Source organism: Vidua chalybeata, chromosome 1 (genome assembly GCF_026979565.1).
Source record: "Vidua chalybeata isolate OUT-0048 chromosome 1, bVidCha1 merged haplotype, whole genome shotgun sequence".
In the NCBI taxonomy this organism is placed as follows: Eukaryota; Metazoa; Chordata; class Aves; order Passeriformes; family Viduidae; genus Vidua; species Vidua chalybeata.
Genome location: NC_071530.1, coordinates 77,228,176 through 77,516,533, shown reverse-complemented (window position 1 = coordinate 77,516,533; position 288,358 = coordinate 77,228,176). Strand labels below are relative to the sequence as shown.

General features: G+C 35.3%; 1 protein-coding gene across 3 annotated transcripts; it reads right to left on the bottom strand.

Annotated features, from left to right (window-relative positions):
* Positions 1-105,254: 105,254 nt before the first annotated feature.
* CDH18 (cadherin 18) lies at positions 105,255-265,557 on the bottom strand. 3 transcript variants are annotated; one of them, XM_053957694.1, is made up of 12 exons: positions 265,330-265,557; positions 232,578-232,872; positions 226,276-226,395; positions 168,490-168,657; positions 156,105-156,292; positions 151,648-151,901; positions 137,802-137,938; positions 129,723-129,737; positions 125,468-125,574; positions 118,783-118,900; positions 107,451-107,702; positions 105,255-106,246 (listed from the first exon to the last, which is right to left on the bottom strand). In XM_053957694.1, the coding sequence occupies exons 1-12, from the start codon at positions 265,555-265,557 to the stop codon at positions 105,756-105,758; spliced, it is 2,373 nt and encodes a 790-aa protein (XP_053813669.1). In that variant the 3' UTR covers positions 105,255-105,755. The 3 variants fall into 3 exon arrangements, with proteins under 3 accessions (XP_053813669.1, XP_053813652.1, XP_053813662.1); XM_053957677.1 differs by lacking the exon at positions 129,723-129,737 and having other exon boundaries at positions 105,255-106,258; positions 125,468-125,589; XM_053957687.1 differs by lacking the exon at positions 129,723-129,737 and having other exon boundaries at positions 125,468-125,589.
* Between the last annotated feature and the right edge of the window lie 22,801 nt (positions 265,558-288,358).

Sequence of the window (288,358 nt, the reverse complement as noted above, 5' to 3'; positions counted from 1 at the left end):
TCAAGTCTTTTCAATTGAAAATATTCGTTGGATACCTTATTGTTGCAATTTATACTCTCAGAGACAAGAAAACACTGTATATCATGACTGCCATAACAAACTCTTCTATCAAGAAAAGAGATGATGCTGCTTTGATCTGATTTCAACAAAATCTCAACCCAAACAAGGAAAATGGGAGAATATCTGCTTGAAAATTCCCTCAACATATCAAGGCAGGACTTCCAAATCATAACATTCAATTTTCTTGCTGATTTTTTTCTTAAAAGAATTTGGCTTTGAGAGAAGAAAGTTTTGCTGAATAAAACTATTTGCTTTAGAGAGAGTGAGATTATCAAGAAATGATGCACAAAGTAGGAAACACTGTAAGTAAAACTACAGTCCTCAAAGCTTTAACCATATTGTTCATACATTTTTATTATTTTTTAGTTTTACACAATTGGCTACAATGAACTACTATCACAACTACAAGGAAACTGTACTAAAGGCAGAATGCTGTATCCTTACTGGTGATTTTACTAAAGACCTCAACCAGAGAAAGGAAGAAGTTTCTGTGAAAGATGGTAAGCAGAGAAGGAGAAAGAGAATTTACTTTGAAGGTCAAATCTGGAAGAATTTTAAGATGAAGATCTATTATTGTTCATCAGAACAATATTTGACTTATTTCAAAGAAAGAAATTTCCGGACCTTGCAGCATGCTACATCATCTAGGACTTCTTATGTTTTTGCTGAAAAACTTATACAATCTTTGTAGCATTATTATAGCAACTGAAATTCTAGTCAGTTAGAAGCATCTAGAAGCATTGGCTAGGTGAAACCTTGAAAAGCAAAATGAATACTTCTTCAAATGTTAGTAGAAAAACACTCAGATTTATAAGTTGAATTTCATGCTAAACTCCAAAAATTGTTTCATGAAATATAAGTTATTTTCACCAATAGAAGTTCTTTTCACTTTTCTTTTTCTCTGCAAAAATAGAGCACATAACCTGGTTACAGCTTCTGAGCATTCTGACTGTAAAGAGACAGTTTCCACAGAAAAGGTGAGAAGACAATGCATTATTATCAATTTCCACTCCTTTTGCAATGTGTGGGTAGTTATTGATTACAAAGGACCTCCATCTCTTTTTTCTATCTTGCTGTCACAAAGATGTTCTGAAAGTCTAGCTCTCCAGACTGCAGCATTCACCTGTGTGTGAAGGAATGACTGAGTGAGCACTAAATCTACAACAGCAAGTTCTGCTTCACCCACAGTACTATCAGAAAACTTTATTTCCTGGCCTCACCCCAGCCACTGCCTCTCACCTCTTATGGCTCTTCATAAAAGGAAGTCTCAATAGATCATGAAGCAGCCCCTGAGTCATCACAGTTTTCTTCTAGATTATGAAGTTTAAATAAAGATGGTGCACTGAGATAAAAACTGTGCTCATTAAGGAGCTATTGAAGATTTTCCTTGGTCAATGCCTGAAAGCAGAGAAGAAAGCATATATGATCAGTAGCTATTTAAACAGGAAGATTTTTATCCTCCTTTGCATCTGTAGAAGACCCTTCAAAAAAAGACGCTTCAAAAAGTATTCTCAGTGACTTCATAGTCCAGTAAGAGGCAATGTTTTGTATCTTGATGCCATGTCAGCCTACTTAGCCACCAGTAAACTGACTAGCAATTTTGCTTGTACCTTCCATATGATTTATTGAGTCAAACACTTTGTGTGTTTTTAGAAATAAATGCCATCTACGCTGTGGGTATTTCTGAGTTTGTTAAGAATACCAAAAATCTTTTTCCTTCAGTGTACAATATTACTGTATTTTTGTGCACGGTTTCACGTGGAATACAGGATGCAGAACAGATAAGTACATTAAAAGAAAAGAAAATACATGAAAAGTAGAGAACTCAGGTTGAATTAGGGATATCAGGGCAAGATTTTTCTGTCTGCCTTTATTACAAGAAAGTCAAGTTTAAAAGTGCTTGTATTGCTACAGCTCCAGGAAAATGTACAATTAATATTTCACCTTGTTGAATATCATTTAGAAAATGCATTCAAGTTTAACATCATTTTGCCTTGTTGGTTTTCTACAGCTACTATATTTATAAAAATTAAGATTTGATTGGAATTAAATTATGGTGTAATACCACTCAAGCCCCACTATATAAAAATTTGGAAAAAAAAAAATAACCAAGACAGTTTAGCTTCCCCTTCCTTTCTTTTCCTTCTCTTCCCCTTCTTCTTTCTCTGCTTCACTCCTTATGCACTATACTTTTCCAGATTCTAAAGATCCTGAAAGTGAGAATTAGTTGTGGAAACTTGCCTCCTGTTGACACAGACAGGATTGATCAATAGCTGGTTCCCCCAGTTGCAATAATCTCATAAATGCATCTGTTTATGAGAAACTACATCTGTTGGTAAGGAAAGATTTTCCTATTTTCCTGGAAGCATGCAAGGGAAAAAGAAAAACTGAGGGTTTTTTACCAGTAATTAACATAATTTGACTATACACTCAGTGCTTTTATTTCAACCCCAAAGAATATAATTGTTTATGTGACTAGCAAATCTTCCTCAGAGTACTTAGGTACAGATTGTAAATATAACAAAGGCCTTCAAAGAGATTGATTTTTAGTTCAAAGTTTAGCACAATAGTATCTAAAAATTATATAGATTTAACAGTTTCATACCAACAGTTCTATAGCTGAATGAAAGACCTCACTAGGGACAATGGTACAGGCCCTGTCGGATAAGGCCCGTTCAGTGTCAGCACAGGGTTGCTTTGTGCAACCAGCCTATAAGGAACACCCTTGCATCATTCTGACACGAAAATATTAACTGCTGTAAATATTAACTTCTAGGTTTTTTTTTTCCCTCCACTATCAATGTTATAAAATTTGTCACAATTTTCCAGTGCAGTTTAGCAATAATCCAATATAATTTTCTTGCTCTTTTCAAGGAAAGTCAACAGTGGTCACAGAAACTTGGCACTAAATTCTTGGCATATTCTTGAGCAGTTAAACATACCAACTAAGAGGTAACATTTCGGAGATGTTTAAGAGGATTTAGCTTAACAGTTGCTACTGGCTTTATCTGCAAGGTGCATGCATTAACAACTGTTCTGAGTTCTGAACATTTGTCCTTATTAATATTTAGGTTATGTTTTACACTAAGAGCTCCCAGGGTAACTGCTTACATAAAATTTCTGTTAGAAGGCCATACTCCATTTTATTTCATCAGACATAACTGGATATGTAGTGTGCATATTTGGAAACTGGATATGCTTTGTAAATTTGCAGTAGAATTGGAAGAATGTGTAAGAGTGATATCAACATTGACATAGACTTCTTTGTTGTATTTTCATTAAGGAGTGGATCTTCAAATTTCTGAGACTATTACCGTATTTTTCTCATCTGGTTTTCAAAACTCCAAGTCAGCAAAAGCTCAATCCACAGAAGTTTATGTGTACTCTGGAGGATTTGAATCACTACAAAGGCAGGTAGAATTTTCCTGGCTAAGGAAAACAGCAATTGTTCCTCTTAATTCTAGTGTTTGGGAAGCTTCCCTGTCTGACCATCCAGGAGCCATTCTGTCAGAAACACACACCAGCTGAGCTGGGACCAAGGTCCCTTCACAGCTGCACACCCCACAGTCAGTGACACACCAGGTCTCCTTAATGGCTAGACCCCAGGTGTCCAAGAACAGTCTCAGACATCCAGATCCTTCAGATGATTTAATCTTGGCCCAATAACTAAATAACAGCTCAAACTGAATGACTCCAAGGATGGAACCTGAACGAAGGAACTCCTGGGATTTTATTCTCTTATGGTCTAAGCTTGCAAAATGCTGGGAGTTGCTGGCTCCTGCGTGCCTTTGAGTGCCCAGGCACTTGGCCAGGGCACAGGTCCCTGGGATGGCAGTTCATGGCCCCTTGCCTGGAGCTCCCATCCAGAGCTCAATCTGCAGCTCCACTGCAGCTGCACCCCGAGCTACCTGCACGATATGTATTTCTCAACACTTGTTTATATAGGAATTAAGTAGTTAATAATTCGTTCTGATTTTATTAAAACACATGACACTTTAAAACCCTAATGTACCATGGTGACAGGGTTAGAAAAATATATTTAAACCCACAGAACTTGTTGTGTTGCAGTGTGTAGAGCTGCCAAAGGAAAGCACTTAAGTGGGCATTATGTTGTACTATCATTGGAAATTGAATTATTTTGAACTTTTTTTTGAAGCAATTAACACCATGTTTATCACCCAAGAAAAACATACAGGGGCAGCATGATAAAAGTTAAAACAAATATTCAAAGTTGGCACTGGTGAAGTAAATCAGTGTGCTTCAGAGTTAATTATCACTGTCTTCTAAAGCAAGCAGTTATCCAAAATTAAGAGCCCTACATGTTTTTCTACAGAGAAAATGAAAGGATGTGGTGTATCTTATATAAATCTCCTTTTTAACAAATGGAGTATCTAAAATCCTAAAACCTAGAAAGAGGAAAATATATCGTTGCTACCAAGTCCAAGCTCCTTTCAAACTACACTTTATAGTTTTTCATATCTACCATTTTTCCTTTCTCAGTCTGTTGGCAATTTTGTCTGTTTGGCAAATTTCTCAGTCTGTTTCCTTTCTCTGTTGGTGTTTGTCTTTCAATTCCATGGAATAGTTACAAAAACATGGGTCAACAAAAGTGTTGTTGTCAGTTTGTTTTTTTTTTTTTCTTTTGGAATTCTTCTATTAGGTCTTGATCTGCACTTCTCTTTGGAACAGGGTCATCAGGCTCTGTTAGCTCATTACAGCTGTCATAAAGAAGAGTAATCCTACTTATCTGTAAGTGGTAGTCTTAAATCAAGACAATTTTCACGTCATTAAGAAGAAAAACTTTCAATAAGGAAAAGATAATGGTGTTGGTGGTATTTTCTCAGACTTGATTTTTGAGAAGTATTATCGTTGAAGAAAGCTTAAAATACCTAAGCACTGACTTTCACAGTGATTTTCCCTCATAATGCACCTATATCTCCCACAGCACACTCCTGGAGAAGCTGGCAGCCCATGGCTTGGACAGGAGCACTCTTCGCTGGGTTAGGAACTGGCTGGATGGATGGGCCCAGAGTGGTGGTGAACAGGGCTGCATCCAGCTGGCGGCCAGTCACCAGTGGTGTCCCTCAGGGCTCTGTACTGGCACCAGTTCTATTTAATATTTTTACAGACGACATGGATGAGGGCATAGAGTCCTTCATTAGTAAATTTGCAGACGACAATAAGCTGGGAGCTTGTGTTGATCTGTTGGATGGAAGGAGGGCTCTGCAGAGAGACTTAGATCGGTTGGATGGATGGCCAGAGTCCCACAGCATGAAGTTTAATAAGTCTAAGTTCTACATTTTGGACACAAAAATCTCCTACAACGTTACAAGCTGGGGACAGTGTGGCTGGACAGTGTTCAGGCAGAAAGGGACCTGGGGGTGCTGGTTGACAGCCGGTTGGATATGAGCCAGCAATGTGCCTTGGTGGCCAAGAAAGCCAATGGCATCCTGGCCTGCATTAGGAATTGTGTGAGCAGCAGGAGTAGGGAGGTCATTCTTCCCCTGTACTCGGTGCTGGTGAGACCGCGTCTTGAATACTGTGTCCAGTTCTGGGTCCCTCAGTTTAGGAAGGACGTTGAGATGCTTGAGCGCATCCAGAGGAAGGCAACAAGGTTGGTGAGAGGCTTGGAACACAAGCCCTATGAGGAACGTTTGAAGGAGCTGGGGTTGTTTAGCCTGGAGAAGAGGAGGCTTAGAGGTGACCTTATTGCTCTCTACAACTTCCTGAAGGGAGGCCGTAGACAGGTGGGGGTCAGTCTCTTCCACCGGGCAGCAACTGACAGAACAAGAGGACACAGTCTCAAGCTATGTCAGGGAAGGTACAAGCTGGATATTAGGAAGAAATTTTTCACTGAAAGAATAATAAAGTACTGGAATTGTCTTCCCAGGGAAGTGGTAGAATCACCATCTCTGGATGTGTTTAAAAAAGTCTGGACATGGCACTTGGTGCTATAGTCTGGTTGAGGTGTTAAGGCATACATTAGACTTGATGATCTTAGAGGCCTCTTCCAACCTCATTATTCCGTGATTCTATGATCTCGCTAAAAATCTCACTTCTTTTGGCTGGTTGCAGGCACACTGTGCATGTGTAATTATTTACATGATGAAGAGTCTGACAGAACATTAGAATTACCAACATAGTATAAATTATTCAATAATACAGGCAGGAATATTATACCTGACATGCTGATGTTGTGGATCCTACAAGAAGATTGTGCAGAAGAAAAGAAAAGTCACAGATCAATGTACAGAAGCAAAGATAGGACTGATTAAGACCACTTTAATTCAGCGGAAACAAAGACAAGCTTTGTGTACAAGAATGAAGAAAAGGCCTATTAATTTTATCTTCACAGTTATTTTGTGTCTTACCATCAGAGCATCTTGATGACTCAGACACCAATGCATTTATCATCACAAAACCCCAGAGACAGGTAGACAATGCTTTGGAAGCCATACCTCGATATAATGTAGAACATTGATGGCAAAAGCAGAACAGAACAGATATCATTGTGTCTTCCTTAAAAAGATCACCTCTTCCCATCCCTGTCAACTTCCACACATGTATTAAAATACATGGAACTGACTAGTTGTTTCCTAATTGATGGGCATTAAACTCATTATTTTTTTTCCTTGTACAAGTGCATAAGTGACATATGAACAAGTGAAATAACTTCGAATTCTGGAAAACTTTTTTCTTCTATGTCTTTAGAGACAGCTATGGCAGTCATTACATAAAAACCTTTGTACAGATTTTTTTTCTCTTAAAAAACCACTTTAAATGAGAAATCTGATGTGCTGTTCTAGCCTTGAGAAAATAAACAACCACAAATCTTCATGGGTACCAACTTCACTCTCAGACTTGTTATTGGGAAAAAGAGCATTTGAATAGCCTTACAATGTGGATGATTTGTTTCTTCCTTGTGAAATTGTTCAGCATTGGCCAACTTACCACAAATCCAACTTTTCATCTGCTGGAGATGGATCAGTTAATCAGTGGTGTTCAGATTGTTCAGTGTGAATGTTCAGTGTGAATGATCCCATTCTCTCGCTACGTGTCAAGTCCAAGGTACCTACACCTATGGAGTTAAACACTATGGAGAAAAAATACACCTGCTGTTTCCAACAGAGACTTCCATCATAGCACCAGGACCCGACACAGCAATGGCTACATACCTGAAAACTCAGTGAATGTAAGCCAGCAGCCCAAATTGTTCATTTTTTTTTTTCTGAAAAAAACCCCTGCATTAATGTACACCAGCGACTGGATGAATATCTCTATGAGAGTAGCGTAATGAGTCAGTTGGTAAACAGTATGTTCATAGAACAGCTACATCGTGTGAAGTGGCAGTGGTGGTAAAAACAGGGAAAGGCAGCATGGATATCAAGCAAGCTATTTGCTAGCATAAACTTCTTGGAGTAAAATGCTATTAGATAAAAAGAAGAGAATGCTATAACCTGTTGTCTTCCTTTTTAATAATCTAAAATTTAGTAGTTGTAGGGGATACTTGCTCCACAATGGAAAGAAAAACAATAAAAACCAACAAACTAATATTTACTACACTGTCCTTAAAACAAGTAAACCAGCAAACTAAACCCTCCAAGCACTATCTTATAATTCAAAACTTCTTTGGTTTGGAATGAACAGGAACCAGAAGAAATATCAAAAATCACACAGAAGAAAAGCACCATCTGAAACCAAATCAGCTCTCCAATTTATATTTTCATTCATGGTCACATATGCACAAAACAATGTTTGGACACATTTATATCCTTTTGACATTAGCAGAAGCACTTCAGTCACTTTATGTATAATTTTGAACTCACAGCTGTCTCAAAGCATGTGGTGTGATTTCAGCCCAACTTTACATATATTTTCTAAAGCATGTCATGCTGAACTGCATTGCCCACTGTATGAACTTCCCAGTCTAAGAGTTTCACTCATTAAAAAGTGTATGATTTTAGTATGCTCTGATGAAATAATGCTTTCTCTTTGAGGTAAAGCACTTCACATTGTAGCTTCAGTTCTGATTTAAAACTCTAATACATACAAGAAGATCCTTTTGATGACTTCTAGTTTCATTGTTCTTTGTGTTTTCTGGTTTCAAATAACCAGAAAGAGATTGCTGTTTGGCAGAAATTCTTATATAACTGGGGCTTGTATATAGGTATAAATATGCTTGTAAATTAGACAAAGTGTTACAATTAATTTCTGTTTTCAAGTAGAAAATCCAGTTCTAAGACCATGCATGTCCATCCACTAAAAGCTACAGCTTTGTTTCAAATATAGCATAGCTGGGACCACAGCTGGGTCAATTTACTATAATATTTGTTTTCAGAAATAAAACTGCTATGTACAAGAAAGAAAACTGACAAGAGCTAAGGTCAGGTAAGTTACACAAAGTGCAATTAGATTAAGTGCATAATTTTTTAAAAGTTTTTCATTACAGAGTGACTAAAATGTGATGAAATCTGTTCATCAGATTAACTGACATGATAGTTATTGATATATTATCTCATTCAGAACTAGAAAAAGCACAAATCCAAGGAAGTAAATCTGGAGACTCAGAACTTTAGGTGGAGGTTAAATTCAAATTTCTCAATGCAAATCCTTTTTGTGCTCTCAGCCATGTGTCAGAGCTAGAATTAGAAGTCCAAACGTCACACAGATTGAAATGTCAATGCTTCAGTTCATCTCTACTTACAACAGAATAAATGAATTTGATATTAAAAGATACGAGATGTTTTAAATATCATATTTCACATTAATATGCACTCCTCACCTTTACATCAAAGTGTACTTTTCACTCTTGCTTACAAATCAGTGGAAATATTGGTAAATTCACAGAACAGAAAGAGAAAAAAAAACAACAAAAACCACCTCAATGACAATGGAGATCGTCAGTTGTTGATTGAGAATTTTATCAGCAATCTCAATTTTTGCTTTGATTCACTCATCCCACCAAAATAATTTGATCAAGACTCCACAGATCTTTCAAAAAGGTATTTTTCCTCAACTTATTAATGTGGATAGGACGAAATTTAGAACAAAATTATTTTCTCATCCTGACTGTTCACGCACAGGTTTAGATTTAACAAAGTCTTAATATCATGAAAAAATATCATTAATCTCTTTCAGTAAGCACAATTATGGTCACAGGGTTAGACAGGAGCTTTTGCATTTCTTCATACTTCTTGTGAGATACTAACATCTGTGAACATTCTCCCTGTTACAAATCTTAAAAATTCAAATGATAGTAATGTTATATCACATAAAACTGTAGAAATTTAATACATTTGGACCTCTAAAAGGTAAAAATACATCAAAAGCAGTGAAAGTAAAGTTTATATATCTTGCAGTAGAAACTATATCTTTTGTATATTTATGCACAGACAATGTAATTTATTTACGTATCTAATTATGTGCACATAGGAAAACAAGATCATTGGGAGTATGAAGTTCATATTAATTGTGTAATTTCTGCAGGGTTCCAATTATGGACCTACAACTACTGTACAAATCAGAGTCTGAAGTATTTGAACCCAAAGATACCCATAACCCTGTAGGAAGAATTGAAAGGATAGAATTGCTTATTGTGATATAACTCCATTTGTTAAGAAGGACATTGTGCGGTTTCAGTGACTCTGAGAGGATAAAAGTGGAAGAAGACAGGATTACAAGTCCACATTTGGACACAAAAAATTTTTGAGGCATCCAAATATATATATATGTGTGTGTGTGTGTGTGTGTGTGTGTGTGTGTATGTCTGAATGGTATTCATACATATCTACATGAATTCAAAAATGAAAATCACATTTGCTTTCTAATGTTGAAGAAAATCCATCTCACCTTCCCCAACAGACATCTGTTCCTTTATAGTATCTGTCCTGGCATGGACTTTTTCCCATTTGAAACAAGTAGGAAGTGTTTGACACCTGTGAGGAAAGTTGAGGACAAGATGAAACACAAGCAAAAAAATCATCTGCTTCCACAGGCTCTACCACTGCTCTCTGTTCATTTCAAATAGACTCTAGTGACAACATCTTGACTTGCTACCACCAGAAATTGTAACCTGCTCTTCTTCTGAGGGAGTCTCTAATTGTCTAGTGTTCCCCTTTATATTTTCAATAGCTGAATGTGGTAGTGAGAATAGCAGGACAGTGATGTTTAAGATCCACAGAAATACTTCATATTTTCCTGGCTATTGTGGAAATTATATAAATGATAATACAATTAAAATGGGTCTCTGAAAAATAAATTAATAATAAAGACAAAAAAACCCATATTTGAAAGCTGTGTTTGAATTTTGCAACACATAGGGAATGTTTCATTAAAAGATTCACAAACTATTTAACTAGTTCATGAGCTCTGTAAATAAAAATAAGAGAGCTCATGAACTAAAAAATACTTTTTCTTTATCCATTAAAAAAATAGCAATAAAAAAGTATTTTGAAGACATTCAAACATTTCACCTTTGTGCTATGTAGTTCAGGGGACTTCTGACCTGAAAGGTTATGAAATGAATGCTTGTTTTTTTCACATAGTTCTCCTTGCAGTTCTGTATTTCCCCTTTCACATTTAAGCTTTTAGTACATCTGGTGTAAAGATTAATAGAGAAAGTTGTGAAAACAGTAATCAGAGGATTAAATACCTCTTACTGGATTTAGTCTTAATCAGTATTTTCTAATTAGTATTTTGCTATCCTTGTTGACATCATAAACATCTGCCCTCGCCACTCCTTGGCTAAATGGTTTCTGATTCTCCTGTTTCCAGAAACAAATCAACACAATTAAATATGAAAGGTTTCTATTAAATTAGATATGTAAGCTGAAGGTAGGAGCAATCTGACAGATGGAGCAAGTGACTCACTAAAAGTCCCTGCCCCAGTTTTCTCAGTAACACCAAGTTTAGAGTTTTTCTCCGAATTTCTCAACCCTATTTTTGTCCTAAACTCAATTTATCTTTCAGGTTTCTACCAAATAACTTCCAAATCTCCTTCAGTCTCCCCAGTAGCTCAGAACATACTCACAACAGATAATAATGTAGCCTATTAGGGGATGGAAAGTTTTTCTATTTATAAGTAGGTGAGACAAATTTCTGAGGAACTCCAGTCATGCCCCCTATCTAGAAAAGGCCAGATGCTCACAGTAGGTGCTGGATGATTATCATGTTTCAAAGACCTAACCTCTATACAGACTTCCCTGGACTTTTGCAACAGAACATAGTAATACTCAAGTTGACTTTGTGTTTGCACAGCCATTAGCAAGTTTTCTTACAGGTTTTATTCTTTCCTTTTTATTTCCATGTGTCACCTGGAGAATCATTTAAAAAATGTAAAGTCACAAATATATGGCTGCATCAATGGATGTCCTTTTAGGGAGGATGCTGGAATAATACAAAAAAAAACCCTGTACTCCCACCCTTTTAAAATTTTATGTTTGGATTTCTGATTTTTGTTAAACAACTGTGTTGAAATGTATATAGAAACAAAGGAGATGTAATCAAAGGTTGCAACCTAACATTGGAAAATAGGTTTGATTCATTGATTTGACTTTATTTTTGTTTATGTGAAACAAAACAGAGTAAATAATTTATAATAAGGAGCTAGTTGCTATTTGCAAATAATTATTTATTACTCTTTCATGATCTTTTATATAAAACAATATAATTTTAAATACAATCATTTAGATCTGCTATTTACTCTTAATATGTTTCATATAGAACTTGTGAACGTAAAACCTGAATAGGTCAAGGATTTAAATATAAGACAAGCAGAATAATTTTTAGCTAACAAGAGATAGAGTATTTGACAGAAAAAAAAAACACCAATTCAGTTAAAAATATTAACTTACGAGATGTAGAAGACAAATTCTGCATCACTGTGCTCTAAGTTACAGCAAAGGATAACTTAGATAAGGAAGCAGGTTGCTGGGAAAAATAATGCTGTTTGATATATGGATTCAGTTTTCTGCAAAGATAGCACTGGCTAGCAAGTGTTTACGCTTGTTATCTTAATATTATTTTTAAGGTTGAGCTTACTGGCCACATGAAATATATTCAAAATTCTTTAATAATTTTGAATTTTTACCTCACAATTACTCTCTTAATGTTCTGAGCATCATAAATGACATCATACTATTTTCAAAGAGCAATTTTGGCCAAGCACTTCTCCCATTTATTAAAAAGCTACCAATTTCTACCTGCTAAGCAAGTTAGTGTCCTCAGTTCCACTTTTTAATTTATATTAGATATTAGGAAGTAATTCTTTATTATGAGAGTGCTGAGGCCCTGGAACAGATTACCTAGAGATACTGTGGATACCGTGTCCCTGGAAGTGTTCAAGGCCAGGCTGGATGGGTCCTTGAATTACTTGGTCTGGTAGAAAGTGTCCCCTACCCATAATGATGCCTCAGGTTTTAGCTTTTACGTTTTTCAGATTCTGTGCTGCTTTAGTGTGCACTTCTGAGCTTCATATTAGGGGATAGTAAGCTCTCTTCACAGAGTAGTTAGACAAAACAATTCCTTCTCTAGCTGGGGACCAAGGACAAATGATCCAAATCTCAGGCCCAAGAGCATAAGCAACGGCAGAATGAAGAGAGAAAACAAGAAGGATGGGACTTTATAATCTAAAGCTATAATTGGACAATTAACTCAAAGATGCTAATGGACCAGAGCTTATAAAAGTGAGAGACCTCATGACTGGTTGTGCATTTTGTGACCATTTTGGGTTCATCTTGGGTGTAGCTCTGACTGAGGTCTTGTACTTCCCAAGTGTATCCATTGAGGCCTTTTCATAAATACCTACTTTATTCTTTAGCTCCGTCTAGTGCCTGTTCTAGGTCAGCCTTCACAAGGGCATCAATAGCAGGAAAGTTGGGAATAGGTGATCTTTAAGGTCCTTTCTAACACAAATCATTCTTTGATTCTTTGTAGTATTGATAGTAGCCATCTTTTGTCTCTATGAATCATCCCAAGCAGGGTATAGTTAAATATCCTTTTATTCCTCTAATTGTTATAATAATAAATTATGCCTAATAAAGGAGAAGGTAGTAACAAAATATTTCAAAGTAATTTTAGTGACTTCTGAAAATCAGTGTGGCATAACCAATCTAAAGGCTTCAAAGTTGTTTTTTTGTTTTTTTTTTTTTATAATATCACTGCTTAGAGATATATAGGACCCTGCCAACAGTAACACAACAACATTTAGAAGAACTAGCAGCTCAAAGCTGGCTGTGATTTGTGTGACATTCATCATAAATGCTATATGAAGAGAATTGTGCAGGTTTCTAAATACACATTCTTGAGAATAGCTTTATACTTCCATTTCAAAAAATATTGCCAGATTAACAAAGAGAAATTTTTCCTTTGCTGACACTTTATTAATGGACTGAAATGAAAGGAAAAGTCTCTTTTGTAAAGAACAAACTCATTATTGAGGAAATGGTCAGAGGTAAGAGAGTTCAGATTAACTATGGATCAAAACCAAATTCAGAAAAGCTGACATAGAAGAAATGATGTTTTTGTAGTGTCTTAATGGCTGCCTCCTTTTTTTGAAAAAAGTAACAGCAGTGATCACCTGAAACGTGAGTCAAACTGTGTGTCTAGTGCAAATGGAGTTATTTGCATTTGACTCTGTAAGAAAAAAAATTCTTTTTTTAGGATTCCCAAGAATTTCCAAAAGTGGCTGCTGATATCTGAGAATCTTTATGTTATGTCAGAAATATTTTGTTTGTATTTGCAGAAAAATGAAACAAATATGCAGATAAGAAAATGGGAGTCTAAAACTCTCAATTAGTTTTGTGGCAATGAGAATATAAAATCTCTATAATTATGTCAATACAGTCATCTAAGTTGAGCACAAAGTAGAGGTACATAAAATATTCCATATACTTTTTACTATTATGGTCATTAGTGTTCCAAGCTTAATGCATACTTCATTATCTAGAAATTCATGTAATTTGCATTTTAATAGGATTTTATCTGGTTTTGCTGCATCCTTTCTTTGTCTATAATATTCAACAGTTAAGAAAGATAGTGAATAAGGATTATAAAATTCAAATATATTCACTTGAGTAACTTAGATTTCTTCTTGTCAGTTAAAACATATTTTGACACACCAAAATCAACATGACATGATATTGATACAGGCAATTGATCTGCATAATTACTTTTCCAAATTTTAAGGCCATTTTCATCATTTATATTAGTGATTTAAAATTTGTTTTCCTGGGAGTGCACCCTACAGAATTTTGTTTTTCTCATTTATATGCTATCTGTGTGCAAAGAGTACATAACAATCACACAATATCTTAAAGAATTTGCATATTTTTAATAGACCTCAAGTACACCATCAAATACATTCATTAATGTCTACTTTGTAAAAAGATATATAGAGCAACCTTGCATTTCTTAATATCATCATTCACTTCTCTGCTGAGAAGAAATCTGTTTGAAGGAAATGAACACTTTAAACAGAACTTTATTTTTCTATACTCTGATCCATTTCAAGATCTTTCCTGTAACTCTTAAACCAGTATTTACTCTTCTAAATCTACAACAACTATTCCTGACAATATCAGTAAACTGAGTTACAAAAGAAATACAAAATCTGCACTTTATACCTTTGGGCATCAAAATCTATAATTACAAGAGCTATCTCTGTATATGATTATCATTATCTTAGAAAAAATCTGAAGGGAATGTACACTATTACATCAGAAATATGTTTCATTAATAAACAATTCTTATCTTAAATCTATCATCTCTATTTTTATCTGATACCTTCTCTAAAATGATACAGTAGCTCTCATTGTAGATATAACTTCATAACAATGCTGAAGATGTTTTTTAATAGGGCAAATATATCTGTTGCAACTGTTTAAAATTAATGGTCTTTCTTATCTAGCTGTGGCTCTTCATGGTAACGCGGCATCAAGGGCATTAAGCATAAGGGGAGTTATTGTACTCTTTACAAGGTTATATTATTGCAGCACTGTGCCATACATATACAGTCAACTATAGTTATTGCCACCATAAACTTGTCAGACACAATTTTTCATTAAAAAATCCTGAATACATATGAAGAAAATTTATCAAACCAACCATTGAAAATTAAAAATTATACAAAAGGCACCTTATTGTTTTCTATTTTTTTTTTCACCTGTGTTGAGTGAACATTAGAAGGACTTTTAATTTTCTCTTATATCAAAGCAATATTTTGACAATTCGTTTCACACATTTCTTGGGGGATTCTCCAACATTTCCTCCCCTTCCTGAAGTAAAAGTGAAAGCATATATTTGGGTGAATAATTTGAAAGTGAGGGAATATCTCTCTTCTCTAAGTAACTGCAGCTTTCAGTCTTGTGTCAGTTTCCTGTGTATTTTGGAAATCTATTTTTTAATCAGATACAATATAATATAAAAACAGCATCTTTGGAATTCTGTAAAACAAATTATTTTCTTGTACTCGTTAACACATCAGTAACTGCGAAAATAGCAAAACCTAAGTCATGAAAGAATGAAAAAGAAATAATGCAGTACATTTTGGACCATTATTCTCTGTGCAATGCTTCTAGACAGTTTTCCTAATTTGCTTGCTTCTAGATTCTCTAGCTCAAACATCTTTAGCATAGAGAAAAATATTAAAGCTATTAAAAAAATGTGCAGATAAATTGTATATAAATTCTTTATCTGTTTGTCTATTCTGTTTTTAAAATGCAGGTGTATCTTTATTATTATAGGTTTTTGTTTTCACACCTACCACAAGATGCAGACATTTTCTCTTTTTACCTTCCCAGTTTCATAGTCTGCATGATAGCAGCACTACCTCCCTTTTAAGGACCCAATAGGTTATATTTGGTATTCAAATCAGCAGGGTTAACACTGGTTCAATGCTTACTAAAAGTTTAATAATGTTCTTATGGAAACTGGACAGAACATGAAAGTGGAGCTTTTGAGCTATTGCACAACAGCAAAAGAGATTCCTGATATAAAAAGAAACAAATGATTATTGTTAACCATAATTGTTATCATAACAGAACTTTTAATAGCAGATGCAAAAAAAGGAGCAGGCAAAGCCTCTCTTTTGTCTAAATATTAGCCTTTGTTAGAGCACACCATAAAATATGTGAGGTTATTACACTTTCTCTAAGGAAAGATTTGTCTAAAAATCAATTCTATGACCTGAAATAGCTAATACTAGAAATAGCTTATTTGTAAATCATTTTGAATGATAGAATGACTTTCATTCTAAAATACTCTTAGATAAGATTTGAAAAACTTAAGACAATAAAGTGTCTGGGAGGTAGCAGAGGTACCCTGAATGGAAAAAAAACTGGAAATATTTGGGCAAATTTTGACTATCAAATATTACACCACTTTCTAGTTCTGTTTATGCCATTTTTTTAATACTAAGCTACAACAATATTTTATTAACTTGAAAGTGAGATTTGAATTTCACCTACTGCTTCTAGCCAGTTTTGAATGGTAGAACTCCTCACTGGAGAAATCTAAAAAAAAGATTCAAGCAAAATCATCCAGAAAGGCATGTTTGACTAGATCATGGGGATTTTTGGCTGTAACTTCTAATTGAAATGCTATAATTGGAAATTTATTACTGTACTTCCTGACAGCAGTGGGCATCATTAGAACAATCCTCAACATTCAACTGTTAGTTTCAGAAAATAATTGCCTGAGAAAGATCAGTTTGACAACATATGCTGCATGGTGTTTTATGTCAAACCTTTTTCTTTACAGGACTTAAAAGTGAAGAATTTTGCCAGTTAACTCAGAACAACTTTCTGAAGCTCACAGATAACATTACAACATTTTTCTTGTATTTAATAGGAAATAAGAAGCATGACTGTTCTGAGGACCATTCTGTTTCTGCAATAAATGGGTTTTTAGAAGATGGTACTTCTGTGTGGTACTTAGATCCTAATTTTCTTTTCAAGTCATAACATGACAATCTTGCCCATGGACAAATCTAAATATGTTTACATAAATTTAAGTCTAAACTTTAAACATGATCTTTCTATGTTATATACTTGTTTACTGTTTATTATGCATCCATTTATTTACATATATGCTCCTATTTAATAATGATTCTGAGCTTTCTACCTCATCACTAAGGAGACATGACTGGAAAAGGAATTGATTATACTGTGATGTCTGACTTCGAAAATTTACTTTATCTGTACTCTCAGTCACAGTATTTTCTTTTAAAAATAGTAGTATAAAAGTGAATAAACCATAGACAATGGTATAAGCCATTTGTAAACCTTTACACATGAAAATTTTCCATATTTAGGTGGAAACAGGCCAGATTAGTAAAAAATATTATTAACTAACTACAGCCACAGTAAATCACTTAAAAGTAGTTACTGGAGGACAGTCAACTCAATACGATTTGATAGCAATTCTCCTGTTTCTAGAGTTGTAAAGCCTGATCTTTCAAAGTAGGTTAAGAAAAAACAGTTATATCTCTTCCAGAATGAGAGAACAGCTGACAATTACAACTGTGGATTGCTTTGCTTTCGTGGGATCTCATTCAGATTTTATGGTTCTCTTGCTCTCTTAGTTGCTTTCCTTTCCTGTTGACTGAACCTGACTGAAGCAGTTAGTGTGTTAAAGAAACAATTAATGCATGAGAACATATGCTGTGTGCATGAACCACACTCTGCTTTAGTTCCTTGTCATCCCCCAGTATGACTGTGGCAGGGGGAACACTGACCTGTGCAGAAAGCTGCACTTCCAGAGAACAACCAAAGTGTGGCTGAAGGGCATCTGTGAAGTTGTTCTGAGATGATGCCAGGACAAGGGAGCATCCCTGGGCAGCACAGCACTTGGGAGCCCTCTCAGGGACAACAATTATATTTTCATCTGCCTGACCCACCTTCCCCTCTACTGCTTGTGAAGTATGTCAGCATTTATGTTTAAATGTGATCACTAACAAAAGGCTTCTTTCTGGAGTCTTGAGTTTCTTCTCACCACTTTGTCAGCACAGCTTCCTTCCACTCCTGCATGCTCTTCTCTTTCCTCTTTGAGGTGTGCAATCAAAGCAGCAACTCGGTATTTTCTTCTGCAGGCAGCTGTAGGGATAAGGAGAGCACCAGTCTCCAACTGTGAGCCCTCCCTTATGATTTGTGACCCTCAGGTTCACAGCAGGGATTTAAATCTTGATCTTCCTTTAACCCTGAAAATAAGACAGTCTATGCTATAGTTATGTTGGCTTTTTTGTGTGTGTTTATTTGTACTTTTCTTCTTGTAGTTCTTCTCAATGTCAAGAGAAATTTGACTGCTTACAGATCATAGTCACCTAGGTTTATGAACTTGCACAGTGCTGTGCCAAGATAAATTTATTTGATTTAACTATCGTCTTTCTTTACTTTTTCTCAAAGTATTCCTGGCACAGATATAGATCTGGATGCTGCATTTGTAAGACATTGAACATCATGATTTATCTTTATTTTTTGAAAGCATATACATACTGAATAAATAATACAAAACTGCTTAAATTAATACAGGCATATGTAGAAATCTAGCACATAAGTAAAATAAGATTTAGAGTTTTGTTACAAATATAGTTAATAAAATTTGATTATCATTGCTTTAGAAAGAAAAGAGAACACTGTCAGAAATAAGATATATCCCAGAAAACATGGATTTTATTTTTAAATATAAATCACCTAGTAAGAACTTTAGTGGGTATAGTTCAGCTAATAATTTATCAGATTTTTTTTGAAAATTTTCCATGAAGGAGCTAGAAATATATTCCTTATAAATTCCTTTCTGTGCTATTCAAATAGTAAAATTAAGATATCCTGACAACAACTCAAACCCATGAATATTGTAAATACTCTGATATCTGATAAAAATACAGAAATTGTTAAGGAGAAAGCAAAACTTTATCTACAGTTTATCTAATTGTTTCTTCAATCTTTATATATCCTATGGGAAAGCTGAGAATGTTCAGAAGAGCTAAGGTTTACCAACAAAACCATTAAGAATCATGCATAGGATTTCTCCTCTCTTTAATTCCTATGCTCCTAATGTAAAGAGATGATGTACATAAATTAGGCTTTACCACGTATCTATGCGAGTCAAATTCTTGGAAGTCTTGCCGTATTTGTTTTTGGAGATATTCTCATGTGAGCTAAAGTTTAAAAAAAAAGGTATGCTATTATTTTCTTTCTATCCATATTTCTTTCTGAAGGTGATAACATTTCAGTGTCATGATAAAGTATTATCACAGCAATTTACCATATTTTATGTCCTTTATGACCAGCAAGAGAGGATGTAGTGGGCAGTATTGTCTTGGTCTTTCAGGATCATGTCAGCAGAGTCAAAAACTCACAAAAGCACCTAGCAACCTTCACAAAATCAAGCACCTTATCAACAAGCAATAATGTATTAAGTCAGTACACATGCATCTTTTTGGTAATGAAAAGTAGAATATTTACCTTGAAGAATGCTAGATGAATATACCAGACTTTGGGTAAGAGCAAAATGGTTAAAATTAATAATTTATTTCTATGGATTAGGCAAATACAGGTAGCACATGTGAATGAGAACACATATTATTGTCTCTTTTTGGACTTATACTAATGCCTGGTTTAAAATCTAAAATCCTTCAATTATTGCAATCTTGTATTTACATATAAACTTTCTGTGGCATTTTCTTGAAATGCTTATGCAGCATTTTTTTGTAAAAAAAGGATCTGTGAAATTGCTCTTGCCCTTGCTACTAATGTATCAAGTATCTCCAAATGTTTCTCACTTGTGCTAGTGATTTTCATGAGTAAAATAAACATTTCAAAGCAATAACATTGACTTCTTTCAGTTCTGCCTTAAAATTCATTTCATGCCACACCTGAAAAATATGGTAGTAAATGCTCCATTGATTTAAAAAGCATTTGTCCAATAACCCACTGATTTACTTGTGTATTTACTGCATTAAACTCTCAATGTTATTCTGTGGTATTCATTTAACAATGAGTACTGTTCTTAAATAATTTGTTGTCCATCTCAGAATTTTTTTCTATACACATTTCCTGGCACACTGGAAACCTCATTCCTAATGTCCTGATAAGTTTATTTTAGGATTACTACAGATCAAATAATGATCAGAAATCAATTTATTAAAATTAATTATTTAAATAAGAGATACAGTGGTATTCAGTTACTGTATTCTCCAGAGGTTAAATTTCAAATATTACCCTTATCTGCAAAAGGACTTAGTTGCTTACTTACAGAAAAAAAAGGGAGAAAAAACACAAAATATATTAGTGCTCTGTGCCAATCATATAGAAAATGGATAATAAATCCCTTTCTCCTTTCTTAAGAAGTCCAGGATTTTAATTTCTTCTCTGTACTTTAAGTTTCACAGTACACATATCTGTGATCTGAATCTTTGTCATTAATAATTTTTATTAGGAGATTTATGCTTTAATCCTCTTAATCAATATCAAAAACTCTGTGTACAAATAAATATCACCCCAGATATCAATCTGTGCATTTGTAATAATATTTGTTTCCTGTAAGATTCATTTATGAATATGTCATTGCAAATCCTTCCTTCAGATATACTATAAATGTTCCCTTCCAATAGTTTAGCTTAAGCATATAATATTTCCCTGCAAAAATTGTGGATTGCCAGTAAGAAACACCCACTGCTCATTTCATACACACATACGTAAATATATATATATGTGTGTGTGTGTGTGTGTGTATGTATGTATATATATGCATGTGTTTGTGCATGCAACCTCGCCCCCAAAACAACCCAATAATATAATAAATATTAAAAAGTAATTCAAATAACTGGGATATTGTTTTCTTCAGTTAGGCCATGACATTTTTGAACATTCGGACATCTGATAGAATAACGCAGTCTTACTGAAAATAAAGGTACCACCATGTTGCATGAGGAATTAACATATATACTTTGCTCTTTTCTGTAACGGTAGCTGTTATTTGGGGTTTTAGATCAAAATGAGCTTTATAAAATAAGTGTTGCCTATGGCAGGGGGAGACAAGGGTAGTTTCTACAACCTAATTGATAATCACTGGTGATCTATTGGACAAGGAAGGAGAAGAAATTAGAATTTAGAACTACAGACATCCTCCCTTACAAATTCCAACACAATATCAATAACTCCATATATGATAGTCCAGATGATCTGTTTTATACAGATTCTGAATTCAGTTTAGTCTTAGCTGGAGATACTGCCTTGTATTTCCTTGGGTTAAACTTGGACTGTTCTGAATAATGAAACGGGACTTTTACAAAAGAATCCTAGAATACCATAAAATGTCATAAGTCACCCAGAAGTAACAGATAAAATAAAAAGAAAAGGCATCACTTTTCATAAGTCTTTGCAATGTTGAAGATCTGACAAGTAACGTGTCCAGAATTCTCAGTGCCCTGTTACTACAATTCCATTTTTTTTTTTAACACTTTTCATTACACAGAAATCATGACACATTTTTGTCTTTTATCTCTTTAGCAGAATCAAAAAAATAGCTCTAACTCCTGTGAAGAAATAGATAGAAGCTCTTTTACTGGAGGCCATGACACCTAGATCAAGATCTATTTCTAAAAACTGAGTCACTTGTTTGTCAGATCAGTAATAGAATTCTCTGAGACTCATTTTTTTTTCTTCCTTTTTCTCATATAATTTTCACAGTATGAGTTAAAAGACTTTAATAAATCTAAGGTACAAAAAGGCTTATAATGAACCTGTCAAGGGGCTTGCTTGTAATTTGCCTGAAAGTATATTATTTTCTGAGAATGTGATTCTGTCTTCATATAATTCTTCCTGAAATGCCCAATGCAGAACCCTGGAAATGGATGTTGACAATTTTGAATACCATCCACTAGTAGTTACTATCCAAATACGCTGCCTGAAATGCCTTAGAATAAAGATCAAGTGTAAATCAACTTCATCTTGCAAAGAAAAGTAATTTGATTTTTTTCTGAAAAAAAATCCTTTCTTCTGAAGTGGTTGAACCTAGCAATGTATAAATGTAGCTTTCTAATTGTTAGTAAGCTTTTAACACAGTTTAAGTACTACTGTTCAAGGTAATGCCATTAGTGTTTAAATACTGATGCTGTTTAAATACTATTACAAATACTGTATCCCACAATTCATTTTACATAGGCAATATCCAGCTGGTGTATGGATCTGTGATTATTCCTCACTACCTCATTCAGTGCAGCACTTTGTTCAGCACACATTGTTCTGAGAGTTTCTGAGGATGAGTAAGGCTGGTGCTTCTCTCCCTAATATCCTCTGCAGGGAGTAGAATAATGGGAAGATGATCTGGTTTAGTGCAGCAGTCTTTAGATTTTGTAAATCCCAAATTATACTCAGCAAGGAAGAGAACATAGCTGTTTGCCCTTGAAAGCAGTAGAGGCGTGGTCTGTCTGGTTTTCTCTTGCTTCTAAAAGAGTAAAATAAGACAATACTTACTGTGTAGAAGTTCTCTCTTCACAGGATGCAGTGGAATTAAGTTACATTTAACCCAATGACAGAGTCACCAGATCTAGTCCATACTTAAATGTCTTCAATTTAACATGGCTTCATAGGTGTTCTCAGCAATATGAATATATTTTCTTCATGTAATATGTTTCCTTCTAGTCTAAGTTTTTCTTGATTTCATGAAGAGACACTTTTTGAAATATTTTTGATAGCTAAACACCTTTTTTTGAAATAATTACCATTGAAAAATTATTGCCTCACCTTTTGTAGTCTAGACACCGAGCAGTTCGAAGCAATCCAGTGTAACTATCCTCTTTCATTACTAATACAACTGAGATTTAATTTAGTATATAGCAGAATTTAAGATTATGACTAATAATGCACTAATGAGAAATCAAAATTAGATGGTTTATCTGAACTGATCTGATCCAGAGCAAGATTTTTCAATATTTGGCAAACATTTTTATATCTCTTTATTCATAAACATGTATGAAGAATCATAGAAGCACATAATATATTGATTTCTGCAATTACATTTACTTTGGTATTCATATACTAGTATATTAGTTTTTCACCTTGCTTACTGGGCTCCTGGAAAGTGATCCAGCATTAATTATAAAGCATCTGCACCAACAGATGAAATGACAGGTGAAATATTTCTAAATTATATACTCTCTGCTTACTTTTCTCCCGGTAAATATCAAAAGCTTGCCAACCAGTAATACAAACCACCCAAAATCTGTCTGGACATTAATGACTGAGCCTCTGGCAAGGTTATATTCTTTCATAATAAGAGGCTTGATGGATCTCTTAATTCAGACAAAATATCAAATACTATTCCTGAGCACTGAACCAACTCTGCTGGGGTCACAACAGGCCTGAGAATATTTGGAAAAAGATTTCGAACTTCTAGTGCTTTAAGAAAATAAATTATTGTAAGGGACCACCAGAGGTCTTTTCAAAAATAGTTTAGTAATTTGTTTATTTATTTACTAGAAGATAAGTAGTTGTGAAAGTTTATTTCTCAGACATGTTCTTGCAAATTAAAGAAAGTCACATGACTACAAATACGACAACTCTAAAAGATACTTGTGAGGAGCCAATTCAGTTTTGCTGTCCTCAAAAATGGTTGTCAGAGGCACATTGGGGAGGGGTTGCACATGTGACATTTCCAGGAGGCAGCCAGGAGAAGATGGAGGAAAGCCTTGTCTCTGGGGGACTTTGCCTGGCCACCAGTTCATGTGTCACATGGGACAGGCAGTCAGCAGGGGAACACTGAAGGCACTGTACCCCAGAGACACTCTCCAGTCAGATGGCAAAAGGTGTCTGCCAATGGACTGCACTGGGACATTGGACTGGGCCAATGGTCTCCTATCAGCAGGAATACCTTGGGAGGAGCCAGGGGCATAAAAAGTAACTGCACCCCAAGCTCCGGGGGCTGGTCTGTCCTTTGCCTTTTGATTCTTTGTGGGGCTTTTCAAACTTGCTTTTGGAGTCCTGCCTTTTGGCTCTCCTGCCCTCGCTGCCTCCTGCTCACTCTTGTGTCTATCCTGCCTCCCTGTGTCCCTGCCTGCTTTGTCCCAGCATCCCTGTCCCTGTGTCCAAACCTACCGGTCTCCGAGTCTGACCACCGCCCATCCTCCAGGCTCCTGCCCTCCTGCCCGATCCCCCCTCACCTTGTGTCCGGCCACCACAGGAACCGTGCCCAGGCAGGCACCGTGCACAGCCCTGCCTCGTGACATCGAGAGCACTCCCCAACCTCCGGGGGTAATGCCATCTTTTTCCCTCTGTCTCCTCTCTCCCTCTCTCCCTCACATTTTTATTTCTCTTGCTCTGTCTTCTCTAGACCTCTTTAGTAGAGTAACTAATTTTATTTTGTCTTTTTGTTACCAATAAACGGTTCTCAGATACAATGTTTCCCTCATTTGGCTTAATTTTGTTCCCGACCATCCATCATTAAAATAACTCCTCGCAGCTCCCAACATTGGAATGCGATTAAAAATTGCATCAATACACATTATACTGTGCATTGCTGCAATTTTTCAACTGGGATTTTTTGTTTCTTCAGTTGAAGGATATTTTAAAAAATGCAGTGAAACAGTAGGAAAAAAAAGGTCTTAAACCCTCTTATTCAGCCAATAGAAGGCAGCCATACTTGTCTTCCCAGCTATCCCTCTGCTGATCAGAAGAAGGGCTGCCAGACACTTCTGCACACAGATTTTTTTACTAGTTATGATCTTTGCTGAGGTAATATCACTGTTTCCTTTTCCTAATCCAAACAAAAATGACTGGCAAGTCTTTCTCACCTGTAATCTTGAGTTAAAAAGACAGTTAGACAAGTACCAGTTCACAGGGACTGGCCTGTTTGCTTCCTCCCACCAACTGATCCAAAGATTTATATCCATTTCTAGAAAGTGGTAGTACCCTAGCTGTTTGACTTTTGGTTTGTTTTGAGCCCCACTATGATTGCTAAGAGCTACTATCACCATCTTTTTAATATTTTATAAAGTATACCTTAATAATTTGTAGCTGAGTAGTTCACCAAGCTACTAATTATAGGTGATTGAAACGATAACACAGAAAAGCTTACAGTTTTGGAGTATTTTTAAGATAGTTGTACCAAGATCATTTGTTTCATGTTTTCTGACATTGTATTGGAAATAATGAACGGCATTATTTACAAGTCTTTCCAGTTATCAAAGGCAAAGGAATTTTTTTTCTTAGAATCCAGCGTGTATGCTTAATTTGAGAAACCAATGAACTCTCTTGTATCCCATCCATTTGCAGGAGATTAAAAGTTTCTGAAAGTCCATAGTTCTTATAAATCATTAAGAATACACATAATCATCTTCTAGTTAATTTTGAAAGCTCAGATCTTGGAAGTCTTTCCACAATGTATATTTTCCTCTTTCCGTGGCAGCCATTTCAAAATTTTTATTGTCCTAAAGGAAACAAAACTGGATTTTCAGTCCTAATCATTTCACTTTGGGGCACGTGGAACAATCTGTTGCTTACTGTTTAGCACTAGCTAGTGTGATTTAGAAAGGATTGGAAAGATCTGTAAAGATGTTCACACAATCAAACTGATGTATTGCTTGCACAAATATTGCAATGCTATAGTTCTTTATTCACAGACAGATTAAACAAACACCAAGTAGATCAATATCACTTGGTGTCCAGTTCTGGGCTTCCCAGTTTGGGAAAGGTCTTGAGATACTCGAACACATCCAGAGAAGGGCAACAAGGGTGGTGAAGGGCCTGGAACACAAGCCCTATGAAAAACAGCTGAGGGAGCTGAGGTTGTTTAGCGTGGAGAAGAGGCTCAGGGAGACCTTATCGCTCTCTAAAGCTACCTAAAAGGAGGTTTTAGCCTGGGAGGCAGTTGGTCTCTTCTCCCAGGTAACTAGTGACAGAACAAGAGATCACAGAGTTAAGCTGCACCAGGGGAGGTTTAGGCTGAAGATTAGCAAAAATATTCTTCACAGAATAATTGGACACTGGAATGGGCTGCCCAGGGAGGTGGTGGAGTCCTCATTCATGGAGGTGTTTAAAAAATGACTGGATGAGGCACTCAGTGCCATGATTTAGTTGATAAGATGATGTTGTGTTATAGGTTGGACTTGATGATTTCAAACATCTTTTGCAAGCTAGTTAATTCTGTGATTCTGTGATCACACAACTTAACCCAATCAAAAATAGGGACTATACCTCACTGAAAAAAACTCGCGTTTTAATTAATAGTTATTCTCCTCTTTGTAATGTGAGAAACACAAGAACAGCAGCAGGAGAACCCTACTGCCAAGGGCGACTGCACAAGTCACATCCTTAGGTGTGTCAATACGAGAACTAGAACTCTCACAAAGGCTTCCTACCTTTTAGTACCCACGTGATTTGAAAACCTGAATACAGAAGTGTGTCATCAGCATATGTAAGCTGTGGATAATAAAGTGATTAATGATAGCATTGATTTTGAAGCATTTACTTTTCAAATGGAACTTTTTATGAATTGAACTTTTTAACTTCAAAATGAGGAGTGGTGGCAATATTTTTACTGATCAGGCATCATGCAAATTTTAGAAGAGTAGATAAGCCGTCTCCAGTCAGTGCTTCTGTAAAAAAGTCACCACTGTTTCTGTGAAGAACACTGTACCAGAAGAAGAGTCATAATTTAATTTGAGACAAAGAGCTACCATACCTTGGGCAGATAAGACAGCAAACGCTTTCATCACTTTTTCTGTGGTGAACCCAATGGAACAAAAGTATAAATTAAGACACAGTGAAACACCCTTTACTTAGAAAACACAGATGAGACCACTGCCTCAACCAGGAATCTAGAAAGAATTGTATTCACACAAAAGAGAATTATATAAAGAAAGTAAAAACTGCTGTGCATTTTTAACATCTAGCGCCTATATTTTCTTTGTACTTTTGATACAATATGACTGTGGGTAGAGAATGAAAAATGGGAGATATCCGCTAATGTGAATATCACACATCATCACAAGTGGTTTGCTTTTAAACTGTATTTGATCAAAGAGGGAGAGAGAAGAATCATCATCTTCAAGGAAGATAAATCATGTCTCAATCCAAGGCATGAGAGAAACAAGGCTGCTGCCGCTCCATGTCCGCAAGTTCTGCTAATAGCATGGCTTGCATGAATACAGATATAAACAATGGTTTCATTCTGCTTTCCTTTCTGTCTAAGCATGAAAAAAGTTCACTGGTGAAAATCTATTTATGTGCATATGTACAATGAGGATATCTTCAGCAGCTGGGCTGAGTCTGTCCAGTTCCTGGGTCCTGCACCCCAGTCTCCCTAGCTGTGCTGGCCCTGGGCATAAAAAGTCCCACTCTGCTTGCTGATGTGGATTCTTGTACACACACAGGCACACATAAACACCCACCTAGACCTGCCAGGGACACCCCTGGTACCACACCTGAGCCCCTCTGCTCTCAGCCTTAGAGACACACAGGTACTCTCACACACACACAGATGAGCTCTTATGTAACCTAAAACATTGTATCATGCAAATATTTTTTTTAAGCAGAGGGGAATATGAAAATAACACTTTTAGTTGTTTGGTTTTCTTTTAATTTGGAGTAAAGCACCAAAGAAGATTCCTGGGAAATCAGATAAAGCACAACATTAAAGAAGTGGGAGACAAAAGTAAAGTGCTTTCTGCAAAAATAAAGAAGTTTTAAAAAACAGAAAAATGTTGAGACTTCCATTTAAAATAATATATGCACAATGTATTTGCATGTTAAAATAGTTTATGCAAATCTGGGCCAGTTATCATATTCCTGACAGGTTTTTAATGTGAGATTAACTCAACAGCAATTCTTTGTACTGTTACATTATTTTTGCTATTTGTTCAGTTCTTTTATAAAAAACTTGTCAGTTCCATTTCTTTAATATTTATGATTTTTAATTAGGTCATAGAAATCATTGGTTTCTTTCAATAATGCATTTTCCCAAGAGTTTTCAATAAGAAGATAAAAACTACTTGCAAGGTTCCAACAATACCCAATTATACAATTCAAACTCTAAACTATAAATTTATTTCAAAGTCAGGAGAACTTTGATTTAGTCATTTCTGCTCTGCATCACTCTTGAGTGTTTAGGCTACTAAATAGCTACAAAGTCTCCAGAGAAGACATCATGCAAGTTCATATTTTTCTTTCACCTTTGTAGGATGGCCTTTCACTGATTGTTCAGATGTCTGCTAATTGTGGCAATCCTAAGAGGAAAAATGGTGACATTTGATTTGTGTCCGGTAGTGAATAGAAGTAAATGTTGCATGAGCACTGTCTTCTTGTTGCTTTCTTAGGAATTCAAGTATCTTCAATAGAAAAATATGCATTCACTAAAATATGCAATCACTGTATTCACAGGCTAAGACCTCATCAGTTGTCTATCATTAATTAAAGGTTCATTCTTTTAATTAGACCTGAAAGACATTTTTTTTTTTTTAAGTTTTAGTGATCATCCCAGAATAGCCCATCTCATATTTAATTTACCTTGCATTGTAAATAGAACTAGAAATTTAGAAAAACTTAATGCATTGGACTCACACTTTAGGCCATTTAAGCTGGATTTGCTATACAGAAAAGTGCATAAACACTAGGGTTCATGTAATAAAAATTTCCAAAGCATGCTGCAACCTTCATCACAGTCTTCTCCCAAGGACTCTTCCTCCTCAGAGTGCATCTCCCACCTCATCACCCTGTCAGAAAGGCTGAAAGATATTTTGTAAAAAGCCTAGCAAATCTTAATGGTTTGGGAGTATGTCTGACAGGCTGATTTTTTTTTTTTTATTTAATATTAGTGTGAATGGATTATTATTTCAGAGAACAATACTAAAGGAAATCAGAATATTTTTTTTTACTTTTACTTTCTTTACTAAAGTTTTTTTAACTTTTTGAGGGAGAAAACTCTATTGACAACTGTTTGCATTAAAATCATAACCTCAGTAAACATAAAAAAGGACTTTTTAAATTATAAACTTAAATTTTCTTCTCGATCTTGGGCCTACTTAAACTCAGAGACTAGATTTATTTATTTTTAATGTCATTTTGAGCTGATCCTACACTTTATGGTGCTTTCAGGATGCTTATCTGAGAGCAGACATCCATCTGTCTTGTGTTGTTGAGGATAGCTTTGGAGGCTAAAGCAGAACAAATGCAGTATTAAAAAGGAAAGAAGCAGAGAAATACAAACTAGGTTTGGATGTGGGTATGGTTTGAAGGGCAAGGAAGTACAGGAGTATTTCATGGGCAAACTATCTCTCTGCAAAACATGGTTTCTCTAGCTCAGGGAATTCCCCAGGAGCTGAGACTGACAGACACACAGAAAATAAGAAGGATCACATTAATAAGCTCATTTGTTGTACTCTTTCTAAATATCCAGCACTGGCTATTCTTCAGCAACTACAGGAGTGAGTCAAGGATTTGTTGGGTAGGGCTTCATTAGGGTCTTACTGATCTGGCTAGTGTCATCCCTGTGTCTCAGACACTGGGCCCTGGGTTTGGCCTCAGCCCTGCTTGGCTGGTTGGAGAAGCCAAGGAAAGGACATGTACACTTCACATATGGATTTCAAGCAGCCTCTCCCAGCCCCTAGGACAAAATGGGATCATACTTGAAGAGACAGGGAAGAAGCATTTGTGTCTAGCAGAGTATAGCTTGGTTCAGAAAATGCCCTACTCCAAACCCTGCTCTTCTTCTGATCAAATTCTGTGAAATGTACAAGTAAAGCATTGCTTTTCATACTGTTCTTGTTCTGGTCTCCATAAAAGCTAAACACTTGTTATCAGGTTCCTTATTAGACCAAGTAGCAACATTCTGCATGGAGCCAAAGATTATCCTGTTAAGTATCAATGTAATGTTACGAGAAGAAAACTAGGAAAACTGTTGTCTCAGTGAGGTTTTTAATAAAAAGCTTAGGAAATGGCACAAATTCTTTGTGCTGGAACATTCACCACCCAGGGGAAAAGAAATGCAAGATTTAAGCTCCTATATATTCTTAATTCAGAGGCTTATTAGATTTTCATCTTGATTCAATCTTAATTATGTGATTGCAATGGTCTTTTCCCCTGTGTTTAGTTCTGTGCACTGGCAGGATAATGGTTAGTTAGCAAACAGCTGTTCAATATTTTGTTTTGGTCTTGTGCATTTTGTTGCTCTATACTGTATTTATTGCACAGTTTTCAACCTCTTTATAAACTCAGAAATATTTATTTACATCTGGGGTTTTGTATAAAATGAATCATTACACTATAATTAAGTGTTTCACAGGTATGAAACATTTTTACACTATCCGAGTGAGATGAAGGGCTGGTATTTATTATGCCATTGTTACAGATGAGGACAGACAATTTAAAAGAAAAATGTCTCCTGGAGACCTGTCTGAGACACTTTGCTCATGGTCTTCCGAAGTACTGTTCCTTTTCACTGTACTTTACATGTTCAAAGCATAATCCCACTGACCTGTCCATATGTCAAACACCCTGCTGATCCCTTCAGTAGATGACTTCTACAGGAGCTATACCCCTAGTTGCTTGCCATCCCTAACTCCCAAGCTTTTGTTGATTGTGTTTTTTCATTTTATTAATTGTTGCATCCCGGGCTTGGGTTCAGATTAGGGGTTCTGTTATGAGTTAGTTAGCCAGTTCTGTGTACCCCCGTGCACCCTCCGCATTCACACTCCACCCCCCCCCCCCCCCCCCCCCCCGTGGTATTCCACTCTGGGTTACTTACCATTGGAGCTCACCATGCCAGTCCTGTAACCACCCCCCCTGTCCACTCCAGAGAGTTCTGTGCCTGTCACTCCGCTCCCGCAACCCCATTTGCCCCGGAGCCTGGTCTGCCCCTGACGTGTCCCCGTTGGTTACCCCGATCCACATCACTCTCCCATAGCCTACCCCCACTGGGCGAGGGGGGCTTCTGCCTCCCTCAGTCTGCCCCCTATAAAACCTCATGCCTTCCTCTGTCTGGGACCATTTTCGTCCACGTGAGCGCAGGGGAGTGAGCTGCGGCTTCTCTGTCGCAGCTCCCCACAGCAAATAAAAGCTCTCCAGCCTCCCACGCGGATGGAGTGGACAATTCCTTCCCTCTTTGCCTTGTCCCCTTGTGCGGTGACAGAGCACAGCCAGCCCCCGCCCCGCAGCACGCAAGGCAGAAGCGCCTGGGACTCTCGCAGCGGTCCCTGCTGAGAAGCAGCGCCCATTACGGGCTCTACGGAGCTGCCCGGGACCAGGAAAAATAACGTGCCACCACAATTAATATATACAAATTTCATGCAATCATATATATTTCCCTCCCACCTTTGTGTCATTTTTGTTGCCCTTCTTAATTTCTGTATTAGTATTCTTGAGTTAGGAAACTCTAAAATCATCTGATATTTCTCATGTTTACATCTATAAGGAAGTGCAAATAATTTCATCCATTAAAACCTCTCATTATCTATATTAGATGGTTTCATTTCTCTAGCCAATGAATTAACAAAGTAAATATATATCTACTCTGCTGTCTTTTGCTAATTTTTTTTCCTGCTGAAGCTTTTTAGATCACGTCTTTCTCAATTTCTACTTATACCATATATTTCCCTACCCACAAAAATACAATGTAAATTGAATGGTGTCTATTGCACTGTGTTGCATACTCATTCCCTTTTTCTTACTGTAAAAATACTTAATTGATCGATTAAGGCAAACAGCCCTAAACAATTCACAGAATTGAATATACATTTGTCATTTGTGTGAAAAAAACAACAGTAACAACAGGGTTTTGAGGTTATGCAAACTTTTGAAAAAAATGTGTTGTGCTTGGTTACACAAGATTTGGCAAACTTCAGATGGATAAACTTTTATGGCTAGATATTTACTGTTTATAAATGCCAACAATACACCCAGCACCTGAGTTAAACCATTGAAGCCATTGAATGTTAGACTAACATTCTAATTGTAATAATGACATTTGTAGAATATTACCAGTAATTCAAGTAGAGCATGTGAAAAAGTGCGTTTAGATTTGGTCCATTTTTTAAAGAATCATCGCCAGCTGTCTCAAGTCAAAATCCAAGCAACTTTTACTATCAGATATTTTGCAAGATCAATTTTTAGATACAGTTTAAGATGCCAGAAAGTTTCATGGGCTTATAGAATGTGTAAAACTGGTTCTGTGGCATTCCAGGCAGGGTTTTTTTTCCTAGTAGTTCTTTATAGACCAGAAAAAGTTTTAAATCTTGATGTTTCAGTCTCCATAGGTTTACTACTGTGTGTGACACATACTCGTGTGCTCATTGCAAAACCTGTCAAAAGACAATGATGGGGTTTTATTCACCCTTTTCACAAGTGTATTTGACTACAGAGTGTGTATGCCATGATGAAACAGTCCTAGTGTGTTTGATGTGACAATGTGATCCCATATCCTTTCTCTCAGTATGCCCTGCAGTCATAGAGCTCTGTTTTTAACACGTATCACTAGCAGACACTTCAGTGGAACTGTGTGCATACCAAATACACATGGCAACACTGGAATCTCAGCACAGTCCTGACACTGGCAAATGAAAGAAGCATAACAACACTTGATTTATGGGAGGCACTGCATTTTCAGACAATGTTCATCATCAAATTTTGGAAAATGCATTAACCTTCAAAAATTTATTAGCATTTTCTGATTATTTTACTAGCCCTAGTTAACATAAGGATAATTGCTTTGAACCCAGTCACCTTAAAGATGTTAAAAATTTCAGAGAACAGAAAAATGTGTGCAACTGGGAGAACATAACCCCCCCCCGTAATATGGAAATACACTGTTTTAAAAAGGAAATAAAAATAATAAAAGCAGAAGTGGTCATTTTATTCAACATTCTTGAAATATTTTTTTCCCTGTGAGGAGTTATCTGACATCTCAACAAATAACTGTCTTGCATCCCTTTATGAGAACTACTTGTACTCAGATAGATAGTGATCTTCTTTTTAGTAGATCTGTACACATATTACTAAAGAGATAAACATCTTTATCCACAGATTACAGATGAATAGTGAGACAAGGTAATTTCCCTTCTTTGTTTAAGACCCATATCCCAGCCTTTAAATATACTTGTGAAAGAAAGAAATTAGTTCAACTAGTAATATTTGTATAAAACATATTCCATATGCAAATTGCCTCAAAAGCAGTAATCTGGCTTCCAGTGTATATTGTTGTAAAACCACCTATATTAATGGCAGATCAAATAAACATTATAGGAAGTACTAAAGACAAATACATACTTGCAACCTTTAAAGAATGCTTTAGATTTCACATCAAAAATACTGTAGTTGACATGTTAATTACCTATTTCTGTGAAAACTGGGTTATTTTTCAGTTTCTGGCACTTTATAAGTTCTTTAATTTTTCTTACCTCATCTTCCTATTATATCTTCTTTTTATTGAGAAAATAAATATAGCAGGATCACAAATAATCAGCCCAACAAAGAGGTAAAGAGCAGCATTTCCTGAAATGTGATGGATTACTTTATATTGCATACATATATTCATTGTTCAGCCATTCAATTATTTTTCCTTTTTTACAGCCACCTGTAGCCTGTTTAGGAATGGCAGACACTACTGTGACTTGATACTTCTCTACTGATAAAAGGCAGAGATTATAACAATAAAATATTAAATACACATGTAATATTCATTAAAGAAAAATAATAATGCTTTGAAATATAATGGTATCAGATTTAAATAATCTAACATCCAAGAATTCAGTCAACTAACAAAGCTATACAACAAAAGCTTCATTCATGCTCTTTTTCATGGTCTGTGCTGGTAAGTTGAAAGTGAATCAGAATTAGCCAATTTTAATGAATACCTTAGAATCATTCCACATTTATGTTAATTATTGCATCCATTTTGAAACATTTTCATCCTGTAGAAATTTCTGAATTGGAGTGAACCCTTAACAGTCTTCAACTCCAATTCCCTTTTACCAGTAGTAAGAAAGTTGCATTATGACTTGCTGAGAAGCAGGGCAGACTCCAATGGTGAGGAGTTTATATATATGGATAAAATGGGGTCTGGAGTCTCCTGCCTTATAACTGTGATCCATCTGAACAGTGTGTGGACTGGTGGTCACAGTACAAGAGAGCATTTTTCTGAGTTAGCAAACCCACTGGATATGTTTTTGCACACAGTGCCCTGCATGACCTGGGAGGTATATACAGGCTGTACCTGGAGCTGTGCTCCATCTCAAGGCTTGGATAACTGATCAGCTGGACAGTCTCAGGGCATAAACATTCTAGCAGAGTAGTCAAGGGATGCACTTGAACAGAGGCATAGCTTGTTCTTTGCCTATGGAGAGTACGGAAGGCAGCTGTGAAATAAAAGTGTGATGAAACATTTTCAGCAGATGGCATGGAGCTAAAGCCTGCTCAGTGCCGAGAATATTTCTGTTATTAATAACACATGTCAGTGATGTGTGCATTTACCAATGCCCTGACAAATTCTACTGTTTAAAGTTTGCATATTAATAATGTGTAAGAAATACCAAGTGTTGCTCTAATATATTATTTGATTTGTCTTTTTTAATACTTTCATATAGCTGACTTTGGCCTGACTACATATACAGATAATAACTGGTTTCCTGGTTGCAAGCTCAGCAGCTGGAATATAAACTCTACCCATAATGTATGCTTTCAAAGGAAGACTTTTTTCACTGTTGACTGTCAAAGGAAGGCTTCAGAGCTGATAAATTGGCAAGAAGGTGAGAACAAACATGAGACTGCCAAAAGATGTAATGTTCACTATCATACCCCTAGACAACCTACCAGGCAGTAACATGTCTGACATTAAAGCACCATTACTGTCAGTATTATTAGGTTTAAATCTGTTCCCCTGAAAGATCTCTCAGTTAAATGGCTTTCATACTAATATACATCCTGATTAAGTGGAGTCTCTCCCTCCAGAGACGGAGTCTGAATTTCTATCTTTTTTTATTATAAAATTAAGTTTCTCTTTATTTTCTAGAGTTATAGTAAGTTCATGACATTACTGGTGAAGAAACTAAGTTGGTATTCTGTTTAAATGGACTCTGAGTGTTTAATTTCTTAGTAAATGTATTTTGTTATAAATTATTAATTTACACAGACACTTTGAATTAAATTAATTACAATAATAATATTAATGGTTATTATTCACATGAAAGTGATGTGATTTTGATGTTGTTTGAAGTTCTCTTTTGTTTTTGTTAAAATTTATTTTGAAGAGAAAATCATAGTTTCTATGATTTCCCCATTTTTAGCATTCAATGAAAAATTATTTGTTCACACTTAGAGATATATGGCATAGTTTAACAGTATCAGCACTCGTGATGCTTTCAGTGTGCGAATGCTACATTGCTGTTTATGAAAAAACCTGCATGATATTTGCTTGACAGCGTGGGTCTACCTTCCGTGACACTTTTGACAAAATAGCCTTTCTTAAGGTTTTTATTTTGGAAATATCACCGGAGTGTATCCAATATAATTCAATATAATTGAAATAGCACACAGATGGACTAATGCTCCATGTATTCTCTGAGCCAATGAGAAATCTATTGAGAAAGTAAGACTGGCATTAGCAAAGTTAGTTAATTCACTACGTTGTCCTCAGGGAGTAGTATTGATCCGAGCGTAGGCAAGTGGATTGAGAGACAGTAGTTACAGCAGCAGGCAGAGATTTCCTGACGTCTCAAGACAATGAATATTCTTGCAGTAATGTTTGTCTGACATAAAGGTCTTCACTTCTTCTCATTATCTCATCATTTCAATCATTATTCTTCTGACTGGTTCTTTTCCTCTGCCTGTGTGTTCTCCTGGCTGAAATATTGCATAGATATTACATTAGTGTGAATCTGGGCAAATGTCACACTTCATACAGGACTGTCCACTGTAGACCCATTACTGTAGGGAGCAGAAGCACAATTTGTATAGGAATAGAGTTGGTATAGGACCAATTCCTCACAGAGTGATCTGCAGCAGTCTCATAGTACAAGAACAGGGTGAGCAGAACCAGTCTGCTCATAGTAGTCAGGTGTATCCAAGAGTCTATGTCACCAGGTATGTCCATCCCAATGGGGCAGCTTTAAGCCAAGCCAGGAATCTGAGTCAGCAAGTCAGGGTCAGGATGTGCAGATCTAGAGAAGCAAAACTTATTTTGTGTGTAGTGGTGAAGCATTACACTGTAACTTTATTTTTCTTTGCCTGTTTTGAACATCAAGACCATAACTCTGCATTTAAAGTGGAAGGAAGAGCCATGGGAAATAAAATGAAATACTCTTGCATCTATAGTACCTTTTGACTGCCTTCTCTGAGGTATACTTGCGCTGTCTTCTGCCCAGGTACAAACTCTTTATTTTCAAGACACTGAGCAGCAATCCAAAAGCTCTGCAGTTAAAAGTAGAGAAAAAAACCTTCCATCTGGTGAGATAGTCTCCAGTCTGACATCTTCACAGGACCTGTTTATGCTACAGTTTTGTATTATCTTGCTCTTAAGCCCACAGGATAGCAGAAACACATTTTGGTCTTGCAGTGAGTGCATAAAACCTCTGCATCTCCTGTTGTCAGCTTACACTTGACAGAACCGAGCTTTTTGCTTGTTAGTGGGAAACCTATCTTCAGCTTCTACTATTAGGTAAACCTGCAACCTAAGCAACCTGAACCACTACTGCCTTGCCACCATGGACACATGAATGAGTAGCATACATGACACCTACATGGACAGTTTGCACACATACAAACATGCACACATATCTGACGTAATTTTATGTTTCAGCACTTACTGCTCACAGCTCTTGCTCTGCATGAGGTCCCTGCCTCTATGACCCCCATGACCCCTTCAGTTAGAGAGACCATCTCAACTAGCTGTGGTGGTTTTGGACAGGAAAATGTATAACTAACATATATACAAACAAGCAGAAAACACAGGCAGAACTTGCATTCTCTGCTTAAAAAGCATTTCCCAAATGGCATGAGCTTATTTTTGTTTTTAGTATCCAAACAAACACTGTCAAATTCCAAAGAGACAATGGACGGAGCCTATGACATGTATGTACTTGAACTTTTACTGTGTAAGGGAGAGGTAGCCTGTTCTGCTTTCTATTTAGGTCAAGTCTTTGTATTCCAGATAAGCTCCAACATATGGGGACTGATAATCCCTCAAGCAAAGAGGTCTCACAGCTCAGTATTGAGTGTATTTTTTTAAGTTGCTTCCCAGACAGAATTGCCTCTTTTTGCTTGCCTTTTGCTGTAGCATTCTGGGAGATGACAGCATGAGTCACACAGTGTCCTGTATATAGTACTGTGTGTGGCATCAACAGGGTTGGGCTCAGTGACGGACAGGTGTTATGGCAAGCAGGAAAATATGGCACAGACATTTTTGGAAAAGCTGTCATGATCTTCCAGGGCACCACAACCTGAAATAATCTGGAGGATACCAGAGACTTAAAAGCATTCAGTGGGCAGGCCAAGTTTGGATTTTACTGTTAAAGTACTTTCTTCAGGCCAGAGCCACTTCATTGCATGCAGGTTCTGTTACCAGATACACAAATTTGCAATCTGAAAGAAATGGGTTCTAAGACTGATTAGATAAATCATGCACTGATCTTGGATGTTATACCTTTAGCAACTCATTGTGAACTTCTCAGTCTAGTTCTCAGACCTCTGAGATTGGAATAGTGTAATACACTAGCTGTTTATCTGTGGAATGCCAAATACTTAAAAGTTCACCAAGGTCTGATTCATTATTTAATCCCTCATTACAAATACATTCTAGTCTTAAAAAGAGAAGAATGAGAGAGGCTTTTAACAACATATAGACATATCTTAAGGCATGTGTCAAGAGGATTGGACGAGACTCATTTCTGTGGTGCCCAGTGACAGGGCAAGGGGCAAGGGGCAAAAAGTGAAACACAGGAAGTTCCAACTCAATATGATGAAAAACTGTGAGGTTACAGAGCATTGGAACAGGCTTCTCAAAGAGGTTGTGGAGTCTTCTCTGGAGATACTCAAAACCTGCCAGGATGTGATCCTGTGCAACCTGTTCTGGGTGAACCTCCTTTAGCAGGGACTTTACACTAGATGATGTCCAGATGTCCTTTTCAATCCCAACCATTCTGTCATTACGTGGAATTAGAGAATATTATTGCAATCTATTTCAGAGGAACTAGAACTCAGTAATTTATAGGCTGTGATTAGTATACAAGATTCATTACTGCTGCTGAGAAGGAAAAAACTGTAATTTAAAATCCAGCAGTACAGAAAGCAGAGCAAATGAAAGCATTTTCCCAAAGGTGCATGATTATAAGATAAACGTACCTTGAGACTGAAATCATGCAGAGTTTTCTAAAACTTAATTAAGTGAAAGTCCAAGTGATAGAAGAAAACCTGAGTGGATAAATTACCTTTATTTTGGACCCTGTAGTGTTAGCCTACAGTTTCTTAGATATTAGCATTCAATGTGGTTTGTGTGCTGAAGAGGTGAAAACAGAGACAAACTTCAACAAATCTACCTTCACTTCTGCAAGTTAAACATATAAAACTTACATAAAATCACTTGTTTTTTCTGTGTGACTAGTACTTTTCTATCATGATTTATTTTTTTAATAAAACATAGCTACTATTTTATCTTCTCTATATGGCTTATTTAAATAATGAGAACTGTACAAAAGAGGTGGGAAAAATAATAAAAAGAAGGAAAATGATTTTTCCCTTTAAAGTTCTAGGGGTACTTAGGGTTTGCATTTCAATCTCCAATAGGAAAAATTTACTTCCTATCCCTAAGGGAAACAAGAAAATCCATAATCTTTGCTAGAAAAGAGGAATAACTTAATCTTTTTTAATTTTAGCCAAATGGTTCATTCTGATTGTTAACCAGTACACTGTACAGCTCATTGTTCTTTCTTGAAACTTTCTATCGAGCCTCCAGTTTTGATATTTTATATTCTGTCAGACTAATACTAGTGATAGAGTGTGTGTTCTCTCATTTTCATCTCAAAATGTGCAAATACTAGATAACAGAGTATTAGCCTCAACTCTGATGGTGTGTCTGGCTGACTATTGGTTTGGATACTGCTAATTTTGAAATCCTTGTGATTATGTAGGCATCTCCATGTACATTATGTTGCTATGACTTTGTTTCTCTCTGTAGCTTTTTCTTCTGTTCCCCTTTTTCATTTATCAAGTATCAGCCATTGTATCATCCCCTGTTTTTATTATACATTGAATATTATATATTTAATAAAATATAATTTTAAAAACTTTTTAAAAATACATACACCTGTAAGTAACCTGTGGCTGCCTTTGTTCCTTCTGTACAATTTGTGACAATGAATAAATCACTCATGAGGCTCCTTCTAAGAAGCAGATGTTCCTTCCATACACATATTTCCGTATCTCCCATATAGGTATCTTTCAGATCTGATAGCTTCAAAATGAAGGAAATAGAAGAAATTATTGATGTGAAGAAAGAACTCCAAGAAAATCCTGGTCAACTACAACAGATCAGGAGCAACAACACCAGTAAGAGGCCCCATTACAAAAGGTTTCTATCCAGTGAAATTAGAAGTATGGAAGAACATGAGATATAGAATTCTCATATTCTTATTTCAGATTATTTTACACTGGTTTTAGACATGAGGTAAATAATTCCCTGTATATCTAGCATGTCCTTGATATGGTGTGGAAATCCATACCACTATTCTAGTTTTGTCTAGCACTTTTCAGTGGATATATCATATTAGCTAGATTTATGAGGTCTAGAGCAAAAGCATATCATTATTTATGCAATACTAATAAAATAAACACTTGCCTTAGAATTCACTGAGAACATTCTTCATTTTCTTTTCTTAAAAGTTAGAAAACCTGTTTATTTTTTCCTTCCCTTCAGTGGCTTCCTAACAAATCTTACCCTTTTGTATAGTTTATCTTTTCTTCTCCATCTTTTTGTTCTCTGCTTTATATCTAACATCTAATGCTGACCTTCATTAAAAGTCTGTACTGTGTTTGGTCTTTCCTTCACAAATAGTGCTGAGAAGTGGATTTTAACAAAGTAAAGGATTTCCTTTGCAGCAATCCATTAACTTTATAAAGGACACAAAAAGCTGCTTACACTAATGAATGTCACTAAAGAGATAAAAACAAAAATAACTTTTTTCTTCCAATTCATAACATATGTGTAACTTTGTCATCTCGAGGCCACTAATCAAGTTTCTGTCAGAAATATAAAAAATGAAAATTGACAGGAAAAACCAGACTTTTTAGAAAGGTGATCTCTCTAAGGATTGGTATGTGGATTACCTGCATGACAATTATTTTACTAATGAGGTGATGTCTTTTAGTATCAAAGGAATCTTTCCTGTGTCAAATCTTTCAACCACAAATCTTAAAGTCATTTAGGTTGGTAAAGACTTCTACGAGCGCCAAGTCTAACATTAACCCAGCACTGCTATGTCTACCACTAAGCCATATCCCTAACCACTACATCTACAGTCTTTACTTTTAAATACCTTCACGGATGGTGACTCAATTACTTCCCTGGACAGTCCATTTTGAAGATCAATCTTTTTGTTTAATTTTTTCCTAGTATCCAACCTAAAACTCTGCTGGCACACTCTTGTCCAATTGCTTGTTTTTTGGAAGAAACTGACACTCACCTCACTACAATCTTGTTTCAGGTAGTTGTAGAGATCGATAAGATCTCTTTCCAATATGAAAAATATGCATGAGATTGTGGTCTTTTATTCTGTCCAATTTGATCTGGGGAAGATTACTAGAAGTTACACCTCAAAATATATATAATTCTGATTCATATTTTCAGTTCAGTATAGATAATAGACAGCTTACAATATAAACATTGGTACAGTAAATTCTATGTGGTATACGTTACCAAAAAGGCTACAAAGAATATTTATTATTTTATTTTTACATATGCAAGCAAGAAATTATTTTTGAAGGGAAAAAAATAACAAAATTAAAAATGTAGTTGCTTTGGAAAACAAACCCTTATTCCTACTAGAACTGAAATGTAGTGCTTAAATTTTAGATCTTAGTGACAATGAGTACATTAAAAGACAAAAGTAAAAAAAAAAAAAATCAGTAAAGGACTTAAAGCAAACTTTTCTTCAAGTAAATCTTATGTCCACAGTGACTAAGAGCATTTTGTTTTAAGGTATTCTGGTGACTTAAGTTGTCAGACAAACTTGTATTATTTTCTGAATTTTTGCATTCCTGCAGGACTGAAAACCAGGAATCCCTTTTTGGGTAGGGAGTACATAGAAAAGAATGGAGGACATAGAAAAGTATGGATGACATCGTGATTGCATTTTAAGTATGCTTTTCCATAATCAAAAATCTACATTTTTATCAAGCAGTTCCTAGATTTCTTACCAGCATGTACAAAGTAAGCAGATTATACTGTATGCTGCAATTCTTTTTCATGCACTGAACTCCTAAAATTACCTTAGGAAAGCTCGGGTTGATTCAGACTCCAGGATTCTCAGCTTAATATGACCAGTGTTTAACTTGTGCCTAAAATATCCACCCAATAGATAAATTAGTTTGATTAGTGTTTAGCACAGAAAGAAAGATAGAAGCTGAATCTACAGTATAAATCCTTACTAACAGAAGCATAGGACAGTGCTTCCTGAGGAAGTGGCACTCAGCTTCACAAGAAAACCACATCCAACACTTTTCAGACATTCTTTAGTTCTGGCTTTTTTTCTAATATCTTTTTGAATAGCAAACCAGACAGTGAGATGTAACTTGATCCTCACGGAAGAGAAGCATCAGAGTGAATAGTAAAAACTGTGAATCTAGATAAAGCACCTCATTACCTAAGGGAATAATTTAAAAATGGTTTGAAAAAGTGGCACGATCTTTATGTTGGCAGGTACAGAGGCTTTGGTTCATACTAATGCTGGACTTGATTGGTTGTATGTCAGTTTCATATCTACACACTTTGTTCTGTCAGGAACACATCTCAGACACATTTCAGTCTTGCAGTCTCCAAAACTGTCAGAAGAAGAAGAAGCAGATGCTCTTTCAGCTCTGACTGTTGCTCAAGTAGTCCCCAGCGATCATCTTAACTGGATGTGAGACAAAGATTTTGAAACTTGCTTGGGGTTCCTTTCCTTTTTTTTCCCTTCCTTAATTTGGTTGGTAAGTACCCATAATAAACTGTATGTATCACAAACCAGGGGTCCTTCATCCAGGTACTGAGTGGCAAATCAAGTTACTTTTCTGAAGGCGGTCAGAAAGGAGTGGAAAGCATTTCCCAATCATTTCTTCAATGCAGACAAAATTGTCTCTGTTTCCATAGGGCATTAAAAGGCTTCAGTATGTTATTCAGGTCATCCAGAAAAAGCTGTATTTTGGTTAGGATAGAAATAAAATGTATTTGATCTCTTGAAGCTACAAATAGACCTGAAATGTGGAATTAAAGAAGGATGGTTCTAAGCATCAGTTCTATCATTCAGATGTAGTTCAGATGGAATCACTGATATTTTCCTACTCTTCTCCTCTATCCCTTTGTCTTAAAGCTCATAGCAGGTTTCCATAGGTCTCTACAATCTATAAACTATTTTCAGTCAGTGTCTCTAAAACATGAAAAGCACTTAGAAATATAGAGTGAGACAGAATAAGCAACATCATTGTATTCCTCCCTTACAGAGAAGTAAAGACTGAAGTTGTTCCTGAGTTCCTGACTTCAAGTATTCAGAATACAATCTCACACTTTAGAGGTCCAGGTACTTTTCTGAAAAGATTGGGAAAAAAAGTGTTTCATCCAAATAACCGTAACGGAGCAGGTAAAGAGAGAGTGGCTTTTCATCTTCTCTTGAAGTATCAGATGTGAATCTAGAGGTAGAGGCAGGGCACTGAGGAAGGCAGAATCACTGTTCTGGTGAAGTTCATTAAGCACTATTTCTTCATGACCCAAAATTTTGGAAAATTGATACAAAGACTACTAAAGCATTGAGAACAAAACCTACCCTGTTTTCTCTTGGAAATATTTTTTTTTTTTTGAGGGTACAAATAAACTAAGCAATTTGCTGAAAAGTAGCTTTATATGGGGTCATGCTGTCAGAATCTCTATACAGTAAACACCATTGTAGCATCTTTAAAGAAGCATGAAGAAGGGTATCCAAGTCATCAGGTACATGTTCATACCCTGAGATCTTCTTAGGTATGAGGATAAATGAGAGGTTTTCTGGAGACCAGCTGATGTGTCCTGAAAACTGAGCCACAGTCCTGATTAAGTTTCTGTGATCAGGCATGATGTATTCAAGGTTGTGAGTAGCAATTCTATCAACAGATGTTTGCTGAGTTCCAATAAAACCTTAAATGTCAACAGATTCTCAAAGAGTATAAATAAATAATTTGCATCATGCTAGGCATCTCAGTCAAAATAATGAATAAAGGCTGACATCAGTGTTCATATATGTCATCTGCAAATGCAGTTCTTACACAGGGCTTCTGTATTTAAAAATCCTAGGCAGTCCAATAGAAACTAATATTTTTTTCTGATTGTTTTATTCCTTCTGTAGGAAGAAATTTTACAACATACTCAAACAGGGATCTATACAGGTTTTTTCTTTCCATGGAAAAAGAAAGAGAAAACCTTAGAGATTTTAATTTTCCCCAAAATGTTTTTATTCAATTGGTTTTGATTTGCTGTCTGTTTTCCTTGTTTATACAACAAAAGAACATTCCTGCTTCTCTTATCCAGTGGTAACTGTATTCTTTTACTAAAACATGGATTTTTTTTTTAAATTATTCATTTGAATTAATTTTTTTCAAAGACAGAATATCAGTCTTTTGTCTTTGTCTCTCTCATAATCACCCCTAGAGCTAATAAGCTAGTTTTGTAAGAGGATCCCAAACTATTCACACCCAAAGGAAATTGAATTTCGTGCCCATTTACAAAAATATATATGTGCACACTTCTAGCATTTATTGAAGTTATAAGGTGAGTTACCCTTTCTGAACATCCACCTGTCTCCTACATTTTCCTCACCTTTTTTTTTTTTCTAAGTTATTGTGTACTTTCTCAACTAAGAATGCCAGAAAAAAATGTAATAATTATCGTATTTGTATTAAATGACAGATGTTCCAAATGCCCAGTCCTCTCCTGCAGGGGTTGGATCTAGGAAAATGCATCAGTCACAGTGCAACTGCAGTTAGGCAGCAAAGTTGCTGTATAGAAAAAAATAACAGAAATCTTGCTTCAATTTCTATATTCTCATTTTAACACAAGTGCTTTTTGCAGGACTTGTTTTATCACTATAAACAGGTATTTCAGTTAGGTTTTACTCATATTTGTTCTGAGATAGGATACTTAAAAAAATAGGTTTGTCCATCTTTCCAGGAAAATGTTTTGGCAGTATTCAAGGTAAACAGTAGTGCCTATAATTCATGAGAGATTAGGTATTTACTTATATTCTATGGCTCCCCACTAGCAGTGTCATGTCATTATTCCAACTCTAGTTACAAAAAGCACAGAGGAAATCATTCTGCTTAAAAAAAAAGATTCTGCCAGCTTTGTCAAAGAGAATTGTGCTTACTGCTTCATACCCTCAGGGAGAGGCAGATTCTTTTAAAGGTCTGATGAATCCCACGTGGTCTTTCCCAGCAGGACAAAACTCATTTGTGCTTATTGTGTGCTAATTTTGCAGTGGGAACACAGGCCAGTCACCATAGGTCTTGTAGACCTGCAACAACTCATCACCATGATCTGTGAACCTAAAAGAAAATTCTCACACTTGGATTGGAAAAGATACCATATAAAGTGCCTCAGATCAATACAGGGAAAAATACTCGGAGATATAGCCATACAATTGCAGCAGCTGCTTTGTCTCACAGCTCAGTAAAACCATAGATTTCTATATTAATACTTGCATCCAGGCAATAGTGGATAAAAAAAAAAAGTGGATAGTGGAGCTATGAGGAAAATTGGCTCAACTAGTGATCTCAAAATGTTTTAAGATCATTATGGCTGGTATTCATCTGGTGTTGATACTGGGACTGTTACTGTTTACCTTCTGTATTAATGATCTGATGGAAAAGAAAACGATCTCAGGAAATACAAAGGTAAATCCAAGTTGAGGGTAGTGAATGATATGCCAAAAAATAGGGCTGTTGTACAGAACGCCCTTAGTAGCTGAGGGTTGATCGTATATCATAAAAACAAAGATATGTTTAGTTTTACTAATTACCAATTTGACTTTTCTTTAGCAAAATAAAATTCTGAAAACTATTATTCTTTGTGTCTTAACCATAATTATCCTCATAAAGAACCCATTTTATTTCTGTGAGGTATAGATTATGTGATCTGCTAATACTTTCCCTAATAATTTTGAAGCATTTGTTCCATTTCTACCACATTTAGCACAGAAGTAGAGAGCTCACAGTTATTAAGTTCCAATAAGTCTCATGAAAACAGGCACAGGAATATAAAGATTGTTGCCCCTACTACAAGAAAAAAGTTCAGTTCAGCTCAGAAGTGTTGCCAGGCACACAGAACATAAAAGCTTTTGTGGAGGAGAAACAGAGGTAAGGACAAAAGCTAATGTGCTAGAAGGCAAGATTAGACACAAAGTAGTAACAATTTGAGAAATAGCTAAAAAGCCTGTGTAATATATTCACATGAAATTTGACTTGAAATCAGTTCTGCTCCTCATGAAATATCTTGGAGTTGGAAGTTTGAAAACTCGTAGCACAAAGTCAGGATAAGAACAGACACAGACTAAGCTTATAGACAAAGCAGAAACAAAGTATTCTCCCCCATACACAAAGAAAAAAGTACAAAGCCATTGTCATAAATTGGGGGACGAATCCTGATATTTCATGGAATCACAGAATATGATGAGTTGGAAGGGTCCCTCAAGGATCATCAGTCCAACTCCTGACCCTGCACAGAACACCCCAAGAGCCAAGCCATGTGCCTCAGAGTGTTGTCCAGACACTTGAACTCTGTCAAGGTTGGTGCTGTGACCACTTCCCTGGGGAGCCTGTTCCAGTGCCCAACCATCCTCTGGGCAAACTTGCAATGTGTGATGACTGAAGAATCCTACCACTGGAAAACTTATTGGAAGAATAAATAATTGATGTTACTACAGGGGCTCAGTATGATAAAACTGTGAAATGAAAGTGGCAACACTTATACAATTAAAATGTCAGTAGCCTCAAGAAGTTATTACTGACCTTTGAAACAGCCAATATCACCTCTGCCAACCTCTTATAATGGAAATCTTCAGTACAGAAGAGCTTTTTATAGAGTATTTCTCCTCTTAAAAGAGTGAAATGATAATCTGTGTAAGGAGTAGAATGTATACCTGATGCATGGGATTCTACCTTTTAAGAGATGCTCCCCACAAAAATAAGTTTTTTAAAAATTTTAAAAAAAGTGTTCAGAATTGTGAAATCTGAAATTCCTTGTTATTTTTTCAGCACACAGCAGCATAGACTTTTAATCCTTTAAATGCATCATTTTACTTTGCATGTTTCAGTTCTTTAGTCTGATGAGAGCAAACTTTGCTCTTTGTTGTCTACTGGATATGACATAGCAGCTATGAAAATTTACTGCAAGTATCAGACAACTTTTCTGATTAAATGAAAATACAGCCTGATTCAAGAAAATCACGGAAGTTTTTTAGGTCTGCCAATTCTTGTCCTTCGTCCCTGGTAATTTAATTATTGCTCATGAGGATATTAATCTATTTTTTTAAATGGCATTCTTGGTTCAGTGGGCAATTGTAGGGTTAAAGCTGCATCTGCATCTTCATTCTGGCAAATGCCTATCCTTTATGTGCACCCGTAATGAAGCATGTTTATTATTCCGTGTTAGAAACACTGCAGCTATCAAGATGGGAGAAGCAGATGTTTTCAGAAAGGGCTGGGGATGAGTAAAATGAGCAAGATGGAATTAGAGACTTTGAAGGAGGAAGTCAGAATGAAGATCCTCAATTCCTTAAGGCTTTGTTTAAAAAAAATAAATATCAAGGCCGCTTCTTAATTTAATACTACAGGGTTTGAGCCGCTACCCTTCTTTCAAGATATTTAGTACCATCTTAGCTGATCAGGTCACCAGAGCTTGAGATAAAATGTTTACAATGAAGTAACAGATGAGTATATGATCAGACATAACAGCATGTTTGATTGTCTCTCATTAAAACATTTTCAGCTTTCTCCAATCTCAAACTTTTACTGGTTTGAATTAGTTTTCTAAACTAATGTTTAAGGCAGTCTACATGAAAGGGTAGGAGATATATTCAGATGACATAATGGACCACAGAATTTAATTTAAAGCTCCTCTTCACTGGACTGGTTTGGATTATCAATGTGTAAAATTTCAGGGGAGGTTTCCTAATAAGGGTCAACCTTAGACACATACTTGCCACATTCTCAAGCATTCCGTAGCAAGCCTATCAGGAATATTTCTGTGCTGAATTCAAACATCATCTGCATTAGTAAGTTCACACTGGTGCAATTTACTTGCTGTTGTTCCTCAGTGGACCTACATTTATATATTTTAAGCATGCTCACCTAAGGCTTTCAGTATTGTTTAACTCCCTCAGAACAGTATCAGAGCAGATTTCTTTAAAAATAGTAACAATAAATATTCTGCCAGCCTAAGTAGAATAAAATAAGGGCTAGGAAAAAAAAGTAATACTTGATAGAACCCCAAACTAAACCAGATGTTCACTGAATGAGATAGTAAAGCATGCTCATAATTCTGTCTTTGTTTCCAACACACCATGACAATCTCAGTATCCTGTTAAGGGATGTGTTGTCACTCTACAGCAAATGCTCTAATTCTAGATGTCCTCAGTGCTCTCTTTGCAGAGTGCATAAAGCCATGAGCCAGAGAAGTGTCAAGGATGAATGTGGACAGCTCCCATGGTCTATTCTACATGCATTCTAGTCATGAACATGAGGCAGGTACTAGACAAAGTGCTGGGAACACAACTCTGGGAGAAGGAGATGAACTGCCTGGACACAAACTTCTACAAATCACTCAGTGTGTGGGCTACTCAAGGACTCAGATGAATTTCTTTCCTAACACAGATATAATTTATTTCTTTCATGTATTTTTAGATGTCTTTTGGGGATGAGATAGCTAACTCAATATAGTTTTTCATGAAATATTCTTCAAGACAGGGAACAGGGATTTTTTTCCCAGATTTTTCTAGATGAAGAGAATACCAGATGACATGAAAACATTGAAGAAGACACTGACTCTAGGGAGATAAAGTCAAATATGTTTCTAATATTGTTGCACATCAAGGTATTTATTTCAACATAAATAAATCAATCATTTTTTCCAATTGATATCACATACTGGGGGTTTTTATTAAAGTTGCAATTCTGAAGGACAAAAGAATAGAACAGAAACTCCCTAGACAAAAAGGTATCAGAAAGGGAAGTTGTGGTGAAGCAGTACAATCCAATACTTGTTTGAAATCTTATGGATAAGGCCCATTAGGGAGTGTCATATGAGTAAGACCTCACCCAGAGACATGAATTCCGGCCAATTTTAGTGTCAATCTTGGGCTCTAAATATTAACTTCTAAATTTGTTGTAAAGATAACTGAATTAGTAGAACGAAACTGTAACCTCTTCACCACGTATGCCAAGACTGAATGATAAAAAGGTTAATTAGTATCTACATCAATACTGACAAATGAGAAATAAATGCTTCTAAATGATGTGCCTGACTTTCTGCCCTCCATTAAGTTGCAAATTATAATTGTCTTAAAATACATTTTGATGCATTAACATGTTTATATGATTTTTCAAGGTTTCTAAGTAGAGTATGAGAGACTGAGTCCCAAGGAACAGTATTGAACAGTATTTCCTCTGTTCAATCTTGCAGTGACAGAAATGGAAGGAAAGTGCAATCAGCACTGAGGGTATCATAGGGCTTTCAAAGACCTAGAGCAAACAGATTAAGGAAACAGTCCTCTACCAAATAGCAGTTTGTTTTTTTAAGTTTAGTAGTAAGCAATTATTTCCTAGGAAATCCCGCTGAAGGTTGAAAATTTGGAAGCAGAACTGCTACTGTTAGGCTGGCTTTCCCTACTCAAGAAAGAGTAGTGTTTCTTAGGCCATTTTAAAAAGTCTCTTAATTTTCACCTGCTTCTTTCCTTGGATGGTCTTGTGCTTAACTTGCAGGAGTCAAAGCCCAGTTTCTACACATAGGAATGACTTGCACTGATAGTCCTTGACAAGACGGTGCAGATTGTGGACTCTCTCTTCAGTGAGTGGTAACCTAGTGTAGGTTTGGCAACAGATGGAAGAATGCTTCTTGAACAGCTGCCTACCTGCAATCCCATGCTCCTTTGCACATAACACAGATTTAGAGAAGCATTTTATCAGGACTTTTGTTTAAGTGTTGGTTCATGGTGTGAAGTCACATTCACTTGATCTGGTCTCACTCAGATTTGGTTGGCTGATTGTTGTACTCATCCAAAGTCCTGTATGACACTATGATGTAATTCCAGACCAAATACATTCTGTTAAAGCCATTGTGAATGTCCTTGTCATCCTAGAAGGTCACTGTGAGAAAAGAAAAAAATGACAAACAAACAGAAAAAACCTACATTTTTATAAAATAGGTGTTTGAAGCATTTGCAAAAGGGAGAAAAATATGAAAAAATGAGACAGTAAAAATCACTGGTATGAACTATAACAAGGGCTCAATTAAGGCTCAGTAGTTGTAAATAATTGAAAACATCTACTAGTTTAATTTTGATAGGTACATTGAAGAAAGTATAAAAGAATTAGGTACTTAATGTGATCATCCTTGAAGTTACAGGCAGAAAATTGTCTTTCAGGTCATTCCATATCAGGCAGTTCTGCTTTTGTTTCTAAGAAATTATGCCATCCCTCCTAAAAAGTGCAGTTTGGGTCTATTTTTGCTGTCTGCTATGTGGGTGGTACTCTCCAAGTAAGGGCTTTCAACAGAATATGATCTTAAATGGTATGTTTCAGTTGTTTTATATTTGTTTGCTCTAGTTTTGAATTTTAGTTAAATATTTACACATTTTCCATTAAAAACATTTATATACTTGCATTTGGATTTGAGGGGAAAGTTAAGCAATAGGCTTTTTCACCAATAGCAAAGAGTGAATAAAATATAAAATCAAATATATTATTAAAATTAAAAAAATACAAATAAAATGAATTGTATACCTTTTAAAGTAAATAAACTTGGAATTAAATTGCATAAATTTAAACACACCAACAGAAATAATCTAGGACCTACTTACCTATTTTTAAATTTTACATAAATAATTCTGACGTATTCCTTGAAGTTCTGACAAAATGACATGAAATATGACTGTATATATATTTCACATCATGTGAATTAAGAAAATTTGCAAGGGCTGTTATTTTTGCTGTAGAAACACATGGCATTCAGTGTTCATCACTATGGGCATTGTCATTTTAAGGAGAATGTCTTTGTCCTGCTCATAACATTCTGAAAACATCTGAAAGATTGTCCCATAAGCATTGATTAGTTACTTCCCTTATCAGCAGTTACTGTTAAAAAAACCCCAAGCAAAAAACAAACTAACAGAGAAAACAAGAGAAAAGCATACCCCCCCCCCAGATATTAGTGTAGAGATACCAACATACTCCATACTGAAAGAGTTCTTTCCAAAGCAGCTGGTAGGCATTGTCCTATCATGACAACTATTGGCAACTATTGGTATCTGCCAATATGGATAAAAAACCTGCTGCAAATGGTGCTTAGAAGTGTGGAGATCCAGCAGGCAAAGGATAGCAAGCCTGGCACTGAGGTGGTTTGTTTCATGTTCCTTTGTAAAGCACCACATATTTGAAGTTACCTACTCCATAGCAAAGAACAATGTTTTGTCCATTTGCCCATTATAAATTGAGTCACTCTGGCAAAACAAGAGAAAACACAGGATATTTGGAAAAGAGAACCTTGGCGCTTGACTTCTGGTGCCAGAATTGCTATTGCTTCCAGCTGGCTCTCATTTTTATCACAAAATATGTGGCAAGAAAAATCCTACAGTGCATGAAACTGGAGTTAGAGCAAGGAAGATAAAATAACTGCCCACCAAGGCTCACCAAGAGAAAATCTTGCTACGATTTTGAGAGCAGTGTGAGCTGCATGTACAAGTGAGCACATTTATGGCTCATTTATCAAGTAATGAAGCATCATATGATGTGATGAAGCCCCTTCTTCCCATCAACTCCACACAAATTGAAAAAGCTTTATAACAGGTCTTGTTTCCCAATGCTTTTTCTTCTTATCTAAACTTTCTTTACTTTGAAATATTGCCTACTAAGCAGCACAAACATCTTCTGTGTTAAACATGATTACGCTATTCATAAAATGAACCTTTCACAGACGGCTGCCATAGACATCATATATTTAGATTTGAAATTGCTGCAATCAGACTGTACTGCAGTTTTAAATCCAACAGAAGATAGATGCATTTTCCTCCTACTCTTGAAAAACAGAATTCACTGCAGAAAGAGCTATCTCAGTGGATGACCACAATTCTAAGTGCAAAAAACAAGTATGGTTTTGTATGCCACACACTTAATTTCCCTTCAAAAACCAACTGCAAATGTTGCTCTCTGTATCTGATGAGTGGTATCTGATCTGCTCACAGTTAATCTTTTCTAATAAAGAGCATGGCTGGGCAGAAGAACTCCTGTTTTCCTTGTTCTGCCTGCTAACCTCTGCATTCAGCAAAACACTCTAGAGAGCAAGGGTGAGTAATGTCTCTGCAGAGCATGCCTCACACTGCTCAAGTGGGTGACTCTCCTATACATACAGGGGACAGGCAGCAACAGAAAATGAGCAGAAGAAACTGTAAGATGTAAAGAAAGACTTTGGAGAACAACGGAACAAATAAACAGGCAAACGTCAGAAGTGACAGGATGAAAAAACTGTTAGAGAACTAGACAAAGGGTATGATTTTTGCTGAAACTCAGAAAAATTAGTTAACTGAATATAGGACTAGTTAAAATATAAAGAATGAAGTGAGGAGACAGAATAGTTATTCTCAACTCATTTTACTGTTAATCTTCCCACTAATTTGTCTAAGTCCCTGTGTTTAGAAAAGTGAAATCCTTTGTTGTAATAAATCTTTATCTCCGGACATGCAGAGCTGTAGTACATTCAATTTATGGCAATGTGAAAATTTTCTGCAGAATTCTGGCATAGTTCTAAAACCATGAACTTCAATAGGGACCTATCCCTGATATGTTTAGAAGATTAAGTGACAAGAATATAAAAATCACTTCCTCTTCAAAGGAAAGAGTTAGTGTAAATGCTAATCTTGTTTCTCTCCCATAAACACACCAGGAATAATTGATTATGTCATGCTGCAGCAGGGTCCCTCTCTGTCAGACAAGACAAGTCATACCCAAGTCATTTCTCAAAATTCATTATCAAAACAAACAGGGTGTCTGACAGTAATTTATAACATGTGACGGTAGTACTGTGGTTTGGCCGCACATTTACCTTAAGAGTTTTACTTCCTTCCTCTGCTTGCATGTGCTTACCTTTAGTTCCTCTCATTTTGTTAAAATATCTGTAATCCAGACACCTGAATTGATCTTGCTTAAAAAAACAAACTCTGAAGAACCACGGATTGGGGAGGGTTAGTATTACTGTGGTATTCTCACTAAAATATTAACATTTCCTAGGTATCCATTTGGCATCTGCCAAGAAAGAGTAAAGGCGATGCAAACTCCAGTGCAGAGTCAGCACTGAGAAGTGGTAAGAATTTCATTATTTGGTGCTGCTGTTGAATCCCTTGGCTCATGGAACTGCACCTTGAGATGAGATTCACAGGATACTCACTTTGCTGTTTGTGAAGTCTTGATCCAGGACAACACTGCTGGAATTCAGTATCATTCACAGGATGGTTGTGTAACACACCTGCTCATCCCATCCTGCAGTGACTGATGACACAAACAGGAGATGGAGGGGGGATTATATACCAAAACATTTAGACAAATTTGAATTTTATGAGAAAAAAGAATGCTTCATTTCCTTCATTCCATCTTAAACAACCCTCAGCTAAATAGCTTAATAGTTTTAAGAAGAGCTACTTCAATCTGATGTGTGATTTCTTTTCAGACAAACATCTGCACTAATAAACCCCCATATGTATACAGTAAGGCTGTGTAACCATGATGAGCAGTGATTTTTTTTTCCTTTGGTGCAGAATAAAAATACCAGTACAAAGGGTTTTTTTTTTTTTAATATCACCATGTTTCTGTAGGGAAAGGAAGAATATATTACTTGCAACACAATTCTGTTCAGCTTTCCAACAACAAATCCAACAATCCTTTCATCTTTCTCTCAGCTAATTTTTATGCCCCCTTGGTTAGCAAGGATGTGCTTCAGAGTGTCTATCTTTGACCCCCTGTTCTTTTCAATTTAAAACAAGGTTTGATGCACCTGATCTTGGCTATTTGCCTTCTGTCCTTTGTGCTTCTACAGACAAATCAGGCTCCAAGTGCTCTGCCAGCTGCTCCACAAGGGAAGGTGAAAATATTGGCATTTTACCTGCCTTGGAAGAGGGTATAAGCAGTTAATTGTTCAAGATCCCATGGACGGAAGACACAGTACAGATATAAATTATGAGTCTAGTTGCAGCAACAGAATGATAAAAGGCAACGGCAAGGAGGGAGCTGCTGCGCAGATGTATAATTGCTTGTATGCAACAGCTGTTGTAATTGAATTTGTGACAAGACCCTGGCATTACTGCAATGATTCTAATAGCTGGACACACCAAAGAAACCTAAATGAGGAGCTCCAATTGGCAGGACAAACTGAAACAAAAACTGCAATTAAATAACACACCAAACAAAAGAGAATACCACATGCATGGCATTATAAAAAAAAAATTTTGCGCTAGCCGCATCATAAAGGTTTAGAATTTTCTTCAGTCTCCTGAGATTTAGAGAACTCTCCCATCTTTTTGAATGAGTTATATTTCTTTCAATTTCTGAAATCATAAGTAGAATTCCCCTGTGTTCTGGAACTGTTTTCAGAAGAGGACAAGTCAAGTCCTAGTTATGTGGGTTCATCTAACCTCACCCATCTTAATGGAGAAGCAATCAATAGCTCCTTGCAAAAAATGTACATTTAGATAACATTCAGAACACTTTTCCGTATCAATTTTCTTGACAGCTTTGTTATAATGACAGTTTATGTTTATTTTAAATAAAAAATTCTGAAAGTAGTAATTGAAATATAAGAAAAATTAGCTAAACATACTGTTTATAGCAGCATATTGTCTGATTTTCAGATTATGTTTCTAAATGAACACATTTTTTGACTTGATCATAATTGGAACTGCATTTTTTTAACATAAAAGAGGGATTCAATAAAATTCAAATAAAGAAGGATTCAATGAAATACCAACAAAAAGTATCAGTGAAAATGAATGAGCTGGAGTGTCCCTCCAGAGATAACATCTAAGATGTACCTAATTCATAATGTTAATTATTGTTGGTCATGGATTTCCTAGTAAATATTTGTGATATTCAAATATAATTTTACTTTGGTGATGGATTTTACTTCATTGTAAAACTTTACTTCATTTTTAAACTGTATCAATGCCAGAAGTTACATCTTATGTACTTAAAACAGGAAACCATATTATCTCCCCAAAAAATAAAAACTAGGAATTATAGTTTAATATTAGCTTTAATATAATATTTTTCATCATTTTTTTAGGAAGTAGTATCTATTATTTTATCATTTTTCTGTGCAACTGTTTTTAGTACTTATACAACTATGCCATTTCCTCTAGTAGGAAGGTGCAGCCTTAGCCCAGTGCTCAGTGATGTTGTGCAACAAACAATCTACCAGCTGGCAGTACTGCTACTACACCTAGAGAGAGAGGAGCCCGAGTTTGTCCAGATTCCTTTCCAAAATACTGTGTCTGGCACATATTGTCTCATGACAATACAAATCTCACTGCAGAAAATACAATTTTGATTACCTAGGCTGTTTGCCTGCCAATGAGTAATTAATGCTGTTATCACCTAATCAGCTGTTGTTTAAATGCAGAATGCAAACTACATCCTTGGCTTTGTTCTTGCCACTCTGAACACCCGTAAAAACAATAGGCTCTCCGATAAAAAATTTCCCATAGCTCAGACTCTTGAAGTGTCAGTACACAGAGATTAGGAAGAAGGTATATTGAATTAAAGAATTAAACATTTAAGTATTTTGGTGTACGCATTTCCAAAGCTGTTTTTTAATGACCTGTGTGAGAATATTTTTATTTGAAAGAATATTTTACTTACTGGCAAAGAATCATTATAACACAAAATTATTTTAGTAGACACTTCAAGGAACATTCAGCTCATGCCGAGACTGAATTTCTTCTGACACCACACAGTTAACTTTTAGTTTATGCTGCAGTCTTCTCACTTATTTCACTTCAAAGAGCAGCTGATGGATTAGCCATTCCTGTGCCTTTTCTAAAGTAAAACCCAGTGCTAACAAAACTGCAGTCATGAGGTCAGTGATAGCTGACAGCAGCAGCAGCACTGGGGCAGCACACCCCAGAGTGGACACTGGGCTCTCACAACACCCTCAAAGTATCTCCTCTACAGCCTAAGACACTGCCTAACTGCTGTCTGCTCAGTTTGCAGCAACACTGGCCAGTTTTTTTTCACTGTGGATCATCCTCTTGTGCTCTAGGAAGCTTTTTCCACTGACCTGATAAAAAAATTGTTAGACAACACTAAGCTGTTCTTTTCCCATTTTTTTTTCCTTCTAGAAGTAGAAAGACAATATCTGTACAACAAGGAGTCCTAGTTGGCAGTGTGGAAGACCCTGAGGGAAGATCATATTTTGAAGTTTTCTCACATTTTGTCTTTTATCTATTGATCAGTCAGAATTAGGTCATTCTCAATCTCTCATGCTAGAAAGAAAAAGCAATAAAAAACCCCCACCAAAATAATGAAAGTAACCTCTGTCATCTGAGAAGATCTGAGGCAGAACTTAGGTCTTCAATAACCACAATGACTAACAAATCTGTATGCCTTAAAAATATTCTGTGTCTCTCATCTGATCAATTAATTTGGCACATTTGAATAAATGTACTCTTATATAGTTTGGAATTTTATTTATTTACTTGGTTTTGGTTGTAGTTTTTGTGGTTGGTTTTTTTTTGGTTTTTTTTTTAACAGAATTCTTGACTATTTCCATCCAAGTCTTTTCCGGAGGGATACAAACCAGGAGCCTTTTCATCATCAAGAATACAGACAGTTACTGCTGGAAGCCTCAGATCAGATCTGTCTGGATTCCTGTGCTACAGAGGTCTTTGACAGCTTTTCACAGTAAGATGCACTTCACCTCATGTTGAAAACCTCACTATGTGCTTCAGTGCAGGTAACTCAGAAGGTCAGCCACCAGCAACAGGGTGAATTTTCATTATGCCTGGCCATGAGATGTGACAGTAAGAGCTGGAAGATAACTGTACCAAACCCGAGATTTAACTGCTTAGTCATATGTAAACCAGACACTTAATTTAAGTTTTCAAACACTGCAGACTTTCCCAGAAAGAGACAGGAGTGCATTTCTGTTTAACTTCATTATTTATTTTAAGAGTTTACAGCAAAATAGAGTTTTAATTTAGATACACAAGTTAAATATCTAAAATCAGAAATATAATCCCCATATCTCACTGCTCCTCTGCACAAATACTTATACTTTACTATCATTATTGAAGTAATGAATAGACTTCAAAATATTGGAAAAATTAGAACAATTCAACCACTGTAGACTCCTAGAGCTTAAACAAAGCTCTTAGAATAGCACTGACCAAAAGGTCAGCCTGTGAATATTTCTGGGACCCAAGCTGATATATTTTTTGCTTTTATCAGCAGATTCACAATTAGAAGAGCTCTTGGTGGTTTATTATTTTGGGTTACAAAAGAAACCAAAATTTAAAAAAAAACCCTGATTTCCCTGTGCATGTAAAAAAATGTATCAAGTTAAGTTTCAGTTAAAACACTGGTGATGTTTCTGACACCTTGCTTTTCTTGAAGGTAGGTGTTTGGACTTATGTTTCCACCCTTACAATATTGGAAATTTAAAGTAGTTCCTGGTGATTTGAGTCATATTTGGAGGTCTTTACAAGAACCACAGGTTTTTCAGTCTTGAAGCTATTGAATCTAAATTCACCCTGATACTGGTTCACATCTGATCCAGTTTTACATAATTTATGTTCTTTCTAGATACATGTTTGAAGCCAGATATGTAACACTGGGAGTTCCTGATTTCCAAAACTGGTGAAAAAAATGAAACCATAAAGATAGGAGTGTAAAAGCAAGACCCCACTTGTCTACATACACAAGATCAACAGCAAGAAAAGCTTCCATCCTACAAGTCTCCTTTCAAATCTCTTCAGGAAACTCCAGCAGTGCTATGTACAACTAGCGCTACTTGGAGCATAAAACAACGTTTTTTTTCAGTCAAAAGAACAAGAGAGACAGAATTGTTTCAACAGTTCAAGATACAATCGATTAAAATAATGTAAGCTGCAAAAGACATCACATATCGTAGTGTGGAGGCCTGACTTGACACTATTTCCTTCTCTTTCACAGTGCATTTCTTCAGTGTAAATCAGGACATTTTCTTTCATAGCATAAAATGTGTGCTAGAAACACAGATATGATGTTTTAACAGAAAGGGTTACATCTTTATTGGGGCTTGGATTCTGTTCTGCAAGCATACATAACAAGTGGCTTGGTAATGATAGTATTTGGCCAAATTACTCTTAAATAGGATCTGGCCTAATGTCGATGGGCAGTTACTGGAAGAGAAAGTGTTAAGGAACCTTGTAAATCACAAACATGTGTGTTGTAAGTTGGGTTGATTTAGTCAGGGATTTTATTAATGTTAGTTAGGTTTGTTTCCTGTATTCCCCTATTTTCCCTTGCAGTGGGTTGCTCCAAGTTTTTACCACTAGAGTTCCTGCCACTAGACCTGTCAATCTTCTCACCTCTCCCAGTTTTATCCTTACATGGTTCTGTCAGTCAAGGTTTGCTCACTCTTTGTTGGGATGCCAATCTTGTAACTACTCCCTGCTTCTTCATGAAAATTCTGCATCAATCACCTCACCTTAGCACTTCTGTTTGTCCCAGAACACTGGGACAACTCTGTTATGTTACCATTGGTTGTTATAATCCATGTCACTCCCCTCTCGTTTGTCCCCATTGGGCGAGCCAGGTTTCCACCCCTGTCTGCCCACCCCCTACTTAATCTGTTGCAAGTTCTCTGTCCATTGGTATTTGCACTGCATTCAGTCCAGAGAGCATCCCACCAGGCATGGGGGAATAAAAGTTCTTAGGCCCCCAAGCAAAGTGTCCTTCTCTTGTCCCTTCACTTCCTCTCAGCGTGAAGCTACCAAAGCTGCGTTACCCACGCCACAGCGCTCGGCACCATCAGGGAGGCAGACGCCATAACCCTGGAGTGCCCGCTCACGTGGGGCCACTTGGCCTCTCATAGGCAGTGCTAGCCGGCGCTTCTCGACTGCTTGAGGTCGTAGCAGGTAGCCACCGCACATGTGGACAAAGATATAACCCCATAGTACCTCTGTCCTTTCATTTTCTTAATTAGGCATAAAAATTCATTCAGAGTTCAGTGCCTGATGTCCATTAATGAGATAGACTCTATTAACCATCTTCTCATCATTAATATATTTGCTTCAGAGAGAGTTGCAATTTGAAGAAAGTGTCATGTCAAAGTTCAACTTCCTGATTTTTTCATTTTTCTCCAGGGAAGAAATTGTATGTGCCAGGCTCTTATCAGGCTTGATTGATAAGAATCCTTTGATCAGTGTGCTGGAATGTTTTTGCTGGCACAAACAAGTGGTTCTAGAAACAAGCTTTTCTATGAACAGCAGGACTAATAAAGCCTGACTTGATTTAACTTTATGGTTCAAAGGATTTTCTTACACTCACAAGAAGAGCCTCTATTGTGTGTTACAAAATGTCCTTATGCATCAGCATTACTCTTTCGTGAGCTGGGATGGATTATTTCCAGAACAGGGAGAGCTTACCTCTATTTAGGGTACCCTCTTGTATCCAGGCATACAGTTTGATAAAGGAATTTCTAACTCCACTTGTTCACTTGTCAAATTTGGGTAAATTTCATAATCTCAAATCTCTGATACCTGGCATGAAAATTGTTGGGAGGCAGGGAAATATGCATAAACATTTATCTCAGCAAGAGATACAATATCACTAGAGACTTGCTTTCTTAGACACTCCAGCTTTAACCACCTAGCAGTGACAAAGCATCTAATGGCATGCAGAAAAATTAACCTTCTAGAATAATCTTCAAACATTTTCCTACCATTAAATTGAATTTATTAAAATATATAATGATTTATTTTTTTAATTTTCTTTTGAGGTCTTATTCAAAGCTTTCCTGGAGCTGAACAAAGGAATAACAAATCCTCCAAATCCCTGAGTCAAAGTTTTTTGCAGTGTTAAATGGATCAAGCAAGTCATTAAGCTAAAATTAATACTAAATATCATATCTAACAATCAAAGGTCTAATTTCTTATCGTGGCATTCACATAAAAAAGCAAATATATTGAGTCTTCTGTACCTCATTTCCGTTATGTTGCAAAATACTGATTTTCAGTTCAATAAAAATATGGAACACATAGACATTGTTGGCAGCTTTTGCTAACTTAATTACAAATTTAACTATACCTTTTTGTATATATCCTTAAGATTTAATCTGCAAGATGAATCAGAGACAGAAAAATTAAAGAGATGCCAATTTTTTTAACCAAATGTTTAGAGCTATCTGCTGTTAGCTGTTTAGGCTGTTCTCCATTGTCAATATGCCAGATCTCAGCTGTCAGTTTTTGTCCAAGCCATCCAGGTATCTTACTATGCAAAACACAGAATCTGAGAATATTGCTTTACACCATAATTGCCATTTGTTTCACCATTAGTCTTTATAATCCAGCTACTATTTGATTAAATGTATCAACTCTAATTCTTCAACTCCCAGCTTCTCATCTTATCTAAGAAATAAAAGTTGTAAATAAAAAAAATGTTGCATCAACCATTTTAAAAAACATATGTCTGACTAGACAGAAGGAATTGCTCTGGCAGTTTCTGTTCCAAAATGACAAACAAACCAAACTGAACAAAACAAAACAAAGCAAAACAAAAAAAAAAAAACCAAAAAACCAAACAACCCCCCCCCCAAAAAAAAAACAAAAACAAACACAAACAAAAACCCCAAACAAACAAACAAACAAACAAAAAAACCAACAAAAAAAACAAAAACAAAACAAAACAAAACAAAACAAACAAAAAAAAAAAAAAAAAAACACAACAACCCCAACAACCACAATCTCAACTGATTTTGAAACAAAAGATATAAACTTAGAACTAGAAATTTAAATTCCAAAGCAGGAGTATTTCTAACATTCCATGAATAACTTGCTTGGAATGTTGTTATTATTCAAGAGCTCTCTGCAGAAGAAGCAATCCATTTAAATCCTTATTTCTTTAATTTTTTGTCCTTATGTTTTGTTCTTAGGTTCTGCATTTTTCTTTCCTTATAAGCAGTTGTCTGCATGAATATCAGCAATTTTCCTTATTTCTTTAAATAATAAGTTTTACAGCAGTAGACACAATTTCACATCCTCAGCTTACTTTTTTTTCAAAAGCTTCTCAGGCTTTCATTAAAGGGGAATGTGCAGACAGATTTCTTGAAGCAATTGAACTTAACATTTTATAAAAAATATTACATCCCACAAGAAATGTTGCAAAACACAATCTTAAGTTTTATTGTGACAAATCAGAATAAAAACATTAGATTGGGGAATAAGAGGTTCACACCACCATATCTGTTCTACAGACACAGTATAAGAAAACTGATTTTGAAATGCTAAGCTATTTGGCCAGCTAATATTTTTGGCAATACTCTTTTGCATGTGCATAAAAGTTCTGCTTCCCATTCCATCTGTTAAATAGTCAAGAGCAGGAATATATAGCTCATTTAAATTTAAAATGCAGTCACTATATCTCCATGTCCCTTAACCACTTTTGCCTCCTAACAAAGGCTGTTAAGTTCAGGAATATAAATATATCCTGAAATGGATTAACCACACTCATGAGGAAAAATCAGTAAATTACCATGTCTTTAAGATGGAGGGTGTCAATTTTTTATATAGGAAGAAGGTTACACAGGAAAAATAGGTGAGGCGAAAAACAGTGGTTGGGTGGATTTTCCTACAAATTTTATTTCCTCTTCCATATGATACCCTAATAAAGTGGGCTAAGTGTATCAGACTTATTGTTCTAACTGGAAACATTATTATTACTACAAATATCAATGCAGAATTTTTTAGAATGGTAGAATTTTTTTAAGCAATTTTAAAAATAATTTTCTTATAAAAGTATTATGAAAGTTGCACTTTATTTCCCAAAAACATCTGACATAAAGCTTAAGACTTATTTCAATTTTTATATATTATATCTATTCTAATCTGTATTTCCTCAGGAGGGCTTAGAAAGTCAAATTCATCAAGACCTTGTTATTTTATTTCAATTTATAATTGTATACTGTTGAGTAAGTATTTTTCTCTGTTATACAGTCACTCAACTAACAGAATGTACTCTTAAAGAATACTAAAATCCTCCAGTTTCATTCCAACATAAAATTTGGGATTATTTTATCAAAAGTTTCTGATTAGTGGAAATAATTTGTTAGCTGTATCTGAAATAACTACCTGTTTAACTGCAATTTTTTCGGTCAGTGACACTGTAAATAGAGAATGAAGGTGCTAAAACATAAAAGAAGAAAACAAGTATGTTTTCCCAGGGTTTTTTTTAATCTTTATGCTTTCTGAGTATGTATCATGTTAGAAAAATTATTTAGTCTCACCTTAATAGACAGTATATGACAGATGAAAAGTCAGACTAAAAGTTGCATCTTACCCAGTTTCATACATGTGAGAGTGAACAACTATGGTTAGTTAAGGAAAGACCCTTCTCCTGCTTTATCTTTTTAACTTCTCGTTTGGGGTCTTCTAGAGCTTTGAATTTCACCTAGAGTTTTATTTGCAAAAGTCACTGTTTGGTCTCTCTTTCACGTATGTGTTTAGTACTTTTTCAAATCAGTTTACACTAAACCGAAAGTGGGGAAAGAAATCTTACACATTTTTTTTTTAATATGCTCAAAAAGTATTCCTTACTGATTTTCTCTATGATGCTGCCTTCTATTATATCTAACAAATACTCCACATCCACCATCCATGCTGAAGACACTTAGCCAGTGCAGGCTTTCCTCAAATAAATGTTCATAAAAATTTATTAATTTTGTTGCTACTTCCTTTTTCCTTGCATAATTGCAATGAATATATATGAGCAGGGAATTGACATGCACATCAGTAAGATAGAATCACAGAATCATTAGGGTTGTAAAGGACCCCTGGAGATCATCTAATCCAATCCCCCTGCCAAGGCAAAATCACTTAGGGCAGGTTACACCAGAATGTGTTCAGGTTGGTTTTGCATGTCTGTAGAGAGAGAGACTCCACAATCTCCCTGGGCAGCCTGTTACAGTGCTCTGCCACCCTCAAAGTAAAGAAGTTCTTCCTCATGTTGAGGTGAAACTCGTGTTTTAGTTTATGGCCATTACTTTTCTTGTCACTGGGCACTACAGAAAAGGATCTGGCACCATTCTCTTGGCTCCTGCCTTTGAGATATATATATGCTCTCAGTCTTCTCTTCTCCAGACTAAACAGGCCCACCTCCCTCAGCCTCTCCTCATCAGAGGAATGTTTCAAATCCCTCATCATCTTTGTGGCCCTTCACTTGACCCTCTCCAATAACTTCCTGCCTTTCTAATATTGAGGAGCTCAAAACTGGACGCAGCACTCCAGATGTGGCCTCCTGACCACAAGGACCTCCAACTGGATTTTACTCCTCTGATCATGACCCTCTGAGCTCTGTATTCTATTAGTTCTTGGTTCACCACACTGTTCATTCATGTAACCCACATTTCCTGGCCTTGCCTATGAGGATGCTATGGAAGACAGTCCAAAAGCCTTGCTGAAGTCAAAGTAGACAATATCCATTGCTCTGCTCTCGTTGACCCATCCTGCCATGACAGCCAATCCAGCAGGCTGGACCTGGTTCCCCTGGCAGGGCCCAGTGATTTAAAACCTTGACATAACCCACGGTTGTTTGAACAAAGAGAATGAAATGGGTGTTGAAATTAACCGGAACTGAAGAGGACCTGTGGACAAACTGAGACATAATTGCTGGAGCCATCTATGTACTAGACCTGAAACAAATTAGAGCAGAAACATGGGAGCTGTGAATGAGCTGGAGGCAAAATCAAGAGCTGAAATGAGCTGGAGCCATCCACAAACTGGAACTGTCCATGACCTGAACCGGAAACAAAACAGGGCTGAAACAACTAACCCAAAGCTAACACCTTGATGCCAGAATTGCTAACCAGAATTGAATCCACTGTGACATCACTTGTGATCAGCATAATGAAATGGTAGAAGTCAATTGCTCCTTAAATGCTTTTTCTCCTCTGTCAATAGAAGGGTATACCAGAGCAAATGGATGAATACAAAAAGCATAGACACTTGTATCTCACAGTCTGGGTTTCTTTCTGTGTAGTGGATGATGTGAAGGAAAATTCAATAGTGCTTATAGAAAAAAATACTGAAATATATCATGAATTGTCTTAAAGAGGCTGTTAACCTGGCATAGCTGATGATTCTTGTGTTTGTTCTCTGGGTCAGAATAAGCTACAGTCTTACAAGGTTTAGCCCTTTGTATAACATATATTCGTGACCTTATTGAAAAATAGCCCATGATAGTAATTCAATAAATAGAAATACTTCATAAAACCATGCATTAAGGGATGTCTCATTTTCCACTAGGAAGTTTCTGAGTGGCTGTTAAATGGTTGCTGAACTTTAAAGCTGACCTTGCTTAGAATGAGATTCGGAACAGAGGTCAAGATAAATTGTTTTGTGACACTGTAGGAGAAGACAACTGTTCTGCCAAACTTCTATTTACAAAATTGGTTTTCTAGCAACTCTCAAACAAGACAGGAAACTGTTAGTTTACTTAAATGCTTCCTACAGCTCATCAATTGAATTAGAGTGCATACATATAGGAAACTGCACCTGCAAATCTGTATGTGAGATAGAGAGCATTATCATATGTTCTCTGTCCACTGAAAGTTTTCTCTTAAAATTTGGTTGTTTTCATGGAGAAATAACCCAGAAGATGTAGGGTACAGAGTCCCTGCACCAGTGGATTGGTACACAAATCAATCTACAAAAATCAAATATATTTGGGAAATATCTTTCAAATCTACAAAAATCAAATATATTCAGGAAATATCTTTCAAATTCAGTCTTGGTATAAAGAGTTTAAAGAATTATTTTCTCTCATTTCAGTTTCCAACTGTGTTTTTGGAGTATAACATTTATACTCAACTGTCAAATAAAGGCTAAAATGCCAGACACCCTTGAAGCTGTTCAGTGCATTCTAGCTGTTGCTTCAACCTGTGACAAAACCTTTAAGGGGCATACAGGATATCATCAGACCAACACTATGTGTAAAAAAACAAAAAACTGAGACTGTCAAATACTGCATGCAGACAGATAGTATGGCATAGTGAGAATAGCAAGTATCTCAGGACATAACTTGCTAGAGGCTTTTGATTAGACAAAAAAAAAAAAAAATTAAAAATCAAAAAAAAACTGCCAGTGCAGACTGAGAATGGAAGCATTGATAAATGTAATGTTATCAACAATGACTACATCTTTCAGAGGCTATACTAAAAATATATCAGTTCAATATACTACAGGCAACTTGAACTCTTTCTTATGTTGGAAAATGATGGGACACAAAACATTCAGTTTCTGAATATGATAAGACACTCATGCTAACATACCTTGCCTCTCAGCAAGATTGCCTTAGATTTAATGCCACTCTATATATATGGCTTTTGAAATTCACACAGAGTTTGTTCAGGCATTTTTGTAATACCACATTTAGACATGTCTTTAATGCTTTTTTCATGAGTAGTCTTCAAAGCAAAAAGAGCAGTCTAAACAAAGAGATGGTTATGGTAAAACAATCAAAGGGAAGAAATAAGGAAGGTAACATTTTTGGTAAGGTGGCAACAAAATACCAGACATAACACAGAGAAGATTCTAATAGGATGACACTGAGATTGAGTTTCCAGTAGGGGAGAGAAACAATGTCCCAGAGGAAAGTACACAGGTAGACACTATAGGTAGGCTTATGCCTTAAGTATTAGCTTTACTGCATTTGTATATAACTCTGAAGTTCATATAAAGTGTTAGCAAGTTCTCTTCACAGTTTAGTTAGACAAAACAATCCTTTTGCAGCCTGAGAACCAAGGACATCATTGCAGCTTCAGGCCCAAAAAGTATAAACAATGGAAAATTGAAGAGAGCAATCTGGAAGGATTGGACTTCATAACCTGAAGCTGTAATTGGACAATTAACCCCAATATGTAAAAGGGCTAAAACTTATTAAAGTGTGAAAACGTGTGATCTGTCATCCATCTTGGGTGTAGCCTTGGCCAGGCTCTTGTACTGCTCAAGGTGTATCCTTTGAAGGCCTTTTAATAAATGCCTACTTTATTCTTTAACTCTGTCTAGTCTGTTACAGGTAGCCTCTCAAGACATCAAGGCCAGAGGAGGAATACTTGCCCATTTGGTAATGGTAAAGTGTCAGATTACAAGGTCTGTGTGGATATTTTAATTAACATTTGGAAATTTCTTAAGAAATAATATTATATATGATGAAATCAGACATACCTGAAAGGAATTTCAGGCAGGGAAAAACAGAGAGAAAGCTTTGTTCTTATCCCTGGGTCCTGGCAGAGCCCTGTGTCAAGAGGTGAGCAGTATACATCTTGTACATATTCTTGCTCCTGCATAAGCCTTTTCCTCTTCTCCTCAATATGTCAGTAGTACAGTGTTTCTGTTGTGCACATGGTAGGCCAGACATGATCTGGGAACAGTGGTACCTGGGACACTGTTTTTTGAGGTGAAGGAATGAGTGCTGCAGCCAGGTGGAAAAAAAAAATATCCAGAAAGGTTGGCAAAAAAATGGAGAATGTGATATAATTGGAATACTGCTAAATGTTAGTAATAGTAGGAAAAGCCATTAAAATCTACTTGTCCTGCTTGCAATTAATGGGTATTGAAAGCACAACAGAACATCACAATTTGCTTGCTTTTGGAAATCTGTCAAAGGTCCTATCTGCCAGAGAGCACCAAAGCAGATACTTTTAGGAGTTTTCAGTAAAAAGAGCTCAACTAGTCCTTCAGGGTGCAATGTGATGAGTGGAACTTAATCTGAAATTGGTGCTTTGCTACTATGCTGCAATGTAAAGGCTCTAAGATTTAGAAGACATTCCAAGCTTATATTTTTTTTAGGTTATTCTTTAAAAAAAACCAAAAATAATTTAGTAAATATGAAATTTTTCAATTTTCCTAGAAAATTCAATTTTCTCAGTGTTTTTCAGTTTAATAGATTTGAAAGCGCTTTCTCACTCTTGCCTTCTTACTTATTCAGTGCTGTACAATATATACCATGAAGTCATTTTCCTATTCTATCTTATTATTTTTACTAAGTTATTGCATCTAAGTCCCCTTTAAAAATTTGGATTATAAGAAAATTTACAGATTTATGCAGGAAAATAACACAGAAGGAGCCTAATGTATCGTAGCTCTTCCTATGGAGTTAGAAATAGCCTCATTACATCAGCCAAAATAGAATATCATGCAGTTAGAAATTTAACTGTATGGAGTTTTATAAACATTATGAGGAAAAATATTGATAAAACAGGAAAGAAAGAGCAAGAAAATCACTCAGAACATCTCTGAACTCTTGGTTCCCCAGATGGAGTGAAGAAAATTAGTTTAAGTTCACAGCTTATGATGGAGCACAGGGGTATTTGGAAGATATTGGCTTCAGACAAAAGAACTAAGAGCTAGTGATAAAGGAATAAGCAAACTCACATCTGTAGTGTCAATACTGTGTTGCCTGTCATGTATTAACTTAAGAATAGCTAATCCATGCTTTAGAGGTTTTACTCTGTACCCGATAAATAGAGAGGATCAATAAACCCATATTTACTCTGTTGTTGCCAAATCTTTTGAACAACACTAGGGTTTTGAATGAGACTTCCTTTTTTTTTACAGTTTAAATTACAAAACAAAAATGAGCCTCTGTCTGCTGTTTCATATATTGTATAGATTCAAGTGTACCATAAAAATTTGCCAAAGCCTTTAAAAAATGGTGTTTCAACAGCATGTTGTAGTTTAACTACTTAGTTTGAACTGCTTGGTGTAAAATTTTTCATTCTATTATGCATCTATATTTTCTGCTTCTACTGGTGTTATCTATGTGCCTCTAAGCACTGCAAGACAAGGAAATTAATAATATTAATTACTTAATGATAGTACATTTTTTCTTATTTTCCTCCATCTTAACATTATGACCAGATATTTCAAACTTGTCTATTCCTAGCTGATCACATTTTCTTATGATTTTTCTTTACTGATATTCACCCTTACAAAGAAGCATAATCATTACAGAAGAGAAGCATCCTTTCTATATTTATTAATACATTTGAGAGCACCCCTCTTTGAAGTCCTAGGAGGAAAAACATCAGAGTTGCAAGGCAAAAAAAGCTTCCTATCTTTCAGAGAAGGTTTTCTTTCAGCTACTGACTGTTTGTTCCAGATTAATGTGAAGAACAAATGAATGAGCATGTGTTTTTTAAGTTCTGCAAAATATAGGCTTGTATATATTTATATGTATAATGGAACCCTACTTATTTTTGTTAATATGTTTCATATACTGCTTAATATTTTCCCAATAAAAATTACTCAAACCCACATTTTTCCTATGGACCAAAATATTTTTAATTTCTAAGATACAATATTAAGATTTTCTGCAGTTTTTGAGGATTTAATTCAGTGATGCCTGACAGTATTTTGGTATTCTGTGCTAATATCATTGTACATCAGAATAACCACTGACCTTCCTATCAGTGGAAGTAGACAAATAACCTCTTTTTTTTGACAGAATTTCATCCTCTTTTTATCTTGCAATGATCACCTGATTTCCATGATTTAAAAAAAGAAGAAAACAACCAAAACCAAAAAACCAAAACTCAAGAGAATAGCACCATTTTATATATTCAGTACTAGCAGTATAAGCACATTCATTAATAAAAGGTGCCTTTTTTACTAGTATAACAATATCAAAGAACAACCAGAAATTCTACACAGTTGGTTTAAAAAACCATATGCACAGAATTCCTGCTTGTAATTTTGGATTGCATTTTAAAACAGCAACAGGTTTGATATAAATACATTATTTCTTTCAGCTCCAGACATGACATCCTCAGCTACCGAGTTCACTTTTGAAGACAATAAATAGAAGAGGAAAACTATTATTTTTGGTGGTTGTTTTATTAAAAATAATATTATTAAAATAATAATAAAATATTATTATTAAAATAATAATAAATTATTATTTTTGGTGCTTAAGACAATTATGTCTTAAGCAATGACTAGTTAAGACAGAAGGCAGCTTTAATATGTTCCCACTAGAGCTTCTAGTTCTGACTACTCTGCGATCCACCTCAGTTAAAGCAAACATCCTAAGTCTTTTTATTTCCACTCAAAAAAACAGCTGCCAAGACTTCATGATACATGTATTTAGTGAAGACATCTCTTTTCAGAACTTACAAAAGTACTACAAATGAATTCTTTGCCTTCTGGTACCATATTTAAAAATTTTGCCATTAGTCTATCTCTCTTGAACTCAGAAGACTAATGCTGAGATAAAACAGAGAGACAAAATTGGGAGTTCTGACTAATTGCTTGTCAGAATTATTTGTAGCAGAAATGCAGCAGTTCTTGATTGTATAGTTTCATTTTAAAAGATGAATTGAGTTGTCTGACATTTCCCCTAGAGGCTTTTTTGAGGAAATGCTTTACAAGCAAGATCATGTAGCACCACAAAGTTAAAACAGGAATTGCAGATGAAGAATAGATTTGTCATGGTCCCAAGAGGTTAATTTAGTTCTGTATAAGAACAAGAAACTAGCATAAGAAAGTACTTTAATTTCATGGAGCCCTTTTTTAATATATTTTTAGTTCCCCAACTATGCCCTTCTTTATATAATGAGATATGGCAGATACAAAATGTATCACCTATCAGCTACTTTTTTACAGTAGAGCCATTGACTTCCAAATTCCAGAGGGAAATGCAAAAATAGTAAGCTGTAAAATAGTAAGATAGACAAGTTGGAAAATTAAGATTTAGACTCACCAGAAAAATCCGAGTGAGTGATCTGTATAGTCATTGACTGCAAAACAAATTCTGTTTTTTCCTCTGGTAGACTGTCTTTTCCTCTGCTGCAGCTGACGAGATGCAATCACCCAAGCAAACATGCTGTATATTTTTAATCAGCCACAAAAATAATATATATATATATATAAATAACTTCTCAATAATTTTACTTTCCATTAACTAAGTCATGCATCATCTCTGTCTTCTATAGTCACAGGTAGTAGACCTGTAATTGCTTCAGAGACTTCAATTTGGAGTCCTTGCCACCAAATGGAATCCTCTGTGAGCCACTCAGGGAGGACCTGCAATACATCTGCTGGTAGGCTACCTCTGCTCCCTACAAACTATGCCAAATGCCATTTGACAGGAACATTCTAAAAGATCAATAAAGGGAAATACAAGCAGAGCAAAGAGCCACATTCATATTAAGCTGAAGATTTTCCTTTGCAGCCTAAACTTTTGCCATCTTTAAATATCTTCTGAATATATAATAATTCAACTTTCTTGGAGAAGGAAAGCTCCTTTTGCAAAAGAACTATTAACATTTTCTAAGAAGATTAAGGAATTTGCTGCATGAAGGGTAGAATTTCAGGATCTAGAGGCTGAATAAAATAATATATCATGATAAAAAAAAAAAAATAATGTTTTCCACAAACACACATAAAAGACAAAATTTCATCAAGCTGATTTTTTGTTTGATTGCTTTGAAAATACTTGCTTCCCCCTCATGCCCTTGCAGAAGCAGAGCCCTGAATCTTCCTCTTCATCCAATTGTATTAAAAAGTAAGTTTTTTGCTGCTTTATTGTTTGAGATATTGTATGTCCCAAGGCAGTCATATATACAATCCTAAAAATCTAAAGTCTTTAGTTCTATTTGGCTGCCGTGCACAGGCTTGTCTTGTTCCTTACGCTTGATCATGATTCTTGCATAGTGGCAACCAGGACCTGAATTGCAATTACTCAGCCACCTGTAGGCACGTAGGTGGGAAAACTCTACACTACTACACAGCACAGAGTACAGTTGTCTTTGAGTAAAGAAGAATTCAATATGTGGAATCTAATATAAAAATGGTCAAGTTCTTGAATCAAAAATTATGTATGCCCAGGTTGAGGGCCAGCAATCTTCAAGATATCTTGACTAAAAATACCTGAACTCCTTTGTCTAGAACTCACTAGTATCAATTGATTAAAAAAAAAAAAAATAACACCACCATAAAAATCCATTTACTTCAATTAAAAACACTAGAAATGTTAAGAATGTCTGCTGGGGTTTTGTTAGAATTTTTCCTCTGTTCACTCACTGGTGCAGTGAACCTGCTCCCTTTTTCTTTGTATCAATATATTTTCTGCTTTCTTTGTAACAGTAGCTCATCCTACCTCATAAATAAAGGCATCAGGGAAGCATAACAACCCAACCAATTAATATGCCTAGTGGCTAGTCTGTCTAGGACCTATGTATAAATAAGAGAAAGAGCATCATCTAGTGAATGATTTGGGACACATAACTTCAGCTCCTATCTAAAATTACTCCATAGGGGAGCCTCTCTGCCTTTCAGCAGTATCTGTGCACATCAGGCTCCAATCTCACAGTGATTAAAGTGAGCTGGTAGGAAAATACTCCATGTTTTAAAGCAATGCATGAAGCAAAAATCTTCTGGAATCTTAACTCTGCGTTACCACACTGCATTTCAGTTTCAAAACTGTGTTTTCTGATTTTTGATTAGTGGCTACCTAGGTTTAAAATATGCGGCAGGGGAGTTATTTTGGGGAATTTTATCCAACAACTGCTGAAGTCCTGGTAGTTGCCTAATGCTGCTAGGCTGAGAGTAACCAAATGGTATCAGTGTATTGCCTCCACAAGATATGTTGCAAAAAACCCTTAGAAGCAAACCCTGCATTTCTGCTGTCAATATCTAAAGAACAAATTTTGAAGTATAACTGCACTTTAACTTGTTTTGTGAAGTCCTCACTCATGTACAGACATCTAACCTATCATTCCTGTAGTTACTTCTAAGACTCTAAATGCCCGATGAGCTTCAGATCACATATATTTAATTACTGAAGAACTGTTTTGTTCTTTGACAGAGAAACGCTGCCTTTTCCTTCATGTACTACAGTCATATTGTGACCTCATAGAGAAAATGAGAAGGTGCATAGAAGTTTTTATATAAGCCATGAAAAATTATTATGCAGACACAGTACTGATCTTTTATTCTTTTATCTTGCTGTTGCTGTAATTGTTTTCTGTCTACATTTTTGGCTCAATCTCTTGTTTCTTTTGAATAATTGATTTTATGGTATCACATAATTCCAATGTATCCTTATTTCCTGCTTTTCCATTTAGATGCGCCCTTATTTTTATTGTTTGCTTTCAAAATACTAAAAAGTCTTTTGCTTTTTTTTGTTTTTTTTTTTTTTTTCCTTTTCCTACTGCCTTTAGTACTAACCAAATAGTACCAACAAGTACTGCTCAGGGATGCTTGGAATAACAGTAAGAACAGGAAAAGAAATCTGGGAAAAAAAGGAGATAAATGCATTTTAATTTTCTGGGTCCTGTAAAGTTTCACCTCTGCTCACATTTAATGCTCCACAGGTGAATGTGTTTTATACCTAGAATCTCTACAAGCATCTCTACACACAGTGAAGCTTCTGTCAAACATTCCAAGTGTCTGGCCTTCCAAACCAGTATGTAAATGACACTTTCAAAAATTAAGATCCTTGTCACCCTACTTATTTCTAAAACATGTTTTGTTTGACTGCAAGAAAGTATTATTCCATCTCTGTCACTGATTGTGGATATGGCTTATTTCAGATGCAAGTGTTTTGGTATTTTGAAGAATAAGTAAAGAAAACCAAGATAATGCAGTGTATTTGTGGGTCAGATCAATTGTTTAAACACGTAGTGCTATCACATGAAAATCATTTTAATGCCCAAGTGCCTCCAGTAGTGCATAATCCATGCATAATTATTTGTCGTTTACCCTCTCAGCTTCAAGAGTCTGCCCACAGAAATGTTGCAGAATGGGGAAAAGAATAGGTTTAAATTTTTTTATGTGAGCGATAGATACTGGAGATGTGGGTTTTTTTTTTAGTTTTCATTTTTAAGAAAAATTAAAGGATCTTAAAATTTAAGGTTTACAATCTTTTAGACTGACTGGATCTGTCAGCCTAAGTTTCGTTTACTATATGTTGTCTTTCTCTTTCAAAAGTCCACATATTTAGCCAAGCAAAACTGTTGGGCATATGTCTCATTTAGTTTTTCTAGATAACATCAGGTCAGGCTAAAAAAAATCTAGATATAACTTGCATATAAAAGTAGTTTGCAAGAAATGCAATCTGAGATTGTTAATATTGTATTGTTGATCTTTTAAGAAAGGAAATGAAACTTTTTGTGTCTTTTCATTGATTTCTGAAAAATACGTTGTCACGTGTGCCTCTGTGTTTTATCTATAAGAGTTCATAACAGCTCATGCTGCTCTAAAGCAGAAAGCTCAGAGAAAATGTACGAGATATATATTTCTCCTATTTTTTTTTAAGTGGGATGATATCTCTCCAGGAACATGACATGCAGCTCAATTGAATCCCTGATGCTCTGCATATCTAATGGTGAATAGCCCAAGTGATTAATTAGTAAAAATGTCACAGGCCAAGATTTGCAATTCCAGACAAGCCGAATCTGAATATTTAGGTGCTCTCAACTACTTAAACATTTGAAAATGAGACTTGGACTCCTGTGTCAATTACATGTTGCTGTTTAATTTGCCCTAAATAGTTTTACATCTTTTGCCTAAAAACAGTATGCAGCTCTTATAAAGTGTATATTTTTTTTACCTTCTTCATTAGTATTTCAATATATTTATACAGACATGCTGAAGGAATATGGAATTTCTTCAAAATATAAGTAGTTTATTAGAATTCTATGTATTCATTACTTTACATAGGAGGAATATCTCGTTTAATCAGTAATTGCTGATGTTTTCTGTATTTTATATCTGTCAGTGTGCTAACATAGTTTCTATGTCATTACTTTTTGTTATGTTTGCTGACTACATGCTGACAAGCATGAATGTCATTAACTCATTAAAATTAAGGAAAAATAATATAGCAATGTATCATCCCCTATCATTATTTCAATCTTCACACTGAGTTTACAGGGACTTTCCTAAATGGAAGAGTTTTTATGGTGTTATAAAAAGCTCACAGGTTTTTTTCTGTTTAAAATATCAAATTTTTCTTTGTTGGGAAAAGCAATGGGATACACAGGTATGTCATATAGTTTTTTTATATTTAATGCAGGATCCCACAACATTACTATGAAACATGTAGACAAAAACCAGATGAAAAAAACAAATTAAATGGACAGAAAGAAAATAAGTAAATTGTAGTAGAGTTTTTTCTATTTGAAAATATTCTCAAAACGTCTATATAATACATCAAATTTCTGAGATGAAACTGAGTTGCATAATAAAAGGTACAACTGAATTCTGGGACATGGAAATGCAAGTGTTTGCAGCCACAACTCTAGAGAGATTTTTGGAAGGTTTATGTAGTAGTTGACCTTCCAGGAGCTTCTTACCACATCATAGTATTGGAACACAACATTCTGTATGAATTTCAATGTAGTATGACAGCATAAAAATTTAGTTTCCCAAATCTAGTACTTTCTTAAGAAGCCATATGTCTTCAAAAAGGAAATAAATGTTCCATTTTAATACTTGGTAATCATGACAAAATTGAAACACAGTAGTATTTTACAGTCAAACAATCCGATAAGCATATTTTTTTCTTTTATCCTGTTTGATCTGCTCCTATTAGAGCATTAACTTGCAGGTGGTTACATGATGTAGATGTAGCTGTTCAGAATTTTGTGTTGGTTTCTATCTTTCAACCAGTGGACCTATGACTGAAATAAAGGGAAGGGCTTTTATCCTTCTATCTTACTTAGGGCTTGAGAGTCTATTAGAAGTACACAGCAGGTGCACATGGATAGTGATGGGAATTTCACTGCTTTCACTTCCAATATGCCCACAAGTCAAAGGCTGTGGTCTAGCAGAAAGTCAGTCCAGAAGGAAAGGCAAGATAAACCCCCCACTGCCAGCCAGCAAAAAGGTGAGTCAAACCTATTAACTTATAGTGCAGAAACATTATGCTACAACAACATTACTGTCTTAGATGACGCAGTCACCTCTCAGCTGAAGTTCCTCTGCTCAAGTATGAAAAAGTGGTGACAACTGAGTGAAACTAAATTCTGAGCTGCATTGGTGTTCATCATTAGGAAACCTGGCCATTTGTTTTTTTTCATTGCCAGACACAGCTTATGACTATGTATCATTGTGGGTGACCTTTATCTAGAAGCAAAAGCTGGGAAGAATAATATAAGAAGCAACACATGGAAGAATTTTTAATAATTAGAGAAAGCAGGGGAGACTAGGACTTATTCAGATGAGTCCTAATACAATAAAGAACTGATAAGAAAAAATAAAAAAATAAAACAGGGAAAAGAGAAAGAAGAGAATGAGCAACCAGCCTCCAGCTCTGTTTACATAGACTTAGAACCAATGCATAAACCTTGGATGAGATGATTTTTAGGACAAAAGCTAAACAATAAAACCTCAGCCTCAAGGAGGCTATAACCCTAATAACATTTTTGTTATTAAAAATCTTGAAGAGAAGAATATTCCCAGATATTGTATGTTTCTTTACATGGAAAAAAAATCACTTTTGCAAATATATTGGGTTGTGGGGAGTGTCAAAATTTGGATCTTTCCCTCAGCAAGATAAGAACAGTAAAATCAGAATGAGATTGTTGCACATTAGCACACATAGGTAAAAATATGTAATGACATATATGAATATATATGACTGACTTCTGAAAGTTCAGACAGTTAAGGGGGTTAAGGTCAATTCTGCCAGGTAGCTTAGAAAAAACATGTCATCTCCTCTTCCTCCTCCTAGTCCTCTGAGGTATTCTAGACTTTCAAAATGCTAGGTACTTCTTCCATGCTCCCTGGATTTATGTTCAAAAATATGTTATGAGCAAAATCAGAGCATATCACATATGCAGAACTATGGATTTACCAATGATACCACTAGTATTATTATGGCTCATATTTACATGTGGCAGAAGTCATTACCCTCCCAGGCAAAGCTATACCCACACAACACACCAGTAAGAAAAATTGTTTAACCAAAATGAGAGGGGAAATTAATCACAAAATTAAATTATTAGTAGTGTTCTTTACAGATGTCACTATTACCTGAACTTCTTTCTCACTGTTTGGTTGCAAATAGTTTCATGATCCATAATTAGGCAAGTGCAGGTGCATGGAATCAATAATGGTCTGTTAACTCCATGTTTACAGTGGAAACTTCTTCAGGTCATCTTCAAAATTTTCGGTTTTTTTCTTCTTTTTTATGTTGGCGTTTGTCAATATGCATCTTTTCTATCTGGTCTGCAATTCTATAGTGTAAAAATGGTTTTCTTATCATTGCATGCTGGACCTTAGAGAAATGGTACAGGAAAGTGCTGTCATATATGCTATTGGTAAGCATTAGTTCAAATGATTAAGCATTGGATAAAGCCATTTAATAAAACAAGTTTGAATAAGCGCGGAGATTAATAATATTGAATAAGGTCTGTAGTTTAACAGCAAGCACCATTTTGTTTTTTGAGTCAACTTTAGCTACACAAATGTTTCATAGCTAGTGCAATAAAATATTAAAACAAATCAAGACAATTCCAGACTTCAAGTTTACTTGAATATGTTTGGCACCTTCCCATGAGAGTACAGAGTTCCAGGGAAGAAATTTCATTTTAATTCACTCAGATTTGTGTTCTGGTAGTAATACATGATATTCTGTCATAAAAATTAAAAACAAGTGGATGAAACTGTCTAAAGAAATCGAGATTTACCCATAGTCTTTGGTGGGAATTACCATTATAGGGGAAGCATTAATGTTCTAGAAAGTTTCTGCAAATATTTCACTTGAGTGTGATATATCATCATCTGGACTTCAGTAACAATGTAATCAAATAAACATTATTTTCTAAAAGGCCACTTCCATCTGGTGATTAATGCCTGTTAAAAGCATAGTGATATTTCTTGTCAAGTGAGCCTTTTCTAAATCAATAACACTTAAGAAACTCCATCTATTATGAATAACAACCTTTTACTTATTCAGTGTTTTCATTCCATTGAGTTTGTTGCAACTTTACTTACCATTTTAGCAAAGCTGGTCTGACATTCCTAACATCCTTACTAGTACATGCATAATTAATAGTAAGCAAACAAGTTCAGGAAAATTAATAGTGACAACCAAAGCGCCAAGACCACTTGCTCTTCTCTTTTGCCTGTACAAATCCAGAAATCTTTCTTAGAAACTAATGTAGACATAACACGGTATCCGAGAATCTCACAAAAATAGATCTGTCTCCAGAAGAAGAAAAGATTGGAAGAACTAAATGGAAAGTTTGCCTATGCCTTGGGTTTATCTATGCACATTGCATCTCTGGAATAATTTAAATATGAAGTCTCTAAATAGGTTCTTTCTCTGACTTTCTAGCTCCTAGAAAGAAGCCATTGTTGAGATATGCATTTCTTAAATCTGAAAATACATGGAATTTCCACAGGGGTTTTTTTCCGATTTGTTTGTCTGTTTTGTTTTGGTTTCTGTTTATTTGTTTGTTTTGAAATATTGAAAGTTGTATCTTTAGTTCAAAAAGCAGTGAAAAGATGGAGGACAAAATAAGAACAGGAAACATTTCTAAAAATCTTAAGATGCTGTTTAACTGCTTTGTGGTTTTAATGGAGGTCTTAACCCAAATAAGTTTGATAAAAATGGTTCACGTGACAAAATCTTCCTGAGTTTTTGGAAAACAGTTTTGTGGAATACAAGACATCAGAAAACTAGTAACACAAAGCACCAGGCATCCAAGACAGATCAGTGAGCAATTACTCTGAAGGCAGAGAATTTGTAAAGGCATGAGTAATGAAGAATCTGTAGTGAGAGTGAGAACTACAGAACAGTAAAATCCCTTTTCTATGACCAGACCCTTTTCACGTATTTTTACATTGAAATGAGTTATTAAGGAAGGAATAATGCAAGCAATATCTGTAGTTCTATATCTAAATTCTCTTTGCCCACAGGTTCAGGTCATTACTCCAGTTAATAATGCCAACACTCACATGGTCTCATAGATTAGAACACTAATCTCTAGTGAATATGTGTAAACTGCTGGATTTATTTCTATTTTATTATGATTTCTGGGCTACAGCAAAGTATTTAAGCTAAGTGTATAAAGTGTATTCCTAGAAAAGAACTGGATGACTAGCAAATTAAGAACTTTAACCCTTCAAAAGTATGCTTCTGTGTATAAAATTACAAGTGTATAAAATTGCAATGTTTTTGTTCACTTTCAGTTCTTTAAGTGAAAAGAATGACATGCCAGTACAGCCTATATACATATATATGTGCCTGTATTTCACATGTGTTATTTGTAGCTTTAGATAACAGTATGAAAAGCACTTCACTATAATGAAGAAGAACAAACAGCAAAACATTCACAAATATGAACTTTAAAAAGAACTTCTGGGGTTACATATTTGCATTGGAATATCATCAATTCAGCTGGCTTGTTTATTCCTTACTTTTGAAAAAAGCAACCAATTTCAGATTTGATTTGGGTAGCCAAGTGAATTTTTTATGAATTTTTAGGAAAACACCACTTTCTATAGTGCTTCAGAAACTTTTACAAGTACCATGCATTTATTTTCTGATAATTCTTTGCATAATTAATATAAATGCATATATGTAATGTCTACATCATTTTAAACCAACCTTATATGGCATATTTTACACTTGCATCATTAATTTGACTTTATTCCAGGGAAGCATCTCTGATCAGTTCAGTATATCTGTCACACATACAGTGTCACTTGAGCTGATGATATTTAAATAAATGCACTTAGCATAATATAGAAAGCATGACATAGTGTTCACATTGCAGAATAACTTATTCATTAGAAATTAGTTCAAACTTTTGGAATTTAGAAAAAAAGGCAAGTGTAATACTCAATTTTATTTGAGTAAAACTGCTCAGCTCTCATCCCTATCACAGACTCTATGTTTGATCAGATGCATATCCTGCAGGGGTAAGTCAGTGCTCCTATCTTGCTCCTTAGGAAAAGATTTAATTTGCTATATTAAATAAGAAACAGAAAATATGTCAGCTTTTGCAGGTACAGTTGGTCTTACTATAGAACCATGCTTACTATTTAACATTAATTTTGAGGAAATAGATGACAGCAGACCAATCCATGGCCAGTGACAACTGAAGCAACAGATGTGTCCAAAAGATGTGTCAAACTGTTTGCGGTAGTCTGAAAAGGAAAGAGGGAATCTAGCTGGTAGATCACAGTGCAGGATGAGAAGCAAGAGGGGTGAGTGCTTTTTTCTAAGGGAGAAGAGTCTTGCTTTATCTTTCCCATTCAGCTAATCAGCTCCCCTTTCTTCCTACTGGAGGAGTCTTCATCATCTTTGTGTGACAGAGGTACCGCTGCAGATTCTATCTCTTCATATTGTTTTATTCTCTCCATCACTACCACCAACTTTCCATTTAAATTAAATTAATGTCTCCATTGACTGTGTTGGAGATTTAATAACTGTTCACATTACAAAAGATGATTTTAAAATGTATTTTTACTTCTTTTTGTTTAACTGGCTGTGCTGGAAGCTGAACAAAAGAATGGTTCAATTGATCATTTTTTAAAAACTATCTTGTCGCCTGGTTTTGAATGGCAAATCACTGTAGCAGAAATAGTACATATGGTAATGGTAGATAGTCCTAAAGCAAGTATTTTAGATAACTCAGGCTAAACTCAATCAGTGACAGTTTAGAAACTGAAGTTTACCAAAACGTGGGTATGTCAAAAGGACAAGAGTATCCTTTTTATCCACCTAATATATTGAGCTCTTTGTGATTTGACGAGGTGTAAGATATAGGGAGTTTCTTTAAAGGAATATGTTACTGATTTAATTGTACCATCTAAGAAGTTAAAGGCTAATGATCATGCTCTACTGAGTCTCTCTACTACTTTGTTTCAGGTAACTTCTGAACCTAAGCAAAAAAATTCCATCTATGTTTGTTCCTGAGGGGACAGCAATTGGGACATAGGAGACCTGGCTGGAGTGTTTTTTGGTTTTGTTTTATTAATTTTGTTTTTATGAATTAGTTATAAAAATCTTCTGAAAAGAGATGATTATCATCAATATTTCTACAGACTTTTTAACTTAACCCAGTGCAAAATTTACATCCTTTCTATTCAAGTTATTTTACAGAAAACACTTTTGCTTCATTTTACTTTACCTTCTCTTGCAGTAAGGGTAGAGAGATTTGGCAGAAACTATACCCCCTTGCCTTACAGATGGTTCTCAGGGATCAGAGGGCCTGGGTGTGGCTGGGCTTAATTTGTGATTATAGCCAATTCAGCACTACCAGTCTGGTTGAGTTTAATAAAACTTGCACAATCACTGATTCATGAATCATGCAGTCTACAAATCCAATACATAAGGTCTGGCCAAGTTCCATGAGAGCTTACACAACCCAGATTCATGAATAGTGCAGTTTATTGAAGCAACAGAGCAGCAAATGTTTCTAATTATTATGCAGCAGTCAAATTGATTGCTATAGAAAATTCTATATATTAGGTATTCTTCTTCCTTTTGCTGAAATTGTATTTCCCACCAAGTTTCTAAACAATTATTTTGCACCTCCATGTTCAAGGGTAGTTAGTGTTCTTTAAATGTCACTGTATTTGTTATCCCGGCTCTCGCCCACTGAAGAAGAATTTGCATCTGGAAGATATCAAATCCTTCAACCAATCTTCTAAACAACTCATTTTTAATAACATTCTTAAATTACTCTGGAAGGATTTCCCCCACTTTATAGGCAGTTTCTTTCTTGTGACCTGGACCTCTAGTTTCTCATCACAGATCTGGGAGGAGTGGTGGGGGAGTACAGAAGCTTCAGCTGTTGATGGAAAATATATAAAGGACGATAGTTATTTTCTACAAATCAAACAAATTTTCTTTTTGCAACAAACGTTTCAGGATCAGCTGAGCACTCAGGACATTAAGTGAATTAATTTTCTAGCTGTGAGGGAAATGAGAGCTATCTATGTCTGTATCCCCACAGCCTCCTACTCCACTGAAGGGTCGTCTTTAAAGAATAACTAGCAGGGGTTTGGTTGGGTGTTTGCTCATCCATTGGGGCTTCTGACTGATTTGTTTATGACTGTTTTGCATAACATTGTGCAAAATATGATTTTTTGTTTCCCCTTAGTTGATGGTTAAAATAGAAATTAATATAATAAGTAGGATTTATAGAGCACTGATATAAAGTTCTGCTGTTTTAGCTGGGTTTGCTTTAATATGAATTCTGAATATGAAGGTACATGAAATCACAGAAGTTAAAAAAAACTCCATGAATTTTGATTTTTTTTTTGTGACACAGAATGAACAGATGACTATCATTACCAGCAGAAAAAAAAAGTGAAAAAATACTTTTGCAATTAATTTCATAAAACAATTTTTGTTTGCACTATATTTATATAAGTTTCAAATTATTCAGGCTGTTCAATATAAAGTATTTTCCAGAGGTATGCTCAAAACATAACAGTCCATTCCTACAAGTAGTTTGATTAGCCATGCATTATAGTCTGTTAAATTTAACACCTAAGTTTCTGTAAAACATATAAATCACTTTTTAAAATTATATTATTTATTCATCCATTCTTAACTGCACAAGACAAAAATTTTTGCATTTACCAAAAACAATGACCTATTAGTTTTTCAGCACTGAAGGGGAAATGAGAATTCTCTGCTTACCTGCATGAAAAGTGTCTTCAGATAAAAGTCTAATCTGCAGAAGTCTCACTGCTTTTATGGAAGTGATCTTTTAGTCAGAATTTGGTACTGTGTTACTACACAGCTGCCTTTTATTCTTTTGGATGCAAACAAAAGTTCCAATTATGTGGTGCAGTGATGATGAGACTGGATCAATCAGGAGTTTGCCTGTCTTCAATGAAGTTCATAGTTTTCTGAACTTACACTACTTTCTTCATCCTGAGAAATAAAATAGCACTAATATTTTGGGTAGATTTATGACTGTATAATGCTTTTACACAGGTGCTTAATCTGATATGGGAAGGCATCCTTTAGTAGAATAGACACATTCATGCTTTCTTAAACAGCAAATGATAGAAATAGCTAAACAAAACCAGTCATATGGCAGAGATATATCTGGCAATCAGCAAAGGCTTAGAAAATAATTCTTGACTTTATAACTCATTAATAATAATTAATGAATAATTCAAAATTTAAACATTGACTTACAGTATGACAACTAATTTGTTAACTCTCTTGAGTTTTTCAAGTAAATATCAGTTTTTAATTTTAATCAATTCTAAAGAAGCTTTATAATTTGTCTTGAAATCAACCATGGTTAAGGTTTTCAGTACTGATTTTTTTTAGATTTAGTTTCCCATCGTAAGTCTCTGAGGAAGCAAGGACTTTACATCATTCTGAACATCCTCTCTACTGAATAACATTACAGTCTTGGCCACCCCCCCTCCTGCTGATCTGGGCCAAAACCAGGACAAGATACAAGGTTTTGTCTTCTGAAAGCAAGGTTGAAAGCAGGCTATGAGCTTTGAAAAATGCAGGTAAAAAAAAAAAAAAAACAAACAAAACCAAAACAAACAACAACAACAAAAAAAACCCCACCATTTAAATTATAAAAAGAGTGACCAGTGCTGGAACAGGTGTCTCATCCACTTCCAATCATGTTTCTTTCCAAGACACCTTATATTTTAATCTGAATCTTAATAAAATTAAAGAATGTATCCCCATTCTAATACATTAATGAAAAAAATTCAGCTGAAATTCAACGTTTTGTAGTGAAATTAAGGATCATATCCTGTTGCTACTGGGATATATGTGTATTATCATTTTATATTGTGAATTTGGCACTAATATGAATAATAAATTGCTTAGTAATTTAATTGGTATTTTCTTAAAAAAAATATGCCACATTTAAGAAAAAAAATTCAAAGGTAATACACTGACTATCTTTTCAATGGTCTGTAACAATAGACAGTAGGTCTTCAGCTGCAGAATGGGATCTAATGCCATGCTCAAATATTTAGCATACAAATAGTATAACATAACAGAAAATTACATATCATAGGTTATTGCTGGCTCACTGACTCAAAGAAAGAAAGAGGGGATATTAATTAAAACCAGTGATAGTTTAGACAGAAGAGCTGCAGTGGAGAGGGAAAGTATACAGATAGATAATGTCCAGAAGAGATCTAACATTGAAATTATTCCCTTCTGCCTCTAATAAGAAAATTTGGTCTGTGCCAAGAACAGTCCATTAACTGACATGACCTGATTGGGCTTCTTCATGCTTCTAGCTGTATTATTAAGACAAATGAGGGGCAGAGAAGCTATGACTGCATAGGCAAGCAGATCACACCTGGGTGTATGTGCAAGATTAATACTTTTCACACATCATGACTAAAACAAAGGTCAAAGTTCAAGAAAGACAGTCAAGCAAATGATGGGATTATAGCTCAGGATGAAAAGATGGGGGAGAACAGGGAGGTATGATGAATGCTTTTTCCAGAGGAATTATAAACAAATGTAGTCTTTTTTGATAATATACTTAATTTTCCTTCTTGTCCCAGGTCATTTAACAAATAGGAAAAAAAAAAAAAAAAAGAAGTATGTTTCAAAATTACACTTCTTACTGCATAATTTAAGGTATGTGTCAAAACAATGACTGAGTTTTGTTGCATTTCCCTCAATACATGAAAAAGAATGTATGTTTTGAAATGAGTTGGAGAAATGAGTGGAGTAAAATATAATCTATATTTCTCTAGGACAGGAAAGAAAAACAATTATGATATAGGAAAACTATAACTGTTAAAACTTTTTTTCATTATTGATGCCAAACTAAAATAATAATCATAACATTATGCAAATATTACATGAATTGTTATAAAAATCAAATGAGATTATTGCTTTCTCTCATTTAGAGATGGAAACTTTAAATGAGAAAAAAAAAGCACAGAGACCATTGTTGTCAGCTTATTCATCAAAAGCAACAGATAAGAATCAGTGTATTATGTTGCAAGATTTTTGTAGTTGAAGACAGGTTGCAGAGGTGGTGGTCAGAGCTGCTCAGGTGTATACCCTTTGCATGAAAGTCCAAAATTAAAAAAGGAGATTTTTGAAAAGATCCTCAGAATAAATAAAACTACTCTAGAGTGAGAAATTATCAGAAACAACTAAGAATTTCTTAAAGAAACTATATTAAAAGCACAGCTTCAAAGTACCCCTTTTGGAAGAAATATGAGAGCCCTAATGAGAGATAATATGTTTTTTTCATGAACTTCAGATGGCTTTAGACAACTTACAAAGTGGATAATCACATCTACTAAGAAAAAGTTCTGCAGGATAGCATGCATATTAGGACCAAAAATCAAAGTAACCTCTTTGTTCCCTTCATTTGTCAGAATATTTATTAGGAAATTCACTGACTACTTTTATGAGGTAAAGTTCTTCCACAACTAATGGTTCTAAACATTTAATTTCTATTTTGAAATGAATAGAAGGTAAGTAATATCTCAGAAAACTAGGAATAGTTCAGCTGGGGGATGAACAAATTTACAGCAGTCCTTTGAGAGGGACTTGGGGGTGCTGGTGGATGAAAGGATGGACAATGAGTCAATTATGTCTTTTTGCAGCCCAGAAAGCTATTGGTGTCCTGGGATGCATCCAAAGCAGCATGGCCAGCAGGGCGAGGTGGGGGATTCTGCCCCTCTGCTCCATTCTCGTATGACCTCACCTGGAACACTGCATCCAGCTCTGGGGTCCTCAGCACAGGGGAAGATGAGGACCTGTTGGGGCAGGTCTAGAGGAGAGTGAAAAAAAATGATTAAGGGAATGAAAAACTTCCTATAAAAATAGGCTGGAGCAGTTGGGTTTTCTCATCCTGGAGAAGGGAAGATACCTGGGAGACCTTTTTGTGGCCTTTCAGATTTGAGAGTGGGCTTTAAGGAAACAGAGGCAAAATTTTAGCAGGACATGCTGTGATAAGAGGTAGTGGTTTTAAACTGAAATAGGATCAATTTGAATTAGATATTGAGGGTAGTGAGACACTGACGTATGTTGTCCATATGTGGTAGATGCCCTATCTCTGGAAATGTTCATAGGCAGGGTGGACAGGGCTCTAAGTAACCTGATCTAGTGGAAGATGTCCCTGCCCGTTGGAAGAGCACTGGAACTAGATGACTTTTAAAGGTCCCTTCCAACTCAAACCATTCTATCATTCTATGATTTTGCCTATCTGAAACAATCAAACAAAAACACTCAAAATACTGAATCAGCTGAGGTCCAATTCACAGCAGAACTTTGAAGAGAATAGTCCTACTTATTTTTATCAGCCAAAACTCAGTTGGTGAAGATATTTCTCTGTCTATCCAATATTACACCTTCTACAATGCATTGACTTTTATGAATAAAGAAAATGTTTCACATATACAATGTTTTACACAAGTAAAGACTGGGATGCTCTTTCATGTGATATTCATGGGCAGGTTAGAGGAACATAACCTGACTGCAGTCTCAATCAAATGCATGCAGAACTTATCAGGGAACTGTTCAGAGAATAGCCAGCTGAACATCACAGTCAAAAGTACAAATAATGGGTTGAATGCAGAAATTGGACCATACAGAAATTGGACCATAATCCTTTACTATTCACTATTTGCAAGCTCCATAATGATGGAATAGCAGGTCCATTTAGCAAGTATGCAAACTGCACCAAAACAGGAGGTATTGAAAGCTATGTTGGGCAGTATCCATTTTATTCCATTGTTTATACAATTGTTAGATGCTCTGTTTCCAATGCCTTCCATCAATGCTTTATGCACAGCCATGCTACAGCCACTGATCTGCAGACTGTAACCCTTCTTTTTCCTCTGCACTTTAGTCACTGAATGCTCTTTCCATGTAAGTACTATACAGAAAACCTATCATTCTGCTTCTGTTTTCAGAAAGGAGGGATATGGTATGCTGCAAATCACTTAATGAGCTTTTACTTTAGTAATATCTTGTTGGGCTTTTTCCATCTGGTTTGTTTTTAGTTTGTTTTGGGATTTGGGTTCTGTTTTTTCATTAAACGCCTTTAATATGGATTAACCTTTAACTGAAATCCATACTGAGTCACCATTTATTTTTCACTTTCATTCCTATATTTTAAAAATCAATAAAAATTCTAGAATTAGCACATAAGCAGGTCAAATATATTAAAGTACTAGTATATACATGAAAATTCAGTAACTATACAAAGGAAAAAAAACCCCTGAAATCTTTTAAAGAGGACAATATTAGTTCTGATTTGGTTTAATATTTAGTTGTTCAAATTGGGTAATGGCCAACAAAACAGAGGGGAAAAAAGTACCCTGGTGACCTGCTAATAAACTCTAGATCCTGAAATCAATGACAGGCAAAGGGTCACTGTCTAATCAAGCCAACTAAAGGATTTTAAAGCCTTCAGCTACTTTCAAAAACATGAGAGGCCACCAACTGCACAGAGTTTCAGTTCTATTGACATAATGAGCAAAAACACCATGTCTCCCTTAGGTTAACACATTAGTAAAACAGCAAGGAAATCAACTGTTGTTTCAGCACAGAAAAATACTTAAGGAGCTGTAACTTTTCATGACTATTCTGTGTGTCTATCTGACATGTAATCAATTCACAGTACCAAAGAAGGATATAGCAAGACAGAGGGTTTTTTCAATATGATCTGTGCAAATCTGTACAATTAATTATTTCAAAAGGTACATTTGACATATTTGTACTCTTTAAATCAGTTACTATCAGAAAGTGGCTATATTTTCCAAAATATGATGCATGACTTTTCTTAGGAAAATTGTCTAAGAAATATAAAGCAAGTTTTGAACTTTTAGAGCAGGCTATTTTTAATTTTTTTTAACAGATCTGTACGTATAACCAAGATAATTCTTTCTAATCTACTTTTCCCTTCAAGTCTACTTTTGTCTTCAAGTTTAGTTTTATTACAGTGGTCTTTCCAACACTGAAGGACAAAGAAGCAAAAAATCCCAGTTAAATTAACACAAAACTAACTACATTCTAAAAGCACAACTTAAAAATGAACTTACTTTCATTCAAACTGTAGGTGCACACTTTTAAATACTGAGTATTACATTGGTATGGAACTTGAACACTTGACAGGTAAAGAATTTCAGTTGTCCCAGGTGAATATCCTGCATAGTTATCCTAATAATGCCTATAAACAGCCTTAGATATCTGTTACCCAGAGACACTGTTCAAGCACAAAGAATGAGCACTGAGTATGGACACCATCCTTAAAACGCCTAACTGATGTGAACTGAATGTGTACAATTGCCAGTGTTCTTCCAAGGGAACTAACAGAACTACCAGTCCTTGGAGAGACCATAATCTGAACAACTGCATTCCTTCGTCAGCTGCTGCGGCGGCTTCCTGCTACGACCTCAAGCAGTCGAGAAGCGCCAGCTAGCACTGCCTGTGAGAGGCCAAGTGGCCCCACGTGAGCAGGCACTCCAGGGTTATGGCATCTGCCTCCCTGATAGTGCCAAGCGCTGTGGCGTGGGTAACGCAGCTTTGGTAGCTTCACGCTGAGAGGAAGCGAAGGGATGAGAGAAAGACACTTTGCTTGCCAGCCTGAGAACTTTTATTCCCCCATGTGTGGTCGGAACTAATCGCTCTCAGTGCAATGCAAAGCAAATACCAACGGACAGAGAACTTGCAACAGATTAAGTAGGGGGTGGGCGGACAGGGGTGGAAACCTGGCTTGCCCAATGGGGACAAACAACAGAGGAGTGACATGGATTATAACAACCAATGGTAACATAACAGAGGTGGGTACAGCGTTCTGGGATGAATATAAGGGCTAAGGTGGGGTGATTGATGCAGAACTTTCATGAAGAAGCAGGGAGTGGTTACAAGATTGACACCCGAACAAGGAGTGAGCAAACCTTGACTGACAGAACCAAATAAGGGGAAAACTGGGAGAGGTGAGAAGATTAACAGGTCTAGTGGCAGAAGCTCTCCTGGGAAACAACTTGGAGCGAACCACTGTGAGGGAAAATAGGGGAGTACAAGGAACCAACCTAACTAACATTAATAAAATACCTGACTAAATCAACCCAATCTACAACAAGCTGCAGGAATGGATGTGATTTTACAGTATTCAACAGATCATTTTAATGAGAACTCAAAGATTGGTAACAGTCTTCACTTCATGGACAGTCAGCTAAGGGTGCTAGGATGAAGTAGAATACAACCTGGTGAATGAACTTTTGAGTTAGGGGGAGGAAAAGTATGTGAGTGATAAATGGATGCATCTGGATATCACCTAACATTATCTCTCAGATATAATGTTCTGAAAGCTATTTCCTCTAGGGCAGTGGGTCAACCCTATGAATGATGATTTAAGGTACAGAAAGACAGCCTATATATTTGAGGCTTTTATTTAGCACACTTGCATAATGAAATTGAACTGATCCCGACAGAAATACTAATAAATTTGAGTGAACTAGAACATTTTTTTAAAATGAAAGTTAGAGAATTGAGCTCAAAATCTGAGCCATTTTACTATGCATCATTGACTCTTGACAGTGTTAACGTATAAAGCCTTTTCCTTTCAGTGCAATACCTGAATTCTATTCAGAGAAGATATTTTTTATTTATGAATCTTGTTCAGGGGGAAAACATGGACTTTTAATTCAAGCTTCAAGTGTGTTGCATGACTACTTTGCTAACAGAACACATGGGAATAGTAATCAAGTGAAGCAAAAATGACTGAAACTATCTGAAAAGTGTTGCAAAAGCTTCTTTGAGCCTTGATCACTTCTGTGGAAAATATGAGGTAAAGGAAGCAATGTTTAAAATAGACTAAAGGAAGAATTTTTGATGTCTTGTTCTCTGCACAAAACTACATGCAATTTTATACAATATTCTAAGCAATTAGATTTAAAGGCACAAGAAAATAGTATCTCTTTCTATGCCTGAAATAAAACTTATATTGTCTTATGGCAAACACATGGTAACAACTTACTTAGAAATTACACCATGTATTATGTTCCAAATACATACTATGCAATATTAATGATTTTGTCCTGCACATACTGTGGAAGACTATACAAAGTAATTTTTCAGAACAGAGGAATTTTTCTTGTGTGTCATAGTTTTTATCATGTTATGTTTTAGAGGCTCCTCTATCTTCATTCACACTGAGAAATTGATCACACTTCTGTTTGTGCTACTTCAGATTCAGTTTGAAGTTTATAGGAGTGGCAAAATCTAATGGCAAGGAGAGAATGAGTTTTCCTCTCTGCAGTTCTGTTTGGCTTTCCTGCCAAGCAGAAAACCATCGAATATATTCTCTGAGCTAGATGTATTAAATCACATCTGTTGCCCTCAAGCTATGAAAAGCAACAAAATAAGAATAGCTAAGTGTTGGATGCCAGACACCCACCAAAGCATCTCTGTCGCTCCCCTCTGCATCTGGACAAGGGAGAGAAAATATAGGGAAGGATTCATAAGGTGAAATAAGGACAGAGATGATCTGTCACAGAAAATGATATACTGTCACAGAAAAAAAACAGACTTTAATTACATGTATTAATTGAATTTATTACTAGCAACAATCAGGATAATGAGAAGCAAAATAAGACCTTAAAACACTTTCCCCCTCCAACTCCCCCCTCCATCCCCTTCTCAGCTACACAGGGAGACATGGAATAGTGGTTACAGACAGTTCATTGCACGTTGTTTCTTTCTGCTGTTGATGGAGGAGAGTCCTTCCTCTGCTCTGGAAGTTCTTCATGAACTTTTCCAATGAGTCCACAGGCAACAGTTCACATACCACAGGCAACAGTGCACAAACTGCTGCAACATGGGTCACACTTCCATGGGATGCAGTCCTTAAGGCACAGACCTTCAGGTCCACCAGGACCTGAAGGTCATAAGTTCTACCTGCAAACCAGCTCCAGCACGGCCTCCACTGTCCACAGGTCTGCAGGTCCCTGCCAGGAGACTGCTCCAGCACGAGTTTCACACATGTTCATAGACTCCTTTCAGGCCTTCCCCTGCTCTGCCCTGGGTTTTCTCCATTGGCTGCAGGTGGATCTCTGCATCCATGTGCTCCTCCATGGACTCCAGGGGGACAGCTTCTTTACCACGGTCTGCACTACAGGCCACAGGGGAATCTCAGCTCTGGCGCCTGCAGCACCTCCTCTCCCCTTCTCCACTGACTTTGGTGTCTGCAGAGTTGTTCATCTTACATGTTTTCACCCTCTACTCCAGCTGCAATTACAACTGCACAATATTTTTTTTTTCTTCCTCTTAAGTATGTTATCACCAATTCTAATTAGCCCAGCCTTGGCTGGAAGTGAGTCTGTCCTGGAACTGTCTGGCATTGTCTCTGTTGGACATGGAGGAAGCTTCTAGAAGCTTCTCACAGAAGCCACCACTGTAGCCTTCCTGAAACCAAAACCTGTCTGCGCAAACCCAGTACACTGGGCAAATGTTGCATCATCTGAAGCCATTTCTTGTCTGATCAGTAAACAGAAGGTTTAAGAACTTATGAGTACCTACTCATAAGTTTACAGAATGCAAGTTGTAGGCACAGTTAATTCAAAGGGCAGTCCAAAAGGCAGCAACATTCTTACTGGCTTTTACAGAAGTTAGCCTGGACAACATAAGGATGAGATAAGGCAGTCTTTTAGAAATCACATAGAAGTCTCTGAAAAAGGAATGCCAGGCATATTAAAATCGTGGATGAATCATGGCTGTGTTGTGTCCAGATGTCCAGACTTTGACAGCAAGGGTGGGCTGCAGGACTGATCCCTGGATGAAGTGGCCAGGATTTAGGCCTGAGAGGGTGCTTAGTGCTGCCTACGGCCAGGAAGTGCAGGGCTATGGGAAGATGGAGACCAGCCCTGCTGCAGCATCACTGGGACAGGGGTGACCCCAGTGCATGGTTGTCGAGTTAAATGCACAAGAACACATTAACATAAATCATTATACAATTGTCTGCCCAAACTTGATAGCAAAAATTAATCATTAAATTTTTGAAAGTCTTTGAGTGGCTAACGATTTACTTTCCACAAACTGAAGAATGTAAGAAAAACAGAGAAGTTCAGGAAGTGTTTTTCTGCTCTAGATTTCCTATTTGCTCATATTTCTGCCATGCCTGTGAGTCAAATCATACAGTAAGTTAAAATCAAGTTTACTTACAAAGAAAAAGGAAAACTAGCCAGTGGCATTGTATTAGTGGAGTCTAGACCTTGTCCACCTTAGTCTTGAGGCTAACAAATGAAATCAAGTCTTCTATTAGACAGAGGTCTAAGTGCCAAACAACATAAACAAATACTTTTCAGCTCCCAGGAGCATGGGAAAGCAGAACTTCTTACTGCCTCATGCTTATATTCCATGATAAGACATCAACAGCTATGTCTCCCAAGTGCTGAACTGTGTGATTTCTTCATACAGAAACCTCTTTCTCAGAGCTGTGGCTCTGACAACAGTGTGAATACGCTGCAGTTGGGTGTGTGACTTAGAGCAAAAATTCATTTAAAAAGCCTGCCCTGCTGGGAAGCAGTTTCACTCCATCCAACAAAAGGTAGCACATCCGGTTTCACTCCATCCAATATACAAAAGGTAGCTCACCATGCCCAGCTGCACAAAATTTAGACTTCAAGAGAAGAGTTATTCTGATGTAGGTCAGGCTATCACTGTGCTTCTGCAGGCTGGAAGGACAAAAAACATCATTATCTCTTTTCACACAATAGCCTTGATTTATAGGCAGTTATCTACATTTTGTCTCATATAGAATGGTTCAAATACAAAATTTTTGAATAAAAAAATCTTTGAATCTCACACATGAGTCATATTTTTCACATATATAATATTTTGTATGCTCTATAAGGCTCTTAGGTAATGTAGAGGCATCAGTCATGACTAAAATATAGATCAGAACTGTGGCCACCTCAGTTATTTTCAAACAGAAAATTAACTGCCTCTGAGCACACACCCACTGCCATTTTTACCCTAATATGCCCCCAGCATCTTATAATGTAAAACAATTTTTCTCCAGGAAAGCTATCAGGGTAGCGTCTTTGAACAAAAATTTAGAATTGAGTCTATTTCAAATGGAAGCAGTAGAGCAAGGGAGCCATCCCAGAACTAAGTGTTCCCTTCAGTCTTGTGATTCATCCTAAAAAACAGACACATAAATATAAATACATCATAAAAAAATAATCTAGCTCCAATGTTATCCCAAATGGATAAAAAGGAATATCCCAGTCAGTTAGTATATATCACCAATCAGAAAGACTTTTTTTTTTTCATCTGATGGAAAAAAAAATGCAACTTGTTTCCATCAAATAAACACAATAGTAAAGATGATGTATTGAAACTTTTTAGTACAAAAATAAAATCTGTCTAGTTTGACACGAGTGCACGAAATTTGTTGCTCTGCTATGACTCTGCTTCTCTCTTCAGGCCACTGTTTCTTACTCTTTATTCAAACCAAGTTTGTAATTTTACCATATATTTAATATGTTTAAAATTAAACAGTATATCAGGGGAATGTATGTGTGGTGTGACTCTGTGGGAGGGGGGGTATCTGATTTACTGAGTCAAATTGGATCTGTTAGCAGAACTTCTTAATATAAGGCTCTTACCTTAGAATATTCAGACTATTCTAAATGAAATAGATGGAGTTATTTATTTTTATGATCAATATTTTCATTTGCATTTTGTGCGAACCACATTGCATGCCTTATGCCTAACTGGGTTTTATTACTGTTTTGGCCAGGATATTGGTGCAATTTCTGTATAAATAAATAAGCTGTTAACCATGGGTGATAGCTGTCACATTTGCAAATGACATTGACAGAGCTAATAAAATGCTGTAAGCTAGATACAAGCCTGGGCAGAATGATGAATTTTAAAGACAAGAAACAGATAAATGTTTGACTGCTCAAGAAGGAAGAAAGAAATAATTCACTGCAAAACAATCAATACCCCAGAGAATTTTTGTGTGTTAGCAGTAAACTCTTAGTAAGCAAAGAATGTAATCTTCATTCTGCAACAGGAAGTCAAAATTATAAGTTTTAATGTATTTACTTGATACGTGTACACACAGAAAGGCCTCTATAGAGCCATTTGTAGTCCCAGTCCCATGTATCTTTTTTACCATAATCAATATGATTATACTGTCTTTTGTTAAATGAAATGCATTACTTTTGTTTTTCTCAGTAAGCAACAGGGTTTCTTTATCTACAAAACAGTATATTTTTACATAGGCCTATAAAATTTTATCAGTGAATATAAGAAAGAGTGATTTTCTAAAAAAGTTTAGGCACTGGAAGCAAGAGAAGTAATTATAATAAAATCACTTCACTAATTTGCAGGTAAGAAGTAAATGTGTTTTGGCCACACGTGTCTTTTCCTTCTGCATAATATGAACAATTTATTTGCTTATTACATGGACAATGTAAAATTTATAAGTTCATATGCCTCAAATATTAATTTCCTTTCTTTCAATTTGTCATATTTGAAGAAATAGATGTGATAGTTCAAAGTATTCTAAATTGCCACTTTCAACAGTGGATGGATTTAAATGGTTAGTTGAGTTTACTTTGAATTTCTTAAGTTTTAACATATATAATTGGAATAATTACTTTCAAAGTTGTCTTTGAGGTATCCTAATACCAAAAGAACACATAGCTGAGTTATTTTCTCAACAAGTATTTTGTCAGCTACAGTCTCATGAATAAAAGGGAAGAACCCCCTGAGTGTCACAGGTGATGTGATTAATAGTTGAGAAACATAGTGGTTCACATTTCTGTTTCTCTTTAAAAATGATTCTCTGAATATTTTATGTGGTTTGTCTGTAATCTCAGCTCTCAGTAATTTAATTAAGTAATCATTCACTTCAGAACATTTTGAATGGGATAATAGAAGCCTGTGGACTGTACAGGGTGTGTGGAGGCCAGCAGTTCATTGACTTCCATTTCATAACTCATTGGACTTTAAATGAACTTGTGGGTTCATTTTCCTGACTGGTATTATCTACGGATGAGCCAAGTCAGCTGAAGAAGGTTCATGAACTACTTCTGTAACTGGGTGACTGGCAGATTTAAAAAGATGCAGAAGAGGATGGAGGTAAGCATTGCAGGGCTGGAAATTAATTGATGTTTTGTTTGTATTCCAAACTGCTAGGCAGGACAATAGTTCAGGTCAACAACACTGTAGTTAAAGAAAAAAATGCAGCTGTGTGACTTCCAAAGCCACATCTATCATGGAAAAAAGACTGTATCATCTCTTGACTTTTACCACTTGGTTATATACCATGTAAAAAGCTATCTCATTTTGTTTATTTCAAATCTGTTAACTGAAAGTTTATTTTATAGTTCCTGTTTTTTTTCTTTTTACTTTTCTGTTGTGAAAAATAATAATTGTAGTTATTTATTTATTTCCCATGTCAATTGTAATTTTGAAATTTTTAACTTATTAGATATAATTCCCATCATTCATTTCTTTTCCATATTGAAGAGTCCTAACTTTTAAAAACTCCTGATATCATACTGTTTCACAATTATTAACCATTTTCTTGATTTCTGTGTGGTTTCTGTGTGCCTGTTTTACTGTTTTAGTTGAGATGTGGAATCTCTCTAAATTTTTGAAATAGCATAATGACACTTTCAATATTTTTTTTACTCTCATTACCTAATACATTTAAATACCAGATTTGTTTATGTTGATTTTGGCCATTACTTGGCAGATATTTAGTTATTAACTCAAAATGTTTCCCATGAGTAATAAATTTATTCTGAGTTCAAAGAACAGGTGCCTTTTGCATAGGTTTTACTTTTGCCCATTACCTTGTATTTTTTCAGTTTCAACCACAGCTTCAATTCACACAGTAATGATCCACTGCTTTTCAAGTAGTCACAATTTGGCTTTCTAGATTATCTTTGGCTGTATCAAACAATTCCCATCCTAAAACAATGCCTAAAAGTACTCTTTACACTGAGAAACCTTACAAAGTAGCCCTGCACTTTTTTCCTGTTCTTAAATCTGTCTTTAAGATCATGTAGTTATAAGTTTGATGAAAGATTTTTGATTTTTATCAAAATCTTACTGGAAATCCAAATGACAAAACCATATTACCTTTATTCAAAGGCATATTGAGTCCTTCAAGAAAACCTAGAAGATTAACCTTCTATATAAACTAAGTTTATTCTTAACTTGCATAACCTAGGAATTGCTGTGTCCACTTGATTTTGCTGTTTGTGGTAGTTTCTAGACAATTTCTAAGAATATTTTCAAAATAGAATGTGTAGGTTTTGGACTTTTCCAATACTTTCACCCAAGTTCTTAAAGTACCTAAGAAAAAAGGATTTTCAAAGCTGAAAATTAAAGTTGAGATTCTAAATCACTTAGATTCAAGGTTCCAGGTAATTAGCAGAAATCATTACTTGTAAGCTTCTGCACCGTTTTTTTAGCATCTTCTCTTTAGAGTACATTTATATATAGAGAGGTTTGATTTCAAGAAAGCATATATGAACAGTGAGGACTAATTAATTCTGGACTGGAAAATAATATCAATGCTTTACTAACAGGCATATATTAAGGTATTTTCTTAAGGACAGATAGGGAATCAATGACAGAGACAGGAAAGTATATTTGTTTATGGATGCATCATCATTTCTTTTTCATGGAACAGAATTTTGCTTTTAGTATTCTAAGCTCAAGAAACAAGTTTTCTTCTACTGTACTGTTCTTACATGCAAAATATTTGGCCTTGATTCTATATCATTGCATATACAAAGAGCTTTCTTATCAATAAATGAACTGCAGTTTCATGTCTATTATTACTGGATCCCATATGGCTATTCCTCTTTCCTGTGTGCATTGTGTAGTTATAGTTTATCAATTTCAAAAAGTGTAAGGACTTTTGCTAATTCATAAAATTTTCCATTGTGAATAACCAGATATATCAAGCCACCCAGAAGAATCAAGCTATTTATTCCACTTCTCTCAAACATGTTTCAATCTTATCTTTTCCTTAGTTCATCTGTCTCTTGGCCTTCAATTACAAAATATCATCTATTTTATTTTTATTCATGTTGTTTCTGTCAACATTTGGATGAGAGTGTTTATCAGCTTCTTGTAGATATTAAGGTTCCTGAGGCAGCAAATTTCAGCTGGTGTTTGTTCAGCAGCAAGAAGTTCAGATCCTTATCATCCATAAATTCTTTAGTTCCACTGCAATCTGGAAACAACAGCAGTGATATAGCAAGGGTGGAAGCTGGAAATGGAATGAACAGAACACAGACATAATGCTTTTACCTAAAATTTGGATATGTCTGTTACAGGATTACTTGTCAAATCCCCGTAGTCAAACAAGAGATTCAGAATATAACTGGGAGCAGACAGACACATGCTGATCATACTGAGTGACTATTTCTTTGGCACTGCCATCATGGGGGTTTTCTGTACCAACACTGAAGTGAGATTAGAAATAAATTTCCTGTAAAGAAGTAGTCATCTACTGCTACTCATGTTTGCATTTCACATTTCCATGTCAAATATGAACTTGTGACCTTGAAATGAAATGCTCAGAGTTTCATGTTAATTTCTTGAACCAAGTACATTTACCACCATACTTTTGTTTATAAGTCTGTCAAGAATGGAGTGCTCCTGATCAGTACCAGGGACTATACAGCCTGCACCATCAACAGGTACTGCCCAAGGTGCAAAAAGACGGATTGACCATCACAACCTCTCACATTCAGAATAAATCCTTTCAAGTTGTGATAATGTCTGTCGTAAAATGCCTCAAAAATAAGGAGAGTCCTTTTCACTTTCAGAGGCCAAAAGTTTTCTGTTCCACAGTAACACATCACAGCAGCATCTTCCTGGCTGTCAGAATCATGTAGAACTCTACAAACACCAAGAGCTCTTTCCACTCACCTGAATTAGAATGTTTCTATTATCTGACCATTTTATCAAAAGGTGTTCTTCCTCTCTAAAAGATAACTTGAGAACAGACAGTCTGAGTTCAAGTGTAAACTGCTGTCCAAAGTCACTCACTTTTCGATTGACACACTGCATCTTTGCATGTACATGTTGAAACTACTATTTCACATGCCTGACAGTTGAGAATCCAGTGTGGAGGTTGAATGTTCAAGATAGCCAGAGATTTTGCCCCTTTTCACTTTGTCCTTTTACAGATAAAGCTTGGATAGTAAGCTAAATATAGCATAAGGTCACATATGGTGCATTTATGTTCTGTGTTTCATATAATGTCTATATTTTTGTGGTGTTTTTTTTCACACAAGCTAAATAAAATGTGAGCAATTAAGTAATATTAAACTCACCTAACCTTATATTTGGTTAGATTTGAAAGAAATAGAACAGAGTCAGCAAAGGTTTTCTTATTCACATCATGACCACAGCTTTCTCCAATACCTTCTGAGCTCTGACAATGTTTTGTGGATACAAATCAGGCAAAAAGTAATAGGTTCCTGTAATAGGCATATAACTGTTTTCACCTGCAGCCATTTGGGTATCTTTTGTCACTGTTCCTGCAATCTATAATCTTTATCAGAAAAATTAAAATTCTGCTCCAGAAGTGAGGAAGTTGTAGCAGCATTTCATTAGAAAAGTACAGTCTATAACTTCCTGCAAAACAAATTAAATACTTTCAAAATTCATGTTGAATTGACAAGATAAAAACCTAGGCATACCGCTGGGAATCGGTGTGTATATGACTGATCCAGAAGTGTGGGTTATTCACAACATCAACAACCAAAATTAGCATAACCTGAATAATATAAAGAAACACAATAAGAAACAGATAAATAAATTTTAATTATGCCCATTTTCCACTGGATTTTTTCCTGTATTTCCTAACCTATCCCCATTTTTATCACATATAACTCATGTTTGTATAAACTTGAATGGGACTAGTAATAAAATATTGCAATTTTAATTCATAAAATTTACAATAAAATTGTAATACCTCACTGAAAAATCTGTCCTGTATCACTATGTACTTTATTTTGTGATGAATTTCTGATCATTTCTTTGTTATCACATCTGTCCAGTGGTGTTTATTGTCTGCTCTACTACCCTTCCATTGCTCCTCATGCTTCCTATAATTCCATTTCCTCCCTTATAAGTCTTTACTTTGTAACACTGAAATCAGAAATCTTGCCTTTAAAGTAAGCAATTACTTAGGGAAATAATATAATTTTTTTCTGTGACCTCAGACACTAGGGTCTTGGACAATATAAAAACCAGCAAGATTTTTTAAGTTATAATAAAAAGTGATTCAAATTTTGTAACATCATGCAGGGAAAAAATGCAGGTAAGGAATTCAGCTGTGATAATGTCCAATCTAAATGTTTGCCCTAGGGTACAAAAATGAAGATTAGTACATCTGGCATCAGATACCACTGAAAAGTATTTCCATTTTCAGAGAGATAAATTCCTAGATTCCCCTGATATTCTTAACCTAAGTTAGTATACTACAGTGCTCCAAGCACTCAGTGCAAAAAGGGGGCCTGTGAGGGTAGGAGAAAAAAAAAGGGAAAAAAAAAAAAAAGGAACAATAAAGCAGGACACAAGTAAAAAATGTATAAGTCATGTTTTCAGGATCCCTCATCCCCACAAATCTTGACAAAAAACAGGAATGTTGTTTTATTAAAAAATAATCATTAAACAATCAGTAAAAATTCATTGAAACTTCTAATGTGGGATTATGATCAAGAAATAGCTGAAGTGGGAGATTCCCATGTAGCATCCTGCTCTGAAGCCTATTTTACACATCTGTGATAAAGTGCTGTGACTGGTTAGTTATTGATTACTCCTTGCAGATTTTGGTGAGAAGTTCTATCCTGGACTTGGTCAAAGAACTGTCCTCCTAATAGTGTTTCCATCAAATTCAACAGAAGTGATTTCATAGTATTCTGAGGAATTCACAAAAAGAAATTTTGTCAAAAAAATGCAGTGAGTCTTACTGAAAAAGTAAAAAGACCTTATTGATAAATATACATGAAATGGTCATTTGTAAAGGACAAAATATCAGGTGAGTATTAGAGGCCATTTTTTTTAGCAGTAAATGGGATGGAATAAGTTTATGAGGTGTTAGTCTCTGATACACTTATGTAGCCTGAGTTTCTGCTTCATATACAAGACTTGAGAGTTTTACTTTATATTTAATTTCCTTCTCTCAGAAAATTGCATGCTATACTCACAGTTATATAACTCATTTGGCCAAAACTTAAGGTATATTTTGCCATCCTGCATTAAAAAAAAACTGCTAAAAACAAGTAAGAAAGAACAGTAAAATAATTATTTTTATTGTTAGCAATATGCAGGAGACTTGTTTTTCAGAGCTTTTCTTCAATAAAGAAATATATTTTCAAGTTTTTTCCTTTTTAATAGTTGGAACAGCTAGCATTTAAATTATTTTGATTTCTCAATTATTCATCCCCATGTTATCATTTCTCAGATGAAAATTTATGTAGCACAAAGAATTGAAACTACCTGGAAAACGCAAGTTTGATTTAAAAAAAAGTTAACATAGTTTGTAAGTAGTACAGATTATGAGCTGTGTTTACTTCTTTTTGAGAAATCCAAATGTGGTTTATATGACATAATCAGGATCATACCCTTTTTCACTTCAAGCATAGTTTTTGATCAATAGACCTACACTAGCAGAAACAAAATAGTTTTAATAAGAGTGAGCTTTATTTTCATACACAAGCAGTGTTTGATTTTTGCCCAGCTCAAATCCAATAATGAAGCTGGCTGTTAGATGTGTGTGCTTGAGACTTCAAAACAGGGCTGAATTTTAATTGTAGATGCTTTGTACCCAGATCAGTTCCAGAAAATAAAGGGAAGAATTGCTCTTAAACCAAGGATATAATTCAGATTTAAAGAAACAATTCATAATCTTAAGAATATGATAGAGAGCAGTCCAATTTGTTTCAAGACAGTTAACATGGTAGGTAAAGTTGTGTGTAAGAGCTGCAGAATATCTCAGAATTCTGTTGGCACAGTTAGCCTGACAAATGTATTAAGACATATCCATTGCCACCCAGAATTCTAGCAATGGAATGTACCTGTGCAGAGTTTTCCATTGATCTCACCAGGTATTTGGGCATTGAACATACATGATTACAAGGTCCACTATGATGGGAGTTCCTGTGGACCCTGATTTTGTTCAGCTTTGGCTAGGAATCTATCACCTTCCAAGGTCTTTGTGCCCTATGATCCTCTAAGAGTGCTAATCCCAATGTCCATTTTTGCTTTGAGGGTATCTCTGCTGGATAAGTATGTTTCTGCAGGTACTGACTGCCTATCAGCTCTGTTGCATATACTTCCAGAACAGACCAGATTGCGAGACAGCTAGTGTGAAAATTCTGTTGCATCTTTGGGACTTCCTTGATGGACTTGTGAGGAGTTGCAAGAATGCAAAAATGCTACATGGAATCATGAAGCCCACAGAAGAAATCTGCTAAACTCACAAGCAAAATGTTCTAGCTTTTGAAGACTGACTGCACCTAAGTATAAATGATACATTTGCCACATATATAGAAGTAGTATAGACTCCAAACAAACTAAAAATAAATTTCAGGACCATATAAGATGATAGAAAGCTTTGTTAAGACCAAAAAAAAATCAATCTTGAATATAAAAGTTTGTCTAAAACATTTCTAAAAATTCTTTTGAAAGTTTTAACACTTAACTGAGGACTAAAACAAATACCACAAAACCTCCCTGAACTTGCATTCAGATTCAGGCTGACAATATTTATCTTGCAAATATTATCTTACCTTTTTTTTTTTCGATGTTTGTAGTGAGGCACATATGAAAATTGCATAGTATGGTGGTACACAATCTAAATTGACTCATGGACAATAAAGTAGAGTAAGTGGAATTCAACAAGAACATTCTACTTCCTATTCCTGTCTACCCTCGCTTTATGTTTGAATTTTATGACAGTTTGGGAAAGACAGCCTTGCTTGCAACAAGTTTGTTGTGAGCTATGGTGTCATTTGTTGATAAAGCCTGTTAATTCCTTTGAGAAAGAGTGATTGATTCCTGTGCACTTTCATTACATGTGCCTGAGCTTGAGCATTTTAATTGTCCTTGTCTGCTTTTGCCTTCTGTGTCAACTTTAATAACCATAGCTTTTACCAACAATTTGGATTCATAGTTGTGCGATTCCCCAATTCACTCATGTGGATAATGCATTCGTCCTATAACACTTTATTTCAGTTTCAGGACAGTGATGGTTGGAGAGGAACAGTTGCCACAAGTAAAAGTAATGAACCATTTAGCAGCTATACTGCAGTCTGTTGTAAAGTATCTTATGGTGTCTCTCTCCACCCCTATCCATCTGTAGCAATAATCATGTGAGACAGTCTGAAATAGTGGTACAACCAAGGGACTATATCAGGTATTACAGATCCAGTTCAAGTTCCCATCCCATTTCTGACATTGGCCTCATTATTTCAACTGTGTCACACCTGAGTCGTAAAGATGGAGCGTCTGTAGATGTTCTGGTTCCTTGGTGAGTACAGAATACAGGAGTGAAGGCAAAATAACATATTCTGGTTGTGATGAGGAATACAATAACCCATCACCATAGCAAAGAGCACATTTTATTTGAAAAATACGAATAAAAGATTTTGTCCCTTTTGTTTATTAAAAGAAAATGTAACAATTTTCTATCAGTAACACTTGCATAAGGAGGTATACTTTACATTACTCTTTTGTTAAAAAAAATATATATATTTTTGGAGACTTTGGAAAAATAAGAATGGCCCAAAACTTGTAACACACTTCTAATGTTCCTTAGAATGCACTGTGCCATTTATATGTACTGCAAGTACAAGGTCTTAGCACTTTATAATAATCCATAAAGTAATGCTAGGCAGCATAATTTCATATCCTTCTTTGCATTCAGAATATTCCCTTTGTTACCCTTGTGTGAGCTTATGAGTTCGGTTAATTTCAGACTAGTCCAATACTGATATTTTCTAAAGGATGATTTAAAAAATTCTTAGACCACAACAATTTTGTAATTCCTTTTAAATACCAGAAATAATACTTTCCCATAGACATTTTCTTTCAGTATTAACAATTTAAACAACTGCATCAATTAGAATTAAAACTCAAAAATGTTTGCAGTTATTTTAGTTTTCTAAGAAGAATGCAAAAAAAAATAAAGTGCATAACAGAGTGAAGTTACTTTAAACTTTTAGAGTATTCTATGTGTATGTAATAAAAGGTAACAATGATAAACAAATTAATTTGTTTTCAATGTATGAATCTTAATCTAATGTCAGCTGAATTCAAGCTCCTCCTTGTCTTTAAAGTGCATTAAACTACATTTTTGACAGGTTTTAGTTTGACAATTTAGTTTCACATTTTGCAATTCTTATACTGACCATTTTTTTAGATTATTTTGACTTGTCAAGATTACAGCATACTGAGTGCCCTCATCATTACAAGAAAGAGGGTTTATTTGAAGGAATGCAGCTAATTATTTTGGTGAAAATGTACTATTAGTTGAATGGTTGTTGTAGAAATCAAATTGTAAATAGAAAAGCCCTTAAGTATCACTTTGCATGTGCCATTTAACTTTACTCAGTATTTTCAGTTTAAGTCAAACTGTCAAGTTTTCAGCATTTAGTTGTTGAGCAGCAATGGGATTACTATTTAGGCTAATAGGAAAATATTTGAGAATATGAGTACACAAAAAATCCATGAAAGCTTTAAGCATAGTCTATATAATCAGATTTAACCATAAACTGAGAAAAAGTTTCCCACGATCCTTTCACTGAATATATGCTTTGTTTAAATCAGCAATGCTACAAAATGATTGTGCCATCCAGTGTTAATTTTCTTCCACTTCTAGGAAGGTCAACATAGAATCTAGGTCAACATAGAATTTCTCAAATATCGTTTAAGCTTGGTTTTAAGATACAAAGGACCAAAGGAAAAAATGTGAGATTGGGATAATAAAACTGTGAACTTGTTATTTCTGCACTGTGAGGCCTTCTTCTGTGGCCCTGAAGATGTAATATTCTGTTATTGTCATGCAAACAACACGACACTGTGATGTGCATTTGAATAAAACACAGTAAGCATAGCAAGCATGCAGACATATTGTGATAGAAAAGCACATTTGGTGATCACTGTGGATAGGACGTACCAAACAGGACACATCGCAGCATCACAGAAGCAGCGTCTCAATAACCCTGGAGAGTTTTAAAGGATTCATGTTTCCTGGGGTATGATGCATGTGCTGTATAGCAGCAAAGAGAGCACCAGGAATGAAGAAGAGGGAAATATTATTTCTCTGAGATAATATTAACTTAAACTGACTACTAGCATAAGGAGTAACTATTTGCTTGTGTCACTGCACTTCTGTTGTCTGTAAGCCTGAACGTTCTGTGATGTAAATGAAAAAAAAAACAATGGCACTAACACTGCTTTAAACACAAAATACAATTGGTTTTGCCTGGTTTGGTGTAGGGCCAGAGGGAACAGACATAAAGATAACTAATACTAGTTGTCAAAACTATAATACAACAATGAATGCAATTTTCATGCAGCTGTGATACAAAGTATTATGGTAGTAGTAATGCTGAAACATTTTGTTTTTAACACACTAATACAGTATAAAATTTAGATGTTGGCATAAAGCAAGTGTGACTTAAATAAAAAGAAAATTTCTCCTAATAAAATCGCACAATACTAGTTGCTTTATTTGGGACAAAACTGAAACATATCCTAGTTCTACCCCCAAAAAGACAATAAAAGACAACCATTCTCAGCTTGTGTGTACCTCTTACTGCATCTAACTTCACTCTACAGTAAGAATGCCTCCTTAAACACTTTTCTAAAGATTCTGTCATTACAAGTAAATAAAAATTTACACAAATTATTAAACTACTTTCAAATCATCAGCACAATATCTTAGGGTTCAGGTGTTTTTCCCTACTAAATTTTCCTGTGGGTTCAGATTCTGAAAGAGAGAAGAGTAACTACAAATTTAAACAAAATATTGTACAAAAAAATAATTATAGAACTACAGTACAACTAATACTTTTTAGAGTGTAAAAGTTGCTTACAAAGCTACTTTCTATTTTTTTCCAAAAGGCTGTTTAAACCAAAAGCAGTCAACTACATCTCAGGAAAAAAAAATCTCTTCAAAGTAAACTGATCAGAAATTTCAGTCATGTCTAGGACCTATCCAACCATAGGGTAAAGAAAAGAAGGCTTAATTATCTAGTTCACCTGTGTGGCTCACAGTAGAACAGCAATATAGACCCTTCTTTACTAAGCTGAATATAAGTGGCACCTAAAATGCAGAGGGAGGAATCTAGTGCAGCATACAAATCTCTCTGCACTCTGCACACCAGACCACAGAGTAAGAAAAAAAGTACGCAGCTTCTACTCTGGACAGTTTTCCAATAAAAAGAATACTGGAAGAAGTCAATTTGCCTAAAGTGGAGCTAGAATTAGAAGCAGAGGACTGTTGATAGTGATCGTGAGTATTATAGGTCATAATCTCTCATGGAATATTATGAGTTCCTGGTCTTCTCACAGTATTATCACCAGAAAGACAAAACAAAGGTTAAAATTCCAAACAAAGGAAAGGAAAAATCAGAATCTGCTAGATGAGGTGCTAATCAGGCTGCTATGGTAAGCAGAACTGTTTAGCAGTTCTGCTGCTGCAATGCTAAGAAAAGAAAAAAAAATAATTGCTGGATTAGGTGTTAAGCAGCTTGCTGCGTTAAGGAGAACTATAATTTCTGCAATGCTACAAAGTTACTAATGTAAGAAATCAATTTATTTAATCCATAGGAACCACAGTAACGGTATATTTCCTTCACTGACTTAAAATACTCTTGTTTCCATGACGCTTGGAATAGGGAAAAAACATCTTGCTCTGCTGAGGTGGCAATTACTTTAAGAGAAATAGATATCAGTAGATTGAATTTAAAAGAAAAAAGCATCATCATCTTATTCTCCTTGCTTCAATTTTCACTATCCCAATGCCTTACCAGCAGCTCTATATTGCTTTTAGTCACACACAGAAATAGAAAAACATTGTGATTAAGAACTCTGGGTTTTAAACAGACTGTTGTAGCTTCTGGACTCAGACTAGCAAAAGATTTAAAAAGCTTCAGCTCTTGACATAAGTGAAGCACAGCGAACCAAAAAACCGCATAGTTTAATAGTGCTGCCATTGTTGTTTTTATTGAAAAAGCCTATGCTTCATCTGCTTTGCTGCATAAAGAGTACTTTGGGCCTATTCCTTTTAGATGAATGATGTTCCCATGAAAAGACAAAAAAGAAAAAGCACAACACTGGAAACAACAGTTCCTCTAGCACGCAGTAACAGAGCAGGTCTCGGGTTATGGGCTAGAGCTGTGTTTGAGCTACAGATAATGATGCCCTCCATCTGTTACCTGGTTATGGATGACAAGATTATGAAGGATATAATGAAAAGACAGCTTCTCAATGCAACCTGCTAAGTCAATAAGATTAAATCATCAAAGGACCATTTATTTAAGAGGACAGGTGTGGCTTATCACCTCTGTAAAGGAAACAGACTGGTAGCACTTCTCACACTGATATTAAACCTCATTGTCTACCTCGTGTTGGGATCACAAGGCCTAGAGCACAGCTAGAAATGCAACATCACAACCACCTGCAAGAGATTTGATCCTCTGTTAGCTCTCTTCTCAAACAGACATGACCATAAACTTACTGCAGCTTGGAGCTGTTACGCATATTGCAATAAAAATGTCATTTCTTGGCTTTACTTTAGGTATTGTTGCAGACAAGGTACCAGACACTTTAATGAGCAATTTAAAAAAAATACACAAGGGACAATAGATTTTTTTCTGTATTTTCCAAAATTTGACTTTCTTTCAATTGGAGAACCCAGTTTCAAATATGAAAAGGGCACTTGTTCTACAGTAACTGCATACAACTTACTCAGTTCCAAGTACTGTATTCACTTTTTTTTGTTACCATTGTTGCCATTATCTGTCCAATTGTTTAGGAGCTTCTCTGTTCTGGGAATTACAACTAAGTTGTTCTTTCTGGTTCTATTTCCCCATAGAGTTCTGCTAGCTTCTTGAACTCAGGTCCCCAGTCTCCAAGGTAATTATAATCCTGGTCAGAGTGTGTTGTTGCTGAATCCAGAGAGCTGATAGACCCAGCTTCTGATCTATGACCCTCATAGGCATATGTCTGCAGGGAGTCATACGGGGGCACACTGGGGTCCAGATCAGCCTCTGCCAGTCTTTGATTAAGGAACTCCTGAACATCTATACTGTCAAGGCTTGAGGAGGGATGATGCCTGGACAGAGGCTTCACTTCAGGACGAACATCCCTCCGATATTTTAGCTCTTCAGCAGCAGATGGATTCCGCAGTGCTGTGATGTCAAATGCTTCTGTGTCTTCCTCTCCACCTCCCTCATCATCATATGTCACAACATTTTCCCGCACATCTTCTTCTGAAATGATCAAAGGCTCCTTCTTGCTACGTCTTAGAGTGATGAAAAGGACCACAATTGCTAAAGAGAAAACTGCAGATATTAGAGTAGGTTTAAAGTTTTCATCTGAGTATGTTACAGAAATAGCAGACACTAAGTCAAAAATACAGAGGTGTAATATTTTCAGGCTGGTATTTTCAGTATTGGTATTTGGGGTCATCTGCTACTTAGTTTATTAGAGATCTCATAAAGGAGATAAATGGAGGTAACATTCTTTCAGGTAAATGAAAAATGAGTAACTAAAGTTGGCTTTTTTCAGAAGCATAATACAGGGCTTTCAGTGCTTCATTAAAAGGAATGTTTAGCATATAAATTGAATTAATACGTAAAACATTTATTTTTTCTTATGAATATTCAATTTTGTGTAATAAAATACAAAATTACGAGATAAATGTATAACTATAACTATATATTTTAAAACAGCCTTCTGACAAGGCAAAATACTGAAGTAAGCTGTAAAGAAAGTCTTAGAAAATGTAGTCTTTGGGGGAAAAGCCCTCAAAATATCCTCTCGGTTACACTGCAATTGCTATCATTTCTTGCCATCTCTGTACAGATGTAGAAAATCATGTGAGTAGCACAGAGTCATGTATGCAGCAAGTTGTGTCTCTGACAGGAAAAAAAACCCAAACCAAAACCAGACACAATATTAACTACAGGGTAACATTTGAATTGGCCTGGGAAAATAAAAAAATGTAAAAGAGTGAAGAGGAAATGCACTTGCAATGGCATTAATCTTATGAGTCTGCTTATAGTCTCCTGTGTCCCTTTCCCCTGGTTGTGCATTGTTATCCGTTTATTCCACAAAGGTAATTAAGAAATGGCTTTTGTAGAGTGCTAATGATGCTTCTTACAGCATAATGCATTTCATAAAGCTTTGCCCATCTATTTTCTATAATTTTTCACACTGTTCAAGACATGGTATTAGAGACATCTCTTTTTGAAATCTTTCCAAATTACAGAAAAAAAAGATATCCAGTCCTAATTACTTGATAACCTGTGAAAAAAATTTCTACTGGATTCCAGATATTCAAAAATGCACTTTAAAGGCACTTTTCCCTTATTAACTCTAACTAAACCTTTACCCTCTAATCACAGCTGTGTGTTTCTAATTGTCTACCAGACAAACATTGTTTCAAAAGCATACCGTATTGAAAACTTGTGCCCTGTCAGATTCTGAGAGGCACTGGAGGGATGGTATTACTTAGTACTGCAAATGGCTCACCAAGAAGGATGACAATGCAGAGCAGGATTGCAATTAAAGCTCCTGTGCTCAAGCCAGCCGAGGAGAGGAAAGCTTCAGCATGGCAAGTTCTCACTCGTCCATCTCTCTCACAGGCACAAACCCGGATGGTGAGGGTACTGCTGCTGCTGAGAGGGGGCACGCCGCCATCAGAAATCAAAACTGGGAGGTAATAGATATCTTGTGTGGTTCGACTGTATCTCCTTCGTTTTGTCAGAATACTGGCTGTATTATCTACAATATCAAAACAAGAATAGCATTTAGTGAAGTAAAAAATGAAAAAAAAAAAAGTTATTTACTGTTTGTTTCCCATCAATGGAAGCATGAGGCATATTAAAATTAGCCAGGCGTAAACTATGAAAATGCACAATCTAGAATTGAAATTTGTCAGGAAGCCTTTCTGGCCAGTAGAGGAAAAAGGGGAGGAGATGGAAAGTAACTAACATTATAGAAATAAGAGTATTTAAAACTGTTGTATTTTTATTGGAATCAAGTGAACCTTGACAAACACTTTGGGCCAAATTTACAAGTGTTTTCATCCCATGTTATACTGTTGATAGCATATGGACCCTTGTCAATCTGAATACCTGGAATTATGAGGATATCTATTGTGAATTTTTTGCACAACAAAATCCTCCCGACTCCCAGAAGAATATTAAAACTTCTTTAGTAAAAGCTAAAATAAGACTTTCATGTTTTAGTGTTTGCAAAAAGTTTTAGAGTTTTAGTGAGCTTTCAGAAAACATCTGAAAGGACAGTCAAAAAGACACATGTTTTGGAGAGGTCTGGAGAAAGAGGGAAGGCAAAGGAAGGGGAAAAGAGTGGATATTGCATGTTCTAAACTAGTAGAATTTAAAGATAAATAAGAAAGGAGGAGATAGTGACAAAAGATTTTTTTCACCCTACTATTACCACGGGTTCATCTGGCATAGACAGACCATGAAAATCTAGTGCTTATTACACACACATATTGCAAGAGCATTTGCAGACACTAATGAGAGTAGGAAGTTACCACACATATCCCTTCAGGTCCAAGAAACTAAGAGGCATAAAGAGCTTGCAGGGGAAGAAATGTTTCAACAATATATAGTTACAGCTAATATTCATATGTGTAAAATTTATTTTCAGTTTGTTGCCACCACTATTAAATTACTAGCCTCTGAATAAAAGTCCAAGAAAAATAAAAAATAAAAAAATTTGAAACAGTGAGAATTTGAAACACAAGCAGTTATGGAGAGAGATGGGGACTGATACATGGAAAGAGACATTAGAAGAAAAGAGCTTTCTTCTTGTATTGCTTGTCACATTATTTCCAAATTGTGGGGTTATGAGATTGGAGTATTTTAGCAAACAATAGAAGGGTAATAAGTACTGAATACATCTGCCAGGTTTCTCTTCCTATTACAAACAAGCAAACAAGAAATTTTCTTATTTTTCCTTACCTCTGTAGCTATAGTATTAAATGGCATTATCATAATCTATGGAAAAATGAAATTCATGTCACTCTGTGAAAATCTAGTGCAACAATATAGCCAGAATGGCATATATTTACCCATTGGACTGCTGCACACATATTTGAGTGAAAGAGTTAAGTTTTTGTTTAAACTGGATACAAGATCTGTTTCAGGTGGTTACTCTTCATGCTATACTTACTGTCAAGCTCTGTGCAAAATTTTAAAACATTCATTTTAACCCACATTTGCCAACAATTTATTTTGCATGCCATCTGACAGTGATATTTAGAAAAACTGGTAATATCATCCCACATCAGCATAATATCACAATATATTTTGGTAACAAGTTTGACAGAACAAATACATATATAAGCCGGGAAGTGATACTGTTGCTGAGAAGCCAAGATCTCAGCACTGAAGTCCTTTAGCTTTACTTCAGTACATAAGCAATACCCACAACACCCCTCCACACTCCTCCCCATTTTGGAAATATAAAATATCCAGCATGGTGAGTTTGTTATAAATTCATTAAGTGTTCTTTTCACTTGGAGTGGGTGCAGTATAAAGTATTTATTTATTTACTTATTTGCTGTAGGTCTTGGAGTCCTGCTTCTACTTGTTTATATCAAGTTTACTTGTTTACATATTTTACTTCTACAACATTATATTTTGACAACTGATGACACCAGTCATTTATTATGCTGTTATATATACTGTTATATAATATTAGATTCATTCAAGTTACAGAACCTTACTGGAACCAGAATGAGGTGATAAGAGAGTTCTTTAATCTGAAAAATTGTGACAGAACATAATAATATAATGTTGTGGAAGATTACAAAATATTCATGATATAATATACTTTGCAAAGTTATTTGTTACATATACATCCTGCCCCCAAAATATTTTGCATTTTGTTGTTCTGGGCCTGCTAGGACTCTTGCATAACGCCCAAGCACAGTTACTGTTATTAACATACACCAGTGACCCTTCTCAGGCAGTATGGACAAGAGTACACCAGGTTTTTTTCCTGCCTCAACATTATTCCAACAATCTGCAGATCCTTAAGCATTCCTTAATAGCCTCATGCAGGCACTATGACACATTGTGGCATGTAAATTCCTTTTGCAATATGATAACAGTATGCTGTTGAGCTGCAATACAACTTTGACATTATTTTGTAAATTCAAAAGAGAAAAACCCATTGATAATGAAGTCTGGGTTCTGTTGGGTTCTACACAGAGTCAAGAGAGAGGAGGTACATGGCTGAGTGCTGTCCTTGTTGCCTGTGACTTAAATTTTAAAAAGGGTGAATGATCCAGTGCACAGCTCCAGTAGCAGTGATGAAAATGTTGGCTGACAACAAAAGCATCAGAGACTGAATATAATGAAGAAAAACTGAGGACTCCTGCTCAGGGATCTTGTAGCAATTTTAGCACAGAGACTATTGGCAAAGATGTAAAGGAAAGAACATTGAGATGTGAGAATGTATGCTACAAGGGTAAATGTGGACAGATGGAGGAAAATTGTGAGGAAAAAAATATTAAAGCTAAGAAAAAAATAAAAGAGAAAAAAAATGAAGAAATGGGAAAATTATACAATTCAATTTTACAGTGAAAAAATGTGAAAAAAGCTATAATTAAACCTTGCTTATTTGTGAGGAAGGCCTTGCCAAACAAAGAACTGATATTTTTATACTGTACAGAATAAATGCAAATTTAAAAAATAGACTTTTTTTCTTTCAGTGTTATATTTGTTCATTCAATATTAAATTGTTTTTCTTGTACTGTTAACATTATACAATTAAATATAAGATACAATGAAATATTGGACTAAGACACAATTAATGGAAAAAGGGAACCAGTACAAAATTTTTAATTTCAAAGAATTGTCATGGTGAATTTTTGTTTTTTGTATTCTCTTGAGTAGTAAGTAGATTTCTGTAGAAACAGATGTTACATGACATACCCAGAAGTTTCTGTAATAACATACCCAATGATAAACATTCTCAAAGAAACAGTGTAAAGTTTTTCCTTCAAATAAGTTTCACAAATTTTAATGCAAATAAAAACTATGATCTTTGAGACACTGACTTGGAAATTTTCTGTTCCCAATATCATCAGAGGTATCATTTCTCATTATATCTCTATCATAGATTTAGATATGGTAACTTAGTGCATTGTGTTTACATATAAGTAAAATACTGGAAAGTATCTGAACTCTCACATGCTATTTTTGTCTCATGAAATTTCTTAAAATATTTTACAAATAAGATAGCTAACATTTTTTCAAAAAAGGAAACTGTGACTGGTTTTCCAAAGGTCACTGAGAATCCAACATTCTCATGTTCTGAGCTTTCAAATTTTAATTGCTCTTGTTCCTTGTCTAAAACCATTATAGGAATATGTTGAGGGAAGAGCTAGAAAGACAGTAACTTTTAAGAGCTTTGCCCAGAACAAAAAATTTCTCCATCTGTAAAAGCTATAGGAAGCCGAGTATAAAGTCTGACACTGATGATATAGAAAAGAGTTTATTGAAAAGGGGAAAAAAGTTATATCAACAGCAGTAGTTTTAAAGGGAACCAGGGGGTTATGCAGTGAGAAATTTCTTTGGTATCTGAAAAAAGATACAGCAAATAGTCGGGGAAGGCAAGTGTATAGGATAGCAGCAATAGCAGTAGGAGGATAAGCACTACAGATCTCATTCTTCTAGGCCTGGAAGGAAAGACAGTTTTATCTCAGTAGATTTAAATGGTGAACTTCACCTTTGAGGAGTATGATAAGAATCAGGACTCACTGGACTGACTTCTAAGTAAAATTAAGAACTCCCACATAGGGAAAGAAATATTTATCTGATACCTTGTGTTATGCATTGCTCCATTAAATGATCTAAACTTTCTAATGATCTAAACTTACTTCTGTTTGGGCTGCTCTTTGCAAATATGTCAACTAGAAGTTAAGCTTTATCTTAAGTGCATTTGAGGTTACTCATGGGAAATGCTGCATGGCTGTAACACAGCAACTCTTCACACTCTGAAGATGTCGTAGTTTACTAAGCCAGGCTGTACACTGTATACAAGGCTGTTATCACAGCCTTTTTTCCATCATCTCTGCCTTTTTACGTTGAGCTTCTGAGCTAAATAAAGAAATGAGGGCATAGGAAAATCCAGGAAGCAGAGATACAATGGTAAGACCATGGAAGGTGACTACTGGAGCACATTGGAGGATGCTCATTTATTATTCACAATTTGAGAATTCCTTTGACACATTATGCATTAAAAGCAGAGACAAGAGAAATGGAAGTTAAAAAAAAAAAAAAAAAGTAAAATCCTGTTTATATCTTAAGGCATGTTTCAATTTTCATTTCTGCTTGTGTCAGCAGTTCAACTACTATAAATTTTCTGAGAAATCATAAACTAATTAAAACCAAAGAAAATATATTGGAATGATTTTCATTTCTTACATTTCTGAAGTTGGAGCTGTTAATTTGTTTATGTAAACTAGATGATAGGCATTTCTGTTTCATTTCTTTATTGATAACTCTTGTAAATATTTTTTTCTCTTTTGCTGTCTTCAAAGCTATTGCCAATGGGCACAAAGCTATTAGTTTCTATAAGTTTCAGTGGGTAGCAAAAATGAAAAATAACATAGTACATATTTTTGGCCTGAAATATAGTTATTTGCTTATAGTTGGTTTGTGAATCACTAAGAAGTTGCAGTCCAGAAAAGAAACGCAAGAACCTCTACACTATGCACTAAAATAACTTTACTATCAAACTTAGACCCAACTTTTTTAAAATAAAAAAAAATTTTCAAAGATGTTCAGAGACCAGAAGAAGGAAAATGTCTTCCCTCTACAGTAGCTGCTCCTGGTTTTCTGTTATACTCATGGCAGAATTCCTTTTTAACTTCCATGTGTTGATTCTGTGATAATAACTACTCCGACATTCAATTCATTTTCAGTAACAGTACTTCTGTAGACTGTACTTACAGTCACCATGTATGATGTTAACTTTGCACTTTCTCAGATATCATTTCTCTCCAGATACAACTTGTCTTCTTTACAGGATGATATTTTAAAGAAGGTCAGCTGTAATTCACAGTACCACATAACCAGAACAACCTGGTTCTCTGTGATATAAATGAAAGCAGGCACTATGCTGGTGTTTTCCTCTTGTGAAGGGTTGCAAAGTGGAGGCTTCAATCCAACCATTTTAAATGCCACTTTAGATGTTCTAGAACAACTAAGACATGGTCTGGTATCTGGCACACTCATTTGCAGCTTGGAAGCTCTGAAGTTAATTCACAGACACATTGTCCAATATGGTAGGAAATAAGAGGGGCAGAGTGACAAAGAGAAGATTCTGTAAGAAATTCACACTGGGATGGAATCAATTACTCTCTGGAGGCTGTTCTCTTTCTAAATAACAGCAACGATGAGTAAAAATTTTTTTTTTTTTACTATTTTTTGATCTGTGACACAGGGAAAAAGGTTAATATATATCACAGGCATGGGTGGATGAATACATTAAAAACTTAATTTTGTACAGATGCCATTGAACTCATCATGCTCTGGATTTTACAGAAAAACACATCTCCACTTCTGTGGGTGTTAATGGATCTTCTGACATAAAATTAAGAAAATGGCATCTCCAGAATTATAGTATCAGAAAAATGTCATACCTTTATACCAATTCCAGAATATTCTCCATCACTGGGCAATAATCAAAGGGCCAGATCTTTGAGATAAGTGGGCAGAGGGGAAAAATAAATTGCAAATGCTTTTGTGATATGAAACCTTTGTCCTGAAGAAATAAAAGAAGAGGAAAACAAATGCTAAGCATTCTCTAGGGAGGTGTTCTTCACTGAAAGTAAGCTAAACGTAGTCTGCTATCAGAAGTCAGCAATCTCAATTTATTGAAGTAAGAGAATGCACAGGTCTCACTGGCAGTGTCGGGTGAATGTATCCATTATCCTCATAAGCCCTTCTTGTCTAGGAAATTTACAATACTATGGCAGCGTGTCACTTTTCCCACCCCAACTGGCTCCCGAGAATGTGGCTTGGCACCTCAGCTTCTCGTCGGTGCCGCCGCTACTTCCAGGTGCTTCTGCAGCTGCGCTCCAGGGTGGGCTGGCCGCACTTTGTCGTTGGCGCGAGGGAAGGAAATGAAGAGGCAGAGAATTGTCCAAATCCATCGGTGTAGCGGCTGGTCGCTTTATTGGTCGCAGGAGCCGCAATGGAGAAGCCACGGCCACTCCCAAATCCGCGTGGACAGATCTGGCCCCGAGGCTGGGGTGCCGTGGAGGGATATAGGGGTGGGACAAGGGAGGATGGGAGCTCTCCGCCCAATGAACACAGACACTGTGGCTGTGACGTTGCCACAACGGCCAATGGGCACACAAAGGGGGTGGACACGGGGGTTCAGGGCCAGTGGGACCGCGAGAATGAGGTGACGAGCACGGAACTGCCGGGGCTAGACGGGGGAGTGGTCACAGGAGTGCCACGGCAGAAGACCCAATGGCCAGCAGCCTGGGGCTAACTTACGTGTGGCGGGGGAAAACACAGGGGATGCACAAGGATACATGGAACCGGTAAACTAACAAAGACCAGAACCCCAAATCTGAACCTAAAACCGAGGATGCAACACAATACCACTAAGCATGCATGGAAAACTGTGTATCTTGTGATTAAAAAATAGCACCAGCAAAATAGTGCTTTACAGTGCAGAAATTTCTTAAATGTTCTAAGTGAACTGTTCTCTGAGGGTTCAATCTTTTTTCGTCTCTTGAAAAATTTTATGTAAATTCTGAAAGAGAAGTGAGTCTACATATTAATCCTTGGAAATATGATAATAATGACATGTTCAGATGCATTATCCATCAGACAAAAAAAAATTATAAATATATCCACAATTCCTTAGGCATCTGGAAAAATATTATTATTTTTAGGGTAAGAAAAAAAAAGTAAAAGTCTAGAATTAAGAACCTAGAAATGGATCTATTGGGAAGAACTTCTGTTGTCTTTATTCTGATTTCCAAACATAAGATGGTTTTAACCCCATGTAGTTATGGAAAGTTTTTAATGGGATATGCAAAAGTAGATATTTCTGATTATGCAAAAAGTAAATTTTTGTGATATTAGAAAAAGGATTACAAAATTATCTATGACAATATCCCAAAAAAGAAAGTGAGGAGAACACAGACTACAATGAAATGAGTTATGTAGAATCTGATTTACAATATAAAAGCACAGCAGAAAAAGTACTTGGCTTCCCAGGTTTTAATAGAAATGGTAACAATTTTCTAGGCAAAATAAATTGCAAACAAACCTGTTTTCATTAAAAGACCTTCATAAATACAGTTCTCAAATAAAAAAGAAAGGCTTCTTCTCTAGGCTTGCTCTCTAAAGCTGCAGAAAATCATTACAACTTAATGTATTTTCTTTGTATAACAAAGAAATTCTATTCCAGCTCTTGTTCTGCCTTGCTTACATGAGCACAGATACTGCATCATTTTGTTGTTGTCCTGTCCTCTTGTTCATACTTGTAAGCCTTTATTCTCTCTGAACAGTACTTTTAAAGTATGTAATAAATAGCATCACAGAATTTCTTGTACCTTAATAATACAGTAGAGAAAAACTATAATATTTTTTGGGGTTTTTTGTTTTTTTTTTTTTTTTTTTTTTTTTTTTTTTTTTTTGTTTTGTTTTTTGGTTTTTTTTTTTTTTTTTTTGTTCAACTGAAAATTGTAGCACAAACAGAATACAGAAGGGGATCCTAGGTCCTAGGAACTCTTAATTTTGCTGGATGTTATATTTGGTATAGCCCTGTGACTCTATCCTGACCTAAATTTCCCTGAGGGTTTTAAACTCTGAATTATGAGTGTGAATATTCCACAAATAGAGATTTTATATTGTGGAGATTTTCATTTAGAAAATGCACCAGAGATAAAAGTTTAACTGGTTAAATGATCAATTATAGGGACTGATGCTTTAATACTTATTAAGTTTGCTAAAGCCATAGAATATTATTGAGTTGAATCATACACATGCTGGGATTATATACCAGTCTATACAGGTAGATAGGAACAAACTACAGAATCTTATGCTTGCACAAGCCCTAGATTTCAGTCAAAGTGCATAGATATAAGCATAAATATTTTAAGATCCAGTGCACTGCTGTGGAGTATACTGATAATAAATGAATATTCATTCATGCTTTTACCTGGCTCTGCAAAAGTCTATTTGGGATCCAAGAACAAAATTCTGTTGTTTTGGGTTATGAAAACAAGGGGAAAAAATGTCTACTGATATTTTAATGAAATGGAACCATTTCCTGAAGAAATAAAAGGAGAGAATGACTGAATTAGAAGGCAACTGCAAGAGGAATATAGTTCTGTAGAGACAGATTCAGCTACCACTGACTACCATTTTCTATGTGAAATCAAGAATTTAAGTTTTATCATTCTACAAAACATTATAAAAATTATATTAAGGCAATCTTTGTAGGTTTTTTTTTCTTTAAAAATATAACAAACAAACAAATAAAACCCTCACAGAATACCAGCCTTTATAGAACTAGGAAATCCAGAGCAGCTGCCTTCTGTTCAGAGCATTCTGATTATTTTTAATGCCTGACGCTTGAAAATATGAGTTTTCAAAAGTGCAAACTTGTCACAAACATAAGAAGAGCCTTTCTTGCTCACCTTGTTTCTGCTATTTCCTATAATAGAAAGCAACAGAAAATCTGTTTCTGAATAGAAGTAGATGAGAAATATGAAAGCTGTAAATGCTAAATAGCTGTATATTGTGCATGTACTTCATAGGTGTTTCACTAATATTTTATGTATACATTCTGTCACAAAGAAAAAGTCCCAATACAAGACAATGTTTAAACAATAGATACAAAGTGTCTTGCCGCAAGCAAAATCATAACTATGTATTTGCTTTTAAATAAATTTCTTGTTCTGATTTGAATTAGGCAGTCATTTTTTAATTATATGGCCATTTTGGAAGTTGCATTTTTGGAGTCTCTGTATGTGTGAGAAGTTTTATGCAAGATACTATAGGAAGTGCATAATTTGGTATTTAGGTGATATCAAAACAATGCACAGCAGGCTTTTACCTTAAAAGACACCTTTTTCAGTTCCTTCCTCTACTTCCCCCCATAAAATCCAATTTAGGGTAGTCCAAACACTGCTTTCAGGTGTTGATTGCTAAGTTATTGCTCGTTGATCTTGGGGAATTAAAGAAAAAGCAGCAAGTGCTTCTATCCAAAGTTGAATATTTCTATCCAAAACATGACATTGGCGCATCAAATGTTTGTTAGAATTTTATAAATTCTATAAATAAATTTATAAATATAAATATAAATATAAATATAAATATAAATTATTTTTTATAAATCTGTGTAGTTAAATAATTTATGTAGCAATGAACAGACATAGTACAGACCCAGCTTTAAATATGTTCAAAATCATAAAATATCTACTTTGTCATAAACCACAATTTTAGTAGAGCTATTCAGAAAAACTTCTTGATATAAATATCTTGTATCGAAATGAGCATGCACATGGTCTTTCCCCTGAGATCACAGGCTAATACTCAAGGAGTTTATTGGAAACACAGATTAAAATACAGAAATATGTAACAGTACCCCTCCTCCATCTCAGGAACAATAGTCTGGCCTTTTTCTATAATGTTCCATCACAATCTGAGTGGGGTTGATATATTAATCTGGAAAAGTGCTTGAGTCTCACTTAGGGAATATTTTTAATATATTAATTAGTCCTTCAATATTTATTTATTGATCTCTTTTGGAACTTGAATATGAAATCCATTTATGTATCCTAAATAGGGAGCATGATTCTTTTTCTTCTGTAAATATAGTTAAACACTGGAACAGATTCTTTAGGAAGATTATCCAATCTCCTTCCCTGATTGATTTTACAAGCAGATAAAAAAGTCTGTAAAGAATTGTTTCGATATCACTATATGTACCAAATATAGCAATGATGGAGTTAATGCATTACAGAGGACTAGTGATCTGTAAGATCTCAGAATGTATTCCACAGCAGTATTACAAATACATAACTGTAAAACAAAGCAAATCCCATACACTTCCACATAGGCATACAATACACATACACAAAATCTCAGGAGGAAAATTTAGACAAACATTTAAAGTTTACTTTTATTTTCATCAGGTTACAAAGTGGAGACCATGAGTTAATACTTGATCAAGAACAAGGCTGATTTAGGTTTGGGTTTTGGAGGTTACACAGTTTTTCACTCAAGAAATGTTCAGAAACACTTGTTTGGGAGATTCTGAGGGCTGTTTTCCTTCTGGGAATATCTGTTATGAATTTCTGATTGCAATGTTTAGGAACAATTTCTTAGGAATGGCATGATGTGATAGACTATCATCCAAGAATCACAGAAGGACCTGCTCTTAATGCCATATATGTAAAAGCAAGCATGAATTTTAATTTTTATGCCCCTTGTTTTTTTTTTTCTCCTTTAAGCAATAATTGGCAATAACCTTGACAGTACCCAATCAGTGCCATTCACATAAAAGTAGAACAAATTTACATATTTTTCATTAATCCACTTTTCAAAAACATTCCTGAAAGTATGAAGTGTAAATGCTAAAATAAATTGGAATATAAATCCGAAATGCAATATCTGATTATTCATAGTTTACAATATATTGTGTACACATGTCCTTGATATCTAACAACTCAGTGACAACATATTACAGTTTTCCGTTTCTGTCAGGAAATGCATGGAAATTGTTCTGTTCAATTGAGACATCCCAGACAAAACAGAAGCCCATTTCTTTGATATTTATGTATTTGATTTACCTTCATTGTTCCTTAGGGTAAAGTTGGGATTCAAAGAAAGCCCTTCATCAAGAGAAAAATGGAATCTTGCGCCATTTGCAGAGTTATCTTTGTCAATAGCAGTGATAGTCTGAATTACCTGAAATAAAAATTAACAGTGAATGTGTTGAAATTTGAACTTGACCTATATAGTTCCTGACTCCAGCAGGATGCTCAAGTTTACCTAATTTTAATTTTCTACTTGACTGGTGCTGAATTCGACAGATGAAATGACTGGGTCATTAACTTGATTTCTCTAGCAGGAAGTATTTTAGGAACCACACTTCAGAGCCAGGTAAAAGCATCTAAAGGATCTATACTTTCTGATGTTTTGATATAATCAGGACCTGATGTAAAGATTATCACCATCTGCATTGTATCCTGCTGACATCCTGAATTACAGTTTTAGCTAAATATCTGTTTTTATGGAGCCAAAATACAGGCTGAACTGGGATGGTCTATCTGAAGTGTCATCTGCCTGCTGCCCTAATAATTGAATGCACTTCAATATTGGTAAGGAAAAACAATTAACTAAAATATTTCTGCTAACCATATCTCTGCTAAAAAAATTCTGTTAAGAATCAGTTTTAAATTGCCAGAGAACAGAACAGGAAGAACAGAAGACACTCCTGGCTTTAGTTAGTTTGCCCAAAAGCAACAGAACTGGATGTAGCCAGAACCATGACTGAGAGAGGTATTTTTGAAAGGTAGGACCTTTGCCTTCGAAAGCCCTGGTGGTTTTTTAAATTTACTTTCAACTAAAATTGATCTAAGCTCTTGAAATGTGGGACCAAACAGTATTTCTAGCTCTGCTTTCATTTTCATGCTGGGTCTTGAAACTCAAGTGCTAAAGTGGAATCCAATAAAAGTTGTTCCTGTGATATAGGCAGCAAAGCCCACACAGACTGCTGCACAGAGCTGATAGATATCCTGAGGGAAGCATAAAAGCGGGGAGGGAAAGTGCTCTTTTCATAAGAATTTTTTTGTTCAATGTTCAGCTATAGTATGTCTGGACTGAACCTGAAACATACACAGCACAGACTCCAGTGGCTTGGTCTGTTTTAAAACTGAAAGACACCACAGAGATCTCTACCTCCATTCACATAAGAGAAGCAAAACAAATTTATTTTTAAACCGTGTTCTTGTTTGGGCTGGGGTAGAGTCAATTTTCTTCACAGTAGCTGGTATGAGGCTGTGGTTTTAATTTGTGCTGGAAAAAGTGTTGGTAACACAGAGATGTTTCTGTCATTACTGAGCAAGGCTTGCACAGAGTCAAGGTCTTTTCTATTTTTTGTATGGCCTCACCAGCTAGGGGGTGGAGGTGCAAGAAAAGTTGTGAGGGGACACTGACTGCCAAGACAGTTGACCCCAACTGAACAAAAGGATTTTCCATACCATATGATGTAATGCTGACTTATAAAGCTGGGGGAAGAGGAAGGAAGGAGGGAATGTTTGGAGTGATGGTGTTTGTCTTCCAAAGTCAGTGTTGCTACACATGATGTTGCCCTGCTCTCCTGGAGATGGCTGAACATCTGCCTGCCCATGGGAAGTGGCCATTTTCTTGCTTTTCTTTGCTTGCATGCGCAGCTTTGGCTATACCCATTACACTGTCTTTATCTCAACCCACAAGCTGTCTCACTTTTACTTTCCTGATTCTCTTCCCCATCCCACTGGTGGGAGAGTGAGCATGTGGCTGTGTGGGGATGAGCTGGGGTTAAGCCATGACAACTCAATAGGGTATAATGCTTATTCCATTTACTGTATAGAATAAAGTACATTGCATTGACTATACACATCTGAGAAAATTAACAGTACTTACAATGGTTGCCAATAATATTTTACTAGTTTGTTATAATACTTTTTTGCTGAAGTAGAGCAGAGTAAGATCAATCTGAAAAAAATCTGAAATATCTATAATCATACATATGACTTTTACCTAAGTCATGGTAATGCTGGTTGAAAATTTTGGCAAAAGCTAATTTTTCACTACTGAATTTTGCAAAGGTGGCACAACTGTTAGTGAAACTACCATGTAAAACCAGAAAGATATGATTTTCTTAGCTATATATATTTAGTTCATAATGTTGAAATGGTATTTGGCACAGTAAGACAAAAAAAGGGGTGATAGAACACTATGTTCAAAAGAATCAATTTCTGTTATTATTCAAATACTAAAAATGTCATTAAATACCATACACATCTGTAAAAATTTCAGGTAAGACCATAAGAAAAGAATATTTTATTAAATATTTTTTGCAAATCCCAGGTGTTGTTTATCAGTGAAATATAAGTCAATTTGCCATGCAGTTTCAGCTTTTATTTGACAGCATGGTGGATAAATTTTCATCCTGTTGCCCTATGTTACATAAAAATATTCAGTGACATTTTACAGAATGCTGCTTCAAAAGCATGCCATTCTGCAACAAAAATACCTTTGATCAAAGCCTCAGTGACACATGACTTGTGTTAAAAATTATTTGGTTTTAAGACTAACTTTATAACTCAAAATATACTGTCTATATTCCCTGATTTACACATGTAAATTCAAGTATTCCCTGAATTCATGAATGTATATATAAAGTATAGCACTACATGGTATAAAAGTTATGCTTTTTCACATAGAAAATATATATTGTATGTTTACTAGGATAGGTCAAAGCATTTTTAGAGACCTGTTTTTAAACAGAAAGTTCATGCATATTCAGAAAAGATTTCTAAAACATACATTCAGCAGTGAGAAACAAAAATACATGTCATCTTGACACCCAAATATACTATTAACCTTTTTCTAATTATTTGGCCAAGTACTTAATAGCCTATTAGCAGACATTAACATGTACCATGCCAAGCCTGATTAAAATAAAAATGTCGAAATAATCTCAGCTTCAGTAAAGGCCAGCTGACAACACTGATAGGATGAAACTGAAGGGTCATGATATTTTTTAAAAGGCAAGACATGATGATAAAAGAGAATTTCAAGAACTGAGGAGAACAAATTGAAGAGGACAGAGAGCAGGTGTTAAATTCTAACTCAGAATCATTTTAGAATTGAATCAATAAACAAGCAAATATACACATGACAAACACATAGCAGAGGCATTCCTTGCCAACTAACATTGATTTCCTTTTTGGAAGATGGCAAAATGTCATTTTCCTACATTGGCTAAATTTCACAGTCATTCACAAAAATCAGTATATGTTGAAAAGTCAGTATTCTCCAAGTCTGACTGTCATCTAAGATCAAATCACAGCTACTTCATCTACTTTAATATATAATATCAATCAGGCTTCACTTGGAATCTGTTGCAGATACTTAGTCTATCTTCTCAACTATGTGATTACTAAGTGACTAAAGCTGTCACTTCAGCCTGGAAATGATTGTCACCTCATAAGCATTTTCTTTTTGACATGCCTTAGGTTTGGTCATTTAGACTTAAGGCTTAAGCTTAAACACATGAAGTTTTTTTGGTTTTGTTTTTTTTTTTTTGTTTTGGTTTTTTTTTGTGTGCTTTTTTTTTGTTTGTTTGTTTTTGGGTTTTTTTTTTTGTTGTTTTTTTGTTTTTTTTTTCAAAAAAACAGAGCAGTGGAAGGAAAAAAACAGGAGACAGGTTCTATGATTAGATGATATTGTGATTTAACTCCATAAAACAGTCTTCTGATAATAAACAAGCAAACACAAGAAGTTTTTCAGTGACTACTGGTTAGTTTATCTCACATATAAAAATTTCAAATTAGATGTGCTGAGGAAAGAAATAATGAACCTTACAGGACAGTGCAACATGGAAGCCCAAGTCAAGCGGATGTCCCCAGCAATACAGAATCTGTTATTTAGGCATAAATCTTATGAAAAATTCTCACAGGATGGTGAATAACTCAAAGTTATACTGTCTTTTCAGTGATTCAGAACCACCCAGCTGGGAACACTTTATAGCATATTGAACACTTGTCTTCTTTTCCAATCAGTTTATTTGCTCCTCCCTAATATTTGTTGAACACCATCTTACTTTTTTATCTTTCCTTAGACTATATTGTAACATCTGAGCAAGACACATACTTTCATGTTTTGTTTTGGCTTTTGCTTAATGTTGCAATTTTTCTGAAACCTTGATGTGAAATGCAAATAAAAAATAGTTCATAACACATATGTAAGGGAGCCCTGTTAGTTGCAGAATACATCAAGCTGGTCCAGCCTTTGGTATTGAACTACAGTTTGTAGAGTCCCTCATAGAGGCACTAATCTCAGGTGTTAAACTGCAGTGTGGCTGAGGTCAGGAGTCATTCAGACGTGCAACAGTAGCTCAGGGAAAAATATATGGCTGGCCCAAACAGTGAGCAAATGCTATTGTATCCCTTAAAGATCTTGCCCATAAATTATCATTTGGAAAACTACTATTGGAGAATTAAAACTTTGCTACAAAACATTAGCTACTTACCAGCAACAACAGCCCCAGCAGCCCCAGCAAAGAACATTTCTGAGATAGCTTCAGATTTGCATTATTTATCTCATTATTGGTTATAAGAATTTAACATTGATTTTAAAATAATATATTTTAAAAAGATCAGAAAAAGTTTAAATCAGTTGCAACTAATACTTAAAAGAGATATTTTTTCTTACATTAGTTTTTTACAAGTTCTCATTATTCTATATTTGCATTTATTTGACGTTTTCAGAACATTATTTTTACTTTAATAAGCATTTAATAAGAGATATTCAGTTGACAGACAGACCTACTTGGATTTTCCAGTGTCTCAATAAGAGCACTGAAGAACACTAGGCAATCATTAGATAAGAGGGAAGGTCCTTGCACACACAATTGTTCTAAAGACAGGAAATAGGATCTCTTCTGTGAATTGTATATTACATAAGGAGAGAAAGCCACATTGATTTCCTGCTTATGCTGGGCCACTTGCTGATCAGTGTAATAATAAATGTCTTTTTATAAGGAGTATGATTATCAAGCCCCTAAATCTACTTATGATATTGACTTGTTTAAAGAAGAAAAGAGGAAGGGCTGACATTAAAGACCTTGCAATACTCAGTAGACAGACAATACAAAGAGAAATGAAATTCATTATACATAGACATAAGGTCTTCACACACATGATGGTGATCTCTGAAATGACTATTACTTTTTATGATATTGGTGTTATGGCAGACATAGTTTTTTGCATTCCATGATTACTAGTGGTTAAAAAGCAATGTCATTCTTAGAAATTGCTATGAAAGTACTAAAGATCAAAGTGGAGATCTTCATATACTATGAACCATGAAATATTATAAAAATTTTAAACCACTGTATGCCTGCATCTTGAATCTTGATTCTGTCTCAAGGTGAATAGAGAGGAATTAGAGAAAGTTTAAAAGAGGAAAAGTTGAATTATCAAAAGTCTGGAAGGGCTTTATCACCAACTGCCCCAGTTAGGTAGGATTGACTCAGTCTGGACAAGAGACAGCTAAGGGACAATGTGCTAAGGATTTATGCATGTCACGCCAATAATAAATAGAGATCTACTGTACTCCCTCTTTCTCTCCCAAGAGAACTGGTAAATATTGATTGAAGACAGTATGGAAAGATTAAAAAAAAAGCTCTTATTGAAGCATGCAATTAAACTACAAAATTTCTAGGTGCATGACGTAGCAGACACCAAAAATTTATATTTGTTGTAGGAAAAGTTAGACAGTTCATATGAGATGGTTATTAAAGGATTATAAAAAAACACACGAACCACATTTAGATCAGGAAATGACCTGCAAATGATCTGATACTAGGGAAGAATTTGTAGTAAGTATCATACATACTTGCCATTTTCTTATACTGTGCTTTAGGTGCCAGTTTTTGGCTACTGGTGAAGATAACTTTGATCAGGCTACAGTCAGATGATGTATGGCATTTTTATAGTCTCAGCTTTAAAAACAGAAATATGTCACTGTGCATTTGTATACACTCTTTTTAAGGATTTGATGAAAATAATGTTATTACTAGTAATATATTCCTCAGGAAAGATATGAGCTCATAATTGAAATATACAACTTGTGCAATAATACAAAACAAGCACAGTATTGTGGGTAAAACTCAGTCTATGCAGAAAAGGAAAAGCACTTTGCAAAACTGTCAAACCCTGGGCTGCAATGACATGCATCAATCAGAGGAGCAGTGGCTGGAGTATGATTCAGCTATTCAGTCACAGTTCTGGCCCTCCCCATCCTCATAGTTGTGAAAAACACATTCAAGATCTTTTTTGTAACGACCCTTTATAGACAAGGGCAAGCAACAAGCAAAGAGTGAGGATGTGAGCCATGGTCACCAGCCACTTCAGTGAGCTGCATTTGAGACATTGCTACTATGTGGCGCTTGGATGAGAGATGTTAAATCTGCTTTATTCACTTTGTTCAGGATAGTGGCTTGTCAAATTCTATCCCTTATCTGACAGGATTAAAGTTTTACCTGTCTATACAGAAGATAGCTTGAGTATTTTTTTTTGCAGCAACAAGAAAGAGATATTGAGCAAGTGCCAAAATTGTTTCATACAATTAAAATTTCAATCAAATACAAAATGCTAAAGCGAAATCAGAAAGATTTATGACATGTTTGAAATTTCTGACATATGTGACATTAACAAAGCAATTGTTCTTTATCAGTGGAAGAAATATAGCTGTGAGAGTTACCTGACCAGGCTTTGTATTTTCACAGACAACTACATCATAATCTCTGGCAAGCTCGGGAGGATTGTCATTGACATCCAGGATTCTAACACCAACTGGAACATGGCTCACTAGCCCAGGATTATCTGCAAAACACACAGGATGGTATTAAGTCTTTGAAAATACTCAATATTGCATGTCATCCTCAATTTAAAAGTGGTTTATTAACACAATAACTAGATGAAATCTGGATGCAGCTACAGAAATTTAGGTAACAACATACTTAAACATGTTTGTTGTGCTTCATTAACTGTTTTGAAAAAATAGCAATTAAAAAGAGTGGGAAGTATGGCATGAGTCTTAAGTCAAATACAAGCTACTCTGGAAATGAAGTGGGAGGAAGCTGCTGGACTTATGCTATCACACTGCATGCTAAAAAGTGATCAATTTCTTGGTAATGAATGGGAAACTGTCATCACAGTATTGAATTAAATCTAATAAAAAATATTAAAGCATTTTTATTTTTCACAGTTCCTTAAAGGGTTTAGAAAATAAAATGCAAATATAATAATAAACCACATAGGTATATTTAAACTTTTCCCAAGCTTGAGTTCTGATTTCTTACAAATTACTATGGCACTTCACACAGTAGTTAGTGAGTGTGGCTTTAGCAGAAGAAAAGAAAGAAAGTAGCAGAAGCGAGTCTGGTTTTTGCACAAAGAAAACAATATTTAAGTACCAATGCCTTAGGCTATGATCTGTACTTTCATGACAGCTCACCCCTTAAAAAAGCACAATAAATAGTATCCTTTCAAAAAATACACTTTCCATGAGAAAATGGAAAGAAAACCACCACCTCATAATTTCTTTCAGTCCGTAACACCCTTGTTCTTGCTTCTAAATACTAAGGTAATTTTATTTTGTTGAAAGAATTATGTATTTAAACTTTTTATGATTATCTAATACATGCCTTCTGAAGTCCATACAGGTATAATTCAGTTAGATGATAAACTTCATCTTACATTCACCAACAAAATGCGACTATCAGTAGAAGACAGTAAAGTCAATCTTTCAAATAGAATAAAATGGAAAAAAGGGGTATTACAGATTGACATTTTAAAAGTTCATATGTATGTTCATGAGAAGGAAAAAAACAAAAAAAGAGAAAGAAACATTAGTAGTCCAAGCTTCATTCATGATGAAACTTCATTCACCATGGCTATTTTGATCATCATTCATCTCTACCATGTTTATGCTTAAAAAAAAGGGTCATTTGTAAAATGTCTTACATTTGTCACACCTTTAATGGTCTCTGCTCAGAATTCTGGAAAGCATTGACTAGACACATACTTGGCTTTAAAACCACCACCACCATCACTATGTAGGCTCACAATGAAAGAATATTTGAGAATATTGAAGTTTATTTGACATATGGAGAGATCTCCCTTTTTCTGTTTTCAGATGGGATACCAGCCAAAGGATCTAGGTCTTAGAAGTTCCCTCAGATTTTTCACATTCACTTTTTAACATGTGTATGTTCACACAATTCTAATACTTTTGAAACTTAATCAATAATCCCCATAAAATGTTAGTAGAAAGGAGATAAAAAAGTCAACAGAAGACTTAACTAACAGAGGAATGCTATTCCCAATTACCACTAGCATTAGAAGTTAGAACATGCTCAGAAGACATTTATAGGTTTGCAAATTCCATTATCTTGCTGAAATTTTCCTTTACTGTTTTCTTCAGCTTTACCCTGAATCTATAGATCTCTTTATAAGAGGTTAACAGAGACAAACTGGACTATCTCAACTGTGTTTATGCAAGAATGAGGCTCTCTATTGCCATCTAAAAAACACCTTTAGCAGTAAATTTTGAGGAAAGTTAAAATGCTAGGGATATATAAGAGAGGGAAGAATTACACTTGGCTGTCCACTAAGTATTTGAGAGAAGGGAGCCATTTCTTTATCTTTACTGTTTTTTCTGAAGGAGACAATCTTGTCTCCAGGAGACCATTTGCAGTATGAATATTAATATAAAAAGATGTTTGTTCCTTTTCTGAAGGTAAGTGAAAAGATTGTGCAGAACAGCACAGGCAGTATAGATTTAACATTACTTACTGCTCACTTAAATGTAGCTTAAAACTCATTTTGGTAAAGTCCTCTGCTAATGTAATCAGACAATGAAATTTAAAAATCCTGTAATTACAATTACATAATATGATATCTATGGCTTAAAGAAACTTTGATTTTGAGACTTTGTTGGGGAGCCTTTGTTGAACATAATTTGTGAGGTATGTGAACTAGAAAGTGGTATTCATAAAAGGAAGGACACAATACACACAAAGAGAGAGTACATAAAGCTTAATAAGGAGCTAGAAGGAGAGATTACTGTAAAGGGTTAAAGATTATTAAAGTAATTTTTGACAAGATTCATAAACTATAATGAAGAATTTGAACATCTTAATACTACAGAAAACCTGGAAGAGTTTTAGCAAGAAGACAACAGAAGTCGTGATTATCAGATAATCATAGGATCACTGAAAAATCTTAGTTGAAAGGGACTTCTGGAGGTCATTTGTCCAGTTTCCAGCTCAAAGCAGGGCCATCTTCAAAGGTATGAGGGGGCATAAAACATCTAAGAGAATGCAGAGAAAGCAGAGAGAGCACAGGGTAGTGGGTACCACAGATAAAGGACTGCTCTGTAGGCCTGGTATATAGTTACTGGGGAAGAAAAAAATCAAACTTTTTAGTCCAGTGCATGACAAGAATACTTTTGTTTCAGTACAGTGCTGCAGACCTCTTTGCCCCACCTTGAATGTGTCCTCTTGTATGCCTGTCACTACTACCCAGAGCTACTCAGTTAGTTAGATTTGTAGTAGTTTTACAGATATTTTATGGAGATTCTGAAAGTTTGCCTTTATTTCTTTTGCAGCTGTTTTACAGTATGAAGAATTTATAAATACCTCATCAATTCAAAAGAGCTCTTTATGCACAAGGTAATATTAGTAACTCTCTGGAAGCTGGTACCTCATGGAATCAGTGACATTTGCACGCAAATTTCCATACCGACAGGCTACTCACTACAAAATGCTAATGGTACGGTATTAACTCCATTTACCAAAACAGTCTTGAACAGTGTGCATGTAATCTAAATTTGCATGTGAGGTGACAGAACAACTTATACTGGGGGAAGAGAATGAGAAGGAATTGAAGGAAATATGTTTTCTTTCTTTTTTTTTTAAGTTTTGATTTTGAGAATCATCATATACTCCAGTCTTTTTTGAGAATACTATTCACCTGCAATCTACAAACCAATCTAATAACTGGCACTTTTAACAGTATATTTTTCTCAATAAGACAAATTTCTTGCAGCAGTATGGCAGATTTCGTGTGACATACATTTCAGGCCTGTGCATCACAAAATATTCCTATGTCCTATTAACATTATGCCTCAAGAGTATATTTTTCGAAGTGAATGCTCTCTGTTTTTAGAGGGGCAACTGAAACAGAAACACGGCTCTGTTTCACCTATGCTAGGGACTTACTTTCTTATGCTTGAGAATTTTCCCAGAATAAATAGTTCTTCTTCCAGAATACTAAACATCTGTAAAGTAAATCAATTTTATTATCCAGATCCTCATATTCAGATCCTCCATTGGCAAGTCCACTCTAAATATTCAGAAGACCAAATTAACAGCCAATGTGAAGCCTTAAATCTTGTCTTCTATTAGTTTCTGTAGGTAAATGTTAAAACCCCTATTTAGGAAGAAAGATTTTTAATACAGTTACTGATGTCTGAGTTTCTTTTCACACTTACAAAATTCCCATAGACTTCATAAAAAAATATTCTATCTGAATGATTTTCAGAATGGAAATCCTGATATCAACAATCTTTTGTGGGTTTGTTTATTTGCTTTTTGCTTGTTTTGTTTTCTTAATTTTAATTTTTTTTAATAAATTAGCTAACTGTAGACTTGTTCATAACTGTTTACTATATAAGCCCATTTGATATCTTTTCAATACCTTACAATGCAAACCATTACTTAGGAAATTCAACTAGCTCTCTATACCATTACTTTTTAAAGAGAAGTACAAAGGATTCTTCACATTTCTCTAATAAAGATTAGTTTTAACACATTAGAAAAATAAACATAGATATGGGATGGATAAAATATGCTACCAAAAAAAAAACCTAAGTGATGGAAGAATGTCCAATATGCAAGTGACAGTGGCAAAATTAATAAAATACTGTGTTTAATTCAGGATGATGTATATACGATGAACTAAATTTTCTGTCAAGGAGAAAATTATGCTCTTCATTCTAAGGAAGTGGGTACTTCTAAATAATGTTACCTGAAGATGGATAGCAATTTTTTTTTTCTTGTAGCAAAATTTAACTTTTTACTGATAAATATGAAGCTGAAAGCACTGCTCACTTCTCTTGTATCACAATAGTAGTGATAGCAGTAGCAACTACAGAAGCAATAGTAATAATCATAGCATTGCAGTAGACCAAAAACATTTAGAGTTTTCAAGCTGGAAACCCTCTCTTGCCTTAATGCAAGCAAAATTCTCACAGACGATGTTGGCATTGCCTGATTAGAGCAGGGCACCACAAAACATACTGGTTCAGTGGCTGAAAATGCCCATTTTGAGATTTCTGTCACAAAGCTTCAAAAGGGAAGTAAATGCTATATGATTCCAAACTCTATCTCTTCTCTAGGTCCCCACCTTGGTAGCTAAGAAGAGCCATGCCCTACCCCACTTTCAGATGATAATGTAGGAATATCTTCATCATTGTTTTTCCCAAAGAAACAGGAGAAGAATATCCAGCATGCCTAGAAGCCAATGACTAAACCAATATAAACAGGGAATAAGCATTGAAATTGGAATTAGAAGCTTAATTTCTTGGACAGGATGGAGACCTAACTGCCTTTCAACAACTGTTAGATTTTTTAAATCGCTTTTTTGTAGGCTTTCTGTATTGCATTGGCAAGCACATTTAAAAGAACAGCAGATGCTGCTACATCCACATGATTTTTTAACACTTCCAGAAATTGCTATTCCACTGCTTCTCTGGGCAGCTTGTTCCAATGCCTGACCACCCTGTCAATGAAGAAATTTTTCCTAATATCAAGACAGACTCTCCCCTGGTACAACTTTAAACCATTTCCTCTTGTCCTCTCACTTGTTACTTGGTAGAAGAGGCCAACCCCCACCTTGCTGGAACCTCCTCTCAGGCAGTGGTAGAGAGGAATAACATTTTCCCTGAGACTCCTTTTCTCCTGGCTAAATGATCCTAGTAGTCTTTTCCAACCTTAATGATTTTATGATGCTATCAATTCATATTGTTGTGATGCAGTAGTAGGCAGCTTGCCAAGGCTGAAAGTAAACTGGGAATTATTGGTAAGTTTGGATTGGGTACCAGTACTGTGTTCAGCTCTTACCAGTTAAAAAAATAGCAGATATCCAGGTCATTGTCTCTACACCATGACCAATACAGTCTCAAAACTCACACCCTGTAGATTTGTTTTACAATCTACTTTAATCTCTTTCAGATTTAGGGAAATACTTTTGTGGCAGATTCTGTTTCCTGGAAAAATAAAATAAATGTTACCAATACCAAAACTCTTTCTGAAACTAAACTAGCAAGCACACTGTGAGGTCAAAGATAAAGAATGAATGTGATTTTTTATTCCTTGGTGAAGTCAGGGTTTATGGTAAGAATTTTATTTCTATTTCTGTAATGTACCTATAGAGATAATCATAAATATAGAAAATAATATGAAAGACAGTATTTCCCTCTAATGATATATTAAAAAATAGTGAATTTCATTCTTTAAGTTTATTCTCTATTACTACAAAAATTTCTAGTTTTGAAGAAAAAACTGACACTGAAAATCACTATGAGGACATTTTATATTTCTTGTAAGAAAAAATTCATTTCAAATTAAAACTGAGGCAGGACTCTGGCAACAAAATCACTGGTGTTAAACAATCATCCTGATGTCCACCAGATACAAATGGTTAGAAGTTTATAAAACTACAACAGCATTTTGTTCTGATTTAGGTTATTTTCTTGAAGATATTGTAAAGGAAACTTTTTCTAAAAGCTGATTATTTGACACAAGCTATTAGAGTTATTCTTGGTTATGTGGAAAAATTTAAAATGAGAAAATAAATTGACACAAATTCTTGTTCTTTTCTTTTAGTGTTGCATGCCAGGAAGCTATTCCTCCAAAGACATATTTCCTACAGGCAATAAATATTTTTCTTTCATGTGTTTCAAAATGAAAAAAAAATAATTGTGTATTTTTGTCTTTTGATTTCACTTTTTGTAAAATAAATCAGCTTGCCTCTTCATAGAATTAACAGAAATACTATGTATACTTTATATCTCCCCTCTAGCTTCAGTTATCCTTCTCCATATGACAGCCTCATGTAGCGGTATGAGGAGTAATATATTTTAATACCCTACCCAAATCTTAGTAATTTCTTTTCTCAACTATAAAATGTGAAAAAGAACTGTCAAATTCTTCTCATAACTTGCTGTTTAATGATGGTAATACGGGTTGCAATATCCCTGTGATTCTAAAGAACAGATATAACCACACCTCACTATAACAATACACTTTATCTGTTTATCTGATGTAATTATAGGAGTTTCATTATTCAGCAACTCAGGGGGTTTTATATTTCACTGCTGCATATTATTAATTGTCTCTGTGAATCTGCTTTTCCTCTGAATTATGTAACTGCATGCTTCTGTTATTGTTTTTACCAAGACTTATTAAAAAACTACTTATGTTATAATTAGAAAAGGCACTTTAATGTTTTTTTTCTACTTTAAGTCTCGTAAAATGACTGTTCCAAACATTTATTCAGGTGGCTTATCCCAAATTTTCGCATATTTAAATTCTGAGCAGGGTTTGTGGCACTCTATTAAAATGTGTCTAAAAGTTATTTCTTGGAGTGGCTTTTTACAATGACTTTTTCCTGGTATCCTTTCCATAACACATAGAGTATTGCATAATTTGCCAATGAAGTACTGCTCTAACTCAACACTTCAGTATTTTTTCCCTTGAAGTTCATAAGGAATACATATGGCAAAGAAAATACAGCAGATGTATAAACAATGACAAATAAATTTGTTTGGTTGGGTTTTTTTTTTTTTCCAATATCTGTTTTTTTTTAACACCTTGGAGATTTATGTTTTGTTTTGTTTTGTTTTGTTTTTTTTTTCTGAAAAATCAACTGCATATTGATGCCTCTTCAGTAGTTTGATTTCTAATCCATTACAGTTTCAAAGCTCTGTATATACAGGTTCCTTTAAAGTGGTCATTTTTTACTGTCTCTTGATAGGATTTCATTAAGTCTGGGGGATCTGAAAGAACCTAGCATGAAGCCCATTATTTCAATTCTCCTGTTCTATACAGCCTCTCCACAACTTTACATATTAGGAACTCTTTATTGACCCTTCAATCACAAGTTTTTGCACCCATTGCATTCAAGTTGGTCCTTTAAGCAAATAGTGGAAAATGGTCTGATTTTCCATTTTTGGCCACTGCAGAGCATTTTGGAAACAATCAGGAGCACCACAGCTTGATCCCCAAACTGCTGATGATCTAATAAACCCAGAAATCCATTCTACACACTGACATGATAACCAGCTGCATAAGAGAAATATGTGAAAACTTCCCTTTAAAATCTTTAAAATATTAGCACTTATCTTGCTTTTAAAAAAATCACATTTCTAATTAGAAGCACAGTTATTATCCATCTAAATGTCCAGTATTTTATGAACTCCAATAACCTTTTGATGTTAACATCACCTGAAAAACATATCAAGAAGCTGGTCTGCTCTCTTTTCTTCTTTTATGGTCTCTTCCATGTCAAAAATACAGTTCCCAGTATCAAAAAATCACAGAATCATTGTTTTTGAAGGTGCTTCCATAGATCTGCAAGTCCAACTCCTTTGCTCAAAGCTGGATCTACAGTGTACATTGCTCTGGGCCATTCCAATTGGGCTCTGAATGTCTCCAAGACAGAGAATCCACAACTTCTCAATGTAATCTGTTCTAATTTTTAATCAATCTCACAGTCAAACCATTTTTCTTATTTGGTTTAAATTGAATTTTCTGTACTTCAATTTGTGCACATTGCCTCCTGTCATTATACCGGATACTACTCAGATGAGTCTTTCCTGATGTTGATCATCTTTAGTCACCTCTTAGACTCCCCCTAACAGTTATTTAAACAGACTGATAAGCTCCTTCTGAGCCATCACATCTCCAGGCTGAACAATCCCAGCTTTTTCAGCCTCTCCTCATGTGAGAGATACTCCAGTCTTCATGATTTCATGCCCCTGCACTGGACTTAGTCCAGTATGTTCATGTCTCTTTTGTACTGAGGAGCCCACATCTGGGAGTATTCCTCATACAGCCTCACCAGGGCTGTATAAAGGGTGCTCTCAGCCTGACAACAGGTTTTCTCACCCAGTGCAGAATGGTGTTGGCCTCCTTTGCCACAAGAGCACATCACTAGCTCACACCCAGCTTTCATCCACCAGGATCTCCACCATGTCCTTCTGCTATTCACCTGCCAGTTGGCACTGCATGTGAACGGGTGCATACGATTATTCCTGTCCAAGTGCTGGACTTTGCATTTCCTGTTATTAAATCTCTCTTCATGATTTAATTTTCCTCTTATTAAATGTCTCGTCATTTCCTGTTCACCCATTTCTCTAGCCTGTTGAGATATTTCTAGTTTTCAACATGACAGTCTGATGTATCAGCCATTGCTCCAGTTTTGTGCCATTTGCAAAGAGAGTGAGAGTGGCTGAGAATGTACTGTTCCACATACCAAATCATTAAGAGAGTATTGTATCCTGCAGAAGCCACCGGGAGTAATTCCTAGTGACTGGACTCCAGCTGCTATTTAGGCTGCTGATTACAGCCTTTTGAACCTTTCATTCCAGACAATTTTCCATCCACTTCACTTTTCATTTATCTAGCCCGTTCTTCTATGTGTCTTGTTCCTGCATGAATCTCTCAATCTTCCTTAAATCTTACCAGCTAGGGAGGTAATTTTGGAATTTGAATCACTTCCTATCATTGAGTGCTATCATTATAATGAATTCTAATTGACAGATTCTATGCTAGTCCTTAAATTAGCCTTAAATTTTTCCACTTCCAGAGGGACAGATTGTATTCTTGGTATTACTATGCTATGACTGTATTTCTTTCCTCTAAATCAGTCTTTCATGTGTTATAAAACATTGTGCATTTGCTCTGTACTTTCCTATTCTCATTACTCTTGTCAAAGACTTGTTTAAAAACCTTTACTCAAATCAAACAAATTATATCTTCTCCCCTTTTCAAATAGACTTTTGTAATTTTTTTCAAAGAATTCTAAGTCAATTAAATTGTAGTAATTCTGTGTGAGTCTGTATTTTAAAGTATTACTACTACTGTTAGTATGACTACTCCTTCCCCCTGCCCCAGATTTAGTCTCTAGATCCTTCAACATAAACTATAGCACTACTTTATCATCTTATTTCCTAATACCACAAAGAGATTTCGGCTAGCACCAGTACTGAAACCATCAAAGTAAATGCTTCTGGACACGAAAATTCCACTCTTCCTCCCTGTATGCTGCTGTTTAAGAACAATACATGTTAAAGAAAGAAAAGGATTGCCCATCCATTTTAAAAAGTAAGAGCACAAACAGAAAAAACCTGTGGATTATTACATCAGCATTACTTCCACAGAGCAAAGTGATAGGACTTCCTCAGATTTCAGAGAGGACATTTGAACAATGCAGACAGTATATATTACATACAAAGATGAAAAGTGAAAGTAAATATCTCATGAAAGTTTCCAAAAGAATAAGGTTGAAGCATCACAATCAGCATATAACACATTTGGGGGTAGAAATATAATGTCGATTCTAAATTTCATTTATGTAAAATAAGCCTTTTTGTAACCTTATTGTAAGGTTACAAATAGTGGCCAAAAGGATGATAGGTAGAAACTGAGTTCTATCAGTGAAATGTAGCACAAAGTGAAGAGAGGAAAGCACTTAAAGAAACTGACTACAATCAACACTTTATACTCAGAGAGCACTTCTTGTTGTTGAAGGAATAAAATATTTATGGGCCTTGCAGGTTCTGCTGTGTTCTTGGTCAAGCAAATGGTGTCAGAAACTGCAAATGCCTTCTACTACGTCAGATAAATTTGAGGACTACTACCCCCACAGCTAAATAACACTTTTGTCATAGCCTTTGACTGATACTATGTCTTTAGTCTTAGTTCTGCAATATCTTGTGCTTGAACTTGAAAGCAAAAGACGTAAGACTAGAAATGGGATCTATAGCACTTAAAGGAAGAGCTTTGGCCATAGACAGAATATGCTCCTTGCTCCACCACAAATTCAATTATTAAGTTCACAATGGATTTAGAAGAGAACAGTGTTGTAATTTCCAAATTACTGCAAATAACAAAATGGTTGAGGAAGTAGACACGAGGAAAGGCTGTCTGTCATTTAGGCTGCCTGTCAGTCTGTCTGTCATCCATCTCTTCCTCACTACTATCTCCTCCTTTTTTCATAAGTGAATTGTTTTTCCAACTGACACTATAGATTTACTTATTTTTCCAACCTCAGCTTTAATGGTAGCAAAGGCAGTGCAAGGGACAAAAAAAATCAGATTTGTGTTTTCCTGTAAAAAATTTGCACCTGAAACAGAGACTTCTAAGCAGAGTATCTAAAAATTAAAAAAAAAAAAAGCAAACCAAAAGAAAAAAAAAAAAGAGCCCCCCCCCAAAAAACAACCAAAAAAGGAATATAATTCTTATAATTTATTCCATTCTGTTTTAGTTATAAGCATAATCCTCCCTCTTCATACTATTCTCAGCATGATGCATGTACCAGCACTCTTTTGATTATGTGAAACAAATAATGAGAAGAAAGCTATGTTTAAGTTTTATGCTATTGAGATTTCCTTCTGGAAAATAATTACATTTCAATGGTTTTCAAAAAAGGACTCATGAATACTCCTTTTTTCAGTGTCCCAGTGTAGCTTTTAAACCTTTTTTTTAAATTAACACTATGCACCTGTTTATGATTAAGGTTTAATTATATTTTATTTCCTACTGAATTCAGTTTCATGAACTGAAATGACATTCTATATATGTCAACACTGTCAAGCACACAGGAGTGTTAGTGTTTACTTTTTCAAGGAGCTAATCATAAAATTCTAGATCCTATTATTTACTATAGGAAAGTACTTAGCTCAAAATATCAATTTAGTTGTGAATGTAGGTACAATAATAAGAAACAATTTGTTGTCTTTATGAAATACATTTATGCTGTTTATTTTGTAGCATATGCTAGTGCTGTAGTGGCAGAACAGATTAAATTTTAACCAAGAGATGAAACAGATGAAAGCAGACCAGGCTCAATAATGTCAGTGGAACCTGTTAGAGGTAAAACCTGCATTTTATCATTAAAAAAAAAAAAAAAAAAAGGAAAATGAATATATATAAATGCATTTCACAGTTTGGATCACTGAAAGAAGGTATCATAAAGGCTTAGGAGGATTGAATCTATCAACCCAGGATGGGACTTTTTCTTTCTTCATTTGCCTTGTTGAGTTTTTGAAATTAAAAACTTTGACTGTGGAAAAATAAAGACCCTGCAATAAAAAAAGGTTAACTGAAAAGTTCTTTATACTGTCCTTGCCTCAAGTAAAAACATTTGTCTCAGACTCCTCAGTCTGATGGCTTATCTGAGGCAATGGAGATTCATCAAAGTTAGACGACTTTCAAATGCACAGGTAAATATTTATTGTATCTTGGCAATTTGCTTATTAAAAGGCCAGAAACATAATCAGAAACTACTAGGCATCAATGCTAATAAATTAGCATGGGCATATAATTAGCATGCAATTCGCTAAAATAGTTGATAGTAGATACAAGAAGGAAAGATTAATTTCTCAGACAGTACTAAATAGTGTTAACTTGTAAGACACATGAATTGTGAAACACAAATGGGACAAGCTGTTGATTTTAGGAGATTGAATACTTAGAAATGTTTCTGGGTAAGTTGGCAGCCTTCTGTCCCATGCAGAGAAATGTGGCATATTTACACAGGTGGACTCACATAGGCATGTGATTTTGTTTAATTGTCTGTGGAGTTAGAGTATTCACAAACAAAGAAAATTCTCCTTTCTCTGGACTAGATAAAAACCCACTGGTCTTAAAAAGAACATAACATATTAAGGTAGTCTTAAAATCTGAGAGTGATTATTTTCCTTTCTAATTTTATTTTTCATACTATGTGCCAAATAAATTATTTACCTATCTCAGAAGCAGCCACTGTGATGTTGTACCACGGTGTCTCCTCTCTGTCAAAGATCTTGGCAGTCTTAATGGTTCCAGTACTAGCATCAATGGTGAAATACCTATCTTCTTCTGCATTATGATCAATGAAATATCTATGAAGAAATAAAACAATAAATATATATTTGTTGTAGTATATATATAATCCAAAGTAACAGAAAGCTATATAAGAATATTACTTTCAAGCTTTTAAAATCACAGACACTTTAAAAAACAACCTGAAAAAAATCTATAATTTGGAGAAACCCAAAGTAACACCGTATTTAATTTCTATCATGTTTTATTTCTTTTGGAATATAACACTATTTCCACCATGAGTCACAAAGTTATAAATTGCTAACAGACGGTATTTTGCACAGCAGTATACAACCCTTTCAAAGGTAAGATACACCTGTACTTTGACTAAAAATCATGAAATGGAAAAGCAGAAAAGAAAGCAGAAACTAAGATACTATTATTCGGCTTATTTGCCTGTCACTGCAAAGCTGTGTGATCAGCCTTGGTTCCTGTTTTGAAGCACACCTCTCTAACATTAACTTGATGATAAGGTGACACATAAGTCATTTGGAACATCACCATTACAGCGCATCAGAAACATCTGGTTCCCAGAGCAGCCTTTGACACTACTCTAGAAGCAAAGCTAAACTTCCCTGCTTTACTCTCTTGGCTTCTGGGCACTTTGCCTAGCAGGGAAACTAAAAGCCTTGAAATGGGTAATGGAAGCAGAGGGAAAGAGTACAAAAGAAGAGATTGACAAGACTTTTCTCATAGCTGGAATTATTTACAATGGCTTTTAGCAAATGAAGCAATTACAGAACCCTTCCAAGCCTTCTTGACTAGCTCCAGAAAAAAAGGAAAACAAAGGAAAAATATTCTTTTTATATACCATAACTACTTTTCCTGATAATTTGTCATCCCTGCTTTCATTCTGTGAAATTCCATATATATTTAATATATGGAAGGCGTATAAAGATCAAAATGATTTATTTGTCCCATCCAATTGCTGTTATTTTTACATCGCCAGAATGTAATTCTTAGCTAATAAAAAGAATGGCACACATAAAAGTTGCCAAGCACAAAACAATTAAAAATAAGTTTTATTTCTCTCACAATGTATTTATTTATACCAGTTGTGTAAATAAAAACAAATAACTTTGTTGTGTAAACTTAAAACAAATATTTAGTTGAATGATATATTAAAGGTAGAGATGATGTGAAAAAGTAAAAGAAAGCAAGTACTTAGAAGGGAAAGCAGAAATCTGAATGAGTCACCTTAACTGGTCAAAGGATTGAACACTCAGTGGAAAAGCCAAATAGGGTTTGGTGACTTAGGGTAGATCTTCCTTACTGGAGAGAACCTGAACCCCCCTCTGCCACCTACAAGAAGTATTTACATTTGCCTTACAGTATGTTAACCTGCCCTTTGGAACTCCAGATTTTCTTACCATGCCTCAAGTATTTTCAGCAGCTAAAGAACAATAGTTCAGTCACTGGAAATCAAAGCAGCCAAAGCTAGGATAGAATATCCTTCTTTTTGCCTGTTCTCCATCTTTCCTTTCAACATCATGAAAAGTGAAAGCCCTGCTGCATGACCATTGGAGTTGTTGGAGAGACAGCAGACCTCAATTCCTACCCATTTTATGTTTTTCTGGAGCAAGGACTGTACTTACTGTTTCCCATAAGATAAGTCAGAAACTCTTGTGCAGTTCATTATTACCAACATTTGAGAATACCTTGTTCCAAAATACACCAGAAGTACCCAATAGTATGTTGGATGTGCAAGATGGCAGCTCAAGTTGCTTCAAACAAGAGGACTAAGAAGATCTTGATTATGTAGGTGATGGGTAAAATTTTAAGAGTTTAAGTTAGGAAATTTTTTTTCAAAGGACATTATTCAGTGTGTTGCTAACTGAATGGAAAAAACCCAAGAAACAAAACAGTGATGTTGCCAGAAAAAGAACAAAAAAGCTAGTGAATTTATATACAGTCGTCATTGTAGACACACTTCTGAAAGTTGCTGTGGTTCTCCATGCTTGGTAAATTCAGGAAAGGAATTAAAAGAAAACTCCTGATGAACTTTCATCAGTCACTGATCATGAAAAATTGGATGGTGCAGACATCCAAATAAATTTATTTTGCTTTGAGGAATATTGGAATCATCTGAGGACACGTCACAAAAAATAACTAGAAGGTTAAAAGAGAAAGTGTGGAAAGCATAATTGTCCTGCAGTTTTCTTGGAGACCTTTTACTGGTAAAGCTTACAATCAGCTATGCAATGATAAAATTTAATTACTTCTCTCTTAGTATAGCTTTGTTTTTCTTGACTCTAGGAGTTAAGACAAGGATTATTTATTGGGAAAAAAAAATCAAATATTCTTTCCTGACCTGTGCTTATAGAATATGTGCACTGCAAATCCAAATCAGTTTATAATACAAGAGTCTTGTCCCTGCAAACATTAATTACTCTGGACACTGTTTGCTTATTATCAACATCAGGCACAGTGACTATTCTGTTAGTCATTATTGTGCTGACCCCAGAGCCATAAAAATAAGGCTATGTATTATTTCTAGGCAGTAGCTTAAAAATAGACAGAATTTCATATTGGGCTTCAATGAGGAAAAAATTTAAAGCAACAATTCTTAGCTGCTGTTGTGTGTATATGACTTATAACAAACATTACCTCTTCCTCTGAGCAAATAAAAAGGAAAATATCTGTCCCAAAAATGAAGCTTGTGTAGAAAAACTGATGTTTGATTTTCTGATGAATTGTGATAATCTAACAATTCATTTTCATAAACGTATTGTAAAAGATGGTCTTTTTTATTTTTAATATTAACATATTTTTCTAAATCAGTTATTTAAGTGTGTTCTACAGAAACTCAAATCTCTGTTTAAAGAATTTAAGATTGGATGAATAACTTCAATTGTATTTTCTGTGTCATTAATCAAAACAAAATATTCCTGTGGTAACTCATTGTACTAACACTTCTACTTCCAATTTTGGTAGAATAATGAATTTTTTTTTTCTAATTTATCCACAGTTGTACTTCCCTTTCATGCGCTAACTTTTGCATACAGTTTGAAATATTCACAGATTGACAATTCTTTTCTTCATCAATTAATAAATAAGGGGGTGGTACTTTCTTAGGTTTTCTCATGATTAAAATGTTTGGTTCTCCTCCATTACTACAGATTCTTCCTTAAAACTGCTTTGTGCATCACATCTAAAGTAGCCATTTGCACTCCCCTGTTCCCCAATTTCCATTAATGTGTCAGTAAAACAAGTTACAGAAGATATTCCCACACAGTAGAAAACCTAGGAATACTAGTTCTGCTTTAAAAATATTTTGTAAAATAACTCTCTTGGTAGAGCAACTCATTTTTGTTACATAAGAGAACATTTAGAACAAGTTTCAATATTTTTACAAAATGCTGAAAAATTTAGACCTTTATAAATACTAGTCACTCATTTATCTACATGTTGAGAATAGAGACTAGATATATCCATAAATAGAGCACATCCTTGAGCCAAGGATGCTTTACTTAAGCTTCTGAATTTGCTTCATCTGATTAAAAAAAAATTACTTTCATCTGGATAATAGTGGCAACAGACAGTCATTCCCTTCTGTTCCTACCCTTCCTTCCACATCTCCTGATCTGCTTTCCAATGCTTTTTTAGACCACAAAAAGATGTAGTGCAAGTTTTGAATTTCAAAGAGTGATTTCAAAAGAGATTTTTCACCTTAACTCAGTTGATGGTTTCTGCTCACTTAAAATACATTAATTCAAAAATTAATTTAAAATATCCATTTGAGATATTTATTTATAAACATTTACTCATTACAATGCCATGTGACTTAGCATGCTTATAACCACTGCACATTGAATCTGCACATCAGAGCTGCATGGCACATGTTAATAAAGAGACTTAATAACAAGACATTACTAGATTTACAGGTCTCCAAAAACTGTTTAAAATGCAAACCAGCAGCAGAAACCAATCTGAAAGAAACTTCATTAAAAAGAATCATGAATATAGAAAACTTAATAGTCACACTATCTGAAGATAATCTGAAGGAAATTAAATACCAAAACTGCATCCTGACTAACATTGGCAAATGCAACATGTGCCACATTTTTATTAGGTAGTCTCAGTGAATGGAAGTGCATTCCAAGCTTCATCCAATCCTTCTGACCAAAGCAAGCCACTGGCTCTTCTGGCTTCGTTCCTCACTTCTTGCCTTTTAGTGAAGCAGTGAGTCAGTGATGACAGATATTCCTCCATTTTTGCTGAAAACTAAAAGCATTTGCGTCAATAAGGAAATAAAAAGAAAAATATATGAATGATGACCCTTGGGCAGAAGGTCACTATGGAACATACAAATCTGCTTTCAGTATTCAACCTGTCAGATTCTAATAATACAAAGACTGCTTAAAATGGAGAAAAAATTCAAAAGTGCTAAAGTAGTTTAGAAATATTAATTATGTCCAAACCTTTTAGGAGGGCTTCTGAAACTAAAAGGCATAAGCATTTTCAGAATCTCTCTACCTAAATTATTGTCTTAGTATTAACACCAGTCTATCACTGGATAGATAAATGGCATAGGCTGTTACTGTTCTTGTATGGCTCTATCTAGTTACTGTGTTTAAAGGACAAACTGTGAGTTTGAACTTTTAAAATAGTTTTGAGATTTTAAGTTGTTTTGTTCTTTTTTTTAATCCAATCTTTAACTTCTTTTCTTTTTTTTTTTAATTTATTACCCTATTTATCAACTGCAAAAATGAACTCTGTTACATATTTCTACCTTGGCTGCAAATCTCATATTGATAATAAACTTCCAAAGATAAACTTTAGCCAGATATGAATTCAAAGATCACAGTACTTCCTTGGACTTTTGAGATATAGGCAAATAGCCAGTTCTCAAATAAAAGTGAAGCTGCTTACAAAGAATTACTAAAAAAAGTCCATGGGAATGGAACAGAACCTTGTCCAACCAATTATATCTTTAAAGACTTATCAGTTAAAAGTCAAATGCCATTATAAGGAAACCTGTTCAGTTAAATATTTAAGCAAGAAACTTTACCAGAAAGAGATAAAGTACAGAAATTTTTATTTCATTTTATAAAATATCTTAGAAAAGGAAGAGTAAGCAACTTCATAGAGTGAGAAAAGGAGATACATCATGACAAAGACTGAGAGAACCAACCGGTTGACACTCTGTGTGTTTCACCAGCTGGAGAACAACAAGAAGTGGCCCATGCTGGGACATAACTTCAATACGTGCCTTTTATCTTCTCTCTGCCTCCTGACAGCAGCACTCATGAGCCTGGGAACCAGCAACAAAGCCTTGAACCCAAATGAGGTGGCGGGGAGACATTCTGTTGCCGTGGCTATCTTGCACTTCAGTATCTCCATTCCAGGGCCAATTTATTTCCCCATAGTTCAAACAAATTTAGCCAGGAGAGAAAAGCAATTGTGAAATATGAGTCAGAAGTCATGCCAATCAGCAGGTAACCAATTTTCTCCCAGCAGCATGTCTGGTACATTAAGGAGGCATTTGATGTTCCAGAGCTTCTTGGCTCTCCTGCTACTGAGAACTGCAGCCTCCAACTGCGCTTTCCAGGTGTGAAAATTGAATACATTAGAAGATAGCTTGAATAAGGTATTCCCTCTGTTTACTGTTCCTTTGCTTTCTTTTCAAACAGACACAGCATAACTTTGAGAAAGGTACTGTTCCTCTCACAGTATTTAAAGGAAGTTGATTCAATATGCTGTTCCCGCTGAGTTCTCTCTGGTGCTGGCTGCCAGCTGACATACACCAGCTGATCAACAGTACCTTGTTTTTCCCATACAGGACTCCTGGCTCACCTCTCCTACTGAAATCTCAGCACAGACAGAGTGGCAATGTTCCATGTCCCAGTCCTAAAGCTGTGAGTTGCGGGATCCCAGGGGACACAGGGGAATTCACAGCAGTGAACCACTGTCTCCCAGGAAAGTCTCTGAGAGGCATCCACTGCTGGTTTGAATTTTATGCAGAGGTCAGCTTCCTGCTCCAGTTCTCATTCCCATCCTCTAGGACACTGCTCACCTTGGACACAAGAAATTTGGAACATTGCTCATTTGAAGGCAATAAGTCTTTTCTAGACACTCATCATTTATAGCTGGCAGTTTCTGTCTGCATGTGTTAATCACTGATCATTTTTCCAGCTAGTTCTACCAGCCAGTGTAGGCTAAGAACAGGCCACACCCTTCAAGGCATAATTCAGAATTCAAAGCAAGATAAAGATTTGTCTTCTTTTCTTGACTTTATGAATTTCTTCAGAGAATTATGACTGTCCAAAAGCATTTCAAGTAGATATGTTGATGGCAAAACTATACCTTTTTGTATCCAAATTACTTGTTATTCAAAAAGATTAACATTCAGATGCTGATAAGAAATAAGGTGCAGTCAGTGTGCATTCAGTGTTGCACTATTATTTTGCCCTACAAGCTAGCTACAGCTACAGCTACTTCTCTACATCTACACCTACTTTTCTACCTACCAGCTAAAAAATGGTATTTTCCTTACATACTATCTTTTTTTTTCTCTACATATTATACACCAAACCAAATAAAACCAAGATTGATAGATTTATGCCTATTTATTGGAGTTGCATGACCCTATCGAATGACTACACTAAGTAAAATGGTATTTTACTTACATACTATCTTTTTTTTCTCTACACATTATACACCAAACCAAATAAAACCAAGATTGATAGATTTATGCCTATTTATTGGAGTTGCATGACCCTATCGATGACTACACTCTAGAGATGTTCATGTATGAAGGCTGACTCTAAAACCATAAAAGACTGTTGATACTTGAGACATTTTGAAATCAGTAGAAATTATAGAAACATAAAGATAATATTCTGGCATGAAAAATCAGTCATGGTCAAAAAGTTGATCTGTCACTGTTTCCTCTCTCAGCTCTCAGGGAGGGATGGAGGTGGTTCTGGTTGTTGTGGGATTCTGACCACTATCCTGAGCTGGATTCTTCCTTGTCGGAAGAGCTGTCAGAATATCTTACCAGTTCCTGCTCAAGGACATGGACATATTTGTTACTGGGAGACCTAGGACACATAATTTGACAAGAATCAAAACTAATTTGAAGCCTCAGGGAACAAAACAGCAACAGACCTCTCACCTCAACACTATAAAGAAAGGTTTTAAAATGTTTTCTCACTGTGAAGTCAGATGGAGAATTAGTGAAGAAATTGAAGAAAAATTCCCATCTCTCTCCAGCCATTCAAAAGAGGGTGCTCTTTTTCTGTCTCAGTTTACTGACAATTGTAGAGAGGGTACTGGAGGATTATGATGGTGTTGTGCTTTGAGGTCTCCTTTGAGGAGGGCAGATTTCTGCCTTTGTCTCTGCCAGCACAGGCCTGTCAGGATCTGGAAAATCTTGCATGCTACTCCATGGGCATATGAGGGAGGGATGGTCACGCTACATGATGGCACTGATCTCAGCAAGCTGCCCTAAGTACAGCCAACACAGAGTCATAGACTCATTTAATCATAGCCTGGGTTGGAAGGGACCTTGGATATCATCTAGTTCCAACCCCTCTGACATGGGCAGTGAGACCTTCCCCTAGACCAGATTGCTCAGAGCCCCATCCAACCAGGCCTTACACATTTCCAGGTATGTGGCATCCACAACTTCTCTGGGCAACCTTTTTCAATGTCTTACCACCCTCATAGTGGAGAATTTTTTGCTAATATCTAAGCTAAACCAACTCTCCTTCAGTTTGAAGCCATTCCCTCTTGTCCTGTCACTACATGCTCTTGTATATAGTTCCTCTCCATCTTTCGTGTAGGCTCCCTTCAGGTACTGGGAAGCTGCAATTATGTCACCTCAAACAGTCCAACAGTCCACTCATCCAATCCATCTCTTCCCAGTTTAGAGAATATCTAAGCTAAACCAACTCTCCTTCAGTTTGAAGCCATTCCCTCTTGTCCTGTCACTACATGCTCTTGTATATAGTTCCTCTCCATCTTTCGTGTAGGCTCCCTTCAGGTACTGGGAAGCTGCAATTATGTCACCTCAAACAGTCCAACAGTCCACTCATCCAATCCATCTCTTCCCAGTTTAGAGAAAATTATGTTGTGGGGGACTGTGTCAAAGGCTTTACAGAAGTCCAGATAAATGACATCTGTAACCCTTCCCTTGTCCACTGATGCAGTCACTCAATCAAGGCCACTAGACTGGTCAAGGCCACTAGACTGGTCAAAGACTTGTCCTTAGGGAAGCTGTGCTGGCTGTACACAGGACAGCAGGAAACAAACCGATTTTATTTCTCTTATATGACATTCAAAGAGCAAGTAAGGCAAATGAAAATACCTAGGAGAAGGGACTTCTGTATTTTCCACAAGGAAACAATCTTATCCCTTCTCCCTACTGAGAGTATGGATGAGTAGCATAGAAACTGAATTGATCTCAGAGAATGGGGGAAGAGGCGGGGGAACCTTAAAAATATAATTTAATTTTCAGCCCCTTCCTGTGATCATTTCATGCAGTTGTCTTGCACCTCCCTTCAATTTGAATCACAAGTTAAGGTTTTATTCTATCTCTAGCAAATTTAAACTTTACAATAGAAAAGAAGTACAAAACCTGTTTTTTTTTCCCAATACTTTGTCTTTAAGACTTTGAGAAATAATTATAGGAAAACATAAAACTTATGGGTTATGCTTTTTCATCTACGTATAAGCATACCTCTTAAAATACTGCTTACTGAAAATTAAGATTACTTTCTAAAGGCTGATGACAAAAAGTATTTACTTTCAGATGAATCTAAAAGATGAGTATCTTTTACAATCAATGCAGAAAAAGTTAAAATAAGTTTCTCTACCTAATATAGGAATTGAAAGCAAAATTCCTACACCATATTAATTGTTATAATAATTTGCACCTCTAATTAATTAATTTTTTATTATTCTTTCTGAAAGAAGGAAAGAGAAGTTTGTCAGTTTAAATCAAAATAGGAGAAAGGAACTATGAATTTATTACAGCCTCTACATACCAGGTGTGGTGTTGGAAAGCAAGTTGTTGTACTCATTAATATATACATGTATTATAACCATTATGATATATCATCCATTTTAAGGCAACAACATAAGACCATTAGAAAAGCGGGAAGCAGGGTCATGGCTGAGATTGTACTCTTGTTCTTCACCAACTTAGCACAAAATTAAAAGTCAATTTTTAGGACAAAATAATTTTTTAAAAATTAAAATTAATTTTTAGCAGAAAAAAAAGAAAAAATAAATAAAAACCCAAACCAAAATCAAAGCAACAGGGTTTTTTTCTGACTTCTGTTTCTTATAGCTGATCAATCCTTGTGAATAAAATACATGATAGCAAGACATACAACAGCCTGATTAGGGTCCAACAGAAAATTTGGAACTTGAGTTCCAAAGTATTAATATAACAAATCAGTCTTCCAAGGACCAAAAAAAAAAAAAAAAATACAAAGTTGTTTTTAGCCAAGCAATTCATACCTTCTGAAAAGGGAAGATGCTTATCTTTCTTATCATTTGACAGCACTGTCACAGCTAGAGTCCTGATCAGGACCTGTAACCCGTTCACCAGAAGTTTTCTGTTAGATACCAGGAAAGAAAAATTCTTCCCAGAAATGTAAACAACCTAAGTTAAACATAATAAGTGGGTGTAAAAAAATTACTAGAGGGGGCAGAGGTCCCATCATTAATGCTCAAAACAATGATTTACCTCCTGTATCACTGCATGACAAAGTAGCACTCAAAGGAGTGATCTGATGCTATTGTATTTCTATAATGGGATGTCTTATTTCTCAAACACTTAACTCTTAAGTGTATTAGGTTAACAAAGGTTTTCGTTATCAAACTGGGAAGTTATTCTGAGGGGACTGGTCTATGTCATCAAACTAATTTCACTATTACGTCAGAGCTGCAGAAAGCATCATGGTCTTAAAACTACATCTTAGCTCTTTTCTGAATCACTGCCTTGGAGGTGGCTTGGGGAACAACTGCAGCATTATGTTTCTGAAAAACATTCCACTGGCAACAGAGCAGAGGCAGTTGGAAAGCTCCAAGGATCATGTGGAGTATGAACTGTGCCTGGGTGGACTCACCACCCAAGGATGACCACCTACAGGAGGATGTCAGGGTTTCAAGAGACTCTGCCCTGCCCTGAGGCAGCACTAACAGCCGGGTTCCTTGCCAATTAAAAGCTGTTTACACCCCTAATCTCCATGCAGGTCTTCTGTGTATGATATCAGAAAGAAAAAAAAGATAATTTCTAAGTAGATATACAGAGATTTAAAATGAATAACGGACAAAGAAAAAAATGTAATTAGAGCATTTAATAGTCATGCTCTCTTCTGTATTGTGTGGGAAGATACTTTTCAAGATCCACTTGTACATCAGATATTATTATAAGACATGACTTAACGCTGACCTTTTCAAGCAACAAAAGATATGAGTATGGAAGCAGAATACTTGATACAAAGCAATGAAAGGGGATTAGTTTCTCGTATATGTTCCAACAGAGCAGTAATACCGATGAATGAATGACAAATAAGGATGTTTTCTGTTGATTTAGAAAATATTTTTTTTAGGTAAATTTTTAAGTGATTTTCAAACTACTCAAAACCTCTTTATATTTAAAACTAATATATGATGAAGTTTTAATATATTTATTTCTTATGCTTTCTATTATATCTTGCTTTTTATGTTTCAGTAGAATAATAATCTTATTCTAAAGCATAGCATTTTAAAAAGTTTCCCTGAAAATGCATTTCTATCTTTTTAAAGAGAAAACATCAATCAACTTGAAAAGAAAAAACCTTTCGAACAGTCCAAATTGCCAATCAAATAAATACTGAATAAAAAGACCCCACAGCTATTAGCTACATTTGTTATTACAGAGGTTGTTCTGCTGGGGTCTAAAGACTAAAACACTAGTACAAGCACTGGCAAAAAGACAGTGCCTTCTGAAGACTGCTCAGCTCAGGAACAAGATGAAATCACTGTGATGAAATTGCAGTGAGGAAATAAGGACAAAACCCACATTGTCCACCCTCTACTGATAGCAGTAGATGCTGCTATTTATTTTTGTGTTCAGTTCAAATAACTTAAAAAGATTTCAACACTGTTAATTATCTTAACTACATTTCCAACCATTTTTCTGTATACAAGATTTGTTTCTGCCATCAAAATAAACTGTTACTTAATTGGGCAGTGAACAAATCACAGCACTGGATCTCTTTTAACAGCTGAATAGCAAAGTGATATGGTTTCAACTATGCGTGCTTAAATGCTTAATCAATCTCATACACAGCAGCAAGTGTCCTCATAAAGTGGAAAGGATGCACAAGTGGATTAGGAAAGACTGATAAGCAAATCGTTGCTCTGAATCTTGTCCTGTAGCCTTACAGTATTTAGAGATGTATCTGAGCCATTTGGATAAGAAGTGCTGTTCTGTTACTCCCCTGTTACACAGAGATCAGCAGGTCAAGTCCTATCAGTACCTATCTTCCCTGGAGATTGTGGCCTCTGCTTTCTACAAAAGTTACACTGAATCTTCTTAATTACATTTTTATAATCATTATTTTTATTTTCAATTAGCTAGGAATTGTGGGGAAACAAAGAAGAGATGTGACTTCATTACTTCTGACTGTCTTTCAGACTCTTCAGGGTTTCAGACAAGCAGTGGAGACATTTCCTGCAGCACAAAAGGCCATAAGTGCACTGCATGAACACTTCTGAGAAATACAGCCACCTCTGAGCAGCTCCTTTGCTCTTCGCTCTCGAGTGGAGCATGGGGCAGGACCCTTCCTTCAAGTGGAGCAGCAGCTCAGCCCATGTAGTCTGTCCCACTTCTCAGGTCACACCTCTTCCAACCTATAGTTTCCCAAGCTGCAGCCAGATCTTGAAACAATACAAAGCCCTTCTGTAGTACATCAGCGTTTCTGTGTGAAGTTGAGGTAAGGGAGGAGGGATTGGAGCTGTCCATTCTCAGATCTGCATTTCTGCTCCAGCAGGAGGAAGCTCAAGGAAAACTTGAGGGCACAACAACCCAGCCTGATGTCTGTTTAGGGTCCTACACAGCAAGATATTAGTTCAGGTCTTAGAGAATCAGCACCTTCGTAAAAAGCCCACACTCTCACAAATGACAATCACTGTCAGTTCCACCAACATGGATAAAGCCTGGCTAGAGGGTGGACCTGGTTACAATATAATGCCAAGGATATCTGAGCTGCCACTGCCTTTGCCAAACCCCACCAACATGTAACTGAGTGAGAACTGGCTCCCTTCAGATCTTCATGGTTTGGTATGTTATGTTTTCACTATATATTTTTCTCCATTGAGACATAGAGATATGGAAGGAACAACTCAAAAATATATCTCAATTGAGGGAAAAACATGATAGACAAAGGTAAGGACAATTTTTTTCCCTCAATTATATGAATAATATGGATACTTAATATTCTGTCCTCAATCACTGGTTACAAATTCAGGTTTGGAAAAAAAAAAGGCAAATACAAAAAGCTCAATATTTGAATTTTTTTTTTTCCTTATGATCCCTCTATCTCCAGATTACTGACTGTTTCACCCCGAAAATCTACTTCTGACCTTCCTAGGCTTTGTACAAACTGCTGCTGCTTCACTTTTGCCAGATTTATCTCTTTCTAGACAAAACTGTTATGGGCAACAGACAGAATTATGGACCAGCTAGTCAACTATGCACTTGCCCTTCCTATTCCAAATTTCCACAATGGTGATTGGTCTGACTGTGTTAATAGTTTCAGAATCATAGTATTAGAGCTAGAGGCATTTGGCAGCTATTTTTAGCAACATTTTATTATGTATGTTAAAATTTAGGCACAGAAACCATAGTGAAAATTTTTCAAAGGCAATAACTTGCCACTAAGAAATTGCAGATATTGATTCTCTGACACAAAACATTTTGAATCTTAGGCTATTATCACAAAAGAACCATAAAAAACTGATGTCTTCATTTGTCTGAAAAGATTGTTTCATCTTACCAAGACTATTACACATACCCAGCAGATTTCAACTCAGTCAGGAAATTAAATATCCTTAACTAGCTGAAGAAAAATGCTTTCCAAGGATATAATAATATGATTTCTACAAAGGCTATATCATTATGTCATGGAAAGGAAAAGCATCAAAACTGTTTTTGTGGATATTTTTTGGAAACTTTTTAGATCTACTGCCACCTTTGACACATACATTTCATATATTGTTCCACAGAATTCATTATTGCATGTGTTTGATTCTTTTGATGCTTTTCTGAAGCTGAAGCATGTTACAAAATATTGGTCACATCCTCAACCAAAGTTTTGCAAAAATGATCCTGCATGTGTCTAAAAGGAAGATGTATCTAAACCTGTTGCTGTCTTGCACAAGCACCTGGGGCAACTACAGTGCAGCAAGTGTGCAGAGGGCCAGCACAATTTTGACATACAGGGGAAAAACAGTGCTATGACATTTAACAGATTTACAGTAGGACACCACTGGAAAATCAGGCCTTTGCTCAGACCAGTGATGGGAATTATAGTGCAAACCAAATAAAGGCTGAAGGTTATGTTACTAAATCTAATCTATACAGACTGATCATGACACTGTTCCAATTTATGTTTCCCTTTATGTACTAAAATAAACAGTCTACACACACTCCAGATCTCATTAACCATTAAGCTTGTGAAATTCAATGTCATGATTGAATAATTATCCCTATAATTTGGATTTACTATACCTCACTAAACTGTTTGCAGCATCAGGATCGTGTGCCGTTACTGTGCCAACAGGAGTCCCAATCTTTGCATTTTCATAAACTTCCATAACATAGGAAGGCATAGTGAAGAGCGGGGGTTCATCCACATCGCCAACAATGACCTTCAACATTGTTACATCTTTGAATGGTCCCAAGTGTGAAAAGCGAAAATCCAGGTGAGTATTTGCTCCTTCTATATTAAGTGTATATGATTTCTTTTTTTCATAGTTGAGTGGCTGTTGGCAGAAAAAAAACAATTCTCAGAGACATTCTGTTCTACAGTTTAGCCTGTTAGCAACTTAACAACATCTTTTTTGTTTAACTTAAACATTTATTCATGTTACTGGAAAGGGATGATATTCTCTGATATTCTGGCAGCCACTGCCATACCTTGTATGTAGAAGGATATAAATGAAGCAGGATGGTTTCAATTTTTCTCTACAACAGAGTTTTGGAAAAGATACTAGTTTTGGAAATCACCCTGGTTTCAAATCAGCCTCAGATGCTACTTTCATGATAATGTAGTGTCTGGATTTTGTCACCTTTAGGTTTTAATCATTAAATCCTAATTCCTGAATAAAGTAGAGATTGATGTATCCTGAATTAAAATAGCTTCACATCTTAAATAAGAAAGCTTCATAGACAGCGACGGGAACATTAAGATTCTTTTGGGCATCTCTTTTATCCTCAACTGAATAAAAGCAACTTCTTGCAGGAAAACACTCACTTACTGCAAGAGAGCAGATGTAGTCTATTTTCAACAGTTTCAAAACACAGTCAAATCATTAAAAGAAGTTGCATATGCATGGATTTTTTTTTTTTTTTTTAGAACCAGAATTTTTATTGTCACTATGGCATGGCAGATTTCCAGTATCATTCTGTGTGGGCATTACAGTCTACCTAACAAAAACTCTTCATCCAAGTTTAAAATAGTATTTCCTGTCACCCCAAGGAGTGGCAAAGTAATACATTAGGCAAGACATATGAGGAACTCAATCTATGGCTTGTCACTGTCAGTGTGCATTTTGTAGATGAAATCTACAATAAATTTGACTGATGGTGTATAAGAAAAAATGGTCAGGATTTATATACACTTTATATATTTGTTTGATTTCTCCTCTGTGTACTTAAGGACAATTAATTAATTCTCTGAACTCTAACAGTATAAGGCTTTTTTGGCCCTCATATTCTCTGTTTCCCTTTCCTGAATGTAAAATAAAAAGTTTTAAAGGCATGGAAATTTACCATAGCCTAGTAAATCTATTACTATGCTAGAAAAAGCAGCTAAGTATACTACTCAAGTCAATTTGTAAAGAAATATACATTTAATAAATTCTCAGATGTCTATTAATTTATGTTTTTTTTGTTGTGAGCAGTGAAATATTGACTAGTGATTCTCATTTCTCTGCAGCATGTATAGTCTAAGAATAAACGGGTTTAAAATAGGACTGGAACTTTGATGTCTTTTTGGAAAAATCAGTTTATATTGACAATGATTGAATTAACTTGTACAGAAAGATTAATTTCTCTCAGAAAACACATGAGGAATGACATAAAGTCTTGTAGTAACACAAACTTTTTTATCTAGTTCTTTGATCAGACAATAACACTTTTTTTTAAAGGGAATAATCTATTCAGATAATCAGAAAAAGCTGACATTTTAAATATAGTCAGAGTAGTTTTTTGCTTTCATTTGCTTTTTTTTCTTCCTATAACATCTCAATTATTAGTGTATATATAAGGTGAGAGACTTGTCTTGTGCCTCTAAATATGCAAATTATTTCTGTATTTACTGAAAATTATCATAACACTGAAGATCATTGTCTTTCCCAGAAAAAAAGCAAATATATTTATATATTTATATATAAATATATACTTTTATATCGTAGATGAATTAAACAGAATTTTTGTTCATGTTTTCTATTTTCCCAATTAATAATATCTTTCCATTTCAATTACCAACATAACTGCGGTATGTATTCATTGGCTATTATAATTCTTATGCCAAACTGAAAATGCCAATGTAGCCCAAGTGACCAGTTACAGGGCTAACTGGAAAATGCTGCTGTCCACTATACTGCAGTTTGAGTGCCTAATGTGAGACTCCCAAAAGGAATTACATATTAGGGTAACTGTAACCCCTAAAAAGAGTTACAGAATTTTATGGGAAATAAGTATCTGTTTCTTGAACATTCCCAGTCTCATTTTACAAAATTGAAGACACATGGGCTGTTAGACACTTTTTCTGGAAAGCCTGAATGATACTTGCCAACTTGAGGTCAGGAGAGTTCTAACATATTTTTCTGAAAATCATGATAAAGGGGGAGCATGGTGACCATTCTTTTTTTGAAGGATACAGATAATAATAGCTTTTACTAGGCTAATTTATTTGGGTTTCTCCAGTTTCTTACTCAAATGAGGAAATGCATGAGGTAAAGTGGAAATACTTCATGACAGTTTGTAATCAATCCTTTGTGGAAGGATCTTTGAGTCTGAAGAATGGCTCCACAGGTTTGTCAGTAAGTTAGATAATGAAAGTACTGGATGTTTTGGGTCAGCCCAGAATGAGACTAAAAAAGAGTCTCACACTCCTAGCCTTTGCATACAAATGGAGGCACTGAAAAATTTTATTTTTTCCATCAGAATCTCACATAAGGAAAGATTTAATATTTTTATGAGGATTTCAGGTCATTAGACACAATAATATATTTACTTTTGGCTTTTCTGATGTTCCTACTGTAAATTCTTCTGGAAAAGTACTAGAAGATATATCATTTTATTTTACTGTTATAGAAGGCACTGGTATCTGATATACAGAACCAAAACACTTCTGTTCTTATTTCAGATTATCAGTTTTGGGTGGGCTTTTAAAAAATTCAGCTTGAAACCAAATTTAAATTAAAAGAAATTACAGCACACAGCATCTAATATACTTATTAAACTGCATAAAAATTCTGAGTAAAAAAAGAGGAAAAAAAAAAGAGGAAAAAAACCAAGATCACTTGTACAAAGGGATAAGGTATCCAAGGAAATAATGGAGGTCTAATACACAAGTTTATGTAACTTTTAAGTGCCGAATTTCTGCTCAACTGGAATATAACATTACTTAAGCAAAACTTACCTTTTTGTGTCTTGAGGTAAAAATTACTAAAATTATGTCATGTGTGTGTAAAAGAACAGGCAATATATGCTTTTGTCATATTCTAAATAATAGTGAAAAATATTTTGAAGTTACTTTGCCAAAACCAGTAAGAAAATTGATGTAACAGATTTTTCTATGTATTTCATTTTGTTGTAAATTCTTCCTTTCTGCTTCATGTTTTGAATATGCATAAATGTTATTGTTAATGAACAGTAGCCATAGTAAGGGTACAATGCTCATTTTAAAGAAGAAATAACAGATCTAGCTATAACAAGGCCATTAGGAAATAAATTCAGTAGTATAAAAAAGACAGTTTATTTTTATGTGATTGAAAAAAGTTGGTATTGCATAACCTTTAAAAAAGACACTGAGTTAAAGCGTTCTTTTTAAGATATAGAAAGAGATCTTTTAAATATTTATGAATTATTAATATAATATTTCCTTGAGTCAGAAACTATTTTTCATATCTTAAATACATATATATCTATCTGGAAGCAAAAAAAAAAAATCATGCTTTATGACAGTTTTTATTTATTTTTTTCTTTCACATTTTCTCAGGACTTCATTTATTCAACCATTAATCAAGACCAGAATACATATCAGGAATTTTGAATATATAGTCTATGGATATATATAAAATAAGTCTTAATATATAACATATAACATATAACATATAACATATAACATATAACATATAACATATAACATATAACATATAATATATGATTGATATATATGATATATGATATGTGATATGTAATATGTAATATGTGATATGTAATATATTGTATGCAATATATAATATATAATATGTAATATATAACATATAACATATAGCATATTATATAGTATATAGTACATAGTATATAGTACATAGTATATAGTATATAGTATATAGTATATAGTATATAGTATACAGTATATATTATTGATATTATATAATAAACATATAATATATAATATATAATATTATACATATAATATTATATGGATAATTAATATATAAATAACAAGACTCAATAACAACAAATTCACATAAGAACTCTCAACTGACTAGGACAAATATAGGAACTACATATAAATGATAACTCTGTGATAGCTTGACCAGTAACATTTTAAGTCTTTATCACAATACTGGATCATTTAGATACCAACTGGAAAGTAAATCAAAGAATAACAGTCTATGAAAACTGAATTACACATTAATTGCCACAGATTAATTTTCTACGCCAAGATTCAAGCAGGTTGGGGACAAAAGTAGAATTTTCACCTAAATTTTACATCTTCTATGGCTTACCTTCTTCAGAGAGAGAATTCCTTCCCTTGTTTCTTTGTCAGTAGATATGGAGAATACCCCAGAGCCATCGCCATTTATAATCGTGTACTTCATGTCTGCATTTGACCCCGTGTCTGCATCATTTGCTTTGATTTTGCCAACTGCTGATCCAACTTGAGCCGACTCAGGAACATATAGTTGATAATGTTCTGAAGGGGAAAAAGAAAAGAATAGTTTGGACATTTTCTAGTCAAATTAAATTAGAGAACCATTATCTGCTTGATAGATGTCTGAGTCAATGGAAGGATATTTATGTATTTCATAAAGTGACAAATAAACATAGGAATTTTTTAGATCCCTAAAAGAATCCAAATTGTATTTTACTTGGGATGCCTTCATTCCCTATTCAAAATCCAAATTACCTAATGTAGGATTTTAGTTTTCACAGCTACTGCTGTACATCACATAATACAGAATTTACTGTATACCAGTATTTTTACAAGTTTATATTCTCCATAACCAATATATATATATTTCACCAACTTACAATTAAATGCATGATCAAGTGCGTACTTTTGAATTGAAAAATATGTTACATTTTTTCCCAAAAATCCGATCATTTTTGCAACATTGCATCAACATTTTCAACACGTGATTTTTACTAAAGAAAAATATAATAAATCTTAATGTTTTACCCTTTGCACTAAAATTTTAACTGCCATCCACAGTAAATGAAAATAAACATAACGGGTACAAAGAGGTATTACACATTTGTGCCCTGAAAAATTTTTCTTTACAACTCTGGCCTCCTTTCAGTGTTTTTGTGACCTGTTAGGTTAATAATTAGTAAGTGAAATATTTTTTGGAAGATAATTTTCTTAACAGTCTCTATGCTTTTGTGTGAAATTTTCTAAAAGGTACAAAGTTTTCTGGTGGACAAGAAGCTGCCACATGGAAATAAAAGTGGCAAAGAGACATAATGTCATTATGTAAACCTCAATCTCCATCTGCAACTAGGCTGTTGGAGTCCAGGACATCCCTCTGGCTGCCCTTACTGTCTCGAGACCCTGGCAAGGGGGCTCAGAGACCTTGGCATGAAGTCAAAAACACCTGTGGCTTCGATTTTAGCCTGTGGAAAAAGCTGCCAACTTTGTATGAGGAATTACAAGCCACAAGGGTTTGAGTAGTGTGATAGTTGAATTAGCACAGAGTGAAAAAGTATGGAATTTTGGGGTTTTTAGGATGGGGTTCAGAGGGACAAGATGAAGGCATTTGGGTGTGTCATGACCTTCTTCTCCTTTTTCTTGTCATCTGTGTCTTGGTATGATGGTGACACTTTTCTATTGGTTTAAGGTGAAGACACACTGTCAAACATAAATGATAGATACCGGCACATTATTGTAAATATAGTACACGTAATTGTTAGTATAAAATGTAAACACCACCCAAGACAGCAGACACAGAATGCCATGGCCGACCTGCTAGACAGAACTCAGCAGGTCAGAGAAAGAATGTTATAGATAAGGAAAAATAAGCAACCTTGAGAAGCCAATCCTATGCACTCTGACTCCTTTGGCTGCATGGGCTGGGAGAACAAGGACCTTTAGAATCTTGGGGTCATCCTGATACCCAGACCCCGAGGCTAGGCCAGAAAAGCAACTTAAAGATTTCTCCAATAATGCTACTCTTATAATACAGCAGGGATGATGAAATCTACCAAAACTGAAAAGAATAATTCACATCCAAAAGAAGGTGTGCACATACCAACAACATACTAATTTCCCATCTAAAAAAACCCAATCCAAATGCTTCCCGAACAGTCTGCAGAGTTTACATCACAGTCCAACCACCAACACAGTAAAAAAAGAAAAATAATTTCTGTCATTACAGATCTTCTGAAACTCTACCAGGTTCCTTTTAAGTTCATTGAAGGCAATCTGTGGCAGTCAGTGCAATAGTGCAAAACTGAGTGTCAGGACAGTGAATCAGCAGATTTGAAAGGGGACATATAAAAGTTAACATATTGTTATGGTTTGCTGGGCTTAAGCCAGGTAGTATGACTGCAGAGGTGCCCTTGTTAAGCATGTAGAAAAAGAAAGGCAAAATTTAAATTGAATTCAGAGATTAAACCTGAGGTGTGGCAGAAACCCACTGCTGGCTGCATGGATTGAAGAAATTATCAGTCTACAGAAGCTGCAATTGAAAAGGGAATAGATGTCATCACTAAAATATAACTGCCTTTATAGTCACCTCCTAGAAAACTGAAGATTTAGTTATAAATTTATATAATTCCTTGCACAACAATTCCTAAACCTATTTGTTGCTTTGAATTAATTTTTTCATACTAGCCCATGGTGCTAGTAAACAGCTAGTGCTGTGATAAGGATGGACAACTGCACTAATCTTTGTTAGTCTAAAGGAAAAGAGGTTTCATAGGAAAAAAAAAAAAAAGTTATTATTCATTTGGAAATCTTAAGGAAAATAAGAAATGTCCAGCTGAATGCGAGAAAAATTAGAACTTAACATGTAAAAAATAAAATACCAACACCAATGTAACAGGACAATTACATAATTCAATTGAAACTCATAGTTAATACTTCTATGAAATTCTTTGATATGCATGTAAAAGCCGCCTACACAAATTCCCACATAAATGCCCTGCAATATTTTGTGCTTACAGATGATGTCAACTGACACTTTTGTATTGCTGGTCGCTTTATTTCATGCATAAAATTATAATAATGGGATGAGATTAATTTCAAAATTTACTAAGTGTTAAAATAAATGAAAAATGTTGTTTTTTGACACTTTTGCTCTTCCAAAAAAGAAAAGGTTAAGTTCATTAAGAATACGTTATATAATCAAGCCACATCAGGAACTGGACATGCTATAATTCATATGATAGGGTGAACTAATTGGAGACTTTCAAATAGTTGAGCTTGCTTAAATATATCTATCTAAATGACACTATTCTCTGCTTTATAATCACATCCCAAGTGTTGGCCATCTGTTTCAGAAAATTGTTTTACTGATATCTGCTTCAAAGACTCTGAAATATTAAAACTTCAAGCAAAACAAATATTTGAAATGACTCATGAATTATGTCAGTTTTTGTAGAACTGAAATGTTAAAAAATGTAGATAGAATTAAAAGAAAGCTGTTGAAAAAATAAAAACCTCTTAGTTTATAAGGTCAGAAATGTCTCCCAACAAGTATTTAACCACTGCTTTATAGAGACAGCCTGACAATATCTCATACAGACATGAGCCAAATAGATAAATACAAAAAATACTATTTAAAAAAAAAAAAAAAAAAAAAAAAAACCAAAAAAACAACCAAACATGCAAGAAGGTAAAATTAAGCAACACGAAGGTTAAACTATATTACAGACATTTATTTTAGGCTAGTGGTGAAATGGGAAATGTTAAAACACTAAATAGTTGTAAACTTTATTGCTAGTAAGAGGAACTGACAAAAGGCTCAATCGAGCACTGGAACAGACTTCCCAGAGAAAAGGTCACAGCATCAAGCATTTTTGAATCCAAGATGGATTTGGACAATGCTCTCAGGTACATGCTGTGACTCCTTGGGTGCTCTCCATTGAGACTTAACGACTCACATGTGTCCCTTTAAACTCAGCATAATCTGTGATTCTATGAACGTGTCCTTGGGCATTGGATAAGGAAAGTTTGATAGGATGCTGTAAAAGATGGGATGTGTATTCTGTGAATTTACGGCTCTGTATTGCAACCTATGAGTGTCTCAACCCTCTAAACAATCGACTGGGAAGATAGGAGCCCTGAGGATCAGGTATGATCAGCTAATAGAAAAACATTTCCACCAAATCTGACCATGTTGAACAGATTTTTCTTATTCTTCCAGCATTGCAGACTTCCAGGAGCTGTTGTGAAGCAGAAATCCTTTGAGGATGATCTAATATTTTTTAAAGGAGCTGGCCTGCTTCTTATAGATCAGGAATCTTGGCTTTTTCAGTTCTCAGCTTTTATCACATTCATTCACATACTTTCCCCTTTGCTCATGTTTTGAGGAAATTAATACTCTTTTCCAGGTAATGTACTGTATAGGGTACCACTTTGCAGGACTTTAATCTATGCTAATTGAAACATTTTCCAAATTCAAGTATATGATCTTCATCTTTCAATAAACTTTATGGCTTATCTGTCATTATAGTACAGAAATTATTTATCTTTAGAACAATATACTTTCATTTCAATTAGCCTACAGGCAACTTCCAATGCTGTATCTTACTCAGAAAAGAGAGTTCTCTCTGTCTGAACCTCTCAAAAAAGAAGCATAACAGTATGCAATGAAGATCAATAAGCATACTATTGAAATTATTGTGTTTATTAATCTATTCTATTTCATTGATAATTTTGATTTATAATTTATAATGTCATCTTGAACAGTAGCCATTACCGTATTTAACGATGGGAAGGAGAAAAGACAATATGGAACACCAACTCGGGAAATAGTGTTTATTACACTGGAGGGCAGGGCTGCGGCTCAAAGGGACCTGGACATGCTGGAGAAATGTGCTAAAACAAACCTCATGACATTCAGTGACAGCATCAGGGGAGGAATAATGCCATTCATCAGTACATGCTGGGCCAGCCAGTTGTAAAGCAGTTTTGCAGAAAGGGACCTAAAAAGGACCTTTCAAGGCTTTACTAGACAAGACTCTTAGTAACTTGATCTAACTGAACTTGCTTTAAGCTGGGCTTTGGGTAAGATTACTTTTTAAGCCTCACATGAACCTATGATCCTGTCATTTTCAAAGGTATGTCTCATGTTTTACTACCTGCCATCTTTGATAAAACTAAAGTGGAGCTTCAGCCGTGGACTGTGCTCAATCTTCCTTGGTAACTTTTTTTGAGAAAGCTATTCTTCATTCACAGAGCTGTTTGTCTTCATTACATGTAATAGATTATTCTGGATTTCTCTTTAGCAACTTCAGTCTTTTTAGAAGCTTATTTGTCACAGTATGTCTGGACATGTTCTTTTACTAGGCTTATTTTTAATGTAATAAATCCAATTTTAATCCATCATCATTATAAGTACAGAAACTTTTATGATTGCAGAAGTTCAGTCAATTTTACATTTACTAATTTTGATCTGAATATTCTATTTGATGACAACATATCTTTCATAAAACTAAACTGAGACATTTTTAAGAGGCATTTTTGGCTTATTCTTCTTCCTTCCCAAAAACTCTAGTGCTATTGCACTTTCTAAATGTATTTGAATTATAAGTGATGTTACTTCTTATTTGCAAATATGACAATCAAAAAACTTCAAAACTCAAACCCTTCAAACTTTTGTTTGCCTTGAAAATGTGAAGAATATAGAAACCTTAGGTCAATTTAGGAAAAAAAAAAACATTCTTCTTTGACGCAAGAGACTCCTTTGGCTGAAACAAGACTTGTACTTCTAAATGTCTCTGCTTTTTACATCTCAGTGTAAAACAGGAGTTATGATTGTGATTAAGATTTTAATCAGTGATGAGTTTATGTTCTATGACACTTTGCCTTTAGAGACAATAGCTAAAAGTTCTTGAAAACTTTCTGACATCAGAATACTGAACTTTCGATCTTGCAGAACAAAAGTATTCTGTCTTCTTGTAAAAATTGTGATGTTTATGCCACTCATAGCTAAAAGCAGAAACATAAAGAAAACTGAGTTTCTCCTGGATTTTCAGATTTACTACTTGCCTGTAGGTATTGAATCCCCAAATACATATTTTCTATGCAAATGACATGGGAGAAGCAACATATGCACTCCATAATAATCACTAATGAGGAACTTAATTGTTAGGAGTGATCTGTAGCAGTCTCCAGAGGCTGTGCTCTGTTCAGCATATTTTATGCCATTTAAAGGGAGACCATGGCTGCATTAGGCAGCTTGGGTAAAGCACAGAGAAATAGCAATATCTGTAAAAGGGTTAAACTCCTTTTGTACTGTGTTTATTTTGGTGTTTGTATGCTTGCTTTTCCCTGGCACTAGTACAGCTAGCATTGTGATCACATTGGGGTTTAACTTCATAAAATACATGAAAATTAAGGCTTTCCAAAGAACACTCCTCAAAATGGAGTGTTCCTGCTCCCAGTTCTCTACTCTGAGGGAAAAACAAACAACATTCCCTCATTCCCAAAACCATTACAGTCTTATTCAGAAACCCACAGAAAAAACAAACAAACCAGCAAAAACCTGCACTTCTTTTTTCTGTCTAGAATGTTTTGAAATTATTTTGATATGTATGATATAGGTAATTCATAATGGATCTGGTACACAAAAATCCTTATGGATAATATTCAATAAAATGAAATAACACTCCATGGTACTGTTATGAGCAGAGTTGAAACACCTCGGTGGTGCTATAACTCAGTATGTAGACCATATATTTATTACAAGTATTTAACCTGACTTTGATATAAGTATATTTTTCCCCATCAAACTTCCTGTAATATTTTAATTCCATAAACAATTCTGTTACCGAATTTTATTTTCATGAATTTTCATTAAAGGAGATTTTTACAATAAGATATTCAATACTCTTGAAAAGTATTATATTTACCTTATTAAATTTTCCTGTAAAAACTGATTATGGAAATCAGACTTATTCTGCTCAGGAAACAGAACATTATGAGATTTCCTATATGATCAAATGCCATTAAATATTTCATGTCAGATTTCATTGATATATGAAATAATTTGGTAGCTTTAACTTCAAATATTGTGCAAATATGAGAGCATATCATTCTTCTCACAAAAAAATAAAAACCAAAGGAAGAAGACAATTAAACAAATCACTTTAGATAGCATTTTCCAGTCCATTGAAGGATACACCCTAAGATACATATACTTTTATTTCTTATGTCTTAACTCCCTTTTGAACTTAATGAACTCATCTCAAGTAATGTGTTTCTCATATATCCAAGGCATTCCACAGATGAATGATTGATTCTAGCACATCACAGAGATACAGTATCTCTCTTACAAAGAGAGAAATTTTAAAGAATCACTCAGCAAGGCTTGTCTCTTTTACCACTCCCTAAAATAGCTTGTTCTTCTTGTGCAGCAGCCTTGCTAAGCAGGTGATTCTAAATATTTCTAGAAAATCAAGCCCCAACATACTTCTCTGCTTAAAATTAACATCTTAACCAGGTAATATAGGTACACAATAGCAGCTTTCCCCTCTTACCTTTCCTCCTGGCTGTCACAGTCAGGAGGAAGTTTCTGAAAACTGACAGAAATAGAAACTTGAAATCTGCCCCTAATTCTGTTTCTGATGTAATACTTCAGCCATTAAAAAAAAAAAAAAAAAAAAAAAAAGAAGTGAGGGGCCTTGTGATCATTCTCTGTAAAGTCTGAAAATCAGTATACTGAACACCAACTGTACTCACAAAGGAAGTGTCACTCACTAGGCATCCATTTTGAAACCTGAGCACTGACTTTGAAACCTCAATCAATTCAACATATATCTACCTTTAAGAACGTGTGACAAGAAAAATACTTTTCAGTATCACAAATGTGTTGTGCAACTATTCCATCAAAATGTAATAGTCACACAGATGAGAAATGATGAGCATGAAATAAGATATTAGTCAAATTAAAATGAAAAAAATCTTAATAAATAAGCATCCTTTAAAAGTAGAATAATTTCTGGACTGAAATTATTATTATCTGACTGCTTCCTAATACTCACTGGCTACTGGATCATTGCTGGACTCATCCACATGTAGAGTCATAGATTCATAGAATGACTTGAGTTAGAAGGCAGCTTAAAGACAATCTGGTTTTATCTCCTCTACAAAGGACAGGGACACCTTTCACTACACCAGGGTGCTCAGGGCCCCATCCAACTTGTCTTTGAACACTTCCAGGTATGGGACATCCAAAGCTTCTCTGGGCAACCTGTTCCAGTGCCTTCTGATACCTAGTCTAAACTTACTCTCTTTCCCTTTTAAAAATGTCCCTTCTGATATCATTACCTGCCTATGTAAAAAGTTGTTCTCCATCTTTATAGGCCCTTTCTACACACTGAAAGTCTGCAATGAAGTCTCTCTAGAGCCTTCTCTTTTCCAGGTTGTCTTCATCAGTAAGGTGTTCCAGATTTCTCTTCACCTTCATGGCCCTCCTCTGGACCCACTCTAGCAGGTCCACGTCCTTCTTGTACTGAGGACTCCAGATCTGGACACAGCACTCCAAGTGGAGCTTCACAGGGGCAGGGTAGAGGGGGACAATCACCTTCCTTGACTTGCTGGGTGCAAGTCTTTTGATGTAGCCCAGGATGCAGCTGGCTTTCTGGGCTTCAGGTGCACATTGACTGCTCATGTCCAACTTTTTACCCACCAGAACCTCCAAGTCCCTCGCCTCAGCGGTACTCTCGCTGAGTTCTACTGTTTTCATGCCCGGGATTGCCCTGACCCGAGTGCAGACCTTGCACTTGGACTTCTTGAGCTGCATTAGGTTCATATGGTCTCACTTCTCAAGCCCATAAATGACACAATGAACAGGATCTAGAATATACTAGGTATGCAAAAAAATCTAATTTAAAAAGGTATAGTTGACCATTGATCATCAGATAGATGTCAGCAATCTTATGAGAAACGAGTTATCATGTCCTTATCTTGTTTCATTTAATATATGAGTTCCTGAGGACACAAAACTTTTGCAATCCTTTTAACTCAATAGTCTCCAGTAAATTTTTAACCCTTGTCCAATATCAGGCAAATCTAGCAGAATGACAGAGACATAAAACTCATTATGATTCTATAAGTCTCTTAGCAGCTACTGGGTGAAAGAAGGAGAAAGACCTGCTAAAATCAGAAAATTTTACTTTCCTCATGACATTTGGCAGGAGCCAAGTGGTGAAGGAGAAGGCAGATAGCCCTGGGCTAGTCACCAGGTAGGACAGGACAGGCTGCAGCACATGGCAGTGGGGGATGAGAGGGTGCTGACAGTTCATGACAGGAAATCATGACAGTGCTCATGACAGGAAATCATGAGAACTGGATGTACTACATGGAACTGGGGATTCAGAAAGGACCACACTGGAATATGAATTTCAAAAGAAAATGAATAGCAGATACTTTTACAATTAGTTAGCTAATGAGTTTTATTAACAAGGCCAGATAGTGGATACCACTGAACAGAGTTAATGTCTCTCTGAGCTTACTTTTCCAGTACTAACAGGAGCATCTTCATATCCATTCCTATTTAAACATGGCTGTGCACTTTTCATACTAAATTATGGCTAAACTAATTATGCATATACATAATTTCACATTATGTTTACTATTGCCATGAAACTATCAAGCCTCAAAAATCAAGCTTTATAAAAATTGTTCTAAGTCATGAGTTGTATTTAAATTCTGCTTTATCCTAAGGAACTGAGCTATTTGTATCAAAACCCAAAATCTACAAATTAGAGTCTAGAAGCAGCAACTATAGATCTTCTTCTGCACACTAGCCAGAATGTAATCATCAGCACCTGATGTACAAAGCATGTCAATAGAAGGCTTCCGCCTAGTGTGATGGTCTTTATGCTATCAGAGTCTCTTCATACTAAACAAAACACAGAGAATTTATTCATCTTAAGCAACACCAAAAAATTAGTGAAAGAAAAGTATACAGACTATTTTGATGTAGCGCAAGGCTGATAACAGTGCCATTAGAAGATGGGATATCTTCTATCAAATTATGAAATAAATTTATGACTATGAAATTAGGGCCCTCAGTCATCAACCACATGGATCCATCAGTGGTAAAACTAACAAGAACTGAGAGATGCAAAAATCTTCACATGCGAGCACTGTCTGTCAGCTTACATTGAACAGATAGTTCATTTATTACTTGTCTCTCAAAAGAAAGGAAATTTATGATGAGATAGGAAAAAGAAATCAGTATTATACAGGAGGCACAAGAAGTAATTGATAAGCAAAAAAATATGCGAGGTCTCAGACTATTCTCCTACTGAATTCACAACCCCTTTCCTACTTTTGGGACATACTACTGTTTTGCAATCAGAATTTTTCAGCTATGTTTCCTATACCGGAAATCAGACTGATAATGCAGTCCTGTTTCATATTATTCCTCCAAGATTTTTTTTTTTTTTATATTTTGGGAAACTGTTGCTCATCTGTTAGGACTTTCTTTGAAAGAAAGTCAACTCTATTTAGAACGAATACAGAGAAAAACACAATAAACCCTTTCAAGCAGATATATTTACAACCTTTATTTCTAAGTTTTAAGTAGGTATTTAAAGTGTTTCTTTAAGGGGAAAAATCCTGCATATCTCACTGCATTTTGCATGTCTAATGAACACTGACCTACTAAAGTCAGAAAGGTATATCTTTTAAATATATGCAACAAAGTATATTTATAAATAAAACAAATAATAACAGCATCAATCAGATGTACTTCCCAGCACGTTCTCAAGTAAGGTACTCATACAGTTAGAATCAGATTCAAAACTGACAAGTATGGTAACAGAGAAAAGGAAACTAACCAAAACAATGTCTGTGGTTTAGCTGAGGCTCAGCCTGTCCCAAGGATTATACACTCGATATAGGCAGTTTTGGTTAGCACTTCCCTTGAATTCAATTCTGAATGTGACAAGCCTCAGTAAGTCTCATTTAGCATTCCGTCTAATAAGGAAATTGAAGAGAAATTTAACTGAAAATCATGGCACACAAAGGAAACAGGAAAAATAAGCAAAGAAGTTATTTCTTTTAGTGTAAGACTCGTGTATAAAGTTCATGATGGTAAAACAGTCTTTTGTAGATCAACTGCATTTTCATTCTTTATTATTAACATGTAGCTACTGCTCATTTGCAAGGGGTGTACTTGAAAAGGAGTAAAGAAATAATGTCACTCATAATTGTGTATAGGAATCTTCTGTAAGGAAAAAAAGCAAGTGTTTGTATTCTACAAGACTTGGTGTAGAAATAATATTTTTATGTTAAAAAAAATAAAAATTAAAATTCAGTTTTATTCTGCCTTAATAAATTTTCATTAAATGTGAAATGTTTTTTTTTTTCATTTTCAAGGATATTAGAATCCTTAAAATGTATAAATTATAATATGAACATTTTCTATTTCTTTGGCTTCTGAAAAAATATTAATACAGATAAATACATATGCCAATGCACATTTCTGCCTGCCAACCAGTTTACCATCTAAGCCCTTCAATTCAAAACAAAAGAGGCAAGTTCTTGAAACTATCAGGTAGGGTTCCATTCCTACATCCATTGAGTCTGCAGGAAACTTAGGATATTCTTTCTTTTTAATTTAGCTCTTGTTCAAAGTTAAGCATTTTGCCTTTCCAATAGTTAGGAAGCATTAAATAGAATGATGGATGCAATGAAGTATTTGTGGAACATAAAACTGAAAATGTTTTACTTAAGGGTATGTTTCAAAAGCTTAACGTTTTCAAGCCTTTGTGAGGCACAGAGAAGATGCTCATTTCTATAACACTCTTAATAAGCCTACTTACTGGTTAGCCAGATTTTATACAATGTGTATTGCCAGGGAGCTTTGTTTTTCCCTGGAGCCTTGTGATCTCTACTATTGTTTACAAATCTTTTAATTCAAACAGCTTAAGGCATTTCCTGGTGGATGTACCTATAGCTATGAGCCCATTACGTTCTACAACAGCTCACACAATATCTGAGACCAGATTACAACATTGTTGTTGGCCTTGAGCCAATATGCAGAGAAAATGCATTTATGTTCCAGAAGATTTTTAAATAAATTGTCAACTGAATTCAGAATTCCTACAAGATCCTAGCTACTGTGTCAGATCAATGTTTACCCAATGAGCTGGATAGAAATTAACTTCCTATTAGTGGTCATATTAAGATATTCTATTCTGGTATTTACTCTTCATATATTCATGTGATAATATTGTTTGAAATCAACATCAGCAATTCATTTAACTATGATAAAGTCAGGCTCCACCATTGCTCAACAATAGTGAGAAACAGATTTTGACCATCTGAAATGTAATAATTGGTCTTAAAAGTTTAGTTTGATACAGAGAAATAATTTCCTCATGAGATCAAAATCACACAGTTATTGAAATATGCATTTAACAAGGGCTGAAGAATAACCCACATATGAGAACAGTGTACCTTTGTAACCCATCTCAATAGTATTCAGTGGCTAGACTGAAAGAAATCTTTACTAATTTCAGTATTTTAGCTATGCCATCTCTGTGCTTTATCTGGAAATACTGGAAAATTTAAAAATATTGGTGAATCCAAATGCTTTCCAAGCTGCCTTTTCACCATGAATTTGACTACTAACTGGATTTTGCTAATAGCTTCTTACTTCACTGAAAATCAACGTGATTTTCAAATTAGTTATATGTTGAAATTGTACATACTCTGAGGAAACCTGGGTGGATTGTCGTTGACATCTGTGAGTGTGATATTTACAGTTGTTGACCCTGACAGCCCTCCGACCTGCCCAGCCATATCTTTGGCTTGAATGACAACGGAATAATGCTCTCTGGCTTCCCTGTCCATATTGTGCAAGGCAGTCCTGATGACTCCTGTGAGGGAAAGAAAACAAACAAACAAAATATCAGATTTAGCTTGTTCAAGCAAGAGCAAAGGCTGGGCATAACTTTTCTTTAAAAGAAAGGTTGAGCTAAAGTGGTTTTAAGTTGTTTGTATTATACATATATATATGTATATAAAACATATAAAACACAACTCCAGATGACTCTAGACAATAAACCTGCTGGATAATATGATAAAATCAAAACTATATTTACTAAATCAATTATTATATTATTAAATAATTAATATAACTTATAAATTTCCTGACCCAAAGTTACATTGCCAAAATAACAGTGTTTTCTTATATAATGCTTTAAATAGCTACTTAATATAAGAACTAATTAATTGGAACTCTTACCCCAAGGAATAAGATACAAGGTATTTGCTAACAAAAGGTAATTTCTTAATTAATATATAAAATATCTCTTAAAACTACCCAAAAGCTAGATTTTCCTGTTTGACAAATCTCAAAAAAAGTATTTTTGTTTTGATACATGTCAATCATATAGATTTTTGTTTATGCTTGACTTAATTAATAATTGCAAAGTAAAATATAAGATTTTTATTATTATTGCTATGCTAGAGAGAGAAAACCAAAATTGAATGATCCTAAAATTGTATTATTTTTTATACATCATCAGAATTTTTTTTCTCATTTAGTTACCTACACATGTAGAAGCAAAGATTAAAATAAAAGTAGGGAGAGACATCTCTATGAGCATAGCTTCAATTAGGAGACATTTTCCCCCTATGATGATACCCATAAATAAAACCCTGACAATTTCTTTGATCACAGACTGACAGAAAAATAATGGAATTCAGTAAAGAGAAATGTCAAGTTCCCTACTATACTGGTAGGGAACCAGTATGGGCTGTGGACTGACTAGCTGGGAAGGAGCTTTTCAGAAAATAATCTGGTGTGGTCCTCAAGTTGAGCATGAGCCAGTGATGTGTCCTTGCAGCAAACAAGGCCAGCATCTTCCTAGGCTGCATCACGAAATGCATTGCCAGCCAGTCGAGGGAGGGGGGTCCTTCCCCTCTGCTCATCAAATCTGGAGTGAGTTTCATAGAAATAAATAAAAAAAAAATACAACATGCCCAATTTATTAACATTACATTTCTAAAAGCTAAAATTTTAGCATAACTTCTATTGGATTCTGAAAGTGAGCTCTTGCTGCCAATAAGTAAATAGCCTAACAGCATCAGATGTTGCTTCTGGGTAAATTTTAATCATATAATAATTACTAATGCAAAGAATCTTAACAAGTAGAGCCATGCTCTTCAGAAGAACTTTATGTACAGCACGATTCTCAAGCTTTTTTGACTCTTACAGTTTCAGATCATGTAAAAAAGTATTTTCCAGAGCATTATATTTCTTGTATTTTAAAATTACTTTCTTTGCATTTCTTCAATAAAACTATTTAACCATTACTCCTGGTTTAGTTCATCAGTGCTTTTTTTCCTCAAAATGATACCATTTGAAACATATTTTTTTCAGAAATTGCAACATGATATATTGAAAATAACCACAACTTATACACATTATAAATCTAGAAGAGGAAATTTACAGAGTCATTTAGATAAAAGGAACTGCTATAATTTAAATAAGCATTTTCATAAAAATAAATATGGTTCACAAAATCTGGTACTATTGTTCCAAAAATATATTTTATTGATAAATAGGAATATGGAAATGTCCTAGAACTGAGAATGTCCTGCTTTGAATTTTCAAATGAATTGTTTTAGTTTTTTTACATTGAAACCAAACGTACCATGCTTATGCATATGCATGTAAGAAATATGGGATTTTTAAAAAGAACCTTCCATTTCAACTTGCAACAGATCAAATGTAATACAGCAGAACATACCTCCTACACTATCCTCCCTAGTATTTGCCACTAGCATTTTTAAATTAATTTAAACAAACAGAAATTCCCCTGATTTATGGTTACTTTTCTCTGTTTGCTTCAAGGGGTATGCCACTTCATCAAGGCTTGTAGATCATTAATAAGGATTTGTGGATGACTAATCATTTCATCTCTCTCACTTGCAGCAGATTCCTCTTCTCTGAAAAGTGAGACAATGAAATTGGGCAGGCTTTTAATTTCAAAACATTGTATGCAAAGTTTAGAATAAGAAAACTAGTTTTAAGGTTTTGATGGGCTGAAGGAAGAGAGTGAGAAAAGATTTAGTTCCCTCTTTTCCCTGGGTTTCATCTCCATTTATGCATCCTGAAATCCTATCATCAGTATGAGGTATGTAACTACGGTGAGGACTCTCATGCTCTGTCCTTGTCACTAGAAGCTCCAGCAACTCCTGGCAGTGCAGCACTAAAATCATTCATAATCTCAAGTTTCACTATTGATCCCAAAATGCGTAAGGAGAACTTATTTGCCTTTTCCACTAAGATAAAATTAAATGATCCAGCAGTTTCTTTTAAAGCAGGAATTGCTCCTGTGTATCTTTTGTATCCTTGGCAGGGGTTGGTACACATCCCACAAGAAGACAGGAAGTTAATATTAAGAAAGATATTTCCCTGACTAAAACATTTACCAAAAAAAAAATCTGACAAAGAAATCTGTCACAGGTTTTTCTAAATTTAAACACAGCCCTAATTTTGCCTCATATTTTTTTAGGCAGCACTGTGATCCTGTTAACCAAGTACTTCTAAGTAATGCCTTCAGTATTTATCCATCTTTGGTAGGAAAGGCAAACAAGAAAATTTTAAAAAAACAAGATGTAGACATCATTACAGGTACACCACATACTATTTCTGGTATTAAGTAAAGCATTTCTACCTAAAGAAGTTTGACTGCTATGTCAAAAATCAAATAGAACATATGGAAGGGTAAATCTATTGGAATGGAGCTGAGAAGAACACACAGGTTTGGACTTCTGCCCTCACAAATACTCATACCTATTTCCATCTTAAAATTATGAGAGATGTTTTTCTTTTCACACATGGAAGGCTCTCCCAGAAAAACACATTTTCTTCTAACTTCTTTTATAACTTTATTCACTTTTAAAGAACACCAGTTTTGATAAGGTTTTTTAATTTTAATTTTTTTTTTGTTTCTGTGTGACAATTTCAATAGTTTTTTAAAGCACATTTTCCAGTTTGAATTTATCTTTCTTGACCATATATGATGATAAACCTACTTACTTTCCAATTAAGATTTTAATACCACCTTTTTTAATTGCAACATTTTTATTTTTTATATGGAATCATTACATGATGATTGATCTTTAGTTGACTAATAAACCCATAGCATTTTTCCCTAGTGACATTTCCAAATTAATGAGATCAGAATTACTGTAGAAACATAGAATCTGTTAATAGGACCAATAAGGATCAAGTCCTACCCCCTATTACTCACAGGAATAACTAAAACTAAACAATATGTCTTATAAGTACTTTTACTGTCTAATGCTATTAAACTTGATTATGCTTTTCTTGCTCTTGTCCATAATTTCATACCCATAACCTTCTCTGTACTGACAGTTCTTCACAACCTTTTGCAATTAAGAAATTTCTTCATGATGGTCCTGTATTTATCCTAAAATTATCAGGTAAAACTGAGAAAAAATATCTCTGAGATGAAATATTGATGTATCTGCTATTGTGGACACTCATTTTCTTTCCTTTTCCCCAATACCCCTGGATTTGAGAAAGCTCTGAAAATAACTTCATTTTTGGCAAATTTTACTTCCCTCTCAGGCTCTCCGAATTCATTCTTGTTACTGAATTGCAGTCAATACCTTTTCTTTTATACCAAATTTTCTTAAAGGTACTTATATGCTCTGCAGCATCTGACAATGTGTTATGCTGTCTTTTTTAGCATTCTGTGAAGAACCATTTAACTTACATAAAAGAAAAGCTACAACAGAAGGATCCACTGTAACTGAGACTGCAAAAATCAAGACTTTTTTTGAGTGCAGACAAATACTAAGAAAATATCTGCCACAGCCAGGTGCATAGCTATGCATTTACTGAAGTATTTTACTATGTACTTACCTATTAGCCTGGTGTACTTGAAAGAATTTATCTTATTACTTACACAAAATAAGAACTCATTTACATTCAGTAACACCTCCGAATTTTAGTCATCTTTATTTTACAGCCTACTCCTGCATGATGTCTGAATTGCTCCGTATAAAACACGGTCTATTTTAATATTTTGAGCTCAGAGGCTTCCTATCTAGCGGAGAAAACAAAAAGAAAACAATCACACAAGACCACTTTAATGGCAAACTATTTTGTCATGGGGAAGTAAGTATTTTTTTGATTGGAAAATTTTCATTCTGTTGTTGAAACATGAGTGTGGTTCCTAGATGTTTGATGAAGGGCCAGTAAGTCACATTTGATCCCCCATTTTCTAATTTCTTATATATCTGTCTTGCCATGATCATAGACAATTCTGGTTCAAATGTAATTCTAAATATCTATTTAATATTTAACTAAATGTGGGAGTTTACAATTTACTGAGGGATTTGAAGTATTGCAGCTGGTAATTTCATTAATATTATTCTTTCTTTTGGAATAAAAGCACTATTTTTATTGCTACTTTTTCTAGGGTATGAATTTACCCTATTTTATTGCAACTTAATATTCTGAACATATTGTATGTATTAAAACACATTTCACATTCTAATATTATTCTACCTTGAAAGAGAAGCACAATTTTTCCATTTTAAGACAGACACTGAAAAAGTCAAAAAATACATTTTTTTTCCTTAAAATTGCAAAACAAAATTAAAATTTAGAACTCTCAATAGACATTGTCTTGAATTTGTGATTTAGTTCAAAATATAACCGTAAATAGAAATCTACAATATAAAGCTGATGGTCCTACTCCACATTCTGAATTTTTCTATAACGAAGATGTTTTTTAATCTAGCCCTTTGACTCAGATCTGCTTTATATAACTAAAACTTTGTTCCTCTACAGAGACATATCTACATACTTCATGGATGAAAGTCACAGCACTATAGAAATGACAATTAGTGGTCAATCTTCTTCTCTGGTCATGACTATAGTACTGAAAGACAGTATACCCTTCCTTAAAGAAAATTAGCATTGAAATGAAAGACATGAATCCAAAATTTTAGGACAACTGCTAAAAAATAAGAAGTACTGAAAAATAAAATTATTTTAAAAGGAAAATAGTAAACATTTTAAAGAAATAGATTAGAATAGCATGCATTTGGTATTAAACGAACGGGTGGATTGACCAGACTGATTGTACTACAATGAATACCCCCAGAAGAAAAAAAATCTTTTAAAATAACTGTTAGTAAAAATCATCTTCTCTAAAACCTTTATGCGTAACAGACAGAAATTAAAAATTGAAAAAAAGTATTTTGCTGATGCCTCCTAAATTATGGAATCTGAAGAATTTTTCACAAACTGAGTGAAAAATACACCAATTTATGTGGCAATTGCACGGATACCAAATGTCATCACAACACCTCTCAGTTTTTATAACAGGACAATCAAATTAATTAAATTAAAAATTTGCTGCAATGACACTTCCAGAAAGAAGACAATAAATTCTAATGTGCAATATGCAAGTGCTGTAATCAAAGGGATATCTAGTATAGAAATAGTAATCCAAAATTTTTGCCAGTTGTCTTTTGTTTACTTTTAATCCACACAGAAAGAAGTTGAATAGAATTGGTTTTACACTGATCCCTACAGAGCCCTAGAGGAATTTCTTCATTTCATGACAATTCTGTCTTGATGATAACTTTTTTCCTACCTCCCAGGTAGCCAGTTCATAGAGATTTAATATGCCTTGTCGCTACTACTAATTCCTATCTGTTTAACTAGAATTGCATGTGGTATGGCATTTATCTTTTTCAATACAACCTGGCATTTCACAAAACAAAGAAATAGGATTTTTTAGTATGGCCTATTTTCCGGAAAAACACATGGAAAGACATTATTGCTATTTCAATCTTTTTAATTGGCTAAATTCTCTAAATTCTTTCTAGCCACTCTGTTTTTCTTTTTTTACTCTTTGCTTAAATTTACCAGCCTCATATTGTAAATTGATTTTGCTTGGCCTTTCAGAAAACTGACACACATTTAAATTCTGCAAACTTGTTTATCTACTTTAGTCTGGGAGAATCTACTATGCTTCCTAGATTTGGAACTGGAAAATAATTATAGTTCCCCCATTAATCCAATTCTGTTCCTAAAAGAGTCAACAATTCAGGGTGAAGAGAAGTGGAAATTCTGCTTTTTTTTTTTTTTTTTTTTTCATGCGCAGATTCCAAAAAGACTTCAAAAAAGGTTTAATTCCTCAAAAACTATTTATCAATACACTAAGTCCTGAAAATGTGCAAGTAATTTCTTTTGGAGTACAAATTGCACATAAGTTCCTATGATTTTTCAGACATAAAAATATAGTTAATCATTCTTTCAAGCAAATCTCCTAGCTGAGTGGTTTTGACCTCTTCTAAAATTGTTTTTCCATTTTTGAACACACATTTTTTCCACACAAAATTGTTGGAGATGTGGTATGGATAAGTAGAAGAAAGCCTTAAAGACAGAATAAAAGCATTCCTGTGCCTTGGCAACCTGCCACTCTACGTTAATTCTCTGCATAATTGTGCATGATTAAATAATTCAATTTTCATAGAAGGACATCTTGGTGCTTTTGCACAGACTCATGAGTTCTTTGGAATTGGAACCCAAATTATGGGTATTTCTATAGTTCTGAAGAAACATGCGGCTAGGTGCCGTAAGAGATAAATGGTCAGATCCTCCACCTTGACCAATATGATGCTCAAATTCTGATATATTTCTGTTAATGTAGTAGGCATGTGTCTAAGACAAAACCTGCAGAAGTATGATGTTACTGCTCTGTTGAAAATGGTTTTTTCAAGAATTCAATTTAAAATGTATTTAAAAAGCAAAGAAGAACCCAAACCCCAAGGGAAGGGGAACAGAATAATTGTTTGCTCAAAGATGGTAATAAGTGATGGGTGATTGTATAATGGAATGAAATGTTAGGCCAAGATACCTGTGGAACCCACCTAGATACACATATACGTGACTAACATTTATCTTAATGCCATTTAGATATTGATGTATTTTCTGCAATAGTTTATTTGTCAGATATGCTAGCAGAGGAAACAAGCAAATGATATCACTGTGGAGGCAAGGGCAAAGAATGTTGGAAGAGATTAAACTACTCATTAAGTGCAATTTCTTCAGATATAAACTTCTTATAGGTGTATTTAATCCTTTGTGAGGAGGAACAACCTAATGACACGTGACTAACAAAGCAATTAAGTAAAAAGGGGATGCATTAGTAACCCTCTGATCGCAGATCAGAATTAAGTACATAAGTCTTCTCAAAGGAAATCAAATTTGACAAGAAAGAGCTTAAAACAGCCTGAAATCTAACTACTTATATTCACAAACTTGGAAATCCTGCTCTCATAAAATAGAATAGACTGCTAGTATTGAACATATCTTCTTGTAATGTCACATATCTTCTGGCCTTCACAAACATTTAATTAATCTATAGCTTGAATGAAAATGACAAAGGAAGATGCAGATGAAGATTAAAACTGCTAATATTCCAGTAATAATCCAAAGCTCTTTATTACTTCCTTCACAATGAAAAAAATAAAGATGGAGTCACAGACTTTACTTCATATTTCCCATCTACTATTAGTAAATTAATTTGATTTTATGCAAATTAGCCTTTTTGTCTTTAATAAGTACATAATAATATATCTAAATAATTTGAGATAACTAACATAGTTGCCCATTATTTTGAATGATATTTTTGCATCTTTTCAAAGTAGATCACCTTGATAAGAGGTGAAGAAGAGAAACAATGACTATAGCCATAAATGGCCCCTAATAGGTCCAAAATGGTGTCCATCTAATAAAAAAACCTGAATTCAACATACAGTCTTGAAAAGATTCCATATCTGGACAAAATTTCATCTGTTGAATAATTTAATTACAACTGATTGACAAGGTCAAGACATATAATTGAGATTATCTGTTAGTAAGAAAACCTGCTTGACCAACACACCAAGCATTTACACATAGGTTGTGTTCTTTTGTCCCTGTGATGCTCACTCCTTACACACCACAGAGCATTCAACTGAACTGCAGTGCTTCACTGACCTTTGCATAATATGTTAAGGACAGCAGTACAGCAGTATGGCGTAACATATAATTTTTATGTGTCACTTAGGGTGTAACCTTATTGAGCACATCAGTATGCATATCTGCAAAGTGTGAATGAAATACATTGAGACTGTCAATACACAAATGTGAATCATTTTTCCATCTATCCCAGGTACCTGTATTATGCGGAAAACCATTCTGTTAACGTCCTATGAGAGTGGCCATGCAAGCTAATACATTTTTAAAGAAAAACTAATAAATTCAATCACCAGCAGAATTCCATTAATAAAAAAACAATTCTTAATTTTGGGAAGTGCTTTGGTGCTAGATTTAGTGCATCAGAGTATAAATATGTATATATGTATATATGATACAACAGCTACCTTAAAATATGAGTAACTGGTTTCCTTAGAGATCCTTGAAAGAAAAATGCTAGAAAAAATATTATAATAACGTTCTCTTGAAAAGCAAAATTAATGACCAAAAAATTTATAAATTCTTTGAAGCTTCCATACTTGTATAAAAATCTTAATCTATTCACACAATAAAAAACATTAGTTCAAACTCTGCATAAGAGAAAAAATATCTAAGAACTGTATTCTGGATAAACATAGGGCTGACCAAGGAACCATGGCAGATAACACATAGATATTTTTGAATGCTGAATATGTGTCTGTGGTAGCCTTAGGTGAACCACAATTTTCAGAATTTTATTATGGACACAAAAATAATTGTGATATATAAATAAGATTTAAAGGAATCTTATCATAAAGAATGTGACACATGTTCACAAATGTCATTTTCTTACATAGACCTGACATCCACAAAATCTTTGTGTATTAGGTGACATAATAGGTAGCTTTTGACTTCTGTAGAGATTCAATCAGGAATTATTGACCTGAAGTAAAATCGATCTAGTCAGAGAAAAGATAAATCTCTACCTGGAAGTGCAGTAAATCTTAAAATTGGCTGAAAACAGCAGTCTTTTTTGTTCATTTGTTACAGTACACTGCTATCAAGAAAATGATTACTGGATTACTGAATTACTGGTGTAACTTGTTGAAAAGAGGCACTCTCACACTACAATAAGTTAAAAATTTCACAATAAAGTCACACAGAATATAAAATATGACACAAATCAATTATATACAGCTGTTTCTCTTTCTGAGTCAATTCATTATTCAACAAAGTGCTCAACTTCTGCTGTACAAATTAGCATTGAACACCTCTTGACTTGAAACAAGCATTGTCTGCATTTGAAATTATTCTGAATTTAGAAAAATCACAAATTTGAAAATACTAGCTCTGACTCTGAAAAACTTACTGGAGCAAGATTTATTTAGGAATAACTCTGCATACATTTCGTTATTTGTCCTGGAAAAGTCATGACTTTGTCACCCACAGTGAGAGAAGTTATACAATTTCATTAATCCAGTCACAAGCACCATAATTTCAAGCACCATATATTACAAACTTCCATGCTGGGTTCTGTAAAAAAAAAAAAAAAGGAAAGGAAAAGAATATTCTTTCCTTTTCTTCTTCCTACTTACCATCCTCATTTAAAATTACTCAAAAATTCAACAGGCTGTGTTTTGTACGTTCAGGTTTAATTTTCTCTATGAGAAAAGAACAAAACCTAGCAACTTAAGACTCAACTTACTTGCTCAGTCATCAATAAACTTAATAAACAAAGTGCAAGAAAACAGATCAATAGCAGTGTCAGAGAGGTTTTTTCCTCTGCTGGGGTTCTATGTTGTGAAAATTTTTGCCTTCTGAGGACCTGGAATGATTTCAAAAAGTAGACCTCAATTGCCTCAGTCTGGCCTTTCCAAAGCAAATAAAATTTTCTAAAATTATTTTCAATTTCTCCATTTCATATAAAAAATTCACTGTAGGACAATACAGATAAGGGGCCTACCTTGATTTACAGTTTGGTACAAAAGGTCAATGATTGCTCTAAGTGCATGTTCTAAATAATGACATGAAGATTCATTGAAACTTATTCAAATGTACTTGTACATCAATCATTAGGAAATAAACTTTCAATTACAAAAAGCAAAGCCATCTTCCTTAACATGGCTGACTGTAAAATAATCTATTACTACAAATTTTAGATATAAATGAAAAATAAAAAATAAAACTGATTCCTTATTCTACTAACATTTAGGAGGAGCAAGATTATTTTTTAAAGTCCACGAAAAAGAAGGCTGTTTATTTAAGATCCAATCAGTCACTTTGTTTAACTACCTATTGTCAAGCTAAATTATCATTCCTGGCCTAATTGTTCTTGAACACCATTCTGCAGGCTATATAAAAATACCATTTCTAATTCTAATGATAAAATGAAACAGTGACTCAGAGCAGTATGCAAGCTTTCGTTCTGAATTCTTTCCAGCATTCTTCTTTAATTGAATGAAGCACAGAAACATTTTTACCCAGTGTTTTCTTTATATATGTCTGTATTAAGTCTATCCGCTAAATTGAATCTACTATAACAAGCTTTTCTCTGAAGGTATTGCTCCATTTTCTAAATGTCTAGAATGACCTGAAGTAATATAAAACAGCATAAGAAATGTACATCTATCTACATATCTGATATGTAATTAAAAAAAAAAAATCTCATGTACTAGGAAAAAACATAAAAATCCATGGTACCAGGATGAATGAGGAGTTCCAAACAGAGCAGACAGGAGGTTTTCAAGTGCAGATATTGTACCTATTATCACCTACCATGTTTGGAACTGTCAAATACTTTTCTCGTCCATCCTCCTTAAGACCTTCCTAAAGTACATACTCAATGAGGATGAGCAGGACCTCATATTGTCAGTCTTGATAAACCCAGAAACTTCATATCAAGGTATTGAAGTTATGCTGGTTGACACCAGTAGAGAATCTTATCTGTTATTTTTAGGCAAAAAATCTTCTTAGTACAATTAGGACTAAGTTGTCAATCCGGTAATCTAGTTGATGAGTTTTTGCTCTACAGGTGTTACTGGTGATGGAAGCTTATATCAGGGAAGAGTGTCTTATATGAGCAAAGTTGCTGTTACAGCTCCTGAGAATCTGGATATAAAATCTTATGTTTTGTTTATACCATAATGTTAATAAAATCACAGGCAAAGGACAGAATATATTTGAATCAATGTTTTGAGGTCAAGAACAGGAGGCACAGACAGCATACCTATTTGGGCCATTTATTTCCTCTTAGGAACAGGCAATTAAATTAAAATCTGTCTACCTCTACTTTCCATCTTACGTTTTAGACTCTCCAGAGTCTTCTACCAACTCGTCTTACTAAAGAAAATTCAGCACACAAGTGAAGCACATTATCTGGTACAGGGTCACAGTCATGCTCCAATATACAGCATGCAATAATTACAGAAAGGAGCTTTGTGAGTTGTATACTTCTACCAATGAAACTCTCATGGAGAAATTTAGAACTGCATCTTTTGAGAAAAGACTTAAGTAAACAAACAGTGTGAGTCTGAAATAAAATTCTGACTTCCCAAAACTCAGCTATTGTAAATTCAATCAAACATTGAAAATTAAATAAATCTAAGTCAAGAGACAACTACAAAGAACCATGTATTTCCTGGATCTAGGACAGTTATTTGCAAAAAATTAGTTGTGGTAACTCTCAGGAAACTGAAAATTAAATTGGAAATGAGTATTTTAAGGAATTTCACATTTGCACAAATGCTATGGATATTGTTCTACTGTATTTAAGTAGCTCTGCTGTTTCTGTGAGAAAACTCCTAATATATAATAGTCCATGAAGTGAAAATGGTGCACAGTAACTGCTTTAGCATGAGTAGACGTTGCCCATTTGTGTCAACAATAGTTTCTTAATTTTCATTAGAAACTCTTACACTTGTAAAGTTCTTTTTTAGTGACAAACATTCTGTGTATAGGAAAATCTACAGCTTGACCTCAGAGGATATACTGTCATAATAAATTATTTTAAATACTTCCAAAGACATAATAAAAATTTGCATTCTGATTGTCAGGACACAAAAAAGTAAACCTTAAAATTATATTTTCACATGCACAAAACTTTTACATGGTGATCTATAACAGTAATACAATATCACATAGGGCTTTTTGTGAAAAGTGTTACAGAAGTAATTTACAGAAAGATTGAAGAACAGACTTCTAGTACCCATTTTTAAAGATTTCATTTGTCAAAGGAAAATGACACACATATCCTTAGGATCTTAAGATAATTTAATGCCATATATATGCATAGTTTAGAAAAGAGATGACTATATTGCTCTGTTTGTAATAAATTCTCTTTTTTCAGGACAAGATATTTGAGGTTTCTAAAAGTTTTCTCAAAACATTACATCTTCTATTTTTGTTCTAATTCTGAAAAAAAATAAAACACTAGCAAGATAATTTTCTTTACACAATAGCAAGATAATATAGATAAAAGGTGCAATTTTCAATTGCAAATGCCCTAAGAAGGTAATTTGAAAACATGGCCTGCAATTAAGTGTGCCCACTTGTCTCTGAAAAATCAGCCCTAATCCTGGACAACGAAATTTCAAAAAATTTTCTTCACCCTTAATTTTTTGTATCTATAAAACTGATTTGCAGAAGAATAAAAAGGATTCGGTCTTTATGTGTAAAGCAGGGGAAAGTGATTAGATTAGGGAGAAAGAGGGGTTTGATCATTTATTATGTCCTGGCTAATACAACTGCTTATTAACTACTGAAAATTAATGACTGCCTAAATGACATTGACCAAATGAAAGAACAGTTAGGAGCAAAATTCCAACAGTCCAATGTTGGTCTATTATTTGTCAGTCAGTTCATCTTCCCTATCAGTGCCAGGTGAGAATCAAAACCAGGAGCTCTCATGTCCAGGGAAATGAATGCATGCCCATGACAAGCCCAGTGCTTCACAGACCACTAAATGAACTGACCACTTAGGCACACACTTCTGACCCAGAGCTCCTTGCAATTTTTATGTGCATTTCATATCATGATGCATAGTAAATATTTAGGGATGATAAGAAAGCAGTCCAGGCCAGCTGGCTCCAGAGGAGCACCTTTGACCTGTAGCAATAGTCCCTTCATATTTTCAAGTTTTAGAAAGGTGCTGCTCAGACTATGACTGTTGCATAATGTATGTATATAACTCAAACACAGATTACCATTCCATTTTGATTTCAGGAAAAATGTTATACTTTAGTGTCCAGACACACAGTATCTTCCCTTGCACTCTCTATGTTTGCAGCTCTGTGCATTTTACAAGTTCTCACTATTTATCTGAGCTTTACAAATCCAGCACATAGGGAACCTTTTTTGAAGTCATTGCAATTCCACGAAAGTTTTTTTAGACACATTTTTGAAAGCTATTTCTAGCAAAGGACTGAAGATATGTCTGTGTATGACAGTTCTGCATAAACACCATAAATTCTCATAAATCTGTCAAAATGGATTTTTTTATTTTCTTTTATAAGACTATTGTTATTATACAGCATATAAAAAGACCGACTTGTCACACCAGGGATTTATGAATTAAATTCACACTTGATAATGGCACAAAGGACATCTTGATAATTATATATCTGTTTACTGAATTTAGTGAACAATATATTCAACGAGACATATTGAAAAAACAGTGAGAAAATATATGAAGAACTTAACCTTTTCTCATACTTCAAAATGTGTTTAATTTTTTTTTAAACTGCCAGCCCTGCAATTATGAAGTCTGAAAGATGCACAATGCTTTTTTGTATTTTGCCTCATTATTAAGGCTACACTTTCTGTGGAGGAAAGGTTGTCTCTTTTTAGTGGTGCAAAATGGAAAACAAACAAATATATTAATATACTCTACCGATATTTTAATGAGTAATACAAACCAAATGATGATGCCTGATGTTCTAAAAGTGCTTAAGAAAATGCCTATAAGTTTCCACCAAATTTCAATGTCCTTCAGCTTTACACTGAACAATTCTTGAGCATCACTAAAAATGAGCTTGTTCAGGAACACATTTCAAGAAATCCTCTGAAATATCCTAAACATTTTAGTACATATTTTTTTTCACATAAGAACTCTTATTAAGGTTATTTAAACACTACACTTCACCATCCGCTATGAGTATTTCTGTATGGTTAAAAGGACTGCTTTTTCTTCTTGTTTGTTTTATGCTGTGGTTACCTATGTGGTTTGCAGTGTGGTGATGTTCCCTGTTTATGGACATTAAAATGAGTTTAATACAATGAGCTTTTACAATCAAAGAGAATATTGCTATGGCATAGAAATGCAAGAGTTGTCAATAACTTATCCAAAAAGGACTCAAATAAAAAAGGAAAAGGGAAAGAAAATAAAAGAAAGATATTTCATGCTCCTTTCATGTTGTATATACCTGTGTGTGTGCCGGCATAATGTTCAATTCTTTCCTCCCTCCTTCTGAACTGGGGAAACAAAGGTTATGAAAGATTCTTTTATCATGTGACAATCTAGTCTCTAATGTTCAAATTTACATAAATTAGAATCTTACACTGTAAACAATGGTGTAAAACTACACTAAAAACTTAGACCAAAAAAAGACCCAATTTCTAACCAGTGTTTCTTTTCATACTGAGATTTTTTCCAAGGTACGTTCTGTATAACCTGTCCAAAACTATATCCTGGCAGGCTTTAAGAATTCTGTGCATTTTTCCCATACACAGCAAATCTTACTAGCTGATGCTCCCAGTGAAATATATTCCATTTTAGATTTACTGTTGAGGTACTAAACAGATGATAAGTACCTACACAGACAGTGTCATGCATCCAGGGAGTAAAGAGATCTTCCTGTAAATTCTCCTGTAAAGAGATCTTACTGTGAATTGAGTCTTTAGATACTCCATGGTTTGGTGCATCCTGAAAGTAAAGAATTCACTGACAATGAACATAGCAACTGCAATTTGTACATGTAGGCATCTAATACAGATGAATATATACTTCTGAAAGTGCCAGATAGAAACAGGAGACTCCTTCCTCCACTGAATGAGATCTGTCTTTTCTGCCTCCTAGTATATTGGTGTTTTGTTCTTTAACTGCTTTTCCCAGAAATCCATTCAGCCCATTTATTAATGATAGCTCAGGAGCAAGTATCTTCTTTCCAGGCTAGGCTAATTCTTGCATTTTGAGAGAATATTCATTAGTCTCCTCAATAGCTCTTGGTTGATTTTTGTCTGATATGTTATAGACTTAAAAAAATAGAAAAGTTTGAATTTCATACTTTTAATGAAACAGTTGCATTTTCCCAAACAAATAAGTTTCACCTTTCCTCTGAGATGAGAAATAGTCATTTCACTGTGAAAATCACTCTGGAAGCAATGAAATTATTATAGTCTCTAACATCCCCTCTCCAATATATTTACCTGAATTAATCTTTAATTTCTACATGAATACAGACTACAAGGATATCAGTTGAAATCATTAAGTCTTACTTATGTAAAGGTATCTGCCCAGGTATAAAGTAAAAGAATTACAGAGAAACAGGACTTCCTCTCCTAAGGTAGGATCAACTGTGTTTGAACCATTATTAGCACAAGCTGATCTAACAGGTTTTAGAGATATCTTTTAAGAAAATTGGCATTTCTTAACAGGTAAAGCATTCCAGTGTTTTAAAAATCCCATTATAATTTTTTCTAATGACTAGCCTCATCCTGTCTAGTTACAGTACAAGTTCATTGTCTCTTGTTCTATTTTCCCTTGAAACTGAAATTCAGTGAGATACAGATGGGTTAAAATAGACATCACTGACTATAAATATATTTTGTGGGGTTGTTTTTTAATTATTTATTTTCATTTTTTATTTAAAAAAGAGATTCAGAAAGATAATTATAAACAGAGCCCAAGTTTAAGATAAATACCTTGCTAAAAATCTATATATAAGCATACTATCATTAGATAGAATTACCCTCTTTTAAAAAAGTTATTTAATGAGAAGAAAAGCTACTTTTATATGTTTTTTTACAGTGTACTATCTATAACTATATTTCATCCCATTCATGGCTGTGTTAACTGCCAAGAATTTACTGCACCATACACTACAGTGTCACATACAGCTTTTGAGCAACATTGAAATAATTTTCCAGACCATTAGGTGCATTCCCCACTTTAAAGACTGAGATGCTCATAGTAATGCAGAAATAATTCAAACAAGTACACACAGCTGCAAACCCATCAAATGGCAAAACACCGGAAGGAAAATGAGTTTTCAGCCATCACTTATAATCCTCTACTTCAATGCAGCGTTTGTGTTTAGTATATGTATTTCCTGATCCGCTGGCATAATATTGCTTGACAACAACAGAGTATTTGCAAAGCCTAAAAAATGGAATCAAATTTTGGTTAAATAAACTGACTTCAGAGGGAATTTTGAAGGGAAGTGAAGGAGGTAATCACATTTTTCAAGTCTAAATTATATGTTTTCTCTGGTTTTGTGGTAAATTGTCAGAATTGCTATGGAATTTCTTTATCTTAGTGAAGAACTGATAAAGCTTCTTGAGAAAAATACAAGCTGAGACCCTCGGTGATCTCACACTAGGCTCAGACCAGCCTAATGTTGGAAGGATATCTTGGGTGAAGAGGAGGCCTAAAAGCTTCTCAGTGAGGCACAGAAGAGCACCCACAAAGCTATACCAGACATCAGCCTTACTCCCCCTCACTGGGCCCAACAAGGATTGTAAATCTGATCTTTCAAGGAGATTAGAATGCTCACAGTGACACTTTGGAGAAGGTCAGAGAGGCTTTACTGCTCCTTCAGCAGGTAAAGGAGGACCAGTGTGTTTGTTTTACCTTTGTATGAACTGTAAATTCTGACTGAAAGTAAATAAGCAAGTAATGAAGACCCTCATCAAGCCCGATTTATATATTATTTATATATATAAATTTATTATTTATATATATATTATTATTTATATATTAACTTTCACACTCCTAAGAAAGCAAATTAAGAGAAAAGTGAACATGTCTTACATGTATAAGTCACAGTCACCAAAACCCCACCTATAGCATGGAACAATCGTTCCATCCCTTTGAGAAGGGCCAAAAATTATAATATAAAAGAAGGAGTTTGGGGTAACAAGACAGAGAAGGGGAAAAAATCCTCTGCTGGATCAGTATGAATTGATGGACTCGGTTTCTCCTCTTCGTCTAAAGGGACAGCTTTAGGTGAACTTTGTCTCTCCAACTGTGTTGGAACAGATACAGAATACTTGTAGATATATACATATATATATATATATGTATAGTGCTAATAGATCTGTTACTATATTTCATCTCAAAACATATAACACTGTAGTTAGTGCATTTATCATCAGCAATCCTCAACCTGCCATTCTGTTGCTTCAATAATCTGCAGCATTTGTGAATCTGGATTCTATAAGTTCTCATTGAACCTGGACAGACCTATGGCATCAGATTGGCAAATTGCCCTATATTTGAATCTCTGCTTGCACGAGTTCCTACTGTTTACAACCACACCTATAGTGACAAAACTGCAGTATTTGCGAATCTGTGGTTGTGAATGCTCCGACTGAAATCTAGGAGACTTGCAGTGTGAAATTGGCTATAATCAGAAACTAAGCCCAGCTTCATACAGCCCCTCTCATCCCTGAGAATGAGCTGAAATGCAAAGGTTTTATTTTCTGCTATATTTCTATACACTTAATGCATCAAGTATAAACCATATTGCTATTTTACATCAATAAATTAATAAGAAAGTCAACTAGAAATTACAATAATTTGTTTAATGCAAAATTATGTCTTTGTGCCATTGTCTCCATTAATCTCTGCAGTGATTTAAAACATGAAAAGGAAGTGAAATATCTTGACATATACACTTATGAAGAAACAAAGCAGCAGCACTCAACTTTGTGTATGTCCAAAATGACGAGTAGTAAGAAATCCCCAAAGGCATAATTCTTCTGAAGCTTTCTCAGACAGAAAACCTACTTAAGCTGCTTTAACACTAGGGGATTTACAGATTCCTCCAAATTTCTGAAGACCTAATAATTCATGTGCAAAACATCCTAATTACTATTTTGCAAGAGCTATCCCAGCAGTTGAAACACTGAAAATTTTAAGCAGAAACATTTAATTTATGACTTCCAAAGCAATTCCTTAAAAGTTAAAGAAGGAAAAAAAAAAAAAAAAAGTTTTAATGACTGTAGCCTTTATTCCCTTGTTTCATACTATGGTTTCTGCTGCCTGTGGGAAAAAGACCTGGTGGTGCTGGTTGACAGACAGCTGAACACGAGCCAGCCTGTGCCCAGGAGGCCAAGGGCCAATAGCATCCTAGTCTGTATCAGCAACAGTATGGCCAGCAGGACCAGGGCAGTGACCATCCCCCTGTACTTGGACTGGGGAATCTACACATCAAATCCTGTGTTCAGTTCTGGGCCCCTCACAGCAAGAAGGACATTGAGGTGTTGCAGCATGTCCACAGAAGGGCAACAGAGCTGGTGAAGGATCTGGAGAGTGAGTCATATGAGGAGCAGCTGAGGCATCTGGGCTTGTTCAGCCTGAAGAAAAAAAGTCCCAGGGGAGACCTTATCTCTATCTACAACTATCTGAAAGCAGACTCTTCCTTAAACCATAATTACAAAATATAAATGGAGCTGTCTCTTATTCAATTTAATTATTTTCTGCTCAGTAGGACCAAAAAAAAAGTTTGCTCCCAGATTCACAGGACTTTCAATCTCCCTTTCTCATAATACCTTTATATTAGATCTCAGCTATGCAAGTATGTTTGCATTAAGCCATTAGCAAGATATGTCAGAAGCTGCGAAAACATCAGTTATCCATACTTCAGTTACTGACAACTAATCCCTTGTGGACACTGAAGAAACATAGGAAACAAGTGTCTGGCTAAGACTCTTGATATCCTGTCTGATATATATCAAGTATATTTTAAAAATGTTTTTCAATGTCTGTCAAAGTTTGAAACAGCAAAATATTTCCCCATTCACAGTCAGGATGAAAAATAAAACAGCTTCATGAATCTTTATGAGAAGAAAAAAAATAAAGATGACTAATATTGAAGATGTTCCTTTTAAGTCCTTTTTTTAAATTAAATTGGATTCCCACTTATGAACATAAAAATAAAATATTACAAAGACCTTAAAAAAAAACCCAAATAAAAACAAATTATTCACAGAAAGAGTGATTGGACATTGGAGTGGGCTTCCCAGGGAGGTGATGGAATCACTGCTCCTGGAGATATTTAAGAAAAGACTAGACATGGCACTTAGTGCCATGGTCTAGTGGACAAGAAAATGTTAGGTCACTGGCTGGACTCAATAATCTCAAACGTTTTTTTTCAAACCTAGCTAATTCTGTGATTCTGTGATTCTGCAGCTGTATGAAATGTTTTGATTTCAGTTATCCAGGATTAAAAAAAAAACAAAAACCATATCTTCTAACATAACCATTGTCAACTGTGATGGAAAATTGTATATACCCAAAAGCTTGAAAGGGATTTTTTTTCTTTCACAAAATTCTTATTTTTACGTCTTGATGACTTTGTGGGGACAAAAAAAGTGTGTGTGTAACTAAAATGCTTGACTATTGCAATATCCTGCCAGAGGTGACTGTTGGAAGCTGTACAGTTTTTTTTACATCTAGTACAGAATAGCATGCAGCCTTGAAAAACTGTTCAATCATCATGCCTGTCTTTCTGGCTAACTGCCTAGAATGTGGTAGAATAACTTTATATTGTTCAAGTTATTTTTTGTTAAAAGCCTTTGATAGCATAGCCTCTAGCAATCTGTCATGCTTCCTTCTTGAGTCATGTCCTGAGAAGGAACTATGTTTATAAAAACTTGCTCTTTACAGATGACAGCTAAATCTCCTACTGTATAGCAACAGGTGATTTTATCTGTGCTGACACATTTGCTTAGATTTGTCACTCCTATCACTTCCACTTTCACTCACCCTTCCCCACCTTATAATGATAACATTTTTTGTTACCAACCACAGTATTTTTAATAAACTCTCTCTGACACTGAAGTGTCCTGATTGCAAGTTTTGCTTAGCTTTTAAATGGTTTGTTAAAACAGTAGAATCATCGATACATTTGCGTTGGAAGTGACATTTAAAAATCATATAGTCCAATCTCTCTGCAATGAGCAGGAGATTTTAAGACAGATCTGTCTGTTCAGAGACCTGCCCAAACTGACCATAAATGTTTCCAAAGGTAGAGCATTCACCACCTCTCTGGGCAACATTTTCCAGTGTTTCCGTACTCTTACTGTACAAAATTTCTTCCTTATTTCCAGCCCGTATTCTACATTCTTGCAGTTTAAAATCACTGCCACTCGCTGGATTGCAAGACTTTCTGCTAAGAAGTTTCTCTCCCTCTTTCTTATCAGCCTTGTTTATGTACTGGAAGGTTGCTGTAAGGTTGCCTTAGAGCCTTCTCTTTTCCAGCCTAAACAGCCCTGTCACAGCCTCTCCTCATAGGAGAGTTGCCCCAGCCCTCTGATCACCTTGATGGTCCTCCTATGGACTCATCCTAACAGGCCCATGTCCTTCTTGTTCTGGGGATGTCAGAGCTGGATGCAGTACAGCAGCTGGAGGAGTCTCACCAGAGCAGAGCAGAGCAGAGCAGAGCAGAGCAGAGCAGAGGAGCACTGTCACCTCCTTTCACCTGCTGGACAAGGATGGCTGGCTTTTTGGGCTGCAAGTGTATGCTGCCAACTCATGTCCAGATTTTCATCCACCAGGACCCCCAGTTAGGAATACATTATCAGTACAAAATATTTTCCTTACTAGAGGTGATACATAATAGAAGTTGCACTGGAATATGCAGTATTGGAGAAATATAAATTTATAACCAGAACTTAGCTTTGCAGCTAGTTCCTATTACAGTCTCTGATAACAAATACACTTCAGAGCCAGAGGTCCAAGGCACAGTTAAAATCAAGCTGGCACAATACCCTTCAAAGTGATTCTATCAGGAATAAATTCAGCATAAATGCACAGACATACAGCTATATAACTCTGGAAAAAAAATGAAACAAAATGAAAATTCAAGGTCTGCATAAGCTTACTGCTTACTGCAGAACTGGACATGAGGTGCTTTACAAATGCAAAAGGAAACACTCTTCTCTGATCAACTTAAATACAGTCTGTAGAAATTAAACCATGTACAGGTTTCAAGCGGGAGGGAACAGACTTGCAAAGCCATTTTATCTTGTTTATTCCATTATATAAATCTAATTTCAGCAACATTTGACTTTATTTTAACTTTTCTTGGTGATATGTGTATACTTAGTCAAAACTATCAAGATTTTTTTGTCTTTTTCTGTTATTAGCAATGCTCCCATTTTATTTATTAGAATCTGGAGGTATGCTAACAAGAAAATGAATGTATTGTCCTCCACTCCACCCTTCTTCCTTCCGTCACCACCCCCACCTCTGAGAACTGCATCTACAGAATATGTTTTCTTTTTCATTCATTATAAGGGCAGGGATGAAGAAACTACAGGTATTGGTTAACTGTCAAAACACAGCAAGAGAAGACGATCTTTTAAATCAGCAAGATCAGGTCACAGAACTCTGATCTGTACAGTTTGTCAGAGAAAAGGAGAAGTGAAAAGGGATTGATGAGGGACTGATGAATTTACTCATTCTTCACTAGACTACAAGGTGCTGGAACTTAGTTTTTGAACAAGAAAAATTTGGTATTTATTTACAGAATACATATCATCTTAAACAGGTATTGGGTTTTTTATAAGCATATTTTGGATAATATGCAATATCAGCTAGTGGTTGCTAAATAATGCTGACAGTAACTCTGCTTAGAAAAAAAATAGCTTTCATTTTCTAATACCATAGTGATAGTTTCTAACTAACACTTAGTACTGAAGAACATTTTTATTTACTCTTTTCATCTATCTCTCATCTATCCTCTGCTTTTCCTCCTAAGCCACTAATGCCTTTACTCTAAAATCCAGTAAGTTAACCAAAGGCAGACACTGGCAGATACATTCATCATACTAATTATGTGATGCATGCTATGTTTCTCCCATCAAGTGCCTCCCACATATTTGACAAAAACCTTTCAAATGAAGAAGAAGAAAAATGAAAACAAGTCTCAAAGTCAAGCTGTGTGATTGAGAAAATCACTTAACCTAGTGTCACTGAACTACAAAATCAATTAATGTCTTCTATCATCTTCAGAAAGTGCTATCTAACAGGAAGCCTGCAACAAATTATACTAGATTTCAATGGAAGTAATTTCTTCCATTTAGGATTAGAATGTAGGTAAATTGACTTATTCTCTACATGTTCACAGCATAAGGAAACAGGTCAGTTTTCTTCTGCAAGCCTTTCAAAAAGGTTTTGAGTGGCATGCTAGGACAAACCAAGGAATTCTGGTTCAGGAAGCCACAAAGGAATATTTAACTGAAGTGTAATTTCTATCTAAAGTAACTTTCCCTATATGCATTATTGCTACATATAATTGAAACAGTAGAATTAACCATGCCTCTAAACATATTTGAAGAAAAAGTCAACCCACACAGTGTCTTTTCAAGTAAACAAATCTTCACAGTTATTTCATTACCATATTCAGTATCTCTGTTTTTTTTCTGCTTTGGCTTTGCAGATATGAGCAATCATATTAGTATCAATTAGGTGTCTGATTCCTTTTTCATACCACTTTGCCAAAATTCACCTGACAGTGTATCTAAGTTTCACAGTGCAAAGCATATTCTATGGATTATACTTTGTCCTTTTTCTCTATTGATTTGTAAGTATAGTTGTTTTTATAGTAAGCTAAAGCAGATTGTTATTATGCCTTTAAAAAAAATGGTCTAAAAGCCAGGAAAAGAACTTTACTGGACTCTCAATGGGGATTTTTGCTAGATGCTTAGCTCCAAAATTTGAACATGATTGTACTTCTATTTTATTTTCAATGTTGTTTGAAAGTTTTTTTGTTTCTCACTTGTTTCTGAATGGAACTGAAGCAGATAATTTTTAACTGTAACTCCTCACAGTAAAGTTACAGACCATCTTAAAGAATACTTGCTTTTATTTATCATTTTAGTTTGCTGAATTATCTAACATAGCATTTGTTAACTTGAATAAACATGTGAATTTAAAAACTGGTAATTTTCAGTAGGAGATCTTGACTGAAAGCTACACAAACCAAATGTGGTTTTGCTGATGCATATAAGGTGCTGCAAACCCACTTGACATAAACTTTCTTTGGGTGTTAACTTATCTAAGACACTGATATCTAATTTACATTGTGAAGACCAATATTCTGTTGTGCAAAAGAGAAAATATTTGAGCACTGACTTCTTTGCATTCCTTTCTTCCAAACAGGGACTACACCTTTACTTCTTGCCAGACTCTATTTTCTTGCAGTCACTTCTATATAATAGCTTACTGCTTACTGATGAGATTGCCATTGACAGGTTTCATGAATGATGTTCTTCAGTCTTCACTCTCTCTTAAATAAAGAGAAAAAAAAAATACCACTGCTCCACACCTTATCTTGGTAGGCAGGGCAAGGAATAGAATATGGATTCATTTGTTCTTCTGGGTCCTTAAGTGCCACACTTGGGGATAGCTTAAACATATGATCCACTAACATTGTGTATGTCTAAATTCATTGCTAAGTAAGGAAGTACACCAGTCCACCTTTGATTAATTTTAAAGGGACAGCTACCTTACTTGGATTATATAAATTATGAACAGTAAAATTATTTCTAATATAATAAGTCTGCTAAATATCCTGATACAGATCAAAAATGCATCCAAATAAGTACAAATTTAGTAGAGAGAAAAACACAGAAAAGACAGCAGATTTCAGAAACCTTTGTATAATAATTTTGAATATGTTATTTGTGCATTTGGTGTAGTTTCCCCTTGTGAAGACAATACATTACTATCCCAGGAATGGAATATAAGCAGAGCCAAAACAACTTAAAAATTCTGACAACATTAGATAGCTTTGAAAAATGTCACAGGGGAGAAAAAAAGAAAAGCATATCCAAAGGAAGTGTAAAAGTGCAATTTTTTGCTTACTTCAAAAATAAGCAATGGTTTATGGAGCTCTGTAATTCCTCATTCATCCTCCTTTCTTCTATCCCAGAGGCCCCATATTACTGTGACCACCATCCTAGATAAAAGAGCTTTGACACAACTTCAGGTGTCTGCCAGAAAAGAGTATTCCCAAGCTCCAAGGATGAATTCAAGGATTCGATTTTTCTGCAGTAGTGAATATTTATATGTTCAAAGGGGATTTGCTGCAGTGGAACAAGGAGGGAAATACTGCTATGCTTTATTTTTGGGAGATTTTTTATATTCTGTCAAAAATTATGTTCATTAATCTGAATGAATTGATGAAACAAGTAATGCATTTCAATTTATACACAAGCTCTGTTCATTCACTTTAGTCCCAATCACTCCTGCATGAAAATCCTGTAATTACATTCCATCCTATTTTGAGCCTATATCTATTCTTTACATACATACATATTTAGACACAAGTCTCAATACATTTCTTTTCCTTCCTTTTGATACTTTTAAGGAGTACCCTCTATAAACCTTTGCATAAGTACGGAAGTGTGAAATGGTAACTGTGAAAAACTATATCAGGATTAAAATTCTTCCATCTTTGTGTTTTCTATGTGAACATATGCAGGAATGCAAAAACAAGGGATATGAAAAGTATATGTGATTGATTGCTTAGCTGTGAAGTGGATACCACCCACATCAACAGTTGGCAGTAAATTTATTCTTAGTACAAATAGCTTGCAAGTCACATTTATGTCGGGCTGTTTCCTGTGTAGACAAACACTGCACTGCACTGATCTTGTTTACCAAGACCTAATGCCCCAAAATTTGTTTGTTATTTGATTTTTGTTGTTGCTGTTTCCATTTGTTTATTTATTTTCCTTTAATTTTTTAAGCTGTGATAAGATATGTAGTGACACAGTGGGAATCTTTATCTTAAGAAAACACTTCTCCTAGTCAGATGAGGCTCCATCTATTTCAGAACTGGCTACTTGACACATTCATGGCCAGGAATGAATTCTTTACACACAGGGGTATACACTAGAAAAATCAGGCATTTAACTTTCGCATGGTTATTACTAGTAAATATATACATCTTGGATAGATTAGCTAAAGAGAACAGTGCAGCTTACTAGTCCTATTCTTTTTGCCAGTGAAGGTCTGGTTTCTAGTAAATAATCAACAAACTGACAATCTCATGGTGTAAATCTTCTTGATGGATCTTTCATTTTTCCACCGTGCTGATGGAAAAGTTATCTTATTACTGTGAACACAAAACATCACTGAGAAAACAGAAACAAACATAGATTTATTAACTATTTTTAAAACACTTATTGACAGAATACATTAGTTTTTTCTTAAAAGCTATCTATTCAAATATTTATGTGGCCATACCATAGAACTGAAGAAAGATACGTTTGATAGAGACATAAAATATCTTTAATTTCCCTTCCTGTCCTGCCTTTATTGGCATATGATAAGGTGTGTAACACTGTAGGCTGGTGGGCTTCAGAGTCTGTGCAGTAGCAGAACTGAGCTTCTGCAAGAAAACTCTCAGTATAGAGGCATCACTCATACTGTGAGCAGTTTAAATACTTATTCCAAGCAAATTTTTCCTGTATTATTTATCACAGCTCAGATAAACCTGGAGGAACTATGGCATTAAACATGAGTAGCCTGTTTCTCATTTCTAATGCTGCCCATTTCATGTGTTGCCTGACCATTGCAAAAAGAACCCCTACTATCAAGCTATGTAAACTGCGTACAACAAATCACGTACTTCTTGAATTAATTTAATTTAGTAATCTCCTTTTTATTCTATATTCTGTAACTTTTTTAGAATTTTAATATGCTATTCTCAAATTTGTTCATGAATGTTGTTCTTGGTCTGGTTTTCCTATCAATGCTGACATTATTGTCATATTTATGGATAAATTAAAAAAAAAGTTTATCTAAATGTCAGTTGAAAATACTTCTGTTCTGTAAAGAGCATGCCACTTTCAGCACAAAGCATGTATATCTATCTATCTATCTATCTATCTATCTATCTATCTATCTATCTAAATTTCTCCATTGTAACTTTGTAACTGTGGGGTTTTTTTAACATTTGTAACAGAATGCCTCTTAGCTACTCTTTTATTCTACAAGTACTAAAATCATAGAATCATTTTGGTTGGAGAAGGCATCTAAGAATATTATGTTCAGCCATGAAGCCAGCACTGCCAAGTCCACCACTAAACCATGTATTTTAAAAACATTTATACCATATATACATGTTTTTAAAATACATCCAGAGATGGGGAGTTACTGCTTTGTGTCCTATTCAGTGAGGAGATTTTTCTTAATGTCCAATCGAAACCTCCTCTCGTGCAACTTGAGGCCATTCCCTTTTCTTCTAATTTTTGTTACTTGGAAGAAGATACTGACTCACAACTTACACAACTTTCTTTCAGGTAGTTGTAGAGAGTGACAAGGTCTCACATCAGCTTCCTTTTCTCCAGGATTAAGAACACCAGCTAGGTACTTGCTCTGCAGTTCCCCCACTAGCATCACTTTGAGCTTGTGTGCTGGTTTTATCTGGGTTCCAAAGCCTTTTGAATAACATGGATAACTTGGATACTGTTTGGCTGAGAGGAATTTTTCTTCCTTGTAAAACCTAAGTTGTTGCAGTCATTGGTTTTGGATTTTTGCTTATTTGATTTTTGTTTTGTTTTTCTTGCATGTGTGGGGGTTTTTTGTTTGTTTATTTGACTCACGGAGTGATAGAACAGCTAGGGCTGGAAAAGGAACTTTTACAGGCCATCTAGACCAAACCCTATGCAATGAGCAGGGGCATCTTCATCCAGATACTGTCCAACCTGACCTTGAATATTTCCAGGGATGGGACATCCAGCGCCTGTCTGTGCAACCTGTGTTAGTGTTCTACCAACCTCATTGCAAAAAAAAAACCACCACCACCACCACCACCACCACCACCACCACCAAAAAAAAAAAAAAAAAAAAAAAAAAAAAAAAAAAAAAAAAAAAAAAACACCAAACCCCCCCCCCAAAAAAAAACCACACAAAACAAACAAAAATGCGCAAACAAACAAACAAACAAAAACCTTCCTTATAGCTAATCTAAACAAAAGATGATGCTTTATGGAATCTGGAAATCCACATTAACACTTCCATATGCAACAGACACGGAAAGCAATTTTCCTTTTGCTACAGTCCTTTTTTGGCTATTTAAGGACTCTTATGATTTATTTTCCTAGTCAGTTCCTTCTGTGCAAACAAGGACAAGGCTCTTAATATGTATTTTCAGGAAATTCTGAGTTCCCTGAAATCTTTATCATACTTCTTAGCTTTACTGGAGTCTTATAGCCTTTATTATTTTTGAGTACCAAGAACTTGGTGCAAGACTCAAGCTGAGGATACATCAAGGTCAAACAAAGTAGAAAGATTATTATAATATGCCTTCTAGTCATTTAATGAAAGATTTGGTAAGGGAAGTGTTACTATGCAACACTTGCAACAATGCCCTGTTGATCTTTCAGTCACCATTATATTCTAAGTTTCTACTAAGTGAATATTTTGTAACCTTTGTATTATACACAGTACTGATTACTTTTTTTTTTTTTTTTAACATGAAATTTCAAGTAAAATATAGCGTCTTGGAAGATATTTATACAGGTATGATGAGAGGTAACTTTTATATTCTTGTTCAGATATGCAATCATACTATCTTCTAACCAATGAAATATCTTTTTAACTGATGAAGAGAAACTATGCCTCTGGGATGCTGCAGACTTTCCAATGGGACAAAAAGTGACAGAAGTACCCATTTCCCTCAACAAACTGTAAAGGTAGTCAAGACCAAGTAGCAAAGATGCAGAAGGATATATTTAACTAGATGAACATATATAAATAACAATTTCAGAAGAAAAACTTTCTATAAGAGAAGGAAAAAGGCATTTAGAGTAAAAAATGTAAGGTATGCTGAAAGATTTATGTTTTTGAGGATTTTAATGTTCCACAGATTCATCAACTTCATTTCAACTTGGGCATGAAAGACAAAAATTTTAAGCTTTTAAACAATTTTTCCTTTGGCATCTCTAATGGGAATTTCCTAAAGCCTTTCAAAAAAGCACATTCTCCTAAGTACAACAAGTAAATATGGAAGACGCAAGCAGTTCTCTTAGTTAAATTATTAAATTAAATAATTTAATTTGGTTATCATCTAGGTCATATTAAAACTACTTAAAGTGTAGAAAGCTGAGCTGCAAAGTTCTAGAAAAGCCATGGAAAAAGAGAAACTATGAGCTCAGTTTGCTAAAAAAGAGCAGGCTGGAGGTCAATGTTACTCATTCATTCCTTGTGCTCCAGTAAAATGTAATCTACAAGGAAGGTTTTTTTTTTTTTAATAACTCATTAAAGACTGTTAAAGGATAAAGACTGTGGGCTGTTGGATATCTCCAAGGTATTTTTTATAAATAGAGTTTGAATTTCTTCAGCAAATTTTTAAGTGAAAAATAATATACTTCAGTCATTCAAGTGAAAATACAACTGTTACCCAAACTAGGTTTGGACCAGTGCATGCTAAAGCCTATTGTAATTCTCCTCTCCATGTTAAGTGGACATTTGTGTACTCATCTGATTTAACTTTAAATACCTTCAATAATTAAGCTTGAGCTGGTTTCTCTAGATTTTCTATCAAACTAAGAGAACTAGATGGTTCTAGGATTCTTTAGATGTTTCAGTGAAATGAGAACTCACAGAAATTCCATTTTCCCAAAACATAAAAGGATTTGAGGCTGACTGGCTCAGACAAAGAAAGGTGCACTTGAACAGTATTTACATTCTGTGGTATTTTAGCCTATGGCAATTTCTCAAGTGTTCCAGATCACTTTGTAAGGGTCCATGCTCTCTGTCGTTTCCCACTCTGTTTGTTAGTATTAAGCAATATTCAGTGGTGATTACACAATTTATTCAACCTACTGATATGTTTTTGCTAATGTACTGTGAAAGGATCATATAAAGATCCAAGACCCTAACAAGATGCAACACCATGGTTACTCAACAACATCTATTGCTATTGTACCTCCCAGAAACAGCTAAGGAAATCTGAAAGGTCAATATTTGAGGTTTGTAGGAGTATGATAGAACAATTTCTCTTCTACAGCAGCAGTGGACCAAAGTTCCTACCACAGAGAATAGGAGTCTCAGCAACTGAAGGTACCTAGCTGAGAAAAAGAGATTGACCCAGTGGTCAAGATCTGCCCTGACACTGAAATTTCTTTTCTTTTCTTTCTTGCAGGATGTTCCTTCCATAGGGATGCACTTCAGAGAAATAAAAACAGGCATATAGTGGCAATGGAAAGTTTTAACTCTTATAAACATAGGTAATTACTTTTGTAACATCTGAGAGGTCACAAGTTAACTTGTCTGCTAGGTGTAAATGTTACACTGGTCTCCTAATTTGTCAAGAGAGCTGGGAGGTGAAAGGGAGGACCCAGTATGCATACTTCATGTTGTTACCACGGATGTAGAAAAATGCAAAAGGGATGTTCTGGTGGATTGGTCATGGCTTCACAGCAAGGAAAGTCAAGTCCAGGGTCTCCATGGAAAACTGCCAGGTTGATATACAAAACCTGAAATGCAGGTAGGGATTTATGATCTCTCTATGTGGATGATAGTGTAGAGAGGAAGAATTTTGCAAACTGGAACTAGGGAACCTTTTGAGACAAGAGAAACCTGAAGAAAACCATCAGTCTATACTTCAATAGAGCCAAGCTGCTGGCGCTGGAAACTAAAAAGGTCACAGAATACCAATTCATGAAGTTTTATAAAAACTTATAAAAACCTGGGCAGAAAGGTGAAAGATGAGCTTTAGTGTAGAGAAATGTGTAGTAATACACTACAGAAAAATTACCTAAATTCTGCCTATGCATACTTGTAGTTAAAACTAAGGAAAGCAAAGGTTTTAGTTAATGTTGGTGGGTTTAGATCACAGGAATAATGGCAGCTGAAAAAGAAAATGAAATTTTCAACACATTTGGATATGTATTATGAGCAGAAGAGAGGATGACATTGTGCCACTCATTAAATCCTGATGTGTCCATATTATAAGTACTGTACTGGCCTTCAAGTATAAAACCACACATCTTACAGTCCAAGGAAAGTCAGGAACAGAAATGAACCAGTAGATTGATTGTTCAGTGTAAGTACTTTACAAGGAGGAACTAGAGAGGCTAACATTCTTTAATCTATTGACTGAGAACTGCAGGAAGATACACTCAAGGTTTATGAATGGGAAAGCTAATGCATTTTGCTGCAAGAAAACTAGGATTGTTATAGAATTTTGTTTGCTTTTTTATTGTACTATTATTCAGTATTTCTATCAAAGACAAAAGAGTGTTCAGTAAAATCTCAAAGTCAGAAGACAGCACTAAGTTCTACTGGGTGATAAAATGTAAGATAAAATAAACACTAAACTGTTGTTCAGCAAATTCAACAACATTATCATTGAAGACAACAAATGTAATTCCTAAGAGTGGCTGGTTTGAAAGAGGTAGAAATTACTTTAAATGCAGATAGTGAACTTTTGGAACTTTTACCACAGAAGAGTAGTAGCAAGTTCAGAAATTGAAAAAGTTACAGACAATAGATTCATAGAAAGATATTGTAAAGACAAGGGCAATGTGACAAACCCTTACAACCCTAATGCAACAATTGTGAATGCTGGGAAAGTATTATAGGAGCAAAAGGTGTCCAAGTCATCCTCTTGACACTGTCATACCTACTGCCAGAGGCAGGATACTATGCTAGATGGACCACTAACACAGAAAGCTTTTATCATATCTTGATTATTTAAAATGGCTTTATTCAACAGGATTTTCTATTTTACATCTCAGTCAGGACTGAATTATTCATGCATTCATGGTTCAAGTAAAATAAAATCAAATATATTTAATAAAGTATAGGCTTAGGTCTGAGAGGTAAATTCAGTTCTAAGAGATTATGGCAACTTTTGCCAAAAGCAAGACTTATATAGATTTTCAATTCCACTCACTCAGGAATCAAAAACTCTGTGATGTTTTATAGTAATGCCAAAAATACTAACAAGATACAAGATAAAGGAATACACACATACACACAAAGAGACAATAACTGAAGGTTTAAATGCCACAAGTGGTCAAAGAAAGAACACTAGAATACTAGAAACAGAGGACAATCTGAAAGAAGATTTGATCTAACTCTTTACCTTGGGTAGCTCTTACGTGTGAAATGATAACTCAGGAACTTTGTTTTCCACAAGCAGCAGAAGCTGGTACAGAAGCAGTTGAGAATAAAAATGCAGCAAAAAATTGTAATAAACATAGCAGAGTTATTATATAGGACTTAAACACAGCAAACAGTTATTCATTTGGTTGAACAAATTTGCTTATTTAGTTCACATGTATTTAAGTCTTCACTCTGTCAATAATCAATGCAAAAGACAATACCAGTTTAATCAGAAAGAAATTAATTTGACTGGAGTTGAAAATCAGAGTATGAAAGAATATTTAATTCAAAATATAAATAAATTATACTCTCTCCTTCTGTCTACATTTTTTATTTACATTAATTAATGCAGTACAATCCTATTATTTGGAACTGAAATTTCAAAGCCATGTTTTCTTAAAAATGTTTTGATCCTAGGGACCACTAAATTCATAACTTGAAACAGCACATCTGTCATGAAGCAAAATCTTAGAATTTCTTGCATTCTATAGTTCAGAAGATGAGTTAATGACAAAAGCTAAGAAATACTGAAAATTTAATATATCAGTTTTTGACTGTATTATAAAGAATAAAGACTAGTTTATTTATTTTCTAGTAAATTACTAATTTATAATGATTATGACTTTTTTATGGAGTACTGCATCCAGCTGTGGAGGTCTCAGTACAAGACACGGAACTTTTGGAGTGGGTCTAAAAGAAGACCATAAGGACTACAAGAGGGTTGAAGCACCTCTCCTGTGATGGCAGGCTTAGAATATTGAGATTATTCAGCCTGGAGCCTTACCATGGCCTTTCTTGAAGGAGGCCTAGAAGAAGGGTGGGGGCAGATATTTTAGCAAGGCCTGCAGCAGTAGGATGTACATAGCCATGGGAGTTTAACATTTTCACAAATTCAGAAGGAATAGAGAATACAAGAGAATAGAATAGACTATTTCAGTTGGAAGGGACTTGTAATGATCATCCAGTCTAACTGCCTGACCATCTCAGGGTCATCTAAGTTAAAACATGTTATTAAGGTCATCATCAGAATGTGTCTTCAATACTAACAGGCTTGGGGCATCAACCACCTCCCCCAGTCTAAACCTTTCCTTGGACAATTTTGAACTATTCCCACACATCCTGTCACTGATTACCAAGGAGAAGAGCTCAGCACCTATTTCTCTGCTTCAGCTTCTCAGGAAGCTGTAGAAAGATTTGGGGTCACTCCTCACTCTCCTCTGCAAACTAGACAGAATCAAACTCCTCAGCTGCTTCTCACAAGACATCCCTTCCAGCTCTATCACCAACTTTGTTTCCTACCTCTGGGCACCTTGAAAGACCTTCACATCCTTCTTAAGTGGTGGGGCCCAGAAGTTCACATCGTACTCAAGCTGAGGTCACACCAACACTGAATAAAATGAGATTATCACTGTTTTGACCAGCTGGGCATGGCCTTTCTGATGCATACCAGGATGCAGGATCAGTCACCTCTGGACTGCCAGGTCCACTGCCACACACTGCTGACTCATACAGAGCTGCTGCTGATCAGCACCCCCAGATCCCTTTTTATAGGACTGTTCTCCAGAAAATCCTCTCCCAGTTTGTACCTGTGTCCAACATTACTCCATCCTAGATGAAGAATCCGATATTTGGACTTGTCAAATTTCATCCAATTAATCACAGCCAAAAGCACCAATCTATCTAGATGACACTGTAAAGCTTCCTGTCTCTCAAGAGAGTCAACAGCACCTCTCACTTTGGCATCATCAGCGAACTTGCTAAAGGTGCATTCATTGCAAATCATTGATAAACAGATCAAATAAGATTGGCCCTAGAATTGCACCTGAGGAACATCATTGGTGACCATCAATGAATCACCAGCCAGATGTAACCCCATTTACCACAAGCCTTTGAGCTCTTGCCCTTCAGCTGGTTCTTCCCTCGGCACACTGTGAACTCCCTCATCCCACAGCTGGGCAACTTCTCCAGAAGGATGTTGTAAAGGACAGTGTAAAAAGCCTTACTGTGGACACATGGATTCATCAACATTCATTTGATGCAGCTGATTCCTTACAATTTCACTGTCCACAAATGGACAGTCACTGTTCCCACACTCTGTGCCCCTCTCTTCTTCCTTTGACTGCCCAGTCTATTTTGCCTTCAGTAGCTTTCATGACCGCACTTCCACAAATATCTGAAGAGTGATACTTTTCAGAAGAAATGTTTTCTTTAGAGATATATTTTCAAGGAACTGTACTTTGAAATGTTAAAGGTGTTATTTATTGAAAAACAATTCCATTAAGGATACAAAGCAAATGTAGTTACCGAATAAAGGCCAGATCTTTTTTCTGAGGGAAGGCTTTAAAACGATAAATAAATTTGCAATTCCTTGTCACAATATATTTTTTAAAGTTGTATTAAAAAAAAAAAGTTTTCCAATTTTCTGTCTGATTATGGTTGTGTCCAATAAATTAATAATGACTCACCACTCATTTCATTGTTGTTTCAGTAATTGAAAACATTTTCATTAAACAATTAATTTTAAATGTAAATATTATAAATTTAATTAATATTGGATATTTTGCTACTCTTTCTGAAGATATAAAATATGGCACATACCCACTGTAATAATAACAAAAGGTTCTAGAATCAGGACAGTTTCTTATAAATGCCACAAATGTCTTTTTCAGAGAAGAGCTTATTAATGGAGAAAAAACTACCCCAATTTACCCTCTGATATAAAATATTTCATGAATAAAAAGTGGAAAGGGAATCTCAGTTGTGACTTCCATCTTGTGGTTATATTTTAGTCACCAATTACAGAACATTTTTTGATGTTTAAACTGTTCTAGTCTGTATGGGAAACTGGTACATCAATTTAAATAGCAAATAAATTTTAGTAAACAAACTTTTAGATAAACTAATTTCAAAATGGAGTTAAAAATTTTCTGTCTAAAGGTATCAAAACAATAATATTGCACTGTGCAATATTTTCCTTCATTTCTGGCAAAAACAATCATTGCCACTTCCATTTTTTAACCTGAAAGTGCAGCTAAACAATAACAGTCTGGTCATTTTAGTAGGCTCAAACACCCTAAGCAAAGGAAAATAAGAAACGCCATCTCCTACCTAATTGCCTACTAGATAAAAAGGACAACGATATCATCATCTTTCTATTGGCAGCATTGTAATTCCAGTCCTCAATTTCTCAACTTTATCATAAATGCACAAAAACAAATTGTATATTTGGTGTCACAGGCTCTGAACCAATGATTGAACAAAAATATTTGGTTGTTTATTTCCACTGAAGAATGATGTTGGAAAAAAAATCATTTTGACATTAATTTCTTCCATCCTTTTCCCAACTAATCCTGCAACCAAACAAAATAAACAAATAACTCCCTTAATGTTAAGCTATCAACATTGGAAGGACCAATCTTTTTTCAGGCTCAACTCCAATGTCCTGCTGTTTCATTGGTGGCTACACTCACTACTGATATAATTTGGAGGAGCTAAACAGAGACACATGATATATGCAAGTGTAAAAAATATTTAATATGTTCTTTTAGAATTAATTGCACAAGATATTTTTCAAAATTAAGCAAAAGTGTAGCTAAGTGAAAGAGAGAACAAATAATACATTATTGCTATTGACAAAGCAGTCAAGCCAACAACTACCACAGCACAAAATCATGACTTCATATCTGAGAAAAAAGGTTTGATTCAGCTCCAGCTTGCACTGTGTAATACTTACCTTTTAACACATAAGCTAGAGTTTTGTCAGTATGACATCCCACTCCTACTGCCTAGGATGCACATCCCAAAATAAAGAGATTTCTTCATCAACATGCAGTGATAGCAGCCAAAACCACTGCTCCATAGCAAGCAGGAGATTTTCATTATGTTAGTGGCATCAATTCCAAATTTATTCTCTATTAGATAATTTGGCAAATGTGCAAAGACAACAACATTATCTTTATATCAGTGAAATAAGAACCAACAAAGTGGCAAGCTGAAGGTGTATGTATCTTCATATTGAGCTACAAACCCCCCTCAATCATAGAATCATAGGATTTTAAGTGTTGGAAAGGGCCTTAAATTATGATGATAATCCTGTCCCAACCCCCCGGCCTGGGCAGAGACAGCTCCTACTAGACACAAGGCTGTATGCAACCTGGCTTTTAACATTGCCAGGAAATGGGCAACTGTAGCCTTCCTGGCCAGCCTGTTCCATGGCCTCACCACCCTTACAGTAACAAATTTCCTTCCTAATATCTAAGCTAAGTTTCCCCTCTTTCAATTTGTACCCATTACCCCTTGTCCTATCACTACAGCTCCTGATAAAGAAATCCAAGCTACTGTTTTTCAGTGGTCTCATTAAAATTACCAGTCATTCACCTGTTTGGCTAACAAGAGTCACAAGATGAAATCACCTACTATTGATACAAAATATGAATGTTAAAGATGATGGCTGCCATGAGGTTTTACTGGAGCATATTTAGTACGAATAATTAAGAGCAAATACTGTCAAATCAGAGTAATCAGATCATGCCTGGGATATATCAGCATGACTCTTGGCTTTATTAGTATTGTGAGCTTTTTTCTTATTTGTCCATGTGAAAATGGAAATAAGTCAACTCTTTTTAATGCAAAAATAATTAGACGATTTTGTACTTGACACAAAAAAGACCCAGAGAAGGTGGTGAGTGAGAATGATGATGTTCTAACATATTTTCAAAGAAATCAATAATGCGTGACTCCTTGAAATTTCAGATAAAATCACTACCTGAGTGCGGCGTTGTGTTCTTCTCCCCAGTCCCGGGCAGCTCTGGAGCCAGGCTAGGCTCTGCGCTTTGTCCGGGAGGCCAGGGCTGACGTGTGTTTGCGGAGCTCTGGGGTTGAGCCTCCGCGTGGGTTTGCAGCATTCTGTAGCCGACACTGAGAGGAGACAAAGGGACGAGAGAAGGCACACCTTGTCCTGCACGGCTGGAAAATGTTTATTCCCGTGTAGCCGCCGTGGTGGCTGGGGAGGCATCACCTAACACGTGTGTGGTCAAGATGACAACAAGACAAAGGAAGCATGGGGTTATATAGGGGGCGGGCAGGTAGGGGAGGAAGCTCCCCTCGCCCAACGGGGACAGGCAACAGGGGAGTGACGTGGACCACAGCAGGGAACATAACAGGGGTGGGTACAGGGTTCCGGGAGGAATAGGAATACAAGGATGGGGTAACTAACACAGAAGTTTCAGGAACGAACAGGGGGTGGCTACAAGACTGACTAGGAGAGCTCCTACGGCAGACAACCTGGAGCAGACCATTGTGAGGGGAAAATGGGAGTACATAGAACCAGCTAACTAACATTATTAAAACCCCCAACTGAAACAACCCAGAATGCAACACCTGAGTATAATCGGTGTAATCTACTGTGTATTCCAATCATACTGAAACTTTTCCTGACCTGCTAATATACAAAGGAATATGCAATTGCTAATTACCAAAGAGAAGAATATAATGTCCAAATAAGACCATTTCTGAAGAAATAACATTTGAATTATTAATAATAGAAAAGAGGAGCATTTATATAACGTGGTCAACAAAAAATGTACTGGGATTGTCGACAGCAACACATAAGGTAGGTATCTGGGATAAAATAATGGGCCTTGCCATGTTACACAGCCAGCATAATAGTGTCTTCTCACACAGTAAGAATGAAAATGGGGTATCCGGATTTTGGCTATGTATTAAATACACTTCCTGTCATCAGACAATAAGAATATGTCAGGAAATAAGATACCAGAACATTTAATATGATCCACTTCATGTCCCTATAAGGACACCCAGAAAAAGGAACAAGAACAAGAACATTTTAGGTACCAGTGAGATATTTCTTCTGTACCAGTTCTGATAGGAAAAGATTTTGTGAGGGCACATGGTTTCTAAAACAAAGAATATTAATTTCAAAGAAAGATATTGTTTATATAAATACAGTCCTAAGGTCCTCACAGATGCAAAAATCACAGGCATTATAATGAAATACTTCAATTCTACTTCAGATAAGATCGCCACTCATTATTTAATTTTGTCTTGCCTAGACTACTACAGTAATTTCTTTCATGGTTTCTACAAAGTCCCTTTTTTTAATGCAGATTCTCAAAAGACACACAGTTCATATCTATCCCCAAGATGATTCTTATTTTTCTTCAATATCTCATTAAAGATAGTTTTAGCTCTTCCAATACTGAAAATAATAGCTTTTTAACTTCTCAAAAAGTGTTAGATGTTTTTTCCTATATTTTTATTTGCCAAATAATTTTATTCTTAAATATGGTCATCTTGTTACTGGCAATATCTGATATTCCACCCTTTTGAAAGAGCTTTTCCATGCTTTTGTACCTCATGGTTTCTTTATTTTATAAAACCCATGCATAGTGTTTTATTTCCTATTAATAGCTTAGAAGAAATTTCTAAGTCTAATGAAAGAAAAATTTCAGCTTTCACTTGAAAGATATCAAGATTTCATGAAGCGTCGGAGTTCACATGTGTAAGACCACAGATTGAAACAGTTAAAAAATCCATTTGCATTATCTTAATCCTTTTCATATACATTAGGGCATTAGCCAATGTAAACACAGGCTAGTATTAAGGCCAAGCATGCATACAACTGTTTACAAGATCAGAGTTTTATCTTGGAGTTGCAGAAATTAATACACACAAGGAATAACAGTACAAAAAAATCTACATTTACCATTTCAAATAGGTCTGGATTATGAAAGTCATGAACTATGATTGTGTACTATTGATAATCAGAGCTATTTTTTAATATATTTGTTGATTTGTTCTATCATGCTGAGTATAAATGTAAACACGCAATCTTATTTGAGAGAGTAGTTCTAGGTAGAGATTTCGTAGTAGGTATTATAATCACATTATATTGTATTGCACAGTCTCTAGTAAGGCCCTCTGATTACTATCTGTTATCGGCTATTCAAGCCAGCTGCGTCAAAATAACAGAGTAGTCTGAGGGAAATCAAAAGAGAAGGGCTCTGAGACGACTGGTTGAAGAATCAGGAGCACAGATATCCTTTAACAAGGAATAATATTTATAGGAATAGGCAAATCCATAAGGTCAATGTGTGGCTCTGGGGCTGGTGTAGGCAGAAAAATTTGGGAGTTTTTGACCATGGGATGATCTATTCAATACCAGTCTACTGACAGCATGTGACTTTCTCAGAGGAGGAAAGTTCAGAGTAGCCAAGCTCATTGACAGAGTTTGGAAGGGGTAAAGGGAAAATACCAGGCTTACCAGTGATGAACAAAAGGATGATGTGCCAGATCTTGAGGAAATGAGCACTAATGGGATATCTCAATCTGTTGCACAAGGTATTGTCTACAAAGTACCACACTGAAATGTTTCTACACTAATGTGCGCAGCATGAAGAGCAAACAAGATGAGCTCAAAGCTTTTGCCCAGTCCCTGAGATTTGATATCACTGATATAAGTAAAACCTGTAGGGATGAGTCCAATGAATGGAGTTCCCTATTGGATGTTTACAGGTTCTTTATGAGAGATAGGGCAGAAGAGGTGGAGGGGTGGCATTGTATGTAATAGAGGGGTTAGAGTATAGGGAGCTCACAGTTGGCAATGGCACAGTTGCCATTCTTACCTCTTACCTCTAGGTAAGAATCAAGGGACAAACAACTAATAATCTGGATGTCTTTGTGGGAGTCTACTATAGAATTCCTAGCCAGAACAATGACACTGAAAAATTAACCTTTGAGGAGCTAAGGAACACTTCCAAGTCAACCACCCTTGTCCTTATGGTGGACTTGACATCAACTGGAAGCATCACACTAGCTGGTGCATCCCAGGCCAGAAGATTCCTAAAAAACTTGGATGACAGCTTTTTTGGAGCAGGTCCTAAAGGAGCCAGTTTGGAAAGATGCCCCTCTGAACCTGCTGCTTGTCGACAGAGAGGCTCTCGTGAGTGAAATGGGGGTCGGCAGCCATCTTGGCCACAATGACCATGAAGTGAAGGAGTTTAAAATTCTTGGTGGCTGGAGGAAAAGTGCCAGGAAAAGTTCAGCTCTGGATGTGAGGAGAATCAGCTTCAGGCTGATCAGGGAACTAGTGAGTTAAGTCCCTGAGAAAATGTTTTTGGAATTGCTAGTGTTCATCAACGCTGGTTACTTTTTAAACATCACCTCCTAAGGGCATAGGATCAGGCTATTCCCAAATGTCAGCAGTCAAGAGGCGAGGCAGAAGGCTGGCTTGGTTGAACAAGCATCTTCTCTTGGAAATTAGATGGAAAAGGACGATGTATCTACAGTGAAAACAAGGTCAAGTGTGGGAAGAATACAGAGATACTTCTTGTCACTGTAGGGAGAAAATTTATGCAGCCAAAGCTCAAACAGGACATTAAGCTGGCCACAAATGTGAGGGGCAATAAGAAGAATTTTTCAAGTATATTAATGCTGAAAGGCAGTGTAGAAATAACATCTGCCCATTACAGGACGAGGATGGGCATCTCACAAATAGGGACATAGACAAGGTGGAGGTGTTTAATGCATTCCTTGCCTCTGTCTTCAACAGAGATCCAAGACAACCAAGAGCATCTCTGTGCCTTGAGCCGGAGGACCATGGTTGTACAAATGATAAGCAAGCTGAACATGAGCCACCATGTGCCCAAGTGGCTAGGAAGACCAATAGGATCCTGGCTTATATCACCAATAGTATGGCCAGCAGGACCAGGGCAGCAATTTTTCTCTGTTCTTGGAACTTTGAATCTTGTATTCAGTTCTGGTCCCCTCACTACAAGAAAGACACGGAGGTCCTGGAGTGTGTCCAGAGGAAAATAAATCTGGTGAAGAGTCTAGAGGTATTATGAGGAACAGTTGAGGGAACTGGGGTTGTTTAGCCTGAAGTAAAGTTGGCTGAGGGGAGACCTTAATACCCCCTACAACTACCTGAAAGGAGGGTGTAGCCAGGTGGGTGTTGGTTTCTTCTCCCAGGCAATCAGCAACAAACAAGAGAAAATGGCCTCGAGTTACATCATAGGGGCTTTAAATTGGATATTAGGAAATTTCTTTGTGGAAAGGGTTTTCAGTCTTGAGAACAGGCTGCTAAAGAAAGTGGTTGAGTCACCAAAATAAGTGTAGATGTGCCACTTAGGGTCATGGTTTAGTGGTAGACGTGGCAGTGTTATGTTAATGGCTGGACTAGATGTCCTTATAGATCTTTTTCAACTTAAAGAAATGTATTATTCTAAATTATTCTAAATAATTCTATAATCATATACTAGTGTCTTTCCCATTTGGATTTTAGTTTTGTTTTTTATTTTTCTTTTCTTTAACAGTGGCAGAAGAGTTATTTTGAGCATCTTACAACTTGAGCAAGTTTGTACTGGGTAGATTTTGTCAATTTTTCATATTCATCTCTGATTTCTAGAGCTGACCTACTGCAGTTTCTGAGTCATGTTATCCATAAAGACCCCCAAGAATAGCCTTTTTTAGATCTTAATAGTAAGCCTATAGAGCTTTTGCTGAAATAACACAATCACCGGACATAACAGCTATATAATAGACCATTTCAGCTTAAATAAAAAAATGTATCAAAGACTATATGGCTCATAGTGGAACTGTTACTTAACCTCAACTACAGGTATTATTATAAGCTCTTTTCAGAATACAGTACAAAACCCCCAAACATCTGAAAGCTGATCCTTTTTTCCACTTAGCCAAATTTGTACCTTACATAATTAATTCAGAGTTAACAGCAGTCTAACCTACCACCTGCCACTAGCAATTTCTAACTTTAAACATGTTACTTCTTATGTTATGTTCTCAGTGTTACACCCACATTTCCAACAAGCAGAATAGCAAAATCAGATCATTGCATATTACTTCATCAACAGTTACTGAGTCATGGAACATGAACTAAATATATATATGAGAATGACAAGTAACATAAGAAATATATTAAAAAGACAAACTATGAGTTTGTCTGAAGGTTGTCTGTAGAAATTATTTTTCAAAGATAAATGCACTTTCTAATACACATGGGTGCTTTTGTGCTTTTTCTTCAGCAGGAAAGCAGGTGGTTGAGTGAAAAAAATTCTTCCTTCTCACTTTTATGCTAGACAGGAATCCCTTCCACTTAATGTCTTACACAAAACGATCTAAAAAACATTGTGACTGCCAATCTCAACAGAAATCTGTGCAAATTGGAGGTTTGATGTTGGATCAGACAAACTTTATTTCATAAGTGAAAATTTATACCTACTAAATACACCACTAACAATTCCATTTTGATTCAGAAAAAAATTATTTTTTACCATTTCTTGTAAGATAGTTATTCAAATTATCTTCAGCAATAAGCATCAATTTTCAGCTCAAATTATAAGGATAAAAAAAACCACTCCTTAATATTTCTTAAAATATGTTATCATGTGATATTTACAAAAAGATTGAAAAAATAAAAAATAAGTCTTTTAAAAATATCTTTCTTCTTCAAAAAGACTTGACATTTTTTCTCTGTTGGAGTTACTAATGGCAGAAAGGAGACACTGTAACAAACCAAACCACACATAAAGACAATAAAGTACAGTTAGATCCTGTATTTTTGTCTTAATGGTTTCTGCTTCAGTACTGAAAGGTTAGACTTCAGGAGCTGAATACAACTTTCACGGAATAGCAAAAGAAAATCTCTTTGAAATAAATAGAGTTTAATCAGATTTTCTACCACTGATTTCACTTACAGCTAAGTCACTGAAGTAGGCCATCAATGGGCTATGAAAAAGGAGCAATGCCATCATATTATATTTTGGATTGCACCACAGTCTACTAAGCCATTCTCTCAGAATAGTAGCATTACATCTATCTATCTATCTATCTATCTATCTATCTATCTATCTATCTATCTATCTAATCTATCCATCTACCATCCATCTATTGCTGTTAAATTAAATCTATGTGAAATCAGAAGCACTTGCTATGGAACCAGATGACATTATAGTGTTGCACAGGCACTGTGATGATTACCACCAGAAAGGAGACCCTTTTTACCATGGATATGAGGACCAGTGATCCTCAGATAGACTCTCTTGCCATTTGATGTATGGATATTTCAGTGTCCATGTTATAGGAAATTGGCCAGCAGAAACAAATGTTAACATGGAGTGCTAGAATCAGGTAGGTTGGGAGACTGATGATCTTTAGATCTTTAAGATTGATGATCTGAACATAACCTTCCTCTTTCCACTTCGACCAGTCATAAAGAAAAATGCCATCAAAGCCTTTTTCTGCTCTTCTGTTCACTACATACTAGGCAGGGTCTGCAAGCAGAGAATATCCACAAAAGCCCACAGCTGCAGGGAACACCAGTTCAAGGCTTGTTGGTCCCTTCACAAGTCTCTGCCCCCAGATCCTGCTTGTTCCTAAGGACAGGAAATATGGATGTGGTCAGGGAACACTGACTGGTTAGAATATGCTAGACTGTCCTTATGCATATGTAAATTGAGTAAGCCCTGAAGAAAGTCCCAGATATAAAGTGAATTGAGATAACTATGGCACTCTTGGAGACACTCTGATATTCTTTTGAGCCACAGGCAGCTTGCAGCACAGCTAACATGGGTTAGCTGGGTTTTAAAAGTACCACAAAAGTTGCAAGTACTGAAAAAGGCATGTGTCTGGAAATTCTTCCAGGTCCTACATCCTGTAATAAAAAATATTTTCCTCTCTATGTTTGCACCGATGAGGATTTCATCTCATGCTCTACAAGGAGACATTATTTGTCATAAAATGAATGGTGCAAAATTCCGAGCAATCAATAAAAGATAGATAGTAATGCAGATAAAATGTAAGGTAGATTAAAAAATCCTAAAACTAACATGAATTTAAAATCACTGCTACTTTTTTACCTATTGCTTTTTATGTTATTACCATGTAGTACAGCCCTATTAAAAATGAAATTTTTACTTATAATTTAGAATCTTTTAAGTAAAATGTCTGACTTAGGAGAAAATGTAAAGGACATTTGGTTTTGATTTGTTCTGCTTTTGCCTAGGAATATGTGTCAGCAGCTACATTAATAATTTTTAATTTTGAAGCCTTGAAATTCACCCTGAGGATTCCCATCAGAAAGAAAGGATCTTCCAAATGAAAAGAAGAAAAAATTTAAAATACCACAGCATTGTGGCTGTGATTTGGCAACATCTGTTAGTTGTACTATTAACTGAAAATTAATCAAGAGGAAAAAAATCTTATTAGATTTTTATAGGCAACCTAATGCAGTACTTGATGAATACAGTAGATAACCCACATAAAAGGTTTGTGGAGGTTAGGGTGTTCCTAAAGTCTTGCCAGGTGCACAAAATTCCTGTGAAGTCAGATTAATCCACTTTCAAATGAAATATATCTGCAGGCATTTCACCTCTTGTATGGTTAGCTGGTCAAGAAAAATAGTCAGTTCCATGTATCTCAGTGTTTGCTTTTAGTGGTAATATGTATCTGATATATAAACCAGTAACAAGTTCTTACACCAGGAGGCCATTCCTATGAGAAACCAGAATTTATAACTCTTCATATCTTTAAAGAACAATGCATCCTAAGATAAACACATGGATGGTAAATATGTAATATTTATATTTAATATATAAATTTAATATTTATATATGTAATATCACCCTCTTTTCACCCTGTACCAAAAAGTCACAGACTAAGCAACTATATTTAAATGTTCATTTTTTAAAAATAATTTCATTTTACATCTGTTCGTCTCTGAAAGGAAGCAACTCCAGAAATTGATGTTTCAAAATTTATTAAAATTAATATATGCTATTTTTAGTTATATTTGCTTAAATTTTTTTCAGCAGTCCAGATTAAAATATCCATTTGCGAGATCTTTATAATGGAAAAACTATCAGGAAAAAAGAAGATTCTACCTCAAGAAAACCAGAAATACAGAATTTACAAGAATGGTGACTATCCAAAACCTATGTAAAGAAACAGAATTTTAAAATCTGTTACACAAGTCAAATTAATTTGTACTACAAGTGCTTCATATTACATTTTACTCACTCTTAGTTTCCTGAATTAATGGGATATTAGCTGAACAAGAAGATGGTGTGATATGTGTTATTGAATTTTTAATGCATTGTATTATTTCTAATAGCTCAGCATACATTGCAACTGCTGTTTACCAGAGCATTTCAAAACTCTTGGACAATGTACTGCACTACATAAATCTGAGATTAGAAGAAAAAAATTTGAGTACTTAAAAAAAAAAAGTATTTTACATCCATTTTTTTCAAAATCAGAAAATGCAGTAGTTAATATATATTATTAGAATTATTGAGAATCTCTTGGAGACAGTATCACATTGAAACAAATCTAATCTACTTATTAAAACAGATGATTATAAGGAAAAATCCAGAAGCATGATTAAATAGGAGTGCAAAGTTCTGTTGAAAAACTTAAAACTTTGTTTAATTTGTCTAATTTAAAGCAGTATTCTTTTTTTATTCTCTTCAAAAGGGCAAAGTAAACTAGAAATTTACCATAAAGATGTCTACTTTGAAAATGAAGAATTCTTCTTTAAAGCACAGAAGAATATTTTAGCAAATGCAAAGGATTACACAAATAACACATTTGTATGTTCTTTCACTGATGCAGTTGTTTTTATAGATGATTTTTACAGATCCATTTTGCTATGAAAGTAACTTTTAATCAGAACTTATAACAATTGGATTAAAGCCTAGACTTGGGAAATCCACTGAAGTGGAAGGTTCTACACTGTGATACTCGCCATTGCCATTTCAAGTTGAAGACAAAGAAAATAGAGAAAACATCATCATAAGAGAGATTTCTGAGGAAGAAACAGCCTTAGCTTCTGAAGACCCTCATTGTACTTTCGTCTTCAATTCAAGTAAGGTAAAGTTTAACTGACAGAGTGGTTAGATATACACGGAATTGTTGCATTTTTTGTTTGAACACTTTTAGATGCAATCTTTTGATCTAAAATGTATTTCTTGAAAGAACAGTTTGGGAGATAATAAAATCTCATTTAATCTACCTGCTTCCCTTAAGATTGCTCCCATGATTGCTATATCTGCTTCTGGGACTGCAAGTGGTTCACCAAATTCCAGACATGTTTCTATTCTTGCACCTTTCCTAGTGATACCGATGGAGTTGAACCTTTCCTTGAAAACATCATAGGCATGCTTTGAAAATATTATATAACAGAAATACTGAGAATTAGATAAGAAAATAGGAAGGAAATAAGGACCAACTAAGGAAATAGAAAGAGGATCAGCAACTTTATATTGAATCATGGTCATAAATATAATAAAAAATTTCATGCTTTAATCCTGAAGAGTGTACCAAGATAAAAACAAGACAAAACTATGTGAAAAGGAAAAAAAAAATACTTCCTTAAGGACCTAAATTATAGACTGCAGACAGAGCTTCACTCCTCTGCAATGGGTACTGACACAAATCTGCTTCTGCCTCTTCTAGCGTGAGAATTTTCAGGGGCTTTACCTAGTGCTTACAATATTGCATAAAGAATGTACTGACTGCAAATTTGAAAAGCTCTGTGGGTTTTTTTGGTTTTTTTTTTTTTTTGCTTGTTTTGTTTTGTTTTGTTTTGTTTTTTTTGACTGAGGGATGAGTTTTAAAAATGTTCTTTAAAATATGAAGAAAAACATCCACCTTACAGAAGTTTGTTGACAGCAGCACTTGCAACACTGTCAGGGCACCAGAGGGGCTGGCAGCTTCTAGGGGCCAGGTGACAGGGGGTCCTAGGATGGCAGGGCCTGGAAGCCTGCTGTTCCACCCCCAGCCAAGGGCACTGGAACAGCTCCAGTCCCAGGACTTGGCACCTCCTTGAGGGAAAGACCTGGGGACAGGAACAGACTACGTCAGCCAGGCTGACACATGCTGACTAATCTAACTCTTCAAAAAAACCAAACTAAACTCTTACTATCATTCACAAGTCAAGTCAAAGTATGCAGGTATAAACAAAGATAAGTAAAAAATAAAAAAAAAAATTAAACAGAATCCTCTACTGGAAATACAGTTACAGAGTCTCAGGAAGTCTGGTTATAGTCTCTCCTAAATTTTAAATTTAAAAATATGAATGCAACTCATAAAGGCAGTTACAAAGGAGTGAATTTGCTGGTTACTGTGTTTGATAAGAGCCTATCTTCAGTCCTAGAGACCAGGGAAAGCCTACTTGAACTGCTTCTGCTGCTGGTCCTGGTCTTGACATAGTTGGCAAGGGAATGAAAACACACTCTGGAGCACATTCAGAAAAGATGGACACCACCTAAGAGAAATGGACTAAATTTATTGCAAGACTTCACATTCCCCACTCGCACAGGCACTGATGGTGGGAAGGTGGCAAAGTTGAATATTCAAGAGAAGACAAATGCTGTCATACAACTGGCAAATGTTGAATTTCCTAGATAGATCACAAGCTTCTTGGTGTTTTCTGAAAGTAATTTATTTTTCCCTTTCTCGTCACATGTGAAATGAATTATAACAGTCCCCAAATGTTGTCTTGGTTATTACTGTAAAACTGGTGTAAAATTGGTTTATATACATGCTGTACTTCTTTATTCATGTAGATGGCCAACAGATATGGAGGTTTTGTTAATTTTATAAAGTTTTTGTTCAGTTTTTCTTGGGAGGCGTCTCAACTGCAGATAGATTATTTTTGCTGGTTAAGATTTCTTGAGGAGCATTTTCTTTATACATATTCCTTGGCAAATCATTGTCATCATACTAGTTTTTTGTTCTGTATGGTTTATTACAAGGCAAGATGTTATCAGACACATTTATTCAAATCGTAACTGAAAATGTATGCATTGTTCTAAGAGGTGAGACTGATGGGAAACCAGATGCATACATTAGGTCAATATTTATTGACCTAATGTAGATTATTAAAGAATTCTGAGACTAGCTCTGTTTTTAAACCACAGGATTTGTGAGAATTACAAAAATAAAATAAATACATTAATAAAAAAGAAAACTGTACCCTCGGTCAGTTGTATATTTATAATTTCCTTTTCACATATCTACCATTACTGCTGGTACTCACTCCAATGTGAATTAGTATAAAATATCAAAATATGAAAGGCAAAAATGTGACCTTACTGAAGCTTATTATTAAAGCAATAACATTATTAACAAATTATATCTAAAAAAAACCCCAACAAATAAACTAAAACACTAAAACAACATAAACCAGAACAGCAAAGAATTAGGTTCTTTAAAAATATATATAACCAGTGTATCACCAACCATAAGCAGACATTTTAACATGACCAAACTGATAGATAACAACCCCCTGGAATAGATCCTCAATAACACTTTGCCTCATTTTCACTGCCACTACAAAGTTCCATTGTCACCTTTAACTGTATTTCTGAAAATATTATCCTCAACTATAGCAATATCTGTAACAGTTTGCGAAAGGGAAAATTCAGCTGGAAAAGGGAAATGTGGATCAAGAAGGAGAGATAAGTATGAATTAGGATGTCCCTGTGAAGTTCAACTTAAGGCCTGGTTCTGTGTCTTCATTTAATTTCCCTAGCCAAAACTTCAAGGAGAATTTTTTCAATGCCTTAGTGGTTCTTTCTTCTAGAACTAGATATGTAAATAATAACCCCTTGTCTAGAAAAAGGACACCTTTTAACTAAATTAAAGACAATAAAGTCACTGCCTCATTTCACAGCTATAAAGACTGATCTGTGAAAGTATTGTCAACATGTGGACTGGGGCAGAGCCTTTTAACAGTTTAGTGCACTAATCTTCTCAATCAGTGTCCTGATTCTCATCCCAGTTGAGCTAAAAATTACAGTAATGTATTATTTGCTTTAGGGTGAAATCTTATTCATTCCCTTTCCTTAAAGTAAAACACATTTTATCACACATGTAATTTTCATACTTTGTTTGGACGAATAAGCCTTCTATGTTTAAAAATAGAGAACTTAAATTATTGGTTCATATCTCCCTCGTGGAAAGTTCAAAGACACAGAGATAAACATGTATTTATAAAAATAGTTCTACTCTAGAAAAACAGACATTTTACAGGCACTTGCAATGCAATGTTTTTCCTCATATCAAGATCTTTAATTTTTTCTAAGAGATACAGCATGGTATTTTACACCTTTAAAACAGAGCACACTCCTTACAGCCCTCAATACCTCCGAAAAGATGTGAATGTCTGGAAGCATGAAAAGCCAAGCCTAACAAACATCAAGATGAGGAACCTTTTCCAATGTCTAATAGAAAGTAAAAGCAAAGACTTTAAATGGTAAACAGAGAGAAATTTTATATCTAAGAGAAAGACCGTAAAGGATGTGGCAACAGAATCTATCCTACATGATCATGTATGTCTCACTGTTTTCAGTTCAGGACTTTCAGTCTGACAACACAAATAAAAACAGTGTTTCACCTGTGTACTGATCTTGACTGGGATAGGTAATTTTCTCCATAGCAGCTCATATGGTGCTGTTTTGGATTTGTGACACAAACAGTGCTGATGACACAGGGATGTTTTAGCCTTGTCAAGGACTGCTTACAGCAACATGAACTGTTCTGCTTCTCACACCACTCCACCATTGACAACGCTTGGGGTGCACAAGGAGCTCAAAAGGAACACAACTGGAAGAGCTGACCCAAGGGACATCCCATACCACATGAAATCACAATCAGCAAGAGAAGTGGGGAGAAGAAGGAGAAAGAAAGGGCACTCAGAGTTGTGGTGTTTGTTGTCCCTGGTCACTGTAATGTATGGTGGAGCTCTGCTTTTTTGAGGAGAGCTGAACTACTGCCTGCCCATGGGAAGTGGTGAATAAACTTTTTTTTTCCCTTTGCTTGTGTACATGACTTTTACCTTCCCTATTAAAATGTCTTTATCTCACTTGCATCACTCCTTTTCTCTCTCCCATTGCGTTGTGTGGGGAGCAAGTAAGAGGCTGTGTGTGGCTGAGCTGTCTACTAGGCTTAGCCCAGATTAAGATATCATTATATTTTAAGTGGAAAAATATGTTTGTGTATTTACATATGAAAGATTAAAATATACACATATATAAATAAAAGCATGTCTACCAACAAAAGGAACACAGTACAGTAGTCGTGGTTAAGAAGCCAAGACGATATAACCTGGGAACTTGCCAATTGCCAATTAATGGCTCCAGAAACACATGTGGTTTCTTTTTTTTTTTTTGAGGGGGGGTGTAAAATTTTTTTTTTTATTTGAGAACAACTTGTGGCCGAAGAGCGGCAAAGATGTTCCAGGGTAGTTGTTCACACCACCAGATGGGGAAAGAGTAACAAACACAGAAACAAACAAGAGAGGTAAAACCAAGGAATAGTTTCTTCCCTACTTCTGAACTCAACCTCCAAAACACATGGTTCATCTCACAGGAGAAGAAAAACAAGTTTAGAACATCAGCTTTTCCCAGCTTGTCTGCCTCCTATGCTTGTCCTTTCTACTATATGATGGATGCTGGGAGAAAAAGTGTTGGTAGATATCAAACAAAGAAAATACAGTGCCAGGACACTGTTCCTGATGAGTGACCAATCCATCTTGTGCCCTGCAAAGCCTGCTCCACAAAGTTTCCTGGAGGTGGAGGCCAAAAATTGCATAAGGATACATAAGAGGTATGATAACCACCAAATATCAGTCACCCTAAGAGAAAATGAGCAACGTTGAACAGAACATTCTGCCCCTCCTCTCTGTACACTTTTGATTAGCAAAGAACTTTCTGCATTGCTTCCATGATAACGGAAAACAAGTTCTAAGCAATAAGGTTTTTAGTTGTACCAATGCCCTCACAAAGTCTCTAACTGTACCAAAATTGTGTCCCTAGAAATCTAAAAGAAACAGTAGATTTTTCTGCTGTCTGATGGCCTGAGTTATTCTTCAAATGACTCTTGGGAAAACATTAAGAGTATATCAATATTTTGAACACAAAGGAAAACTGTGAGAATTAAGTCCATTGTTCAGAGAAGTTTTTTTTTAAGTGTCAAAACTGTAGGTGTAGAAAATCCAATATTTACTTTAAATTGAAAGCAAATGACATTACAATATTTACTCTTAGCTGAGAGCTGACAGATGACACTCTCAAACAAGTGTGCATGACAATATTTTTAGATGATGTACATATTTCTGTTCCTTCAGGAATGGAGGGGTACACTGTACAATACCAGGTGGAATTAGAAAAACAAAGTAAGATTCTTTCAAATTCTGAGTTTGAATTCCTAGTGATCCTCTTGTCAGTGAAGTGCAGACATTGGAAAATGTCTACACTAGAGATGCAATTTCTGTTACAACATTTCAGAAATTCCTTGAGGGAAATCAATCCTATGAAAACCTGAATATGAAATATAGTTATTAGAACTTCAAGATAAAATTTCAGTAGCTATGCACAAAATCATGTTATTTTAATCCTACACACTTTTAGAAAAATATATCACTCATTACAACAAACTTTCAAACTGATTCTTCACTGTGACCTCCCCTTGATACTGAGTAGAAACCAATCACATATAATGAAGTTGGAGTTTTCACCAATAGTTATAAATAAGTGTTCTGCAATGCAAGCACATGTAAAATTCTGAAGTTTCATCACAGGTATTTCTTTATCTAGCTTAAGCAGAATGTGTTATTAGCAAAATTTTATGCTTGACAACCCTTTTGGTGAAGAATTTTTTCCTAATATCCAACCTAAACCTTGTCTGGCCCCTTTGTGGCCATTTTCTCTTGTCCTATGACTTGTTACTCGTGAGGAGAGACAGACCTCCACCATGCTATATCCTACCTCCTTTCAGGCAGTTATAGAGAGCAATCAGATTTCTTCTGAGCTTCCTTTACTCCAGATAGAACAATATCATCTCCCTCAATTGCTTCTTATAAGACTTGTGCTCCAGGCCCTTCACAGGCTTCATTGTCCTTTACACACATGGTGTCAAATTACAGTTTAAAAGCCCATCTGCAAAAACTGATAGACCAGGTTAAGTTCACTTTTAAGACCTCTACAGTAGCCTGGTAACTGGCTGTGGTGCCTTGGTTGTGGATTTTGGGGGTTATCATAAGATATTCCTTCAGAGCAGAAGTATTCAATATATGTAAGATACTGCTATAGCACTGTAAGGTCATTTAAAAATTGTTAGAGCCTCTGAGCAGAAAGCAATGAGATAGCTAAATGCACTGCATTTTCATATTCACTTAGCAGTCCAATATGAACTAACCTGCATTTTAGCAGGAAATCACTAACCCCAGTAAACATGCTTATTTTAAGCAGATGTCACTAAGAAAGATATTTCAACTAAAAAATTCTTATTAGGAAAAATAGGGATGCTTGTTCAAGAAAGTGGCGAAACTGATTTCTGAAGTTATTTTCTTAACTGATATGATTTTCTATGTACACAGGGACATAAGGTCAGAGAATATCAGGTCATTATTTCAATTAAGACAGTAGATTCTTATCTGGAATATCATGACAGGCCATTCTACTAAAGCATGAAAAGAGTGCTCTTCTTTTTTGAACAGGAAAGTTTATTCAGTTTGTCTATATCAATATAAATTTATCAATATAAATTATATCAATATAAATTTAATCAATATATAATATAATTTATATCAATATAAATTATCTTGTCTATTATAAGGAGATGTAGTAGGCCTTAATTCATTAAATTAATAATTAATATTTCACCACTAAAAGAACTTTATTTTAACAGGTTAATTCCTTAATTATATTTTGAAGTATTCATGCTTATTTAGAGTTATTAAACTTGTGAATAACTTGATAAACAATATAATTTTCTTGCTTTGCAGAGAGGAGTAAACCTGTAACTTTAAAATTATAGACTCATTATTATAATGCTACAAAACCTGCTACTCCCATATGAAACATGGCAAAGAACATTAAAAATGTATAATAGTTACAGATGTGGACAAAAGTCGAACTTCCAGGGTGGGTAACTGGTGTTTATGAGGCTCGTCTCTATGTTTGTAACCATCTATTCAGCCATTGACTCTGTTTATTTACTATTTGTATTGTGTTCTCAGTCAGGAACCAAACTAGATAATCAGTGGGTAGGTAATTTTTTGTAGGATCCTTGAAGCTATTGTTCATATCTTGTGAAGACAGAAAGCAGAAGGAGATTGACACTTGTCTCACACTTCTTGATTACCCTGGACTAATTTGCAGTGACATTCTTTGATAAATAGAAATACATATCTCTTTACTATTTAATATCTTAAAGTAAAACAAACAAAAAAAAAACAAACAAATTATCTTATACATGACTAAGCTCTTTGTAATATTGTTGCTGCAACAGCAGAACATTATAAATACAAATACAAATATCTGAGGTCTTCTCCACATTAAATTCAATGTGTTGAATTGACAAATGAGTTTCCCGTCCTGCCAATGTCTACACTTAAATTCAAAACTTCAATGAATAAATGTTCTATCTCCTATTTTATAACAGTTGCAGCAGAACAACTGATTTGAAAATACATGTGCCCTACAGATTACTTTACTCTTTATATTTGGTTCGGAAAGACAGATGTATCTGCAAAGAGCTGTGTGGAACTAACATACTCTAGATAGGATTTACCATGTAAGCAGTGGAAATGGACTACAGGTTTCACTTTCATTCCCAAAGCATGTAGCAATAAAAAGTGTGCTGATATAGCTGCAACAAAAAGCACATAGTCTAATTTGAGGTTTCCTCAGAAAACAAAAACGCTTCTGGAGCTGGGTTACCAGTCAAATGTTGGCTATTGCTCTTTGATAAGCCACACTTGACATAAGCAATAAACAAGCAAGGATCAATCCTAGATCAAGTTTATGGATCAAAAGACCTCATGGTTTGGGAAAGGTGGAATATTGAATTTGCAGTTCAAACTCCCTCAAAAAGACTTGATGTATATTTTAGCATTTCAAAAGTTGCTCAAAGTTTGAAGACAGGTAATGGGGGGGATGTATATGTGAAAAGGTGGGAGTAGGAGAAGGGAGAACCATATTAAAACATTAAGTATCTGAATAAATTATTTGCTCCACTGTTCATTAATAACTTCACTTTTTATTTTCTCTTTACAGAGAAGTTAATGATACTCTAAAATTATAAGTATTTCATGTTTTCTGGGGTTCCCTGAATATTTTGCTTTAAGAAAAGATACAATCCTAGATGCATAATCTTTGCAAATATACATAAGATCTAGAAATTGACTCCTTCCCTTTCCCTTGCCATCATTATTAGTACATTCTTATTTATAAAATTTCAGCAGAGTGTTTTGTTGCAGTTGGGGAGGAAAACAAATAGTAAACACTAGAGGCTATTGAAGGTAATTATTAATTACATAACTAGTTACTATTTTGCTCCACAGCTAATTACCAAAAGTAATTAATAAACACAAATACAGAATAATTCATAGAAAGCCATTCAATATCAAAGGATTTTGATAGTCTTAAAAATTTAGGTTATGCATGGAAAGTAGCTTTGACATTCACAGCCAAAATTAGAGAGCTGCAGTAAATTTCTTTGCAGAGCATTTGCAATTTTTCCCCAGGGGAAAACAAAACACAGGTCTTCAAGCAAATCAACTGATAAACTAGATAGTTGGTAGCCTGATGGAGATGAGGTTGCTGCACCTTCCTATTTTTAATTCATGATTTAGAAGCAATGTGAGGTCAAGCGCTGTTCCAACAAGGCACATACACAGATGCAACACGCAACAGGTGACGCACAAATGGGACCGCTCAGCACTCAAACACAAACAGCACAAACAGCCTTTTTTTCCTCCAGCTTACCAGAAGGAACGATGATTTATAACTGGAAATATACTCACAAACTCAGCATGGATTGCTCCAGTAATTTGCCATTGTCTATCCAGTAGCAAACACCTTGCACTCAGTGCCATCTGGACATCCAACTCTGGGGCCTTCAGCTGCCCTCCAGCTCCAGATATAGACCTCCTTTTTATCCTGGACATAGTCCCACATCTCCACTCAACCCAGCACACTTATTGATCCCCCACAGCCTTACACACTGAATACATCCAGTAGCAGTACCTGGACCCCTTGGGCCCTTAGTTCCGAATGCCATCCAGCTGGATCCTGGAGCGCTGGTCTCCTCCTGCCTCATGCACAGAGATACACAACTACAAACAGGGCTCTCAAACCACATAATGTACAGTTGTTCTAGATTGGTCTCGATTCCTCCAACAGCTTTCTGGTCTGGACTTTTGGCGAAATGGATATCTATCACTCAAACCATTCATCCAGCTTGCTGACCCTATAGTAATACCATACTGGCATAGACACCTGTGTAATACACTTACAGTCTGCATTTTCCAGTTTGCTGACACCAGACACACACCAGAGACCTTTGACTCATTGTCCTGCTCCAGCTGCTAGCACTTAAATCTCTACGTACACATGCATACAAGAAAGAGAACTTTTACTCAGGAAATGGAGTTGGAAATGGAGCATAATACAACACAGAACAGTCTGCTGATCCAGGGCAGGGCATGGCCAGATAATAGTGTTGAACAAAGCCTGTTTGTGTATGGCTGGCCCTTTTTATCTTCTTACCTCTCCATTTTCTCTTTCTTTTCTCTCCCCACTCCATCTCAATCATCCCTTTCCCTGCCTATGGTCCTTCCTCTAGATATCCAAGAATAAGTCTGCACAATTCCCATTATCTGTGTCTCAGAACGTGTCCCATAGCCCTGTAAGCAGTAGCTTTCTTAGTCAGAAGGGTGATCAAGGCAGTGTCTCCTTTTGATTCCTCATGATGGGTTTCAGCCCTGGACCATGGGGCTGAGGCTGTCCTGGGTCAACCCTAGGAGGAGCTCAGGCTCCAGTCTGATTACTCTCCCTGCATTGCTCCTCTGCCCCACTCTGAGTGTGTGGAGAAGAAACTTTTATCAGATAAGCTGACAAAGCTCTTCTGCTAAGAACACACTTTTTTCCTGCTTCAGAGTTTCTAATTTGGTTCTGTTCCCTTATTATACTTTAAAAGTATGAATTCTATAGCCTTATTCTATAATCTTATTTAAACTATTCTAACCTAACCTTCTAAAAATCCATAACTTTAAAGTCTTCGGATATTAAATTGTTTAAAACCAAATATAGGCAGTACTAAGCTAGAAGTAGCATACTTTTTAAGTATTCATAATAGAGCTTGGTATCTATTCTGATAGCTTCAAGAAACTTTACTGGTCATGATATGAGATCCTTAGGCTACATAAACAACATTCAGTTGTGAATGTCAAGACCTTTCTCTTTCCCTCTTTTGGATCTCCTTTGTTGTAAAGGAAGTTTGTGCATGTAAGTGTAAATTCAGAAGACTTCCAGGTAAAGCATAGTTAAGCTGGAATTGAACAATTGAGGTATTAGGAAAAAAAGGTCACAGAAATGCTTGCAAATTCAGAAGAGTGATGTTGTAAAAAATGAGTCTTAAACCCCAAAAATTCAAAGTGAAATTTCATAGTGAAAAACTCTATTCATCAAGACTTTCCCATATTTTCCAATATTCTTCTTCCCATTTTATCATGTCAAATTAAATTAACTGCTATTCTACAATTATAAAAAGGCAACTTATAAAAGCAAAAAGCTTTCTCCTGTTTTTTCACTGTTGCACTATTTATCTCATTTTCACTTTTTCATTGACTATGGTATCAGAATAATTTTCGTATTCTAGACAAATATCAAAAAGAGTTTAAGTTCAGGAAGTGGTATTAAATCCCTGCCAAAGCCTAAGGCTTGAGGAGTGAAAATAAACTACCATCTATTGTTTCATTATAACAATACTATTTCTTGTGTGATACAGACTTGATACAGAGAATATCCATTATGATTCCTCAGTGATTGAACAGCAGCTCCAGACTACAAGTTCTACACCATTATGAAAATAAAAAATGCAGGCCATTGCTTCAGAGTGCCTAAATAGTTGTAGAAATATGAACTAGTTATATTTCTAAGGGCAAGGGGAGCGTTGAGAACTGTACCACAGCTTTTCCATTCTAGGACTTTCTAACATGAGCCCACAAATTTATAGAAAATTTAAGGTATAGACAGACCTTCCTCTGAGGGTCACAGAGTCTGGTCTCCTAATCAAAGCAGCACTAACCTCAAAGCTCTCTGAGATGGCACAGATACACTTCTCTTGTAGTGAAACCAGGGTACACCTCCAAGTACCACAGAGACCAATGTGCACCAGCCAAGAAACTTAAGTGCAAAAACAGTAAAATGGAAACTATTTACACTATAGTTATTTCACTTCAGCACATTCAAAAAGTCATTATTATTCCCTACAGTTAACTAGGGAAAACTACACTGTTCAGTGTGCTTTATTTTTCCACCTCAGTATTAAAGCTTTGATATAGACAGGAAAAAAACAATTAAAACATTTATATAAAAATATACTCTCTTAAATTATATTTACCAATTATTGAGGATTTCAAATACACACTAAAAAATGTATAATCATGTTAATATCATTATCATAATAATGCCCTTCAAAAAATCACAAACTAATAACAACTCCCATCCCCAAAAGAGATTTTTTTCTCCTCAAATAAAACAGTTTGGATACATTATATATGACTTACACTTTGTGGAAAAGAAAAAAAAAAAAAAAGGTGATGCATAGAGTTTAAGCATAAATATTTCAGTTCATTCTACTTCTCAAATCAAAGAGTGAATTTTCAGTTAAATGGCAATCCTGAAGTTTTATAAAAAAAAAAAATTATAACAATTTGTATTGGCACATGAGTTGAAACACACATCCAATAATCCTCCCAAGCCTGTCTTTCAGACAAAAAAAAACATTGAAAATCACATGTTAGGCATACTTGAGTCATTTCCTAAACAGAGGCTTGAAAAGATGAAAGAGTGCTATTGCAGTTTGGCTGAATGGTTCACATCATGACATGATGCAGAATTAATTCTGTACATAGCAGACTCATTTTAGTACTCAGCAAAACATAGCAACTTATAAATTTCATAGTGCTAATGTAAGAAGCAGCCTACAAAAACACTAAGAAAAAAAAAAGTCCACATATCTGCATTGTGTACATTGCTTTTCACCTACCAGACTTAGTTAACTGCAATATATTAGCTAAATAATTTCAATAGAAATATAAAAACCCACCTGTTTTGGGGTCAACAGAGAAATATGGCTGTCCCTGAAGAATACTGTACACTACTCTGGCACTGTTTCCATATGTGGGATCATCTGCATCTGTGGCTGTCACCTGTAGAACAGATGTACCTGTATATACAGGAAAATAAACATTAACTTCCAGTAAATAAAATTTTCCAACAAATATTTTCAAATACATTTTAAAAAGCCTCTAAAGTCTTCACATTCTAAAATGGAGAGATTAATAACATGTTATCATCATAGCATTTTTTAAGGGAAAATTGTTACCTTAATTTGAAAAAAAAATTGTCTTTATAAGTGTATGTGTAAAGTGATTACACATATAAAAACTTTAACAGAAATTGCAGAGATGTAAACATAAATACATACATAGCATGCATCTTTACCTATGTTCACACACATAGATCCCAAAATTGGATATTGACTTCTAAATAACACAGATTTATGGACTTCAGGATTATCTTTGTCCACAATACAAATTAATGTTGAAGTATTGAAAGTAACTTGTATAAATGCCCTCAAATGGATAGAAGTTGCTAAATGAATAAAGAAATCTAGCTATTGGAAGGCATCAAAGATCTGAAAATAAAATAACTTCTAGAACCTTGTTGAGGATGCAAAATAGATGAGTTCAAAAGACAATTCTTTTTATGCTAGTAGTAACAACCACTAGAAGAATAAAAAGTGCAGTTTCTAGCATATCACTAGGTGGGATAAGTTATGAGCAACCCTTTTGAGAAAATAAAATGCATAAGTACTGCACAGATAGAATGGAGACAAGTGATTTTTTCATTTTAGTGTATTTTTCAAGGCATGTAATGATGAATCTTTGCTATCACTGCCAAACACTTCCCATAAGAAATCAGTAAGTGTAAGACTGTGAGTTAATAAAGGCTCAGACTTCATTCTCTTTGTTTATCTTTATGCAGACACAGCTTTATACAGGCTCCTTGGTCCAGCACTAAAATACCATAATAATAACAGAGCAGGCAGCTCTCACATAACTATGCATCTGAAAGCAGATTCTTATCTAAATTAGCCACTGAGGTATTACATTGACTCTGAGGTTTTCAATTTCACATTTTTGTGGAGAGGAGAAGTATGTTTTTGAATTAAAACCCTTGATCTCCTTCATTTGTTGCACTTTGATTTTCCTTATAGAACTGTTTCAGAGCATGGTAACTAGATTTCTTCCAATGCAACTAAACCAGGAGATGTGCTTTAGCAGCACTCTGATTTACTCTGACTGCTAATAGTCACATAGTCTCAGAGACCAGGCAAGAGCTAATCTAAAAATAAGATTTCACAAATACATATGGCATGGACATCAGTTTCTCAGTTACAGTTATTCTGCCTCTTAGATCAATTTCTATTGCACAGAAACATTTGTTAATGTGCACACCCTCAGTATACTATTGATTTAGAAGTATGCAAAGTCATGGAGTCTCACTTCAGGTCCAGCAAACTAAGCATGCAGACCTTCACAGATTTGGTTTCTACCCTCTTTGAGAAACTCTTCTTTCACTTTTACCATGATAACTTGGACACCAAGACCTGCTGTTTGTATCTCTACTGGAAACTTAGTAAAACTGTATGCAAATGGTCTGCATACTTAAATGCAGTATCTTCTGGTCTCTGAAAAGCCCAGGTATATACAGTCTCACAGATAAATGTATTAACAAACCAAGTATAAGGATACTTGGATGACTTAGAAGTGGAATATTGTAATAAAATCAAGCTGGAGCTAGTTGTATGTTCAGAATTATTCAGCTATTAATGGTATAGGTAACTAAATTACTGTGTTTGTGTTCATGTGGAACAGCAAGTAAATGTGAATGAAAGTTTGTGTATTTTTTCTTAAAATGTTCTAGAAATCAGTTCAGGCCTATTTATTTGCTATCTAAACACAGAAAAAGAGATCACTTCCAGGAACAGACATTTCCCCCTGCTAGTCCATGACGTTGAAATGCTGTAATGATATATTTCTGTTGCCCAGTTTGCAATAATTTCTAGCTTGAGAGCAACTTGTATGATTCAACCTTGTGTAATCACTAAAGATTAATAGGTTATGGATGTAGAATGATTTTGTTTTATTTTGTAGTTGTGTAAAACAAAAGCATATCCATTCAACTGGTATAGTCAAAAGCATATCCAGTCAACTAGATATGCTATTCTATCCAGAATGCTGTGTGAGTTTCCATTAGTACTTTTCCCCAGAATTCTAGGAAATCAAGATAGGTTCTGAACTTGATAAACATATTTTGGCTATTACAGAAGAAAAAAAATCAGAAATATTGTGATTTCATAATTCTCTCCTTCTTTAAAGACTTCTTTCTTCTTATTTTAAAAGAATCTTAGTGCTTGTATAGCTCATTGACGTGAGAGAAAAGAAACAGTTAGTGAAAGGCAGCATCTGACATAAGCAGGTGACTGGTCATTTTAACATGAATGGAATGCCATTGTATCCAAAAATTTGCCACAGTGATTTTCTAATACAACTGTATGTCTCCCCCAAGGAACACCTGATAATAGCAATTTAGTATCAAATAGTGGCAAAGTGCTCTCTTTCTACCTAAAGGAACCCTTAGATTCGCAAATTTTAACTCAACCTCCTACCCTGCCTCTCAAACTCTCATTCTGTGGAATGTAGCACTTCAGAAGCTTAACTTGTTCACTGTCTCACACAAGCGCACTCAGCATTTGATAAGATATCCCCATACGATCCTTTTGCCCATCTCTTGCCTGATTTGCTGAGCGAGGAAAGGCAGCTTGTGAAAGCTGCAGGTTAGAATACCTTGCCAAAAGAAAAAAAAAAAAAATGGGAAAGAGGGTACTTTTACCTTCTAACTACTCCTTTCAAAGTTAACATCATTCAGGCTTGTCTGCACAACAGACAAATCACAATTCTGGATACATTTGTATAATTTAGATGCAGCATAACTTTTTGTGGTTGAGCTAAGCGTCCTTAAGGATTTAGATAGAGAACTACATATTAGTGCTCTCCTGCTATTTTAAATGTTAAGAAGTCCAAAAACAAAAGTAATCAACTACAAAAGATAAGGGTCTAATTTCTCTGGACACCAGAGGAGAGATATGAACATCAGACCCATACCTTCCATTCTTCCTTTACTAGCTTACTATGAAAGTTCCTGTCAAGAAAGTTTTGCAGTGAAAGAATTTTGTCACTCCAGTCAGGAAATAAAAATGACATTTTTCCTCCAACTGGAGTCTCTGCTTATTCAGAGTACGACTAGCATTTCATATGCTTTCCAACTATATTTCAGAGATTACATTTTGAGCTTTCTGTTTTCTTAGTTAATGTTTTATAAAGAGCTGTAAAGCATGTCTGTATGCACTGAATACCACTTTGTAAGTTTTGTCTTTTTTCTTTCCTAGTATAAAAAAAGGATTATTAAATTGGTGAAAAAAATTGTATTTTTATTTCAAAATATCTCCATTTTGTTTTTCTAGACAGTTCTATAAAATATGTCTGTTGAGAATGCAAATTTTTATGCATTACTTTTCATAGTTTTCTATACTATTAAATCTCAAATGGATCAATGTTGAACCAAAATTTAAAAGAAATTATAAAAAGGTGAAGTTTAATAAATGCAGGCATTCTTTTCCTAACTAAAGAAATTCTTAGTACTGTCTGAAACCACTAAAAAGTCAACGAAAAATGATTTAATTTCACAACTCAAGAAGTTAAATAGGCACTTCTAATAAAATTCATATTTATGAAAAACATTGTCTTCCAGATTATCTGAAATTATGACTACCTCACATTGTAATACTCTCAAAAGAAGTTCAGAAACATCTACTGTGCCTATTAATTTCTTAAGTAGATTTTTTTGGGAATACTCTTCTTATCAGAGAATCACAGAATTGTTAGGGTTGGAAGGGTCATTGAGAGGTCATCTAGTCTCACCTCTAAACTATCTCAGCACTAAAACTTCAGCATGGAAGGTTTCACTCATTTTGCAGCTGTCAATTAACACATCTGGAAGTCTTTTACTGACTGAAAAATATTCTTATTTTCTTTTAATTTACATAAAGATTACTTTCATAAACCTTAGAGCAGACTACAGAAATCTCAATGTAACTGAGTTTTTCATACTACAGAAGAAATAATTTCAGATGCAAATTTTGGTTCTTGAGCCAAATTTTGTGGAAAAGTTTCATTGAAGGCAAGGAATAGACACTTTCTTTCATCTGTCCCAGAGAAGTACATAAAGCATAAATAGTATGTTTATTTTGTGTCACAGTGAAAACTGTGATCTAATATCTGCCAAAAAAATTAACTAAACTTTTCTCTACTTACTTGTCAGTGACTTGAAAAAGAAAAACCATAAATGTCCTACAGTTTTTACAACTAGATTCCGTTCAAATTGTAGGGAAAATACCAGCTCAGATCTTGAGGAGATAAAAAAGAACCCTCTGCTGAAACTAAGCAAAATAATGGAGATTAAAAATAATGCCACTTAGCATGAGAACTGTTGCAGAGAGACAGTAACTTTGAAAGATTTTTAAATGATAATGTTAAACTCAGAAGAAATATTCCAAGTGCGGCCTCCTTAGAAATTCACAGAATAACATCAACAAGTTCAGTTATGTATAGACTCCACAGCTATATGTCAAAAAAATGTGCCAATTATAGAACTAATAAAAGTGACAGATGTATCTCCATCAATTGACACAAAGAATGTATCCTGTGGAAGTAGTAGTAGAATTAGTCTTCCTGAAATTGCAGACAATAAAAATGCTTTCAGAATGTAACAAATACAAACAAATCAATAGGAGACAAAAGATATTAGAGATAATAAATATGAAATGAAAATATAATGTATACCTACAACAGAATGTCTGTAAGCTAGGATATGCAAATCCAGGTTTATTCACACACGACAGAAGCCTTGTGGAATAGATATTTTAAAGATTTGCCTAAGTACAACCAGTAAAGTATTTTATTTATAAAACATAAGCATCAATTCTTTATTTTACTTGTAAAACTTCATTGGTTTACCATAATCCACTCTGTTTTACAAAATACAGATTATTCAAATAATTCTTTGGAAAACAGTAACATGTATGATGCAGTTGAATAGTAATACCAGACTCTGATTACTGCAGAATTATGACAAATATTTATGTAAGAGTGGTCAATATTGAGAAAATGAAAATAAAAAAAGAAAACTTTTATGAATATAATACAAATAAAAAATATTACATCAGCTACATTTGATTTTGAAGATAATATTGATCTCTCTTCCACTACTTTTCCTCCTATGTAGAAAATAAAATGCCTCTAAATGTGAAGGAAATAATCAATTAAAATGGTTTCCATTAAAGACAAAGAAAACCAAAGAAAGAGAAAGATGGTGTTATGCATTTTTGGAAACAGTTGGTAAAGGAAATGAATTACTCATTAAGACAGCCCGTGGTGTAATGGGAGATAACTGAGATAAAAGCTTAGATGATACTGAAATGAACTGCAACTCTAGCAGTAAAGCTTTGTGCCACAATGAATTATCAAAGACACTTGAAGAGGTTTTGTACAGAGCCAAAATATTCTTACTGGAAGCTCTATGCATTCACTGTAGTAATTCACAGAAACATGTATTGTTTGCATTGTCCTGGATTTATGATATTACCCACATAAATGCTGCACTTTTGTTCTTGTAAAAAATTATGTTGGCAATTCTTCTATTAGAGGAACGTTATAAACTAACTTCAATACCAGAGAAGTATTAAATAAAGAAAACTGATTGCATAATGCAGCACCTCATAGAATAAGAATATCTGAACTATATAACAAGGAAAACCAAAGATTAGTATATTTTTGAACTTCAGTTCATTTTATAAGAAAATTGATAAATAAACATATGTCTAAAATAATCTAGGGAACTACTGTTCCTTTGTGTTTAATTCTGTGAATAGTATAGACTGCTTATGTAGACATAAGAGAATGCCTTAAAATGTGCAGTTGAATGAGGATATATGAATACATCTTTTTTTTCTAGAATGGAAACTACAGTTTTCCAAAGAATATATGTTAAATCATTCAAGATTAACAGTGACTCTTCTCTTATAACCAGCATGTGTGTGTGCATACTGTTTTCTGACTGTGAATGCCACAGGTAACATATGGGTTGGATTTCATGTCTTCTCATCTCTTCTAAACTCCAATATATTTAACATACATTCCATGATGTGATGATAACTTTGACAAAGAGTATGTGGACTTTGCAATTGTTAAAAGACTGTTGAATAGCACAGTTTGTTTTCCTTACCCATTTCAGACATCTCTGGCACAGTAACAATATATGGTCCATCTGTAAATTTTGGTGCATTGTCGTTGATATCCTGCACTTTGATAATGAACTCAGATTCAGGCTCGAGTGGCTTGTTTGTCCGTCTATCAATAGCTTGGGCATGAAGCACATAGTGTGTCTTCTGCTCTCGATCTAGGCTTTTGGTTGAATGGATGTCTCCAGTTGTGTCATCAATAATAAATATAGTCCCTGCCCCTTCTCCAGTAAGAATGTATTTGACTGATCCATCACCTTTGTCAGAATTGGAATGCAGCTGTAGAATAAAAACACATAAAATCATGTAAATTTAATTGAATATGTCATAAGCTAAAAAAACTATAATATTACTGTCAGCACCCTTCTATTTTTTTTTTCACCTCTCCAAATTCTTGCCACAATTCTTCATATACTCTTTTTGGCAACACAGCCACTTTGTTGAGGGTAATTTTCCACCCAGCGTAGTTAATTTCTTAAACTGGGATTCCTTGGGTTATGCATCCATTCTAGAAAACTTCCCTAAGTCAAGAATATTCTAGTAACTGTGATGGTTTTTGTTTTATTTGGTTTTGGTTTTAGTCCTTCTCGTTGTTATTTTTCAGCACTAATTGCTGTCCTAATCACTTAACTGGCTGCATTCCCACTGAGGATTGTCCACTGCAATGATGGCAATGCAGTCCCACCTACATTTTCCTCTGTGGCCCCAAGAACAACATCATTTACTGTGAAAGGAAACTGCTCACTGTGCCAGTGGCAGATGTCTATCCAGGATTACTCTATCCCACAACAAAACATTGGCATTTTCTTTGGATTTTCTTTGTTTATTTTTTACCTAGAAAGTTATCTAATTTGCTTGTATTTAAATTATTTATAGTAAATTATGAAGTTTGACAGACACTTTCAGCATTTTCATTGTTCATAATACCTTGTGCTATGAGATATACATTAAATTTATTATACTCTTCCTTTAGTACAGTGAACTTTTTAATCTGTTGGGGGAGTGGGGGTGGGTGGAAGGAAAACCTAGTAAGTAGATTGCTAAGTTAAAAGATAACAGGAAATGGCTTCCCACTGCCTCACTGTTCCTAACCTGACTTTAAAGATTTGCCTGTTTATAACAAAAATGAACATGTGTTCTTTGATAAGAAAGGGTGATTTTTATATAAACTGAGAAGTTTTGTAAATTTACCTTTTTTTTTTCCTTTGAAACAACTTTAAGAACATAATGTATTTATTGAGGAGCATAATAAGAACAAAGTGTTAATGCTGAAATGAACAGCCTCAGGTATTGTGCAGTTATACTGTGATGTGAAATCAGAAGAGAAACTTTCTTATTTTAAGAAGACATATATTTTTATCCTTATCCTACTGCCCTGAATATTTTTTAATATCTGCAGTGTGTCATTACAAAATTTTGATACAGAGCCTGAGCAAAGCAGAAAGAGAATGACAGATATTTTTAATTCATAGGATGCAATGTGTTTCCTGTTTTCAATCTCAGTTCAAAAACCATAGAGGGTTGAATAGAAAGAAAATAAAACTTGTATGGTAGAAAAGATCTTTTTTTTTTTTTTTACTTTACTAGATATAGAGGTGATATAGAGGTGATGGTATTTTCTCACACACTAGGTGTATCTTTTTTTTTTCTGGGTCTTTGTCTTGCCTTTAAAACTTCCTTGCTATTTGTAAAAGGAGTAAGCATATGGTGCTTGATGAGATTTTTCATCTTTTCTACTAAATTAATGAAATTATGGTGTTGCACATATTTTATATCTTTTATGTGATGGGGCTTGGAAGGGGAAAATTTAATAAATTGAAGTTTTTCAACTCATATAAATTTCAGCACAACTTCAGTCAATGCACTATACACTTATCTGAGTCATGTGAAAATCTGACCGAATAACCAACACAAAACTGGGTCACTACTGTGGACCCCTTTTTTTTTTTTTCTTCTTAACCAAACAAAGAAAGAAATATAGTGCTTTTATAGGACAGCAGAAAAGTCTTACACATTTCATTTACAGTAGTCACTGGCAAAATTAATCACTTCCTATCCTTAGAGTAACACTGTATTAACAAAGGAAAAATTCACTTTATATAAAACACCAAGAATCCAAACTTCCTACAGTCAAAATGTTATTTGAAGTGATTTATTTCTAAAAAACAAGAGTAGTGGGTATTCTGGTATTCTAGACTAGGTTTACTGATACTTTAATTTCTCAGAACCAATTAGAATTGTAGGATCCTTTTGGGATAAAATGAGCCCTCAATGCTAGTGTTTGCAAATGCCAACAGCAAAATGACAAATTTGATGAGCTTATAAGGAGCTCAAAAGTAATCCAAACTGAAAAAGATCTGAAGGCTTCCTATCATACTTCTCTCCTTTTACCTCTACAGGAGTATATGTAAAAGTATATTCAGGTATACCAAATAGTGATCCCAGCAAAAATCACTGCATCAATAACTGGAATTATGAACACATGAATCAATCAAAAAATTGCTAGGTAAGAAATACACAGAATAAGGAATTGCTGTAGAATATAAAACGTAAGGTTCTGCAAAACAGCAAATATCAACATTGGCATGCCATTCCTATACCATACTGCAGAAAGGCACATTAACAAATTCAGTATGATGGCAGAAAATGCATGGACCATTTTGAAAATTAATAACATTAGCTATTTTTTTATTGTGAAGAAATAACTCTTTGTACTTTTCATCAGTGAAGAAAATACAGATTTATTTTGAGTCAGAGGGTTTTTACACCTAAAAGTAAGAAAAGTTAGGAAACACAAAAGATACTCAGCTGCTTTCATGGTCAACAAGTTATATGTTATTCCTGCTAAACATTGTATTACTCAATAAGCTTCAACTGAAAAATACGGGCAAGAGTATCATCAGAAGAAAACTATCTGCGTATTAATAATAACTGAAATCCTTACTTTTACAACTGGGTATTTTAAACTGCAGTTATAAGGCAACAACTAAAAAGAAGTAAAAGCTAAAAGAAGCTCCTGCTTCCTTACTTCTACATATGCCTTATATTGTTTGAAATATAACACTTTGATTTATGCCTTTTAACTTCTAATGCTGAATTTTAAACTCACAGAGGAGGTTTTTACATAGCAAAATGGCATTTTCTTTGTCAGTTGTTTATATTTCAGTTTTCCTGCAAAGTAAAGATTAAAGAACTGTTTGTCTTCTTTAATTCTTCCATCTTAGTACAAATTGATCCAAGTAGAAAAATATCAAGGCTTCTCTCAAATGCTTATTTGCAATATGTGTTGTGCTGAGAGAGCCCCTGGGAATCCCTACTTCAGACAATGTTTACTAGATTAACTAGAGATTTATGTCCCTAAGCATGGTGCACTTTGTGCATGCTCTTTTCTCATTGTACTATGAAATCATCTCACAACAAGAGGTTTACTCCACAAAAACACTTCCAATTAGAATAAATATGATTCACCTCTTTGGTTACAAATACATGGTTTGGGAGGGTGTATTTCTGCAGTCCTGCCTATAATAGGTTCTAAAAAATATTGAGGGAGCAAAATCTAGTTGAACAGTGGTGGCCTTTCGCTCTGCTGGGAACTGCTATAGCTATTTCTCTTTCAGATTAATTTGGCACAGAGGAGAATGTCACTAAGCAATGCAAATGCAAGCCAACCCATGTTTTGTTGAGACCTAACTCGTGCGACCTGGGAAAGTCTTTTCAAACCAGATCCCTAGAAAGGATGTGGCCCAGTCATGACCCACCTGGGGGAGTCTCCAGTGTCCCAGTCCCAGGGAGCTTCCTCACTCCGCTGATCTCTGACAGCAATGCTTCCAATTCTCCAAACTGCAGTCAGTGCAGACTTCTGAATTCCCTGAGGAAATGCGGACTCTATTCTAAGTGATGGGCTGGCTGGTTTGGTTATGCTTCTAATAAGAATATATTTGTTTAATATTCTGAATCTGTCCACAACCAGAAGCTGCCAGAAAGTATTCAACTTTCAGCCCCTTTGGTCATGATTCCTGTCTTTATTTCTCTGCTTTTTTTAGGGAAAGAAGAAGCTGAAAATAATAGCAAATGCACATATCTGGAATATTCCCTTTGTCAACACAGTGGCCTACACTTCTTGACATATTTAATAGCAAGTTGCATCCAGGAAGATTTATGATGGTTCCTCAGTCTTTAACTATCCCATATCAGCAGTCTATTACTGATTTTGCAGAACAGTAATCAAAGTGTCCCTGTTTTGCTATGACTTCAACATTTTTCTTCCATCAGTCCATTTAAAAGATCATTTTCTTTTAGAATTCCTGCAGAAACTAGAGAAGGGCTACATTAATCAAAGGCATGATTTGCAGATACATGCAAATATTTCAGTTAGTGAGTATTCTTTATATTCTTATATTAATTTTGATACTATGAATCTTTAAATATTTTTTTGATGCACTAGCATATTAACTGCTGCAAAATGAATTTACAGATTGCAGGCTAATTACCCACCTAGTAAAGTGTTGTTACTGTTTGTAACTGAAAAATGATCAAGTGACTAAAGCCTAATCACAACGTCAAATATCAGGTGGCTGCTGCTTAGTCACTGGCCTTATTGACCACTAATCAACTTTATACATCTGCCTTGTTTTAGCTGATGCTTAGCCATTTCATACATCCAAATATTTAAACATACCTACTTGTCTAGCAACTGACCACACACAGGCAGAAACTACTGGACAATGGGGAAAAACCACACCAACAGGTACTACAAAACCAAAGCTCAATCCAAAAATTGAGAAGAAATCCTACTCCTGGGAATGCGGAATGTTAACAACTCACAGTGATCACCATGCTCCCCTGCACTTGTCTCAGGAAAACAAGCTGCAACCAGGAAACCATGCATGACCAGAAGAGAAAAAAGCCTGGATAAGAGGGGCAAATGAAAAGCAGAAGAGTTGTCTGTTAGTGATTTAACTGCATGACTGCTTCCCCCTGTTTGCTTTAGTTGAAAAATCTGCCTTCTTGGAGTGTAGTGTAGGTGGCATTTTAAGTGGACTGCTTATAACTTTTACAGTATTTTTAATTGGACTACCAATAAATTCTTGATATATGATCTGGATACATCTTGTTCCAGAAACAAAAAATATTATGAAAAGATTATATGAACTAAATTCAAATCCAAGGGTGATTTGAAAAAAATCTAGAACTGTTGCACTAACCTAGTGAATTTAATCAGAGTAGAAGTGGCTATGCACATAAACACTTACTTTGAAATAACTGCGGGTAATTAAAAATTATTGTTGTAAAATAAAAATAATTTGTACAGGATTCCAAAAGCAAAGCCTGAGTTATGGTAGTGACACTACCATTATGTCTTGAATAAATATTGTGTTCTGTTCAGAGAGCACCACATTCTTTCAAGGAAAGCAGCAGAATCTCCCCTTCTTTATTTTGTTGTCACTGTCAATCAGCTTAATTTGACAAGAGGGACCCAGCGTGACAGTACTGCAGTAAAGTCCACCAATGAGTGTCCAACCCAGAGGAATGACAAAATTAGCTCAAGGTGAGGTATGAGCTTTAGCAAAACTTAGAGGAATGTACTATTACTTTGTTTTTGCTACAAAGAACGGTTTATTGCCTCACTAAAAACATCAAAACATTGAGAGATATATAAAGAATTAATGGCAGAGCACTAACACACTTAGTAAAAATGTTTTAATCTTCCCTCTAATATGAACTGCAATCATACTGACTTCCTTTGATGTTTATGTAGACAAAACATTTAATTTAAAAGTAATGTTAAAGTAATGTATTAGTAGCAAAAACTGCATTTAAAATTTTTCTTGATGGTGCACACCGCAAAAGCAGAGTCTAGCTGATACTGCTGAAATGTTCATTGTGTCTATGCAGTAAAAACATTGTCAGATTTGCTGCTGACTTGCTTCCCTTGGTCTGAGCTATAATATATATTTTAATGAAAGACACTGCTCTGGGCAATGTCACACATTTTGATGGAATTTTCAGAGGGAATCATTAGCCCAGGAGATAAGTGTACTATCCATAGCAGTGTCCACAAATTGACAAAAAGTTATTTCACACCCTTGTCAAACAGAGGAAGAAAATAGAAAACCACAATTTCCCCCATCTGCTGAATGAGTTTTCTGAGATAGAAGAAAAATAATTGGATTGCAATCATCCAGGAAAAACACAACTGAAACAATATTAACTTCACAATATAACACTATAGCACACAAGCATCTGTTCTTGCACGATGTTTCTGCTTGCAAGCGGCTTCTCTGAAGTCTGCTCCTTTGCTGCAGCCATTAGGGAGACTGCAATGGCAGAAGTATGCAGATGCATAAGCAATCACATCTGAAACAACATCAGAAGTACTAAAGCAGCCATAAGTGTTCAACATTAGCTTCTATTTTCTCTCTAAATAAAATAACTCCAGGGAATGAAAAAGGAAAAAAAGAAAAGTAATTCAAAAACACAATAAATTTTTATATATAAAAAACCTGTCATTTTGTTTTCAAAGAACACAATATATTTTTAACAAAAATAGAATCCCAAATTGTTCTTTTAGTGTACTATATGTCCATACTATGCATCTTCCATATGGAAGAAAAATAATTACAGTCTAGTGAAGTTTTTATCTGAGCTCTCTTCACAACAGTAAACTTTCATTTCAGACATCTTTTACTTGGGCAAATGCTGTGATGGGCATAGAAACTATTCTATTTTTCTCAGGAACTAGGTTTTACATAGTATGTGGGTTTTAGAGGTTTTTAAGAGTTTCACAGACTTGAACAGAAGCAAATTACTAAGAAATAAGAAAAAAAATCATATTTGGTCTTCAGTTTTCAGTACCTCTTCACAATTACTGTCACTAAATCTCACTTTAAAATCAATAAATACATAATCATGGTGATAACTTAGATTCCTAGATCCATTCAGGAGGACCATAAATTTGACAGTTTGAATCCAAGTGCCTTGATGATACATTGCTACTCAAATAAGCCTTGATCACGCATCATCATTGTAAGAAGAATGTTTTGCTTATATTTGTGTTACTAAATCATAATAAGGTGATGATATGACAGCATAATGCACTTCTAAATTTCTCACCATTCCTACAGATGGGTATAAGCAGTAATGGGACATAGAAGCTTTTCAGTTCATGGAAGTACTCTTGGGCACAGGTCCTGCAGATACCTCTCACTTACTTAGACCACTGAAGCTCTTCTTTGTCTATAAATGCCTCAGCATTCAGCTACACAGTCATGGATGCATTAAACCTCAAAGATGCCAAAAGCAGTCCTAGGTACCAATATCATAACTTGCATTACCTGCTCAAGTCAGCCTGCTTTCACATGAAAGGATGTTTGCTTAAGACATTGAAGAGGTCAAGGTCAGAAAAACAGTAAGTGCATATATTTTCTGACCCAAGAGATGCAAGAGTTCGGGGCTTGGAAGGTCACTGATGCAGTGAAAAGCTATTCTTCCTGAAAAACACTGCACATTTGTGGCAAAAATGGAGTAAAAGCATGTGTAAAAACAGTGTGTTTCCACACACTGTTTCTGCAGACTTTCTACAGGTGATTTTGACTTTCATTTCTGGTGCTTCTTTGATCAAGCTACTCTCATTGCACTTTTTTTTTTTTTTTTTCATTTGTACAAAGAGAAAAATCAAATTCTTTTTTTCCATTTCCGGTACAGAAGGCAAAAAAGGGAAAAAATCCTTGGTAATAGGGTCTTCTAAAAAGAAAAGATGATATCTTTTACTGAACAGGAATGTCAACCAAAGGATTATTTAGGATTTTTCAATATGTGAAAAAGCTATTAGTTCTTTAAAACCCTGATCAATTAATTTTGTACTATATGTGATCTCTATGCATAGAGCTTCTCCTGATATTAAGAGTGATAGAAATAGCTCCCTGCAGCACATAGCTGTAAGTGTAATAGTACTCAAACTCTTTTTGAAAGAACCATTTATTTGTTTTCTTGTTTGTTTGACAGTGCTACAGCTAATACTGTTTACTCTATGAAAGATCTGAAGACAGCACATTAATTTTTAAGCTCTGGGAAAACAACTCTGCTGTGTACTCATGTGATAGTCTAAATTACTTTTTGCTTCGCTCTTCCTAAGAAATACTGTGAAGGAAAAAATAAATATGTGATTTTATGATGTAGTATTTGTGAGTCATGTAAAATCAGCTAGAGGAATTTTTTTTTGCCAGGGACCTGATTACTTACCAAATTACAGATTTTGATTAGGGAAAAAATATTATGTGGAAAAGATCAAGGAGAGATAATTAATTTACCAGCTTCCTTTTATCCCATCCTTCTATAAAACATTCACACATTTTTGAGTTTGATGTCTTTGAAGTTAATTTGCTGAGAAATTTTTAAGATTGTGTAAAGAAAACAGGTTAGCTACTGTCCAATGGCTTCTATTTCAGGTAAAAAAGTTATTTCATTCTGAAGAAACTGAAAAGAATGCACTACCATGTGTCATCAAGGACTTCACACTGTTTAAAAAGGATTTAATCTCCAAATTTTTGTGAACTCCCTATCAAACCATAATAATGCATTTTCCAGGTAAAAAAAAAAATACATGCTTTTTTATTATTGAGATGATTTTTTTCTTTTGGTCACTTTATTTGTTAAGACTTTTTGTTATATACTTTTGAAATATTAGGAAGTAATATCATAACATCAAATATCAGGATACTAATTTATTGGGGTATTGATTCACTGCTTATTCAGTATTAAACCCTTAAAATCATGTTCTGGTTCTGCATCTGGAATGTGATTTCATCTCTTTCATGTGGTCTACAGCTTTTCTTCTTGCTGGCTGAAATTTATATTCATAAAAAAACTGCTTCTGTATAGAGTTTCCATTACAACTCTCACATCTCTCACATGTGATCCCTGTCACATCTCTCTTCTGCATCTCTCTTAGAAGAGAGTACCATTTTTTTTTTCTGTTTACAGACATTTTCCTTCTTCCTTTATGGTAGAACTCTTTTTGTTTGCTAGAAACAAAAAGTACTACATGATACAGGAAAAAATCTCCATAACATCATGTTGAGGGAATGTTTCCATAAATTTGAAAGATCACCTGTGCTTCAAAATCCATTGATAATGAAAAATCCCAGCTCTGCTACTTTGAACATCTTTGTTGTGTAAGTCAGAAGGTTCATGTTCAGAGCAGAAGCTTACTACCAGCCCTCTCCACAAGTATGTCATGCAATGACTGTGATCCTGGCTTTACAAAGATGTGTATACTTTAACAAGTAGGAATAAAAAAATAGAAACATATCAATACCAGTGAATGGGAATGCAAACAACTTTCCTTAACTTTACCGTGCTTTCTGTGGGCTGTTAGAAAAACTTTTTGGATCCCATATGTATACAAACTGGAGAAATTTATGAATCTTTTCTGTGTATTTCCCTACTTCACAAGCATTCCCAAGAATAAATACAATTTCTGAGCTCAAGGATTTAAATCAGGTAATTCTTACCCATCAGCACATTTTTTTCGAAGTGCTACTTCTTCTGTCTTTCTAGATTTACCATGACCCACTGCAGTCCATAAAAACCTGAAGTGCCACTAATGCAAGTTTTTGATTTTAAGATATAGTAAACCCCTCATTTTCACATTTACTTCAGTGCAACTTCCAGACTAGTAAAATTTAAGTTCTGAAAACATTAATAAAACAGTTTTACATCACAATTAATGACTGATTGGTGTTTTGAAACAGCACTCGTGTAGAGCCCTGGTGTAATGTGTAAGGTTTTGCTGCATTTTGCACCTGAAAATATACTTGCAAGTGCTGCATGATATTTTTTCAGCACAGTATGCACAATTTCCATATTTTCACGGACAACTGCCATTCTTCATTGTGACTGACAACACACAGTCTAACAACGAAAATAAGAAAATATGCTGGACTTTTGAAATAGCAACCAAAGAGACCAAGCCATCCAAATTTTTAGAGACTCACTGTTAAATTTGTAATATACTTAATTTGTTCTGTGTTTAATCCATAAAATAAACGTTTTTAAAAACAACGGTAGTATATTTTTCTATAATGGAATGTAAAAGAAATATCTGCAGATGACATCATTGTGTAAAATTGTGTAACATTTGGTGTTCTAGTATTGCTCTAGTAAAAGCAATAACATTAACATTGTCCCATATGTTAAAAAACATGGAAAGTGTGCAAAAGAATTTATCTTACATAGCTTTAGATAAATGGATATTTTATAATGAAATAATACCTTCTTCTCAAAGTTGGACTTTTCTCACTGAAAAATACTTATGTTCTTTGTTGTCTATTGTAATGTCACATATGCTTCATGCTTGAACTTTTTCCATTTTTCCATAGGACAGGTATATCTGGACCTTGGAATTATCTTGAACTTAACACAAGAAAAATCTAGTTGAGAACTACTTTCTTTCAGTTACCCTATGAAAGTGTTTAATAGAAAGCATTTCAACAAAGCAAGACAGAGGCTTATTGATTTACTAAAATGAACAGTAATATAATCTACATGTTACTTTTAACACAAAATCTATGTTTCTGATTAATAAAGAACTATGCTATATTCACTATCATCTAATTCCAATAGGTAGCACCAATATTCTCTTTCTGTGCGTGTAAAGAATCCCAGACATGATGTTTCATTTACTGCTATCACTTACTAAAGTAAGAGATAAAATCTGCTAAAATTTGATCTTTCTCCAGGACCAGTATTCAAAATATATTAAAAGTCAGAACCATATTATTCACACTTCAAGGCAATATATTCCTCTCCTTAGTGTTTCTTATAGGTATGCTGATACATCAATATAGATGTAATTTATCATGAACATTTCAATTATTTATCTTTACAGAGATGCTCTGACACCTTCTCCCTTCTCAAAAAATACTCAGGCAGAATAGGATTACAATCCCTAAAGCTGTTGGCTGCCTAGAAACTGTTAGGTACAAATGATTCTTTAAAACAATTTGTGTAAAATAACAGGGAAAGTAATATAAAAATAGTTCATTCTGTGAGGCCATTAAAATGACCATTAATAGATATATTACTACACATTCTTGCTAGCAGTACAAGAGAGTGTCAATACAGAGCACATGTAGTCTTCTTTGGATGCATAGTTTCTTCATTAATACATTTTCCATAACAGACTGTTTTCTTTACATTTAAGCACCTCAGGAGGAAGTGTCTATATGTCCCAACAGAAGATCTAGGGGTATGATTCTGATGTTCCAGTGTCTTTTTCTTCCTAACCTAATACTGTGAAGTCAAAAAATATTTATTCTTTTTCAGGAAAAAATGAAAATAATAAAAACATATTGCTTGATATTTCAAACACCCACTGAATGCAAGTTTTCACTTAGTCATCCTAAAGTGAGTAAATATTACTCATATTGCTAAAATCCTATTTTTTCCATGTAAGGAATAATCTAGCAGGTTTCTATGTTCAGTGGTGCTATATAGTCTTAACAAAAGAATTCAGGGCAACAAAGATGACTACTATTTAGGCAGCAGAAATAAAAATCCTATTTTGGAAAGAGGTCAATTTCTTTTTCCCCTCTTAAAAGATAATTTTAAAATCACATAATCAAGTGGAAATATGTTCCTTTTGACCCAAACAATGTTGTGCTCTTAGAACTAAATAAAACCCAGACAAATGTTGGAAATGTAGTAAATATCACATTCTCTGAAGGCATGCTCAAGAAAACTCTGGATAAAACCAGGAATGACTCCTGCTTCCCACCTCTTATGGTAATATAAATAATTTTTTTGTTCAGACACAAATTCATATCTTGAAGAATTTCACATATGCTTGAGAGGAGCAAATACAGAATAAGTATTCAACATCACAACCATTCTGACAGTAGGAGTAAAACAAGAAATATTGTATCAAAACAGTTCCTCTGTAAATGCCAATGAAGTATATTTTGTCTTTCCTAGGAAGGATAAATTCCTGACTTCATCTAACTTGTAGAGAAAAAAAAAATCTACATTCCGAAGAACAGACACTTATAATTTCCCTTAGAGATTAGTAACACTAGAAATGAAGTAGTTTTACTTTAGAGCAACTTTTTCATCTATCTGGCTCACAACTAATTCCAAAAGAAATTATACTAAAAATGTTGCATATGTCTTCTATGACACGTCATAATGTGTAGGAGATTGGCTTCAAAACTACGTTTTCTTTCATTACTTAATGCCTGACTTTTTGTACAATGCATAAAATCAGAAAAAAATTTATGCATTTTAAATATTTTTTATATATAATCATCAAATGGTTGCACTTTAAAAAAAAGTCGTACTAAGAACTTATTCATACAAATATCCTGTGGTCTGAAATTCAAAGGTCCTTTTGGCTTACATACAGGAGAAGAGCTACTTTCTTTTTAGACCCAGGTTTAGATTCAAATTGCGTGAAAATAAACAAAAAGAGATAATATATCCAGCTCTGAAGATGAGGCCTATTGAGCCAACCAGTGATGATCCTTCAACTTCCAACAACATCTGCAGACATCACATAGTTATAATACCACTTAGGCAATACCTAGTACAAGTCTCCAAAGCTTTAATTCACACCAGGTCATGAATGGCAGGGTAAATGGTTCTCAAAACATTAGATGTTTATTATTAAATTAATTGCTTGCTCGGGCTCAGCTATCTGTGTAAGGTCAGGGCAGGAGCAGTGAGCATTCAGGCAAGGTGCAGAGTACTCGGTGGTGCAGGAGATCAAAGGAAGAACCTCTCTGAAGACTTCCGATTTTTCAGAGCAGATTTAATTTGTGGTTTTTTTTTTTTTTTTTTTTTTTTTTTTTTTTAATTTTATAAACTGGAGGTGGATTGCTGTATTGAACCTTTAGTCCAAAGAGGGAAATCCCACTCCTCAGCCCAGAAGATCACATCCTTATCTGATCAAGCTCTTTTTCTCGGGCTATCTTACATCCCTCTATCTTTCAAAATGTTCCACCATGCCTCTTCACTTTCCCTCTTTACACTAAGTTCTTGTATGCATCCTAGCCTGTAACACTCTTGTTTGCATGCTCCATGTGCACTGCAGTTCCTACAATCCCACCTCCTGCAGCATTCACACTGAATGCACTGATAGACTGTCATGTCAAGGACATATGAAAATTTAAACATAAGATTTTGGCACTTAATTTTTTTGCTGAATGATATGGAGAATTTTGGAAGGATGACTGGGTGCAAAACTCTGCAGCAAATAGAGAGTTACAGAAACGTATGTATGTTTTCAAATAGAAAAAAATCCAAAACTAAAGCTGTTTGTTTAAGAATTAGGGTGGCCAATGTGGAATTTTCATTAGAGTAAGTAATTCAAAATTAAGGAGCCCTCTGTTTCAGGACCATCTGTGTTTCAGCCTTTCCTAAACAAATCCAAAGGCTCCATAGGCAGGCAAAAAAATGCATTTTCAGTTAAAAAACACAACCTGCCCCTTCCCACCAAAATATCCACATTTAGTTCTGTGATGACAGGTGTACACATATTTTTATATACAGCACATATACAAGTTCAGTGAAGTTGAGAAAGGCAGCTTAGATATACAAGTATTTTAGAATACTTCACTCCCATTTTGTGTTGTTTTTTTTTTTTTTTTTTTTTTTTTTTGGAATGGGGAATTAACACAATTTCCACAATTCTACATAAATTTCTAATATAAAAAAGAAAGCTTCCAGCAGTCATCTTAAAGCTTATGATGTGGCTGTGACAGCAGCTCTGCAGAAAGACATCAAGGACACATTTGGTAAAGCATGAGTTTGCCTGCCATTTATTTTCTCTCTGGAAGTGGTGCTTTCAGTACCATGCTGTTATTCAAATTAGCATGTGAGGGGAATAGTTGCTTGCAAAATTCTGAAAATGCTCAAGGACAAGTGAAGTCTTGTAAAAGCATAATTTAATTAATGATAACAATCCAGAAAGTGGTTTCACAGCCCACAGTTTGGATTAGTACACCTAATTTCTGATTAATTCCATTTATATCTTCCAGAAATAATGTTGTTGCTTTACTTCTGTCTGTGCAGTTTTACCTCTTACACCACATGCACATTGTGCTTTATTTTGTGAGTTTTTAAATTTTTTTCCTTCTTTCCTTTTCAAGTTCCATTTGATCTTAAAACTTGTTCCAGAGAAAACTGAAGGCCTGTGAAATAGAAACAAATTTGTACCCAATATTAAATCAGTAAATTTCTTTCTAGTAAATATGAATTTTTCCCACTTTCTCCTGACCCACTGCAAGCACAGATTACTGTATATGAAAGCATCTAACAAAAGATTTCTCAGCTGGCCTTCAATGTCAGTTCCAGTATGTATTTAGTAAGCAATACAAGATTTTTTTTCAGAATAGTCTGATAATGAAAAATATTAATTCTGGACAATCTCTCCAATGATAATGACAATATTGACAATAAAAATATTATTCTTTATGGCAGAGGAACAATTTTTTTCACAGCTCTGTTCCCCTGACTCATGCAAAAGGAGGAGAGAGGTGATATTTCAAAACCTTGGCTGCTAAGGTATCCGGGCTAGATTATCAGAAATATTCCCTACTAACCAAGTATTTAAAATAACTGGTTTTTGGACACTCTTATATAGGACTTCTTCAAGGACCCTCTGCATGGAAGAGGCACCTCTCTGTGCAAAGGCGCATTGGCTCAGGGAGTCCAGAAAAAAAAAAAAAAACAGTGGGCCCTGGAATGTCCAGCATTAATGTTACCACACCAGAGAATCTTGTCACATTTTCTGATGTCCTAATAATAACTATACACCTAAAAATCATGTTAAGACAGATAAAAGTTTCAATCTGATTAGTTCTGGATATGATTTTATTTTAGTTTGCAAAGATTCTACTTATTCCCCTAAAACATCCCCAACTTGATAATGTAGTTTCAATAGTTAATATACAAGTAACTGTGGCTTATGGACAATTGCCTTAGACATAACAAACAATAACAAACAATAACAAAAAAAAAAAAAATCACAAAAAAAACCCCAAACAACCACCAAAAGAAGCAAAAACCACCAAACAATAATCCCAGAATAGAACAAAAAGCAGAAAAAACCCAGCAGAACCCCACACCCCCCAAAAATCCCCATAAACACACACACAAAAATGAAAGCATGAGAGAAAATAAATGAAAAAAATAATAAAGAAATTAACAAGATGATGAAGATGATGAAAAGATTACTGATTAAATGAGACAGAGTAGACAAAACTCTGTTAGAAAAGGTGTAGTCATAGCTGGACCCATAGCAGACTGTCATGATCTTTTGATGTTTCTTCCTGACTTAAAATTCTGTGGCTTTCTAATTTTTAGAAAGCATTTTGGCTATTTCATGTATAAATCATCTCCTTTCAATCTGTTATGCTTCTTTGATTAGGGAAAGGTAAAGGTTCAATTCCATGAATAAATTAGACTCTAACTTTTAAAGGTAGCATTTATAAAGGGTAGAAAAAGGGTCTATTTTTTTTTCAGGGAATCATTATTTCATTACACATCAGCAACACATAATTTATCTTGCAGACAGGAGTGCTGAAATACTACCACAACATATTTTCATGAATCAAACAAAATCTGAAAAAAAAACCCAAGCATAGAAACAAGGCAGGTAGTTTCTACTTCAAATTTCTAAAGAGGTGTAAGGCTTGAAAATAACAGATTTATTAATTTTCTTATATTTCTTGAAATAGCTATTTATATTTATGTTTAGGGTTAGCCCATATAAATAAATAGGGGCTTAAATACAAAAATAATGAGTGATCATACCACTAATATTAGAGAATGTATATATATATATATATATATATATATATATATATATATATATCAGGCAATATTTTGCTGTACTTTGAAAACACACAATACAAGGTCATCAGAAGAAATGAATAATTTCTGGAAAAGACAATAGAAGTTTTTATTGAGGTGACAGTTATGGAGGAACTTTTAAATAAAATACTACATTTTGAACTCATAGAGTTACATACTTACTTGTTATATGTGTAATTTTATCTCCTGCCCATCATTTCAACAAAATGGGGAGACTTCCCTAAATACTTGGTTTCATATTTTCTCATTTTTAAGCAAATCGTGACAAAAGCTTCTTTCCCCTTTACAGCTACAAAGCAGAACACAAACGAAAAAATCTAAAGCTCTTGGATATTTGTACACTGCTGAATACTCTAAACCCGGAATTTTATATTTTTTAACTTTTTGTAAAAAGGCAATGTTAAAACTCTGAAAGGTAATGCCAGTTAGTAGTACTACTCAACTAATAAACACTATGGAAAATGTAACAGTACTGAGTCTTATTTAATTAATAATCCTTTCCATTGTTCTGGAAATCCAAAGATCTCAGAGACCTGACAGTGTAATTTAAATTATGGTTCAATTATGGTTAATTTATGGTTCAAAATTGTAGTGCATAACTTAATGGTGAACAAATGGTGAAGCTAAAACTGATTTGAAGCCATACTCTTCTTTCACAATCCTCATGCTTCCAGTTCAGGCTGTTATTTCCAACTTGCTAAGTTATTTTGCACATAATTGTTCCTTGTTCTCTCTACCTGTCTTGTGCAATGACTCACTATTGATCATTGTGCTGTTGTTCTGGCTGCCCTGAGCTATGAGAGAATGCACTTCTGCACTGCTCCTCATGGCAGTCTGAGACCTAAGAGTCTGCTTCAGGACTTAGCAGTACCCTTTAGCAGTGCTCTCTGATGTTCCACCTCCTGACTCCAGCTGCTGCCTCTCTCCACTGCCACCCTGTACTCAGAATACTGTATAAATCCTCAAGGCAGAGGAAGAGGAAAAATATTAACAGGCAGTTTAACTTACTTCAACATGATGAGCATTTATGGAAACAATAATAGCATCCAAAATTTAAGGACATCAATCCACAAAATAAAGTAGCTCTACAGAAGATAATCCAATGCAAAAATGTCATGTCAGAATCTGACCCATAAAAAAAATTCTTAACACCTTTGATAGAATGAGAAACAAAAAGGAACAGTGAAATCTATATAGAATGTGAAACTGGCTTTCTTGTCACACATTTCTGTTTAGTTTAAGCAGGAAAAGAAAAACTCTCTTCCAAGAATAAACATGTAATTTTGCAGTCATATAGTTAAATTCAGAGTTGAATGGGGGCTTACTTCTCCTCCCTCATGTAGAGATTCATAAACATGTATGAAGAAACGTCTTTAGTTCTCAATTTCCCTCCTTGTCAGGAAACTAAGTTCAATATTAACGTCCATATATCAAGACATTTGCAACTCTCCTAATCAACAAACATGGTAGTTAATTAATTAATCAAGTTCTATTTGTTGTATGTATCACATGCACAATTAATCCAGTCACACAGCTTCTCAGCGTGTCCTCTTCTGGGCATCCCACCTCTGCAGAATGGGTGAGAATTGTTCCTTTACACTCTGAAACTCCCAGTGTATGAATAACACATATTCTTTTATCCATTACCTCATCCAGATCCTGCTACTGCCACATTACAAAGACCTATCAAACAAAAGTCAATTCCAAATTTAGCTTCTGACTGTCAGCTGAATGTTAACAAAAACCATAAAGCATTGCTTCAATGCTTAGGAAATGTTCTGAAGGTAAGGTTCTGTGAAGTTTTCAGAAATACTGATTATGATGAAGCCCAAAATTTTAATATTTTAATTTCATTTTTTCAGAACTCTAATATCTCAGATTTGCAATTCTTTTGTTTTAACTTGAAAATGAACAAGGAAAAAATAAATCTTAGTGATCTGCATATATGGGAACTTCAAAAGAATTACAAAAATTGTTCTCCATAGACGTTAAATACGAGCCATCCATTTTATTCTCATGCATTTTAATCTGTTTCAAAATTCAAACATCTCCTATAATGAATACAAAGCCTAAAGACATCTTCTGGCAAAAGGGACAGAACTTAAAGCACTGACCCAAAGCAGAAGGCATTCAGAAAAGTGATGGAATATCTTAACCAAACAAGTTCACTGTAATTTCATGCCTGAAATATGGCTGATCTGGGATTAAACTCTACAGACACTGTATAGTGACCTCTTGGGTCTTTCTACACTTGCACTTTGTCTTGCTCCTGTAAGCTCAGTTCCATATTTCCAATGTAGTTTTGCTCTCCACATTATATTATTCAATGACTAACAGAAGAGAAACCAAATTCTACATGTCACCTTATAACATGTGCTTCCATAAAACATCTTACTATACAAAGCTAAGTCATGTTTTCCCCTCTGGGAGAGCTTCACACACTTAATTCGTTACTGGTTTCTGTCAAAAATTCTCCAGAGGGTGCATGAAACAAACACCAACTAGGTCACAGATTTCAACATGCAATTACATTGTGTACAATTCCCTACAAATGTGTCAAAATCATCAAATACAATTTAGAGAAAAAAATGTGATGATTTTCCACTTACATCAGCTGAGAAGCCAGTCTGTGAAATTCAGATTATTGTCACTTGTGGTTTGCTAGAGTTTTCTCAGAAACTCAGTGTAACTGCATAAACTTCTATAATATGTTAATGTTACATTAGATGTTATTAATTATCATAAGAGATGCTACACCTATTCTCTAGAAAGCTGCAGATCTCCAATACTTTAGTGCTTATGTTCTCTTAACAAGACAATAGAGATACATCTTTCTCTCTGCACAGAATCTGCACAAAGAAGAAGAAAACAAGGAAATGAGAGGTGCAGATCTCCCTTTTATACTGCATGACTACCTGTTAATTATAGGCTTCAGTGGAGTGATGAACACTTCAGGGTAAAACTCTGCTTGTTAAAGTCACTTGTTTTGTGTTCTTGGTTTATGCCTACAGACATATTTGAATAGACACTGGTAGCAAGTCTGCATGTGTCTGATATAAAATATATTTGTCTGTTGTGCTGACAAAATCCAGGAAAACTGAAAACCACTCCATGTGTACACATTTTAAATATTTTTTTTTTCTTTTAATTAATATATGCTGGAATGGGGAGAAGGGGTTTCTTGATATATGGTGAACTAATCTTAAAATTAATATTCAGAAAATTGCTGTGAAGGTGAATTAATTGGTATCTCCCATGAATGTTTGGATGGAAGACTGTAGGCAATACAAACCAAAATCATTCACATTTTTCTTGTCTTGCTCCCCATTAGCAGTAGATGTAGCTGTAATATATTAATGTAATATATAGTCTGAAAACATACATTATCTTCCTATTTAGTATTTTTCAGAATGAAAAAGATTTGAAGAAAGGTGCATTGAATAGCTTTCATTCAGCTTCTGGTGCCCACATACATAATGCTCATACATGTATAAAATCTTCCATAAAATGCCAGTGGAGCTGCAGTAATGTGAAGATTGAATCCTCTTAGCCTCCAAAGGATGCACAAGAAGTCAGAGTAAGGTGATCTTTTGGATTTACAGGTGAAACAAGGCAAAGAAAGATAAGAAGAAGGAAATGCAGCCACAGATCACTGGAAAGTGGAAACTGCAATGTGAGAAATTTCAGTAAGTGAATAGAATCCAGCTGAATAATGAAGGCTGAGGAAAAATAATTTCTGCAGATTATGAGGAGATTTTTGAGTTTTCCTCCACTTCCTTGATAGTACTGACAATGGGGGAGGTATGCAGGTGTTAGAAAATACAGTAACTGGCAACAATACAACAAAGGGGAATACCATGAGAAATAAGGCACATTTCAAAAGAAGTTTATTCAAGGTAAATCAGAAGGGCTGACAAACTGGAACACTCTCCCACACAGAGATGATTCCTTTTCTGCATTTGGTATTCAAGAGACTGAAACATTAGAGATATTTTTTTTAGAATAAGGGTATTGTCTTATTACAATTTTAGATTCTCAGTTTGTTGGTTTTGTTTTGTTTTTGGTTTGGTTTGGTTTATTTGTTTTGTTTTGGGGTTTTTTTTGTGTGTGTTTTATTGGTTTGGTTTTGTGTTTTTTTCTCTATCTCTTTTTTTTTTTTCCAAGGGGACACAGAGGGAAGAGGGAGGAGATGGGAAGGATATTTATTATAGGTATTAGAAATGGGTCTTTCAATTTTCAAGAAACTTTAAGTTAACTTAGTATCTACTAGGCCAGAAGGTGCAGGAATCCCCTGATTGATTTAGTGCATCACAAGAAGAAACTCTTATATTCCCTCTGGGATGCCTGTGTGGCTTGATACTTGTATCACATTTCTATCTAGGGTTTTTTAAATCACGGTTTGCTACAAAGGGCTGTCAGAGAAAAAACATTTCTACTTAATGTCTTTTCTGTGAAAGAATCAGAAACATTACCCTAACCATCTGATTTCCACTCAAGCGCATTTGTATATGCTGCCTAATTAGGTCATATGCATTCCTTCTGCACCTGGAATGGAGAAACCCTGGATGTTCAGACAGACTAGAGAATGAGATGCTGGAAATCAGGGCTGCAGAAAGAGACCTAGAGATCCTGTCAATGGCAAGTTGAACATGAGTTAGCAGTGCCCTTGCAGCCAGGAGGGCCAGCCCTGTCCTGGGGGGCATCAGGCACAGCATCGCCAACTGGGCAAGGGAGTGCAAGGCAGTGCTCTGCTCGGCCCTGGGGCGGCCTCATCTCAAGTGCTAGGGGCAGTTCTGGGTGTAATAATTATCAATATCCCTATTGAAGTTAGAGATGTATACTTGAGCGATGCAGAGGTGTCACTTTAATAAAAACCATCACTTTCTGCAGTTAATTCACCAAGAGAAAAGTAATAAAGTAATACATAATAGATGAGACAGATAGTCCAAGGTAAAAGTTAATAGCTCTATAAGAAAGTGGCCACACCTAAGAACAAATAACAGAATTTTCACCTAAAATTGCATTTATTTTGAACAAGTATATAGAAGTATTATATACTTGTCACTGCATGACACTGCTTTAGGGTTCATACACAGAGGCTTCTCAGTGGGATCTGATTTTCTGACAGTACCTGATATCTATACCCTAAAGTCAAAACTGGAAAGAAACAAATCAAACAAGACAACAATATGATTTAATTCCTAAACAGTGCACTAAACTGGAGCTACTGAGTATCACTAGCTGCTTGTGAGACAGAAGAGTTTTTTTGGTTTGGGTTGGACTTTTTTCCCCACAAACTGTTGTCAATATTTAAAGAAATACTACCATATACTGCACATATTTCAGCTTTTACCAGGAACCTACATTCAAATTTTACATTATCCTTATGATTAATGATTTAAATAAACTTTGAATTAGTAAATTGTCAGTTTTCTCTAAGTATGAAAACTATTTCTTGCTCTTGAAAAGAATCATGTCACTATGTTTTCATGCAGTGTAGATATAAAATTGAGGAACTATTTATTCCAAGTAAAATGTAAAATAAGACTTGCAAGTGGTCTTTTAGACATGTAGAGGAAAGTTTTTCTAAGAAGGGAGTATGGACTGGAAATTCTGAATTCATCACTGATATTCTTTGACATGATCAAGCTTGGAATAATGTTTAGTATCACAACAAACCCTTGTGATATAGGTGTGTGACAGGTAAAAGTGATTTTTGTGAACATTTATCTGAGCTATCTGTATTTGTGGACATACTGCTCTGATTTATTGAATGCATTGCCTTTCTGTCAATGTGCCATAGTTTTTACCTGATGAATTACCTCAATTCATTATTGAGAGACTAATTAGGAGTACTGATGTGGCATTAAATATCAAACAATGCTACACTAAGCTGTTTCAACAATTTCATACATGAACAACTGCATTGTTTCCTTTATTTTTAGGCTGTCAACCTTTCTTTTTTTTAATTGGTCATTTTTTATGGGTTTGGGGTTTTATAGTTTTGGCAGCTTTTTTGTCTGACTCCTACTGCTTGTTGGAGGAAAGGGAAAGAAAGTGAAAAACCCTTCCTAATTTATATTATTTAAAACTGTCTAGGCCACTACTTTTTTTTTTTTTTTTTTTTTTTTTTTCAGAAGAGTCCTCCCCTCTTCAGGTGTTTGTTATACTACTTCCAAAGCCATCCTTTCCCATAAAAAAACCTGTACCCAGAAAGACAACAGTTATAAAAGAATATAAAAATTCCAGAAATGAAGTTTTTAATTGAAAATATGGAATTTATCAAATAATGTGGCTAATAATCTAATTAGTCACTTCTCACACAGAGACTGTCCTGTACTTTACATCAGCCTTGTAGCTCTTCACTGAAATATTTCTTTTGCTGTGCAAAGAGATAAGAAAATGAAAACCATGCTTTGTATTTGAGGTACAAGTGCACTGTGGTTTTAAAGAGTTACTGGTGGGTTTTTTCCCCTTCCTAATGATTTCTAATATTCGGTTTGTTCATTGGATAGTTTCCAAGCACTTAGCTGATGGAGTTTTATCTTAGAGATAATAGAACCTCACAGTTCTGTGAGGTTATTCACAGTTAACTTCACTGTTAACGCAGTTAAAACTACTCAACTCAGTTGCTGCTCATGTGCCTCATTCTATCTTTAACTGTACTGAATTTCAGTCATTCTTGGAAGATATTTCTGCTAGTCTTCATTATGGTTGGTCTTTTCCTTTTTCTTCTCAGCTTCATATAATTAACAAAATTTGTCACCTAGCAAATTGCTATAGCAAATAGCTATTTGCCACCTACCTGCTTCCCACAAATAGTTTAAAATGCTAAGTGGTATTGTTTTTTCCCACATGAAAGTTTTTAGGGATTTTTTGGAGATTGTTTTTTGTTTGTTTACTGTGTTGTTATAACTGCACACTTTGGTCCTCAGGTACCGAAGCAGTTTTATACATCTATATATCAAAGATATTTGGTTAGGTATTTCTTCCTGGATTACTGCAGCAGCTATGTGTGATAATTACTGTTCATTTGTTGATTTTCTTCATAGTCTCTTCCACAATACACCAGTTTGAGACTTCACCTTTGATGAATTCCTAATAAAATAACTGTTCAAAGTCTCCTAAAGAGAGAGCTAAAGCATTCTTTTAGCTTTCCTACAGCAGTCTTGTTTTATTTTCTTTAGGTGCTTTATGTCCCAGAAGTGTCTTCTGTTACAGCAGCCTCTGGTAGGCTTCCAGATCCTCATGCTTCTAAAGAAGAATTTTTTATTGCCAGTTTTTCCTCAACCTCACTTTAATGGGTTCTTTTGCTTTACAATTAACATGTAACATTTCTCAATCCTTTCTATTTCTCTCATTTGAAAACAGACTTTTTGTTTAAAACTACGCTTTTATTTGCACTCGCTAATGTACGATTTGGTCATTACAACCTCCTTTAGCCCTTCATATCTTTCTGTTGTGTATTTTGTATTAGCTTCATGCATTACTTAAGTTTTGATTTAGTGCCTCTTTTTTAGATTGATGACTAGATAACTTATGAGGCAGACATTTTTTATACTTAGAGACTTTTAATATCAGGGTTCAAGCTCAATGTAAAATTCAATCTATGTTCCAGGGAGTAAGTGAAGTCTCCCATCACTGTTGCAATTTTCCTGTCTTAGAATCTACCTGAACACTCAACACATCATCAGCAACCCAAGGTATTCAGATAGAAAGTATTCATATATCTAGAGTGTGCAAACATTGCTTCTGTAATACTTCCAAATTCAGAATTATACTTCTCTAAGTTACTATTGACTTTTACAATTAAGATTTATAATATTAAGTAGTAATATATATATATATATATATATATATATATATAGTAATAAACACTTATTAAAGAGCTTACTAAGAGAAAGGTAAAAATCGACCATGCATTTCAAAATGGATTTTTATTATGGACATTTATATTTAATAGACAGTTATGTTAGTTATAAACATTTCTATTTGCTTTGCAAACATATACAGAAACCCTTTCCTGAACAGGGTTTCTTAATGTAAAGGAGCACCTCTTTTATCAGTATCACAAGAATTTCTCAAGTGGGACCTTTGAATATTATGAAAAGATCTCTTCATTAGAATTGTAATTACTAGTATGACTTTCATATGAAACCTTGAAAAGTTCTCTTTTTTTATACTGATAGCTTAAGTATCCTCTATTAAAATTCACAGGAAGTCAATAAAAACCCCCACATTTTGGCAACAGTTAAGGTTACACATATCTGACAACAAAATAGACAAGGATATGCAATGATCTCATGCTACACAAATTAATTGTACACTAAGTCTGACTTAAATCCAAAGTGTAAGTTTATGAATACAAACTATTAACTCTGATGATTGGAATTTTTTTTTGTTTGTAATCTGGTGAAAAATTTAAAAATATTAGAAGAGATAAAATGAAGACCTGTTACAAATGTTTAAATATAGGACAGCTACAGCACTATTCTTCAGTAACAGACTTAGGACAAGCTCTTCCAGTGAGTTTATTCCCCAAGCCCTTTAATAACAACTTTTTGCAGAGGGACATTTCTGTAACAGTTCTATCTCCTGTCTTGAATAGCTCCATACAGGCAACCTGTCTTTTAGAAAACCTCAACAAAATTCTGAAGAGAACAGACTTTTTAGCAAATGGTCCCAAGATCACAGGAATATAAAGATGACTTTAAAATTATTCTGTAGTAAACTCAGATGTAAAGATTTATCACTGCTCAAGTTCTTGACTCTAAGCCATTGTGCATAATCTGAATGCAGACTTCACCTCTGAACTTTCTTTCCAAACAAAGATGCTTGTGTTCTTCTTATTGTTATTTAAAGTATGTTTAAATTGCAGATGAGGGAATAACTATTTAAATGAGAATGAACTGCTTGCCAAGGACCAACCAGAGCTAATCCAGCTAGGCAGAAAAAAATAAAGCATTCTGAAAGAGTTCTTTCATGTTTTTTATGGGCTGGAGTTTTCCACTACAATAAGGAGAAAAACCTAGTACATTTAAGAAATTAAACATTTACAAAAACATTTCATCTCAATACTCATCACTGTGATTTTAGTTCCATAGACCTAGTGTTATATGATTAGAAATGACAGAGAACTTTTAGATTTAAACCTTAGTTCTCCTGCTTTACTTATTGTCTCACACATTTTTATTGCCATTTAAAAATGTGCATGTGTTCTAGAACAGAAGAAATTACAATTTGGACATTAGATGCAAATTTTCTATGAGACTTGAAGGAAAACATCTAGGCAGTGTAACTTCTAAGGCAAAGAAGCAATTGCTGAGAAGGCATCACATTCAAAATCAACAAATCTGAGTAATAATCTTTACAGCTGTACAGAATATGGTATACAAATCACCCTTGGCTACCTCTAATAAGTCTAGGAATATTGCAGTCTGATATTCACCTTCTTCTCAGACATTTTGAGAGTAATTAATAAATGACTAGACCTGAAATTCTTATTTTGTTACAGCATCTTCACCTTAGAAAAGCAGGCCAGAAAAGAATGTTCTGCATGGTTTCATTTGTTACATAAGTCTCGATGAAAAGAGACCTAATTTTGATGTTCAATTTACTTCACCTTTTTAAACTTTTGTAGCTGGTTATACAGTAAACAAAATTATTTAGACTATAGTTTGAATCATTCAACAGAAGTGTTCCTGTCAGTGTTTAAACAAGCCACATCCAGATAATACGTAATTTTACAAATATATCCTGAATGAGTTGATAAACTATATTGAATAACAAATTGATGTAGCAAAATCTTTTAAAAGACAACAAGGCATGTGGGTGTTGAAAGTTACACAGATAATGAACATGAATGAGCACCTCTCTTAAAATAAGGTCAAGAAGATACTTGAGTAATAACTGACATGCTAATTCACACTGGAGTTTATTAGCATGCTTTCAGCTTCATTACCAATTGATTTACAATTAGATGGTAAATATCCTTTAAAAACGAAGTTATTAAGATCATGATTAATATAGAAATATGGAGAATTATCGTTTCTACCTCATTGCTACATCTGATGGATGTAATTGGTGTAACACCTCTTTTTTATGTTTTTGTTTATTTGTTTGGTTTTTCTGTGCGGTTTTTTTTTTGGTTTTTTTTTTTTTTTTTGGTTATTTTTAAACAGACACCAATTATATGGCCATTTTGCATTGTTTTCATATAAAGACTTGTCAGAGGGTAAGAGGCTATGCATTCAGAATATGGCATGAGTTAAAGATGCAATTACAGAGCAGGCATGTTGTACCACATCAACCTCATGGTGAGTCAGTCTTGGCTGGCTCCTAATCACCAACCCAGCTACTCTCTCAGTCTTCTTTCTTAAGATCACAGGGAGGGGAAATGAGATGAAGCGAAGTTCATAGGTTGGGAAAAAATTGATAGGTCACTGACTAGTACCTATAACGCATTTAACATGCGGAAATTGAATTACATTTCCTGGCAATTAAAATAGAGTTGGATGTTGAGGGGCTCAGCCGTGACCTGCGCTGGGGCCGCTGCAGCCGCTGGCACCACCTGGGGCCGGCCCGGCAGCCCCGGCACAGCCCTGGCGCAAGCATTTCGAAACCAATTCATGGCCAAAGTAAGAAAAAAAAGAAAGGCAGGAACAAGGCTAGGTAGGAACAAGGCTGGATTTACTCTCAAAAGACTTACTGCTAAACCATTGAAGTGAGAAATAGCAGTTGCACACAAAAGATGTTGGTTTTGTCAATGTCATCGTTCAGTGTAAAGAAGATGTAAAAATCAGGGAACTTGGTTACTGGTGTGGCAAATTCATGAAAGACTAAGAATAAGAATAAGAAGTAAAACATATATTAAAAATAAATAAATAAATCAAGTTCTTCAGTCCATAATAACTTCAGGGAAGATTAGCTCACCTTGACAAAATTATTTCGAACCATTAATTTAAATAACAGTCTTCACATAGAGAGCTGATGCTTTGCAATATAGAACTGACAGACTCTATAAAGTTTCCTTACAAAAACAGTTATTACTTTGACATATTAGATTTAATGTAGCTGTTTTGACATAAAAGAGCCTGTTTCTTTTTGGTGCAATTTCATGTTGACTTAAATGAAGTTAAACAAGGTAAACACTTCATCCTATATCTTTGGACTAGGAATGAACTTCAATATGTTCATGCTTTTCTGTTTCTTTGGTTGGTCTGTCAAGTCAAAATGCCCCTGTCAGCACCATACTTCAGGAAACCTCAGACATAGTTGGGCACACTGGAAGAAAGTCAGACTGATCTGGCTGATGAAAGCTCTCTCTTCTCTTGAATCTGATTTTCCCCCAAATGACCTTTGATTATTTAGGGATTCCACTTTAAAAAAACCCCAAACCCAAAAATGTAAAGGTCCACAGCATTTTATGACTTGTAGAATTCAAGTAGTATGTCTTCAACTTTTAAATGTGAAGCCAAGTATAATTTCTCAGATGAAGGTAGGAGGCAGCAAAGTTGTCTGTGCAAACAGAACTCAGGACAAAACAAATACATATGAATGCCTTTTTATTTGGGAAAGCTTTGGGTTTGGAAAGAATACTGAGCTAGCTTTTTGTAAAAATTACAGTAGAAAAAGAGATGGCTAATGTGATATAGGACCATATAATGTTGTGCTATACTGACAACAGGTATATTATTCATGTTCTTGCTACTACATTTTCCCTAGGTATAGAGGAAAATTATTTTATATAAATTCATTATTTGTGAAACTAGCAACCTAAAAGGTAGAAAGTGAGATGCAGGTTATTTGCATTTTGTTGCTGATTACACTTGTCTACCTTCTTACAAAGGCATGAAAATAACTAACAAATCATGTGCAAAATATTAGACTATGTCATTTACACTTTCCTTTTAATTTTCTCTACTGTAAAATAAAACTCCTTTTTATCAAAATAAATTTTGGAACTATTTTTTTGTGCTAAAAATGCTGAAACATCTCATATATTTTACTTTATGTAAACATTTAAAATAAAAGTGTTTTAATTGTTAAACTCAAATTCTAAAACATATATAATGTCCCCTTACTGTCATTAAATCAGAGATGGGAAATTTTTTTGATATGGTCAGGGAAGATTAGATTCACTGTCTTGTATTAGAATTAACTTATTGCAAAACAAGTAACATATTACTTTGAAAAAATAATTTTGAATGACAAGTCTGTTATGCTGTATTTATGTTTTCAAGAATAAAATGATGAATTAAAATAATTGCTATCTTTTAAATCCACTATAACACCTGGGATTCCTTTCCTAATCTTACTTTCAGTACAAACATTTCAAGGCACATTAAAAATTGTTACTTTCTTCTCCCCTTTCCTATATTCACACTCATTTCCAACTGTCCCATACTTCCTTATCTCCCACATCAACATTAATCTGAAACTGTTTTTGCGTTACAGGTAAACATGTAAGAACTAAGTGAAGTGCCATCTGCCAAACTAGGGAAGAAAAAAGCAGTTGAAAACTAATGCAGATCTGAATACCTGAACAGTCATTCTTATTTACTCTTCAGAAGTCATCTGAAGTGGATTAAGAGGTATAGGTTTGATATTTCAGAGATCCAAAGGGTTCACAGATAAATTTTCAGTCTTGTGCATCATATCCCTCTGCTATTCAGGCTTAATAGCATGACTCACTCAGCCCCAAATCCACAGTGACCTTCATTTTATCACCGCTTATTTATTTCCCTCTCCAAAGAAAAAGCACAGCAAATGTGCAGTTATGACTTGCTTTTAGTGCAACTGATTTTTAGAAATATCCTTTTAAGAAGGAGCAGACCCTCTGGAGATAGAGGTGTGAAGGTTCAAAATGAAGAACATTATGGACTGAAACATGTAGTCTTCTTCACTTATCTCCTAGAATTCTTTATTTGCTATTTTTTCCAAATGTTGAGACATGAGTTACCTAACCTAGAAAAACTCAGAAAAACCAAGAGAAATGTAAATGATGTCAACTACAACAACTGAGAAATGTAAAAGCTTGCAGTACTACAGCCCAAATTTTTCTAGATTTCTGCAGGAAAATCTTCATTCCTCTGAGCTGGTTCAGTAGATAACTGATTCATTATCAGGTTCTAGTGCGTTCACTAACCCTGCCCCTTTCTGCACTCATGGCTATTATTTCTTTAGAAATTTACATCAGAGACACACAAAAGACAAGAAGTCTCGTATAACTGAAAGCTCAGTCTCTGCATTCAAGTTGCTTATCTGAGACGATGATGTTTTCTTCCTTACTCAAATTTCAGATTCTGCAAATTCTGCATTGCAAACAACCCGTGCATACACACACATACACACACACATACTTGCACCTGCAGGTGAATAGTGTCTCTGAACTAACACTTCAAGATGCCATTGATCATTCAGAAGTTTTCCAGAAACCATCCACAAATAATTAATAACTTTGGAAAAAGAAGTCACTGTGGTTTTAAACACTTTTAAGATACCTTTTTAAATACAAAACTATTTTTTGGGTTCTTTTATGAGCGCAACATATGTTGAAACCCTGAACACTTACCCCACGTGCAACAGCAGGGAACTAGCTCAATAATCTGAGAACCACAGACAATATCTACAAAAGGATCATTTTCCATTTCTACAATAAGCTAATCTTTCCAGGACCTGTGCCTTGCCATGTTCCTAGAAAAATCTTTTGAATATGGTTAATAGGGATTAATTCTATACGGAATTCCCCAAATGACATTTTCTTGGAAAAAAGGAAAAATTACTGAGGAATGGGGGGGATGCTTGATATTAAAATATAATTATAATTTGTTGTCCTAACACTGTTTTTATGATGATGGCAGTGAATTAATCCATCCTCTTGACAGTCATTTCACAGTAAGAATGAAAAAGCTTACCATTTTCATTGCAGGCCTACCCTATTCTTGTTCTCACTGTGCATTTCCACGACAATGACTATGAGCATTATAACACCATAGTACATAATGGCTCTGCTTTCTGTGATGTTATTCCCAAATTGGGTGCGAAATATGTGAAAGGAAAGATCTGAAATGGCAGAACTGTCACCAGTGAAGCAGAGTAGTCTACAGAATTAATAATTGACAGAATTGTCAGCATGCTGCCATCCAACAGAAGCCTGGAATTAAAGGGAACTGACTTCCTTTATAACTGAGGGGCTTTGTGTGAAAATTACTTGTCAAATTAAAGGCATGTAAAATGAGACCTTGATGAGGTGTGTACAATTTTATGCAACATTAGTAAAAAATCTATTTTTCTAAAATGTCTGGTTTTCATGTTAAATAACCACTACTGAAATTTTTCTAATTACTGATATTATGACAGTCTCAGCCAGGCTTTCTCCCCCCACCCCCTTTTTTTTTTTTTAATTAAAAGTATATGCCTGAGCTAATATAATTTATTTTTTCTTCAAACCAGGTCATCAGAATAATCACACCAAATGGAAAATGGAGTACAGTTGCTTTTAAGTTCCACAAAGATTTTGCAAAGACAAGCTTGCTAGTGTTGTGAAGTACTCACAGTAGAAAATTATAAGCACCAGAAGGAATTATTTGAGGAAAATGGGACACAAACTGGTAAGTACAGAGGCAGAAATGTCCTCAAACAAGGCATGCAGTCACATTTTGACCACAAAGGATTGAAAGAAATTCTATTCATTGATCTCTGTAAATGTAGCATTAATAGAGTGGTCAGAGGATGAAAGGAAATATATTATAGCATCATAAGAACATAAAATTGAAAGGGACCATGCTTTAGCTCACTGAATCCAGGCTTCTGTTCTGGCATGCAATCATGTCTATAAAAGCTTTCATAAAGACAAATATGCTGTACTTTGAAACACCTTCAGCTTTTATTTTTTCTCTTCCTGTTAGTAGCCTCTTTCAGAATCTGACTTATTCTTGTTTTCATTCTAAATTTACTAAATCTTAATTCTAAATTAACTCATGGCCACCAAAACCTTAGTTTTTCAAGTAAAATTGCAAGCAACCAAAATAGCTTTTATTTTTCATTGTGGTTTATTCAGAGGTGTATTTATAGAATGTTATGTGCCCTCCTCCATTATTTGTGGAAATAATTAAACAAACATATTTTATTCTCCATTACTATCCCAGCCACAACGTTCAATTCTTTCTGTACAGCTTCACATATAAATCAATTTTCTTGTCTAAAAGTAACCAGAATATCAAATAGGTCAACATTATTTTCCACAATGGCTTCAGTGCCCTTTATCCCTGGTTTTTTATGTATCAGCTTTTGCAAATTAGTATCGCATTCACCTTCTTTAAGGCATGACATTAGATCTGGTAACCAGCTCTTTCTTTTCCTCCATCAATTACAATAAACCACTAGTGTGCAACAGAAATTCATTATATTGTTCTGTATTCCCAAGGTTTACTCTTTATTTTTCTATCCAAACCATATTCATAATATCTAGCTCTTTCCAGGCAATGTTTTGTTTCTCCTGCATAGCTTTGCATCAACAGTATTTTTGCAAATTTTTTTTCTATTCCAAAATCATTTATGAAAATGTTAATCAATGTAAAGCAGTCTGAAGGCATATCTCCTCATCCCCTTACCCCTTTTAAAAGCTTCTCTTTCAATGCAAATCATTACCTCTATTTAGAAAGGTCCTTTCTCAGTTTACATTTCCTTCACATATCTCAATAATTTTTGGCATTCTGAAATACTTAATATTTTACTAAGTTTAGCATTAAAGGATATTTGTTCAGCCTTTGTGTTAACAGTCTCTTAAATACAATTGTTCCACTTCCTATTTTTAATTCAGAAGATACTGTTCAAAATTGGAAGCCCTCACTACCAGACATCTGTGATTTCAGAGGCTACTGGTTCCCCTGCATATCTTTGTACAATATAATTTTCAGAATTTCTATTTTCAAGGGAAACGAAAATGAAATAACTCTTTTTTCCATGCCCTCTTTCCCATTAACCATCTTACTTTACCCACCATATTCTATGTATTTCTCTGATTTCTTTAAGGAAATTAAGACTTATGTAGATTATCTAACAAAAAAAAAAAAAAAAAAAAAAACCAAAAAAAAAACCAAACTATAATAATGCAGCAAGACAGTCTTCAAGGAGAGCAAAACTTTCTCTGTCATATATCATGGATTAAAACTATATAGAGAGTTGTTAAAAGTTAAAACCCAAGCTCTACAGACAACATTACACATGATGGATCAGACTTCAGCTGGCCAGGCTTCAGTTCAATTACCTTAGTCTGAACATTATGTCTGAAGTTCGCTCTATATATCAGAACATAAATGCAAGGCTTGTTCTCACAGACTTCTGAGGAACTCTAACAACTAACACACCTTGTATCTCCTCGTATGAAAAAAGCCACAGAGGATTTCCTTTTGGAGGAGACCTTTTCCACCCTACACTCAGAGTGGAATGAATACCCTATGGAGCTTAGATTGCATTTGTAATAGTCCCTGAAGCAGAACTGAATATAATTCTGAAGTAGTCTGGAAAAGCCATTAGCAGTGACCCCATGAATTTAGGATTCTGGAAATTGATGTAACAGGATCAATTACACACACTCTGTGTTTAGCTGAGCTCAGAAGAAAAACTGTTTTATCATATTTTAGCATATTCATCCTATATACTTTTATTTATCCTTTTGATAATAAACACAGTATTCATAGGCAACTGGCAAGTTCACTGTAAATACATGTAGCAAGCCAAGAGATGTCTTCCCTTAAAAGAGGAGGTGCCATCTAAGGAGATAAATGATCTACCTCTTATCAGTGCCACATTTCACGGAATGGAAAAAAACAAACCAAAGCCAAAAAAGAACAACCACCTTACCTTTCCTACATACTGAGGATCTGGTCCCATGTGTTCTTCTAAAACAAAGAACTGATTCCACACCCATCCACGCTTTGGACGATGATGCACTTCTGTTTCACCTTCTATGTGTTTGGTTTGATTTCTGGTCACCTTGATGGAGCCATGGTGAGCAGCTCCATAACATCTCTGCACAAAACAGAGACAAACTAGGACTGGGCAGATACAAGATGTACTTGTTATTCTCATTGTAGGATAAGATTCCTGTTCAAGGTTTTCTTTCTCTTGTCCTTTTCAGCTGTAATCCTTCAATAAGTTCCCAAGAGAGAAGGTGAAGTCTGCTTCAGAAATACAGTCCAAATTGGGTTTTTCTGCTTGTTCATGGTTTAGCTGCCCATTTGGGAAAGTTCAAATTATATTTACATTATGAGAAGCTGACTGGAAAAATTGATATTTCTTCTGAGGTCTTCACAATAGAGTTCCACAGCTGACCATTTTCTATCTAATATGAAAAGGAAAGAAAGACACTTACTCATCACTAAAACCAGCAATTTTCAGGTTTCTGACCTTAGATTATACTCAAAGTTGTACTAAGCACTCAGTTAAAGACTGTCATTGGAACTAAAATTTCATTTCAATCCTTCGTGTAAAAGCATTTCCTGATTGTTCATATTAAAATACAGTAAAACAGCATGGCTCTCACAAGCTGTGAAAACACTCACATAATTAAAACCTGGATGATTCAGAACAGTTTCTTTGGCTTTTACCTACAAATCATTGACCTAGTCTGGCAGTAGAACAAAATCAATGCTACAGTGTCATTAAATAGTGATCGCTAAATCATTTCACATGAGTTTTTGATGTTCTATTCACCACACAGATTTCCAGCTTGATGAAAAATACCTAGTCTATAATGGGTTTTGATAGAATGCCACCAAAATGGCTTTTGAAAATTCTGAGTCAATATTAGAGCATACTGACAGGAAGCTTCAGTCAAAATATGCATTTTTACATCTTGTGCCTTATATAAATTCAAACCAATATCATCTAGGACATCATAAAATTATGTCATACTGACAGGAAGTTCATGCTGTTTTGATATCAGTATTTTCAGTATATTGACAATATTTTCTCAACCTCAAAAAGGAAAATGTAACCTCTTTTATTACAATAGTAAAATGTGAATATATGTGGAAGTTGATGTAGTGCTTAAAGCCAAGTACCTTGAAAGTAAAATACTTATTCAACCTTAGAGAAACAGTTACATTAAAGTAACCATTATTTCAGTTATCTGATGATGTCAAAGATTATCTCCATATCAGTCAGTACATCAAGAGTCTGAAAACATGCAACTGAAACTACAAAAAATGGACTTTTCCAATATTTGTCTTCTTTGAGTATCATAAAGCCACATAAACAGAAACATAAGCTACATAAACAGAAAAAAAAATTAAACTAATTTTGTTTCTAGGTTTCATAGGAACCCACCAGAATAAATTCAAAATCCCTAAAGAAGAACCAGAAAAGAATTTAGAAATCTGACAGAAAAAATACTGCAGTGGAAGAAAATTTATTAAGTGTCTTTTGGCTGCAATTTTTTTGAACTTATGTTTCTCTCAAGTCCATAATAATAATGGAATCCCAAACCTCTTAGCTGAAAACAATTCCTCATCAGAACAATGGAAGAATACTTCAAGACTACTGTACATTAGAAATAGACAGAAAGGATGTATTTTCCATTGCTAGTACTCAGTTCAGAACAGTGGGCTTTACTGAAGTGAAGAAAGAACTTCAGTCTCTTGTGGTTGTACAGAACCTCAAAAATAAACTCCATATGGCATTTTCAACTGAAGAAATAAATAAATTTTTAGTAGGATAATTTAGCATTATCCTACTTCTTGTTCCCAAAGCACTGTAGTCTCCCCTCAATCCCTATGAAGTCCAAGACACCATTCCCTTAAAATTCTGGCATTTCATCTCTGAAAATATTTATATAACATTAAGAATTATTATCTAAGTTCAAATGTGATTTAATAGGATTTTTTTGTACGGTGAAATGTTGTATGATGTCTAAGATCAGGGATAAAATCCAGCCTTTCTGGGTCTCACATTTGTTTCTGAGTATATTATGCTTCTTTCTTAGTTTCCTTGCCTTTCTGCATTCTTTGCTGATTCATGTTAGAAATATTTTTTTACCTTGAGGCATGAAGTTTCCTTGTATAGATTTCTATATATACAGATGATCTATTTAAATAGATTAGTCATCATTATACTTTAGATGTAGATTAAAATGAAGAAGTCTCTCACAAAATATTAATACTTTAGTTTTATCCATTCAAGTATTATTTTTCTTCCCTTTGTTTCCATCTTGAAAGTGCCTGGGAGCCATTCAAAAGACCACAAGCAGCAGGTAATAACTTATAAATGGTATGTAAAGTGCATTTTTGTTTCTCTTCCCTCTCAGAAGTCATCCATAGGGAAAAACAAAACAAAACAAAACAAAACAAAACAAAACAAAAAAAAAAAAAAAAAAAAAAAAAAAAAAACAAGATGGAGCCTGCAAATTGTTATGCCACAGTCACATATGAGCCAGAACAAATATTAATTACCTATTATATTAATAGATATAGATACAGATATATGTGTGTATATGTGTATCATATATATTATAAATAATATACATTTGTATTATAATATTAAATATAATATTCAAATATATTGGAAAAAATAAGATTAAAAAAACACAGCAAAATATGAAGGGCTTTTTCATCTTAAAAAAGGTCTGTTCATCTTAGCATTAGCATTAACTAGGAGGCAATACATTTTTATTTAGTAAAACCACTATTTTATTAAATTCAATTAAGACATTTAATTTCAAGCACCTGAACAAAAAATTAAAGTTCTAAAATGCTTTATTCTGAACAAATATTCTTATTAGTAATAGTAATAATAATTAATAGCAACAACAACAACAGCAGCAGGAAAAAACATTGTGATATATACTTCCTGTTATACTCAGAAGTTCATGCCTTCAACAGTTGCTGAATTGTACATGAAGCCTAAAGAATGATTTCCACAAAGACAAATTCATCAATCAAAAGAGGAGGGGTTTTAAGTGTCGATTCTTTTAAGTGTTACACCTCTGGTAAACATCTTTAAAGCCAAAGCCTAATTAATGCTCAGCACAAAGGTCCTTATTCAGCACTCTCCTACTAAATGCCTAGAATAAGCATTTAATAAGGACCTGACACCAAAAGAAACCTCAAATCTACCTTGAAGACAGCAGAGTGTGTCTACAGGGGAAAGTTCAGATGGAAACAGCTCACACAGTTAACACAGAGGAGACAGTAAAACAAAGACTAGATGAGAAAACTGAACAGAGGGGAAAAAAAAATTAACTTTCTGAAATCCCTTGAATTGAAGCTAACATACTGAGATGCTGCCTGCTCATTGCTCTTGTCTGCAGCTTCAGAGTCAGTGTCTTCATTTATGGCTTTTGTTATAAAGATGGATGCAACTGCAAAGTAGACTTGTGTTATAGCCATCTCCTGGGAGCCCTCATGAAAATGAGTTATGTAGCACAAGAGAGTGTCAGAGTGAGTTAAAAATAAAATAAATAATTAAATAAGATGGGAGAGTTCCACCAACATTGCTGGAAATCATTACAGCACAATAGTTGCTTAGTGTAAGACCCTATAATGAATTACAAGTAAACTAACAGGAGCATAGTGATGCAAAATGTGCATGTTTCACCACCACAAGGAGATGCATCCTTCGTAATGGGTACTTTCCCTGAATCTCAGTGTCCTCTATCTTCCATCAAATTGACCCCGATTTAATTCTTCTGAATGATCGAGTTTTGCAGATGAACATTTAGCACAATTCATCTTATTTTTTTACACATCTATTTTAAGTTCCATGGTGACAAAGTGACAATTAGCTATGGAGCTTGTAATAAATTAAATTGCTTATATGCTTTCTGACTTCTCTCTCTGCCCTTTGCACTGTAAATCTCCTCCTATCAGAAAAAAAAAAAATGTTATCAAAATCTGAACAGTTTCAAATCACTGTCATAGTTTATATATAAATAATCACTTGGAAAAATCTTACGTCCTGGATTGCCTGTGTTTATTGTTTATTGCCAATATTAGATCCTTCAGCACTGCAGAAACAATGGTATATTCACCTGGAGACCAAAGGCAGAATAATGCACTAGTGTCAGAAAGGAAAATTGAATGTGGTTTTTTGTTGCATCCTTTGATAGATTGCCAAGAGAACATATAGTATTACTGAAGGCCTCAGGTAACTGGCAGGAAAAAAAGTGACATTTCTATGTAGATGAAGGAAAGTTGTTCATCTGTAGTTGATCTCCATTCTCTATTCTCAAGGCTGGTAGAGTTGAGCTATGGGAAGTTACATGATAAAGTGAAGCAGCAAGTTCTTGTCAGCCTAGGTAATAGAGACACAATATATAATTCTCTTCTGCACTTGCTAGTCAATCTGACAGAAGTAGTGACAAAACTGTTTTGGAATGCATTTAAAACTGTATTACATGTTGCAGTCTTGCCCCTTTGTTGTTTTTAGTTGTAGCTATGTGTGTGAAACTGAAAACTAAGAAAACTCTAATTAAGAAAATGCTCTTGAAATAGTTAAATAGCGATTCCAATAACCAAAAATGTTATAACTATAGTTCTATATTGACAGATCTAGAATGGACTCATTTTTACTTCAATAGCATAAGGAAATTTCCATTAATTGGTAAGATAATTGCATGAGATATGAAACTCCTAAATTATTGTTAAATTCATTTGCAGGTATTTTACTATTCTGAAACATAGTCTTTATCACTCTGGAAATTGATCCGTTTCCTAAAGAAATAGAGAGAAAAGAGCATTGAATGCCCCTCTCTTCACCTCTTTAAGCCAGCAATTCTAGCTGATGGCTGTACAGTGTCAAGGGGTGTTATTTCGTGTACCAGTCATTCACATTTACACACAGAATTTGACAAAGAGCATATCTAGTCACAAAAACCCAAAAAGTGTCTGTACTAATTTAATTCCTACTATTAATTTACCTATTATTCTACATAAACTCCCTTTCACAAAATAAATAGAAACAACAACTACAAGAAAAAAAAAAAATAAAAGCACCTCCATGAAAAATAAAGACCATTCTTTCATATATGGCAACAGAAATTCTGTTGAGGGAAGAAAAGGGTGGATAGGGGAATCAAAAATACCAACAAAAAATCAGACATTATAAAAAAACCAAATAGCATGAGAAAAAATAGAAAAATATATAAAAGGGAGACTGAGAAATCACTGTAAAACAAATCAAGACATAGAAGCAGATTGGAAAGTTCAAGTGGAAACAGCTGAAGCTGTTAGAGAAGATGTAAAAAATTCAGCAATACAATGTCTATGAAATCTAAGAAATGTATTTTATACAATTCAAAAGAAAGAGAGTTGAATAAAAAAATATGAATTGGTAACAAAAATCATGGAACAAAATTCCACAAGGAATATAGATTTCTGGGAATTAATATGCTGAAAATTGCAAGGGAAGTAGAAAGCTGATATATTTTTCCCTATCATTTTTACATTCCATAGCCAAAAAGCTTTTCTAACTTCCATATTTTCACATATAATTCACAGATAAAGCCAACTACTAACACATTTGATATCAAAACATTTTAAAAAATATACACAATACAAAGAAATAAAACAGTAAAAGGGCAACTGTAGAGTCTTAATGATTACAGGTTGTTATGTAGTACATGCAAAATGCTAGGATATTCTTAGATTCAATTAACAATCAGTGAAACACATGATACAAAATTAATTACTTAGATGAGTACATCACTCTCACTGACATTGCCCAAATGAAAATCAAAAAGAAATTCCCTCTTTTTTTGTTTTTTCTCACCCGTTATTTCCCACCTACCTACAAGGAAAGAAACAGTTATACCAAAAGCTCAGGAAGAAACAAAAAACAGCAGCCATATCCTGGAATACTATTAAAGAAAGGTAAATCACATATTTTTGTGTATTCTAAAACAGCAAAAACAAAACAGAGAAATCTTTTTCATGGGTAAGCAAGCTAGCTGGTCCTCTGAAAAGAAGTTTATGTAACAGAAAGACAATTTGGAATTACAGATGTGGGTTTTACATGCCCCAATGTTGTAATTAGATACCAAAGAATAGTTACTGCAAAGATAAAAATAAGTTTCTCTCTCCACTGGATTTTTCAAAGGTAACAGTAGCATTTAGCTGCAGAGTTAACATTAAGTTGTTTTAAAGTATTTTAGATAGCAAAGTGTGATGGATTTTTCAACACCATCCTGACTGACATACATACATCAAATAATCCATACTTATGAGACTCCATTCCTCTTATTGGCTTGGAGCTCCACAGAGACAGTGTCAGATGACTCCATTAATTCTACAGGTTGTAGCACCTAGGATTTCTTCCAAAATTTATATATTTAATAAGGTTTATTGATATATTTTTCTAAATTAATATTTCAGTTACATATTTAATAAGGTTTATTGATATATTTTTCTAAATTAATATTTCTTGTTTAATGACTCAGCTCCAGTAGCAGAAACTGATATATTACTATTCCATAAAGACCACAGAAAATTAAGCTTAGCCATCTTCTTAGATTAACAACTGCTGAATAAGTAATTAGCTTATAATCATTTCACTAGTTTTCAGAGGCCTAATTGAAAGATAGTGGGTTTGTTCATATTTGCATTATATGTTTGGTTTTAGACAGGTTGTACCTAAACCTTTAACCCAGCACAAGTATGGACTCTTCATTATTTCTAGCACATAAGGTTAGTCAGATCTTTTCCTCTGTAAAAATATTATATTGTCCGAATAATATCTTGAGACTGAAAAATGAAGATAAGAAGAGAGATGACTTTCTATTCAGCATTAATACCCTGAGTTTTCTAGGGCTTTTTTTTTTGTTTTGTTTATTTTTTAAGTTCTATTTTGTCAAGATGAAATAGAAAATTTCAAACTTTCCTTTAAAATTCTAGCTGCAGCCCTAGCAATCAATCAACTAGCATTGGTTTGATTCAAGTCCTAGATAAAAGTTAATTTTCTTTTACTTTTATCTCCAGTATAAGAAATAATTACACTATTCACAGTCTAGACTGCCTGTTAACTTAGTAAGCATTAAAAACTTACCTGGTTGGCTGGAACAGGTTGCATCAGTTAAAGCTGGGGCCACAAAAGAAAATAGACATCATAGAAATAAGAGCTTTTGCAACCTCATTATTGTCTGCAGCTTCCTCACAAGGGGAAGCGGAGGGGCAGACACTGATCTCTTCTCTCTGCTGACCAGTGGCCTGGAAGGTTTAGGTTGGATGTTAGGAAAAGAATCCTCACCTAAGGGGTGGTTTGGCACTGGATCAGCCTCCCCAGAGACATGGTCACAACATCAAGCCTGTCAGAGTTCCAAAAATATTTGGACAATGCGCTTAGACACATGCTGTGATGCTTGGGGATGTCCTGTGCAGTGCCTGGAGCTGGAGTTTGATGATCCTTGTGGGTGTCTTCAAACTCAAGATACTCTGTGATTCTACAATTATTAATAGAAGTGTCACATTCCTTACAGAAGGAGGCATGAACTGTAGTTCTGATTTTATTATGAAGAGAATTTTAAGGACAGCCTAGCAGCATCTGCAATTAAAATAGCACAGAAATGCTGAACCTGTGCAAGCAATTCTGGCTAAACACCTTTCCACCTGGATTAAAAAAGATTAGTCATGTCTTTTATCTAGAAGGGTTTCACTGGGAAAGAAAACCCACTGATATCCTACCTAGCTGTACCATGAAGATGAACAAAGTGTGAAAAGCTGAAAGAGTCTTAGAAGATAAACAGTCACAAAAAAAAAAAAAAAAACAGTTGGAAGGTTTTAATGTTGGCAAAAGAAACTCCTGAATATTTACTGGGTTAGCATCTGATTTATCATTCATTTTTTTGAAAAGTAAAATAGATGGTCAAGACTGTTGTGTACCAATGTCTTAAAATAGCAGATTTAATAGGAGTTCACAGAATTTTAAAAAATAAATGTGAAGTCATGATCAGGGTACTTTCTTCTGGGACTGTGCATAGCTTATCACTAGATGTTGTAGTTTGGGTTGATTTAGTTAGGGGTTTTATTAATGTTAGTTAGGTTTGTTCCTTGTACTTCCCTATTCTTCCCTTCACAGTGGTTTGCTCCAAGTTTTTTACCCCAAAAGTTCCTGCCACTCTGATCCACAGTTACCTGTCAATCTTCTCACCTCTCCCTGTTTTCTCCTTATTTGGTTCTGTCAGTCAGGGGTTGTCACTCCCTGTTGGGGTGTCAATCTTGCAACCACCCCCAGCTTCTTCATGAAAGTTCTGTATCAATCACCGCACCTTAGCCCTTCTATTCATCCCAGGACTCTGAACCCACCTCTGTTATGTTACCATTGGTTGTTATAATCAATGTCGCTTCCCTATCATTTGTCTCCATTAGGTGAGCCAGGTTTCCACCCCTGTCTGCCCACCCCCTACTTAACCTGTTGTTGTTCTTTGTTCTCCGGCATTTTACATTGCATTGCTCTGAGAGCATTTTGTTCCGACCATGCATGGGGGAATAAAAGCTCTTATGGCTCGCAAACAAAGTGTCCTTCTCTCGTCCCTTCGCCTCCTCTCTGCGTGTGAAGCCACAAAAGCTGCATTACCCACGCCGCAGCGCTCAGCATTACCAGGGAGGCAGACGCAATACCCCTGGAATGCCCACACACACGTGGCAGCCACCTGGCCTCTTACAGGCAGTGCTAGCCAGTGCTTCTCGACTGCTTGAGGTCATGGCAGGTAGCTGCCACAACCAAACACAAGTTTTAATGGATTTCTTAATGGATAGCATTAACTGAAGCACCACTCACAAAAAATGAAAGCCAGACACATTACACTAGGTGACTAATCCAACACCTTACATGGCCAGGGAGATTCATACTAAATGGTCCAAATAAAGTATTCTAGGCACACTGACTCCCAATATGTTACAAAAATTAAAAACCAAACCAAACCAAACCAAAACAACAAACACAAAATCACAAAACTCTCTAACTATTAAAAAAAATGTTATTCAAAGAAAAATGGTTTTGTTTTAATCAACAATAAGAATAACATTTCTAAAAAATTTGGGGGGGGGTCTAGTCTTTTTTTATATACAAAAATATACAATTTTTATACACAAACAATCAATGCTCCATAACAAAACACTATCAGCCCTTGAAATTTGCATTAGAAGAGCGTTTATCATTGCCAGACTACAAATAGATGGGTCACATAAGATCCTCACCTGCTGAAAATATACCAGAATCACTATGCAGTCAAAGTTGTATTGTCAAATCAGGATTTTTAAAAGTTTATCTAATTGATGCTTTGGTTAGATGATGTACAAGATGAGCTGCATTCTGCTATGCTGTCTTTTACACTAAATGTGAGTGGTTAACTGTAGAGATGATTTAAGATTTCTTGAATTTTGAAAAATGTTGAAGATGGTTTATAGAAAGCATTCTTATATTCATAAATAGGTACAGGAAATTATTGAAAACTACAAACCAATGGATTTGCTACCCTGTTGACCAAATATATTATTTAATGAAAGAGATTTAAATGAATTATAAAACAGATCTTTCTTGAACAAAAAGCAATCTGAAAAGTTTGCAAACAAGACTGAAAAAGTTCTTAATCTGCAAACAGCACTGCATGTACACAGGCAATTAATGAAGAGATAATGAGCACTGCATGTACACAGGCTACAATGAACAGATAACCTAAACATGGCATTAAAACAAAATTAAGGGATTCAGTACCATCCTCAGTTAGCATAAAAAACTATTTTCCATATGATAAGCAGGGATATGGAAACTACAGGATAAAAGAAATGAAATTACATAATCAACAACTGAAGAAATATTTTTGCAACTATACCCAAATGATTTGCACAGACAGTGACTGTCAGAAGCACAACATAGTAACAACACAATTAGTCAGATAAAATCCAGCCACTGTTTCTGTAAATAAATTTGCACACACAGTCATGCTAGCCATTACCTGCTGTGAAAGGAACAACTGTGAAACACAGAGAGATGATTCATTAATCTGACTCACGTCTCTCTCTGTTCCTCAACCAGAGAGGAAGCTATCTACATTTATTTCTGAGGTCCATGTACTAGTCAAGGGTAATACAGGTATGCAAGGCAGTGCAAAGGTCCCATTATATTCCCAAAGCAGCAGAGGCTGTTCTTCTGTGCTATTTCTCCTCTCAAGCAACTTGCTAGCAGAATAAAGATCTCACTGATTTCTTGAGTCATTCCTCCCATATATTAAGGTCAGGTCACCCAATCAGGGAACAAAGCAAATACATGAGACACTGATGAGCAATTACTTAGTTTAAATAGAAAGAACATGCAATAACCCACTTGTGTATAGTCCACATGTACTGTTTGTCCTACCAAATTATTTCTCAAAAAATAATAGCAAGAGCTCCTCTGAGCAGTATGGTAGCATCTCATTGACGAGCAAAAAATAAAGAAATGGAAGAGAGATCTAATGCAGATGTTTGAGGCTTCAGAAGCAGTTAAAGACATTTACCTCTTGTTCTTTGCTAGCAGTGCAGCACTGCATTTAAACTCCTTAAAATCATGTACATTACTAAAAATCTTGTTACAGAAATCTTAATAATACATAATATACAGCATATTTTTTTGGGTTTCTAGGCTGCACACAACTGCTTAAGTGCAGAGAAACTTGTTGTCTGGATTAGGCTAACTGAATAGGTGTTCAGAAAATAGCAAATATGGCAAAACAAGAAGCAACAGAGAAATTAGAGATAGAGCCAAGAGGAATGGCTCAATTTCACAGAGAACTGTGAGAGAAGCAGATGAATTCCACATATACATTCCAAAAGCATATGAGGGCTCTTTTGGACAGTTAAGTCTTGCAAAGTCCACACTGCCCTATCTGAGTACTACTGAGTACTATTCTTTAAAGCTGAGACTACATAGGTAAGGCTACCAGAGATACTGAGCTTGGGTGTACTTGTAGAAAAACTAAGACAAATAAGGAAAAGGTAATTATAGGCACTGATTATCACATCACACTTTAACTCAGATGTCCTTTGCGGCTTTGCTTTGTTTTTCCCCAGTCCCAGGCAGCTCTGGAGAGTCCAGCTAAAGCGCTGCTTCTCTGTGGGACTGGGGTTGCCACGAGTCCTGGGCGCTTCTGCGTTGCATGCACCAGGTTAGGGCTGGCCACTTCTGCTGCCGTGCGTGAGGGGAGAGACAAAGAGGCGAAGGAATTGTCCACTCAGTCTGTGTGGTCAGCTGGAGAGCTTTTATTGTTGCGTAGAGATGCGACAGAGAAACGCGACTTGCTCCCAGCGCCGTGTAGAAGAAAATGGCGCTGGGACCGGGAAGGTGTGGGATTTTATAGGGGGCGGGATGAGGAGGGCAGAAGCCCTCCCGTCCAATGGGGACAGGTGCTGTGGTGGTGACGTGGAGCACGGCGACCAACGGGAATGCGACAGGGGCGGGCACGGGGCTCTGGGACAAATGGGGATGTGGGAATGGGGTAACTGACAGGGAAGATTCAGGAAGGGACGGGGGGGTGCTTACTGGAGTGACATGGAGAAGCTCCAATGGCAGGCAGCCTGGAGCGAACCATCGCGGGGGGAACAGGGGTGTACAAAGGGGTAAACCGAACTGGCTAACTAACACATATCAGAATCCCTAATCTGAACACAGCCGGGATGCAACAGTCTTAAGTCTATGATTGCTCCTGTGACTTTTTTCGGCCAAACATACTAGAATCAATGTTAACCACACAACCTTGCTACTCGGATGTCTCCACATAGATATGCATATTGTATGTGTGTACAAGCTTCCATCTTTCAATAGCCACACTGGTCTGTTTAAATTTATAACTAAATCTCCCCTGATTAATTAATTTTTGCCCGGTTTTCCATATCCAGTACTCAAAGTTATGGACAGGAAAAGCGGAAAAAAAAAAAAAAAAAAACAAAAAAAAAAGAAAACTCCACAACCAAAAACCTCAATCATTAAAAACTGTTCACAGAATCACAGAATCACAGAATAATGAGGTTGTAAGAGACCTCTAAGATCATCAAGTCCAACCTATGCCCTAACACCTCAACCAGACTATAGCACCAAGTGCCATGTCCAGTCTTTTTTAAATACATCCAGAGATGGTGATTCTACCACCTCCCTGGGAAGAAAATTCCAGTACTTTATTATTCTTTTGGTGAAAAATTTCTTCCTAATATCCAACCTGTACCTTCCCTGAAGTAGCTTGAAACTGTGTCCTCTTGTTCTGTCAGTTGCTGCCCGGTGGAAGCGACCTACACCCACCTGTCTACGGCCTCCCTTCAGGAAGTTGTAGAGAGCAATAAGGTCACCTCTAAGCCTCCTCTTCTCCAGGCTAAACAACCCCAGCTCCTTCAAACGTTCCTCATAGGGCTTGTGTTCCAAGCTCCTCACCAGCCTCGTTGCCCTCCTCTGGACGCGCTCAAGCATCTCAAGATCCTCCCTAAACTGAGGGGCCCAGAACTGGACACAGTACTCAAGATGCGGTCTCATCAGCCCCGAGTACAGGGGAAGAATGACCTCCCTACTCCTGCTGGTCACACAATTCCTAATGCAGGCCAGGATGCCATTGGCTTTCTTGGCCACCAAGGCACATTCCTGGCTCATATCCAACCGTCTGTCGACCAGCACCCCCAGGTCCCTTTCTGCCTGAACATTGTCCAGCCACACTGTCCCCAGCTTGTAACGTTGTAGGGGATTTTTGTGGCCAAAATGTAGAACTCGGCACTTAGATTTATTAAACTTCATGCTGTTGGACTCTGCCCATCCATCCAACTGATCTAAGTCTCTCTGCAGAACCCTCCTTCCATCCAACAGATCAACACAAGCTCTCAACTTAGTTTCGTCTGCAAATTTACTAATGAAGGACTCGATACCCTCATCCATGTCATCTAGAAAAATATTAAATAGAACTAGTGCCAGTACAGAGCCCTGAGGGACACCACTGGTGACTGGCCACCAGCTGGATGCAGCCCTGTTCACCACCACTCTCTGGGCCCAGACATCCAGCCAGTTCTTAACCCAGCAAAGAGTGCTCCTGTCCAAGCCGTGGGCTGCCAGCTTCTCCAGGAGTGTGCTGTGGGAGACAGTATCAAAGGCCGTGCTGAAGTCTAAATAGACAACATCCACAGCCTTTCCTGCATCCACCAGATCCTACCTTTTTTGTAAATGGGTGTCACATTGGCTAGTTTCCAGTCATCTTGGACTTCATCAGTGAGCCACAACTCCTGATAAATGATGGAGAGCAGTTTCACAAGCTTGTCTGCCAGCCCTGTCATCACCCTGGAGTGGATCCCATCTGGTCCCATTGATTTATAAATATCCATGTGTCCCAGCAGCTCTCTGACTGCCTCTTCCTGGATAACAGGGGGGCCATTCTGCTCCCTGGCATCACCTACCAACCCCTGAGGACAGTTGTCTTGAGGACAAGCTGTCTTACCACTAAAGATTGAGGTGACAAAGGCATTAAGCATTTCCGCCTTTTCCTCATCTTTAGTTACTAGGTTGCCTGCCTCATCCAATGAGGAACAGAGGTTGGTTATACCCTTCCTTTTACTAATAATATATTTGTAAAAACTTTTTTTATTATTATTTTTAACAGAAGTTGCCAAGTTCAAGCTGAGCTTTGGCTTCCCTAATTTTTTTTTCTACATGCCCTGGCAGCTCCCTTAAATACTTCCTGAGAAATCAGTCCCTCCTTAAAAAGATGATACATCTTTTTTTTTTTATTTCTAAATTCCTTCAAAACCTCGTTGCTCATTCAGACTGGACATTTGCCACGTCGACTCATCTTTCGGCACACAGGGACACTCTATTCTTGTGCCCTCAAGATTTCTGCTTTGAAGCACACCCATCTCTCCTGGACTCCTTTGTTTTCAAGGGCTGTTTCCCAAGGAACTCTCTGAATAAGTCTCTTAAATAAGCCAAAGTCTGCCCTCCAGAAGTCCAACATAGACATCTTATTGATATTCCTCCTTATTTCACCAATTATTGAGAATTCTATAATTTCATGATCACTGTGGCCCAAGCAGCCTCCAACCTCCACATCACCCACCAGTCCATCTCTATTTGTGAACAACAGGTCTAACATAGTCCCTCCCCTGGTGGGCTTGCCCACCAATTGTGACAAAAAGTAATCCTCCGCACACTCTAAAAACTTTCTAGACTGCTGTTTATCTGCTGTATTAAGTTCCCAGTAGATGTCTGGTAGCTTGAAGTCGCCTACAAGAACAAGGGCTGATGATCCTGAAATATTGTTCAGTTGCTTATAGAATAAGTTGTCCACCTCTTCATCCTGGTTGGGTGGACAATAGAAGACTCCCAGTAGGATGTCAGCCTTGTTGGCCTTCTCCTTAATTCTTACCCATAGGGACTCAACTTCATTTTCATTAGTTTCAATACCTATGACATCCAAAACTTCCCTAATATAAAGGACCCCCCCTCCACCTCTTCTCCCTTTTCTGTCTCTTCTGAAGAGCTTGTAGCCATCTAGTGCAGTGCTCCATGTGAGTCATTCCATGTTTCTGTGATGGTGACTATATCATAGTTCTGCTGTTGCACCATGGCCTCCAGATCTTCCTGTTTGTTGCCCATGCTACATGCATTGGTATACATTCACCTCTGTTGGGCTACTGATTTCTCCCCTAACAGTCTTACCATCCTTTGGCCTGCTTCCAGACAGCCCAGATGCATCCCCTAGTTTAAAGCCCTCTCAACAAGGTCTGCCAGTTCATGAGCTAAAAACCTCCTGCCCTTAACAGAGCGATGTATCCCATCTGATTACAGTAGAGCAGGTGCTGTAAAGGTTGCCCCATGATTAAATAATCTGAAATTTTGCCGATGACACCAACCCTTGAGCCACTTGTTAATGATGTGTGTTCTCCTATTTCTTTCATTATTTTTTTCTGCCACCAAAGGGACTGAGCAGAACACTACCTGTGCATCTGTCCTATCAACCACTTGACCCAGTGCCCTGAACTCCCTTTTAGTCGCCTTGACACTCCTCTTTTCAATCTCATCACTGCCAGCCTGGAGTATCCACAGTGGGTAATAATCAGAGGACTGAATCAGCCTAGGAAGTCTCTCAGTGATATTTCATACCTGGACCCAGGGAGGCAGCAAACTTCCCTGTGGGATGGGTCCGGTTGACGTACGGGGCCCTCTGTTCCCCTCAGAAGGGAATCACCCACTATGATTACCCTTCTTTTCTTCTTGATGTTAGAGGTGGTAATCCATTTTTTAGACAAGTCATAATTGGGTGGCTCACTGGGCAAATAATTTTCTTCTAAACCATCTGGCTGGCTCTCTAGATCCAGGGCCTCATACTTATTCTGAAGTGGCACCTATGTTGCATCCCCGACTTTGGGTTTAGATCAGGTTTCTAATGTGTGCTAGCAGATTCTGTGTACCCCCGTGTGTTCCCCGGGTTCCCCTCCCCGCAGTAGTTGGTTCCCCAGGCTAGCTTATCACACGGGCCCAGCTCCCATCCCCCCTGTCTCTTCCTGTGGGTTCTTCCCTGCCATTACCCCTCCCTTGTGGCCGGCCGCAGTGCCAGCCCTGGCCACATGCCCAGTGGCCACCCCCAGGCCACATTACACCCCCCTAGGCCGCAGGGCCACCCCGGATCCCCGGCACCACCCCTGCTGCCTCCTCATTGGCTCCTGCCTTCCACACAACACCCCCACAGCCCCGGGACCGCCCCGGGCCCCGGTGCCACCCCTGTGTGCCCCTATTGGCTCTCCTGGGCCATACCACGCCCCAGGACCGCCCAGGACCTCCCCAGGTCCCGGTGCCGTCCCCTACTCTGTCCCTATTGGCTCCCCCAGACCACGTGACACCCCCCTGCTCCACCCCCCATAAAAGCCCCACATGGCTGGGGCCATGCAGCCATATTCCCCAACACAGGAACTGGGAACACGCCAATAAAGTGCTCTCAGCTCCTGCCGCGGGGAATTTGGTCTTTCCTTCACCCCTTTTATCAAGGTCCCTTGTGCGCGGTGGTGAAAGCAGCCGACCCACCTTCCCGGAGCACACGGCGCCCGGGAGCAGTGGCGGGACCGGGATCAGAGGAGCCGCAGTGCTCCGCCGGGACCTGCTCCGGACCGGGGAGAAACAGCAGAACGCTGCACATCTAGCTAGGGGATGGGGGTCAGGAGGAATTTTTGTTATTACCTCCCTGAGAAGGGACGCATTTCCACTCTCCTTCATCTACCAGGTGCCCCTCTATTGCATGAGAGTGAGAGGCATATGAGTCCTCTGATTCTTGGTGGGCCTCCCTTAAAGATGTAAGGGCTGAACTCCACCAGTCTATTTCCCTTTCACTATCCTTGATACTCCTTAAGCTTTCAATTTCCTCCCTAAGTTTGGCCACCAGTGAAAGGAGGTCGTTCACTTGTTCACACCAAAGGCAGGCCTCCTCCATAGCACCCCCTGAAACCATGGATAAGCTCAAACACTCCAGGCAGGAATGGGTCTGTACAGACACATCCTTTTTGGAGGGTACCACTTGGTCACATACACTTGTGCCAACCACAAATTTAGACCAGGTTAAAACCATTGCCAGGAGAAAGCCCAAAATCAAGCAACCAGTAAAAAAACACCTTAACTAGCAGGAACCTTGAACCCTGCCTGCTTGCCCTGCCTGCGCAAACTGCTGCGCAAACTGCTGTGCCCCTGTTCGCCGCGCTGCCCAGAGGCCTCTTTTAATGAGTCACTCAGGAACGAAGGAAGCTCCACCTACTGCTCCTGAATGGCTCACAATGCACTATAGGCACTATCCAGAAGAACTTTACTGTGAGTGTGAGGGTGACCAAGCACTGGAATTAATTGCTGTGGAGTCTGTGTACTCTCCCTCCCTGGAGATATTCAAGAACCATCTGGAGAAAATCCTGTGCAATGTGCTCTAGGATGACCCTGCTTGAGCTGGGAGGCTGGACCAGATGATCCACTGTGCTTCCTTCCAACCTGGCTCAGTTCTGTGGTTCTTTAATCTTGCATTTTTTCTACCAGAAAGTGAAAATTCTCTTGTATGCATGCTGGTTTGCATTGTATACATATCTGCACATTTTTTTATTTCTTTAAGTGGAGGAGAATCCATAAACAGGATGAGTGGATTGTATTTTCTGTCTTAAGAAACTGTGCATTACACAACATGGTATTTGTAAAACAGGTAAAAATAACTATAAAAATGACAGTGTACTTATTAAATAACAATGTTCAGTTATCAGTGGAAGTCAGTATTGGCATGAGGAAGACAGTGACATTTTCTTGTGTTTGTCTGATTATTTGATACCTTGTTTTTCCTAACATCTATGCATATCATCACAACTTTTATTCTCAGAAAGGCGAAAGGACACCAAAACAACAACAAAAAATTCAACTCTTTCAATTTTGATTCATGTAACAGTGTCTTTGAACACTGTTGAATAATATTAATTAATGAATGCTGTTATATTAATGTAATCTTTAAGAAATTCGTTTTGTGCTAATACTAAAATACACAAAGTCATGTTCATTCTCACTCATCCTTTCAGAGCAAAAAGACTTATTTCCATGCTTTTATTTCAGATTGTTCTTTACTGTTTTTCCTAAACTTCTTTTCTGATGCAGAGAGCCTGTTCTTCATTCCAGACAGGGTAGACTTTTATAACTTTTATGTTACTCCTCCATTCTTTTTTTTTTTGTCTAGATATAAGTCACCTCAGTTCTTCCTTAAAAAGTTCTCTGTTATTCTAGAAAAGTTATTTTTAATCTAAACCAAAGTCAGACCTTACTGATGGACTTAAGATTAATTTGAGTTTCATACAGTGGACAATTTCACAAACTAGTTTAAGACTTAAATAGCAAACTGTGTTAAATATACTAATCCCACTGATGGCCATAGACTTTGTATATGCAACTTTATTTCACGCTTGTGAAAATTTTAGCTTTGATTCTTGTCCTGACAACTTCACAGGAACGTATAAACAGGTAGATAAACAGAGATTTAATGTTCAAGCCATAACACCAGCAAATCCTCAGAAACAGAAGGGGAAGGAGAATCTAGGTTAATCAGTAGGATCATGTCTTAGGTTCTGATTGAGCAAACAAAAAAAGAGTTACTTAACTTTAGGCCTATTAAAGAAAAGCTCATTCACATTAATTGGCTTGTCTGAGTAAAGCTTAGCTTAAAACGGAACATTTTAAATATCACGTTATTGGTGCTTTATGGTACTAGAAGAACAGCTTCTATACACAGATAATATTATATGTATAAATTCACCAGGAAAACTTAAGAATGCAGAATTCAAGTTTCAAAATGTGTTTGTTTTCCATTATCACAATAGTAGTCTAACAACAAGTGAAAACATGTAAGATCATTTTGATATCGTTCATAAAGGCATGGTATGTTATACAAGACTTTGTACTGTGGGTTGAAAACTTTCAAGAAATCATTCACCATGTGCTTAATAGAAAAAATTGGACTCTTTGCATCCAGAGAGAGCCTCGAACTGTAACTTCATGTTTTCTGGAGTTAGCTTTGTTTCTGCAAATGACCAGGATGAGGGTTTAGTGATGCTGAGCATCCCTAAAAGAGCAGCAGAAAAAGAACTGAAGGACTAGCAAAATTGCACTCTCTGTCTAAGATGAAAAGTGTTTCACAGCAAGGATCTGTATCTGAGCAAGGACTCATATCTCATTCCCATTTTGAGCCTAATTTGACAGTTCTTACACTGTGTTCAGAGTACTTTATTCAAGCAAGAATAAAGTACCGAAGTGAAGCATAAAATGGTAGACTGATACCTAAATAAACATGAAAACTATCTTTGAACAAGTTGTAATAAGTTATATTCTACTTATGAAAGTAGTCATTCAGCAGAGTTACTAGAGAGAGAATAATTTAAGGAGCGATAGAACAATGAAAAAGCAATTTTAAAGTGCAGCAGCTTCCAGGTTTGGTTATGATTTCTTTTTTCTTGGTTTTTTGTTTTTTTTTTTTTAAGAGGCTTGCAATATGTAGTATGAAAACAATCAAGACAAATAATAACTAAAATTGTGTACCTATAATTTTATCTGTCACCTGCTACTTTTGATAAAAATTAATAAATATTTCACTGTTAAGAGTGAATGAATTTCCACACATTCTAAAACAGAGCTACTGTTACTAGATATGGATTGGGTTGTTTTTGAGACTACCAGCAAAAGCTCATCAGCCTCTGAGAATAAAAAGAATTCAGTTATCAACAAGCAACAATTTTCAGCAGAAGACAGATCATTATCAAAAAAAGAAAACCCAAAAACTAACAAATGAAAAACTACCCACAGTGATTAGAAAAGCTTAAAAAGCTAATAAAAGTTCATAATCCTGATCTGATGCAGGTTTAATAGCATGAAAGAAGCTTTAAACCTCCTTCTTCTTCATAGAGAAATTGTTTGCACAGGAGGCTAAGGCAACTTAGCAAATAGGAGACTAAGGGGCCACTCTTTAACCCCAGCTGATCTTTAACCCAGGTGATGGCTGATGGGATAAGAGCTTGTATAGCAAGTATCTTCCATCCCAAACCCCATTCTATATTGGAAAAACAGCCAAGAAATATTTTGTTTGTTTGTTTTCTGAGGTGACATCACTTTTCAAGGAGCAGAACAAAGCTGTATTTTTTTTCATGGTTATGAAATCACCTCCTACACACCATCCTGACTATCATCATCATGCAGCTTGCTGTAAATTTAAAACTTGAATATAAGTTTTGTTTCTAAAACTCTGAACTGTGAGGTGCTGACATTATTTGGTTTGTACACATCTTGAGATTGAACAGTCTGTAAAAGATACCTGTGTTAGATTTAAGCAACACTGACAGGTGTTAAACACTTGTGCCTGTCCCTTGCATGAAAATGAAGGGCTCTTATATGATTATTGCAATAGTGCAGATTTGTCCATGAGAAGGAAAAGAGACACATGAAAAGATGCAAACACCGAACAAAATATCCAGTAAAGACTGTCATATTCAGTGCTTAATCCATCCATCTTCTGCCCTTCACTATTTTTATTATGTGGACTGTAAGAAATCAAAATAATTTTTTAATGCAATCTGGTTATATACATACGCTATCTTATTCTAAACACAAGCATTCTAAATACAGGGAAAAATCTCTCTGCATTTCTAAAATTCACTTTCTGCTGCACATCTATTTTCTCCTGATGGCAAAGAAAAAAAAAAAAAAAAACAACACCTCTTCATAAACAATATTTTAGAATAAAGAAGTTATAGACAGGTGGAGTTCCATCTCATCTACTAAAGCTGCTTTTAGCAATAGTGCTATGAAAGTAATGCACTAGAGACCATACTTTTTTCTAATTAATTTTTTACTGCATTTTCACCAGGGAGAAAGGAAATGGGACTCCAGGGAAGCTGACTACACATGCTAGTGGTAAGACACAACCTACAAGATGTGAATCATTTGATATGTACAAAAATAAATGACTGAAAGCAAACAATTTATGGGACAGTTAAAATTATTTCAACACTTGACCATAAAATCCAATGCATCAAAAATTTACATGTCAAAATACCATGAACAACCAGAATAACATCAAACCAAAAAAAATCCAGCTCATTTTAGTTTATCAGTGTTTCTTAAATAAACACAGTAACAGCTATGTACTACTGATGTCAATATACTCCCACTCTGCACAATTACAGACAATCAGAACAACTGTTCATCACTGGCTGAGCACTCTCGGTAATCATGAACCTTCTCATATGCACAGACAAGGCCTCAAACAGCTAATGTCAAAGTAATCAGTCTTTATCCCTGACACAAACTCACTCATACATGTTGTGTCCTGAAAAATAGTCTTTAGGGAAATACAGGAGAAAATATTCTACAGGCCCCTAACACAAGTACTTTGTAGCATCTCTTCAATTAAATTTTTTAATAAGAGCATAATTAGTTCCAAGTGCATAGAAAACCCCTTAGATAGCAACCCCTCTGATCCTGCTAGGCAGGACAAGATTTTTACAAGTAACCTAGGATCAGAATCTTGTTTCTGAAAATAAGATCATCAGCTATTTACTGCTCACAAAATTCTGGTAAAGGGATTATAAGTCTTGCAATCTTCATCATTCTCTCCAACATCTTACTCAAGTCTTTTGGTTTCTTCTATGATACTTGCAATTCAGTGACTGCTGTGTACAACATAGCCTTAACATTGATTACTAATACAGTATTGCAGCTACATCCCCATGGCAACTTGCTTTCATATAATTTCTCAAGCCATATTTCTACCAGCCACAGGAGATGTCCTATAATATCACAGTCATTCCTAAAATACGTAATATTTATTTTAAAAAAAGGCAAAACACAACACTTATTGTTCTATTAAAATCCCACAACCCTTTTAGTTTATGATTTTTATAAAATTTATAAATTTTCTCACTTTTTCTCACTTTTTATAAATTTTCTCACTTTTTCAGTTCCACCCTTTCTCTCTAGCAAATCAGTATTCATTACTAAGGAACTGAAGTTAGCATCCATCCAAGACCCAAGGAGACAGCAGAGGAAGGTGTGCAATCCCTCAGAGGCAGAAGTATTGGAACTAAATTTTGTGGATGGAAGAAGTTTGCAGCTAGGCAAGACAGAGGATTTCCTTCAACACTACGAAACTATTGAAATTTGTGGTCCACTTCCTCTGGTTTTCCTCTCATTTCCTACCATCTCACTTTAATGTAGTTCACCTAATGGACAGAAAACCCGTCATCTTTTTTAGCTCAATCAGTTTTTCTCTGGCTGTTATGCTGCATCTGACTTCCCAAAGAAATAAATGAGCACTAGATATGGTAGAAAAATGAGGGAGAAAACATAGCTGAGAACCATACATATACCAGCAGTGAACAAGAAGATTAATTTTACTGGGTCTAATCTGCTTCCTAGGAACAGCCACATAAAAAAACAAAAAAAAAACAAAAAAAAACAAAAAAAAAAAAAAAAAAAAACAAAACAAAAAAAAAAAAAAAAAACAAAAAAAAAAAAAAAAAAAAACCAAAAAAAAAAACCCCTCCATGCTCTTTCCAGCTAGTCCTATTCCACTAAAACATTACACTGTCCTTTTAATTTCCTACAGTGCTGTTTGCTGCTCTAAAAGGATCAATATTCTGTGTATTCAAAAATATGCAGGGAGCTGTTTGTTCCACTGTCAGGGAGGTCTTATGGCATTCTCCTTCCCTGCACTTGTGTATAAACAAAATACACTAGAGTATATTAAAGCCATGCTCATATTTCCTCAGCTAACAAAAGTACAACCAAGTGTTATGAACTTCTGCCTTAGCTGCTGTAATATTTTCAATTGCAAGAAAAGCAAAATTTTAATTTTAAACTAATTTGTTCAATAATCAAATTTTTAATGTATTATAGACTAAGTGAAGAGTTTAAATATTTTTCTTGTGTGACTGTTCTCGAGCAACAGCTTAAGTGCATAATACACTCACAAATATGTTTGAATGCTTCTAAGGCCGAGTGTCATACATTAGTGTTCATTAGGATGCCTCAGTTTCTCACATCCAAATCTGTCCTGTAATATTCATTATTATATAGTGCTTTTTGCTACAGAGATATTTTCTGCTGTGGAGAAATTGAAAGCAGTTAACACCTGCATTTTGAAATTGAAATTTTAATTTGACATGAGTCAAAAAAGCATTAAATTTAACAGACAAGGATGCTGCAAACAAAGCTGACAGTCATTTTTAGTATAAAACAGAGCAGCATTTTTAATAGCATGCAAATACTGTTGACAGGCATGTCTTTATTCAATTAGTTCCTAGTTTCCAAGGGCAGAGTAGTGTGCACACATCCAAACTGCGTTTTCTAATTTTAGAGGCTTTGTATATTGAATATTTCAAACTACTTAGTATCCAAATCA

Excerpts from the sequence above, each read along its gene's own strand:
- CDH18 (XM_053957677.1), bottom strand. The coding sequence starts at position 265,557 with ATGAGAATAACAAGTACATCTTGTATCTGCCCAGTCCTAGTTTGTCTC. Across the intron at positions 226,396-232,577 it reads GCCAGAGATGTCTGAAATGG|GTACATCTGTTCTACAGGTG; the intron begins GTAAGGAAAACA and ends CTGTATATACAG. Across the intron at positions 125,590-137,801 it reads AGTGGCTGCTTCTGAGATAG|ATAATCCTGGGCTAGTGAGC; the intron begins GTAAATAATTTA and ends TGTGTTTTGCAG.